The 274,137-nt window shown below is 47.4% G+C and overlaps 2 protein-coding genes across 2 annotated transcripts; one reads left to right on the top strand and one right to left on the bottom strand.

Annotated features, from left to right (window-relative positions):
• Positions 1-33,448: 33,448 nt before the first annotated feature.
• Positions 33,449-130,587, top strand: LOC146806321 (pepsin A-like). Its single transcript, XM_085623525.1, has 5 exons — positions 33,449-33,515; positions 97,709-97,865; positions 104,057-104,174; positions 109,436-109,554; positions 126,875-130,587. The coding sequence occupies exons 1-5, from the start codon at positions 33,463-33,465 to the stop codon at positions 126,926-126,928; spliced, it is 501 nt and encodes a 166-aa protein (XP_085479651.1). The 5' UTR covers positions 33,449-33,462; the 3' UTR covers positions 126,929-130,587.
• A 3,063-nt stretch (positions 130,588-133,650) lies between these two features.
• Positions 133,651-239,676, bottom strand: SMPD1 (sphingomyelin phosphodiesterase 1). The gene is made up of 6 exons (XM_085623524.1): positions 238,333-239,676; positions 185,564-186,330; positions 167,918-168,089; positions 166,871-166,947; positions 163,826-163,971; positions 133,651-135,125 (listed from the first exon to the last, which is right to left on the bottom strand). The coding sequence occupies exons 1-6, from the start codon at positions 238,540-238,542 to the stop codon at positions 134,716-134,718; spliced, it is 1,782 nt and encodes a 593-aa protein (XP_085479650.1). The 5' UTR covers positions 238,543-239,676; the 3' UTR covers positions 133,651-134,715.
• Between the last annotated feature and the right edge of the window lie 34,461 nt (positions 239,677-274,137).

Below are 274,137 nucleotides of genomic sequence, written 5' to 3'. Positions count from 1 at the left end.
CAGTAACATTGTAAACATGTTTAGAAATAGGATAATATATGTGCAACAATATACTTGCAGCTATTATTAAAAGACTTAAGAAAAACAAAATTAATAACGTCACTGTGCAATGACTACGCAGTGATTTACAGTACGCATGTTGTTTCAGTCGCATCTTTCGGTTTCTTTCTCTATTCAGGTCTAAGGGATACATGTCAGAGACAAATTCGACCGATTCACCTTGGAGAGGACTTAAACAATCAAATTGCCTGACTTGTTAGACCGTAGTTTTAGTTTATATTGTTCCTTGTCATTCAGTTCAACCAAAGGAAGCTTTGAGTCAATCGGTGAAGACACGCGAGGTGTGTCGTTTACATCGGACGGTAGTCCATGAAATTTCTTGATATGACTTGAATGTATCCAGCCTTTTCGACCTTCGATCTTCACGGCTGTCCTCGTGGTTAACAGTACGAGTTGAGGCGATTTCCACCTAGGATCCAGCTGAGACTTCCGGTCAAAGTTCCTCACTAACACCAAGTCCCCGGGAATTACGTCATGGGGTTTCACCTCGGTGTTATCGGGAAAGGCTGCAGCTACCTGTGAACGACAAGATTGTAGTGCAGACATCAAGGAAGCCAGGTAATCTGTCAGCATATTACAGTCAACATCAGTTATTTTGCGTGGTATAGGCGTCCCCCACATATTTGGTGGTCTGCCAAAGACCACCTCATAAGGGGATAGCCCTGTTCGAGAGTGCGCTACCATTCTCATGTAAAAGAGTGCAACTGGTAAGGCTACTACCCAGTCGACACCTTTCTCTCTACATATTTTGGCCAATCTAATTTTCAGAGTTTGATTATGTCGTTCCACGAGACCTGCTGCCTCGGGGTGTCGGACACAGTGAAATTTCCACTGATAGCCTAATAAAAGTGAAACGTGTTTCATTAGTTCGGATGAGAACGGCTGGCCGTTATCTGAGTAGACAACACGTGGTAAACCGTACCGTGGGAAGAATTCTCAAACTAACTGTTTGGCAGTAGTCGGGGCAGTGTAATCTGAAACCGGGTATGCCTCTGTCCAACGGGAAAGAGCACAGACAACTACGAGAACATATTTGAATCCTCGACATCGTTCCATCTGGTTATAATCCATCTGGAGGACTTCAAAAGGGTAATCAGGAGGCTGAAATCCACCCTGTTCTACGGGAATGCTTTTACCTGGGTTAAACTGACAACAGATCATACAGGTACGAACTTTTTGTTTAGCTGCTGCTCGTAAATGTTTGTTGAACCAAATGTGTTGAATGCTGTCTAGCATAGCTTTTTCTCCTAGGTGCGCTGGACTATGTATAGTATTAATTATAACTTGGACCATTGAATCAGGAAGGAACCACACAGATTTTTCCTTCGTCATCCATCCTTGATCCGTTTGGATCCCTCCTAATTCAGTCCATTTCTTTATTTCATCTGGTGTAGCATGTGTCTGTATGTCAATTACGTCAAGAGCGGGATCCTTAACCGTCATGCAATATGTTGGTGTCGGAACTATTGTCTTTGTCATGTCAGATGTTTGAGTTTGAGCAGTCTGTTTAGCTGTTCTGTCAGCTAGGTCATTGCCTTGGGAAATGATATCAGTAACTTTCGTATGAGCTTTACATTTCATAATTGATATTGCAGTGGGTAGATGTATTGCATCTAATAAGGCATGAATGAGGGGTCCGTGCTGAATGTGGGCACCGTGAGAAGTTAAATAACCTCTCTCTCGCCACAGCACGCCGAAGTCATGTACAACTCCGAATGCATAACGTGAATCAGTGTATATGTTGACTTTTTTATTCGTAGCTTGAATACAGGCTTGTGTCAGAGCGATGAGCTCTGCTGCTTGAGCTGACAAGGTATTTATGCAATTTGTTTCAATGATTTCAGTGTCTGTTGTGACTGCATACGCAGCCACTAGCTCTCCTGTACTTGTTCTCATACATGACCCATCTACATACAATGTCAGGTCTGGATCTGACAATGGGACGTCTGTTAAGTCTTGCCTAGGTTTCGTCGTGATAGTAATAACTTCAATACAATCATGTGCTAGTGGGTCTGTTCCGTTTACTGGTAACAGTGTGGCAGGATTCAATGTACTACAACGTCTGATTTCTATGTGTGGCTGAAATAATGTTAATTCGTAACCAGTGAGTCTTGCTATAGTCAAGTGTTGTGTTTGTGTGCGGTTCAAGAGAACCTCTACTGCATGTGGTACTTGTACTGTCAATTGGTGTCCTAGTACTATGGCATCGCTTTGTCGTATGGCTAAAGCTGTCGCTGCCACTGATTTCAGGCACGCAGGCAGAGCCTGAGCTACGGGATCTAATGTACTAGAAAAATAAGCACATGGTTTGTGTGATCCTGCTTGTTCCTGTGTGAGTACTGACAAGGCAGTACCTTCGCGTTCTGTAACAAAGAGTGTAAACTGTTTATTGTAACATGGTGTTGCTAAAACAGGTGCTTGACATAAAGCTTTCTTTAGGCTTTCAAAAGCTTGTGTATGTTCCTGAGTCCAAGGGAGAACAGTCGATGTGGCTGCCTCCTGTGTTGTCAACTGAATGAGTGGTTTTGCTAGAAATGCATACTGAGGGATCCACTGCCTACAATACGAAGTGAGGCCTATGAAAGCCCGCACCTCCTTTTGTGTCTTGGGTATTGGCATGTTAGCAATTAACTGGATGCGATCTGGTGTAAGCTGCCTTCCCTCCTTGGACAGCGAGTGCCCAAGGTAAACAACTCGCTGGACACAGAATTGCAGCTTAGAAGGGGACACCTTGTGCCCCTTTTCGGCCAAAAATTGTAAAACCGTCAGTGAGGCTTTTTCACATTCAGGTTCGCTTCTAGCGGTGATCAGCAGATCATCGACATATTGAAGCAGGGCAGTGTTGACTGGCATGTGGATACTGTCAAGTTCTCGTTTCAGTGCTTGGCTATAGATGCTGGGGCTTTCTGTGAATCCTTGAGGTGCGCGTGTGAATTTAAAGCTACGTCCATTTAAACTAAATCTGAACAAGTATTGGCTTTCCGGATCTATTGGGACGCTGAAAAAGGCATTCTTGAGATCAATTACAGTAAAGAATGTTGCTTCGGAATCAATGGCTGTCAGTAATGAAGAAATGTCTGGGACTACGGGGTATTGTGGTACAATGCATTTATTTAATTCACGCAGATCAATAACCAATCGATATACTGGCGGGGCTGTTGGATCAGTTCGTTTAAGAATCGGAATTATCGGGGAATTACATACATTGGAGTCGGTCTCCACAACCACTCCTTGGGTAATAAGTTCGTCAATGATTTGCAGTAAAGCCACTACAGCATCTGGGGGTAACTTGTATTGTCGCATTCGTGGTAGTACCACTCCTGCCTTTAGTGTCACTCGATATGGTGTAATGTTCATGCAACCAACATCTGTAGGGCCTTGTGCCCATAAATGTGTGGGTAAAGTCTGCAGTCGGTCATCCATGTCTCGGGACACATAGTGCCCTTTGAAATCACGTAAAAACAATCTCACTCCTTCCGGAGAACAACATATTATAGCTCCTAGAGCTTTCAATGTTTTTATGCCTAACAGGTTTTCTGGACATGATTTAGTAAGCAATAAATCTGTAGTTCGTGTCAAGGGGCCAATCGTAAGTGGAAGAGGCTGTGATACTTCGTTAATGATAGGTTTTCCTGAAAAGCCAAGGGAAATATTCTGTGAGCCTGAGAGGGGTGCCCCTGGAACTTCACTACGTTTTATGGTTGTTCGGCTTGCCCCTGTATCAAGTAAGAATTTTCTATCTTGTCCTAATAGTTCACTGTGTACATAAGGTCCTTCTTGATCTACAGGGACCTCAATAAGGGGTAAGCCGACTTCCCTCTCTAGGCTGTTTCATGAGTATCGTTGATAATCAGGATAGTCATACTGTGCGGTCTGATACATCTGTCGTGTCGTTGTTTGTGTGGCAGCAATAGGCTGCGGTGGTGGAGCTGATATAGACTGTTGTGGAGCCGGCATGGACTGTGCATGCTGCGGTGCTCCTTGTTGGTTCTGATCCTGTCTAAGTGGCCGTGGTCTTTCTTTTGTATTACCTATGGCGATATTATGTTTTAAAACTGGACAATCGTGTACATAATGACCTGGCTGTTTACAATAGTTGCATGTCCCTTTTACAGGACCTGTTGAAACACTGGACTGTGTTATACCCTTTTTATGACCGTCAGCTGGAACTGTCTGGGAAACTAGCATTTTCATTTTCGTGTCTTTCATGCGTCTTTGTTCATGTTCTTGTTCCTCTCTAATTCTATTGTGATGGTACTGTAGCATTTGTAACATTTGTGACGGAGTGTTACCTTGCCAGGTACTCTCGAATTTCAATACTCTATTCTTAACTTGGGGCAAGGCATTTTCAACCAATTTTGTCACAAACAGATGTGGATACGACTCGCTACTTGCTTTTATTCCACTATTTATACCAAAACATTTTTCAAATCGGGAATAGAAGTCACTAGTGTCTTCATCTGGTTTAACTATGTTATCCAAAAGGAAAGGTCTTTCGAACAAAATCTATTCTATACTGACTGTGAGTGCGTGCACAAGCGTCTAAGTGTCTACACTAGATGCGAGGGCAGAAATCTTCCATAGTAACAGGGCTATGAATTACTTGCATAAAGACAGGGAAGCCGGGCCCTTTGCTCGGTAGCTGGAAGAATGTTTACTTAAACTACTAGACAGGAATGCATTGGATAGGGAGCAAAAGCAGATAATCACAAGGTGAAATACAGTTTTTGGCAGGCAACAGGCTGGAGTCAGGCGCCGTTAGCCGCGCAGGGAGTAGGACAAAGTTCATGGAGACAGATGCGGGCTCAGACTGGAGCTTTCAGAGGCAGAAGGCAGGAAAAGGCTTAATGGCAGAATCAGGGCCTACTCGCCTGGACTGAAAAATGGGATAAATGAACCATATAAAGCCGGTGGCCTTTCATACTTAGGAATGGAATATCCGACCCATTCATGGCGGATCTGAAAGAGGACATGTTGGCGGTGGACGCACATGTGTTTGCGTCTTCATAACTGGAACTGGAGGGATCATACATGTACTTGTGATTTATACATGAAACCGTTGGGGTCCAAGATAGGGGACATAACTGATCATAAAAATCCATATTTCCACAATAAGATGGCCACCGCTCCAAAATGGAACCCACGAAGTCAATGTGTAATGTTGTATACACAGTGCATTTATCGATGAAACGTTATGCAAAGCACTTGTACATACTGCATTGGCCATTCGCGGTTCACTGATATCGGAATAGGCAGGGTAGGGCCCTGCCTCCTACGCGGTGCCAAATTTTAAAGTACCACAGACCCTCCTTTTGCCCTTACATGGGCAATAACTATACTCATATTAATCCGAGTCCAGGTCTATATTCATAAAGTCATGGAGATGTTGCTGTAGCATCATCCTATTACTTAGCTCGTTCCTCGATACAGGTTTCCTTACACATAATGTAGCACAGAGGCCACATATCGCAGGAGCACACTGTACACACAGACAGAACAGGAAAAGAATGGCTAAGATCATTCCAATGACCATCAGAATTTTCCAACCCCAGGCAGATATCAGTTCCCAGAACCACCCCATCAGTGACCAATCTCCTTTATCCACGTGTATAAATTTGGATATTTTATGCAGTTTGGAGATGGCTTGATAAACTGTTGGAGCGTTATCTGGTATGAAAATGCAACAGCTAAATTGGATGACCTTACATACCCCACCGCGGTCTGCAAGTATGACGTCTAGAACCATACGGTTCTGCAAAGTCATGAGGCGATCCGCTTGGAGCTCAGCTGTCAAATTACCAAGGGCACCAGCCGTTACATTAACAGTGGATTCAACCACACGAGTCAGTTGTCTCAGGTTCCTACTATTGACCATCGGTCCCCAAAACGGCAGGAAACCCAAAAAGAAGTCTCCCGCTTCCTGACCGGCAGTATCCTCCTGACTAATCACGCCTCTCACAACTCTGGTCTTGTGATAATCAGAGGCAGCAGTAAATGTTGGCGGTAGCAAATTTGTAATATAACATGTGCCCGAGAAATCAGGGGGCAACCATGTATATGCTCGGTCATTGCAAACAAAATATGTACCCTTGGCAGCCAAAAACACAGGGGAAAACTGTGATGGAAAAGTGTACGTTTCAGTACAGTCACTTTTCCCCAGTTGAGCTCTTGGATTCTGACCATTACCTTGTAAACAGAACCGACCTATGTGGGGTACGACCCAAATTGGGGATGAAATTTTCCGCTGCCTTTCACCCAGACTAATGCTATACCCCGTCGCGTTCCAACCTACATAAGCTCGCAATTCATCCTTGGGAATAGATGAATACGCGTCGATATCTCTGCTCATATCAGCAACTCCTTTCATTAAGGCTTTATTATTTGTGCTAGGTCTGATGGAACGCGGTTGTCGCGGGGAGTAGGCATCTAATGCAAAAAGAAACATGGTCTGGAATGCCCATGACGATCCATCATAGCTAAACGGCAGCACTAGATATGGGATACCCTCATTAATGGTATGTGGCATTAAACCACACCCAGCAATTGGTTGTATTCATGACTAGTTGGTGCTGGTGCAGGAGTTGAATAAACTAGTTATTTACAAACTCAGACCGTCTAGCTTGTTCGTGTTCAGGCAGAGGGTGGAAAGAGTGTAAGGAGACAGTAGGGGGAGGTATAGGCTGTACAGTGGGAGCAACTGGCACTTGGGAGGAGAAGAATACATAACCTACAGTAAACACCATCATACTACATAGTATAGACAAACATAACAATACAAAACGTTTCCTCTTCATTATTTTACATATTTTCGTCTTAAAGTTCATTTCCTCAGCGGGTCTCTCCATCTTGAAAAACTCCATCCTCTAATCGTGCCGCTCTCGGCGGGTGAGTATCTTCTGCTAGGGAGTACGCCTGTCAGTCCAGGGAACGCCCTAGACCAACCAGAACCGTTGACCTAACGTCTTCGGCCTGTACCCCGAAGTCTTGGCACCGCGACCCTGCGGCTGAACCCGGATGGTGGTTCGAAAAACAAAAATTAAAAAGTCCTTCAGATGGGAGAGCTATAATATAAAAAAAAAATAGTAAGGGAAGGGAATTTTTATTTGTCCATAGGCCTTGGTCTTGAATTATAGCGGTTTCTGCCAGGTACTGTCTGGTCTTGAAACAAGAGTTCAGGCTCTGTGGTGTCTCTTCGAGTTGACGGTGGCACAGCTTCCTGCAAAATATCGTCGCTTTCTCGTTCTGAAGTCGTTCCCTTTACACGTGCATCACTGAACGGCACAAAACGGGGGACAGTGTCAGTTTCAGAATCAGCGATACCCTCCTGGACCCACCGGTCATATGGTAGAGGCAAAGGGATCCGTTTGCAGTGGGCGCCGTGTATCCAATTCTTTTTCCCTTTCACTCGAACCGCTGATCTTGTCGATAGAAGTACGAGGTGAGGGCCGATCCAACGGGGCTCATCGTTGTTCTTTCGTTGAAAGTTTTTCACAAGCACCCACGAGCCAGGGTCGATAGGGTGTCCTGGAGCTTCAGAGGCCTGGGGCAGAGTATCGTGCACCTGTTGGTGTAAAACACGCAATTTAGCCGTCAATTCATACAGATAGTCAAGCAGTACTGGATGTTCGATTTCACTGAATTTTGTCGGTCTTGGCACATCCCATACATTGGCTGGCCGGCCAAAAATGATCTCATATGGGCTAAGTCCCACTCGTGAATGCACAGTCATTCTTGTTGATAGGAGTGCTAAAGGCAGAGCGTCAGGCCATTTAAGACCGGAGCTCGCCTAGATTTTGGCCAGTTTGAGTTTCAGAGTGCCATTGTAGCACTTTACTAGTCCAGCTGATTGGGGGTGATTTGCAGCGTGGAACTTCTGCTTAATACCCAATCCCTCACACACATTCTTCATCACTCGACCCACAAATTCACTCCCATTATCACTCCACACCATTCTTGGCATTCCAAACCTAGGGAAAAATTCTTTCACAAGGGCTTTGGCTGTGGATAAAGCAGTGTTGTCCTTTAGGGGATATGCTTCTATCCATTTTGAAAAAGCGCAAACAACCAGTACATATTTCAAGTTGTTGCACCTTTCCATGTGGAACAAACATAACATACAATTCTTGACCACATTCTCTGCACACTTGGGAATTCCAGCATTCTGCCATACTGGAGCCAACAACTTACAGATTCCTTTCACACTGATATGTGCCATTCCATGTGCCATAGTAACCACTGGAAGCACATATGCATCAGGTAGCAACCATCGCCGATGTTCTGACAAATCAACCCAACAACCATTCTCATCCAATTTACCCTTACTTTCTCTCCACTTGCTCAACTCTTTCTCTGTGGCTTCAGCTTGAAGAGACTTCACACTCTCTATCGTGTCTTCACACATTCCACCATCACCAACCCATCTTGCAGGGCCTGCAACATACATTCGAGTCCTCACATCTTTTGCTGTTTCCTTCGCGATTTCGTCAGCAAATGCATTACCACGACCAACATCATCAGTGACTTTCTTGTGCGCACTGCATTTCATAATCACAACTTGTAACAGTAAGGTCAGTGACTCAAGGAGATCATTCACCAACTGACCATTCTGAATTTTAGCTCCATGCGAAGTCAGGAACCCACGTTCTTTCCATAATCGCCCAAAACTATGGGCCACGCCAAAGGCGTACTGACTGTCAGTATATATGTTCACTTTCATTCCTTCAGACAACACGCATGCTCTTGTAAGGGCAATTAATTCTGATGCTTGAGCCGAATTATGTGGTATGCGTGCAGTCTCAACAATCGTATGCAACGTCGTGATAGCATATGCAGCAGTCGTATCACCATTCGGAAAATTGAAGCACGAACCATCCACCCATAAGTTACCATCACACTCAGTTAGGGGAGTATCTTTAAGATCCACTCTCCCTTTCGTCTCTTCATCTGTTCTGAACAGACAATCATGCCGCTCAATCTCATCTATGTCTGCTGGAATCGGCAATAATGTAGCTGGATTCAACGTGTTGCATCTCTTTATATGTATATGGTTTGCCAGCAGTGTCAATTCATACCCTGACAATCGAGCACTAGTTAAGTGCTGTGTCTTGGTCCGGTTTAACAATGTGTCCACAGCATGAGGAACCATTACAATCAATGTGTTATCCATCACTAGTCCAGCAGACTGTCGAATAGACACAGCTGCTGCGGCTGTAGCTCTCAAACAACTTGGCAATGCCCTCGCTACCGGGTCCAAAGTTGACGAAAAATATGCGCATGGACGCGGTCTGTCGCCAAAAGGCTGTGTTAACACTGATAATGCGCAACTTTCCTTTTCATGAACATACAATGTAAAAGGCTTGCTGTAGTCAGGGGTACCCAACACAGGAGCTGAACATAATGCATTTCGCAATTCCCAAAAACTTTTCTGACACTCTTCAGACCATGGGACAGGGTTCGGTGTATTTTTACAGGTTAATGCTAACAAAGGTTTTGCCAGTAAAGAAAAACTCGGGATCCAGTGCCTACAGTATGAAGTAAGACCCAAGAAAGCACGCACTTCTCTCTGTGTTCTTGGCACGCTCAATTGTGCAATGGCTTGAATTCTTTCTGGGGTCAGTTTCCTTCCCTCCTTCGACAAGAGATGACCTAAGTAGGTCACTTCTTGTCGACAATAGTTTTGAGAGAGACACTTTGTGATGAAAGGCAGACAAATGACGCAACAATGACAATGTAGCTTCTTTACAAATCTTTTCAGTATCCGCGGCGATTAGCAAATCGTCAACATACTGAATAAGGGTAGCACCACTAGGTAAAACAAGTGCATCAAGCTGCGCCTTTAAAGCCTGACTGTATATTGATGGACTTTCACAGTAGCCCTGTGGAGTGCGTTTAAAGCGGAAGCTTCGACCTCCTAAACTGAAGCCAAAAATGTCCCTGCTCTCTTCTGCAATTGGGATGCTAAAGAAGGCATTCTTTAAATCAATCACTGAGAACCATGCAGCGGAGGCTGGAATCATAGTTAACAAGGCAGTTATATCAGGGACAGCTGGAAACTGTGGCACAACAATCTTATTTACCTCTCTAAGATCAATCACAAATCTGTGAACAGGTGGCTGAGAAGGGTCCGTACGTTTTAAAACAGGTAAAACAGGACTATTGCAAACGTTGCCTCTTGTCTCTTCAATTACACCCTTTTTAATCAAATCGCTGACAATTGCTAACAACGCTTTCTGACCTTCATTGGAGATCTTGTACTGGGGAATGCGTGGCAATCTGACATTGGCCTTTAAAGTGACCACGTATGGCGGTATTTCCAAGAAACCCACATCATTGGGGCCAGTAGCCCAAAGGACATCCGGAAGGGATGACAATTCAGGTGGCAATGCATTCTTTGACAAGTACATCGGGGAAATCACTTCCTTGCCCAATGTAAGTTGTACTCCTGAGGGAGAACAATATAGCGTTGCATGCAATCTTTTTAGCAAATCTAATCCTAACAGATTTTCACCACAACCTGTCGTTAGGATGAGGGGTGCTTGTAGCTCACAAGGTCCAACAGAAAGGGGCATAGGACCAAAAATCGGGTTCCTAACCGGGGCGCCAGAAAAACCTACTGAAACATTCATTTTGCCAGACAAAGGCGCGCCAGGGAGTTTTGAATGCATAATTGAACTCTTTGCAGCACCAGTGTCCAGCAGAAAGGGCTCTGACACACCTGCTGTAGTCCCCTTAACATACGGTCCACTCTGATCCACTGGCACTGAAACAACTCCCTCTCTCTGTCTATGGCTGTCCTAGTAATCATTACCTTCCCCATTGTCGTCTTCTGCATAATAATCATTATTATAGTACTGAGCTGTATTACCAGTTGCATTGGCTTGCTGATCAAAGCTATTTATCGTATTTTGAGGCGGAAGAGGACGCGCGTTCTGGGGAACATTTCCACGCCCTCTGCCTCTAGCAGCTTGCTGACCACCTCTACCTCTTGCGCCATACGCATTACTAGTACGCTGCATTAATTTAGGACAACTATACTTAAAATGACCTTCCTCTTTACAATACGAACATTGATTAGGGCCTACAGGAACGCGTGGTCGAGAATACTCGTACCTTTGCACCTTTCTCTGAAACTGTGGCGGTTGCTGATAATTTCTCTGGCCACCACGTGGCGGGTAAGCTTGCTGTAACAGAACCTTCGTTTTCAATTCCTTCGTTTTCTTATCTGCTCTATCTTTCTCATCCTTATCTCTATTTTCGTAATACTGTGCAGTAGCCAGTATTTGCGCTGATGAGGAAACAACCCAGGAACACTCTGAATCTTTCAACTTCTTACACAACTCGGGAAGCAAATTATGCACAAATTTATCCACAAATAATCGTTGACCACCTTCAGTGCTCATATCTTGACCACTGTGGTCGACAAATGTTTCTTCAAACCTTGTAAAGAAATCAGACACTGTTTCATCTTTCTTTTGCTTACACGCAGACAATTTATCACAATTCACACGCATCGCGGGCATTAAAGTTTTCATGTAAGTGATAATTCTACCAGGGAGTTCTGCTACTAGGGGCTCAGGCTTCGCACCACCAACTTGTCTAGTGTCTGCGGCAATGATATTAGCCTATGTGCCCCCTAGTTCTGCAGCATGATCTGTATTACGAATGGATCCCCATAAAGGCTGTGGAACAACATTCCCGAACAACAGATTTATGTCAGCTAGATTCATGACACACGATTCTGCAGTCTGTGATAACTCCTATAATATCCTGCAGGGTTTTTACGGGGGTCAGGCAATGTCTGTTTAAGCGCTAACACTTCAGAACGCTTCCATGGGACATGTACCCAAACACGCTGAAAATGTGCCAGAACAGGTGGATTAGCATTTGCATCAGCAGGTCTCCAAACTGGAGGAACCTCACACATCGGATATTGGCGCGCTTTTACCTTTTTTCCCACAGGGAATTCCTGTTCGAACAATGATTGTTGACAATCATCATTCCTGAAGGACAGTAAAGTCGCAACTGCTTTATCTACGTCGGGACCCACAATTGTACCTGTTCCAAAATCAAATCTCACTCGACACAACTCCTGCGGGATTGAGTTTGAACTATGATCTTCCAACTCCTCACAGAGGATTTCACACATTTTCTCAAACACATACCTCTGTTTTGGGGCGTCCCATTGGTGAAAAACGTTAACAACTGACTCCACATCATAGAGTGAAGAAAGAACAATCCACCTACGTGCCATATGGTCTAATACCTCTTTTTCTTCAGAATCAGGCAGCTGACTATGCAACTGTTTACGTTGTAAACCAGGGGTCATACTAGATGACCCAAAGAGAGGCGACATTAAACTAGTAACCACATTAGCTATTCGTTGTCGTGTAGAAGGAGAAGTTGAGGCAAAGACGGGGGGAAAGACAGAGGGAAGAAAAACGGGTGTAGATCCAGGTACAGTGGCAGTGTTAGGAAGGGCGCCAAGGGAGGCAGCTGATGTACTAGGCAAAGTCGCAGGAAGAGCGGGGGAGACAGGTAACGAAATTGGCGGCCCTTGAGAGGGCTGCACTGTAGGGATAGGAGCCCGCTGAGGGGGAGCTGGCGGTTGTGGGAAGGCTTGCGGCACATTAACTGGGGGCTGCACATTTACGAGCTGTGGAGGCGCTGTGGCATTTTGCGCATACGGGGGTGGCGAACTTAGCAAATGGGACATTAAGGAATCTTTCTCTTTCTCTTTTGTCTCATCTTGTGGAAGGGGTGACAAAACAGAGTAACATTTATCAATCCCCAGTTTGCGCTGTCTATGTAACCGCTCATTCATTTGTTCCTCCTCATTATCTTTAAATTGCACAGCTGCTTGCATCATTGACATACCTTTTTCTCTCTTATTCCTTTTTGCTAGCTTAATTTCCTTTTGTTTGGCTTCCTTTCGCCATAGGCGGAAAGAATCAAACATCGCCGGCCGGGCTTTCTTTTTAAATAATTTAACTTCCAAATTATCTAAGATATCTGTATTGAAACTACCATTTTGGGGCCATTTCAAAACACCGTCCTTTCTGGTGTATCGGATCCATACTTCATTATATGCAATGGGGCCCACACCATGTTTTACATAAAGCTCATAAGTTGGATTTCCAATTGGAGGAACCGGACACGAATCCTCTAACTGGAAATCCCTTCCACAACCCAAACAAAACAATCTACAAAATACACTAGAACCAGGCATCTTCGCTCACTAGTCTAGTTTCAAACTTCAAAGGATTATCGAATACGATAGTCTCGTGAATACACGAGTCCTCTGGCTTAGGCACTTGCAAGTTCCAAATCAAAGCGATCCCGAAGGATACCAAATTCCCGAAGGATACCAAACAAACTGGGAGACGCTCCACTTATACTTAACTGAGGTATCGATGATCGATGGCGTCACAAGAAGACTCTCTCAATTGTTTCGCTCTACCAAATCATCAAGGGTCCAAAACAGGGCGATTAATCAGGGCAGCAGTCCTTCGTAGCCGTCGGGACGTGGAGAAACTCGCAGAAAAGACTTTCGGACCACGTCGACATGCAGGGGTCGATGAAGTGGCGGCCTTCCTCCGGAATTTCCACACGAAGCTCCTCACGAACCTCTGGCTTGGACCGGTACCGCTGAAATCGCCCCGAGTTGGGCGCCAACTGAAGTACTGGGTTTTTAAAACCCAGCGGTGCAGGGGAACACACCCTAAGACTTCGAGTTCTTCCTGTTTCAGACCCACAGAAACACAGAGTCTTCTAGGTGAAGTCAAAGATCGTATTTATTGGCTGCAGACCAATTACAGGTATCCGAGAAGTACAACACAATGTATGTTCTCAGGAGACTGCTTAAACTTACAGAAACGGCCCTCTCCTTATATACAAAATATCATGCTTCAGGCACACATTCCTCGTTTTACGATATGGTCATTCATATGTATTCATTACAAACGAAAAGGCAGAGTCATGATGACCATCCACATTCCAGTTCAGCCAGCCCACAATTATTTACCCAGCGAGGCTCAGATCCCACATCAGATATCAGCAGACCCCAATAAACACGGGCACCTCCTGTTTGTAAAACAAGCCATAAAGCAGGAAAAGTCAGGTGTGAAAGAGATTAGCCGGAGGCTTGTGTGGGATGAAAAGGCTTTATGGTGTGTCAAACCCTGATGCTAATCACAGGTGGCCGTAGGACGGGGAGCTCGTGAGACCGGACTGACCTGGGGCGGTGGAGCCAAGTCGCATAGGTCACAGAGAAGTCAATAGAAGGCACATGTGTTCTGAAGGCCTGTGTTTGTCCTTGATGTGTAGCCTATGTGAGGGCAACCATAAGATGGCCACCGCTCCAAAATGGAACCCACAAAGTCAATGTGTAATGTCGTATACACAGTGCATTTATCGATGAAACGTTATGCAAAGCACTTGTACATACTGCATTGGCCATTCGCGGTTCGCTGATACCGGAATAGGCAGGGTAGGGCCCTGCCTCCTACGCGGTCCCAAATTTTAAAGTACCACACCGTCGCTGCCGTCAGAGGGCGGGGAAGGCCGCCGGAACACCGTGAGGGCCTCGTCAGGCCTGAAGCCATCCCGCAAGTTCCGCGCAAGGCCCTGAAGCCGAGACCTGCGTCACCTGACGGGGGCGGGCTGGCAAACGCCGCCCCCGCCGCTGTGACATTCGTCGCATGGGCCGCGCCCCCGCAGAACGCGCTGTCATTGGCGGCTGCGGGCGCGGGCCTCTGAAGCCTGCAGGGAGATCCCTGAGTCCTCCGGAGCCGTCTCCGATCACCTCGGAGCTGCGCAAGGGCCTAGCAGAGGCCGAAGATACCGGTAATCCCTGAGGAGGAGGGCGGGAGGCCCACGAGGCCCGAAGCACGCCCCTCCCCCGGGGAGATCTATCGTGGAGCTGCTGGGCCCCCCTACTGCCGCGGAGCGGGAATAAACTGGGCCGACTGGAACAGTGGAAACCCTGCCCTAAGGGCCCTATCCAATGTAAGATGTGATGAGATGTGATGCTCTAATGCATGGCTCTGATGCCATGCTGCAGCTGCTGCTGTAGTGCCCTGAGTCCTTGCCAGCCTAGTGCTGTAATGAATTACAAGGCTGAGTGTCCTAATGAAATGCCTAGTTCAGCGCTATGTTTACAGGCCATGTTTTGAAGTGCTACGGATATGCTATGTGCAGCGCTATGTTAAAATGCCCTATTTGAGCTCCAATCATTGGCTATGTGCAGCGCTATGTTAAAATGCCATATGTGCAGCCCTATGTTAAAATGCCCTATTTGAGCGCTAATGATTGGCTATGTAGAGCGCTATGTTAAAATGCCATATGTGAAGCGCTATTGATTTGCTATGTGCAGCGCTATGTTTCAATGCCATGTCATGACGCGCTAAAGGATTGCTATGTGCAGCGCTTTGCGTAACTGCTGTGTTTGACGCTCCCCAGGATCGCCAGGTGCCACGCTTTGATTCCATGCCAGGTTTTGATGTGTTAATGAACTGCCCAATCTATTCCTAATAAAATGCTTTTGATCCTAATGTTGATCTAGATAAAACTGATTGGTTTTATTCAACCTACTGGTGTGGTGTCAATTATTGCGTGCGTTTCCTGTCTCAGTGGATGGGTGTGCAGTATGGTCACTTTACACGTAAGCCTTTGGTTGCCTGCCTGCTCGCGCCACGTTACCCCCATAGGCCTGGTGACCCCCGGTCGTACATTGGTGGCAGCGGTGGGATAAGGACCTGTGACTATACAGCACCCTCCAGTGAGACGGACGGCGCCGCAATTAGACGCCTATTGTGTATTTTAGCTCTGCATCTTTTACAGCTGCATTAATTGACCCCCACTGTCTAGACTGAGTGTGTGGAGTCCTGGTTAGCCCAACACTGTTACTCACATCCTAGTATTTTTTGCCTTGATGTCTGGGTCCCCACCTGTCACAATGGAGTTCCAGTTAGCCAACCTTGAGGGGTATACAGTAAGGCAGCTGAGAGAATTCGGGCAGGGGATGGGGGTGCCTGAGGTGCGGAGAGCCAAAGGACCGGAACTCCGTGCAGCCTTGAGGGCAAGGGTAGAGGCCCACCCAGAGGGTAGAGGGGATGGGGGACAGGAGGGGCAGGGTGCACCTCAGGAGAAGAGCGCGCCGGAGGAGCTAGACCTGCTCAATGTTGATGTTTCTGAAAACTTGCTACCAGAGAGACGTTCCGGGGCAAGCAGTAGTGCAGGGTCTAGGAGGAGTGCGTCGCCAGAGGAGTATGAGGACAGGAGGGAGGAAAGGCAGTTGAAGTGGGAGCTGGCCAAGCTAGAACACGAAAGGGAAAATAAAAGATTAGCAATGGAAGAGAAGAAGCTGGCGCACGAGCTGCAGCTTAAAGAGTTGGAGCTGCGAGCTCTACAGTTGAATGCGTCAGGTAATGATAATGGTGGAAGCGTACCAAAGGCTCAACAGGAGCCAAAATGTTATCTACCCAGGGATGATATCGCCAGGGTGTCTGAGGAGGCATTGGGGAGTGACCCTGAAGGGGGTGGTGCAGGGTCTTCCAACCCAGCGAGGTGGGAGAGGTGGCAAATAGCCCAGCTAGGTCCCAGGGAAGTGAGGGGGTTGTAGGGCCTCACGTCCTACCTACAGGAAGGAGTGAGACGGGGAGGTGTCCCGAGGTGCCCCAACCGCAGTCTCAGGGCCTGGAGAGTTCCATAAGGGAGCCCCAGGTTGGGGGCCTAGGCTGTCCTGATGTGCCGTCCAGTGAAGGGGAGCCCCTAGTGTCAGGAGAACCAGGGGAGACTGTAATCAGAGCTCCTGAGGTTCTGGGGTCAGCCCAGTCGCAGGGTTTAGATCCTGGGTTGGGAGGCCAGGGATGGGTACTGCCTGACCTGGCGGTGGGGCCTCTGTTAGCAGTGTCCCCCCAGAAGTGACTTCCAGGGGTACTACTCCCGTTGGGAGGGTGCAGAACTCTGGGAGGGGGTGCAGGGGGAGGGAGGACTCGCCCCTGGCACCGGTGCAACCTAAGGGTTTAGACCCTAGGTTAGGGAACCAGTTGAAAGGTCAAGGCCCTGGACTGGGGAGAGAGTGGTGGTCTGAGGATGCCTCGCATAGGGTGAGGAACCCCAGAAGGAGAGGTAGGGGGAGGAGAGCCTCGCCCCTGATGGCTGGTCAGCCTGAGGGTGCGGACCCCAGGTGGGAGGACCAGTGGCAGTTTGGGACTGCAAGGAGGAGGAGGAGAGTGGTCAACGGGTACTAAGGGCCTGGGGTTACTGCCCCCCACTCTGTGAGACCGCAAGGGCCAGAGACATCTGGATGGCCTAGGGGCCGGTCCTGGCCACAACCAGCTAGGGAGCCCCAGTGGGGTGGCTTCGTTGGTCCAGGGAGGTTTGAGAGGGAACCATCGGGTTCCAGAGTGGAGGAGAACCTGTGGGTGCTCCTGCAGTTGCGGGCCTGAGTCCACCTTTTCTCGCTCCAAGCAGGGAAGCCCATCAAGGCATTGATCAGTCTACCCTGGATTTTGGCTGGAAGGGGGTTGTGTTGGACTTGGCCCTTTTCCCTGAATTTTTTTTCCGCTTTTTATGGGAAACCACGTTGTGTGAATGCATGTTGAATGCAGTTAATCAGTGTTGAGGTGCAGGTGCTCTCTTCCCCCAATATGGCTGCCACAGGCCCCTGCTACTGCGGAGTGGCCTTTTTAGTAGCACCCTAGTTGCCAGAAGCTGGCTGGGACCCTACAACAATGTTGTGACACCAGCCCGCCTTTTTGTCCTATAGCTAGAGTGGGGAAGCTCCTGGAACTTGCTGGAACCTTCTAGAAGAAGGGTGGGGTTTACTTTTGCCGCATTAGAGAGTGGTCACCTGACCTAGGGATACTTAAGGAAAGGAGGGAACATTTTTAGTCAGTTGGGGCGACGCAGACCTGGGGGAACCTACGCAGGAATTTTAGGCGGTAGGGCCTAGTCAGGGACCTATGCCACTGAAAGTGACAGGGCTTAGGTGCTGCCTTTCAAGTTGAGCGAGGGATCCTGAGCTAGCTCACTGATCTGGCCCAGCGGGAGGGGAACCCAGGGACAACCTACCAAGCCTGACTGGGAACGCCCTTTTGTCACCAACTCAACCTACCCCCCCCCCCCCCCCCCCAAGGAACAGAACTGCTAAGGGCGCCAGACCCAACAAGCGCCAAAAGGACAAAAGAAACTCACCACAAAACTGCTGGGGGATCGACCAGGTACCTGCGCTGTGCCACTCCTGCGCTCCCTGACTTAACCTGGGCCCCCTTCCTAGCTTGTTCTCCCACCGGCGGGTGGCCTGCCACCTCCCAGCTTACCTGCCCTGAGCTGGGGCGTCACCGTGGGAGCAAGGCGGCGCTAGGCGCCGAACACATCGCCACCCCCCGAGCTGTGGGCCAGCCCTTAAACTCTGCCACCCCCGTCGGGGATCCTGAAAAGGAATCACTCACTGCTGCGTTCCAGGGCCGGAAAGATTGTCCCCGTTATCACCGGGGCCCGTGGAGAAGCCCAGGGCCCCGTTGCTGTCGTCGGAGGGCGGGGAAGGCCGCCCGAACACCGCGAAGGCCTCGTCAGGCCTGAAGCCATACCGCAAGGACCGCGCAAGGCCCTGAAGCCGAGGCCTGCGTCACCTGACGGGGGCGGGCTGCCAAACGCCGCAACCCCCGCCGCTGTGCCATTCATCGAGAGGGCCGCGCCCCCGCAGACCGCGCTGTCATTGGCGGCTGCGGGTGCGGGCCTCTGAAGCCTGCAGGGAGATCCCTGAGTCCTCCGGAGCCGTCTCCGATCACCTCGGAGCTGCGCAAGGGCCTAGCAGAGGCCGAAGATACCGGTAATCCACGGGGAGGAGGGCGGGAGGCCCACGAGGCTCAGCGCACGCCCCTCCCCCGGGAAGATCTATCGTGGAGCTGCTGGGCCCCCCTACTGCCGCGGAGCAGGAATAAACTGGGCCGCGGCCCCCTTTAATAGGTGCCTGACTTAAAGAACAGAGTGGGGATCCAAGGATAGTATCACGAGGCCTCGGGCTGACTGGAACAGTGGAACCCCTGCCCTAAGGGCACTATCCAATGTTAGATGTGATGAGATGTGATGCTCTAATGCATGGCTCTGATGCCATGCTGCAGCTGCTGCTGTAGTGCCCTGAGTCCTTGCCAGCCTAGCGCTGTAATGAATTACAAGGCTGAGTGTCCTAATGAAATGCCTAGTTCAGCGCTATGTTTACAGGCCATGTTTTGAAGCGCTACGGATATGCTATGTACAGCGCTATGTTAAAATGCCCTATTTGAGCGCCAATGATTGGCTATGTGCAGCGCTATGTTAAAATGCCATATGTGCAGCGCTATGTTAAAATGCCCTATTTGAGCGCTAATGATTGGCTATGTGCAGCGCTATGTTAAAATGCCATATGTGAAGCGCTATTGATTTGCTATGTGCAGTGCTATGTTTCAATGCCATGTCATGACGCGCTAAAGGATTGCTATGTGCAGCGCTTTGCGTAACTGCTGTGTTTGACGCTCCCCAGGATCGCCAGGTGCCGCGCTTTGATTCCATGGCAGGTTTTGATGTGTTAATGAACTGCCCAATCTATTCCTAATGAAATGCTTTTGATCCTAATGTTGATCTAGATAAAACTGATTGGTTTTATTCAACCTACTGGTGTGGTGTCAATTATTGCGTGCGTTTCCTGTCTCAGTGGATGGGTGTGCTGTATGGTCACTTTACACGTAAGCCTTTGGGTGCCTGCCTGCTCGCGCCACGTTACTCCCATAGGGCCTGGTGACCCCCGGTCCTACACGCATCATGTCGCAAGGAGTTACAGATACGTCAGTATTTCTTACGTATCTGTAGGTGCAAAAGTGTCTCATTGCTGGAGTGTGTCACAAAAGTGACGCAACTCCAGCAATGTGTCATTTCACATGGGGTAAGCCCCATATGAAAGGGCCTGCGGCAGTCTTATGACTGCTGTGAGGCAGGCGTAAGATATTGATGCATTTGCACCCTAGAAGTGGCGCAGGGAAATCTTGTAGATTTCACAGCACCCCTTCTACGAGGCTCACTTACGTGGGAACGCCCACCCTGTATACATTATACCTGACGCAGGTATAATGTGGCGTAGAGGTTTACAAAGTGACGCATCTGCTTAGATGTGTCACTTTGTAAATAGGGCACAACAGGAGGCATGGTTTACGCCGCCGATGCGTCACAAAAAGTGACGCAACGGAAGCGCAAAACTGTCGCAAGGCCTCATAAAGAAGGCCCAATGTGTAGCTCAGTGTTTCCTCCCAGAGTATGCGTCGAGCGCATCCCATATCACCCCTTCTTTAGTTGATCCCTTATTGAGCTCCAAAGATTGAGTCGCCCACAGTTGCACGTGCTTTAAATCTTCCTTCTTGCATAAAAGTTTCCCATCGAAGGAGCACTTAGCTCGTGGTTTGCATGAAACCTTTATAGGCCCGGGAGAGCCCGCCTGTTGTGTGAGCTTGATTGCTGCTTTTCACTTCAGGGTGAGGTGCTTGAGGGGGTGTCCTATCCTTCCTCCACAGATGCTGCTGACCCTATGGACTCCAATCCTAAGCATAAACTCGGAGTACCATCTTCTATAATAAGCAACATTGGTTCTCAGACCCATATAAGGCATTTGCTGCCATCTACAGCCTCGAAGGGGAATAACTCTACATGAACTCAGGCTTTCCCACTACTTTAAATTACAGCGCAGACGAACGGTAGCAGGAAGACTTATTACACCCCAAAGCTTGTGCTTGATTCAAGTAATTTGTGCCCATATCAAAGCGAAAAAGTTCCTTATTTGTCAAAATATTAATAGACTGTTTGTGGAAAAGGTTACTGTAAACATTGGTACTTGATGGCATTACGGCAGTGCCTCTGGATTAATATAGCTGGACTAGGTATGTGACGTCAGAGCCCTGGGCTAGTCCATCACGACAAGACACAACATCCAGAATAGTATACGGGCGCCTCACTGGTTACAAACCGACACCGTCTAAATGATTCCTACACAGGCCCCCAATATTTCCTAAATCCATTGCCCCCCCTTTTATGTTTACACCTGTCAGTGACAGAGATATCCTGGCGCACAGCAGCGTGAACGCAAGAAACCAACGCGGGCACCCTCTTACTGTGGGCATATTTACTGTGTTTGGACGCCGAGTGGAAGCGGCTTCATTTAAGAGCAGCCCCCCCCCCCAGAGCAGAGTCGCTGATGGCTCCACCTGTCTGTGTGTGTGTATCAAGAGGGAGGGGCTCGGAGTGCGGAGCGGTCCAGCATCCATGCTCCGATTGGCTACTCAAGGTCACCGGGATATGCAGTTCCTGGTAAGTACAGATGTGTCTGCGTGGGTCAGGGAAGTGCCGCAGAGTCTGCGGGGAGCGTTACAGGTTAGGAACAAATGCCCTCACACCCCTGGACATGTGTCACGCATCTTCATTGGGCTTTTGCTCCATGTCAGGCCGGCACTGCAATGCCACCCACCCTCAATGGGGGCTCTTTACCGGTGAAAATGTATACGCTATATGGTGAAGTGTGGGTAAAATAGTAGATTGGTGTATTTGAAGTAAATATGTGAAAGAGTGGGATATAAAGAGGACAAGGGGTCCTCTACAGAAATATTGTAATGATTGAGTCCTTCTGCCTGAGCTCAAACATGTGCTGCCGCCTACAAGAAGTGATTGTCTAAGGTAGCCGCCTACGCAGGCAAATCCGTACTTTCTAGAAACTTCAGAGCAGATTTACGTTCCCTGGCGCATCCCTGCAAATCAGCAGGGATGCGCAAGGGAAGATGCGTCACGCAAGTTTGCCCTTGTGCCACCGCAGATACACCGCATTTACAATGCAGCGCATCGTGGCGCAAGGACAAGCAGATGCGTGACGCATCTGCTGGCGTAAGGTTGGAGCAGTGCTGAAGTTGTGTCGCAAGCGCGTCGCAACTCCAGCACTGTTCCAACCTGCCCTATCCCTAACATGGTGCGTCACGCCTTACGCCTGCTTGAAGCAGGCGTAAGGATTTGATGCACCAGCGTCGGAAAAGTAACTGCGTGAAATCTTGTAGATTTCACTGCGTCATTTTTTCGAGGCTTTTTCGGACGTAACGCCCACCCTGCATACATTAAACCTGACGCAGGTTTAATGTGGCACAGGGCTTTACAACGTGACACATCTCCCTAGATGCGTCATGTTGTAAATCTGTCGCAGCATGGCGCTAGCTTTGTGCCGCCGCTGCGTCACAAAAGTGCGCAACGGCGACGCAAAAGTGGCACACAGGGCTTGTAAATCTGCCCCTTCATACCCCGGTGATCATGATCCGCTTGTGTGTGACCTTAGTGCTGGATGATTACTTTAGTTGGCAGGGCAGCTGGATTTATTAGTAATTCCGTGTAACAAGAGTAACACAGAATTACAAAATTCCTCTTATTCCTCAGACGGAATAAAACATTTTACCCACACCTACTAAAAACACTTCACACTTGGGAATGGGGTTGTGACTCAAAAACTAGTAATGAGGTTACCAATTCTAACAGATCGATACCCCTGTTCAATAACAAAGTTCCGGGAAGTGTTAATTAAAATACTTTTCGCTGCTGTCCTAATAGATAGAGGATCCAGCTATAACATCTGTAAACTCAGCCTAAAAACCAACCATTGACATAAGAGGACCACTTTTCATTTAAATTAGTGCCCAACCCAAGACCTCCTGTAATTCAGCTCTATAGGATTCGCTTCAGAGTGGGGCCACAACCTCACCCAATAATGGAGCGGTTTCAAGGGTCGAAATGATCAATACTTTTAAGCCCAGTGTGGAGGGTCAGGTGCAACTTTGGTGAGCAGTGAGGAAGATTTACTATTATTGTAAGGAAGGTATTCTCCCTTGTTGTCGTGTTATTTGCATTCGAAATACCCCATAGCTACGCTTCCTATAGAGCTGCGGATTAAGCCTTGAGTTTAAACAAAAGAAGGGCGGGGAAGGCGGCATTAAACTGAGTGGATCGAGGCATTTTCAGAGTCACTGAGGCTCTATGATGTACTGGGAGGCTGCTCCTCTGTGACTGGGAACTCCAAGGTCATGCACAGGACGCCCTTAAACCCAAAAAGTCAAACGTCTGTACTGATTTGAGAAAATCTTACCCAGTTAGGGTTTACTCTGTCTAACCTTATGGGGATTATATACCATATATTTGGTCTTCTGAATGATACATACTAGGTCATTGCAAAAGTCTTCAAATGTGTTTAGGAGATTTTTCAGGCCTGAAGCATTTCTAGATGATAGCAGGGTGTAATCTGCAAAGTGTAGCGCCACTCAATGTTGGCGAATCGTACGTGCAACAGATAAGGTGCTCAACAACACCCTTAATATACAGAGGAAATAGAGTGGGAGCCAGAACGCAGCCCTCTTGAACTCCCCTACGTATTGGTCTTGGAGAGCAAAGCTCTCTCCGCCTACCCCATCTGACTTGTGCATAGTTAGACTGGTGGAGTCTGACAATGGCGTCTAGAGTGTGGCAAGGAACACCCGTTGATCCAAAGATCTCCCATCATCTCTTTCTGTGAACCAGATAACACACAGCCTTAAGTCAATGAAGGCCACATACAGGTGGTCTTTAGTGACGGTGATGTTCCTCCAAGTCATACGCGAAAAATGAAAGATTTGGTCATTGGAACTAACTTTATTGTGAAATCCTGCCTGGAGAGATTAAATAATTAGAGCACCACCCATGCACCCCTGTGGCACAATCAGAAGCTACTTCCAAAAAATCTTTTCTAAATTGTCAAGAAGGCTTTTATGTCTGTAGTTCCCAGGGTCACCCTTACCTGCCTTTTTATAGATTGGTATAATGTGCACCCCGGCCCAGGAAGCAGGTGGATCCGCCCCACTCACTATTTCATTAGAAAGGATAATAATATAGGGGTTCACCTTTCAATCTCAGATTGATATAAATCTTCAAGGATCATATCAGGATCCGGGGCTTTCCCCAGGTGATCCTCCTCGATCACCTTCCTGATGTATAACAATAAAAAGGTAATATGATCAGCCCTGAAAATGTCACTTGATAATATCTGTATTACAGTCGGTGGATGAGAAGTGTCGAAGTAACAATCAAAGTATGGATGAATGAAGAGTTTAAGCCAAAGATTGGGTTGCAAGAAGTGATCTGTAGATGTACCTCCAGCCAAGCTGCCATGAGCCATTGTGTCCCAGAATGCAGTGTTGTTTTTATGCTGGGCAGCCTCTAACACGTTCTGTCAGTTGGCATCATACCAGTCTCACTTTTTAATGGGCAGAATATGTTTATCAGAATATCTAGTCTCTCTTGTAGAAGCTTGATCAATACATCTAAGAGCTAGAATGCGTTGAGTATTAGCCCGACGACACTCTTTGCAGAGCCAAGGTGTGACTTTAAGATGGTGAGTACGACTTTGCGTATTAGTCTTAGAAAAAAAGCCTTTCAAAAAACGACACAGTTTGGTATGTGAGTCAATTACTGGTATCTTCTGATTAGATGCATCTTCAACAAAAGCTAGTGGGGTATACAAATAGTATACATGTTGGCCAATAGAGTTGGATTCCCTTTGATGCTTGCCCATTTTGATCCTCTTCTACTACTGAAGATGGTCGGCTCTGATTCAATACAAGGATTCGGGATGGCAAGATCTCGGAATGTATCAGTGATTAGAGATGAATCAAAGATATTATGATCCCTGTCCCTCCTAGAAATAATCCTCAAAATTAAGAAGCTTCCCCCAAATCCTAATGTCTATATCACAGACACTGATTCTGCTCTTATAGGTACCTCTTCCAAATGTGGAAGCTCTAGACCTGTCTGAAATAGACCTCCCTTTGCATGGTCGTAAGCCATGAGACCAGGATAATGATGCTAATCCAAAGCGGCTGTAGACCAAGATATAATAGGGTCAGCCTCCAAATCATGAGCTCCTATAGTCTCGGCCTCCCATTGCATGGTCGTAAGCCAGGAGACCAGGATAATGATGCTAATCCAAAGCGGCTGTAGACCAAGATACAATAGGGTCAGCCTCCAAACCAGGAGCTCCTATAGTCTCGGCCTCCCATTGTGTTAGATTTAGCATACTTCAAGGGGTTCATAGGTAATTTTAAAATCGCCAGCAAGTACTATCGGAGGATGGTTCTTTGTGAAAGATATATCATCATCTAGGAATTTAAGTGTTTGAGACAATTTTGGTGACATTGTTTACACAGAACCTTTGGGAGCCTTAATATTAAGGCCTAGTTATCAGGGAAAGGAATATCTAATTCTGTAACAATACAATTCAGTGAAAGTTTAAGCATGACAGGTGTCCATAAAATGATTCCAAGCATTCCTCCTCCACATGCAATATAAAATGAGTCCCCTGGGATGGGTCAGGGCCAGAGGGGCTATCACAGGTTTGGTTATTGGCAAGGGAGGTACGTGGCCCCCTTCATGAGGTTTTGAGGGGCCCTGGAGACTCTGTCCATGTGACAGATTTATTAATATTTAGTGGAGGGGGCCCTGGTGCACTGCGCCCATTGGGCTACATAAAATAGAAAGGTGCACCAGGGGATGGGGCCGCCGGGTCCCTTTTGTGGCTTAAGAAAGGGGGACATCCCACCTCCGAAAAAACAAATGTCAGTCCTGGGAAATCGTGCCTGAGGCCCAAAATTTGGTATTAAGAAGGCTTGGGGGAGGGCACACGCACACCCTAAAAAATAAATAAAATTGACCCTGTTGAATGAGGTCCCTGTGGCCCTTAAGTTGCTCAGGGAGGCAGGCCACATGCCCTCGCCCCAAATAATAAACATCGCCCCTGGTTATTGGGTCCCTGGGACCCTTTTGTGGTTTGGGAAGTTGGCCACACAACCCCTCTCTTAAAAAAAACGATATGGGATATCGGTCCCTGGGGTAGGGTCTTAAGAGCAATAAATTGTCTTATGCTGTAGGGAGGAGAATTATATGTAGAACTCATTGGTAGCTTCTATATAGTATGAAGAGCGAATGAGACACTGATGCTAGTCGGATAGGGGTTCTGGGTTCTGAGGTGAGTTTTTGGTACACCGCAATTCACTGAGGTCCTGGTTTCCTGCGCATAGTTCTGTGCATGAGCAGAATCCCTGCAACAAAGCTGTAATGGCAGAAGATCCATGGATTTGTTGACCAAATATATGAGGCTCTTGGATAATAGAGGATCTCCCACAATACATCCTTGGCAGGGTCAACAATGCAATGGCCTCATTTATGAGGCCCTAGCAGCACTCTTGCAACACTGTGACGTCACATGTTTGACGTTCCGGTTGTGCAATGTGCCACAGCATGTTTACGTGGCTTATCATGGACTTGTAGTTATGTGCCCCTTTCACACATTAAACAGTGTGAGAGGGGCATTCAATGGGAATAGCTGTGGGCTTTTCCAGGCCAAACCTATGTAATCTGAGGCATTCCCAGGTTTATGAGAAACTGTAAACCTTTGGAGTGCGTCGGAATCTCATACCACCCCAAGGGTGACGTTTGGGAGGCGCTACGAGCATAAATGTTTTAATTTCTCCTTTTTTCCACTTTTTCTATGTGTGCAGCATTCCTCAGCACAAAGAGAAAGAGGCAATACCCTTCCGACACTTTAACACAACCAGTGCGTCATTTGTTTTTTACATACTTTCAGCGTGAATTTTGCACCACGTTGCGCTGTATTTACAAAGTGCCGCATCAAGGCTTTACAAGGTCACACATAATGCCTCGATTGGTATTGATAGGGCGCATTCCTAACCTTTTGTTTTGGCGCTGGGCAGCGCAGCAATATTCCTTGCAGCGCTGTCCAGCACCCAGACATCTTATATGTGGGCCCAAGTGTTTACATCAATTTTAAGACCAGCTATTTTCTGGCCTAAAAAAACTGCCTCTAATTGGATTTAGCAGCAGTTTTTAGGGTTTAACGACGTAGTTGGAATTCCTTGTAAATGTTGCGTTGTATGTTTAGCGGCAGTTTTTTTTAACTGGAATGCCTATCTTGCATCTCATTTTCGTTATGTCCCGCTAAGAGAAGTGGCAATCTTGAAAATTCACATTTACGCCGGAAAATTGCTGCTCTTGAAAATAAGGTAATAAAAAAATTGACACTACGGCGTTGTGAAGTTCTGCACCCCCCAACATTTTGTGCCAAATATCTGGGAATCTTGAAAAGTAGGGATTTATAAGTAGAGCTCCCGGTTTTATGGTATTTATATTTATGACGTTTCCGTCTGTATTTATCCATATTTATTTTTTGTTAATTTTATCTGTATTTATCCATATTTATTTTGGGTTTGGTAGAAAAATTAACCTGAAATTAGTATATTTCCACATTTATTTAACCAATAAATATGCACTTGTGCTTGAATCACTGCCAGGTTTCAATGCTGTGAACACCCGCAGAAGATAAATCAATGCACTTATATGAAAATATGTGCATTTCAGTATCAACCTTGTGCATATCTACTGGTGTTTAAGCCTCTTTTCTAAATTCCTTTTTTTTTATCTCCTTACCTGTCAATTCCCACAGCTATTGGCCTGGCAGTCATGGCAGACAGTATTAAGAATTACTCAAAAAGCAACCCAATTTCCGTTTTTATCCACATTTAAAAAGAAATACAGACACGAAAATAAATGTTTTCTGTCTGTATTTATCTGTAAAAATCAGTAAAAACGGAAAACAGGAAGTCTTATTTATAAGTCATGCAAGCAATCTTTAGTTGTATTCTTGCATTATAAGGGAGCCATTTCAGTGCTTTTAGTGCCAGGGATATGTGAATATTTCCTTTTCTTTCCAGAGACCAGTCTGGCCACAGCGTTAAGGGAGGCCCTTAGCAGGGTCAGTTTGTATCTAGGGCGACCGCATAGAGTGGAGCTTCCGTCATCTGGTAATTATCTCCTTTGGTGGCTATACTATGATTATGCATATTCAAGTGTTTGTCTAATGTAATTCTTAGAAATTTAGCGGAGTCAATAATGAGAGGAGAACAGTTGAAGGCTGTTAGATGCTTTATCCAGAGGTCGATCCTGGGTGTGTGGTTAAGAAGAGTGATGAGGAGGAATTCCATTTTGGTGGTGTTGAGCTTGAGGTGCTTGTCAGTGAGCCAGTATTGAGGGTTCTGCTGAGTAGAGTTTAGAGAAATTATGTCTTCTGGGGAGGAGATTTTCAGGTACAGTTGAGTGTCATCTGCATATATGTGATAAATAAATGTTGGCAGAATTCAATGCTGCAAAAGGTTCCAGAAATAGATTGAAAAGAATGGGTGAAAGAGCGGACCCCTGTGGTACCCCCAGAGTGACCACGGAGAGCTGAGAGAGGGATTGATTCAACTTGACTCTTTGGGTTCTGTTGTGGAGGAATGAAGCATACCATCGCAGCAACGGTCCTGACAGGCTCATCCTCCGTTCCAGGAGGGACAGTAAACTGTCATGTTTAACAGTGTTGAAAGCAGTGGATAAGTCATGTAGTATCAGAAGAAATGATGTATTTGGGTCTAGCATTTTTAACATGTCATCCATGATGTGAGTGAGTGAAGATTCTATGCTGTGACCTTGACAAAAACTGGAATGATGTTGATCCAGGAGTTGGAATTTCCCATGTGGTTGCACAGTTCAATCTGCACGCATTTTTCTAGCAGTCTAGCCAGAGAGGGGAGGTGTCAAGATCTGAAAGTCTGCGGTAGTTTTTTTTAGAATGGGAGTTGTCTGCCCTGCTTTTAGGCAGTCAGGGATAGTGCCTTGCCGTAGTGAGGCATTAACAATCTTGGACCACAGGGGAGAATAGCAGCTTTTATCTCTTTGAAGATTGATGGTGGGAGCGTGTCGCTGAAATGGTTAGATGGGTCAACTGCTAGAAGAATGTTATAGATGTCACTTTCATTGAGGGTAAAGTGTGCCAGGAGGCATTGATTTTGGGGACATCCCCGCAGGACTAAACCAATTCATAAAATGGCAGGTGTGTGGAACAGTGTGCCCGATAGCTAGAAGTAGTTCCCTCTTTGATTGTAGGTCATTTTCAATGATTTTTGTTTACCCCAAGAAGTATGAGGCCAATTCCTCACAGTTTGGTGGAGTGATGTCTATATGATCCAGCAGGTTTGGAGCGTTAAGCGAATGTTATTTGACGATTTGAAACAGTTTTTTGGGTAGACTTTTGGCTTGGTCAAGCTGAGTTCTATAGAAGTCGGCCTTTGCATGTTTGATTTTCCTGTTGTATGTGTTCCTCACTGATCTTAGGAGTTTTAGATGTTCAGTGGATGGTACAGATCTAGAGGTTTTTTCTGCCAATTTTAGATTGCTTCTTTCAGAGTTTAAATTGTCCTGAACCAAGGTTTGGAGATTTCAGTGGAAATGTAATTTTGTTGAAAGGGGGGCAATAGAATCAAGCACTTCTAGAACTCAGTGAAGCGTTGTACATCTACCATGCCTAACTGAAGAGTCAAGGTAGTGTTACATCGGGTTGATAAATTGTTAGGATTAATGTTTTGGGGATTCATTTCCAATGTTTTGCTTTCTTGGGTTGGTCTCTCTTCGAGGTCACCTCAACGTAGATGAGGAAGATGATGCTGTAGTGGTGGGCCAGTCGCAGGGGATAATGGATTCCAATGTAATGTTATTTAGATATGATAAGGTCCAGTGTCTCTCCCTTGTTGTGGCTTGGACTATCGCAGAATTGGATCAGATCGTGGTCTGATAGGAAGGATTTTAGGCAGTTCACTGCATGGTCGTTCGGGTTATTCCAGTGGAGGTTGAAGTCTCCAAGGAATATCTGGCCCTCTTGAGGCTCATTGCTGGATGTGATGACTTCCATGATTTGTTCAATGAATGGCAGATTGGGGGGTGGTAGAACATGTGTAGTTTGCAAATGAGACTGTTGTTGATCGTGATGCTGAAGCAGAGAGTTCCAAAGGTAGGCTAGGCTGGGTGACAGTTTCTAAGTGGTACACAGAGATTGCGTTTTGGTAGATGCAGGCTGTTCCACAACCAGGTTTCCTAGTTCTATCAGTCGAAATATGCCATGGCTAGGAAGGACTAGTAAGTCTAGGATAGGAGGAGATGAGCTGTTTTGCCAGGTTTCCGTGAGGATAAAGATTTGGATGAGATCGTAAATATTGGTGCATGTTTACCAGCTGACCTGCAGTTAAGAAGTACGTATTTCGGTTGGCTATTGGTCTGGACAGTGGCCTCTAAGAGATGTTAATGCGCTTGAGGTTATCACTATTACAGATCCGTGATTGTGGTTGGAGTCTCTGTAGGGGTTAGTTTGAATGGCTTCTATTTCACCCCGGCAGGACTTGTTAGTGTCTATCAAGTTGACATAAGAGAGGAGGAGTTAGCGGATGTCACTGTCAGATAGATCAGCATTCAGTCACCTGGGACAAGAGGAGGCATTAGGGAAAGGTATAATTTTTGAGTTAAGATAATAGGTGTGCCGGCATGGGAGAGATACATGCCTGTTTAGGAGCTGGTCCGGTTTATCAAAGTACTATTGGGTCTATGAATGGGCAGAAGCTCTTTGTCTGGGTTGCACACCTTGATGAGATCTCTCTTAGCCTGTTCTGACGTTCATCACCAGTGTGGTAACAGCTGGTTATGGGTTGGGGTGTGAGGTCCAGTAGAGGGGAGAGGTCGGATTGGAGACCTGGTTGAGCGGGGATGGCGTTATTACGGCCACGGTGTGTTTGTGGGTCAGGGAGGTCTTGCCGAGGGCCTGCTTGTGTGGAGATGGGGGCAGGGGTGGGAGGGAGGATAGGAGGGCTTATGGGCTGTGCAGGTGACATGGGCAGAAAGAGGCTAATCAGGTTGGAAGATATAGATTCTGAAGAAGAGAGCTTCCAGGCACAGGAAGAAGCTCTTGACTGGGGGAGAATGTCTGCATTGTCAGCATTCCATCCCTCATTTGTTTGTTGTTACGCTTTTCGCCCGTAGTGGGATGGGTATTCCCAGACGTGGGACCCGTGCTCACTACGCCACTGGAGTCAAGCTATCCTGGCTGATGACGGCTGATAGCCAGAAACCGGTCCTAGGATGCTTGATTCCGGTCCAGGGAAGACATGGCTTGGCAGTTCGGGCTGGACTGTTCCCATGAGGCACAGGGTCAAGACTGATTTGCATATGGCCATGTCTGAACTGGGGTGGCGTAGTGGGAAAAGAACGATGGATTTAACCCAGATCTCTTGACTGGGGGAGAATGTCTGCATTATCAGCATTCCGTCCATCATTTGTTTGTTGTACGCTTTTCGCCCTTAGTGGGATGGGTATTCCCAGACGTGGGACCCGTGCTCACTACGCCACTGGAGTCAAGCTATCCTGGCTGATGACGGCTGATAGCCAGAAACCGGTCCTAGGATGCTTGATTCCGGTCCAGGGAAGACATGGCTTGGCAGTTCGGGCTGGACTGTTCCCATGAGGCACAGAGTCAAGACTGATTTGCATATGGCCATGTCTGAACTGGGGTGGCGTAGTGGGCAAAAGAACGATGGATTTAACCCAGATCTCTTGACTGGGGGAGAATGTCTGCATTGTCAGCATTCCGTCCATCATTTGTTTGTTGTACCTGGGGAACTTCACAGAATAGTTCAACGGAAGGGAGCTAGAGCAAAGAGGTAGGAGAAGGTTCAGAGATGAGGGAGATATGTGCAAAGGATTGACAACTCACCATTTGATTCCTAAGCCCTGCTGAGGATGAGGGAGCAGATTTACAAGCCCCTTGCACCACTGGTGCATCACTTTTTGTGACGCACCAGCGGTGCATTTTAGTACCTCATATTTACAAGGACCGGAAAAGCCACCCTGCATGACTTTTCCTGTCCTTGTAAATATGGCCCCTTTGCACGCAGCACTTTGCGTGAAAGGGGCATTCCATGGGTGTGGCTGTGGGTGTTCTCACGCAACACCCATGAAACAGACACATTTCCAGATTTCAGAGAAATCGTAGATGCGTCTAAATGCTACCCCTCCCCAGGGGAGGTGTAGGGAGGCGCAATGTGAAGAAATTAATACATTTTTACTAGTTTTCCTCTTTCTATGCGTGCTGCATTCTGCAACATACATAGAAAGAGGAAATCCCCTCTGGTGATTGACTATGTACAGGAAGGTGTCCCTTCCTGCTCATAAACAATCAGTAAAACAATTACGTTTTGCAAATACTATGTGTGCTAATGCAGCACACATAGGAGTTGAAACGTGCAATTTCTGATTGTTTTTGTGCAGGAAGGTGTCCCTGCCTGCACATAAACAATCTTCCAATGATGCAGGCATCCTTGCACCATGGCATAAGGGTGCCTGTTCTGGTGCATGGCAGCAGTTTGTGCATCAGCCCAGGGGAAAGCACAGGGATGCGACATGTTGTAAATATGTTGCATCAGTGTGCTTTGAAAGTGACAAATGGCTTGGGCCACGCACTAACTCACTTTCCTTGTAAATCTGCCCCAAGGTCTCTGGCTTGGCTAGGTCAGGAGAGTGGGCCGGGTAGCAGTCACTGGTGGTATGGAGTGGGCTGATTGACTTTGGAGTAACCAAGGACGTTTGGTGGGATGTGAGAGTGCCATCATGGTAGCTAGGGTGATTTGTGGGGGGATGTAAACTCTTATTGTTCACTACCTTCTTGAGGATAGGGAAAATCTTATCCATTGTAGCTAGATTGTCATTTGTGGACTGTATTAGAATATTACCGCTGCTGTATAGGGAGATGGTACCATTCGCATTGCAGAAGGGCGAGGGAGATTCAGATAGTTTGAGGCGATGAGGAGTTTTACTGATGTTGGTGATTCGAAGCATGGAATAAAAGACATTCCTCCACTGTGCACGTTTTTTGGAGCAGAAGATGAGGTCCTTGGTTAATATACCCTTGATGGTGCAGAAACATGGGTCTGAGATAAGTGTTTCAGGGCGGGTTTTCAGTAGCTGGTGTTTGTGTCTTTTGGATGCATTTTTGGATAGATTGGGTGGGTATTTCATGGTGCAGGCATGGAGACCTGAGGGTTCTAGTTTTGTTTCCATTATATGATGAGAAAGTGTACCTCTGGGGAGTGAATATGACTCTCAAGGAAGAAGGACAAAAAGTTATCTATGTTCTTATCACTGCGTTAATGCACTTTATATGAGAGTGCGTCAACTGTTTGAAAGGAGTTGCAGTAGAAATACACATTAAGGCACGTATAGATAAACACACCTATGAACCCAGACCTCTTTTGTGCTATAAGTGACCTGTGAGGCTGAGTGGTGCCTTATCACGCGCTCAGTCATAAGTGAAAAAGAATGAGATAAGAAGCCATGAAAAGGCGTCTTATCAGAGTCTTGGATAAGGTTGTCTGATTGGCGCCCACAGCAGTATATTAGGGCCCTTTACTCATTGGTTCTTCCTGCGATACTGCGGACAAAGAGAGAACCATGAGGTGGCTGCTGATCCTGGGGCTGGTGGCCCTCTCTGAGTGCCTGGTCAAGTGAGTATTATTCAGAGTCAGTGTGCTGAACTTTCAGGAGATGGGAGTATGTGCTATGAGTCCCTCAGTGTGCTGTTTCATGAGATAGGAGCTTGGACAGAGCCTGTTGACCTTCTCTGAGTGCCTGGGTCAGTGTGTATGTACTATGAGTCCCTCAGTGTGCTTTAATTTCATGAGATGGGAGCTTAGACAGAGCCTGGTGATCCTCTCAATGTACCTGGTCAAGTGAGTATTTACTCTGACCTCCTCAGTGTGCTGTAGCGTCATGTGATGGAAGCTTCAAGAGAGTCTGGTGTCCCTCCATGGGTGCCTGATCCTGTGAGTATTATTCAAATCAGTATGCTGTACTTTCATGAGATGGAAGTTTTTTGAGAGCCTGGTAACCCTCTCTGAGTCCCTGGTCCAGTGAGTATGTACTATGAATCCCTCAGTTTGATGTAGTGTGATGATATGGGAGCTTTGAGTGCCTGGTCAAGTGAGTATTTAATCTGCATCCCACAGTGTGCTGTAGGTTCACGATATGGGAGCATTGAGTACCTGGTCCAGTGAGTATTTACTCTGAACCCCTCAGTGTGCTGTAGAGTCGTGAGATGGTAGCTTTAAGAGAGTCTGGTGTCCCTCCCTTAGTGCCTGGTCCAGTGAGTAATGTTCAGAGCCAGTATGCTGTCATTTCATGAGATGGAAGCTTTAAGAGAGCCTGGTGACCCTCTCTGAGTGCCTGGTCCAGTGAGTATGAGCTATGAGTCCCTCAGTGTGCTGTAGAGTCAAAGGCTTTGAGAGAGACTGGAGCTTTGAGAGAACCTATCATAGGTCAGTTCCGGGAGACCAATTGTCAGAGAATAAAGGACATGTTTGGACTTGTGTGTCCAATCACACAGGCATTTAGGTACTGTACAGTACAGTACTTGCAGAGATTAGCAGTAGGTACAACCCACAGGTACTGACCACACTTCAAACAGTGTTGAGCAGTGACATGACATATGTGACTGTTGAAACCTTGAAAGCCACTGCAAGTGTACTGCCCAATAACCCTGGTACCTGTAAGGGTGCTGCCAAATAACCCCTGTACCTGTAAGGTTATTGCCCAATAACCCCTGTAAGAGTACCTACCAATAACCCCTGTACCTGTATTGATACTGCCCCATAACTCCTGTACCTGTAAGGGCACTGCCCAATAAACCCTGTACCTGTAAGGGCACTGCCCAATAACCCCTGTACCTGTAAGGGCACTGCCACTAAGCCTGTTAACTGTAAGGGTACTGCCCAATACCCCCTGTACCTGTAAGGGCACGGCCCAATAACACCTGTGCCTGTAAGGGTACTGCCCAATAACTCTGTACCAGTAAGGGTCCTGCCCAATAACCCCTGTAGCTGTAAGGGCACTGCCCAATAACCCCTGTGCCTGTAAGGGTACTGCCCAATAACCTGTGTACCTGTAAGGGTGCTGCCCAATTTCCCCAGTAACAGTAAGGGTACTGCCCAATAACCCCTGTAAGAGAAAGGGTACTGCCCAATAACCCCTGTAAGAGAAAGGGTACTGCCAAATAACCCCTGTAACAGTAAGGGTACTGCCAAATAACCCCTGTAACAGTAAGGGTACTCCTCAATAACCGTTGTACCTGTGAGGGTACATGGTAGATTGTTATTACTGGGACACATTTACACAATTTGTTTATATGGTAACCCAGGTGCTGCTGCATTTGAATTTCTGTAATTACATCTATTTTAGGTTGCTCATGTGATTGTCACTTCTGACAAAACATGTCTCTCAGAAGGTGTGTTGTGGACTCCTGGGAAATGCAAAAACAACAGTTGATGGACAGAATCCAGATCAATGTCATACCTTCACCCCAGTACAGAGATCTGGGCTTAAATACATCGTTTTTATTGCTCACCATGCCATTCCAGTTTGAACCCAGCCATATGCAAATCAGTCTTGACCCTGTGCCTCATGGGAACAGTCCAGCCCGAACTGCCAAGCCAGGTCCTCCCTGGACTGGGAACAAGCATCCTAGGACCGGTTTCGGGGTTTCACCCCTCTTCAGCCAGGATAGCTTGATTCCAGTGGCATGGAGAGCACGGGACTCATGTCTGGGCATACCTGGCGCACTTAGGGCGAGAAAGCAAAAGACACACAATTGATGGACGGAATGCTGAATTTTTGTTTATAAATAATTTCTATTACAAATAGTTTTTTGTTTGTAAATAATCTGCAAATATCTTAAAATAATCTTTCTAGGTATTTGTTAGATCTTTTTAACATAATAATCTGCTTCTATCTTTTGTAATATTTAACATTTTTATATATTTCTTTTTAAAAAAAAAAATCTTTTGTGATGTTAATATTTTGTTTGTTTTTAATTTTGAATTGACTCCAGTGGAAATATAAATTTTTACCCCTCTGCTCTCCAACACTTTCCCTATTGTTGCACTTACTGGAGTGGGCTTAGTTATTTTTACCCCGTATTATCCAACACTTTCCCTACCGTTGAACTCACTGGAGTGGTAATAGTAATTTTTCACCCCTCCGCTATCCAACACTTTCCATACTGTTGCACTCACTGGAGTGGGAATATTAAGTTTTACCCCTCCCCTATCCAACACTTTCCCTACTGTTGCACTCACTGGAATGGGAATTGTAATTGTTACCTCTCCGCTATCCAACACTTTCCCTTCTATTGCACTCACTGAAATGGGATTAGTCATTTTTACCCCTTCGCTATCCAACACTTTTCCTGCTGTTGCACTCATTGGATTGGGAATAGTAATTTTTACCCCTCCGCTATCCAACACTTTGCCGACTCTCGCACTTATTGGAGTGGGATTAGTAATTTATACTAGTCGGCTATCCAACATTTTCCCTACTGTTGCACTAACTGGAGTGGCAATAGTAATTTTTACTCCTCCGCAATCCAACACTTTCCCTACTGTTGCACTCAATGGAGTGGGAATAGTAATTTTTACACCTCCGCTATCCAACACTTTCCCTACTGTGGCTCTCAATGCAGTACAAAATGTAAGTTTAAAGACTATTAAATATTTTAATGTTTTATTTTATAATATAACTTTTTTATTACATTTTATGTGATATGTGTATGTAACTATATATATATGTATATATATTTGTATACAAATTATATTTATAAAATTATAAAATAAATTAAAATTAATAGTGTATTAAATAGAAATAGAAATATTACAAGTAAATAGAAATATATATATATTACATTTTATATATGTACGTTTAAGTATTTGTTTTCTTATATTTGTCAAAATGTATATTAGATCTAAATAATTTTTTTAAGTTCATTTTATTATTTAATATATTTAACATTATTTTTTATATAAACAAAAAAAATCGATATTTTGTACATCTATATTTTTACATCAATATTTTGTTCCTCGATATTTTTGTACTTAGCATTATAAATATAGGATGTCGATATTTTTTACATCGGTATTTATGACTCAATGTTTGTGTATGGGGATATTTTGGGCGTCGATATTCTATCAGTGAACCCCCTCTTAGGTGTGTGTGTGTGTATGTGGGCAGTGTGCTCACTTCCCTGGTGTTAAATAACTCCACTCCATTAATGGTGTCACATGCCCCCTCTGATGTGTGTGTGTGTGTGTGTGTGTGTGTGGGCAGTGTCCTCACTTCCATGTGGCACTCACTAGTGAGGCAGAGTTATTTAACACCAGGGAAGTGAGGACACCTGCCCCCCTCACACACACACACACACACACATCAGAGGGGTCATGTGACACCCTTCATTAATAGAGCAGAGTTATTTAACACCAGGGAGTTGAGGACACTGCCACATACACACACACACACACACACACACACATCAGAGGGGTCATGTGATAGCCATCATTAATGGAGCAGAGTTATTTAACACCAGGGAAGTGAGGACACTGCCCCCTCACACACACACGCACACACATACACACATCAGAGGGGGCATGTGACACCCATCATTAACAGAGTAGAAGTATTTAACACCAGGAAAGTGAGGACATTGCCACACACACACACACACACCCACACACGCACACACACAGAGGGGGCATGTGACACCCTTCATTAACAGAGCAGAAGTATTTAACACCAGGAAAGTGAGGACACTGCCACACACACACCCACACGCACACACACAGAGGGGGCATGTGACACCCTTCATTAATGGAGCAGAGTTATTTAACACCAGGGAAGTGAGGACACTGCACACACACACACACATCACGGGGGCATGTAACATCCATCATTAACAGAGCAGAGTTATTTAACACCAGTGAAGAGAGGACACTGCCCACACACACACACACACGCACACACAGAGGGGGCATGTGACACCCTTCATTAATGGAGCAGTTATTTAACACCAGGGAAGTGAGGACACTGCGCACACACATGCACACACACACACACACACACATATCACAGGGGGCATGTGACATCCATCATTAACAGAGCAGAGTTATTTAACACCAGTAAAGAGATGACACTGCCCACACACACACACACACACATCAGAGTCGTGCATATGACACTTCATTAATGGAGCCGACAGCACCTCAGATGCTTTTCACACCAGGGCCCCAAGTCACTATAGTTTTGTACAACACAACGCAGCATCTTTTTTTGCAGCTCAGCGATGTGCAAAGAGAGATGACATAGTGCAGTGACACACCTACAACGATGGCTTGGTGCTGGTGCCACCCCAGCACTGGTGCACAATCTTCATGCCATGCGCAGAGCAGCATGTGCACTCTCTTGCAGGGGGTTTGCACTAGTCATCTCCCTTTCCAGTACAGACCCGCATGCACAGACCACCACAGATGGGTCCAGTGCATTGGATGTGTGCATCACGAGACTCCTTGACACAGAGTAACACAGAACAGCATTTGCAAAGACAAAAGGGCACCTCTCCAGCACAAAACTCTCTATCCACAGAAAAGTGAATTGTCAGCCAGTTAGTTCTGCATCTCTTTGCATCCCACCAGGTGCAGCTTGAGGCTGTAGTAAACCAGCACCCGGGTGTTCTGACCCTTGACTGCAGTTGTTTTTACTGGTGCTCTGATAAGCACCCTATCTTCCTGTTAGTACATTAGTGCCTCCAGGCCCAGGGTGAGGTCAGTGTGTGATTGGAGATGGAAACGTAACTGTGTCAGAGGGCAGATGAGAGCTGCCGGACCTTTGCATCAGCCCTTCTCCCCACCCACCCAAAGTCACCAGCCTCCTGTGCCCACTGGCAGAGCTGTCAGATTGCGTAAATTACCCGCACCTTTCAGGCCCCTTCTCCCCCTGGAAGTGCACGCAGATTTACTTGGAAACTCTAAGGGGTATATTCACAAGAACGTGTGCTAAACATCACCCAAAAATGCTAACGCACCTTTGCACATCGCAGCCTATCGCGGGAAAATAACACGTGGAATTCACATCACGGCGGTACATGCGATAGTCCACCAAAAACGCGGCCAATGTCCGCGATACAACCACTGCGGCGGAGATAAAAACAAAAACCCCAAAACGTAAAAAGACGCGATGTGCCCAAATGCCAGAAAACAGTGACAACCAGCAAGAGGCCAGCAATCCCCACATATAATGCGGGAAAAAGCATAAGAACAGCATACGGAAAATGCCACTAAAAAACAACATCAACTGCAAAGTACCACGGATGCACCATGACCCACTGCAGAGGACAACACAAACCCCACAATCCCCACGGAGGAACACCCAGGAATACAGGGCCCGTGGAGGGCCAATGAGAAGAGGAAGATGGCGTACAGTCGCCAGGAAAACCCGATTATCGCCATGGATGAGCCAGAACACCACCACCAACTGTACGTTACCTCCAGCGTGTCATTGGCAACAAAGAGACAAACATGGCACACCACCTTGGACCATGTGAATGCCGTCGCATGGCAGAAGAGGACAATGGAAGAGCACAAAAGGCCCTGGACTGATGTGAATGGCAAAAACAAGCAAAGACTCGCTGCCAACACGAGAGCAGCAATGCACCCCGGAGGAGGGGGCCAGCAGAACACCAGGAGCTGAATGACATGGAGAAGATGGTGGCCACAGTCACCAGTCGGGAGACGGTGACAGGAATCAGGGATCCGGAAACTGTCCAACATGACCTGACACCACATCAACAGTGTGCGCACCGACCAGGAAGTGGGTGGATGGGGGGAGATGGGCACAATAGCACACATGCACAATTAAACAGAGCACACTGCACACCCACAATGACTCAGGATCATGTACCTGATCCCACGGGGACACTTCAGAACACACACAAACACCAAGTAGTCCCATGTACACCATGTGCCCAAAGGGGCACCCACACAACACATCAACAAGCACACAACCAACACATGCTCACGTGCGAAACACAGCAAACATGCATATACGTCAGCCACACTGACAATGCAAGAGACACCACATGACGAGTAGCATGGCTGCAGTCCAATCACCATGACAATGTACACTGCACGACACTTAGGTGGCTGAGTGAGGACCACAACCGGAAAGGAGCAGGTCACTGTCGGACACAACTACCTGCACAAACAACCCCTGACGTCAACGACACATCTGTGGACAAACCATGCCCAAGAGTCACAACTCGACAAAGAGCACAAGTTACCCAAGTCTGCAACATCTCAGCACCGTGGAAGCACAGATCTGACAGGCACACTGCCTGAATGGGACCAGTGGCAGACAAATCAGAGCCGCAGGAGTGAATCAACCACCGTGCAGAATACGCACATAAGTATAAGTGCACCTCAACATTGACAACATCCCGGTACAAACAGCAACACCTCCACAGCAGAACACAGGACACAACTGGTGCTGCAAATGTGCACGACATGGCAAATCACATCTGGCACAGCAGGAAACTGTGACATGACAATGTACAAGTACAACCTGTAACCTGCAAATATGTTTTATTCACACATGCCGTGTTTTTGGGCATTTTGTACTGTCCCATGATTGCCAGGGACGGCCACAATGTCACGTGCTCACGAGAAGTAATTATCAATGATGGTGTTCCTACGAGCCATTCCTGCCACAGCTGCAGTGAGATGTGGGCCACCTGCCCCATCGTCCCCATCATCGTCCGGTACTTCTGTAACTGGGATCCATGGGGCATTGGTGCGTACACAGATGTTGTGCAATACACAACATGCAACGATCATCTTGCACAAGATGTCCGGGCTGTACAGGAGCTTTCCACCTGTGCCGTCCAGGCACCTGAAATGTGACTTCAACACGCCAAATGTGCATTCAACGATGCCCCTGGTGCGTATGTGGGCCGCATTGTACTGCCACTGGGCGGGTGTGTTTGGGTCTCGGAGGGGTGTCACCATCCAAGGGCAGTGTGCATATTCTTGCTCACCTCTGACAGTGCAGGGAGAAAAGAGTCAATACTTGGTTCGGCAGGATGTGATGGCAGGCCCAATAATCCAGTGATGGCTGTGTTGGCTGTGTGTGGGGTGAGTGTAAGCCAGCCCTCAGGGAGTAGTTGGTGCTGGCAACAACTTCAACAGTCATCAGGCATTCAGAAATGCAATGTCAGAACAACAAGGGGGGATGACTTGAGTCTCACAGGGTTAGTGGCCCAGGAGCACAGCGGTTGACACAGGCCAACCGCCACGGGACGCTGACCTGCGGGAGACTGGGGTAGGGTCTCGATTGCAGAGCAGGTTTCCGTAGATGTAAAAGGAGCTTGACGCGGAGTGTCTCGGTGGACAGTGGAAGGTGTACCCTCAGGGCATGATGCAGAGGGCAGAACCACGCTGAAACAGTCCCTGTTGTGGAGATGAATGGAACAGACTCATGTCGGACACCACGTCCGGTCCAGCCAGATGAAGATGCAGGAAACCACCAGGCCATGGACTCAGACGCCACCAATGGCCAACCAGACAGTACCCATGACTCATTGCGCACATAGTTAGTGGCACCAGTGCTGTTAGGGGATACCGCCTTCGATGGGGCGTGTCCAATGATGTGGACGCCTCCACATCATACCCAAGATACAGTTCCACATGTGTGACCTACTGGACTGCAGTGGAGGCCTGATGCAGTGGTCAGCACGGGCCATTCACTGAGTGTCGCCGGCTTAGGTTGGATGGCCCCACCGGCCTGTGTAGTTCAGGTTCAGTGGCACCACCGGACGCGAATTTGCGGTGAACATGGTTAGTGGCACCACGTGTCGCCGGCTGGCGTTGAACAGGGTTAGTGGCACCATGTGTGGCCGGCTGGCATTTGAACAGTGTGCGTGGCACCACGTGTCACAGGCCTGACATATGGAATAATGCCTCACTGATCGAAGGGAGTCTGATGCTGTGGCCGCTACCACGGACTTGGGGTCACTGCCATTTAGGACTCAGGACACAGTTCTACATGTGGGACCTACTGGGCCGAAGAGGATGCCGGTGGAGTATGTAAATGAGAAAGGAGCAATGTGGGCCAGCTTTGGGGGGGCTAGCGATGGTCTGTGGAGGCTGCAGAGGTCGCGGGACTGGTGCTTGGAGCTTGCACCGGCATGTGTAGGCCCTCTTTGACACACGCCAGTGTATGCAGGTGAACGGAGCCTCGTTGGTGCGCTGGGGCAGACATGGCAGGTCTAGTGACCAGCGGCCCGGGTTGCAGCAGGCACACATGAACGCAGGCCCCCCGTGCTCGGTGCAGGACTCTTTGGGGGCTGAGAGGCGCCGCCCTGGCAGATGCGTTTTCCATTCCGAATGAGAACCACAACCAGTGTGAGGGCTTATTGTTCACAACCCTACACAGGCCTGGCATACGCAGGTCCAACCCACTATGCACTTGCATGCAGGGGGGACGTAACTTGCGACATTTCCGCATTCTGCCCCACAGCCTGTGGGGACATGGTAGAGTCCACTGGCCACTACACTCCATGCACCAGCAGTTGTTCTCCACATGGCCATTTCCGTGGTTTGCACTCTGTGGTCTGTCCTGCACCTCCACGCCACACCTGGCATTGGGTAGGTTCACATTCATTAGTCACTTGCCGCTCTCGCCTGCTCCATACCTCTCCTCACATCCTGCTATTGTGTGTCTGTGGTGCCATGTCATGGCTGGGTTATGGGCATGGCAAGGCCAGATTCCCAATGGTGTCGTGTTGTCATGTCTGATCGGTTGGCATGTGCTGCGTGCCCATTGGCTGTGTCGTGAGTTGCATGACTGTGGGCTGGAGATATGTGGTGTGTTTATTTTAGACTTACCAACTGGCATTACATTTCCATGTGTGTCATCCTGGGAGCGCTGGGTGATGATGGACTGTCGGGAGATGTGGGTATCAAGCACTCTGCCTGGGTAGTTGGCCACAACATTGTTGAGGAGTCCCGGTCGGTCCACTATTGCCTGCACATTCATGGTATGCATGTGCTTTCTGTTGTGGTAGTTATGTGCAGTGTGTGCAGGGGGCACGGGGTACATGTTTACAGTTGTTTGTCCCTGACACGTGAGGGAATCTAGGTATGGCGTAGGGTTTTGGCGTTGCATGATCATTGTCTCCATGGCATCTGTGGGTCTTCAGGTGTGGCTCTTGGCTGGGCTCCCTTTTATGCTGCAGGTAGTCGTCCTGCTTAACACCAGCAAAAGGCAGGTGTTAATTCCCTGCTGCTACCGCGGCTTATCGCCTGTTTTTGGTTCGCATCAAGGATCTAGCAGTTCATTGTGAAAGTGCTGTGTGGTTTTTTAGTATGTTTTTGCACAGGAACGCCCACTCTGCATCTCATTAGGGTTAGTTGGTGGTGTCCACCGTGGAGATATTTTTTGGGGCAGTTATCGCGGGAAAACTGGCGATGTCTGCAGTTTCACCAGCTTGTGCATGGGGTGTTAAATCTATCTCCTCTTTTGATGCGTTAAGGTGGAGATAAATCGGAGATACAACCTTGTGAATATCCCCCTGAGCCTGAGTTTGGAGTTGGAATATGGGAAGAACTCTCCCATGTTTCAGCTGAGTGTGAGAGAAAAGTTTTCTTTCCCAAGGACTAATGTTTTGTCCTCCAGGAAAGAAAAAGGTTAAAATTGCAAATACCTCTATTGAAAACATTGAGAATAGTTAAACCTTCACATGCAAAAAACACACTCATTTTAAGGAAGCAAGTAAGAATATTATCAAAGCAGGATGACATGGGGTCTACAGAGTCCTCTAGCAGCAACATTGGGATTCTCGCCAGTTCTTACAAGGACAAACTGAGGCAGCCTTACCTTGGCTCAGCTCTGGACAAATCGATACTAAATCAAGTCCTATCAGTTCGACTCATGGTTATGCCAATAAAAGACAAAAACACTTGCTGGAAATCCCTAGAGGGGGTCGCCGCCTGCAGACTTTCCCATCAGTTCGAGGAGTCCCTGGGCCATCTAGTTTGTGTCTGCCCTGAACTGAGACACGTACCTTGCACTTTATTAAAAGCCTTGTTTATAAAATATGTCACCCGTGCCTGCGTAGATGCAATGAGGTTTCTTTTTAACTCAGAGAGCCCCATGGAACTGGCTAGACTAGCATGGAAACTTAAAGAACTCGTGAGCAAAGGTTGAGTCTTGCCCTAAAATAAGACTTTAGGCCCAAATCCGTGAGCATATATGAAGTATTTATGGACCTCTTATTATGTCTTTGGAAACTACTTGAAATGTACTAAAAGAAATAACACGTCACTGTTTTTATGAACGATGGAAGAAGGTCTTTGGAAGGACACTCCGCGCACGCCCTTTCTTAACAATTTTTATTAATTGAAACAATACATTTTCTTACACACATTTGAGTACTCTGGGAAATATAGGCCGGCCTGGACACCACTGGCAATAAGAAGATTCTGTGCTGATGTCATGACTTCAGTAAACTCATGTGTGAAGGGTTTGAGCTGTCCTAAAGGGGGAAATGGGCAACATTTACTGAGGATACCTGTGTGATTCTGGCCAACAGAAGTGAACTGAAGATCTGCAATTGTGGCCAAAGGCAAACCCAAGATTAGCACTCGGGCCCTTTGATCTAAGGCAGGCAACATTGGAGCAACTATACCATGACACCACATCACCTTCCTTAGCAAACATTATCACTAACTCATTAGTGGAGAACTGAGGGGCTTATTTATGAGCCCCTTACGCCACCAATGCGTCACTTTTTATGACACAAGAGTGGCATAAAATAAGCACTACTCTGCGACATTTACAAAGTGCCGTATCTAAGCAGATGCGTAAACACCTGATCTACATTATACCGGAGTCAGATATAATGCGTGCAGGGTGGGCGTTCCCACACAAAAGGCCGGTAGTTGTAGCGCAGTAAAATCAATGAGATTTTACTGCAACCCTTCTAGGACGCCGGTGCATCAAACCCATTTGCCTGCCTCACAGCAGGTGCAAGACCGATGCAGGCCTTTTCACACGGGGCTTACCCTATCTGAGAGGACACATTGCTGGAGTTGCATCTGTTTTCAGCCACACCCCAGCTATGCGCCACTTTTGCATCTATAGATACGTGGGGAATACTGTAAATATGGTGTCGAAAGGTTGGCGCTATGAAAAGTGTCACACCGCTGTTTTCAACAATCGATGAGACACTTTTCATAAATGAAGCCCTATTTTTGTTGTGTTTAGTTGGTCCCTGTTTCCTGCAGGATGGCCGCGAGCATGGCTGACCTTTAGCGCTTTAGGGGAAGAAGGGTATGGGGTCTGCTGTTTCTCAGCTGGCAGTGCCCATTAAATATATGATAAAGACTTCAGAGTTGAAAACATTCAGTTTCTTTAAAATGTGATCCTTTCAAGGCATGTCAGATTAGAATATTATAGCTTTGCTTTGAGTGGCGATTGTCAAAAGTGATATATTCTAATGGTGAAGTTAGGAACGTGTATGGCCGGCCTCCCCTCTCCCGACGAGGATGCTATTAGCGGACCTGGAGCAACGTCAGCTGTCTTTTGCCCCCTTACGTGGCACATCCTCAAATGAGGTATTTCAAGATGCTCTCGTGCGATGATGAGGGAAAAGGAGGCGCTGTGAAAAAAGCCATAAATGTTCATCCTTACAAAACAAAGGGGCATATCAGCAACAACCGGCGATAATTATCGCTAAGCGGACTTAGCGCTAGGATAATTATCGCCGGCTAGCGTGGATTTTTATCGCTGAGATAGCGTGCTATTAGCAACGCTTATCTCAAAAGCGATAAAAATCCTAGCGCTAACTGCCTAACGTGAGATTATCGCTGGATATCCAGCAATATTCTCATGCAATGTGGCGATAGCTTGTTGATAGGGCCTCACAAACTTAGCCATGATATCCACCTTCCATAGGATATCATGGCTAAATCAGTCCTGAAGCAGGCGTAAGGAAAGTAGCGATAACAGGGGTTATCGCTACTTTTCCTGCCGCTATGCTTCATAGCGTGGGGCTTGATGATAGGAGAAATGTCGCTTAGCGACATTTCTCCAGTCATGCCAGGTCAGGAACGCCCACTTTGCATCTCATTAGAGATGCAAAGCTGGGCGTTAAGATTTTGTGCGCTAAAGTAAGGTTTCACGCGTTAGCGTGACCTTGCTAATTAGGCGATAAAATTATCGCCGCTTTTCGGCCGAAAACTGCCGCAAAAGCGGCGATAATTTTTTATCGCTGCCTTGTAAATATGCCCCAAAGGAAGCTGCCTTATACCACTTTTACTGCTTATGTAGTGAGAAGTAGAGCGCTTTTACTGCTTATGCAGTGAGAAGTAGAGCGAATGGCGCGTGCTCCTCTTTGAGCCATGCTGCACAATCTTATGTAGCAAGTATAATGCTAAGGGCATGTTTGCTAATGCAGCGCTCAGCACAGCAACTTGCTGTGCTGCGCCGCGTGAACGGGATAGAGCCAGGCAGCGCCATACCCATGAACGATGGGTCACTCTTTACCCCTTCTCCAGCGCTGGCACGCGTGAGGTTGCCTAATGCCAATGCAGGCACCCTTACACCATATTACAGGATACTTGCAACATGGGCATGATATGTTTGTGCAGGAGGGAACACCTTCGTGCATAAAAACAATCCTTAGAGGCACCTTCCTCATTGTATGCTTGATGCCGAATCAGCCCGCATGGAAAGAGGATATTTCATCCTGTTACACCATGATTGGGGGGGTGTACGAGTGTGGCGCAATCACAGGTTTATTGCTTTCAGAAACTCTGGGGTTGCGTTAAATTCCATGAGGAGATGCCCAGGAACACCCATGCTCGACCCAAGGAGTGCCTCACAGTATAAAGTGTACTGCAGAGCAGCACAAGACATTTTGGGGCATATTATCAAAACAGGCGATAAAATTATCGCCGCTTTAGCGGCAGAAAACTGCCGCTAAAACGGCGATAATGGGCTTGATAATATGCTCTATAGAATTCCAGCCGAAGGTCAGGTTAGACGCCCTTCACATCTAACCTGAGCTTCAATTGGAATTCCATAGAGCATATTATCAAGCCCATTATCGCCGTTTTAGCGGCAGTTTTCTGCCGCTAAAGCGGCGATAATTTTATCGCCTGTCTTGATAATATGCCCCTCTGTTTGTTCCATTGCCTGAAATGCAAGCCGCAGAGTAGCGCACTTTAATCAGTGGACCATGGTACATAAGATCACCTTGGGGTGCACATGTGCACACTCTTTTATGCAGCAGGAGACAGCTAACAAAATGTGCACAGACACACACTGGCCATTTCCCGTCGTACTAGAGTCACCACAAAGTGCATGGAGTCAATCAATCAAATATCTTTATTCGATTGTAGTCATTACAATCATAAAAGTTCATGTCACAATTATACAAGCATAAACCAAATTTCACAGATAAACAATTAAAAAGGAAAGTTCATATCACAAACATACAATCATGAGCAAGATTTCACAAATAAGCGATAAAAAGGATAAATCCTCCAGTTCCGTTTTTGGACAGCAAAGTTATGAGACAAGATAGATTACGAAATTATTATAAAACCAGAACAGCAGACAAATTGAACCAGTTAAAAATATAAATAAGTATGCAAGATTAAAAATAAAGGAGAAGTACAATATTAAAAACAGCATAATTATCCCTCCATACTATTCCTGAAAATAATGGCTAGTTTCAAGAAGCTGCATATATATAAAGTGCAGTCACTATTTAGGAGTTGAAGGTAATAAAGAGCTGGTTTAATCTGTGTAAAATTCAACTTTTTTAAACAGGGCTTTAGATATAACTTCCGCGGTACTGTATAATAAGGACAAATAAGTAAAAAGTGCGCCAAGTCTTGCGGAGACTTCCCGTCGCAGCCGCAAGCAGGAAGCACTTGACCTCGGTGTGCCCCTTTCGGAGTTGCCAACAGGAGGTGAAATAGATCAAAACGGAACCTTGTCAATAAAAAGCGTTCAAAGCCGGACATAGGCCATGTTAGATACGGTTCCATACTTAGGCTTGTTTGGAGTGAAGCATGTTTCCTGACACTAGCTTTCAACAATTCGCCCTCCTCCCGGGCAAAATACCTAGTGGACAAAAATGATTTTTTCACAAAGGTAACATCAGCTCTAGTTATAATCTCTGGTGCTGAGAACAAGTCAGGACGTTCCAATTCCGTGAGGCGGTCATTTATATACCTCAGCCATGGTACCTTGAACCTGCCGTCCCAAGTTAAGGCTTCTTTTAATATATCATGTGTGAGAGGTATATCTTTGTTTAGCCAGGAGGTCAGCCAGCATAACAGGGGGCTTGCTGCTAATCTATCACTGAGAAAAGGTACACCTAGCTCCTCATGCACCGAGAAGTTTCCAGTTCCCCTTGGCAGCCTCAAAACCTTCTTTAGAAAATTATTTTCTGCTATCTCCAGGGCTTGCATTTGACTGTAGCCCCAGAGCTCGCTGCCATAACAGGCAATGGCGACGCTCTTAGCATGATAAAGTTTAAGTAAAGGAGCCACCGGGCTGTTACCCATTTTTCTAGCAAACCCGAGTATAGCTGCATTAGTGCGTGTTACCTCGCCCTTCTTTTTTACCACAGCTGGGCCCCAGGTTAATTGGTTATAAAGTAGAACCCCAAGGTATGAGAAGGCGATAATTTTATCGCCTGTCTTGATAATATGCCCCTCTGTTTGTTCCATTGCCTGAAATGCAAGCCGCAGAGTAGCGCACTTTAATCAGTGGACCATGGTACATAAGATCACCTTGGGGTGCACATGTGCACACTCTTTTATGCAGCAGGAGACAGCTAACAAAATGTGCACAGACACACACTGGCCATTTCCCGTCGTACTAGAGTCACCACAAAGTGCATGGAGTCAAAGACACTCCCTACCGGACGTCTTTGGAGGTCTCTTTTAGACATTTCTTGACAGTCACCTGTAGTACATTCTTAAGCGGCTGCAATGTAAACCCCCCGTTTACAAAGTTTAAAAGCCCTTTTATGAGTCAGAGAATTCTCTCCAAATGTTTCGATCCATTACGAATCCCAAGGAGGAGAGAGCCTGGATTGAGCGCCCTCTAGTGTTTGGGAGCTGCAACAGAGCGTGTCAGTGGTTTGTGACTCCAGTTGCAGACTGACCCTCGATTAGATACCGACCACCTGAAAGGAGGCTGTAGTGAACCTCCCAGTGTGCGGGGTCAGTGCCAGTGAGATCTCTCCTGCTCCAGGGTAGCACTGCATGCCACAATCCTTTCAGAGCCACACCCAGTGAGATCTTTCCAGCTCCAGGGTAACACTGCATGCCACAATCCTTTCAGAGTCACACCCAGTGAGATCTCTCCAGCTTCAGGGTAACACTGCATGCCACAATCCTTTCAGAGCCACACCCAGTGAGATCTCTCCAGCTCCAGGGTAACACTGCATGCCACAATCCTTCCAGACTCACACCCAGTGAGATCTCTCCTGCTCCAGGGTAACACTGCATGCCACGATCCTTTCAGAGTCACACCCAGTGAGATCTCTCCGGCTCCAGGGTAACACTGCATGCCACAATCCTTTCAGAGTCACGCCCAGTGAGATCTCTCCAGCTCCAGGGTAACACTGCATGCCACAATCCTTCCAGAGTCAAACCCAGTGAGATCTCTTCTGCTCCAGGGTAACACTGCATGCCACAATCCTTCCAGAGTCACACCCAGTGAGATCTCTCCGGCTCCAGGGTAGAACTGCATGCCACAATCCTTTCAGAGTCACACCCAGTGAGATCTCCCCAGCTCCCGGGTAACACTGCATGCCACAATCCTTTCAGATTCACACCCAGTGAGATCTCTCCTGCTTCAGGGTAACACCGCATGCCACTATCCTTCCAGAGTCACACCCAGTGAGATCTCTCCAGCTCCAGGGTAACACTGCATGCCACAATCCTTTCAGAGTCACTCCCAGTGAGATCTCTCCAGCTCCAGGGTAACACTGCATGCCACAATCCTTCCAGAGTCACACCCAGTGAGATCTCTCCAGCTCCAGGGTAGCACTGCATGCCACAATCCTTTCAGAGTCACACCCAGTGAGATCTCTCCAGCTCCAGCATAACACTGCATGCCACAATCCTTCCAGAGTCACAGCCAGTGAGATCTCTCCAGCTCCAGGGTAACACTGCATGCCACAATCCTTTCAGAGTCACACCCAGTGAGATCTCTCCAGCTCCAGGGTAACACTGCATGCCACTATCCTTCCAGAGTCACACCCAGTGAGATCTCTCCTGCTTCAGGGCAACACCGCATGCCACAATCCTTTCAGAGTCACACCCAGTGAGATCTCTCCAGCTCCAGGGTAACACCGCATGCCACAATCCTTCCAAAGTCACACCCAGTGAGATCTCTACAGCTCAAGGGTAACACTGCATGCCACAATCCTTTCAGAGTCACACCCAGTGAGATCTCTACAGCTCAAGGGTAACACTGCATGCCACAATCCTTTCAGAGTCACACCCAGTGAGATCTCTCCAGCTCCAGGGTAACACTGCATGCCACAATCCTTTCAGAGTCACACCCAGTGAGATCTCTACAGCTCAAGGGTAACACTGCATGCCACAATCCTTTCAGAGTCACAACCAGTGAGATCTCTCCAGCTCCAGGGTAACACTGCATGCCACCATCCTTTCAGAGTCACGCCCAGTGAGATCTCTCCAGCTCCAGGGTAACACTGCATGCCACAATCCTTCCAGAGTCACACCCAGTGAGATCTCTCCAGTTCCAGGGTAACACTGCATGCCACAATCCTTTCAGAGTCACACCCAGTGAGATCTCTCCAGTTCCAGGGTAACACTGCATGCCACAATCCTTTCAGAGTCACACCCAGTGAGATCTCTCCAGCTCCAGGGTAACACTGCATGCCACTATCCTTTCAGAGTCACACCCAGTGAGATCTCTCCAGCTCCAGGGTAACACTGCATGCCACAATCCTTCCAGAGTCACACCCAGTGAGATCTCTCCAGTTCCAGGGTAACACTGCATGCCACAATCCTTTCAGAGTCACACCCAGTGAGATCTCTCCAGCTCCAGGGTAGCACTGCATGCCACTATCCTTTCAGAGTCACACCCAGTGAGATCTCTACAGCTCAAGGGTAACACTGCATGCCACAATCCTTTCAGAGTCACACCCAGTGAGATCTCTCCAGCTCCAGGGTAACACTGCATGCCACAATCCTTTCAGAGTCACACCCAGTGAGATCTCTCCAGCTCCAGGGTAACACTGCATGCCACAATCCTTTCAGATTCACACCCAGTGAGATCTCTCCTGCTTCAGGGTAACACAGCATGCCACAATCCTTTCAGAGACACACCCAGTGAGATCTCTCCAGCTCCAGGGTAACACCGCATGCCACAATCCTTCCAGAGTCACACCCAGTGAGATCTCTCCGGCTCCAGGGTAGCACTGTATGCCACAATCCTTCCAGAGTCACACCCAGTGAGATCTCTCCAGCTCCAGGGTAACACTGCATGCCACAATCCTTCCAGAGTCACACCCAGTGAGATCTCTCCAGCCCCAGGGTAACACTGCATGCCACAATCCTTTCAGAGTCACACCCAGTGAGATCTCTCCAGCTCCAGGGTAACACTGCATACCACAATCCTTCCAGAGTCACACCCAGTGAGATCTCTCCAGCTCCAGGGTAACACTGCATGCCACAATCCTTTCAGAGTCACACCCAGTGAGATCTCTCCAGCTCCAGGGTACCACTGCATGCCACAATCCTTTCAGAGTCACTCCCAGTGAGATCTCTCCAGCTCCAGGGTAACACTGCATACCACAATCCTTCCAGAGTCACACCCAGTGAGATCTCTCCAGTTCCAGGGTAACCGTGCATGCCACAATCCTTTCAGAGTCACTCCCAGTGAGATCTCTCCAGCTCCAGGGTAACACTGCATGCCACAATCCTTCCAGAGTCACACCCAGTGAGATCTCTCCGGCTCCAGGGTAGCACTGCATGCCACAATCCTTTCAGAGTCACACCCAGTGAGATCTCTCCAGCTCCAGGGTAGAACTGCATGCCACAATCCTTTCAGAGTCACTCCCAGTGAGATCTCTCCAGCTCCAGGGTAACACTGCATGCCACAATCCTTTCAGAGTCACACCCAGTGAGATCTCTCCAGCTCCAGGGTAACACTGCATGCCACTATCCTTCCAGAGTCACACCCAGTGAGATCTCTCCTGCTTCAGGGTAACACCGCATGCCACAATCCTTTCAGAGTCACACCCAGCGAGATCTCTCCAGCTCCAGGGTAACACCGCATGCCACAATCCTTCCAAAGTCACACCCAGTGAGATCTCTCCAGCTCCAGGGTAACACTGCATGCCACAATCCTTTCAGAGTCACACCCAGTGAGATCTCTACAGCTCAAGGGTAACACTGCATGCCATAATCCTTTCAGAGTCACACCCAGTGAGATCTCTCCAGCTCCAGGGTAACACTGCATGCCACAATCCTTTCAGAGTCACACCCAGTGAGATCTCTTCTGCTCCAGGGTAGCACTGCATGCCACCATCCTTTCAGAGTCACACCCAGTGAGATCTCTTCAGCTCCAGGGTAACACTGCATGCCACAATCCTTCCAGAGTCACACCCAGTGAGATCTCTCCAGCTCCAGGGTAGCACTGCATGCCACCATCCTTTCAGAGTCTCACTCAGTGAGATCTCTCCAGCTCCAGGGTAACACTGCATGCCACAATCCTTTCAGAGTCGCACCCAGTGAGATCTCTCCAGCTCCAGGGTAACACTGCATGCCACAATCCTTTCAGAGTCACACCCAGTGAGATCTCTCCAGCTCCAGGGTAACACTGCATGCCACAATCCTTCCAGAATCACACCCAGTGAGATCTCTCCAGCTCCAGGGTAGCACTGCATGCCACCATCCTTTCAGAGTCACACCCAGTGAGATCTCTTCTGCTCCGGGGTAGCACTGCATGCCACCATCCTTTCAGAGTCACACCCAGTGAGATCTCTCCAGCTCCAGGGTAACACTGCATGCCACAGTCCTTCCAGAGTCACACCCAGTGAGATCTCTCCAGTTCCAGGGTAACACTGCATGCCACAATCCTTTCAGAGTCACACCCAGTGAGATCTCTCCAGCTCCAGGGTAACACTGCATGCCACTATCCTTTCAGAGTCACACCCAGTGAGATCTCTCCAGCTCCAGGGTAACACTGCATGCCACAATCCTTCCAGAGTCACACCCAGTGAGATCTCTCCAGTTCCAGGGTAACACTGCATGCCACAATCCTTTCAGAGTCACACCCAGTGAGATCTCTCCAGCTCCAGGGTAGCACTGCATGCCACTATCCTTTCAGAGTCACACCCAGTGAGATCTCTACAGCTCAAGGGTAACACTGCATGCCACAATCCTTTCAGAGTCACACCCAGTGAGATCTCTCCAGCTCCAGGGTAACACTGCATGCCACAATCCTTTCAGAGTCACACCCAGTGAGATCTCTCCAGCTCCAGGGTAACACTGCATGCCACAATCCTTTCAGATTCACACCCAGTGAGATCTCTCCTGCTTCAGCGTAACACCGCATGCCACAATTCTTTCAGAGTCACACCCAGTGAGATCTCTCCAGCTCCAGGGTAACACCGCATGCCACAATCCTTCCAGAGTCACACCCAGTGAGATCTCTCCGGCTCCAGGGTAGCACTGTATGCCACAATCCTTCCAGAGTCACACCCAGTGAGATCTCTCCAGCTCCAGGGTAACACTGCATGCCACAATCCTTCCAGAGTCACACCCAGTGAGATCTCTCCAGCCCCAGGGTAACACTGCATGCCACAATCCTTTCAGAGTCACACCCAGTGAGATCTCTCCAGCTCCAGGGTAACACTGCATACCACAATCCTTCCAGAGTCACACCCAGTGAGATCTCTCCAGCTCCAGGGTAACACTGCATGCCACAATCCTTTCAGAGTCACACCCAGTGAGATCTCTCCAGCTCCAGGGTAACACTGCATGCCACAATCCTTCCAGAGTCACACCCAGTGAGATCTCTCCAGCTCCAGGGTAGCACTGCATGCCACCATCCTTTCAGAGTCACACCCAGTGAGATCTCTCCAGCTCCAGGGTAACACTGCATGCCACAATCCTTTCAGAGTCACACCCAGTGAGATCTCTCCAGTTCCAGGGTAACACTGCATGCCACAATCCTTTCAGAGTCACACCCAGTGAGATCTCTCCAGCTCCAGGGTAGCACTGCATGCCACTATCCTTTCAGAGTCACACCCAGTGAGATCTCTACAGCTCAAGGGTAACACTGCATGCCACAATCCTTTCAGAGTCACACACAGTGAGATCTCTCCAGCTCCAGGGTAACACTGCATGCCACAATCCTTTCAGAGTCACACCCAGTGAGATCTCTCCAGCTCCAGGGTAACACTGCATGCCACAATCCTTTCAGATTCACACCCAGTGAGATCTCTCCTGCTTCAGCGTAACACCGCATGCCACAATCCTTTCAGAGTCACACCCAGTGAGATCTCTCCAGCTCCAGGGTAACACCGCATGCCACAATCATTCCAGAGTCACACCCAGTGAGATCTCTCCGGCTCCAGGGTAGCACTGTATGCCACAATCCTTCCAGAGTCACACCCAGTGAGATCTCTCCAGCTCCAGGGTAACACTGCATGCCACAATCCTTCCAGAGTCACACCCAGTGAGATCTCTCCAGCCCCAGGGTAACACTGCATGCCACAATCCTTTCAGAGTCACACCCAGTGAGATCTTTCCAGCTCCAGGGTAACACTGCATGCCACTATCCTTTCAGAGTCACACCCAGTGAGATCTCTCCAGCTCCAGGGTAACACTGCATGCCACAATCCTTCCAGAGTCACACCCAGTGAGATCTCTCCAGTTCCAGGGTAACACTGCATGCCACAATCCTTTCAGAGTCACACCCAGTGAGATCTCTCCAGCTCCAGGGTAGCACTGCATGCCACTATCCTTTCAGAGTCACACCCAGTGAGATCTCCACAGCTCAAGGGTAACACTGCATGCCACAATCCTTTCAGAGTCACACCCAGTGAGATCTCTCCAGCTCCAGGGTAACACTGCATGCCACAATCCTTTCAGAGTCACACCCAGTGAGATCTCTCCAGCTCCAGGGTAACACTGCATGCCACAATCCTTTCAGATTCACACCCAGTGAGATCTCTCCTGCTTCAGGGTAACACTGCATGCCACAATCCTTTCAGAGACACACCCAGTGAGATCTCTCCAGCTCCAGGGTAACACCGCATGCCACAATCCTTCCAGAGTCACACCCAGTGAGATCTCTCCGGCTCCAGGGTAGCACTGTATGCCACAATCCTTCCAGAGTCACACCCAGTGAGATCTCTCCAGCTCCAGGGTAACACTGCATGCCACAATCCTTCCAGAGTCACACCCAGTGAGATCTCTCCAGCCCCAGGGTAACACTGCATGCCACAATCCTTTCAGAGTCACACCCAGTGAGATCTCTCCAGCTCCAGGGTAACACTGCATACCACAATCCTTCCAGAGTCACACCCAGTGAGATCTCTCCAGCTCCAGGGTAACACTGCATGCCACAATCCTTTCAGAGTCACACCCAGTGAGATCTCTCCAGCTCCAGGGTAACACTGCATGCCACAATCCTTTCAGAGTCACTCCCAGTGAGATCTCTCCAGCTCCAGGGTAACACTGCATACCACAATCCTTCCAGAGTCACACCCAGTGAGATCTCTCCAGTTCCAGGGTAACCGCGCATGCCACAATCCTTTCAGAGTCACTCCCAGTGAGATCTCTCCAGCTCCAGGGTAACACTGCATGCCACAATCCTTCCAGAGTCACACCCAGTGAGATCTCTCCGGCTCCAGGGTAGCACTGCATGCCACAATCCTTTCAGAGTCACACCCAGTGAGATCTCTCCAGCTCCAGGGTAGAACTGCATGCCACAATCCTTTCAGAGTCACTCCCAGTGAGATCTCTCCAGCTCCAGGGTAACACTGCATGCCACAATCCTTTCAGAGTCACACCCAGTGAGATCTCTCCAGCTCCAGGGTAACACTGCATGCCACTATCCTTCCAGAGTCACACCCAGTGAGATCTCTCCTGCTTCAGGGTAACACCGCATGCCACAATCCTTTCAGAGTCACACCCAGCGAGATCTCTCCAGCTCCAGGGTAACACCGCATGCCACAATCCTTCCAAAGTCACACCCAGTGAGATCTCTCCAGCTCCAGGGTAACACTGCATGCCACAATCCTTTCAGAGTCACACCCAGTGAGATCTCTACAGCTCAAGGGTAACACTGCATGCCACAATCCTTTCAGAGTCACACCCAGTGAGATTTCTCCAGCTCCAGGGTAACACTGCATGCCACAATCCTTTCAGAGTCACACCCAGTGAGATCTCTTCTGCTCCAGGGTAGCACTGCATGCCACCATCCTTTCAGAGTCACACCCAGTGAGATCTCTCCAGCTCCAGGGTAACACTGCATGCCACAATCCTTTCAGATTCACACCCAGTGAGATCTCTCCTGCTTCAGGGTAACACAGCATGCCACAATCCTTTCAGAGACACACCCAGTGAGATCTCTCCAGCTCCAGGGTAACACCGCATGCCACAATCCTTCCAGAGTCACACCCAGTGAGATCTCTCCGGCTCCAGGGTAGCACTGTATGCCACAATCCTTCCAGAGTCACACCCAGTGAGATCTCTCCAGCTCCAGGGTAACACTGCATGCCACAATCCTTCCAGAGTCACACCCAGTGAGATCTCTCCAGCCCCAGGGTAACACTGCATGCCACAATCCTTCCAGAGTCACACCCAGTGAGATCTCTCCAGTTCCAGGGTAACACTGCATGCCACAATCCTTTCAGAGTCACACCCAGTGAGATCTCTCCAGCTCCAGGGTAGCACTGCATGCCACTATCCTTTCAGAGTCACACCCAGTGAGATCTCTACAGCTCAAGGGTAACACTGCATGCCACAATCCTTTCAGAGTCACACCCAGTGAGATCTCTCCAGCTCCAGGGTAACACTGCATGCCACAATCCTTTCAGAGTCACACCCAGTGAGATCTCTCCAGCTCCAGGGTAACACTGCATGCCACAATCCTTTCAGATTCACACCCAGTGAGATCTCTCCTGCTTCAGCGTAACACCGCATGCCACAATCCTTTCAGAGTCACACCCAGTGAGATCTCTCCAGCTCCAGGGTAACACCGCATGCCACAATCCTTCCAGAGTCACACCCAGTGAGATCTCTCCGGCTCCAGGGTAGCACTGTATGCCACAATCCTTCCAGAATCACACCCAGTGAGATCTCTCCAGCTCCAGGGTAACACTGCATGCCACAATCCTTCCAGAGTCACACCCAGTGAGATCTCTCCAGCCCCAGGGTAACACTGCATGCCACAATCCTTTCAGAGTCACACCCAGTGAGATCTCTCCAGCTCCAGGGTAACACTGCATACCACAATCCTTCCAGAGTCACACCCAGTGAGATCTCTCCAGCTCCAGGGTAACACTGCATGCCACAATCCTTTCAGAGTCACACCCAGTGAGATCTCTCCAGCTCCAGGGTAACACTGCATGCCACAATCCTTCCAGAGTCACACCCAGTGAGATCTCTCCAGCTCCAGGGTAGCACTGCATGCCACCATCCTTTCAGAGTCACACCCAGTGAGATCTCTCCAGCTCCAGGGTAACCCTGCATGCCACAATCCTTCCAGAGTCACACCCAGTGAGATCTCTCCAGTTCCAGGGTAACACTGCATGCCACAATCCTTTCAGAGTCACACCCAGTGAGATCTCTCCAGCTCCAGGGTAGCACTGCATGCCACTATCCTTTCAGAGTCACACCCAGTGAGATCTCTACAGCTCAAGGGTAACACTGCATGCCACAATCCTTTCAGAGTCACACCCAGTGAGATCTCTCCAGCTCCAGGGTAACACTGCATGCCACAATCCTTTCAGAGTCACACCCAGTGAGATCTCTCCAGCTCCAGGGTAACACTGCATGCCACAATCCTTTCAGATTCACACCCAGTGAGATCTCTCCTGCTTCAGCGTAACACCGCATGCCACAATCCTTTCAGAGTCACACCCAGTGAGATCTCTCCAGCTCCAGGGTAACACCGCATGCCACAATCCTTCCAGAGTCACACCCAGTGAGATCTCTCCGGCTCCAGGGTAGCACTGTATGCCACAATCCTTCCAGAGTCACACCCAGTGAGATCTCTCCAGCTCCAGGGTAACACTGCATGCCACAATCCTTCCAGAGTCACACCCAGTGAGATCTCTCCAGCCCCAGGGTAACACTGCATGCCACAATCCTTTCAGATTCACACCCAGTGAGATCTCTCCAGCTCCAGGGTAACACTGCATGCCACTATCCTTTCAGAGTCACACCCAGTGAGATCTCTCCAGCTCCAGGGTAACACTGCATGCCACAATCCTTCCAGAGTCACACCCAGTGAGATCTCTCCAGTTCCAGGGTAACACTGCATGCCACAATCCTTTCAGAGTCACACCCAGTGAGATCTCTCCAGCTCCAGGGTAGCACTGCATGCCACTATCCTTTCAGAGTCACACCCAGTGAGATCTCTACAGCTCAAGGGTAACACTGCATGCCACAATCCTTTCAGAGTCACACCCAGTGATATCTCTCCAGCTCCAGGGTAACACTGCATGCCACAATCCTTTCAGAGTCACACCCAGTGAGATCTCTCCAGCTCCAGGGTAACACTGCATGCCACAATCCTTTCAGATTCACACCCAGTGAGATCTCTCCTGCTTCAGGGTAACACAGCATGCCACAATCCTTTCAGAGACACACCCAGTGAGATCTCTCCAGCTCCAGGGTAACACAGCATGCCACAATCCTTCCAGAGTCACACCCAGTGAGATCTCTCCGGCTCCAGGGTAGCACTGTATGCCACAATCCTTCCAGAGTCACACCCAGTGAGATCTCTCCAGCTCCAGGGTAACACTGCATGCCACAATCCTTCCAGAGTCACACCCAGTGAGATCTCTCCAGCCCCAGGGTAACACTGCATGCCACAATCCTTTCAGAGTCACACCCAGTGAGATCTCTCCAGCTCCAGGGTAACACTGCATACCACAATCCTTCCAGAGTCACACCCAGTGAGATCTCTCGAGCTCCAGGGTAATACTGCATGCCACAATCCTTTCAGAGTCACACCCAGTGAGATCTCTCCAGCTCCAGGGTAACACTGCATGCCACAATCCTTTCAGAGTCACTCCCAGTGAGATCTCTCCAGCTCCAGGGTAACACTGCATACCACAATCCTTCCACAGTCACACCCAGTGAGATCTCTCCAGTTCCAGGGTAACCGCGCATGCCACAATCCTTTCAGAGTCACTCCCAGTGAGATCTCTCCAGCTCCAGGGTAACACTGCATGCCACAATCCTTCCAGAGTCACACCCAGTGAGATCTCTCCGGCTCCAGGGTAGCGCTGCATGCCACAATCCTTTCAGAGTCACACCCAGTGAGATCTCTCCAGCTCCAGGGTAGAACTGCATGCCACAATCCTTTCAGAGTCACTCCCAGTGAGATCTCTCCAGCTCCAGGGTAACACTGCATGCCACAATCCTTTCAGAGTCACACCCAGTGAGATCTCTCCAGCTCCAGGGTAACACTGCATGCCACTATCCTTCCAGAGTCACACCCAGTGAGATCTCTCCTGCTTCAGGGTAACACCGCATGCCACAATCCTTTCAGAGTCACACCCAGCGAGATCTCTCCAGCTCCAGGGTAACACCGCATGCCACAATCCTTCCAAAGTCACACCCAGTGAGATCTCTCCAGCTCCAGGGTAACACTGCATGCCACAATCCTTTCAGAGTCACACCCAGTGAGATCTCTACAGCTCAAGGGTAACACTGCATGCCACAATCCTTTCAGAGTCACACCCAGTGAGATCTCTCCAGCTCCAGGGTAACACTGCATGCCACAATCCTTTCAGAGTCACACCCAGTGAGATCTCTTCTGCTCCAGGGTAGCACTGCATGCCACCATCCTTTCAGAGTCACACCCAGTGAGATCTCTCCAGCTCCAGGGTAACACTGCATGCCACAATCCTTCCAGAGTCACACCCAGTGAGATCTCTCCAGCTCCAGGGTAGCACTGCATGCCACCATCCTTTCAGAGTCTCACTCAGTGAGATCTCTCCAGCTCCAGGGTAACACTGCATGCCACAATCCTTTCAGAGTCGCACCCAGTGAGATCTCTCCAGCTCCAGGGTAACACTGCATGCCACAATCCTTTCAGAGTCACACCCAGTGAGATCTCTCCAGCTCCAGGGTAACACTGCATGCCACAATCCTTCCAGAATCACACCCAGTGAGATCTCTCCAGCTCCAGGGTAGCACTGCATGCCACCATCCTTTCAGAGTCACACCCAGTGAGATCTCTTCTGCTCCAGGGTAGCACTGCATGCCACCATCCTTTCAGAGTCACACCCAGTGAGATCTCTCCAGCTCCAGGGTAACACTGCATGCCACAGTCCTTCCACAGTCACACCCAGTGAGATCTCTCCAGTTCCAGGGTAACACTGCATGCCACAATCCTTTCAGAGTCACACCCAGTGAGATCTCTCCAGCTCCAGGGTAACACTGCATGCCACTATCCTTTCAGAGTCACACCCAGTGAGATCTCTCCAGCTCCAGGGTAACACTGCATGCCACAATCCTTCCAGAGTCACACCCAGTGAGATCTCTCCAGTTCCAGGGTAACACTGCATGCCACAATCCTTTCAGAGTCACACCCAGTGAGATCTCTCCAGCTCCAGGGTAGCACTGCATGCCACTATCCTTTCAGAGTCACACCCAGTGAGATCTCTACAGCTCAAGGGTAACACTGCATGCCACAATCCTTTCAGAGTCACACCCAGTGAGATCTCTCCAGCTCCAGGGTAACACTGCATGCCACAATCCTTTCAGAGTCACACCCAGTGAGATCTCTCCAGCTCCAGGGTAACACTGCATGCCACAATCCTTTCAGATTCACACCCAGTGAGATCTCTCCTGCTTCAGCGTAACACCGCATGCCACAATCCTTTCAGAGTCACACCCAGTGAGATCTCTCCAGCTCCAGGGTAACACCGCATGCCACAATCCTTCCAGAGTCACACCCAGTGAGATCTCTCCGGCTCCAGGGTAGCACTGTATGCCACAATCCTTCCAGAGTCACACCCAGTGAGATCTCTCCAGCTCCAGGGTAACACTGCATGCCACAATCCTTCCAGAGTCACACCCAGTGAGATCTCTCCAGCCCCAGGGTAACACTGCATGCCACAATCCTTTCAGAGTCACACCCAGTGAGATCTCTCCAGCTCCAGGGTAACACTGCATACCACAATCCTTCCAGAGTCACACCCAGTGAGATCTCTCCAGCTCCAGGGTAACACTGCATGCCACAATCCTTTCAGAGTCACACCCAGTGAGATCTCTCCAGCTCCAGGGTAACACTGCATGCCACAATCCTTCCAGAGTCACACCCAGTGAGATCTCTCCAGCTCCAGGGTAGCACTGCATGCCACCATCCTTTCAGAGTCACACCCAGTGAGATCTCTCCAGCTCCAGGGTAACACTGCATGCCACAATCCTTTCAGAGTCACACCCAGTGAGATCTCTCCAGCTCCAAGGGTAACACTGCATGCCACAATCCTTTCAGAGTCACACCCAGTGAGATCTCTCCAGCTCCAGGGTAGCACTGCATGCCACTATCCTTTCAGAGTCACACCCAGTGAGATCTCTACAGCTCAAGGGTAACACTGCATGCCACAATCCTTTCAGAGTCACACTCAGTGAGATCTCTCCAGCTCCAGGGTAACACTGCATGCCACAATCCTTTCAGAGTCACACCCAGTGAGATCTCTCCAGCTCCAGGGTAACACTGCATGCCACCATCCTTTCAGATTCACACCCAGTGAGATCTCTCCTGCTTCAGCGTAACACCGCATGCCACAATCCTTTCAGAGTCACACCCAGTGAGATCTCTCCAGCTCCAGGGTAACACCGCATGCCACAATCCTTCCAGAGTCACACCCAGTGAGATCTCTCCGGCTCCAGGGTAGCACTGTATGCCACAATCCTTCCAGAGTCACACCCAGTGAGATCTCTCCAGCTCCAGGGTAACACTGCATGCCACAATCCTTCCAGAGTCACACCCAGTGAGATCTCTCCAGCCCCAGGGTAACACTGCATGCCACAATCCTTTCAGAGTCACACCCAGTGAGATCTCTCCAGCTCCAGGGTAACACTGCATACCACAATCCTTCCAGAGTCACACCCAGTGAGATCTCTCCAGCTCCAGGGTAACACTGCATGCCACAATCCTTTCAGAGTCACACCCAGTGAGATCTCTCCAGCTCCAGGGTAACACTGCATGCCACAATCCTTCCAGAGTCACACCCAGTGAGATCTCTCCAGCTCCAGGGTAGCACTGCATGCCACCATCCTTTCAGAGTCACACCCAGTGACATCTCTCCAGCTCCAGGGTAGCACTGCATCCCACAATCCTTTCAGAGTCACTCCCAGTGAGATCTCGCCAGCTCCAGGGTAACACTGCATGCCAGAATCCTTTCAGAGTCACACCCAGTGAGATCTCTCCAGCTCCAGGGTAACACTGCATGCCACAATCCTTTCAGAGTCGCACCCAGCGAGATCTCTCCAGCTCCAGGGTAGAACTGCATGCCACAATCCTTTCAGAGTCACTCCCAGTGAGATCTCTCCAGCTCCAGGGTAACACTGCATGCCACAATCCTTCCAGAGTCACACCCAGTGAGATCTCTTCTGCTCCAGGGTAGCACTGCATGCCACCATCCTTTCAGAGTCACACCCAGTGAGATCTCTCCAGCTCCAGGGTAACACTGCATGCCACAATCCTTTCAGAGTCACACCCAGTGAGATCTCTCCAGCTCCAGGGTAACACTGCATGCCCCAATCCTTTCAGAGTCACACCCAGTGAGATCTCTCCAGCTCCAGGGTAGAACTGCATGCCACAATCCTTTCATAGTCACTCCCAGTGAGATCTCTCCAGCTCCAGGGTAACACTGCATGCCACAATCCTTTCAGAGTCACTCCCAGTGAGATCTCTCCAGCTCCAGGGTAACACTGCATGCCACAATGCTTTCAAAGTCACACCCAGTGAGATCTCTCCAGCTCCAAGGGTAACACTGCATGCCACAATCCTTTCAGAGTCACACCCAGTGAGATCTCTCCAGCTCCAAGGGTAACACTGCATGCCACAATCCTTTCAGAGTCACACCCAGTGAGATCTCTCCAGCTCCAGGGTAACACTGCATGCCACAATCCTTCCAGAGTCACACCCAGTGAGATCTCTCCAGCTCCAGGGTAGCACTGCATGCCACCATCCTTTCAGAGTCACACCCAGTGAGATCTCTCCAGCTCCAGGGTAGCACTGCATGCCACAATCCTTTCAGAGTCACACCCAGTGAGATCTCTCCAGTTCCAGGGTAACACTGCATGCCACAATCCTTTCAGAGTCACACCCAGTGAGATCTCTCCAGCTCCAGGGTAGCACTGCATGCCACTATCCTTTCAGAGTCACACCCAGTGAGATCTCTACAGCTCAAGGGTAACACTGCATGCCACAATCCTTTCAGAGTCACACCCAGTGAGATCTCTCCAGCTCCAGGGTAACACTGCATGCCACAATCCTTTCAGAGTCACACCCAGGGAGATCTCTCCAGCTCCAGGGTAACACTGCATGCCACAATCCTTTCAGATTCACACCCAGTGAGATCTCTCCTGCTTCAGCGTAACACCGCATGCCACAATCCTTTCAGAGTCACACCCAGTGAGATCTCTCCAGCTCCAGGGTAACACCGCATGCCACAATCCTTCCAGAGTCACACCCAGTGAGATCTCTCCGGCTCCAGGGTAGCACTGTATGCCACAATCCTTCCAGAGTCACACCCAGTGAGATCTCTCCAGCTCCAGGGTAACACTGCATGCCACAATCCTTCCAGAGTCACACCCAGTGAGATCTCTCCAGCCCCAGGGTAACACTGCATGCCACAATCCTTTCAGAGTCACACCCAGTGAGATCTCTCCAGCTCCAGGGTAACACTGCATACCACAATCCTTCCAGAGTCACACCCAGTGAGATCTCTCCAGCTCCAGGGTAACACTGCATGCCACAATCCTTTCAGAGTCACACCCAGTGAGATCTCTCCAGCTCCAGGGTAACACTGCATGCCACAATCCTTCCAGAGTCACACCCAGTGAGATCTCTCCAGCTCCAGGGTAGCACTGCATGCCACCATCCTTTCAGAGTCACACCCAGTGAGATCTCTCCAGCTCCAGGGTAACACTGCATGCCACAATCCTTCCAGAGTCACACCCAGTGAGATCTCTCCAGTTCCAGGGTAACACTGCATGCCACAATCCTTTCAGAGTCACACCCAGTGAGATCTCTCCAGCTCCAGGGTAGCACTGCATGCCACTATCCTTTCAGAGTCACACCCAGTGAGATCTCCACAGCTCAAGGGTAACACTGCATGCCACAATCCTTTCAGAGTCACACCCAGTGAGATCTCTCCAGCTCCAGGGTAACACTGCATGCCACAATCCTTTCAGAGTCACACCCAGTGAGATCTCTCCTGCTTCAGGGCAACACCGCATGCCACAATCCTTTCAGAGTCACACCCAGTGAGATCTCTCCAGCTCCAGGGTAACACTGCATGCCACAATCCTTTCAGAGTCACACCCAGTGAGATCTCTCCAGCTCCAGGGTAACACTGCATGCCACTATCCTTCCAGAGTCACACCCAGTGAGATCTCTCCTGCTTCAGGGCAACACCGCATGCCACAATCCTTTCAGAGTCACACCCAGTGAGATCTCTCCAGCTCCAGGGTAACACCGCATGCCACAATCCTTCCAAAGTCACACCCAGTGAGATCTCTACAGCTCAAGGGTAACACTGCATGCCACAATCCTTTCAGAGTCACACCCAGTGAGATCTCTACAGCTCAAGGGTAACACTGCATGCCACAATCCTTTCAGAGTCACACCCAGTGAGATCTCTCCAGCTCCAGGGTAACACTGCATGCCACAATCCTTTCAGAGTCACACCCAGTGAGATCTCTACAGCTCAAGGGTAACACTGCATGCCACAATCCTTTCAGAGTCACAACCAGTGAGATCTCTCCAGCTCCAGGGTAACACTGCATGCCACCATCCTTTCAGAGTCACGCCCAGTGAGATCTCTCCAGCTCCAGGGTAACACTGCATGCCACAATCCTTCCAGAGTCACACCCAGTGAGATCTCTCCAGTTCCAGGGTAACACTGCATGCCACAATCCTTTCAGAGTCACACCCAGTGAGATCTCTCCAGTTCCAGGGTAACACTGCATGCCACAATCCTTTCAGAGTCACACCCAGTGAGATCTCTCCAGCTCCAGGGTAACACTGCATGCCACTATCCTTTCAGAGTCACACCCAGTGAGATCTCTCCAGCTCCAGGGTAACACTGCATGCCACAATCCTTCCAGAGTCACACCCAGTGAGATCTCTCCAGTTCCAGGGTAACACTGCATGCCACAATCCTTTCAGAGTCACACCCAGTGAGATCTCTCCAGCTCCAGGGTAGCACTGCATGCCACTATCCTTTCAGAGTCACACCCAGTGAGATCTCTACAGCTCAAGGGTAACACTGCATGCCACAATCCTTTCAGAGTCACACCCAGTGAGATCTCTCCAGCTCCAGGGTAACACTGCATGCCACAATCCTTTCAGAGTCACACCCAGTGAGATCTCTCCAGCTCCAGGGTAACACTGCATGCCACAATCCTTTCAGATTCACACCCAGTGAGATCTCTCCTGCTTCAGGGTAACACAGCATGCCACAATCCTTTCAGAGACACACCCAGTGAGATCTCTCCAGCTCCAGGGTAACACCGCATGCCACAATCCTTCCAGAGTCACACCCAGTGAGATCTCTCCGGCTCCAGGGTAGCACTGTATGCCACAATCCTTCCAGAGTCACACCCAGTGAGATCTCTCCAGCTCCAGGGTAACACTGCATGCCACAATCCTTCCAGAGTCACACCCAGTGAGATCTCTCCAGCCCCAGGGTAACACTGCATGCCACAATCCTTTCAGAGTCACACCCAGTGAGATCTCTCCAGCTCCAGGGTAACACTGCATACCACAATCCTTCCAGAGTCACACCCAGTGAGATCTCTCCAGCTCCAGGGTAACACTGCATGCCACAATCCTTTCAGAGTCACACCCAGTGAGATCTCTCCAGCTCCAGGGTACCACTGCATGCCACAATCCTTTCAGAGTCACTCCCAGTGAGATCTCTCCAGCTCCAGGGTAACACTGCATACCACAATCCTTCCAGAGTCACACCCAGTGAGATCTCTCCAGTTCCAGGGTAACCGTGCATGCCACAATCCTTTCAGAGTCACTCCCAGTGAGATCTCTCCAGCTCCAGGGTAACACTGCATGCCACAATCCTTCCAGAGTCACACCCAGTGAGATCTCTCCGGCTCCAGGGTAGCACTGCATGCCACAATCCTTTCAGAGTCACACCCAGTGAGATCTCTCCAGCTCCAGGGTAGAACTGCATGCCACAATCCTTTCAGAGTCACTCCCAGTGAGATCTCTCCAGCTCCAGGGTAACACTGCATGCCACAATCCTTTCAGAGTCACACCCAGTGAGATCTCTCCAGCTCCAGGGTAACACTGCATGCCACTATCCTTCCAGAGTCACACCCAGTGAGATCTCTCCTGCTTCAGGGTAACACCGCATGCCACAATCCTTTCAGAGTCACACCCAGCGAGATCTCTCCAGCTCCAGGGTAACACTGCATGCCACAATCCTTTCAGATTCACACCCAGTGAGATCTCTCCTGCTTCAGCGTAACACCGCATGCCACAATCCTTTCAGAGTCACACCCAGTGAGATCTCTCCAGCTCCAGGGTAACACCGCATGCCACAATCCTTCCAGAGTCACACCCAGTGAGATCTCTCCGGCTCCAGGGTAGCACTGTATGCCACAATCCTTCCAGAATCACACCCAGTGAGATCTCTCCAGCTCCAGGGTAACACTGCATGCCACAATCCTTTCAGAGTCACACCCAGTGAGATCTCTCCAGCTCCAGGGTAACACTGCATGCCACAATCCTTTCAGATTCACACCCAGTGAGATCTCTCCTGCTTCAGCGTAACACCGCATGCCACAATCCTTTCAGAGTCACACCCAGTGAGATCTCTCCAGCTCCAGGGTAACACCGCATGCCACAATCCTTCCAGAGTCACACCCAGTGAGATCTCTCCGGCTCCAGGGTAGCACTGTATGCCACAATCCTTCCAGAGTCACACCCAGTGAGATCTCTCCAGCTCCAGGGTAACACTGCATGCCACAATCCTTCCAGAGTCACACCCAGTGAGATCTCTCCAGCCCCAGGGTAACACTGCATGCCACAATCCTTTCAGATTCACACCCAGTGAGATCTCTCCAGCTCCAGGGTAACACTGCATGCCACTATCCTTTCAGAGTCACACCCAGTGAGATCTCTCCAGCTCCAGGGTAACACTGCATGCCACAATCCTTCCAGAGTCACACCCAGTGAGATCTCTCCAGTTCCAGGGTAACACTGCATGCCACAATCCTTTCAGAGTCACACCCAGTGAGATCTCTCCAGCTCCAGGGTAGCACTGCATGCCACTATCCTTTCAGAGTCACACCCAGTGAGATCTCTACAGCTCAAGGGTAACACTGCATGCCACAATCCTTTCAGAGTCACACCCAGTGATATCTCTCCAGCTCCAGGGTAACACTGCATGCCACAATCCTTTCAGAGTCACACCCAGTGAGATCTCTCCAGCTCCAGGGTAACACTGCATGCCACAATCCTTTCAGATTCACACCCAGTGAGATCTCTCCTGCTTCAGGGTAACACAGCATGCCACAATCCTTTCAGAGACACACCCAGTGAGATCTCTCCAGCTCCAGGGTAACACAGCATGCCACAATCCTTCCAGAGTCACACCCAGTGAGATCTCTCCGGCTCCAGGGTAGCACTGTATGCCACAATCCTTCCAGAGTCACACCCAGTGAGATCTCTCCAGCTCCAGGGTAACACTGCATGCCACAATCCTTCCAGAGTCACACCCAGTGAGATCTCTCCAGCCCCAGGGTAACACTGCATGCCACAATCCTTTCAGAGTCACACCCAGTGAGATCTCTCCAGCTCCAGGGTAACACTGCATACCACAATCCTTCCAGAGTCACACCCAGTGAGATCTCTCGAGCTCCAGGGTAATACTGCATGCCACAATCCTTTCAGAGTCACACCCAGTGAGATCTCTCCAGCTCCAGGGTAACACTGCATGCCACAATCCTTTCAGAGTCACTCCCAGTGAGATCTCTCCAGCTCCAGGGTAACACTGCATACCACAATCCTTCCACAGTCACACCCAGTGAGATCTCTCCAGTTCCAGGGTAACCGCGCATGCCACAATCCTTTCAGAGTCACTCCCAGTGAGATCTCTCCAGCTCCAGGGTAACACTGCATGCCACAATCCTTCCAGAGTCACACCCAGTGAGATCTCTCCGGCTCCAGGGTAGCGCTGCATGCCACAATCCTTTCAGAGTCACACCCAGTGAGATCTCTCCAGCTCCAGGGTAGAACTGCATGCCACAATCCTTTCAGAGTCACTCCCAGTGAGATCTCTCCAGCTCCAGGGTAACACTGCATGCCACAATCCTTTCAGAGTCACACCCAGTGAGATCTCTCCAGCTCCAGGGTAACACTGCATGCCACTATCCTTCCAGAGTCACACCCAGTGAGATCTCTCCTGCTTCAGGGTAACACCGCATGCCACAATCCTTTCAGAGTCACACCCAGCGAGATCTCTCCAGCTCCAGGGTAACACCGCATGCCACAATCCTTCCAAAGTCACACCCAGTGAGATCTCTCCAGCTCCAGGGTAACACTGCATGCCACAATCCTTTCAGAGTCACACCCAGTGAGATCTCTACAGCTCAAGGGTAACACTGCATGCCACAATCCTTTCAGAGTCACACCCAGTGAGATCTCTCCAGCTCCAGGGTAACACTGCATGCCACAATCCTTTCAGAGTCACACCCAGTGAGATCTCTTCTGCTCCAGGGTAGCACTGCATGCCACCATCCTTTCAGAGTCACACCCAGTGAGATCTCTCCAGCTCCAGGGTAACACTGCATGCCACAATCCTTCCAGAGTCACACCCAGTGAGATCTCTCCAGCTCCAGGGTAGCACTGCATGCCACCATCCTTTCAGAGTCTCACTCAGTGAGATCTCTCCAGCTCCAGGGTAACACTGCATGCCACAATCCTTTCAGAGTCGCACCCAGTGAGATCTCTCCAGCTCCAGGGTAACACTGCATGCCACAATCCTTTCAGAGTCACACCCAGTGAGATCTCTCCAGCTCCAGGGTAACACTGCATGCCACAATCCTTCCAGAATCACACCCAGTGAGATCTCTCCAGCTCCAGGGTAGCACTGCATGCCACCATCCTTTCAGAGTCACACCCAGTGAGATCTCTTCTGCTCCAGGGTAGCACTGCATGCCACCATCCTTTCAGAGTCACACCCAGTGAGATCTCTCCAGCTCCAGGGTAACACTGCATGCCACAGTCCTTCCACAGTCACACCCAGTGAGATCTCTCCAGTTCCAGGGTAACACTGCATGCCACAATCCTTTCAGAGTCACACCCAGTGAGATCTCTCCAGCTCCAGGGTAACACTGCATGCCACTATCCTTTCAGAGTCACACCCAGTGAGATCTCTCCAGCTCCAGGGTAACACTGCATGCCACAATCCTTCCAGAGTCACACCCAGTGAGATCTCTCCAGTTCCAGGGTAACACTGCATGCCACAATCCTTTCAGAGTCACACCCAGTGAGATCTCTCCAGCTCCAGGGTAGCACTGCATGCCACTATCCTTTCAGAGTCACACCCAGTGAGATCTCTACAGCTCAAGGGTAACACTGCATGCCACAATCCTTTCAGAGTCACACCCAGTGAGATCTCTCCAGCTCCAGGGTAACACTGCATGCCACAATCCTTTCAGAGTCACACCCAGTGAGATCTCTCCAGCTCCAGGGTAACACTGCATGCCACAATCCTTTCAGATTCACACCCAGTGAGATCTCTCCTGCTTCAGCGTAACACCGCATGCCACAATCCTTTCAGAGTCACACCCAGTGAGATCTCTCCAGCTCCAGGGTAACACCGCATGCCACAATCCTTCCAGAGTCACACCCAGTGAGATCTCTCCGGCTCCAGGGTAGCACTGTATGCCACAATCCTTCCAGAGTCACACCCAGTGAGATCTCTCCAGCTCCAGGGTAACACTGCATGCCACAATCCTTCCAGAGTCACACCCAGTGAGATCTCTCCAGCCCCAGGGTAACACTGCATGCCACAATCCTTTCAGAGTCACACCCAGTGAGATCTCTCCAGCTCCAGGGTAACACTGCATACCACAATCCTTCCAGAGTCACACCCAGTGAGATCTCTCCAGCTCCAGGGTAACACTGCATGCCACAATCCTTTCAGAGTCACACCCAGTGAGATCTCTCCAGCTCCAGGGTAACACTGCATGCCACAATCCTTCCAGAGTCACACCCAGTGAGATCTCTCCAGCTCCAGGGTAGCACTGCATGCCACCATCCTTTCAGAGTCACACCCAGTGAGATCTCTCCAGCTCCAGGGTAACACTGCATGCCACAATCCTTTCAGAGTCACACCCAGTGAGATCTCTCCAGCTCCAAGGGTAACACTGCATGCCACAATCCTTTCAGAGTCACACCCAGTGAGATCTCTCCAGCTCCAGGGTAGCACTGCATGCCACTATCCTTTCAGAGTCACACCCAGTGAGATCTCTACAGCTCAAGGGTAACACTGCATGCCACAATCCTTTCAGAGTCACACTCAGTGAGATCTCTCCAGCTCCAGGGTAACACTGCATGCCACAATCCTTTCAGAGTCACACCCAGTGAGATCTCTCCAGCTCCAGGGTAACACTGCATGCCACCATCCTTTCAGATTCACACCCAGTGAGATCTCTCCTGCTTCAGCGTAACACCGCATGCCACAATCCTTTCAGAGTCACACCCAGTGAGATCTCTCCAGCTCCAGGGTAACACCGCATGCCACAATCCTTCCAGAGTCACACCCAGTGAGATCTCTCCGGCTCCAGGGTAGCACTGTATGCCACAATCCTTCCAGAGTCACACCCAGTGAGATCTCTCCAGCTCCAGGGTAACACTGCATGCCACAATCCTTCCAGAGTCACACCCAGTGAGATCTCTCCAGCCCCAGGGTAACACTGCATGCCACAATCCTTTCAGAGTCACACCCAGTGAGATCTCTCCAGCTCCAGGGTAACACTGCATACCACAATCCTTCCAGAGTCACACCCAGTGAGATCTCTCCAGCTCCAGGGTAACACTGCATGCCACAATCCTTTCAGAGTCACACCCAGTGAGATCTCTCCAGCTCCAGGGTAACACTGCATGCCACAATCCTTCCAGAGTCACACCCAGTGAGATCTCTCCAGCTCCAGGGTAGCACTGCATGCCACCATCCTTTCAGAGTCACACCCAGTGACATCTCTCCAGCTCCAGGGTAGCACTGCATCCCACAATCCTTTCAGAGTCACTCCCAGTGAGATCTCGCCAGCTCCAGGGTAACACTGCATGCCAGAATCCTTTCAGAGTCACACCCAGTGAGATCTCTCCAGCTCCAGGGTAACACTGCATGCCACAATCCTTTCAGAGTCGCACCCAGCGAGATCTCTCCAGCTCCAGGGTAGAACTGCATGCCACAATCCTTTCAGAGTCACTCCCAGTGAGATCTCTCCAGCTCCAGGGTAACACTGCATGCCACAATCCTTCCAGAGTCACACCCAGTGAGATCTCTTCTGCTCCAGGGTAGCACTGCATGCCACCATCCTTTCAGAGTCACACCCAGTGAGATCTCTCCAGCTCCAGGGTAACACTGCATGCCACAATCCTTTCAGAGTCACACCCAGTGAGATCTCTCCAGCTCCAGGGTAACACTGCATGCCCCAATCCTTTCAGAGTCACACCCAGTGAGATCTCTCCAGCTCCAGGGTAGAACTGCATGCCACAATCCTTTCATAGTCACTCCCAGTGAGATCTCTCCAGCTCCAGGGTAACACTGCATGCCACAATCCTTTCAGAGTCACTCCCAGTGAGATCTCTCCAGCTCCAGGGTAACACTGCATGCCACAATGCTTTCAAAGTCACACCCAGTGAGATCTCTCCAGCTCCAAGGGTAACACTGCATGCCACAATCCTTTCAGAGTCACACCCAGTGAGATCTCTCCAGCTCCAAGGGTAACACTGCATGCCACAATCCTTTCAGAGTCACACCCAGTGAGATCTCTCCAGCTCCAGGGTAACACTGCATGCCACAATCCTTCCAGAGTCACACCCAGTGAGATCTCTCCAGCTCCAGGGTAGCACTGCATGCCACCATCCTTTCAGAGTCACACCCAGTGAGATCTCTCCAGCTCCAGGGTAGCACTGCATGCCACAATCCTTTCAGAGTCACACCCAGTGAGATCTCTCCAGTTCCAGGGTAACACTGCATGCCACAATCCTTTCAGAGTCACACCCAGTGAGATCTCTCCAGCTCCAGGGTAGCACTGCATGCCACTATCCTTTCAGAGTCACACCCAGTGAGATCTCTACAGCTCAAGGGTAACACTGCATGCCACAATCCTTTCAGAGTCACACCCAGTGAGATCTCTCCAGCTCCAGGGTAACACTGCATGCCACAATCCTTTCAGAGTCACACCCAGGGAGATCTCTCCAGCTCCAGGGTAACACTGCATGCCACAATCCTTTCAGATTCACACCCAGTGAGATCTCTCCTGCTTCAGCGTAACACCGCATGCCACAATCCTTTCAGAGTCACACCCAGTGAGATCTCTCCAGCTCCAGGGTAACACCGCATGCCACAATCCTTCCAGAGTCACACCCAGTGAGATCTCTCCGGCTCCAGGGTAGCACTGTATGCCACAATCCTTCCAGAGTCACACCCAGTGAGATCTCTCCAGCTCCAGGGTAACACTGCATGCCACAATCCTTCCAGAGTCACACCCAGTGAGATCTCTCCAGCCCCAGGGTAACACTGCATGCCACAATCCTTTCAGAGTCACACCCAGTGAGATCTCTCCAGCTCCAGGGTAACACTGCATACCACAATCCTTCCAGAGTCACACCCAGTGAGATCTCTCCAGCTCCAGGGTAACACTGCATGCCACAATCCTTTCAGAGTCACACCCAGTGAGATCTCTCCAGCTCCAGGGTAACACTGCATGCCACAATCCTTCCAGAGTCACACCCAGTGAGATCTCTCCAGCTCCAGGGTAGCACTGCATGCCACCATCCTTTCAGAGTCACACCCAGTGAGATCTCTCCAGCTCCAGGGTAACACTGCATGCCACAATCCTTCCAGAGTCACACCCAGTGAGATCTCTCCAGTTCCAGGGTAACACTGCATGCCACAATCCTTTCAGAGTCACACCCAGTGAGATCTCTCCAGCTCCAGGGTAGCACTGCATGCCACTATCCTTTCAGAGTCACACCCAGTGAGATCTCCACAGCTCAAGGGTAACACTGCATGCCACAATCCTTTCAGAGTCACACCCAGTGAGATCTCTCCAGCTCCAGGGTAACACTGCATGCCACAATCCTTTCAGAGTCACACCCAGTGAGATCTCTCCTGCTTCAGGGCAACACCGCATGCCACAATCCTTTCAGAGTCACACCCAGTGAGATCTCTCCAGCTCCAGGGTAACACTGCATGCCACAATCCTTTCAGAGTCACACCCAGTGAGATCTCTCCAGCTCCAGGGTAACACTGCATGCCACTATCCTTCCAGAGTCACACCCAGTGAGATCTCTCCTGCTTCAGGGCAACACCGCATGCCACAATCCTTTCAGAGTCACACCCAGTGAGATCTCTCCAGCTCCAGGGTAACACCGCATGCCACAATCCTTCCAAAGTCACACCCAGTGAGATCTCTACAGCTCAAGGGTAACACTGCATGCCACAATCCTTTCAGAGTCACACCCAGTGAGATCTCTACAGCTCAAGGGTAACACTGCATGCCACAATCCTTTCAGAGTCACACCCAGTGAGATCTCTCCAGCTCCAGGGTAACACTGCATGCCACAATCCTTTCAGAGTCACACCCAGTGAGATCTCTACAGCTCAAGGGTAACACTGCATGCCACAATCCTTTCAGAGTCACAACCAGTGAGATCTCTCCAGCTCCAGGGTAACACTGCATGCCACCATCCTTTCAGAGTCACGCCCAGTGAGATCTCTCCAGCTCCAGGGTAACACTGCATGCCACAATCCTTCCAGAGTCACACCCAGTGAGATCTCTCCAGTTCCAGGGTAACACTGCATGCCACAATCCTTTCAGAGTCACACCCAGTGAGATCTCTCCAGTTCCAGGGTAACACTGCATGCCACAATCCTTTCAGAGTCACACCCAGTGAGATCTCTCCAGCTCCAGGGTAACACTGCATGCCACTATCCTTTCAGAGTCACACCCAGTGAGATCTCTCCAGCTCCAGGGTAACACTGCATGCCACAATCCTTCCAGAGTCACACCCAGTGAGATCTCTCCAGTTCCAGGGTAACACTGCATGCCACAATCCTTTCAGAGTCACACCCAGTGAGATCTCTCCAGCTCCAGGGTAGCACTGCATGCCACTATCCTTTCAGAGTCACACCCAGTGAGATCTCTACAGCTCAAGGGTAACACTGCATGCCACAATCCTTTCAGAGTCACACCCAGTGAGATCTCTCCAGCTCCAGGGTAACACTGCATGCCACAATCCTTTCAGAGTCACACCCAGTGAGATCTCTCCAGCTCCAGGGTAACACTGCATGCCACAATCCTTTCAGATTCACACCCAGTGAGATCTCTCCTGCTTCAGGGTAACACAGCATGCCACAATCCTTTCAGAGACACACCCAGTGAGATCTCTCCAGCTCCAGGGTAACACCGCATGCCACAATCCTTCCAGAGTCACACCCAGTGAGATCTCTCCGGCTCCAGGGTAGCACTGTATGCCACAATCCTTCCAGAGTCACACCCAGTGAGATCTCTCCAGCTCCAGGGTAACACTGCATGCCACAATCCTTCCAGAGTCACACCCAGTGAGATCTCTCCAGCCCCAGGGTAACACTGCATGCCACAATCCTTTCAGAGTCACACCCAGTGAGATCTCTCCAGCTCCAGGGTAACACTGCATACCACAATCCTTCCAGAGTCACACCCAGTGAGATCTCTCCAGCTCCAGGGTAACACTGCATGCCACAATCCTTTCAGAGTCACACCCAGTGAGATCTCTCCAGCTCCAGGGTACCACTGCATGCCACAATCCTTTCAGAGTCACTCCCAGTGAGATCTCTCCAGCTCCAGGGTAACACTGCATACCACAATCCTTCCAGAGTCACACCCAGTGAGATCTCTCCAGTTCCAGGGTAACCGTGCATGCCACAATCCTTTCAGAGTCACTCCCAGTGAGATCTCTCCAGCTCCAGGGTAACACTGCATGCCACAATCCTTCCAGAGTCACACCCAGTGAGATCTCTCCGGCTCCAGGGTAGCACTGCATGCCACAATCCTTTCAGAGTCACACCCAGTGAGATCTCTCCAGCTCCAGGGTAGAACTGCATGCCACAATCCTTTCAGAGTCACTCCCAGTGAGATCTCTCCAGCTCCAGGGTAACACTGCATGCCACAATCCTTTCAGAGTCACACCCAGTGAGATCTCTCCAGCTCCAGGGTAACACTGCATGCCACTATCCTTCCAGAGTCACACCCAGTGAGATCTCTCCTGCTTCAGGGTAACACCGCATGCCACAATCCTTTCAGAGTCACACCCAGCGAGATCTCTCCAGCTCCAGGGTAACACCGCATGCCACAATCCTTCCAAAGTCACACCCAGTGAGATCTCTCCAGCTCCAGGGTAACACTGCATGCCACAATCCTTTCAGAGTCACACCCAGTGAGATCTCTACAGCTCAAGGGTAACACTGCATGCCATAATCCTTTCAGAGTCACACCCAGTGAGATCTCTCCAGCTCCAGGGTAACACTGCATGCCACAATCCTTTCAGAGTCACACCCAGTGAGATCTCTTCTGCTCCAGGGTAGCACTGCATGCCACCATCCTTTCAGAGTCACACCCAGTGAGATCTCTTCAGCTCCAGGGTAACACTGCATGCCACAATCCTTCCAGAGTCACACCCAGTGAGATCTCTCCAGCTCCAGGGTAGCACTGCATGCCACCATCCTTTCAGAGTCTCACTCAGTGAGATCTCTCCAGCTCCAGGGTAACACTGCATGCCACAATCCTTTCAGAGTCGCACCCAGTGAGATCTCTCCAGCTCCAGGGTAACACTGCATGCCACAATCCTTTCAGAGTCACACCCAGTGAGATCTCTCCAGCTCCAGGGTAACACTGCATGCCACAATCCTTCCAGAATCACACCCAGTGAGATCTCTCCAGCTCCAGGGTAGCACTGCATGCCACCATCCTTTCAGAGTCACACCCAGTGAGATCTCTTCTGCTCCGGGGTAGCACTGCATGCCACCATCCTTTCAGAGTCACACCCAGTGAGATCTCTCCAGCTCCAGGGTAACACTGCATGCCACAGTCCTTCCAGAGTCACACCCAGTGAGATCTCTCCAGTTCCAGGGTAACACTGCATGCCACAATCCTTTCAGAGTCACACCCAGTGAGATCTCTCCAGCTCCAGGGTAACACTGCATGCCACTATCCTTTCAGAGTCACACCCAGTGAGATCTCTCCAGCTCCAGGGTAACACTGCATGCCACAATCCTTCCAGAGTCACACCCAGTGAGATCTCTCCAGTTCCAGGGTAACACTGCATGCCACAATCCTTTCAGAGTCACACCCAGTGAGATCTCTCCAGCTCCAGGGTAGCACTGCATGCCACTATCCTTTCAGAGTCACACCCAGTGAGATCTCTACAGCTCAAGGGTAACACTGCATGCCACAATCCTTTCAGAGTCACACCCAGTGAGATCTCTCCAGCTCCAGGGTAACACTGCATGCCACAATCCTTTCAGAGTCACACCCAGTGAGATCTCTCCAGCTCCAGGGTAACACTGCATGCCACAATCCTTTCAGATTCACACCCAGTGAGATCTCTCCTGCTTCAGCGTAACACCGCATGCCACAATTCTTTCAGAGTCACACCCAGTGAGATCTCTCCAGCTCCAGGGTAACACCGCATGCCACAATCCTTCCAGAGTCACACCCAGTGAGATCTCTCCGGCTCCAGGGTAGCACTGTATGCCACAATCCTTCCAGAGTCACACCCAGTGAGATCTCTCCAGCTCCAGGGTAACACTGCATGCCACAATCCTTCCAGAGTCACACCCAGTGAGATCTCTCCAGCCCCAGGGTAACACTGCATGCCACAATCCTTTCAGAGTCACACCCAGTGAGATCTCTCCAGCTCCAGGGTAACACTGCATACCACAATCCTTCCAGAGTCACACCCAGTGAGATCTCTCCAGCTCCAGGGTAACACTGCATGCCACAATCCTTTCAGAGTCACACCCAGTGAGATCTCTCCAGCTCCAGGGTAACACTGCATGCCACAATCCTTCCAGAGTCACACCCAGTGAGATCTCTCCAGCTCCAGGGTAGCACTGCATGCCACCATCCTTTCAGAGTCACACCCAGTGAGATCTCTCCAGCTCCAGGGTAACACTGCATGCCACAATCCTTTCAGAGTCACACCCAGTGAGATCTCTCCAGTTCCAGGGTAACACTGCATGCCACAATCCTTTCAGAGTCACACCCAGTGAGATCTCTCCAGCTCCAGGGTAGCACTGCATGCCACTATCCTTTCAGAGTCACACCCAGTGAGATCTCTACAGCTCAAGGGTAACACTGCATGCCACAATCCTTTCAGAGTCACACACAGTGAGATCTCTCCAGCTCCAGGGTAACACTGCATGCCACAATCCTTTCAGAGTCACACCCAGTGAGATCTCTCCAGCTCCAGGGTAACACTGCATGCCACAATCCTTTCAGATTCACACCCAGTGAGATCTCTCCTGCTTCAGCGTAACACCGCATGCCACAATCCTTTCAGAGTCACACCCAGTGAGATCTCTCCAGCTCCAGGGTAACACCGCATGCCACAATCATTCCAGAGTCACACCCAGTGAGATCTCTCCGGCTCCAGGGTAGCACTGTATGCCACAATCCTTCCAGAGTCACACCCAGTGAGATCTCTCCAGCTCCAGGGTAACACTGCATGCCACAATCCTTCCAGAGTCACACCCAGTGAGATCTCTCCAGCCCCAGGGTAACACTGCATGCCACAATCCTTTCAGAGTCACACCCAGTGAGATCTTTCCAGCTCCAGGGTAACACTGCATGCCACTATCCTTTCAGAGTCACACCCAGTGAGATCTCTCCAGCTCCAGGGTAACACTGCATGCCACAATCCTTCCAGAGTCACACCCAGTGAGATCTCTCCAGTTCCAGGGTAACACTGCATGCCACAATCCTTTCAGAGTCACACCCAGTGAGATCTCTCCAGCTCCAGGGTAGCACTGCATGCCACTATCCTTTCAGAGTCACACCCAGTGAGATCTCCACAGCTCAAGGGTAACACTGCATGCCACAATCCTTTCAGAGTCACACCCAGTGAGATCTCTCCAGCTCCAGGGTAACACTGCATGCCACAATCCTTTCAGAGTCACACCCAGTGAGATCTCTCCAGCTCCAGGGTAACACTGCATGCCACAATCCTTTCAGATTCACACCCAGTGAGATCTCTCCTGCTTCAGGGTAACACAGCATGCCACAATCCTTTCAGAGACACACCCAGTGAGATCTCTCCAGCTCCAGGGTAACACCGCATGCCACAATCCTTCCAGAGTCACACCCAGTGAGATCTCTCCGGCTCCAGGGTAGCACTGTATGCCACAATCCTTCCAGAGTCACACCCAGTGAGATCTCTCCAGCTCCAGGGTAACACTGCATGCCACAATCCTTCCAGAGTCACACCCAGTGAGATCTCTCCAGCCCCAGGGTAACACTGCATGCCACAATCCTTTCAGAGTCACACCCAGTGAGATCTCTCCAGCTCCAGGGTAACACTGCATACCACAATCCTTCCAGAGTCACACCCAGTGAGATCTCTCCAGCTCCAGGGTAACACTGCATGCCACAATCCTTTCAGAGTCACACCCAGTGAGATCTCTCCAGCTCCAGGGTAACACTGCATGCCACAATCCTTTCAGAGTCACTCCCAGTGAGATCTCTCCAGCTCCAGGGTAACACTGCATACCACAATCCTTCCAGAGTCACACCCAGTGAGATCTCTCCAGTTCCAGGGTAACCGCGCATGCCACAATCCTTTCAGAGTCACTCCCAGTGAGATCTCTCCAGCTCCAGGGTAACACTGCATGCCACAATCCTTCCAGAGTCACACCCAGTGAGATCTCTCCGGCTCCAGGGTAGCACTGCATGCCACAATCCTTTCAGAGTCACACCCAGTGAGATCTCTCCAGCTCCAGGGTAGAACTGCATGCCACAATCCTTTCAGAGTCACTCCCAGTGAGATCTCTCCAGCTCCAGGGTAACACTGCATGCCACAATCCTTTCAGAGTCACACCCAGTGAGATCTCTCCAGCTCCAGGGTAACACTGCATGCCACTATCCTTCCAGAGTCACACCCAGTGAGATCTCTCCTGCTTCAGGGTAACACCGCATGCCACAATCCTTTCAGAGTCACACCCAGCGAGATCTCTCCAGCTCCAGGGTAACACCGCATGCCACAATCCTTCCAAAGTCACACCCAGTGAGATCTCTCCAGCTCCAGGGTAACACTGCATGCCACAATCCTTTCAGAGTCACACCCAGTGAGATCTCTACAGCTCAAGGGTAACACTGCATGCCACAATCCTTTCAGAGTCACACCCAGTGAGATTTCTCCAGCTCCAGGGTAACACTGCATGCCACAATCCTTTCAGAGTCACACCCAGTGAGATCTCTTCTGCTCCAGGGTAGCACTGCATGCCACCATCCTTTCAGAGTCACACCCAGTGAGATCTCTCCAGCTCCAGGGTAACACTGCATGCCACAATCCTTTCAGATTCACACCCAGTGAGATCTCTCCTGCTTCAGGGTAACACAGCATGCCACAATCCTTTCAGAGACACACCCAGTGAGATCTCTCCAGCTCCAGGGTAACACCGCATGCCACAATCCTTCCAGAGTCACACCCAGTGAGATCTCTCCGGCTCCAGGGTAGCACTGTATGCCACAATCCTTCCAGAGTCACACCCAGTGAGATCTCTCCAGCTCCAGGGTAACACTGCATGCCACAATCCTTCCAGAGTCACACCCAGTGAGATCTCTCCAGCCCCAGGGTAACACTGCATGCCACAATCCTTCCAGAGTCACACCCAGTGAGATCTCTCCAGTTCCAGGGTAACACTGCATGCCACAATCCTTTCAGAGTCACACCCAGTGAGATCTCTCCAGCTCCAGGGTAGCACTGCATGCCACTATCCTTTCAGAGTCACACCCAGTGAGATCTCTACAGCTCAAGGGTAACACTGCATGCCACAATCCTTTCAGAGTCACACCCAGTGAGATCTCTCCAGCTCCAGGGTAACACTGCATGCCACAATCCTTTCAGAGTCACACCCAGTGAGATCTCTCCAGCTCCAGGGTAACACTGCATGCCACAATCCTTTCAGATTCACACCCAGTGAGATCTCTCCTGCTTCAGCGTAACACCGCATGCCACAATCCTTTCAGAGTCACACCCAGTGAGATCTCTCCAGCTCCAGGGTAACACCGCATGCCACAATCCTTCCAGAGTCACACCCAGTGAGATCTCTCCGGCTCCAGGGTAGCACTGTATGCCACAATCCTTCCAGAATCACACCCAGTGAGATCTCTCCAGCTCCAGGGTAACACTGCATGCCACAATCCTTCCAGAGTCACACCCAGTGAGATCTCTCCAGCCCCAGGGTAACACTGCATGCCACAATCCTTTCAGAGTCACACCCAGTGAGATCTCTCCAGCTCCAGGGTAACACTGCATACCACAATCCTTCCAGAGTCACACCCAGTGAGATCTCTCCAGCTCCAGGGTAACACTGCATGCCACAATCCTTTCAGAGTCACACCCAGTGAGATCTCTCCAGCTCCAGGGTAACACTGCATGCCACAATCCTTCCAGAGTCACACCCAGTGAGATCTCTCCAGCTCCAGGGTAGCACTGCATGCCACCATCCTTTCAGAGTCACACCCAGTGAGATCTCTCCAGCTCCAGGGTAACCCTGCATGCCACAATCCTTCCAGAGTCACACCCAGTGAGATCTCTCCAGTTCCAGGGTAACACTGCATGCCACAATCCTTTCAGAGTCACACCCAGTGAGATCTCTCCAGCTCCAGGGTAGCACTGCATGCCACTATCCTTTCAGAGTCACACCCAGTGAGATCTCTACAGCTCAAGGGTAACACTGCATGCCACAATCCTTTCAGAGTCACACCCAGTGAGATCTCTCCAGCTCCAGGGTAACACTGCATGCCACAATCCTTTCAGAGTCACACCCAGTGAGATCTCTCCAGCTCCAGGGTAACACTGCATGCCACAATCCTTTCAGATTCACACCCAGTGAGATCTCTCCTGCTTCAGCGTAACACCGCATGCCACAATCCTTTCAGAGTCACACCCAGTGAGATCTCTCCAGCTCCAGGGTAACACCGCATGCCACAATCCTTCCAGAGTCACACCCAGTGAGATCTCTCCGGCTCCAGGGTAGCACTGTATGCCACAATCCTTCCAGAGTCACACCCAGTGAGATCTCTCCAGCTCCAGGGTAACACTGCATGCCACAATCCTTCCAGAGTCACACCCAGTGAGATCTCTCCAGCCCCAGGGTAACACTGCATGCCACAATCCTTTCAGATTCACACCCAGTGAGATCTCTCCAGCTCCAGGGTAACACTGCATGCCACTATCCTTTCAGAGTCACACCCAGTGAGATCTCTCCAGCTCCAGGGTAACACTGCATGCCACAATCCTTCCAGAGTCACACCCAGTGAGATCTCTCCAGTTCCAGGGTAACACTGCATGCCACAATCCTTTCAGAGTCACACCCAGTGAGATCTCTCCAGCTCCAGGGTAGCACTGCATGCCACTATCCTTTCAGAGTCACACCCAGTGAGATCTCTACAGCTCAAGGGTAACACTGCATGCCACAATCCTTTCAGAGTCACACCCAGTGATATCTCTCCAGCTCCAGGGTAACACTGCATGCCACAATCCTTTCAGAGTCACACCCAGTGAGATCTCTCCAGCTCCAGGGTAACACTGCATGCCACAATCCTTTCAGATTCACACCCAGTGAGATCTCTCCTGCTTCAGGGTAACACAGCATGCCACAATCCTTTCAGAGACACACCCAGTGAGATCTCTCCAGCTCCAGGGTAACACAGCATGCCACAATCCTTCCAGAGTCACACCCAGTGAGATCTCTCCGGCTCCAGGGTAGCACTGTATGCCACAATCCTTCCAGAGTCACACCCAGTGAGATCTCTCCAGCTCCAGGGTAACACTGCATGCCACAATCCTTCCAGAGTCACACCCAGTGAGATCTCTCCAGCCCCAGGGTAACACTGCATGCCACAATCCTTTCAGAGTCACACCCAGTGAGATCTCTCCAGCTCCAGGGTAACACTGCATACCACAATCCTTCCAGAGTCACACCCAGTGAGATCTCTCGAGCTCCAGGGTAATACTGCATGCCACAATCCTTTCAGAGTCACACCCAGTGAGATCTCTCCAGCTCCAGGGTAACACTGCATGCCACAATCCTTTCAGAGTCACTCCCAGTGAGATCTCTCCAGCTCCAGGGTAACACTGCATACCACAATCCTTCCACAGTCACACCCAGTGAGATCTCTCCAGTTCCAGGGTAACCGCGCATGCCACAATCCTTTCAGAGTCACTCCCAGTGAGATCTCTCCAGCTCCAGGGTAACACTGCATGCCACAATCCTTCCAGAGTCACACCCAGTGAGATCTCTCCGGCTCCAGGGTAGCGCTGCATGCCACAATCCTTTCAGAGTCACACCCAGTGAGATCTCTCCAGCTCCAGGGTAGAACTGCATGCCACAATCCTTTCAGAGTCACTCCCAGTGAGATCTCTCCAGCTCCAGGGTAACACTGCATGCCACAATCCTTTCAGAGTCACACCCAGTGAGATCTCTCCAGCTCCAGGGTAACACTGCATGCCACTATCCTTCCAGAGTCACACCCAGTGAGATCTCTCCTGCTTCAGGGTAACACCGCATGCCACAATCCTTTCAGAGTCACACCCAGCGAGATCTCTCCAGCTCCAGGGTAACACCGCATGCCACAATCCTTCCAAAGTCACACCCAGTGAGATCTCTCCAGCTCCAGGGTAACACTGCATGCCACAATCCTTTCAGAGTCACACCCAGTGAGATCTCTACAGCTCAAGGGTAACACTGCATGCCACAATCCTTTCAGAGTCACACCCAGTGAGATCTCTCCAGCTCCAGGGTAACACTGCATGCCACAATCCTTTCAGAGTCACACCCAGTGAGATCTCTTCTGCTCCAGGGTAGCACTGCATGCCACCATCCTTTCAGAGTCACACCCAGTGAGATCTCTCCAGCTCCAGGGTAACACTGCATGCCACAATCCTTCCAGAGTCACACCCAGTGAGATCTCTCCAGCTCCAGGGTAGCACTGCATGCCACCATCCTTTCAGAGTCTCACTCAGTGAGATCTCTCCAGCTCCAGGGTAACACTGCATGCCACAATCCTTTCAGAGTCGCACCCAGTGAGATCTCTCCAGCTCCAGGGTAACACTGCATGCCACAATCCTTTCAGAGTCACACCCAGTGAGATCTCTCCAGCTCCAGGGTAACACTGCATGCCACAATCCTTCCAGAATCACACCCAGTGAGATCTCTCCAGCTCCAGGGTAGCACTGCATGCCACCATCCTTTCAGAGTCACACCCAGTGAGATCTCTTCTGCTCCAGGGTAGCACTGCATGCCACCATCCTTTCAGAGTCACACCCAGTGAGATCTCTCCAGCTCCAGGGTAACACTGCATGCCACAGTCCTTCCACAGTCACACCCAGTGAGATCTCTCCAGTTCCAGGGTAACACTGCATGCCACAATCCTTTCAGAGTCACACCCAGTGAGATCTCTCCAGCTCCAGGGTAACACTGCATGCCACTATCCTTTCAGAGTCACACCCAGTGAGATCTCTCCAGCTCCAGGGTAACACTGCATGCCACAATCCTTCCAGAGTCACACCCAGTGAGATCTCTCCAGTTCCAGGGTAACACTGCATGCCACAATCCTTTCAGAGTCACACCCAGTGAGATCTCTCCAGCTCCAGGGTAGCACTGCATGCCACTATCCTTTCAGAGTCACACCCAGTGAGATCTCTACAGCTCAAGGGTAACACTGCATGCCACAATCCTTTCAGAGTCACACCCAGTGAGATCTCTCCAGCTCCAGGGTAACACTGCATGCCACAATCCTTTCAGAGTCACACCCAGTGAGATCTCTCCAGCTCCAGGGTAACACTGCATGCCACAATCCTTTCAGATTCACACCCAGTGAGATCTCTCCTGCTTCAGCGTAACACCGCATGCCACAATCCTTTCAGAGTCACACCCAGTGAGATCTCTCCAGCTCCAGGGTAACACCGCATGCCACAATCCTTCCAGAGTCACACCCAGTGAGATCTCTCCGGCTCCAGGGTAGCACTGTATGCCACAATCCTTCCAGAGTCACACCCAGTGAGATCTCTCCAGCTCCAGGGTAACACTGCATGCCACAATCCTTCCAGAGTCACACCCAGTGAGATCTCTCCAGCCCCAGGGTAACACTGCATGCCACAATCCTTTCAGAGTCACACCCAGTGAGATCTCTCCAGCTCCAGGGTAACACTGCATACCACAATCCTTCCAGAGTCACACCCAGTGAGATCTCTCCAGCTCCAGGGTAACACTGCATGCCACAATCCTTTCAGAGTCACACCCAGTGAGATCTCTCCAGCTCCAGGGTAACACTGCATGCCACAATCCTTCCAGAGTCACACCCAGTGAGATCTCTCCAGCTCCAGGGTAGCACTGCATGCCACCATCCTTTCAGAGTCACACCCAGTGAGATCTCTCCAGCTCCAGGGTAACACTGCATGCCACAATCCTTTCAGAGTCACACCCAGTGAGATCTCTCCAGCTCCAAGGGTAACACTGCATGCCACAATCCTTTCAGAGTCACACCCAGTGAGATCTCTCCAGCTCCAGGGTAGCACTGCATGCCACTATCCTTTCAGAGTCACACCCAGTGAGATCTCTACAGCTCAAGGGTAACACTGCATGCCACAATCCTTTCAGAGTCACACTCAGTGAGATCTCTCCAGCTCCAGGGTAACACTGCATGCCACAATCCTTTCAGAGTCACACCCAGTGAGATCTCTCCAGCTCCAGGGTAACACTGCATGCCACCATCCTTTCAGATTCACACCCAGTGAGATCTCTCCTGCTTCAGCGTAACACCGCATGCCACAATCCTTTCAGAGTCACACCCAGTGAGATCTCTCCAGCTCCAGGGTAACACCGCATGCCACAATCCTTCCAGAGTCACACCCAGTGAGATCTCTCCGGCTCCAGGGTAGCACTGTATGCCACAATCCTTCCAGAGTCACACCCAGTGAGATCTCTCCAGCTCCAGGGTAACACTGCATGCCACAATCCTTCCAGAGTCACACCCAGTGAGATCTCTCCAGCCCCAGGGTAACACTGCATGCCACAATCCTTTCAGAGTCACACCCAGTGAGATCTCTCCAGCTCCAGGGTAACACTGCATACCACAATCCTTCCAGAGTCACACCCAGTGAGATCTCTCCAGCTCCAGGGTAACACTGCATGCCACAATCCTTTCAGAGTCACACCCAGTGAGATCTCTCCAGCTCCAGGGTAACACTGCATGCCACAATCCTTCCAGAGTCACACCCAGTGAGATCTCTCCAGCTCCAGGGTAGCACTGCATGCCACCATCCTTTCAGAGTCACACCCAGTGAGATCTCTCCAGCTCCAGGGTAGCACTGCATCCCACAATCCTTTCAGAGTCACTCCCAGTGAGATCTCGCCAGCTCCAGGGTAACACTGCATGCCAGAATCCTTTCAGAGTCACACCCAGTGAGATCTCTCCAGCTCCAGGGTAACACTGCATGCCACAATCCTTTCAGAGTCGCACCCAGCGAGATCTCTCCAGCTCCAGGGTAGAACTGCATGCCACAATCCTTTCAGAGTCACTCCCAGTGAGATCTCTCCAGCTCCAGGGTAACACTGCATGCCACAATCCTTCCAGAGTCACACCCAGTGAGATCTCTTCTGCTCCAGGGTAGCACTGCATGCCACCATCCTTTCAGAGTCACACCCAGTGAGATCTCTCCAGCTCCAGGGTAACACTGCATGCCACAATCCTTTCAGAGTCACACCCAGTGAGATCTCTCCAGCTCCAGGGTAACACTGCATGCCCCAATCCTTTCAGAGTCACACCCAGTGAGATCTCTCCAGCTCCAGGGTAGAACTGCATGCCACAATCCTTTCATAGTCACTCCCAGTGAGATCTCTCCAGCTCCAGGGTAACACTGCATGCCACAATCCTTTCAGAGTCACTCCCAGTGAGATCTCTCCAGCTCCAGGGTAACACTGCATGCCACAATGCTTTCAAAGTCACACCCAGTGAGATCTCTCCAGCTCCAAGGGTAACACTGCATGCCACAATCCTTTCAGAGTCACACCCAGTGAGATCTCTCCAGCTCCAAGGGTAACACTGCATGCCACAATCCTTTCAGAGTCACACCCAGTGAGATCTCTCCAGCTCCAGGGTAACACTGCATGCCACAATCCTTCCAGAGTCACACCCAGTGAGATCTCTCCAGCTCCAGGGTAGCACTGCATGCCACCATCCTTTCAGAGTCACACCCAGTGAGATCTCTCCAGCTCCAGGGTAGCACTGCATGCCACAATCCTTTCAGAGTCACACCCAGTGAGATCTCTCCAGTTCCAGGGTAACACTGCATGCCACAATCCTTTCAGAGTCACACCCAGTGAGATCTCTCCAGCTCCAGGGTAGCACTGCATGCCACTATCCTTTCAGAGTCACACCCAGTGAGATCTCTACAGCTCAAGGGTAACACTGCATGCCACAATCCTTTCAGAGTCACACCCAGTGAGATCTCTCCAGCTCCAGGGTAACACTGCATGCCACAATCCTTTCAGAGTCACACCCAGGGAGATCTCTCCAGCTCCAGGGTAACACTGCATGCCACAATCCTTTCAGATTCACACCCAGTGAGATCTCTCCTGCTTCAGCGTAACACCGCATGCCACAATCCTTTCAGAGTCACACCCAGTGAGATCTCTCCAGCTCCAGGGTAACACCGCATGCCACAATCCTTCCAGAGTCACACCCAGTGAGATCTCTCCGGCTCCAGGGTAGCACTGTATGCCACAATCCTTCCAGAGTCACACCCAGTGAGATCTCTCCAGCTCCAGGGTAACACTGCATGCCACAATCCTTCCAGAGTCACACCCAGTGAGATCTCTCCAGCCCCAGGGTAACACTGCATGCCACAATCCTTTCAGAGTCACACCCAGTGAGATCTCTCCAGCTCCAGGGTAACACTGCATACCACAATCCTTCCAGAGTCACACCCAGTGAGATCTCTCCAGCTCCAGGGTAACACTGCATGCCACAATCCTTTCAGAGTCACACCCAGTGAGATCTCTCCAGCTCCAGGGTAACACTGCATGCCACAATCCTTCCAGAGTCACACCCAGTGAGATCTCTCCAGCTCCAGGGTAGCACTGCATGCCACCATCCTTTCAGAGTCACACCCAGTGAGATCTCTCCAGCTCCAGGGTAACACTGCATGCCACAATCCTTCCAGAGTCACACCCAGTGAGATCTCTCCAGTTCCAGGGTAACACTGCATGCCACAATCCTTTCAGAGTCACACCCAGTGAGATCTCTCCAGCTCCAGGGTAGCACTGCATGCCACTATCCTTTCAGAGTCACACCCAGTGAGATCTCCACAGCTCAAGGGTAACACTGCATGCCACAATCCTTTCAGAGTCACACCCAGTGAGATCTCTCCAGCTCCAGGGTAACACTGCATGCCACAATCCTTTCAGAGTCACACCCAGTGAGATCTCTCCAGCTCCAGGGTAACACTGCATGCCACAATCCTTTCAGATTCACACCCAGTGAGATCTCTCCTGCTTCAGCGTAACACCGCATGCCACAATCCTTTCAGAGTCACACCCAGTGAGATCTCTCCAGCTCCAGGGTAACACCGCATGCCACAATCCTTCCAGAGTCACACCCAGTGAGATCTCTCCGGCTCCAGGGTAGCACTGTATGCCACAATCCTTCCAGAGTCACACCCAGTGAGATCTCTCCAGCTCCAGGGTAACACTGCATGCCACAATCCTTCCAGAGTCACACCCAGTGAGATCTCTCCAGCTCCAGGGTAACACTGCATGCCACAATCCTTTCAGAGTCACACCCAGTGAGATCTCTCCAGCTCCAGGGTAACACTGCATACCACAATCCTTCCAGAGTCACACCCAGTGAGATCTCTCCAGCTCCAGGGTAACACTGCATGCCACAATCCTTTCAGAGTCACACCCAGTGAGATCTCTCCAGCTCCAGGGTAACACTGCATGCCACAATCCTTCCAGAGTCACACCCAGTGAGATCTCTCCAGCTCCAGGGTAGCACTGCATGCCACCATCCTTTCAGAGTCACACCCAGTGAGATCTCTCCAGCTCCAGGGTAGCACTGCATCCCACAATCCTTTCAGAGTCACTCCCAGTGAGATCTCGCCAGCTCCAGGGTAACACTGCATGCCAGAATCCTTTCAGAGTCACACCCAGTGAGATCTCTCCAGCTCCAGGGTAACACTGCATGCCACAATCCTTTCAGAGTCGCACCCAGCGAGATCTCTCCAGCTCCAGGGTAGAACTGCATGCCACAATCCTTTCAGAGTCACTCCCAGTGAGATCTCTCCAGCTCCAGGGTAACACTGCATGCCACAATCCTTCCAGAGTCACACCCAGTGAGATCTCTTCTGCTCCAGGGTAGCACTGCATGCCACCATCCTTTCAGAGTCACACCCAGTGAGATCTCTCCAGCTCCAGGGTAACACTGCATGCCACAATCCTTTCAGAGTCACACCCAGTGAGATCTCTCCAGCTCCAGGGTAACACTGCATGCCACAATCCTTTCAGAGTCACACCCAGTGAGATCTCTCCAGCTCCAGGGTAGAACTGCATGCCACAATCCTTTCAGAGTCACTCCCAGTGAGATCTCTCCAGCTCCAGGGTAACACTGCATGCCACAATCCTTTCAGAGTCACTCCCAGTGAGATCTCTCCAGCTCCAGGGTAACACTGCATGCCACAATGCTTTCAAAGTCACACCCAGTGAGATCTCTCCAGCTCCAAGGGTAACACTGCATGCCACAATCCTTTCAGAGTCACACCCAGTGAGATCTCTCCAGCTCCAAGGGTAACACTGCATGCCACCATCCTTTCAGAGTCACACCCAGTGAGATCTCTCCAGCTCCAGGGTCACACTGCATGCCACAATCCTTCCAGAGTCACACCCAGTGAGATCTCTCCAGTTCCAGGGTAACACTGCATGCCACAATCCTTTCAGAGTCACACCCAGTGAGATCTCTCCAGCTCCAGGGTAGCACTGCATGCCACTATCCTTTCAGAGTCACACCCAGTGAGATCTCCACAGCTCAAGGGTAACACTGCATGCCACAATCCTTTCAGAGTCACACCCAGTGAGATCTCTCCAGCTCCAGGGTAACACTGCATGCCACAATCCTTTCAGAGTCACACCCAGTGAGATCTCTCCAGCTCCAGGGTAACACTGCATGCCACAATCCTTTCAGATTCACACCCAGTGAGATCTCTCCTGCTTCAGCGTAACACCGCATGCCACAATCCTTTCAGAGTCACACCCAGTGAGATCTCTCCAGCTCCAGGGTAACACCGCATGCCACAATCCTTCCAGAGTCACACCCAGTGAGATCTCTCCGGCTCCAGGGTAGCACTGTATGCCACAATCCTTCCAGAGTCACACCCAGTGAGATCTCTCCAGCTCCAGGGTAACACTGCATGCCACAATCCTTCCAGAGTCACACCCAGTGAGATCTCTCCAGCCCCAGGGTAACACTGCATGCCACAATCCTTTCAGAGTCACACCCAGTGAGATCTCTCCAGCTCCAGGGTAACACTGCATACCACAATCCTTCCAGAGTCACACCCAGTGAGATCTCTCCAGCTCCAGGGTAACACTGCATGCCACAATCCTTTCAGAGTCACACCCAGTGAGATGTCTCCAGCTCCAGGGTAACACTGCATGCCACAATCCTTCCAGAGTCACACCCAGTGAGATCTCTCCAGCTCCAGGGTAGCACTGCATGCCACCATCCTTTCAGAGTCACACCCAGTGAGATCTCTCCAGCTCCAGGGTAGCACTGCATCCCACAATCCTTTCAGAGTCACTCCCAGTGAGATCTCGCCAGCTCCAGGGTAACACTGCATGCCAGAATCCTTTCAGAGTCACACCCAGTGAGATCTCTCCAGCTCCAGGGTAACACTGCATGCCACAATCCTTTCAGAGTCGCACCCAGCGAGATCTCTCCAGCTCCAGGGTAGAACTGCATGCCACAATCCTTTCAGAGTCACTCCCAGTGAGATCTCTCCAGCTCCAGGGTAACACTGCATGCCACAATCCTTCCAGAGTCACACCCAGTGAGATCTCTTCTGCTCCAGGGTAGCACTGCATGCCACCATCCTTTCAGAGTCACACCCAGTGAGATCTCTCCAGCTCCAGGGTAACACTGCATGCCACAATCCTTTCAGAGTCACACCCAGTGAGATCTCTCCAGCTCCAGGGTAACACTGCATGCCACAATCCTTTCAGAGTCACACCCAGTGAGATCTCTCCAGCTCCAGGGTAGAACTGCATGCCACAATCCTTTCAGAGTCACTCCCAGTGAGATCTCTCCAGCTCCAGGGTAACACTGCATGCCACAATCCTTTCAGAGTCACTCCCAGTGAGATCTCTCCAGCTCCAGGGTAACACTGCATGCCACAATGCTTTCAAAGTCACACCCAGTGAGATCTCTCCAGCTCCAAGGGTAACACTGCATGCCACAATCCTTTCAGAGTCACACCCAGTGAGATCTCTCCAGCTCCAAGGGTAACACTGCATGCCACAATCCTTTCAGAGTCACACCCAGTGAGATCTCTCCAGCTCCAGGGTAACACTGCATGCCACAATCCTTCCAGAGTCACACCCAGTGAGATCTCTCCAGCTCCAGGGTAGCACTGCATGCCACCATCCTTTCAGAGTCACACCCAGTGAGATCTCTCCAGCTCCAGGGTAACACTGCATGCCACAATGCTTTCAAAGTCACACCCAGTGAGATCTCTCCAGCTCCAAGGGTAACACTGCATGCCACAATCCTTTCAGAGTCACACCCAGTGAGATCTCTCCAGCTCCAAGGGTAACACTGCATGCCACAATCCTTTCAGAGTCACACCCAGTGAGATCTCTCCAGCTCCAGGGTAACACTGCATGCCACAATCCTTTCAGAGTCACACCCAGTGAGATCTCTCCAGCTCCAGGGTAGAACTGCATGCCACAATCCTTTCAGAGTCACTCCCAGTGAGATCTCTCCAGCTCCAGGGTAACACTGCATGCCACAATCCTTTCAGAGTCACTCCCAGTGAGATCTCTCCAGCTCCAGGGTAACACTGCATGCCACAATGCTTTCAAAGTCACACCCAGTGAGATCTCTCCAGCTCCAAGGGTAACACTGCATGCCACAATCCTTTCAGAGTCACACCCAGTGAGATCTCTCCAGCTCCAAGGGTAACACTGCATGCCACAATCCTTTCAGAGTCACACCCAGTGAGATCTCTCCAGCTCCAGGGTAACACTGCATGCCACAATCCTTCCAGAGTCACACCCAGTGAGATCTCTCCAGCTCCAGGGTAGCACTGCATGCCACCATCCTTTCAGAGTCACACCCAGTGAGATCTCTCCAGCTCCAGGGTAGCACTGCATGCCACAATCCTTTCAGAGTCACACCCAGTGAGATCTCTCCAGCTTCAGGGTAACCCCGCATGCCACAATCCTTTCAGAGTCACACCCAGTGAGATCTCCCCAGCTCCAGGGTAACACTGCATGCCACAATCCTTTCAGAGTCACACCCAGTGAGATCTCTCCAGCTCCAGGGTAACACTGCATGCCACAATCCTTCCAGAGTCACACCCAGTGAGATCTCTCCAGCCCCAGGGTAACACTGCATGCCACAATCCTTTCAGAGTCACACCCAGTGAGATCTCTCCAGCTCCAGGGTAACACTGCATACCACAATCCTTCCAGAGTCACACCCAGTGAGATCTCTCCAGCTCCAGGGTAACACTGCATGCCACAATCCTTTCAGAGTCACACCCAGTGAGATGTCTCCAGCTCCAGGGTAACACTGCATGCCACAATCCTTCCAGAGTCACACCCAGTGAGATCTCTCCAGCTCCAGGGTAGCACTGCATGCCACCATCCTTTCAGAGTCACACCCAGTGAGATCTCTCCAGCTCCAGGGTAGCACTGCATCCCACAATCCTTTCAGAGTCACTCCCAGTGAGATCTCGCCAGCTCCAGGGTAACACTGCATGCCAGAATCCTTTCAGAGTCACACCCAGTGAGATCTCTCCAGCTCCAGGGTAACACTGCATGCCACAATCCTTTCAGAGTCGCACCCAGCGAGATCTCTCCAGCTCCAGGGTAGAACTGCATGCCACAATCCTTTCAGAGTCACTCCCAGTGAGATCTCTCCAGCTCCAGGGTAACACTGCATGCCACAATCCTTCCAGAGTCACACCCAGTGAGATCTCTTCTGCTCCAGGGTAGCACTGCATGCCACCATCCTTTCAGAGTCACACCCAGTGAGATCTCTCCAGCTCCAGGGTAACACTGCATGCCACAATCCTTTCAGAGTCACACCCAGTGAGATCTCTCCAGCTCCAGGGTAACACTGCATGCCACAATCCTTTCAGAGTCACACCCAGTGAGATCTCTCCAGCTCCAGGGTAGAACTGCATGCCACAATCCTTTCAGAGTCACTCCCAGTGAGATCTCTCCAGCTCCAGGGTAACACTGCATGCCACAATCCTTTCAGAGTCACTCCCAGTGAGATCTCTCCAGCTCCAGGGTAACACTGCATGCCACAATGCTTTCAAAGTCACACCCAGTGAGATCTCTCCAGCTCCAAGGGTAACACTGCATGCCACAATCCTTTCAGAGTCACACCCAGTGAGATCTCTCCAGCTCCAAGGGTAACACTGCATGCCACAATCCTTTCAGAGTCACACCCAGTGAGATCTCTCCAGCTCCAGGGTAACACTGCATGCCACAATCCTTCCAGAGTCACACCCAGTGAGATCTCTCCAGCTCCAGGGTAGCACTGCATGCCACCATCCTTTCAGAGTCACACCCAGTGAGATCTCTCCAGCTCCAGGGTAACACTGCATGCCACAATGCTTTCAAAGTCACACCCAGTGAGATCTCTCCAGCTCCAAGGGTAACACTGCATGCCACAATCCTTTCAGAGTCACACCCAGTGAGATCTCTCCAGCTCCAAGGGTAACACTGCATGCCACAATCCTTTCAGAGTCACACCCAGTGAGATCTCTCCAGCTCCAGGGTAACACTGCATGCCACAATCCTTTCAGAGTCACACCCAGTGAGATCTCTCCAGCTCCAGGGTAGAACTGCATGCCACAATCCTTTCAGAGTCACTCCCAGTGAGATCTCTCCAGCTCCAGGGTAACACTGCATGCCACAATCCTTTCAGAGTCACTCCCAGTGAGATCTCTCCAGCTCCAGGGTAACACTGCATGCCACAATGCTTTCAAAGTCACACCCAGTGAGATCTCTCCAGCTCCAAGGGTAACACTGCATGCCACAATCCTTTCAGAGTCACACCCAGTGAGATCTCTCCAGCTCCAAGGGTAACACTGCATGCCACAATCCTTTCAGAGTCACACCCAGTGAGATCTCTCCAGCTCCAGGGTAACACTGCATGCCACAATCCTTCCAGAGTCACACCCAGTGAGATCTCTCCAGCTCCAGGGTAGCACTGCATGCCACCATCCTTTCAGAGTCACACCCAGTGAGATCTCTCCAGCTCCAGGGTAGCACTGCATGCCACAATCCTTTCAGAGTCACACCCAGTGAGATCTCTCCAGCTTCAGGGTAACCCCGCATGCCACAATCCTTTCAGAGTCACACCCAGTGAGATCTCCCCAGCTCCAGGGTAACACTGCATGCCACAATCCTTTCAGAGTCACTCCCAGTGAGATCTCTCCAGCTCCAGGGTAACACTGCATGCCACCATCCTTTCAGAGTCACTCCCAGTTAGATCTCTCCAGCTCCAGGGTAACACTGCATGCCACAATCCTTCCAGAGTCACACCCAGTGAGATCTCTCCAGCTTCAGGGTAACCCCGCATGCCACAATCCTTTCAGAGTCACTCCCAGTGAGATCTCTCCAGCTCCAGGGTAACACTGCATGCCACAATCCTTTCAGAGTCACACCCAGTGAGATCTCCCCAGCTCCAGGGTAACACTGCATGCCACAATCCTTTCAGAGTCACTCCCAGTGAGATCTCTCCAGCTCCAGGGTAACACTGCATGCCACCATCCTTTCAGAGTCACTCCCAGTGAGATCTCTCCAGGGTAACACTGCATGCCACAATCCTTCCAGAGTCACACCCAGTGAGATCTCTCCAGCTTCAGGGTAACCCCGCATGCCACAATCCTTTCAGAGTCACACCCAGTGAGATCTCTCCAGCTCCAGGGTAACACTGCATGCCACAATCCTTTCAGAGTCACTCCCAGTGAGATCTCTCCAGCTCCAAGGGTAACACTGCATGCCACAATCCTTCCAGAGTCACACCCAGTGAGATCTCTCCAGCTCCAGGGTAACACTGCATGCCACAATCCTTCCAGAGTCACACCCAGTGAGATCTCTCCAGCTCCAGGGTAACACTGCATGCCACAATCCTTTCAGAGTCACACCCAGTGAGATCTCCACAGCTCAAGGGTAACACTGCATGCCACAATCCTTTCAGAGTCACACCCAGTGAGATCTCTCCAGCTCCAGGGTAACACTGCATGCCACAATCCTTTCAGAGTCACACCCAGTGAGATCTCTCCAGCTCCAGGGTAACACTGCATGCCACAATCCTTTCAGATTCACACCCAGTGAGATCTCTCCTGCTTCAGCGTAACACCGCATGCCACAATCCTTTCAGAGTCACACCCAGTGAGATCTCTCCAGCTCCAGGGTAACACCGCATGCCACAATCCTTCCAGAGTCACACCCAGTGAGATCTCTCCGGCTCCAGGGTAGCACTGCATGCCACAATCCTTCCAGAGTCACACCCAGTGAGATCTCTCCTGCTTCAGCGTAACACCGCATGCCACAATCCTTTCAGAGTCACACCCAGTGAGATCTCTACAGCTCAAGGGTAACACCGCATGCCACAATCCTTCCAGAGTCACACCCAGTGAGATCTCTCCGGCTCCAGGGTAACACTGCATGCCACAATCCTTCCAGAGTGAAGGAGTAGGAACAGTAGACACATTCAGAGGGTGGTGTTTACAATAAAAGTACATATACTATGAACAAACTATCTTAAAATGTAAATATCAGAACTATGGTGGTGATGACTGAATTCTCAGCATTTATAACTGAACCGAACCAAGGGAAGCCCCTCGCATGTCTCTCCACCTCTACCTGGCCCTTTTGGTCTATTTTCAAAGAGTATCTTTAGCCACACACCTGTTTCACTTAGTTGTCTACAGTTTTCCCTCCTACTTAGCTTTGCTGCTGGTCCTGCCCTTGGGTTGCAGTCTATCAGCAGCATGTCCACCTCAGCACCTGGTCGTGTGTCCTACCCCGCCCTTTCTGGCTTTTCAGTAGACTTTAGCTTGCCATGATTGTCTAGGGAGAGCAGAGGGGGAATGTTTCCTCATCACATTTGTGGTTACTTCTGTGCGTGAGTAATGCTGTCTGACCAGAAGGCCGCGATATAACAACTTGACTTCCTTCCAAGCTAATCCCGTTCAAGGCGGGATGGGCTTGTGGCTGCAAACACCACATGCAGCTTAGAGAGACGGAGCATTCATTTCAAGTGTCAACATGGGGTTTCAAAAATAAAACATGGCGAGAACACCCTTATCATCATTGCCATTCGAATACTGGGGGGCATATCTACAAGCCCCTATGGCCACCACAACTTCACTTTTGCCGACATTGTGGTGGCGATAGGGGCTGCGCCTCATATACAAGGCAGCGTTAAGCAACTTAACGTGGCTTAAGGCTGCCTTGTACATAAGGCCCCCTTTCTCGCTATGAGTGGGTAGTGGGTGTTGCAGTGGGCGTTCCAGTACAACACCCATTCATTTTGACGCTGCCCCTTATGTACAAGGGTGTTGTTAGGAGGCAGCACCAAAATTAACACCAGGTAAATCCTGGTCTTAAGATGGCGAAACGAGGAGAAATGCTTTATTTCTCCTCGTTTTTGCTTTTTCCATGTGTGCTGCCTTGTGACGCACACATGGAAAAAGCAAAATGCCATGGTTTGTTTATGTACAGGAAGGTGTCCCTTCCTATACATGAACAAACCTTAATAAAGATGCCATTTTGTCACTTTCATGTGTGCTGCATGAGGCAGCACACATGAAAGTGACAGAATGGCATTTCTAGGATTGTTTATGTGCAGGAAGGGACACCTTCCTACACATAAACAATCCTCCCCTGCAGGCAGACACCCTTGCACTCGCACTCTGGTGCAAGCGTGCTTGCATTGGCGTTAAGCTTAGCTCCATTGTAGGGGGAAACGCAAGGCGACACCACATTCTTGTAAATATGGTGCAGCCTTGCGTTTCAGAAGTGGCGGAGAATGTTGTAAAGCCAAGGAGGCTAAGGCCGCGCCCCATCACTTCCATGTACATATGTCCCGGTGTTTTTTAGGAGACCGATTCCCCCGTCTGAATGAAGTAAAACCACATGAACAAACACACACGGATGTATGACATTACAACGCGTGTTATTACAACGCGTGCAGTTACATCGCATGCGTTACAACGCATGCGATGTTACAACGCTATGCCATTACAACGCAAGTCTTTACATCGACTTGCGCTAGATGGTGTGCTAACATTAGAAAAGTGTAATTTACTATTCCAACTCTAGTCCACTTAACAGTAGGGAAGATGTTGGGATAGTAAACTACACTATTTGTAATGTTAGCACGCCATCTAGCGCAAGTCGATGTAAAGACTTGCGTTGTAATGGCATAGCGTTGTAACATCGCATGCGTTGTAACACATGCGATGTAAAAGCTGTGCGTGGTAAAAACCGCGTTGTAATGGCTGTTCCCCAACACACACAGTGCTAGATCACAATTGTTCCTCTACGGGATGGATAAATTTGATTCTATCACTTTCTTTTCAGGATTCCCCTAAAGAAAGGAAAATCTATGAGGGAACAGATGCGAGAAGATGGAACTCTAAAGGAATTTCTGAAGTCGCACAAAATAGACCACGCTAACAAATATTTGCCCGTCTTGGATGCTGACGCGCTCTATGAGCCCATGATCAACTATTTTGACGTAAGTAAAAAACTCCTGTGTTTTGTCATTTTTGTGATTACCGCATGCACTAGGAGAGGGTCTCTAACACTTCTTCCATGGAACACCAGACTGCACCACAGCCCCCAGGACAACAAAGTCCATACCACACTCTTTTTTTTTTAAAACACTTTAGTTTGAGAACTCTATTTTTGCAACAACAAAAAAATGTAGTCTGACTAAAGCAGACTAACATAACCTCCACTTGATGAAAATCAAAATTAAAGATTTTCTAGAGTTTAGAAAAAATAGAGAACTCGGTTTGAATTGCAGTTACTGGCTGCACTTAAACTCACATTCAACACCTTCTCCTTTATATTTTAAAATACCCCCTCCCACAATAAACCCTCCAATTGCACACACTATCTTCTCTACACCCTCTTCCTTCCCAGGTTTATGACCTTCTGGATTACTAAAGGCCTGGCTACTATCTTGGCGTGTGGGATACTCTGTCACAAACGTCATAGATACCCAGCCCGTTGTATAACAAGATCCACAGGAAATAATGGAATTGTAATTTGGCGGATGGGATATCCATCATGTTAGTGATGAAGTAACCTTGTACGCCAAGATCGCAAGCAGGCCCCGATTAAGAATTAATCACTGACCGGCTATTAAAGTCCCGCTACGGCGGGTTATAAGGCTATAATCACTGACACATTTTTGCACTGCACAAACAACGTTCATCTCTCCCTCCACCACATCTTCTTCTCTTGAACAGACATTTTCAGTGAACACTTCAACTGCTCCTTGATTCTTTTCTCTCTCCACGTCTTGCCCCAACCCCTGGATCCTGGAAGGCCCAATGTGCCATTTTCACCTAAAGCCAGAGAAAGGACCATACCGCTGGCTCTTACTTCATAAAGGGCCTCGCTCGCTCCTACTCTCCTATCTGATCCTTGTTGAGTAGGTTTGCACACTTTACTAACGTTACTGTCCTCCTCCAGGTCCCTCCAACCACTGCCCCAAACACTTTCATCTGCTCTTGTGTCCTCACCTTCTCCTGCCCAGTTCTTCTTTAGTAACATCTGATTTTCATCTTTCATCAACTCCACAGCTTTAAATTCTCCTTCGTTCCTTCTCCTTCAGGACCTGATCCAGTCAACTCATCCCTTGGGATAAAGGTCCAAATCTTCACCACGGCAAATCCACTCTGGACCCAGTTTGAACTTTTCCCAGGCTAACGTATCAATTTTCTTGAACCGCTCCTACTCCCCATCCAAACTATACTTTTAGGAAATTCTTTAAAGTTTACACTTATCTGTTGTGAAATACATGCGCAGCATTCACTCCAGTCCTCAAAGAAAAGACCAGTGATTCTGACCACCTTTCTCAGTACGATCCTGACTTTCTCCAAATCACCTGAGAATTGCGTTTTCTCTTGCAGAATTGATGTGCGCTCCAATCATAGCATGCAAACAAACTTCTTCAATCAGATCTTTGGACAAGGCACTCCAGCCCTCACACTGGCTTCCTTATGTCTGCACATCGTAGCCTGCTTTCTTTAACCTCATACTGCTTGATCTCTGAATGTTTGATCACCAAATCCTCCTTAGCAAGCCATCTCTTATGGGCATCATTGTTGGAATATTCTGATTGCCAGTCTCTGACTTCACTCACCATTGATTCTCTCGGCCCTGGTTTAATAACTCTTCCTGTCCCTTTTCCTTCTATATAGGGGTTTGCCTAGGTTTCTGTTCAAGATCTTGTTCATTCACTCTTTACACCATCTATCTTGAAGGCATCAACATGTCCTCCTGTAGATTCTCATGTCTCTTATTTTAGGAGGATACTTCAATGTTCTTCTACCATCACAACATATCCCCCACTGTTTCTCCACCTTCAGGAACCCAATTTCAATATGCTGCCCTGATCCAGCTAATAGCTTCCATTGTCTATAACATTAGCATCCTGAGCATTCCACAATCCTTCATATTCCCTCCAGGCACCATTGTTCCCTCCCCCTCTTATGAGACAACCTAAGGCTCCAGCTTGACTCAGAAGCTTAATTTACCGCCCCTGTTGGTTCAACACAGGTAGGATTGAGCCATGCATCGTGTATCATTCATCCCTCAGTCCAATCCGAAACAGACACATCAGTCAATAGATAGCTGACCTATGGCTACTGATTCTTCCTTCACCCCCCTCCGTTAACAGCGACTGTTAAATAAAGGCCTAAACATTGCACCACGAGTGCCGTTCACCTGCCCCGGCCCACGCCTTGTTGTTGCACCCTCATCATGTAGAATGGTAAGATATGCAAGAAAAGGGCGTCCAAGAAATTGAAGCCCATAATCTTTCAATGATTCCAGGGCCTGGCCCTGTCCTACATATCCAAAACAGATGCACCCTCTGCAGTATTCTGCACACTGAGATCCACACACACTCAGTGTGTTCTCCTCATCCGCCGGGCTTGGATCAATTCCTCTACCTGCACCCCTTCACTGGAACAAATCATACCCATCACTGTGATCAATCAATACAAGGCATCTCTTGGGCCACACGTCTTCCTTCCGGACATGCACAATCAATAGAATCCCAGATTGAACACTATCCCTGCGCTGAAAGCCATATTTGAAATGCTAAGAAGCAATCACCTACCACCATCCTTCAAAATGCATCTTTAGGAATACTGCAAACTTGATCTCAGGTCCCATCCACTCTAAGCTCTGTTTTAAGTGACTCTGACTCGAATTTCTAATAAATGCAAGAAATGTGCTTAGCATTTGAGATCTCCCATTCATTTAGGTCGCCGCTACAGAGAGCTTTAGCTGCCTGGTGGCCCGACCCACTGTTTCCAGTATACTTAGATTGGACTTTGGTCAGCCCCTTGCTCATTACTGCTGTCTCAGTTGTCTCCTCTTGATTCAATGGATTACTTCCCTATTCTTGTCTCTCAGTAGCCTAATCGGTTTACTTGGATCCTTCCACTGCTAACATTGCTTGCATTCCAGGAAAATACTTTTTGCTTTTTCTTTAGGCACTCCGTGGGGGTGCATGTAATTTATTTTTCTCGCCCCCCTGTGGTGCTTTCACCTTCACTTTGCCCCAACCCACCAGCTCTCATTGTTCTCTATGTTCACCCTCATGATGGGATGCGATTAGGCCCAGCCAAATAATGCTGTTCACATATTGTCAGACATGTCCTCTTGTCTGTGACATCTTTTTTTGCTGGTTTTGTGTCACATTTTTCGCTGAAGAGGTCCCTGTCGGATCTTAGTCAGGGGCCGCGGGGCACATAGCGGATGCTAGGCCTGAAGGTAGGAGACAGTGGTTTTGCCACTGTTGTCCTGGAGTCTGTCCTACAATGACTCTGCAAACTGGACTAAGTATAAACCTTTCTGCATTTGGGGCCAGGTTTACTAACCTTTCAGTCAATGCAGTGCAAGAATGCTGTGTTGCATGCAAGAGAGAGAGCAAGAAGGCATCTTTCTGCACTAAGTTATGGCGCACGTCCGCCCTGCTATAGCGGTGGCACACTTCAGGCATCCTAGTGTCAATGCAGCCACCCTTGCACCACGTTGCAAGGATGCGTACATTACAGGAAGAATTGTGTTTTGTGAAGAAAAGGGCTCCTTCCTTGATAAAAACAATCTCTCAAGGGATAGTGTGAGGGGTAGGAGATCATATGTCAGCAGTCAACAAACAAACACCCTGGTGAATGCTTGTTTTTTGGTAAAAAGAAGGACATTTATTCATGCAGCAGAATTAATTACTACACAATCGGATTCACAAATCCAGGGTGTAACTCCTGATGGAGATTCTCGCCACTTGTGCGCAATACACAACTCCTACTTCAAGGGGGAAACATCCTTTTCCACGCAACCATTACAACGCGTAATGGTTACATCGTGTCAAAACCGTGATGTAAAATACCGCGTTGTGTTGGTATGCGTGGTATCATCATACATTCCTTTAAGGCTCTATTCCCGACCAGATGACCCCTTTCACTGTAGTCCCAGCAGCCTCCAGCAGAGGCATACATTAGGATCTGGTGAAGAAAACATTCCCCAAAAGTAAAAAAATGGGCAATCAGCAACTTGGATCCTACCCCGTTGTGAGCAGCACGTTAGTGCTTTGCAGGTCTGAGATGTGTTCCCCGCGCTGTGACCCTCTTGGTCCATGCCAAGGAAGCTCCTTTGTCCTTGTTGACATCTGCAAAGCCCTAGGGCCCCCTAAGACCCACTTCCTGTCCCATGTTGAGAGCCTGGCTCCTGACATCACACAGCTTCAGTTCACTGCATGTGATTTGCAGTGACTGTTAATTTGTTTGCATATTGGATTGCTTTTTTAAAAGTAGTAAATCAAGTTCAACAAGAAAATGTTAACAATTGCAGACTGGAGTGGCATGCACCCGCATACAGGGAAGAATAGGCATACGCCATGAGTGAAACACCTCTAGTCCATGCTGGCTTCCTTCATTATTCCTTAGTCAAAAACGTCCCTGCTTCATTTGGGATATTGAAAAATGTGTGTGAGAAAACAGCAAAGAAACCGCATAACTAACAGCAAAGAAACCGCATAACCAACATGGTGCCTGATTCAGAGTTTGATGGACAAGTTTCTCTGCTGGAAACGTGACGTATATCCCACCCGTCGCATTGTAAGTGCCATAGGATGTAATGCACTTGTAATAAGATGTACATTTTATATATAATTATCCAAAGACATTGTTCAAAGAGGTAATTTTCCAAATGTGGGTATTGATAGCTGTTTGCAGGAGACAATGGGGGTTAATCAACGAGAAGTGTGGTGTAAACCATGGGCATCAAAAGGGAATCCTTTCATTCATTTTGGCATCTCCTTGGGAAAAGGAGAAACACAACCCAAGTCTGGCTAAGACCCCAATAGTGGAACCTTCTCCACCATGCTACACCCAGTGGAGGTTCTTCTAGATTCAGCACTTCCTCCAGAAACGAAAGACTTTATCATCACCAATCAGCTCAACATAGGTAAATTAAGAGTATAAATGACATCTAGTAAAGCTAACAATCGGACCGCACCTTGAGTATCTATATGTCTTTTCATGAATTCAGAATATGCTTGACCAGTGATAAAAGATCCCTAACCAAGAACTCCCCATATCCTTGTGACAATTCATTCTAAAAAAAATTGATTGAATTGAAGATAGTTTTTCTGACAGTTTCATTTATCCAAGTTGAAGGTTGACCTGGGAAGACATTCCAACACAATCACATCCTTTCTCCAGACCTGAGTGGATGACTTCAGGGATAAAAGTTTCATCTTTATCTCCGCTATGAGATTTGGGTCAGGTATTATCCGTGTAGTGTCTTGTGCTTTCTGATTTGCTGAATAAGAAATGGACTTTACCATTTGAGAAGTGAAGAGACTGTAAATTGTAAAATGAGAAAGAAATGTGAGAGAATGATATCATTCATTAGTGACATCATAGCAGTTCCCCGTGGACAGATGGAATTATTTTAGAGAATGGTTTTTATGACAGAGGATTTAAGAAAGCAGGCGATGATGTGAAGACATAAGGAAACCAGTGTGAGAGCTGGAGTGCCTTGTCCAAGGATCTGATTAAAGAAGTTTGTTTACATGCTATGATTGGAGCGCAAATCAATTCTGCAAGAGAAAATGCAATTTTTAGGTGATTTGGAGAAAGTCAGGATCGTACTGAGAAAGGTGGTCAGAATCACTGGTCTTTTCTTTGAGAACTGGAGTGAATGCTGCGCATGTATTTCACAACGGATAAGTGTAAACTTTAAAGAATTTCCTAAATGTATAGTTTGGATGGGGAGAGGAGTTGAACGAGGTGTACTTTGTGGATTAATGCGACATGGAAGAGGATTCTAGTGACTCCCTTGTGAAACTCTGAGACCCTTGTGAACTTGTGAGACCCTTGTGAACTTGTGAGACCCTTGTGAACTTGTGAGACCCTTGTGAACTTGAGAGACCCCTGCCCCTCATCCATAACTCCAGCATAGAAGCCACTCTATAAAACAATCTGACTTTGCGTAGGGAAATCTGACGTTGTACTGTTGCTCTTCTAACTATTAGAAAATGAGAACACCACCTCTACTCACTGTTACAGTCCTTGCATATTGTATCTGTCATGAGCGCTTCAGACTTTATTACAAAGCAGCTAAAGTTTCAAAAAGGTTTATATTAGGAATTACCTTTGAAATGATCTTCTTCTTGCCCAGCAGACCACTTATTACGGCACCATCTCCATTGGGACTCCGCCCCAAGACTTCAAAGTGATCTTTGACACCGGTTCAGCCAATCTCTGGGTCCCATCTGTGTACTGCTCAAGCCCGGCTTGCTGTGAGTATCTCTTGAAGGCAACACATGCACTAATAGTAGTATTCATATTCCATCAGCGGCAGATTCACGGGTAACCAGACCAGCTCCTGAGGTTCACCTGCGCTCCAGCACCAGCCGCTCCTCAACATTTCCAGCAATGTGTAGAATGACTAGCCACAAGCTCCCTGGCCAATCACGACAGACCCTCTCTGGCACTGCTGGAGCTCATGTTTGTGCAAGCTATAGATATCTCCATCTTCCTCTTGAAAGACCGTCTGTCACAGCAGGAGAGTCTCCGAAGCTGATACTCCCACAACACAGGGCATGGGAGTGACTAGAGTTCACACCTGGATGTCTGCTGCAGTGATATGTGCATCAAAAGGTTAATCCCGGGCTCCCAGCCCTACTCATTATAATTCCCTTATCAGCTCCCTCTCCTTCCTGACCTGTGTCAAGGCCTTTTCCTTGTGATATCTCACTGAATCGAGGAGCACTCTTTCAAGTGTATAGGGGAAGCCTATTTCTCTCTTCCCCGTGTGTTTCACCCAGACCACTGGAAGGCGGCAGTACACAAATCATGTCCCGGGGACTCCTCTATCTCCTCATGTCCTCTCCATGTAGACCTGAATCCTCCAAAATGGAACCCAGGGTCATCCATGTAATATACCATTTCATGTACCATTACTCTCAGTGCATGTACACAGCACACACACTGTCCAACACCATTACATTCATGCATTGTGCTTCCTCGGGTAAACATACACTCAGATAGGGATGTCACAGTATCTAGCAGGATGGGCTTCATACACAGGTGCCCAAGGGCTCCTAGGATGGTAACTCATCTCGCGCTCACTTGCTAGGCACATGCACTTTATTGTACATAATTACTCTGCATCTCAGTCCTGAGCGGGTTGAAAAAGCGATTAAAAGCTCTGTTGGGCATCGTGTGTTAGGCCCAGTCAAAAGTAGAAGGTAGCAGTAAAATACTGTGATGCTCTTCTTTCCCTTACACACTGTGTTAAGTACGTGTTGTTGTTGTGATGTTGTGCCAATTGTCTTTTACCAATGATTTGCGGAATCTTATACTGCTCCTTCACTGTAGCTGTGAATCACGATGAACAATGTGCTGTTTGTTATTGTAACAAGCTGCTGCATGAATTGTCTATTTTTATACTTCTTATTTTATCATAATTTACTTTTTATATCTTTTATGACACAAGCTGTCGAGCTAAAGCTTATACAACAACACGCACTCAGCACAGACATTTTTCTGACATGGTGTTGGTAGTGTCAGGACTCTGGGCACTTTAGCACTGCTGCCCAGTGTAACGTGCATGTGCTCTCTGGGGTAAACATGGTAAGATTGGTCTACAACTATTTGGCGTATTAACTTTACCTATCAGTCACCAGTAAAGTGGTATCTAATAAACTCGGGCCAGTAAATTAAATGCTACTGGTGGGCTTGCAGCGCTGCTTGCGCCACCCACCAAAGTAGCCTTTCAAACCTGTCTCAGGCCTCTGACATTGCAGGGCCTGTGCGCGCAGCTTACTGCCGCTGTGACATGGCACATAAAGTGAGTGCCACGTCTGTGACCCCCCCCCTTTTACTACATATCAGTCACCCCTAAGTTGGCCCAAACTAGCCCTATGGGCAGGGTGCATTTTAGGTAAAAGGTAGGACATGTACCTTAATTGTGTGACATGTTCTAGTAGTGACAAAACGCCATTTTGGTTTCTCACTGCTGTGAGGCTGCCCTCTCATAGGAATGCATTGGGGATTCTCTGAGAAGTGTTTCAGTGTAATTCCTGATATGAGAGGAGTAGCGTGGTCAAGTTTGGTATGTTTGGAATAGTAATAATACATTCTGCAGAATAGTGTGCGCAGATTTATTATCACTCTTTTAGAAATGCCACTTTTAGAAGTTGGCATTTCTGTGTGCTATGTATCTTTGTGCCTGCCTGATGTGTATTGCATGTCTGGTGCTGGAGTGACAGGGGCTGGTGAGGTGTGTGGCTCCAGAGGGGCAGGGTGAGTCAGCGCTAGGCTGAATAGGTAGATTTGCATTTGGAGTAGTGGGAGGAGTAGCCCCTGACCCTGAATAGGTATGTGCCTGGCTGATACAATACTGGCTCCGCCACCCTGTGATGTTTCTGGGGCCAGAGCTTAACCAGACAAAGGAGGGTGTGAGTACTGTATAGAAAATGCTTCATTAACCCCCAGAATCACTTGGGACTGGATCCCCAAGCCCTGTGCCAGGGCAGAACAAAGACCTGGCTGATATAAACATTGGGGCTGTGACCCCCATGTCTGTGTGATTTTTGGGTGCTGCTTGGTGCTTACATGCAGCTAGCAGGCTGCCAGCCTGCCAGGAGGAACTGCTGGTGGGGATGGACTTGCTGCCCTGCTAGGCAGCTGAGGGGTCTGCTGGCAGCTTTGGAGCCCCAGTGTGCTGGCCTGCCTGTTCACATCTGGGAGGGAAGTGCTACCTGATCCATGCTAGTGCTTGCAGGTGTGAGCATCAGGCGAGCGCAGCTCGTATGGCCTGTTACCCTGGCCCGACAGGGAGATCATGTTGCTGTACTTGGGAGGGGCGCTTTCTGCCCTGCAACGTGAGCAGCGCCCCCTATCCTCTGAGGTTGGAGCCCCAGGTGTGGACTTGCACCACCAAGGTGCAAGGAACGTGCCAGGAGTTCCAGCGCCCCCTATCCTCTGAGGTTGGAGCCCCAGGTGTGGGCTTGCACCACCAAGGTGCAAGGAACGTGCCAGGAGTTCCAGCGCTTGAAAGAGCTGTGTTGTGCAGCCCGCCCCATCGTGGAGTTCCCCTGAGAAGGAATCCCAACACGGGGGATCCCTCTGTGCTGTGGCAGCCAGGAAGCCAGGCGGGCTGCCTGGTTGTGGGACCTATCAGGGCAGAAGCACACGGCCGGAAGTCAGGTTTGGTCCTTTCCTGGTTGGAGGCGGGGCTCCTGCAGCAGCGGTGTGAGCCCCACGTGTGGTCTCGGACTTCGGGGGAGTCTGACCGAAGTCCTTCAGTTGCCATCTGTTGTTTGTGCTGGGGAGGGGCCAGCCTGAGGCACGAGCTTCCATCTGAGAGGCCGTAAAAGGCCCTGGAAGTGCCGCCCAACATTGAGGAAGACCGGAAGTGTCTAGAGAAGCCCTGGAGAGTGCAGCTGAGACCACACCCATTTGGTGCCTGTGAATGGCACCAGAAGAGCCCCGGTGAAGGGGGCTCACAAGACCCTGTTGGTGCCCGCTGCTGTACCTGTTTTCTTTTCTGCCACTAGAAGCCCCATTGAGGGGGGCTTAGGAGGCACTCTGTGGTTGCCCAGTGGGGGTCACAGCTGTAGCGTGAGGTTGCGGACAGCTGCAACGTTGGGGGCATTTTGGGTTCCAAGAGAGAACAGAGTGAGTTGCTTGGAGTCTCCAATCTGGGTATCATAAGAGTAGTGGAACCTCAAAGAGTCAGGTAAGGTCACAGTTCAAGCACTGGCTCATGGAGCTCTAGAATGTGGCGGCTATCTTGGTTACGCCAAGTACCATCTCCCCAATGTTCTGTGATTACACTGCTCCTAAAAAGTAGAATCAAGATGTATATAAACAAACAACACCAATAGATCTTGCTTTATCATGCTAACATTTGGGTATGCCTGCCTTGCATTTATAGTAAAACGAGACCTATTGGCATTGCTAGTGTTTGTTTTTTCTTTGAATTCTGGTATTTGTGTTCCTTTATTTGTAAGCAGAAACACGGAACTTAGTACTGCAAGCTTGAGAAAGCAAAAAATAAAATGAAGGCAAGATGAGCACTTAACACTTCACATATTTCAGACCCCAGGGAATGAGCATTTAAAGGGGTAGGCACAGGCTTATTGATTTTTTGAGAAGAGTGTATGATGCCTGAATTTGTATTTTGTATTTGTGTGGGCATTTAGGGCAGAACAGAAAATGACTGACTTCAGTGATTGATCTAACATTTAGGGGCCAAGGTAGCAGGATGCCAAGTTGAAGACTTTTGGAATTCGAGGTTTATCTTACTAGCCCCAGAATGACCAAGACTGAGTCCATGTGCTGAGATTTAAAAAAATGAATATAAGGTCAATAGCGGTCTCTGTAGGCTGCCTGTAATGGGGTCAGTGAGATCTCATATATTAACTAAATCTGTTGTAGGTCTCGAACCCTACCTGGCACTAATCTATAACAAAAATGATAGATTTTTAATGACCAGATTTAGACTGGATCTTTTACATCATATTTTAGCAGTTCCCGCGGGGTACACGAAAGAAATTGGTACAAAGGGTCCCTGTGGCTGCGATCTAGGATCTCCACAGGATACCTTACATTTTGTGGCCCTTTTATACTTAAAACTGGCTGTGGAACCCTTCACACTGTTCTGTACTGTAAATTTTTTAAGACTAGCCGTGAAATTGAGGAAATCTAGAGGGGAGATGTAAGTGAGTTTAATTGCCGGGCGCTGTAGGCATCCGGATTAAAAGGCCCCCCGTACGATAGTCTTACATTGTACACAGAACAGGAGAGGATTCATGGAGTTTACACAAAGGATGAACTGTAATGTTTACAGTACCTGGGATGCTATAAGATGTTTGTTTTAATTAGGCTACGGCTTATTTTTAACGTGATTGATCTTATATGAACTACGATACTGTATTTTATTCACTGTTATAAGTTTGGTATTCCCTACCTGTACAGATGTCATCGCACTGCACTTTATAACTTTTAACATGAAATTTAGTTTAAATCCTGAGCCCAATGGATATCCTGGAATGGTCCATCAGATATGTTTTCTTTTTTAATATTTTAAGATGAATTGTTCAGATTACTATATGTGAAATGTGTAAAACATTGTTCTTTTATGGATGTTTTAATATCCGAATAAAGATACTTTTGATTGATTGGGTGCAGCTTTCAGTCACAGGAACAAGTGGCTACTTGTGTGGGCGTCGACAGACGGGGCTAGAATGGGTCATGGATCATGGAAGCCCACACAAACCCAACGCCAACTCTCTATCTTGCAAACCCAGTATGAAATTCTAAAATGAGCGAATGGTCTGTCTGATTCTGCGGAGCGTCCGTAGGAGATATTAATACTTCTGTCTGTTCTAATGATCTGAAAATGTCATTGGACCTTACATTTCTCCCAGAAAGGAGGACTTTTGTAGTCACATATTAATATCACACACTGGGGAGTTCCTGAAGCTTTGCCAATGGACTCATTTTGTCTTTCTGACGATTGGGAATAATGAACCCTTTTTTGTCTCCACAGTAAATCACAATAGGTTTGACCCCTCCAGCTCCTCCACCTTCCAGTCCACCAATGAAAATCTTTCAATTCATTATGGCAAGGGGAGCATGACTGGGGTCATTGGATATGACACTGTCCAGGTAAGAACAGACCAAGGAGTGAGACAGGAGACAGAAAACTAAGTATTATATTATAGTAGCATAGTATAGTATAACAGTTTTATATTATCCTCTCGGTCCCTTCTGAAATGGTGTAACTAGTGGTGGTAGGACAAGATCCCTTCAAGATATTTAAGTCAAATTACATACACTTTTATTCATTCAAGTTGCAACGGTAGCTGCATTGGGAGCTTGAGACGATGTCCCTACCCAGAGAAGGGTCTGCTGGTTGGTAGTGTTGAAGGGGTAATGCACAAAGTATTCCCCAGGGTTTTATGTGATCTCATAGAAATGCCATCACTGAGAATCCATTTCACCTAAACTGCTCAATGGAAATTTGCAGCATCAACGGCATTTGTAATTTTAAAGAAACTAATTCATAGAATGACTTTCTTCTCCTATTGGCTCGTGCATGCTTAGTTTTAAGGTTTAAATGGAATAGCTGCTGATCTTACATTCAAAAGCATTTTTTTCAGAGCTATTTATTTCTGTGATTTTATTCAGGGGACATTATTTCAGATTTATATTGTCAAATAATTACTTTGGAGGCTCTTACCTCACGGACCCCTCACCACCCATCAACACCATCCATCCCTGACCCCCTTCTCAATCTCTAAACACCATTAATCCCTGCTCTCTAAAAAGCCCACAACACACCTAAACTGCACCCATCCGTGACCTCTAAACTCAACCTACCCCTCAACCCTAAAAGTGCTTTCTACCCCTAAATTTCACCCATCCTCAAACACTGAAACTCCCTCACCACACCGAAACTACATCCATTCCTAGTCCCTAAACTCCCATATTCTTGCATACTAAAGCCCCCTTTTTATTCCTAAACTCAAACACCAGCCATGTCTGAACCCTTAAACCCCTTTGCAACCAAAAACCCTGACCACCCAAAACAACACCCACTCTGTCCCCTAAAAAAACCTTACTAGTCTTAAATTCCACCTATCGCTGAACTCTTTAAACTCCCTCACCACCAAACAATCCACCCATTCCTGAACCCTAAAACTCTTTCAGCCCATAAACTCTACTATTCCTGACCCCTCCAACTTCTCACCACGTCTAGACACGACTGATTTTTACACTCTAAAACTCCCTTCAGCACACTTAAACTGAACCTTAAAAACCCTTCCAGCACTAAACTCCACCCATATTGAACCCTAAAAACTCTTGAACATTCCTAAACTCCACTCATCCCAAACCCTTAAACCTCTCACCAACTTTAAGCGCCAACAATTTTGTGAGCACTAAAAACCGCTCACCACCCTGAACTCCACGAACTCCTGTTTCCTAAAAATCCCTCCCCACCTCTAACCTCTACCAATCCCCGTACTTTAAAAAAAACTCTTCCACGGCTGGACTTCATCCATCCTTGACCCCTGTAAATCCCTATTCACTCCTAAAAATCACCGATCCCTGTACGCAAATTCCCCTCATTACCCAAAAACTACAACCAGGTTTAATGTCATTTTGGATTTTACCTTAAATGTATCTATCCTTATTTATTTATTTATTTATTTATTTATTTATTTATTTATTTTTTTTTTTTTTTTTTTTAAACAAATTTTATTAGTTCATTGAACAAAATGCAATCAATCCCCGTCTCCCATAATCCGCCCCCCAGCCAAATCAGGACATCTTGCAATACCCATCCCAGCACATAAGCTACATCTGTACAGCATTCACCCCAATAATGTCCGTTCTACTAGGTAGTGCATCCACAGGAGTAATCCACCATGAGCGTGCGAGATAGCCAAAATACCCCCCACCCCATCCCCCAACATCCCCCCCAACGAGCCCCTCCTCCCTACCCACCCACCCAAGCATGTCGCCAGTACCTATCAGAAGTACATGTACATCAAAATCGCAGTCATCACCCGTCGAGTCCACCTCCCGGGAATCCCAACAGAGAGTACCTCAAGAGCAGAGGGGGGAAGCCCTGCAGAGGGCGCTCAAGGAACCGGGGCCCCGTCATCCCCCACCGGATCTCCCCCATCTCCCACAACCGAACATTTGAACAAGTCCAGGAGAGCCATCCATGCCCGGGCCCATTCATGCGATCTTTCATTGTCACTGCGTCGAGCCAAACATAATCTATAAGTCCCCTCACTTCCCGCCCATTTCTCCATTTCCCTAGCCCATTTATTTATTTATTTATTTATTTAACTTATATAGCGCGTTATAACCACCGGGGTCGCTAATCTTACCTGTATTTTTCAATTTACTTGTATCTCTTTTTCCCTTAAAATTGTTTTTCCATGATTTGGTTTCCTCCAGTATGGTTTCTCAATTTTTGTTTTTCAATTCATTCACATACATAATTTGCCAGAACAAAAGTGTGTGCTATGATCAAGTTGTTATCTGTGGTCTCACAATGCAGAGAGATGGAAGGGGTACTCCTGAAGGATGTCACAAGTATCAAGACACGGTTGAAACACACTGCACTACAGGTGCCATACCCTGGATGAAAGTGCTTTACCACAATCTAGCTACAGAAGCCCACTGGACCATTAGCCAGATATTCTGTCAGATAACCTAGCCGGTTTGTACCACATAATTGTAGAAGAGCTAAAAGTGGTTCATCAATACCAACTCGACTTGGTGTGACATTCTGTCGCAGCAGATGTGGTCTAGTAGCTGGGTTTCTAACCTTTAAACAGAGGCACATCAGTTCTACACCCTACTTTGGACAGTTAGCACTAAAGAGTGAAACTGAACAAGTCACTTCATCTCTATGTACAGACAATCAAATTGGAAAGTTAAGTCAAACATATGTATGTAACATAAAAGAACTATGGTGTGCTGACAAAAACTCTCCCGCAAGCACCCTCATAACTTGAACTTACAATTAGAGTCTACTCTTCTGCAGCACTCTTGCGCCTCCTCCTACTTCAATAAAAAACATTATTTTGAAGCAAGGTTCCTAATGGAAAAAACACTGAAATATATAAAATATACATAAAAGCTAAATTATTTTAAATGTAGTCCTTTGTAACTATGATGGCCCCTGTCCTACAGCCCAAAGGTTCTTTTCTTGCTATCTTGATCCTCTAGGGTATCAAAAAACAACAGTAGGGCCTGAAGCTGACAAAAATGAACTGCCTGTGTTCATCACTTATGTGACCTCTTGTCAAACAATCCACAACAACTGAACTACTCCTAGTTGAGGAAGAAGGAAGCGGCCTTTTTCTTTAAAGCCATACCCAGCAAGATACCTAAATTGGGTTCCTCTAAGCTCCCATAACAGCACCTTCAGAAACAGGAACTTTAACTTATCTTCTAAAATCCTAATCATCAATTATTAGGATTCTGATGAGACTCATCAAAAATAGACCAATTCTAGGAAAGTCTGCAGCTGTTCTGCAACATCACAAGAGGAGCTTCAGCCCTTGTGGTTCAAACCCTATTAAAAGCATTAGATGCAGCCTTTGGTTTTTCACGTTAAGCCATAATTTGAATCATGCTGTCCCCACATTCACCACAGCTTTGGTTAATTTAAAGTATGGGAAAGGAAAAGAAATCCTACATATATAACATATATACATATATTTGCCTGCAGTCCATTTATCTTACTGGCTCCTAAGTCTACTAATGACAGAGGCTCCCCACTTTTTTAAAAAAAAACTTTAAAGTCATTTCTAGAGCAAATTCCAAATAATGCCTGATTTTAGTGTTGAAGTGCGTGGGGGGCTATCTTTTCCTCAGAGGTAATTGTGCTCAAAACATCTCTGAATATATCCACCAGAATATAATCCTTGAACCCTTGACTGCCATTTTTCCCTTCTCTGAAGAATCTAGCTGGAGGAGGAACTTTTTTAACACGTCTTTCCTTCAAGCAGAATCTATTTCAGATAAAACCTTGGGAGAGTTAACATTGAGCAATCAAAATAAATAGAAAATGTAAGAAACTGTGGAACAATACATAGAAGTTAGAAAGAAATATATAATTTCAGAGAAAATTTGTTTCCTTGTTCCTTGGCCAAGGTAGGGTCACATTGAAAGCACAAAAACGGTGGTTGTCCCAGTTGAGTATCCTCAGGAAATTTAAATGTCATTCCCTGTAATGGGCTATCATTGTGAGGACACACTTTAGGTTGACTAGAATCCTCTGCAGTGGTAGACGAGCAAGCTTAGCCTCGTGCAAATGTATTGTGGAGCTTTTGGTATCAGGCATGCCTGGTGGTAGCTTGAGCATGAAGGGAAGGGGTATTTCCAGATGGCTCCATTGCAGGGGAATTCTACCTTTACCTGTCATCCTCAGAGAGTATGTATGTATGTATGGGCAGCAGTTACTCTTTAAGCAGTACCCCCTACCCAGGCACATTTTGTGCTTAGTTTAACGAATTCTAGAGATATGCTTTTTCTGGAAGGAAAATGTATTGAATCCCTTATGATAAAATTGACAAAAGTTTATCAATTGTTGTAGAAATAGAAAATTGTATGGATGACTCAAGAGTATCAGCCCAGAACACCAGTTACGTTTGCCAATCCCAACTCACTTCATTTTATCCAACTCACTAACTACATAGAAGAAGAACCATATAGGAGAAGAATAGCTCAGCACGTGATAACAAGTTCAACTTAGACCTAAGTCTAGTCATTTGTTCATAAATAAGCACAGGCAAAGTTTTAAAGACAATTCAAAGATCAGCTGACCCACAACAGTAAGTGGAATATGATGGAACAGGGATATCGTACAATATATATAGCAAGATACTTAAGAACAGTTGGGGCAGAAGCCTCTCTGACTGCATTCTTTATTTGATGCAGGGCATTATGAACTTAAGTCAACCAATTAAATAAAAAAACACAAACAGGGTAACCCTGACACTGATGCTTGTATCTGTAAAAAAAACGTATTTTGTTCATATGACATTCTGTTGTGGTAGGAATATGATGACTCTATGTATGTCAGACGATCGAATGGATTATGCAAACTTTGATCCTGTTACCACATCGGTGATACCCTATTTGGTCACAAGACAGGGCCTGACAGTGAAAACAACACTCGCAGCCCACATAATACTTAAAACCATTGACTTTCTTCCACTCCATTTGTTATTAATCAGTCTTTATTCTCTAACAAATTAGAGGTCTAGTACTCGAAGGAGCACTCAACTCTCAGACTGACTGCTCTAGAAGCTTTTAGTCCAAGTCTTTTTAACTGACTCTAATCCATTGTGTGCACACAAATGGATCGGCCTAGTTTACATCCGAATAGGTAATTACAATGTTCCTACATTCTGAAAAATTATCCTCTGGCTACCAATTTTCAGCAGAACCAAATATCAAGTTGAAAGTCCGACGGCGGAAGCCCGGAGCCGCTTTAGTTCTGTGTTTGGTGCGTGCTGAATGTTTCCCGAATCCGCCTACATTTAACTCACTCTGACAGGGTGAAATTGGATAACACAGCGAGTTAAACACTAACGTGTCGGATGTCCTGGCTGCCTAAGCATCTGGGCTCCAACCCCCGGGGACAGAAGTAGCAGTGACCCCGATGACTGAGTCTTTCAGGCGCCTGTTTCCTCTCCGCTATACATTCGGGATCTCTTGATATCTCAGAAACACAACCCTACAAAGTCAATTCGCCAAGAACTCCGTATTGTTCAATAAAATACAAATGCATTTAAAACACCAGCCTTGCATCTTAAAAGGCGGACCGAGTCTGAAAGGCTGAGTAAGGCGACGCTCCTTTTTTTCTGCCTGATGAAACTTGAGCATGCAGCCTCTTTCCCCGCCGCCCACTCCTTTATTAACAACAAAGCCTCGTTAAGTAAATGGTAGTTTGAAAGACCTGTGAAGTACTCGGGTGGGGCCGCAGTAAGACAGACTGCTGGTGAATTCACGGGCAGCCGCTGGGGCATAGTAACAGGCTGGATGTTCGTAGTTGGGGCGGCAGGGGGGCAGAGGACTCACCAGCTCCGGTGCGGTCAAGGCAGATGCTCAGTGCGGCCCCTCCATTACGAACGCAGGCCCAGGATTCTCACTGCAGCCGTGGTGTAGCTTTGGCTCCATCAAGTGGCCAAGTGGTGCAACAGCAATGAAAATCAGTGACACTCGGTTTAAACCGAGTGCGCTGATTTTCATCCGGTAGGGTACTGTCATTTAGATTCGGTTTAAACCGAATTCCGGACAGCCTACCTATAAGTCACTCCTATGACAGGCCTTGACAATCCTGAAGGCAGAGTGCTTGGTTTTTATGTGAGAGGGTGCCCCTGCATGAGCAGAGCTCCTCTGCAGTGTTCGGAGTACCTCCTCTGATGCTGTTTGTGGTGCAGCCTGACCATATACTCCTAAGTGCATTATAACCTCGCGGTAAATGCTAACTTTGGACTGGCTGCACGGAAACATGTTGTCTTTGGTGTCAAACGCTTTGGAATGCTACCCCCCCTGCCAGTTCTGGCAGGGGGGGTACCATTCCACCCTTCTAGAGGGAGAGACATGTTCACGCTGGTCTACCCGGTAAAGACTTTCTACAGCCATGGCATCACAAAATGGATCAGCATACATACAAAAAAGACCTGGTCTGTGAAGGTGCCTCTCTTCAGGCTGAAATAATCTATATATAAGTAGAGGTAGGGATCTACAATACTTTTATTCCCATATACGCCTCTTTTTTTCTTTAATGAGATAATAACCTCCTACTTTTTACCTTCAAATATTCTTTAAAATATATTATATTTTCTTTTACTTTTTTCTTTTACACTTGGAAGTCCCCGTATTTTACTACCCCATGCCAACATACAAGGGGAATGGTGTGAAAGTTGCAACAAATTTAAACATCACAATCAAAAAAATACGAAAAGGCAAGATGACCCCTCACGTGCGCACCACCAATCGGGCTTAATGGTTGGTACTCACCAGCTGTGCCCACTTTCATCATCATTGGCAGTCATCTTGCCTTAAAAATAATAAATGTAGTGTCCAAACCAAAAGAAAAATTGGTGCAATAAACAGGTGAAGAAATCACATCCCACGATGCGACCTTGTGAATCTAAAATTGAAGAAAGTTGCACTTTTCTCGATACCCACTTTATTATTCCTTGGGCACTTTTTTCAAATTAAAAACGGTTGCTTCTCATGCATACCGTAATACTGAGCCAACATGTTTCATTGCCAAAATACTTTAAGGCAATTTCACCAGGGCAAACGAGGTCGCCTGGCACCAGTAATGGACACTTCAATGTCTTTTTTCCGGGGACTGCCAAATGTAAAACAAAGGAAACACACACAACAAACCGTTATTCCCATCCACTCTTTCCCTTAGAAGGTTGCAAAACTATCACTCCTAACACACGAGTATGTATATTTACCCTAATCGAGCTAAAGTCCTTCGTACCAGCTCTTTTCCATAGGTCACACAAGAGACTCCACCTGTGAGTCCTCTCGGTGGATTGACACTCAACTGTTATGTCAATCTATAGGGTGATACAAAAAACGTTATAATTCACATATCCACTTGAAAGCCCCTATCACAGTTTGCCGATTTTTTCTTGAGGGAATCGGTAATAAAGCAACAATCTTTTGTAAAAGACACAACAGAGATTTTAAACATCTTGGAGGACTTGCATTTTGATCTGGACTGTGAATTCCTGGTCACAATTGACATAGAATCACTTTATATTTGTATACCCCAGGATGCCACGCTGGTGGCAGCAGCGCGGGCCCTGGGGGAACAAGAGTGGTTCTATGATGCACCGCAGTCTTTTATACTGCAGTGCATAGAACTTGCCCCGACTAGAAATTATTTCTGCTACAAAGATGATTTGTATTTACAAATCACAGGAACATCTATGGGCGCTACTATGGCACCCAGTCTGGCCTGCATTTATGTAGGTCAGTTTGAAGAACACATCATTTACCATCAGTCTAATCCCTTCCAGAGGAATTTGCGCCACTGGAAGCGGCATATAGACGATGTGTTCTGCATTTGGTCTATTGGAGTTCTTCAATTGGCTTAACCAACAAGACGTCAGCTTAAGATTTACATGGACATATAGTAGCCAAAAGGCAGTGTATCTAGATCTAGATATTAGTGTAGAGGGCAATACACTGTGTACCGGTGTTCATCAGAAAACTGCTGATAGGAACTCACTCTTGCTGTATCAATCATACCATCCGAGGGCTTTAGGAGAGAATTTAACGGTGGAACAGTTCCTACGGTATCGGAGGAATTGCTCCTCTACTGCATCATATCTTGAACAATCAGAGGAATGGAGTGAAAAACTCAAACAGAGACATAACCCCCATAAGATAATTAGACAGGCTAAGAAAAGGGCTATAAACACTCCACGCAGTATATTACTGGAGAAGAACGAAAGAGTGAAATATGAATGCGTTCCTGTGGTGATGACATTCGATCCTTTGGCTGCCCGAATTCGACAATCGATACGAAAACATTGGGCATTATTGTTGACTAAGGAATTCAAGATGCCTCCCCCAAGGTTTGCTTTTAAGAGATCGTGTAACCTAAAGGACAAGTTAGTTCATACTCGGGTGGAATCACCACAGAAACCAAAGGAAACAACAGTTCCATCTGGACATTACCGCTGCGGGACTTGTTCGGTGTGTGGTCTCACCAAAAAAACATCAAGTGTGGTCCTGAATTCTGGCAGAACGTGGCACCTGACACGATTTAGTAACTGCAATACCATGAATGTGGTGTATGGGTTGACGTGCCAATGTGGTCTGCAATATATAGGACTCGCCACCAGAAAGATCAAAGTCAGAGTGCAGGAACACCTTAGCACTATTAGAACAGGGAAATTAACCACTAAACGAGTACAACATTGTAATGAGCAGAAGCATACTTTTACTTGGGTAGTACTAGAGAAAATAGTGGGGGATCCCCAGAACATTGAGGGCTTGCTTGCTTCAAAAGAGGCCCATTGGAGAAAAGTGATCAAATGAATTTATTGAATGGAACAAAGTTAAATGATGAATGCCATTATATACCGGGCAATAGAATCAAGCTTTGATGTCCGTGAGTGCAGTATGGGAAATGACTCTTGACTATAGGATACGGGATTTGATTCTGATTATGAATACAGTGAGTATTATGCACTCGATACTATATTATATATGGTGTCCTTTGTAGTAAACTCCCCACTAAATGAGAAACAGGAAGTTTGTTAAAATTAAGGAGGATAATATCCTAATTGTGCATATCAAGGGAATGGATTTAAGACCCAAGTTGATGTACTTGAAATTCCCTTAAGTTTAAGTTTGAAAAGTTGCTATGTTATTGTGCCCTGGTGATAAGAGCAGACAAGAACAAGCAATGTTTGCTATTTGGGGTTGTTGATAAAGTTGTAAGAAAAAAAGAATAAATGAAAAAAGAAATTATATACATAAAATAGACCTACATAAAAAAGAACTATATATATTGGTAATATATACTCGATTTGGTTAACAAAACAAAATATATAAAGATGCCTGCCGAATCGTTTGCAGCATTATGTAGTTTAACAATAGAACCTTGAAGGTGTAAACAATCCCTATCTAAGCTGGCGGCGTCGAGTGTAGCCGTTCCACGTGACCGGACTGCCTCACGAAAGCATGAAACACGAGGCGTCCGGCCGGGAGAATTGAACGGATGAGACGAAGTGCTCCGTGAGGCCCCGGGCGGTAAGGGTATGCCTGCTGTAAGACAGGAGCTTGAAACCCGTGTTGGGTTTTTTTAAAAGCGGAGACACCTTGTTTTGTTTGGTTGTGTAAGAAAAAGCGTAGATGCGTTTTATTAAAAGAAAGCGCAAATGCGCTGGCAATTTGATAACAAGGAAAGGCAGCGGCCCGCATGAGAGTGTGAAAAATACTTTTTTAAGAGGTGCATACGAGGATTACAACCCGTTGAGTTTGTCTGAACCTTGATTTACGCAGTTTACCGTGTGTCTATAAGGATTTTATGCGAGGTGAAGAGCGTGAATCCGGTTACATATTTTTAAACAAAGATACGCCGGCAAAATGATGACATTAAAGGGCAATAAAAGTGTGAAGATGCGTTGTAATGACTCTCTCAAGAGGTCTATGCGAGGAGTGTGACCTTGTGAACATGTGTGGAGATTTTTTCTTTACCATGCATATACGAGGGTTACGTGTGAGAAAGGATTATGATATGAACTTTTCAAGTGGATATGTGATTAATGAAGTTTTTTGTATCACCTTATAGATGAACATAACAGTTGAGTGTCAATCCACCGAGAGGACTCACAGGTGGAGTCTCTTGTGTGACCTATGGAAATGAGCTGGTACGAAGGACTTTAGTTCGATTAGGGTAAATATACATACTCGTGTGTTATAAGTGATAGTTTTGCAACCTTCTAAGGGAAAGAGTGGATGGGAATAACGGTTTGTTCTGTGTGTTTCCTTTGTTTCACATTTGGCAGTCCCCAGAAATAAGACATTGAAGTGTCCATTACTGGTGCCAGGCGATCTCGTTTGCCCTGATGAAATTGCCTTAAAGTATTTGGCAATGAAACATGTTGGCTCAGTATTACGGTATGCATGAGAAGCAACCATTTTTAATTTGAAAAAAGTGCACAAGGAATAATAAAGTGGGTATCGAGAAAAGTGCAACTTTGTTCAATTTTAAATTCACAAGGTCGCATCGTCTATCGCCCACCCGGCAGTGATGTGGCGTTTAGAAATGCTTTCCCTGACACTGTTGGCCCTTTGGTCGCCGACTGTGCCAACTTTTCTATCATGGGTGATCTAAACCTACATTTCGACACCCTCTCTGGCCTGACAGTGCGTTCCATCTCTTCTGACCTGGAGGCCTTTCAACTTCCCCAGATGGTTTCCCAGCCTACCCTGGGGGGGCATATTTTGGATCCCCTGTTTACCAATCTGTTGGGGATTCAAATTACCTCTGTCTCTCCGGTGGAATGGACAGACCACTTCTTGGTGTCCATCCTCTGCCCGGTCTCGGCCACTCCTTCCATCTCTACGGCTAGACGGGTTCAGAAGAGGGCTTGGAAAAAGCTTCGGCTAGAGGACTTTCATCGTCTTCTATTAGAGGAGCCGCTGGGCCCTTTGACGGATGTGGAAAGGGGGTATGACCTCTTCTGTTCATGGATAACTAGGGCCTTGGACTCTCTGATACCCATCGTTTCAACTAAAATCAATCCCAGAGAGTCGAGTCCCTCGTACGATGGCACTCTCCGGGCCCTAAAGGGTGCCTGTAGACGAGCAGAGAGGGCTTGGAGGAAAACCTATGGGGCTGATCTAAAAGCTGCATACGCCAAGTCCGTTAAGCTCTACCATCGAGCTATCTGCCGAGCCCGTGCGGCTTTTTATGCCATCGAATTCCGGAACAGTCCGAATCCGTCAAAAGCTATCTTTAAGGCCGTAAAAGATCTCACAGCGAAGCGGACTACCTCTACGACCGTGAGCTCCCTTTCCCATTGTGAATCCCTTGCATGTTACTTCTTGGGGAAGGTCCAAGCTATATATAGGACATTCCCTAGCATAGGGTTCACTGAGGAAAGTATAAATGGGGTCCACCATCAGACTACACTGCTTGTTTTCCCCCCCCTCACCTTGGATGGTTTTGACAAACTTGCGCTGCAAGTCAAATCTGGGTCTCCATCCGATCCAGTAAGGCCTGCTCTCTTCCGAGACCAAGCTTTTATGGGGCGTACAGCCGTATGCTCCCTCGTCAACCTCTCCTTGGAAACGGGAACTGTTCCATCTAAGTGGAAACAAGCTGTGGTGTCCCCGATCATTAAAAAGCCCACCCTGGACCCTTCCAAGCCTGAAAGCTATCGCCCCATCTCGTTGTTACCCTGGCCAGCCAAGATCACGGAGGCCCACGTCAACCTGGCCCTGTCTGAACATCTGACTCGGACCAATGCCCTCGACCCCACACAAAACGGATTCCGTGCTGGGCACAGTACGGAAACTGCGCTACTTGTGATGGTGGAACATCTCCGGGCAAGGTTGGATGCTGGTCAAACGGCGGCGCTTATTTTGTTAGATCTTAGCGCCGCCTTTGATACGGTAGACCACAGCATCCTCCTGCGCCGGCTCGAGGAGATTGGCATTGGCGGTCAGGTGTTGCAATGGTTCCGCTCCTTTTTAGATGACCGCTCCTTCTGTGTTGCCATCCCTCCCTTCAAGTCCAACTACCAACCACTGGCCATGGGGGTTCCGCAAGGGTCCTCGCTGAGTCCCACGTTGTTCAATCTTTACGTGAGACCGCTGGCTGATGTCGCTAGGCAGTGGGGCCTTACTTTGGTCTCATATGCTGACGACACTCAGCTGGCGGTTACTCTCAGTGGGGATGCGGAGATTGAGGCCCCCAGGTTTCAGTCCGGACTGAAGGCGGTGGCTAGCTGGCTGACAGGCAATTGCCTTCAGCTAAACGCCACTAAAACAGAGGTGATGGTCGTCGGGAAGGGAGTGGAGCTGTGGGGTGACCACTGGTGGCCCTCAGAGTTGGGACCTACTCCGATCCCGGTATCGGAAGTGAAAAATCTGGGGGTATGGCTGGATGCGGGCCTCTCCTTTGTAGGCCATACTAAAAGAACCGCGGCCTGTTGTTTCGGTCTCCTGAGGGGCTTGAGACCTGTTCTCAAGTTCTTTGACGCCCCGACCAGGCAGCTGGTGATCCAAGCTACTATCATCTCCCGCCTGGATTACGCTAGCTCTCTCCTGGCTGGGGCTAACCAGGCTGAACTAACCCGCTTACAACGGGTTCAGAATGATGCGGCGAGGGCGATTGTTGGCTTGCCCAGATTCTGCTCAGTGACAGGTGTCCTTCGCTCCCTACACTGGCTTCCGGTCAGGAAGCGCATCCTCTTCAAGGTTTTGTGCCTTGCTTTTAAAATCTTGAGAGGTACAGGCCCGGAAATCCTGTCGAGTTGTTTGTCTTTGTATGTCCCTGCCCGTAGCCTTCGCTCTCAGGGTCTGGCCCTTGCGGTGGTTCCCAGATTCAGGCTTAGCCGCATGGGAGGCCGCTCGTTTAGGGTAATGGCTGCGTCAGCATGGAACTCCTTGCCTGTTGAAATCCGCTTGCTGGAGGACCTTCTGACCTTTCGGAGGGCTATAAAAACCTTCTTGTTTTAGCTGTTTCTTAGTTTCTGTTTTTAGCCTGTGGTTGTGTTACGTGCTACCTTGTCTCTGCGCCAGGACGCTCCTTGGCTGGAGTATCTGTGCGCACAATAAATAGTCGTAACATAACATAACATAACATAACATGTGATTTTTTCAACTGTTTATTGCACCAATTTTTCTTTTGGTTTGGACACTACATTTATTATTTTTAAGGCAAGATGACTGCCAATGATGATGAAAGTGGGCACAGCTGGTGAGTACCAACCAGTAAGCCCGATTGGTGGTGCGCACGTGAGGGGTCATCTTGCCTTTTCACATTTTTTTGATTGTGATGTTTAAATTTGTTGCACCTTTCACACCATTCCCCTTGTATGTTGGCCAGGGGTAATAACATACGGGGACTTCCAAGTGTAAAAGAAAAAGTAAAAGAAAATATAATAGTTTTTTTAAAAAAATTGAAGGTAAAAAGTAGGAGGTTATTATCTCATTAAAGAAAAAAAGGAGGCGTATATGGGAATACAAGTATTGTAGATCCCTACCTCTACTTATATATAGATTATTTAAGCCTGAAGAGAGGCACCTTCACAGACCAGGTCTTTTTTGTATGTATGCTGATTATTGAGTGGAGGAGCGATCTGGTCTGTTCTCCCTCTGAAGCTCCTTGTTGTGTGCATTACAAAATGGATGCCACTGCCACGGGTCTGGCCTCCTGCTGCTGACCGAAACTCCAGCAGGGGAGGCCTGGACAATAGGTTTCCTGTCCCAGGGAGGTGTAACCACCTCCCCAGACAGGCAGATGTGTATTGGGGCTGGGCGGGAGCACCTCGCTTTGAGGTCCTGCACTGTGGGCACACTTGGTGTCCCTGTGCATAGTCCAGTTCAAACCGGTTGCAGGGGCTACCTGCCCATGCTCTGGTGCGAAACTGGACAAAGGAAATGGGTGTAACCACCCCTCTTTCCAAACCCTCCCATAGGTGGGTGCCTAGAGTATGTCCAACCCCCAAACTTAGTATAAGTATGGGAACCAAGTCCTTGCGACTGTTGATTACCCTGGACGAAACTCAGCAACATATATCCTGGACCTTCAACGTTCTATTTCAACTAGAAGACTGATAAAATCTCCCTTGGGGTCAAGGAGTGACTCCTCTGCTTGACAGGCACTAAAGAAGCAACTGTCCAGTCTGCAATTCTGAAGCTCCCGCCATACACCGAAGTCTCTGCATCTCCAGAGGTAGATTTTCAGACTTCTCTGAGGCTACCCTGAGTCCACAGCAAAGCTGAGGCCCGTGGTTATCGTGGGTGACGTGGAACCATGACCCCTGGACACCGTGATCTTTTGCTGATTCATCATCTTCCTGGTCTTCCTCGAAGTTGTGCTTTGGGTTCTGAGTAGCCCCAGCCTTGTGCATCTCCTGCACCGAAGATCTCTGGCCTCCACTCCACGAGTGACCCGTGGGCCAGTTTCCAGTGCGACTGCTTGAGGCTCCTTCGCGATCGCTAGCCCATTGGCTAGTGGGTCCCCACGAAGGCGACCCCTCTTCTGATTGGGATTTTCTGGTTGCGCCAGATGTGCCCCGACTTACCGTCACTGGGTGCGTCTCCCAGACCTTGCTGGTCTGCACCGATGTCCTTTCTCGGTTTCCAAGTGACATGCCGTTGCCAAGGTTTGTTGGGACCAATCTGGTCACCGACACTGAACCACTCGACAGACTTCGTGGGACAGCTCGAATCCAGCTCCTTGTCATCGTCAACGCCTCCTGGACCTCGTGGCTGAAGAGTCAAGACACCGGTCAACTCACCTGAAGCACCCAACATCTGTGGGCATTGGACTATCATGCCCTTGGTCACTGGTAAGTGACCCCCTCTGCTTTCAGGTTCCTTCCATCCTAGATCCGGGCTTGGATCTCTCTGGACACTTCTCCTCTTCACGGCAGCAGCACTTCCTGAGCAGCTTCCATTGAAAACAGCGACGCGACTCAACATCATTTGACACCTATGCACCCGGCTTCCCTGGGTGAGGTAACACGAGTACTCTGGTGCTCCCCTGGGTGTTGGCCCTAGACACATCTAAGCCCAAAAGGGTTCACTTGTAGTCATCCTCTAAGTGTCCTTAAACTCTTAATTTCCAACCGCAACTTTCCCTATAGAAGTTAACGGCGATTCACGGCTGTGTTCTCACACTGAACGCGTCCCCTGTGTCACTACCTTGGGTGGTTCCTTGTGGTCCAAGCACTTCTAAAGGCTCTAGGCCTTGAGTCTAGTTCAGTCGTGGTTCTTATACCACTTTATTGGTATATGGTTTGGTACGCCCCTAGGGCCCAAACGTGTATTTGTGCTTTTACTGTTGAATACTGACTTGTAACTTAAGTACTTCAAACTCCAGCCTCATAAAGAGACTAGAGGGGTGTGTTTTATCTTAAATACATATATTTTAAATATATACCTGGTGTGGTTGTCTTTTCATTTGATCATTCAAGAGATTATAGACTGGTAAAACAAGCTGCTTTACATTCCTTCAAGACTTAGCCTGAAGGTTGCTCTCCATAGCTACCACTAGAATAGCTTTCAATAAAGGTTGTCTTTAACCTATCACCATAAGGGGTTGTTTGGACTGATACAAGGTGCCCACTATAACTAATGGGCAGCATATATCAGGCCAACTTCTCACAGGCACCCATACAAATACTCAAACAAGCAATCAATAACCCATATAGACACTCATGTAGCTACTCACCAACCCATGCAGCCGCTTACACGCCAACTGACAGACTGATACAGACATTCACACAGTTTAGTCACTAACCCATGCATTCAGTAAAATACATTTAATCACTCAATTATACAGTCATGCACGCGCCTACTAAATCATCCATTCAGACACTTATACACCCACTCATTCTTCAATACACCTTGGTATATATATATATATATATAAAAAAACATATTTAAACTTTACAGAAACACGCAGTCACTGGATGATGTAATCAGTGATGTCATTTGAGATGTGATCAGCGATGTCACAGACCATGTCATGAATGATGTAATATGTGATGTCATCAGCAGTGCATTGCGGGAGCGTGAGTTATAGTTAGCTCAACTAACTATAACTGCTCTGGTTTTGTACGAGTAAAATGTCCAACTAACTATAACGTCCCTGAAACTTATGTTTTTTTTCAGTGAATTTCAAAGGTTTTTAAAATGCTAATTTCTAACTATAAAGACCCTGAAACCTATGGTTTTTTCAGTGAATATACACACATATATATATATATATATACATACATATACACACACACACATACATACATACATATCCCAAAACACTGAATACGAATACATATCGGCCACTCATCCAACGTGTGCTGAATACTTCTTTATTTCAATACAGATTCGAAGACAGACTGCAACGCTGCATAAGACTCCCTTATGGCAGACCTGTGGTACGTTTTAGTGCCCTGAACCAGCTCTTTAAAGACAATCTGCAATACATCATAATGGGACCATAATACAAAATCATCACATTCTAATTATGTCAGTATTAAGAAGTGAAAGGAAACCTAGATAATGTACGCCCTTGATGGATAAAAGTACACTGTAAACCTCAACAATAGTTAAACACTGAAAATCATATCAATGGTTGCGACAGATGTACCCTGTCACTCTTTACAAAGACCAGGTGAAGAGCCCAGGGTGTATATTTGTTCTAATGTGCTTAGAAGCCCTCCACTTTCTTTGGGTTAGAAAGTACTGGTTTACAAAACACTGTCTCAGGAGTTTGGTCAAAGGTAATAAATGTGATTTTAGGGGAGCAGGGTTGATATTTGTTTTTGAAGGTGTTGCATAGGTCATCATATTTAAGGAAATTTCAATTTCTGGAACAGAAATCCTATTCTGTCTTAAGAAAATACACAGCTGATACCGAATGGTAACTGAAACGAATATCACATGTATGTTTGTGGCTCATGTTATGATTTCCAACTCTAACAACAGTGAAACATTTCATTTGTAATAACAGTCAATGGGTCTACTCATGATGCATGTCCAGTTGATAACATGGCATTTTGAATGTTCAAATCAAGGGTCACTCCCATCGGGTTTTTAGTTTTATAAATCTTTATCAGAGTCTCATATCTTACAAATAGAACCCAATATTTTAGTATTTTATTTAAATTGGCCTGGATATTTTTGTGAAGCTACAGCAAAGATCTAACTGAATTCTATAATTTCTTGCACTACAAAGGCCCTGATGTTTCCAGACAGAAGAGTTGTCAACCTACCAAGAAGATTAATTTAATAACTACAGTTCTTTGATGGAGAATTGGCCCGCTCTTCCTTGGATAGGTGGCTATCAAAAACAACCACTAAAATATTGACCTACGCGGAGAGTCCCACCGCTTTCCCAAATTGAGTGGGAATCACTTCGTTTTGAACAGTAGCCTTACAGCCCTCAGTCCAAGTCAAAGCCCATAAATACTAGTTCTGATTTGCTGGGATTAAGGGCAAGCCAGGTCGCCACCATCTATACTTGGAAGTTATCCAGAAGATTAGCCAAATCGGAGGTATGAACTCCAAAATACTGACTAGGTGTGAGTACCAACAGCAGATCATCTGCATAGATGTAGAACCCTGCCCGTGGGCCTCCAGTGAACCGTGCAAGGGTTTCCAATAAATGTTCAAGAGTACAGAGGTTAGACAAGAGTCCAGCAGTGCTCCTAAGTGTGAAGCTATGGATGGAGCACTCACTCCATTCCTTCCCACAAGGAAGGTGCTGTCTGACAGAAAACCCTCAAGCTACTTGAGGCAACCAGTATCAAACCCTCCAACCATCTGTAATCAGTTCAGGCGCATCCCTTAGTGAATTTTATCAAGAGCATCCGGAAAGTCTAGCAGTATTAGTAGCACGTCCGACTTTTCATCCACCATTTCTAGACTTCTCTCCCAGACGTACATCAAGGCTGTTTCTGTCCTCCTGCGTGGACTAAACTCAAAGCATAGATCTCCAAAGAGATCTGAAAGTCCAAGCAGAGCATTATTATGTTGTTGCCACCTTTGTATGGATGTTAATAGGAAGGGAGCCCCAGTAATCAGTAAGTAAATAGCAGGATCTTCTTGGCTCAGAGAAGGCTCCTTGAGGAACAGGAAGACCCAGGATTGTTTTAAGCAACCTGGATCACTGCCCACAAATATAGGGCAATTTACGTTTTCAGTAGTACCAGGAGCCACTGTGGACTTTCTATTTTTATGAGGGATGAAGGTGGGCGTCACCTTGGCTCTGGGTGACACCCATTCCCTTAATATTACCTCACGCTAAGATGGTACACAATGGTAAGATTAGAAAACTCAGAAGAGAATGTGGGGTAGATACAAGTATGCACTTGGAATGCCTCCTTTTCTACTTTACGCCTCAATGATTCAAAGCGCTCTCGGCTTGTCTTCACTTTGTCCATAAAATAGTGCTAATCAACTAAGCAAAGACTGCCTCTTCACCACTTGAGAACTCAATGATGGGCCCCTATCCTGTCATCTCTCTTAGAATCTCAAATAACTCTCATGTAGTTTCAATCCTTTTCAAACTTAGAGTTGAACATAATGGGGATTCCCTGCATCTATGTGGCCTCTATAATATTTACAGTGCATTTACCACCTATGTCCAAACCAGTTGTGCACAATTTTTTATGTAACAGAATTAGGCCTGGGTGGAGTGACAAAAAAATACTCCGCGGAGATCCACAAGTGGCGGAGTGCTGCTTAAACTTCCGTTCTCGCGGATCTTCCTGCCGCTCAAGTATGTTTATGTTTATGTTTATGCAATTTTTTAAGCGCACAAATACCCAGGGGTGTCTCGGCGCTCAAGAAACGGAGACCGTGCAACTGCAAGTAAATCAAGGTGAAAAGAGCCAAGTTTTCAGAAACTTCCTAAAACTCAAAAGGGTAGGAGCAGTTTTGATATGAAAGGGCAATGTGTTCCAAAGTTTAGCTGTGGAGACCGTAAAACACCTGTCGCCCCAGTTAATCTTCCTGGTTAGCGCAACTTTGAGTAAGTGAGCGGAGGAGGAGCGGAGTATTCTGGAGTGTTCAAGCGGGCGGAAAGCTCTTCTGAGGAACTGTGGACCAACGTTTGTATGCAATACATAGTGCCTTGAACTTAGTCCGGCTTCTGACTGGGAGCCAGTGTAAATGCCTAATATACGGTGAGATGGATGTAAACTTAGGAATTCCCAGTAAAATTCTGGCTGAAGCATTTTGAACTAGCTGTAGTCTGTTTAAGACCTTTTCCTGGGCATTCATAAGAAGGGCATTGCAATAATCAGTTTTAGAAAAAACCAGAGTACTGATTAGAGTTTTGCCGGCTGAGGTAGGAAGGTATGGCAGTAATTTTTTAATCTTCTTCAAAACGAAAAAGGATGAGGAGACCACAGAGTTGATGTGATGGACAAAAGTCAATTTATCGTCAAAAAGAACTCCAAGGTTGCGAGCCTTAGTTACTGGTTGCGGAGGAGCTCCCATCTCAGGTGGCCACCATTGAGGGGACCAAACAGGCTCCAGTTTCCCGAATGTCATCACTTCAGTTTTATCGGAATTCAATTTGAGAGAGTTTGATGACATCCAGGAACTGATAGCCCGCATTCCCTCTTGAAAGTTTGCAGCGACTGATGGGCCGTCACTATGTACCGATAACACCAGTTGTGTGTCGTCCGCGTATGTAGTAAGGGCGATTCCGTAGGATTTTATTACCCTTGCTAAGTCCGAAACATAAATGTTAAATAGTGTCGGACTTAGCGATGAGCCCTGTGGGACGCCACATGGAAGAGTGAAGGAGTGGGAGATGAAGTGGCCCATTTTTACTTTTTGTGAACGATCGGCAAGGAAAGCTGCAAGAAGTTGTTTCGCTTTATTTTGAATTCTTATGGCTGAGACACGGTCAATCAAAATTGAATGATTGACCACGCCAACTTACCGTTGGCGAGCACAAGCGGGGGAAGAAAACTCTGCTGCACTACACGCAGCGGAGTTTTCTGCACTCTGTGAGCTCCGTGGAGCACGAGTGCAGAAAGCTCCACAAACTCCGTGAACGAAGCGGAGTTCACCGCCCAGGCCTAAACAGAATGGAGATGGGCTTTGAAGGGCATGCCATTTTGCCTCATTGGCTTGTCCATGGACAGTGTGTGCTATGAATTTTTACATCCCATTTATTCACATCTTCAGCAACAGTGAGGGATAAAACAGACTGTTGCTGGAGATGTGATGCTTTCAGATGGATTTAGGTTGGACTTTTCAAGACACAGTTGATTTTGTGCTCATTGGATACACCTAACGTTCATGGGTACCTGACTCCAGTACCTCTAATGAAAGTACAGTGATGAGCAGTCAGCAGTAAAGAAAGAAGATAGGACAATCACTGAACAGATCTCAGGCAGACAGAGAAGAGCACAAAGCATCCTTTAATGTGGAAACACCCGGGGAAAAAGGTGGGTTTATGACATGGAAATAAGGCGTGAATTGGGTGTGTGAGATAAGTTTGACCTTACTATAGGCATGATGCATTAAAGGGTTTTACCCATTCTGTGTCTACGAGATCTGTGTCTCGAGGTCAGTGAAGCTATAGGCAGTTCGATGTAGTAGCAATCTTTCACGTAATGCACTGATCTTTGGTCGCCAACCAGCAAAGCCTACATCCAACTCATGAGTAGCAATAACTCTTGTGCTCAGCTCAAGAATACCAACAACATGTGTGCATTCTGCTCTTGACTACTGAAGACTTCTGTGTGCAACTACAGAGTACCAACAACTCATGTATTCTGCTGATGAACTCCAAGGACATTCAGGTCCAGCTCCTAACTATGAACAATGCACGTGTCCAGCTCACGAGTAACAAAAAGAAGCATGTCCAGCTCATGGGCACCAAAAATGTCCTGGTCCTGCGTAACCATGCCTTTCTGTGTAGTGTTTCTACTATCCACTGTAAATAAATACAATTTCCCCAAATCTCCTGTGATGTCATCATTAACACACACTTCAGTAAACACAAGGTAAATGAAATCACAATAGGCACAACTTATTTTCTCAAGGAAGCACACAACAGTGTCACCTACTCAAAGACTGTGTCCAAGGTCCATGTGGAGCTAGCTTGCACAAGTGCTACTCTAGTTAACATTTTGGAGCGAGTAGCAGCTGTAGAGACAAAATTCTTGAGTGTGCTTAAGTCCTACTGTGCACTCTTAGATGCAGCCTTGTGCAGGCCTCCAGAAATGATACCGATGAATGCATTGCAGAATATACTTTCTGGTTAGCCTAATGCTTTATTTCTGAAATCCTCTGCTCACTGACAATACGCGTGTGTGTACCAACAACAAACAAATGAAAGGAGTTAAACATTGTGAGCTTGGTGTAGTGTGAAGTATTTTGCAGACTTGGTTGCATGTCCAGTACTGGCTCAAGGAGACAGAGATCTCAAGTTAGTGGCAACAGGCTGCTTCCTACTGATTGGAGCACAGCAAACTAACTATGCCCAACATCAGGCCACTTTTAGTGGAGACCGCGCTTCATGGAATACTACCTGGTAGGGTCAGCGGGGTCGCCACTCTATAGATGTTCTCCAAATGCCTGAGGCACACCATACGAGATCTTCAGAGACCTTCCCAAATGAATTGCTTCCAGATGAGACACCTACCTGAACATTCCATTCTGTGATGAGACTAATTTCAAGATTGTGAAGAAGCCTTCTGGGAGAAATGTCACTCAGACAACATCATTGGCCTGTTATATCAAACAAGCAATTTGGAGTGTGACCACCAACACTTTTGGGTTTTTTTAATCCTGAAGATGGCATAAATTAAACAATGTATATACATTAACAGAAGAGATTTGCAACAAGAACATTAACAAAAGATTTAAATAAATCAAAAAATGTTTTGCACGCAGGTCAAATGAAATTATATTTCATTAGAATCTCTGTAGTTATTATTAATTCATCTTTATGATACAAAGCATGAGAGACCATGGTTCTGAACCATCATTTAGTTAAATACTGAAGGCCTTTCACTTCTTTTAGTTCACGCTCTAATAGTGTAGTTCTGAATTTGGTATTGCGAATCAATAGAGAGTGGAGTCAAGTGGCAGAGTGCAGCGCGAACTGCCGTTCTCGCTGATCATCCTGTCGCTCGAGTAGAAATTCTCGCAAGATGCAGTTTGCACTCGCTAACTTACTGTCGGCAAGCGCGAGTGAGGAAAAATACTCCGCTGCACTATGCGGAGCAGAGTTTTCTGCACTCTGTGAGCTCCTCGGAGCACAAGTGCAGGAAGCTCCGCAAACTCCACTAACGGAGCGGAGTTCCCCGCCCAGGCCTAAACAGAATGGAGATGGGCTTTGAAGGGCATGCCGTTTTGCCTCATGGGCTTGTCCATGGACAGTGTGTGCTATGAATTCGGACATCCCATTTATTCACATCTTCAGCAACAGTGAGCGATAAAACAGACTGTTGCTGGAGATGTGATGCTTTGACATGGACTTAGGTTGGACTTTTCAAGACACCGTTGGTTTTGTGCACATTGGAAACGCCTACCGTTCATGGGTGCCTGACTCCAGCACCTCTAATGAAAGTACTGTGTGGAACAGTCAGCAGTAAAGGAAGGGGATGGGGGAATCACTGAACAGATCTCAGGTAGACAGAGAAGATCACAAATGTGGAAACACCCGGGGGGAATGGTGGGATTATGACATGGAAATAAGGTGTGAAATGGGCGTGTGAGATAGGTCTTACCTTGCTATGGGCATGATGCATTAAAGGGTTTTACCCATTCTGTGTCTACGAGATCTGTGTCTCGAGGTCAGTGAAGCTATAGGCAGTTTGATGTAGTAGCAATCTTTCACGTAATGCACTGATCTTTGGTCGCCAACCAGCAAAGCCTACATCCAACTCATGAGTAGCAATAACTCTTGTGCTCAGCTCAAGAATACCAACAACATGTGTGCATTCTGCTCTTGACTACTGAAGACTTCTGTGTGCAACTACAGAGTACCAACAACTCGTGTATTCTGCTGATGAACTCCAAGGACATTCGGGTCCAGCTCCTAACTATGAACAATGCACGTGCCCAGCTCACGAGTAACAAAAAGAAGCATGTCCAGCTCATGGGCACCAAAAATGTCCTGGTCCTGCGTAACCATGCCTTTGTGAGCAGTGTTTCTACTATACATTGAAAATAAATACAAATTCCTAGACTCTCCTGTGATGTCATCATTAAACATACATCAGTAAATAAGAGGTAACTTAAATCACAAAGGACACCACTTATTTTCTCAAGGAAGCACACAACAGTGTCAACTACTCAAAGATTGTGTCCAAGGTCCTTGTGGAGCTAGCTTTGCACAAGTGCTGCTCTAGTGAACACTTGGGAGCGAGTAACAGCTGTAGAGCAAAATTCTTGAGTATGTTCAAGTCCAACTGTGCACTCTTGAGATGCAGCCTTGTGAGGCCGTCAAAAATGATACTGACCAATACAATGCAGAATCGACTTTCTGGTTAGCCATTCGCTTTATTTCTGAAATCTTCTGCTCACTGGTAATACGCGTGTGTGTGTACCATCGACAAACCAATGAATGGAGTTAAACATTGTGAGCTTGGTGTAGCGGGAAGTATTTTGCATACTTGGTTGCATGTCCAGTACTGGCTCAATGAGACAGAGATCTCAAGTTAGTGGCAACAGGCTGCTTCCTACTGATTGGCGCACAGCAAACTTCACTATGCACCAACATCAGGCCACTTTGTGGAGACCGCGCTTCATGGAATACTACCTGGTAGGGTCAGCGGGGTCGCCACTCTATAGATGTTCTCCAAATGCCTGAGGCACACAATACGAGATCTTCAGAGACCTCCCTAAATGAATTGCTTCCAGATGAGACACCTACCTGAACATTCCATTCTGTGATGAGACTAATTTCAAGATTGTGAAGAAGTCTTGTGGAAGAAAAGGCACTCAGACAAACATCATTGCCCTGTTATATCAAACAAGCAATTTGGACTGTGACCACCAACACTTTGGTTTTTTTTTAATCCTGAAGATGGCATAAATTAAACAATGTATATACATTAACAGAAGGAATTTGCAACAAGAACATTAACAAAATAATTAAATAAATCAAAACATTTTTTGCACGCAGGTCAAATGAAATTATATTTCATTAGAATCTCTGTAATTATTATTAATTAATCTTTATGATACAAAGCATAATGAGATACCATGGTTCTGAACCATCATTTAGATAAATACTGAAGGCCTTTTACTTCTTCTAGTTCACGCTCTAAGAGAGTGAATTTGGGATTACGAATCAATAGAAAGTGGAGTCAAGGACTCTATTCGATGGCAAAATGGCTAAGAAGCCACCAGGCTGTAGAATTGTTTGACACGTAAAGAAATACTGGAGTGGGCATTAGCCACCGCCGTTGACTACAGACGGGAAGGGTTGGAAAGCATGGTTTATGGCAAGGAGTAGTGACTCAAGGGTAGAGAAGGAGTAGGGTGAGACCTCTGTAGGGTGATTGTCTTTCTCACAGATCATAGGTTATTTCATTTTACCACTTCCTGTTTGAGATTCCCCAAGGTGATGTCCCATCATAGGCCATACGCCACTTTGTGCACGCGCTCAGCTTGTTGACGCTTCAGCTGTACCAGTCGGGGAAGCAGCAGCCACAGGGTGAGGGACCGCTACAGAAATCATTGCGTGCTGGGAGTGCCCGGTGCTGCAAAGAGCAAATGATGTGTAACATTCTCCTTCAGAGACTGCAAGCACGCTTCACCCAAAGAAGGTTCCGTATTGGTGCACACGGTAGAAGGTGAACATGGATCCGAGGTCTGATTCAGTGAGCAGATGAGAACTGATAGGGAAAGACAGAGGAAGGAATGCTTCAGAATATCTGCAAATTCTCCTGGGGACGATCTACAGCAGTCAATAGGGTCTTCCCTGAACAGTCACACAGTGTGTTCGGCTCGGACCATGATGAAGCGGACCATGGCGTGGACTGGCCAGTGGTGATCTACCATGTTAGTAACAGGGAGCTCAATCTCTGCTTGCTGCAAAGCTCAGCAGTATTTCTTCGGCTTCCAGGTGCTCTGGCTCAGCTGAAATCTCATTCGCTTCTCCAGCTTCCTGCAGAGTTCATCGTCATGGGACCGCCCAGTTCTCAGCCTGCAGAGTGTGGATGTTTTGCAGGCCTGCTCGCACACCTCCTGGACGTGCCCCTTATGGTGGAGGTACCAAAACTTCTGGAAAAGGGCCTCGTCCCGGAGGAAGCTTTGCAGGAGGTTGTCCCAGTCGGCTGGGAAGGAGTTGTTCAAGCCGAAGGCTGCCCGCGCACTGTACAGGATCTTCCACTGTGGGGCCGTCGCACCGTCTGCATTCGCTTCCGTTAGGTTCAGGATGTGGGTCTCGTGGTCTAGCACCATGTGGGAACTTGTGGAATAGTTTCCGTCAATCTCGTAGATGCGGTAACCTGGAAGAAGGAGCAGGCGAGAATGTGTTACTCCAGTCATTACCATTACAAAGGCCATTTTAAACATATTAAAAAGAATAGCAGTAATAAAAACTACACTTAAGTCTAAAGCCATTTCACACCCAGTTCCTTTACTTAGGTGGACTTTACTGACGGTTAACGCTCATTCCTGCATAGTCACTTGACTCCATGCCAGTTTAGAAGAGTGACTGAAATTGCAGATTGCCGACCATCTCATGGAGACACTTGGCAATAGTCTTTCAAACTTCCCAGGCAAAGAAATAAGTCGTCAGCTTTTATCCAGATAGAAAGAGAGAGAGAAAGAGAGAAAGAAAGAGAGAAAGAAAGAGAGAAAGAAAGAAATAAAGAGAGAATAAAAGAGAGAAAGAAAGAGAAAAAGAAAGAAAAAGAGAGAGAGAAAGACTATATATATATATTATCTACTGGCGGTCGCCAGTAGATAGTTATAGTTAGGACCCTCTTACCATAGGAAATCCGCAACATTCTATTTTGAATAACTTTGGCGCCGGTCGACGAATCCTCGCGAGATTTTCAAAATAGGTGGGGCGTTGAGCTCCGCTCCTACCCTGAAAGTCTCGGGGGGATTCGTCAAGCGGGGGCTGAGATGAAAGGGGGGTCCCAAAACGCGTTTTTCCCATGCATTTTTCCATAGGACCTTTAGACAGAGCTACAGCCCGAACGGCTGAACAGAATTTTAAGAAATTTGGCATAGAGGTAGTCCTCAGGTCAAGGAAGTGCCTTTTGTAGGTTTGGTGTAAATCTGTTCAGTAGATTCTGAGAAAATAGCCTTTAAATCAATATATACATCTGAGCCAGCTTACCGTACGCGTACGGTGACGTGCGCGAGCGCGATTCTGATTGGCTCTTACATCTTAGTAAACATTCGAATCGGTCGAAACCAGGAAGCGGCGGCCGCCATTTTGTGTGTTTCACTCAGGAAAAAAAGGGTGATAACTTGAAAAGGGGGCAAGGAATAGAGTTACAGACCCCATAACATTTAAAAGGGGGTCAAAGAACAACAGAAAAGTAAAAAAAAAACATTTATTAATTTTAAAAAAAATCGCGGGGTACGCGTACGGTAAGCTCAACGTACGCGTACGGTAAAAAAAAAAGAAAAAAAGAAATGAAATGCAGATTTAAGTGTTTAGATATTAGGGGGCTCTAAAAAGAGCCGTTGTGTTTATGAAGTGATTTTTTATTGGTACCTACAAGTAAGTACCGATGCAGAGTCTAAGGTTCAAGAGGAAGACTCTGTTCCCTTCATCATTGAAGTGCACACCATCTCCTCTATAAATGTCTTGCATGTCGTAACGCAAGTTTTTGTGGTAAATGGAACCCATACCATAGTCTCGGAGGAAAGCAGAAACAGATTTGTTGACGTGCTTTCTTGCTTTGTCAATCTGTGGACAGAAATGATTGGACCAGTTCCATTTTTGCCTTTGGCATATGTTAGAAAACACAAAGGCAGTTTTAGGGAAAAGTGAAAACAGTTGTGGAAAGGTCTCCTTCATAAGCATTTCCAGAGCTACCCCAGTCAAAGTGCCTAGGTCATTGCCACCACAGTGCACTATTATGAGGTCAGGGTGTTGGATTTGCATGAAGGATTTCACCAATGGCATCAATTGGTGCCACTTTAACCCTCTCTGACCAATCCATTTAATGTCTACATTTGGCAAAGCAAGGTCTCTCACCATACCTGTTTTCTCTGCATACTTTTCACTCCAGAAGACATAGCTGTGCCCTACAATCCACACTGTGAACATCTTCAAAGGAGAACTGGATGCACTCAGGAGGTGTAATTCAGTAGAATGGTAAAAAGAAATGAAAGACAGTTTGGAAATGGAGGCATACATATTTTTTTTTTTAAACTGATTGGCTGTTTCATACCATTCTAGAATAAAAACTAGGCTGTATGTGTAAATTTATAGAAGCATGTTTTGTATTGGTACAGAAAAATGTGTTACCAAAGAACAGTACTATGGATTTGCTGTTAGGTTTGAAAAGTCAAGCACTCCTGCTCTTTGGAAATGAAACATTGTTTGGTGAACTTCTGACCTAACTCTGCACAGCAGTGTTTCAAGAGCTGTTGCTATGGTAGCAGGCAGAAGTCAAGTTGGGGGAAGGGTACTAGGCAGAAGTCAAGTTGGGGGAAGGGTACTTTTGGAAAAGGGTTGGTTTTCAACCAATAGAAATGTGTGATTACATTTGAAAAAAAGGGGGAAGCACTGAGATTTGAAACTTACATGTATATGTGTGGAAAAAGAGAGGGAAAGTTTGCCATTATCTGGTTCTGCTGAGAGGAGAGAGGTGTACAGAACAGAGATCCTGGCTCTGATAATCTGCTGTTTGAGTGCCACATTTCTTTCACAACTAACTAATTTTAAAGGTGAGTTTAGAGTTTGAGAGGGGATGTATATGGTAAATTAAGAAATTAATAATAGAAATGGAATTTGTTTTGTTGAAGTTGTGTTTATCATTTTCTGTTTTGGGAGAAATTTAAATGTGAGGAACATGTAAAATAATATGGACTATGTTTTCACGATAAATTAAGGTGTACTGGTATAAATAAGGAATACTTTAAGGGTTTGAGGTTGCACTCAGTAATGCAAATACATTCAGCATCAGTAAGGCTGGTTGCCCTTGCTGGAGTGTAGTCAGTCACCCAGGCTACACATGTTGTTGGTCTCAGAAAGCTGTTTGGTATTGCTCTGGTGATTTTACATTTGCATTAGATGGAAAGGGGGAGGTATTTTTTTCTGCAGAAGCAGACTCTTAGCACACAGCCAGCTGCATATCCTGTGGAATCATGCATAGTATTCACAACCGAGTGGGGTTTGAGGTTTCAGTCAGTAATGCAAATACATTCAGCATCACTAAGGCTGGTTGCCCTTGCTGGAGTGTAGTCAGTCACCCAGGTTACACATGTTGCTGGTCTGAAAATGTTGTTTGGACATGTTGTTTTTTAAGAATCTGAAAAGTGGATTCATAATGTGTCAGACTGTAAAAGTACTTATCACTTGCCAAAAAAAAGAGTAGTAAGTGTGCTTTGAAATTGGCAAAGAAATTTCGTTTTTTGACTAATATGAAAACATGACTCTGTGTGCAAATAGGAATTACAGGCAGAGATTTATTGCGTATTGCTCTGGTGATTTTACATTTGCATTAGATGTAAAGGGGGAGCATTTTTTTTATGCAGAAGCAGACTCTTAGCACACACCCAGCTGCTTATCCTGTGGAATCATGCACAGTATTCACAACCGAGTGGGGTTTGAGGTTGCACTTAGTAATGCAAATACATTCAGCATCACTAAGGCTGGTTGCCCTTGCTGGAGTGTAGTCAGTTACCCAGGTTACACATGTTGCTGGTCTGAAAAAGCAGTTTGGACATGTGCTTTTTTAAGAATCTGAAAAGTGGATTTAAAATGTGTCAGACTGTAAAAGTACTTATCACTTGACAAAAAAAAGAGTAGTAAGTGTGGTTTCAAATTGGCAAAGAAATTACGTTTTCAGACTAATATGAAAACATGACTCTGTGTGCAAAGAGGAATTACAGGCAGAGATTTATTGCGTTATGGTCTGGTAATTTTACAGTTGCATTAGTAGGAAAGGGGGAGCTATTTTTTTATGCAGAAGCAGACTTTTAGCACACACCCAGCTGCTTATCCTGTGGAATTATGCACAGTATTCATAACTGAGTGGGGTTTGAGGTTGCACTTAATAATGCAAATAAAAACATGTAAAATAATATGGACTATGTTTTCACCATAAATTAAGGTGTAGTGGTATAAATGAGGAATACTTTTAGGGTTTGAGGTTGCAGTCAGTAATGCAAATACATTTAGCATCAGTAAGGCTGGTTGCCCTTGCTGGAGTGTAGTGAGTCACCCAGGTTACACATGTTGCTGGTCTCAGAAAGCTGTTTGGTATTGCTCTGGTGATTTTACATTTGCATTAGATGGAAAGGGGGAGCTATTTTTTTATGCAGAAGCAGACTCTTAGCATACACCCAGCTGCTTATCCTGTGGAATCATGCACAGTATTCACAACCGAGTGGGGTTTGAGGTTGCACTTAGTAATGCAAATACATTTAGCATCACTAAGGCTGGTTGCCCTTGCTGGAGTGTAGTCAGTCACCCAGGTTACACATGGTGCTGGTCTCAAAAAGCAGTTTGGACATGTGCTTTTATCAGAATCTGAAAAGTGGATTCAAAATGTGTCAGACTGTAAAAGTACTTATTACTTGCCAAAAAAGTAGTAGAATGTGTGCTTTCCAATTGGCAAAGAAATTTCGTTTTTTGCCTAATTTCAAAGCATGACTCTGTGTGCACACAGGAATTGTTTTTAGATATTTAATTTGTGAATGTGTTATTGTGATTTTCACTTCTAGGAAAGGGGTACTTAGTAATTTAAGATTTGAAAAGATCATAAAAAATGTAGTAATATATTTAAATATAAAAAAGGAATTTTTTTTTAGTTTTTTTCAGGTATTGCTGAAGAGCAGTGAACAAAATTTAAGATGCCTACAAAATCCAGAGTAACGAAAAACCACAAAAAAAACTATATTTGAAGACAACTGGAGGACCTAAGTTAGTTGGAGATGCTCATGTTGGGAAAAAGAGAAAGTCTTCTGGTAAGCAGACAAAAGATTTTTTAAAGAACATCTTCAAAAAAAGGAAAAATGTACAAAATGTCTGTACTGGAAAGAATGTTTTCAATAGAAAAGAACAGGAAAAAATTGAGAATTTAGTTAATGCAAATATACCTTCTGCAATAAAAAAGATTAACTTAAACAGAAAAACAGCGTTTAAAGAGATACGTAGAAAAATGTTTCAGAGAAGAGTTATGTCCAATTTGATAAAGGATGTGAAGAAATATAAGAAAAAGGCAAAATATTACAAGAGAAAAAAAGAAATTGAAGCCATTGCAGCAAAGGCATTAGAATTAAAAAGGAAACTATTCATTTTAATTTTGAATAGGATGCGTACATTAGATAAAATGGTTAATGTACTGAAATCACAAAGCAAAAGGAAAAGAGTAGTGAAAAGATCAAACTTTTGTAAAGTGTTTTTAGGAAAATGGATGCATAGTTTAAGTAGTGAACCTTTTTTTAATGAAGAGAGTTATTTTCAAAGTAATAGTTTGCTGCATGCAGTTGACACCAGAGGTCGTGCTTATGAAGTAAAAAATGGTTGCATAATGGAGAAGGAGATAATGGTTCCAAGAGTTGAGGTACAAGTGATGGCGGATGAGGCTATGGGGAGACGTCCTAAAGCCCCAGTGTACACTTGGAATTGTAGTAGTATTTGCACTGTGCGTCAGGAATCTATTGATAAATTTCGTGAGTTTCTAAGAGAATATAGTAAAAAAAGTGTAAAACAGAAGATTAAGGTGCTTCAAAGTCTAGATCCATGCAGAGTGAGAGAGAATACTGGTTTGCAGGGTCATTCTCTGGCTTGTCTATCTAGAAAAGTGTGTAATAGTGTTTTCCATCATTTTAGGATGCTGGCTGTTCATCATACTGAAATGAGAAAGTTTGTGAGATGGTTGTATTTTGCTAAAAGTCCAGCAATAAAGTTAGATGAATTGAATAGGGCTCTGTTCCGTGGATCGGTATCAGATGTAGAGAAGGTTGTTGATGAAATTCAGTTTTGTTACTTTGGTCCTGAACAAGACAGTGCAGAAAAGGACACAGTAAATGAGGAAGAAGTGGAAGAGAATGTAGAACCCTCTGTAAGTAAAACATTTAATGATCACATAACAAAATTTGCAATAATCTCTAATGAAAGACCAAATATAACTTGTATTTGTTGCCGCAGAACTCATTATAGAAAACAAACCAGGAATGTTGATCTCTACAGAAAGAGTGAAAATGAAGATAATTATAAGTGGAAGGATTTTGCCACATATATATTTCTTGAAAATTGTTTTGAATTGGGTGAAGATCAGCGTATTTGTAAATACTGTTACAACAAGTTAGAGGAAAATAGAATGCCAACCAGAGCTGTACATAATAATTTAGAATTGGATGCTATTCCTGCCGAACTTTCTGAATTAAATACATATGAGTCTATACTTATTCAATGTGTTCATCCGTTCCAGACCATAGTACGTATGGAGCCCAAAACTGGTAAATTACCTCCTTCAGATTTACTGAGAGGTTTAAAAGGTAGAGTGGTGTATTTGCCCTTGGATTTGAAAAAAAAATATGGAAACTATTGATGCAGATACTTTGGAAACTGAACCATTAGTTATTCTGGTTAATGGTGTACCTACAAAGAATAAGAAGATTTGGCAGGAGCTGGTAGATGTACGGAAAGTACAAAGAGCAAATTTGTATTTGAAAAGGAATAACAAATGGTATGAATCAATTTATATAGAAGAAGAAGAAGATTTACAAGAAGACACAGAAACACCAACTGGACAAATTGAAAAAGTGGACAAGTCAAAGGAAGAAGAAATTTATGAACATTTTAGCATACATCCTCTACATTCAAAAGAAGTTTTGGGAGACAATATTGATCTGTTTCAGATGAAGAAAGCAAAAGGAACTCCCGTGAGTGTATGGGAGGAGAGCTTGGAAACTCGATGTTTTCCCCAGCTGTTTCCTAAAGGAAAAGGAGGACGATACGATGAACGTCCAGAACAGATTCCAGCTTCTGAGTATCGGACTACAAGACTATATGCAGAAGATCCCAGATTTCGACAAAGTATTCCTTATTTGTTCCATCTTTTATTTGAAAGCGACTTGTCTGCACTATCTTATGCAGTAAATCACATTTTAAAAAGTGGAGTACATTTACAAAATGTGTCTGCTAAGGATTTTATGGAGAAAGTGCAGCACCGAGATGATCATTTGGAAACACAACTGATCAATCTGATGGCTTGTCAGCGTGGGACAAATGAATATTGGTACCGACGCCATGGTGAATTAAAATGCATGTTACGGAATTTAGGAACACCAACATGGTTCCTTACCCTAAGCTGTGCTGAGTACGCTTGGGATGATTTACTGGATTTTCTACGAGAGGCAAATTCAAACATTAAAAACATTGAATACAAGACAGCAGGAGAACTGTGCTCATTGGATCCGGTTAATGTTTGCAGATATTTCAATCATAGATTTGAGGCTATGATGTCCTTCATCTGCAATAAAAAAAATCCACCCCTTGGAGAAGTAGTGGATTTCTTTTGGAGAAAAGAGTACCAGGCAAGAGGTGCTCCTCATATTCATATGCTGTTGTGGATCAAGGATGCCCCAAAGTTTGGAACAGATACTGATGAAGCAGTGTTATCTTACATTGAAGAATATGCAACATGTGCTATACCAAAAAGCACAGAAGAGAAAAAGTTAAAGGAGCAAGTTTTACGTTTCCAAAGTCATCGGTGTGGAAAATACTGTCGACGGAAATACAAGAGCAAAGATAAATACTACACTAAATGTCGATTTGGATTTCCTAGACCTGTTATTTCAAATGGAAGAGTAAACAGTTTTATGTCATCTGTGAGACATACTATCACAAGAAAATCACCTAAGAATACCTACAACCTTAAAAGAAAAGAAGAATCAAAACATATAAATGACTACAACCCAGTCATTTTATCCATGTGGAATGCTAACATGGATATACAGTATGTAGCTGACAATTCCATTGCTGTTGCTCGATATGTAACGTCTTACATTACTAAATCTGAAAAAACTGAATTGAAAGAAATGTGGGAAGAGATTTCTCACGAGAAAACTGTCAGTAAGAAGCTGTACAGTTTCAGTTTGAAGATGTTATCGCATCGAGAAATTGGATCCTACGAATGTTCAGATAGGTTATCTTCTGCAAGTCTCTACTCGAAATCAAGAAGAATAATTTGGGCAAGTTTAGGCCTTGCAGCAATGAGAAATCGAGTACTGAAATCTGTTGGAGAAATTGAATATTTGACCGAGAATGACCCAGAAAGTACAGATATTTTGAAATCAAACATGTTGGACACATATTATCCAAAAATAAGTCATCATCTGGAGAACATGTGTCTCTATGAAGTGCTGCAGAACTACATTTATTCACGGAAAGCCGCAGAAGACATCAACAATGGAAAATATAAAGTCATTGGTGAGGAAGGATGTTTGGTGAAGCAAACAAAAGGAAGTTTGATAAATCACAGGAAGCTGAGTTGCGACACTACTGACAAAAAGGAATTTTACTACTTGGCTCTTTTACAGCTGTTTAAACCATGGCGTACAGAGGATGAACTACTGGGAGAATTTCAAAGCTATGAAGAATCTTTTAATGCTTGCAAAGACAGCATACAATGCAGTACATTCTCAACTTATCTGCAAATGTTAAATGAAGAAATTGAACAGGAAACTACAATTGCAGCTGAAGTAGCTAGAGACAGTTCTCAAGACAGCCAAAGTTCAGGAACACTCAGTCAAGATCCCCTAGGACAACCAATCGTTGAAAATGAAGCATCAATAGCCATGAATGAAGTGGAAACGGCTATGAATCAAGCTCAAGAAGAATTTATAGACTTACAAAATTTGGAAAGACAACTGAATGAAGAGCAGCAACAAATTTATGAAGAGATCAGAAGCAAAATTGATCACGGATTTCTACATGAAAAAAAAGAGTGCTCATGCACATCATTTCATCCAATCAGGATGTATGTAAGCGGACAAGCTGGAACTGGAAAAAGTTTCTTAATAAAAGTCATCAGAAGCTACCTACAGCAAAAAACGGATTCTACTTTGTCTTGTGTGGTTACTGCTCCAACTGGGTTAGCAGCATATAACATAAAAGGAATCACCTTACATCGTTTGCTAATGTTACCAGTGGAGCATTAGAACAAAATACAATACAACAAACTAACTGGAGAAGCATGCTTGGAAGTTTCAAGAGTATTGAAGAAGATGCAAGTTCTCATTATTGATGAGGTGATCATGGTATCAAACTTAATGCTTGCCTTTGTGCATTTAAGAATGCAGCAAATTCTAAGGATAGACTATGACGTGTCATTTGGTGGAAAACATGTCATAGTTTTTGGGGATCTTCTACAACTTACTCCAGTTAAAGGACAACCAGTGTTTAATACTGTGACACATGAAGACACAAAGAAGTCATTGGGAAGCATCGGTATTGCAAATATTTGGTCCTTCTTTGAGTACAAGGAACTTACTACTAATATGAGGCAAGCAAACGATGAAGAATATGGAAGTATTCTGAAAGATATCAGAATTGGACTACTCACAGAAGTTGGCAAAAAAGCATTACAGAGTCGGCTGCTACATAATTTATTTCCAAAGGAAGAAATAGTTGCAGAGAAGATATACAAGAACATTGCAGAAAAGAAAAGTGTCATCTGCTTAATGCCAACTCTACGTGAATGCTCAATATTCAATGAGGAGCTTTTAAAATTGGAAAAGGAAGATATTAGGAAATTGGAAGCAGTGGACAAAATTGAGGATGGAAGAATTACTATCACATTAACAGGCACACTGAAAAATAAATTGGATTCACTAGAGAAGAACATTTCCAAAACAGCTGGATTAGAAAAAAATCTATATGTTTGCATGAACTGTAGAGTATTTTTAAGGAGAAATTTGGATGTTGAAAAAGGTTTAGTTAATGGAGCTATGGGAAGAGTTGTGGGTTTTATTAATTATCAGAAAAAAGATGGAATTGAATGTTTAAAAATAAAATTTGATCAGATAGAAGAAGTTAAAGACATTTGTCGTTGTTCAGTTCGTTTCATGCTTGTGAAAGACTTATATGTACGTAGGAAGCAGTTTCCGTTTTCTCTAGCATATGCTGTAACTATTCACAAGTCTCAAGGATTGACTGTAGATTGTGCTTTTGTGAACATTGGTTCAACTGTGTTCAAAGAAGGTATGGCTTATGTAGCTTTGTCACAAGTGAAAACATTATCTGGTTTATTCATGATAGACTTTGATGACTCAAAAGTTAGTGCTGATACAAATTGTGAAAGGAGTATAATAGATTAAGAAGAACCTATGCTCCTCATTTAGGTCAGTATCCTGTGTTGGAGAAACGTGTAGTTTCTCGTAAAAGGAGAAATGAGAATATCTGTAATGAAGATGTAGAGAGGAGGAAAAAAAGAGGAGTGATGTAATTGCAAGCAAAAAGAAAAGGGAAAATGTTCAAGAGGTTGTAGGTTGTCATTTTGAAAAATAGCTCTGGTGTCAACTGCTACGCTAATGTAGTGCTGAATGTTGCATTTTATCTGGAAAGTGTGCAAGAGCAGATAATAGTAAATCAGAGAAAAAGATTCTGTTCTGAGTTGAGTCTCCTTTTTCAAAAGCTGAGTAATGATAAAACTCAAATAGAAAGTGCTACTGAAATTAGAAAACTTTTAGATGTATGTTCAGGACGAACACAGTTTTCTCAAAATGTACAGCAAGACGCACAGGAATTCTTGATGTGTTTTCTTCAGGTACTGGAAGAAGAAGGGGTTCCCATTGAAAATATGTTTGGTGTCTCTTATAAATGGGAACATAGTTGTGAAAACTGTTACAATATATGTGGCTCTAATGTTGATTCTGAAAGGTTTATTTATTTAACATTGCCAGAAAGTAAAACAGTCACTTTTGCTAAATTAGTTAAAGATGCTAATCATAGCATGGAATGCGGTGAGTGTCAATCTGAAATGTTTTCAACGTTAATTTTAAAGGAATACGGACAGTATGTAATTTTAATGATGCAACGATGTAAAGCTGATGGTTCAAAATTGGATACTTTAATAAAGACGTTTACAGGACAGCAATTATCAATTTCAGGAAAAACTTTTGTAACAGTTGCAATAATTTTCCATGAAGGACCTACTGTTACTTCTGGACATTACACAGTTTATCTTAAATGTGAAAAAGGCTGGACACTGTGTAATGATTCAAAATTGATTTTCAAGCAACGTTTGCCTTTTGATTTAGCAAATTCCTATCTAATCTTCCTGAAACCAAAATTTTAGAGAGACTTGGCAAGATCTGTACAAAACAATTTTACCATTTTTTTGGATTAGCATTGGAATTTAAAAAAAAAAAGATTTTTCAAATTATCATTTGGCCTAAGGGAAAGGTAACCAATTGTAATGTGGACTTTTTTAATTTTTAATGAAACTTTCGAAAACCAAAAATTTAGAGAAAATCGGTAACATCTGCACAATTTAAATTGTGGAATGTTATTGGATTACCATTGGAAATTTATTCAAAAAAGATTTTTAAAATTACTATTTGGCCATGAGGAAAGGTAAACAATTGTATTGTGGACTTATTTAATTATTAATTAATCTTTCGGAAACCAAATGTTACAGAGAATCGGTGAGATCTGTACAATTTAAATTTTGGAATTTTATTGGAATAACATTGGAAATGTTATCAAAAAAGAATTTTAAAATTACTATTTGGCCTAAAGGAAATGGAACCAGATGTATTGTGGAGTTATTTGAGATATATTTTTGTGATTATACTTCTGAAACAAAAATGTCAGACGGTATTTTAAAGAAATAAGTATTGATATTAGATGATATTTTTTTAGAATATTATGGATTTCTATAATGTTATGTTTAAGTGAGAAGAGATTCTGGGCTTTTTTAAAACAATCTTTGAGATTGTTATTTTTTTTTTGCCCGCTGTTAAATGATGAATGCAATTGCTTTCACAATTTATAGTGAAATGCAATATATTCTGAAAACAGCAAAAAAAAGGCAAAACATTTTTTAAGGAAAATATGTAAATATGTGTACTGTATTATAAAATGTTTTATTAAATATTAATACGTTTTTCTTTTTTTTCAGATTGAGATAGAAATTTTTCGAAAACTTGAACCATTTTTAAAACAATAAAAATTAAATTTTAATTAATAAGTAATTTTTTGAGTGGGTATGGTAAGTCAAAAATTTCATGGTCCCTTTTTTCCACTTCTCCACAATCACATTTTCAGTTTATCATTGTAGTCTCTCAAGGACCTTGTAATGTGATAATTGATTTTTAGTGTTTTTTTAATAAAAAAAAAAAATTACGCGTACCGTACGCGTACGGTAAAATAAAAATAAAAAAAGTTTTAAAAAATATATAAAAAAAAGTTAAAAGGTAAGGTTGGCTCTTAAAAGAGCCGTTGTGTTCATGCAGGGACAGAGGAAAGAAAGAATGGGAATATTAGTCGGTACGACAAATGTGCTGATCTATTAAATTGTTCACTAGGGCAACACTGGTCTCCCTATGACAAATTAGATCATGACAAGTGGCGCACCGAATTAAAACCCTCGCAAACCGATGGTTGGTTTCCAGAGGACGAGAAAAAGGAGATGCTCCCCCCACAGATGAAGGGCTCAGCTGACCTACCGAAGATGGACTCGGCCCTGCAGATGATGGACCAGGCTGAGCTGCTGTGGATGTGCTTGGTTGACTTACTGAAGGGTTACCTTCAGTATGTCGAGCATGTGTCCTACCGTGTACATCTTGAAGGTGTCTCAACATGGTGTGATTCCCGAAGGAATACTTCTTGTTGGGATTCCCTCTTGAAAGTACACGGCCACAAAGCTTACAAGTCACTAAGGGTGCATTTACCTTTTTCTTGTCCTCTGGAAAAGAAAAATACTCCCATATGAAAGAGCTCTTTTGTTTCCTCCTTCTCTGCCTCAAGGTAGTGCTGCTAGCCTCACTCTCAGAAGAGTTCTGCTGTTCTGCCATCGTATCACAAAGACAACTCAGCTCCTTCTCCTAAGGGATCACAAGCAGAAATGAGGGGAATGGGTGTGGTGAAGGAGAGTTCTAGAACTGAAAGTAGTTTCAACCAATCAAAAGTTGTGTTTCTTGATCACATGACCAACCGTGCGCGTACGTTACGCTTACGGAGCGCTTACGGCAAAAGTACGCATGCGCGTAAAAAAGACACGCGCATGCGCAAAACAGGCACGCCCCTTCACTTCCGCGTAACATGCGCGTGCAGCCTACGCGTTACGCGCTGCACGCGCGTGACGTACGTCTACGCAAATTGCGTAAATGAACGCAAACAGCGTAGAAATCTAACGTTATAAAAGCAAGACGTGCGCTTACCGTACGCGCACGTTAAAAAAATAATAAAAAAAAAAAAAAGGGGAAAATTAAACCCACTATGTTATACTAATAAATCTTACCTGTTTAGTTTAAAAAAATGGAAAAAATAAAAATTATATTGTAGAATTTTTAACATTTAACCATAGTCTTTAAAAAAGGATAGAAAATTAAAATAAAAATATGTTAAAAAAATTGAAAAAAAAAAAAAAAAAAAAAAAAAGAATTAGCATTTAAAAAACCTTGCAAATTCACTGAAAAAACCATGGGTTTCACACACGTTATAGTTAGGAATTAGCATTTAAAAAACCTTAGAAATTCAATGAAAAAACCAAAGGTTTCACACATGTTATAGTTAGCTGGACATTTCACTCGTAAAAAACCAATGAAATTCCCCCGTTATAGTTAGTTCAGCTAACTATAACTCGCGCGCCCGCAATGCACTACTGATGACGTCACATATTACATCACTCATGACATGGTCACTGACATGACTCATGACATCACTGATGACATCTCAAATGACATCACTGATGACATCACTGATGACATCATCCAGTGAATGTGTGTTTTTCTGAAAATTAAAAAAAGTTTAATATATATATATCTCAAGGTCAATGGAAGAATAAATGGGTATATAAGTGTCTAAATGGATGCTTTGTTTTTGAAAAATTTATTGTGTAACTGACTGATTAAGTGTATCATAGTGAATACATGGCTTACTGAGTAATGTTTACATATGAAAATATCTGTATCAGTCTCTCACTTTGTGTATAAGTGGCTGCATGGGTTGGTGATTAGCTTCATGGGTGTCTATATAGGTTATTAGTTGTTTTTTTGAGTATCAGTCTGAGTGTCTGTATGGTTCGGGGGGGGTATTACGTAGTGCATAGGTGCATGAATGAGTGATTCACTCTTTGTATGTGTTGAAGACAGCATGTGTGCAGGACTGTATGGGTGGATGAGTGTGTGTATGGGTGTGTTAGTGAGTGAATGACTGTCTCAATAGTGTCTTTATGAGTAACTACATATCTATTAAACTAGTATATGTGACTATTGGTGTATATAAGTGAGTATATGTGAGAGTGAGAGATTGAAAGAGTTCCTGTATGAATAAGTATGTGTTTCTATAAGTGATTGTTTTAAAGACTAAGTATGTGTAAGTTTTTGTAGAAGTAAGTGTGGTGGTGTGTGTATAACTGTATATGCAAGTAAATGTATGTTTGATTCTTTATTAGCATCAGTGACAATGTGTGTGAGTAACTCTATGGATGAGTGGCATTGTGTAACAGGATGTATAGGTGTATGAGTACATATGATGAGTGAGTACATGTATGAGTGACTGTATAGGACTGTTGGTGAATGAGTGGATGTGTATGTGGATCTTAGAATTACTGAAGAGGTTGTTGTAACTGGTATTGGTATGTCCATTGTTTTGAAATTTTTAGTCTCTATTTTTGAATGTGTGTATCAAAGGTTATATTAGGGGAAGAGGAGGTCTGCCACTCTGTCACAAGGATGATGTCATCAGTGATGTCATCAGTGATGTCATTTGAGATGTCATCAGTGATGTCATCAGTGATGTCAGTGACCATGTCATGAGTGATGTAATATGTGACGTCATCAGTAGTGCATGGCGGGCGCGCGAGTTATAGTTAGCTGAACTAACTATAACGGGGGAATTTCATTGGTTTTTTACGAGTGAAATGTCCAGCTAACTATAACATGTGTGAAACCTTTGGTTTTTTCATTGAATTTCTAAGGTTTTTTAAATGCTAATTCCTAACTATAACGTGTGTGAAACCCATGGTTTTTTCAGTGAATATATATATATATACACACACACACACACACATATATATATATATATATATTGTTCCACACCACTAGTCATTGTACTGAGGAAAAAGTGCCTTGTCAAAACCTAAAATGAAGTTCTCATTGTCCAGATTTTGCTGACCATCCACTCCTAGCCCAATACTCAACCAGTACAATCTTAAACTACTGTGAGGGCCGACAGACCGGCAGATTCTGACACCGAGTGTCATGCCTGCAGCAAATGAATTTGGGTAAAACACAGTCTCCTTCATGCATCACTTCTGTCGACACAAAACATGTGAACAGACTGCTAGGCCTTCTTCAGGCATATTATGGTACAGCTGCCAAATGACAAGCGGCTGATGGCACAACGTGGCTCTCGCTAGGTGGATTTGTCTTGCTCTTGCATTGAGCCAGTTACACTCATGTACACTTTACAAACATCTGGGACTCTGAGCGATAAACTTCACGGAATGAATTTAAAGCCTGAGAACTGAATCTCCTATAGACTTTTACACATTGAACCTGACTCGTTATAATCTGTGGCCGGAAGTTTGAAAAAAAGGCCAAGGATTTAGCGGGTGGCATTTTCTTGGTTGTGGATATGAAAACCCTGGGGTTGCCCTCTTGGCGTTGACGAACTACAGTTATAGCTTATTGTATTTTTTCAAGGAGAGGGTCTCTGTTCACTGTTGTGCACTTCATAGACTTTAAAGCAGTCCCTCTCAAAAGCGTTGGGTAGCAAAAGGTTGATGCATATATCTGAAAACGTGTTCTTAAGGCCAGTTAGCCAACAAGGCTTGCTGACAATAAATGACGTCAACACAATAATGCTTGGTGAGGGTATGTGGCACTGACCGAGTTACAGCCTTGCAGATATCTGTTACATGGATTATACCCAAACAGGCTAGTGTTGCACCCTTTTTGTGTGCAGAGTGGGCTCTAGGGGGCATGGGGAGTGTGTGATAAGCCTTACCATAGCAAGTTTGTATACGCTTAACTAACTGATCCTGCCATTGTCAGAGTTAGTGATTACAGAGCCCCTATGGGGGCTTTCAAAGTTGAGCTTAGTACAATCAATGTAGTACATATGTTCTTGCTTAACATCCGGAGTATGAAGGGCTTTTTCTGCTACAGACTTTAGTTGAGGGGAAACAAAATAGGGGACTAAATAGTTTGGTTCATGTGGAAAGGTGAAACAACTTTGGGCAGCCATCTAGTGTTGGTATGAAGAATGGTCTTATCTTTAAGAACCTGAAACAAGGGCTCTTGAACTGCAAGAGCCTAAATCCAGCTAATGCATCTAAAGGAGGTGACTTTGATTGAATAAGTGACCTTCCAATCAATCAATCAGTACTGGTAGAGCACTAATAATCACCCCGGGGAGTATCCGGGCACTGGTGAGACGTGTAGGTCGAAGAGTCAGGTCTTGAGCTCCTTCCTGAAGGTGGTCAGTATTGGGGTGGTGCGTAGGTGGAGAGGGAGGAAGTTTCAGGATCTGGCGGCAAGATGGGAGAAGGAACGTCCTCCTCTGTGGGTGCAGCATATCCGTGAGGAGCTTGCGAGGGTGAGGTGTGCAGAGTGGAGGTTTCTCATGGGAAGGTGAAATTTCTGACAGTGGTTCAAGTAGTGGGGCCCGATGTTGTGGAGTGCCTTGTATGCGTAGGTGAGGAGTTTGAACTGACCTCTCTGTCGTACAAGGAGCCAGTGGAGGTCCTTTAGATGGTTGGAGATGTGAGAACTTTTGGAAAGGTCAAGGATGAGTTTCGCCGCTGTGTTCTGGATGGTTTGAAGTCTTTGCATGAGCTCAGAACAAGTGCCTGTATAGAGTGTGTTGCCGTAGTCTAGTCAGCTGGCGATGAGGGCTTGTGCGTATCTGGTTTCCTTGTGTTTGCAGGGCGACATCTGGAGATTTTGCAGAGTAGGTGGGTCATGTGAAAGCAGGCTGAGGCAACTGCATTTATCTGACATTTCATTGGGAGTTTGTTGTCCAGTATGATGCCTAATTTGTGCGCATGGGCTTTGGGTAGGGGGGTGGGTCCACTCTCTAAGGGCCACCAGGAGTAGTTCTAAAGGGTATTGTCTCTGCCAAAGACAAGAACTTCAGTCTTGTTGGTGTTTAACTTGAGGCAGCTGTCTCTCATCCATGTTGCGACATTCTGCATGCATGTGTGGGAGTTGTCTTTTGTCTGAGTGGGGTTCGTTGATAATGAGAGGATATTGCTGGGTGTTGTCGGCGTCAGGGACAATGCTGATGTGGTGTGATATGATGATTTCTACAAGTGGGGTCATGTAGATGTTGAAGAGGGTGAGACTCAAGGATGAGCCTTGTGGTACATTGCAGATGATGTGTTTGGGGTGCGAGGTGAACAGGGACAGGCGGACTTTCAGGGTACATCCTGTGAGGAAAGACTCTATCCACTTGAGTGTGTTGCCCATGATTCCAATCTGGTGGAGTCTTTGGATGAGGGTGTGGTGGGAGACAGTGTCGAAGGATGCAGAGAAGTCTAGGAGGATGAAGGCGCGTTTCTCGTCTCTGTCGAGTAGAGCTCGTATGTCATCTGTGGCTGCGCTTAAGGCTGTCTTGGTGCTGTGATTGGCTCTGAAGCCTGACTGGCATGCGTCAAGAAGGTTGTGTCTTTCCAGGTGGCTGATCAGTTGTGTGTTGATGGCTTTCTCCAGGGCTGTGGCAGGGAAGGGGAGGGGGGGGGGGGGTTGGAGATTGGACAGTAGTTCTGGAGATTGGTGGGACCTGCAAATGGCTTCTTGAGGAGTGGCTGGACCTCTGTGTACTTCCAATCCTCTGGGAAAGGGCTGGTATTGATCGAAGTGTTCAGTATGGTGGTGAGCTGGGGGCTGATTTTGCTGTTTCCAAGGTTGAAAATATGGTACGGGTAGGGGTTGTCCGGTGCTCCTGAGTGGAAGGATTTCTTCAGGGTGGTGGTGGTAGGTGTGGTGAGTTGGTCCCATGTGGAGAGTTGTAGGATGGTATCTGTGTTGGGTGTGGGGTTGTGGGAGGCGTCAGGCTGTGCTTCAAAATTTTTGTTGATATCTGCAATTGTGTTGTGGAAGTGGTTAGTGAGTTTGTCGCAGAGCTGTTTAGTGGGAGGGGTCGTATTCTCTGTGGCGGGGGGGGGGCAGGATAACTCTCTGAAGTTTAGGGGTTTAAAAGGAGGAGGTTCCATGCATCATTTTAGAACTACACTGATGTTCCAGGCAGGTGTCAGTGGCATCTTTGGAAGTATTACCCTCTTTAGACCCTCTAAGAGGGCTTTAATGGCTGGTATTCTAAACTGGGAGGACTGTTATCTGTATTGGAGGTACACTGCAAATGCTTTTAAATATAAACGTATAGAAGTGTAGGCAAGGATTGCCTTGTGTAAGTGTTGGAGGTAAGAAACAATGTCCTGCATGGAAACTTTAATGGATCTAACTGTTTAGAAATGCAGTAATGCCTTAACCTTTTCCAGTTTCTGGCTTAGCATGCTTGCTTCCCGCAGGATAGCCATGCATTCCTCCGGGAGACTGAAGTAACCAAACGCTGGTGCCAAATCATCAGATTCAGCTGTTTGGGATCTGGGTGTCTGAGTTGATGCCGATACTGAGTAGGTCTGATATCCCAGTCGTATTGACTGAACCTGGAGAGGAGGCCAGTGTGTGATCGCAAAAAGCACTACCTGCTTAGTCAACTTTCTTGGACTCCTGGCCAGGTGGAGGAGACTCTCTCGTGGCCTCTGCAAATGCCCTCTTAAGGGCAGTATGGACTACCAAGGAGTATGGAACTATCTACCCCCTAAACTGACTAATCCATGAAAGGATTATGACTTTTATCTTCACCACTGACAACACAAACATCATCTTCTGTCTCCTTTTTAAAACACTCTTCTTTAATGGTACCCCTTAACTCTGATTCTGCAGTGAGTTCAATAAAGGGGCCCCGGTCCGAGCTTCCACGTGGTTGTAGCCCAAGATGTTACTTCATCATTAGATTTTATTTCTAGGCTATCTGGGCCAGCACAGAGAACAGCCCAACTATTACAAAGCACTTCTGCCAAACAAAAAACCTAGACCAGTTCACTTTGGCAATGCTGGTTTTCTTAATTGCATGCCTCCTTTATAATGTATTAATCTGTGCACACCTCAGCATATTCTCGAGCCTCTTCAGTTACTGGTGAGTGTAGATACAAAATGCATCATCATAAAAACACTCAGTCACTCATTCTTGTACTCATGCATCCATTCATTCACCCACTGATTCATTCTTACATTTACCCACTCACCCACCCACACTAAAGGATACAGACAAATTTAATGGGCACGTGCAAGGTCGATTAAAAAAGAAAGTTGAAAAACGAAAAATGCCACTGCATAAACGTGACTGGCATGAGCTTGCAATTGGAAATAAGAAAAAAAAATAGCAGTAAGCAGCCATCTTGGAATTGTAAAATGTTTAATTGATCCAAGACAGCAGAGATGTCCAAGATGGCTGTCTGGTGACCACATCCTTTGGGAACACTGCTTCTCAAGCAGTGGCCCTAAGGGCTGTGGTGCACTGCAGATGACACGAGCAGTAAATTAATCTAGAGGCCCTGTAGCATTTTCTAGGAAGCTGCCTGTCACTCCCAAAAACGTAAATAAATACAAGTAAAAAGAAAAAGAAAGAAAAAGAAGGGGACCTATAAAAGACGAACATGCAAAACTGAAGTGAATGATACACTAGCCCTGGCAAGGAAGCACAGTCTCATTCAAGCAGATGCATACATGTGATCAGGCAAATCGTCACCACTGAGAGGGCTACAGAGCCAGTGGCTGAAGGGGGCTGACCCACCGCCAATGCTCTATGCTGTTAGGGATGGAAATGAGTGTGAATTACACTCAAACAGACCATTGGCAGAAGAGGGCTGACCCAAAGCTCCTCTACGTATACATATGTTTATGTAGTTTTTATGAACCTTTTTAATTGCATGATCTTGACAGAGAGATAAAGCTGTCAGACCCGAGCTTCAAGTACTTTAATACACAAACTACTATATGCAAAGCATAGAATTATAAACATGTATCAAATTACAATATATAACCACTCCTGAGAGGTCTAACAAGGGTTCTCAAGTGCAGATCATCTACTCCCAGGCCTTGTCCGTGTGGGGTAACACACATCAACACACTTTCCTGCTAGAGTAATCTGATAGATTCAATGTAACAAAAGTCCTGCCTACATGTTTTATCATAGTGTAAGAACAAACCTACCCTTAAAGCCCTTGTGCCATTTAACATATGTCTCATACAATAAATGTCGGGCCTACATCCTTGTCGGAATTTTTGATACTAAACAGATCAGACGTGTGGACTATATTTTATCATTGGCTTGTTGGCATAACCAGCCCAGGCCTCCATGGACATCAATTCACCAAAATGCCAGCGGAAGTGACATCACACACCTTCCGACCTTTAATTTCACTCACACATGCTTATATATACACACACATTCACACTTACACTTACACACACTCACCCACAAACATGCACAGATGGAAAAGCATTTTGGACTGCCATAATCCAGCTAACTGTTCTCCATTTTTTGTGGCACTAATGGTGAATAATGAAACATTATTCACTAGGAGTGTAATAAAAAAATTGAGAGAAAATAAAGAGAGAGGAGCTACATCTGAAGGACGAGCTGCCACTGTGTTTCTGGCACTCTCCATCAACCAAACAACTTTATTTCGGTTCAATGAACCATAAAAGTGCACACTGCAAAGGCATGACAGATGCATAGAAACATTATAGATATGAATCACAACTCATGACAATGAGAAAACAATTAGAATCATGATACATCAATGGTCAAAGTGCTACCACAATACTGAGACCAAAACCAAAGGGGCAGAAACCTCAGAAAAAAGTCCTGAGAAGTAGACTCCCTAAGGCTCCGTCATGTCACCTGGATTATCTTCATTATTTTCTGGTATGGGCAGCTCAAACCTACTCACCGAGATACAAACGCGCACTTACAATGGTTAAGAATATAACATTCTAAAACAATAGAACCTAAGGAAGTGTCATCATCACAAGGATGTATTCGATTCATCAGGCAAATCATAAAAGCACATAATCAAATGCACAGCAATTTAAAGGGGAGGTTCACTCAGAAGGATACCATCAAACCTAATTAAATACCATGCCCAGAAGATATTTAAACATTGAGCCAGGGCATCAACTTGCCATAAATAGAGACACTGCCAGCATAGGATGACAATTCTGGCACTGCATTTGCCACCTCTGGAGCCAGGGGTTGCAAATGCAGTGCCAGGGGCTGCTAGGGGCAAGCCAGGGTCACATCTGCGACCCCCAAATGATATGTATGCAGTCCTTTTGTATTATATATAAACATCCCCATAAGGCAGCCATGACGTATACATTTGTAAAGGAAAAGATTATATTTGACAAAAAATGTACACAACCCCTCTTAAGAGGGCCGAACAAGGAATACCACAGCGCAAAGCTTCTACTTCAAGGGTTTGTCTGAGGGAGTAACCAACATCAAACCCCCTACCCACAAAAGTAATCCATGACATTCCAGGTGCCAAAATACCTGGTTACACGCTTCAACGCAGTGTAATAATAATATACACTTAAAGGCCTATTGGCTTGAACATATGCTTCTTTAAAAACAATGGCAGGCCTTCTGGCTTCGTTGTAGTTTTTAATAATAAACAGATCAAATCTATGGATCGGACAACGTTTCCTAATGAAAGAATCAGGCCTGCTGCCTTTATTATTGGCATAAAGTGTTACAGCAAACAAATGATTGACGGAATGCTGACAATGCAAACATCCTGGGTTGGCATGGTGAGCAAAAGAATGATGGATTTAACCCAGATCTCTTGACTGGGGTGAATGTTTTGATTTGTTCTGCATTCCGTCCATCAATTGTGAGTCTTTTGCTTAATTATTGGCGTGTCACGATGAAAAACAAAATCTGTCATACTATAGGAAGCCTAAGCTTTCCCAAAAAGCAACCATAAGGCAACCTTTCCTAAAGAACAGATTCAGACCCAAAGCATTGAACATAACTTTTCCCAATGAAGCAATCATGCCAACAGCTTTTGTCATCGGCTTGTCAATTTCACCAAATCAGGTGCAGCATACTGAGCAGAGGCCTTCCAATAGGCAACAGTCATGAAATTACAAACAATTACAAAACTATAGCTGGGAAAAGAATATACAATTCCTCCTACGAAGCTCCAACAAAGATCACCACAATAGAAATGATCGACCCACAATGCTTGTACGAAGGGTACAAACACTCATATCCTTGCCTACTACAGTGATCTGTGAGATGCCGTATAGAAAAACAGCTGTCTACAGGCTTTACCAAAGTGCAATAACAGCCCCCCTTCAAAGGCCTCTTGACTTTAACATGTGTTTTGCACTATAGATGGGTCTACACTATTGCTGTTTCTGGAACTTTTCATCATAAGTCAGACCCCTGGCATCTGACACAACTTTTCCCACTGAAAATCAAGGCCTCAGGCTTTACCAGTGGCTTGTCACCATGACCAACAGAGGAAGCTGCGAGATGCCATGTAAGGAAGTACCAGAGTGACGGTTTTATTTTGTTCTGAGAACAATCCACCCTTACAGGCCAATTGACTTTAACATAGGCTTTTCACAATAAGACAGGCCTTTTGCCTGCGTTGAAGCTTTTCATAATAGACATCAGGCCTAGGACAAACGGCGTCATTGGATTGTCATCACAACCTGTTCAGGCCGACTGTACCAAGGATTAGCTTTCTAACAAGGGAATAAGGTGTAATAGAAGTGGAAGCACACAGTGCCTGCCCAATCAGATACCACAGCTAAAGAAAGGAACGTGTAGGAAGAGCCTAAGACCCTGCCCAATCAAATACCACAGCTGAGGAAATGAACCTGTAGGAGGAGCCTAAGCCCCTGCCCAATCAAATATCACAGCTGAGGAAAAGAACTTGTAGGAAGAGCCTAAGCCACTACCCAATCAAATACCACATCTAAAGAAAGGAACGTGCAGGAGGAGCCTAAGCCCCTGCCCAATCAAGTATCACAGCTGAGGAAAAGAACCTGTAGGAAGACCCTAAGCCACTGCCCAATCAGATACCACAGCTAAAGAAAGAAACGTGCAGGAGGAGCCTAAGCCCCTGCCCAATCAAGTATCACAGCTGAGGAAAAGAACCTGTAGGAAGACTCTAAGCCACTGCCCAATCAGATACCACAGCTAAAGAAAGAAATGTGTAGGAGGAGCCTAAGACCCTGCCCAATCAAATACCACAGCTGAGGAAATGAAACTGTAGGAGGAGCCTAAGCCCCTGCCCAATCAAATATTCACAGCTGAGGAAAAGAACCTGTAGGAAGAGCCTAAGCCCCTGCCCAATCAAATACCACAGCTAAAGAAAGGAAGGTGCAGGAGGAGCCTAAGCCCCTGCCCAATCAAATACCACAGCTAAAGAAAGGAACGTGTGGGAGGAGCTTAAGACCCTGCCCAATCAAATACCACAGCTGAGGAAATGAACCTGCAGGAGGAGATTAAGCCCCCCCTCCAGTAGTGCTTTTTAAAGCTCTTTAGGTCGAGCCTATGGCAGCGCGCATGCGCTGCTTAGGAAATCGACCTCTTGGAATCACTTCAGCTTGTGTAGAAGCTCGTGCGTGTGGTGCTCACACGCGATTGGTCTTTGCGTCTGGCTTTAGTACGCAAGTGGCCAAAGGCGTGTGGAGGTCCCAGCTTCTTGTTTACTGTAACACTTTATGCAAATAATAAAGGCAGCAGGCCTGATTCTTTCATTAGGAAACGTTGTCCGATCCATAGATTTGATCTGTTTATTATTAAAAACTACAACAAAGCCAGAAGGCCTGCCATTGCTTTTAAAGAAGTACATGTTAAAGCCAATAGGCCTTTAAGTGTATATTATTATTGCACTTGGGAACACCCACTCCTAGTGCGTTATGGTCTCGGAAGCCAGCAGCGGCGCGCAGGGCCATCTGTTTTTAATTAGCGTGCCTTCACTTGTCTCCCACGCAGTGTCTCTCCCCCCTTGTGCAGGCCGTGGTTCTCGGACCTTCACTTCCCAGAAGTTGAGGACGAACAAACAAAAGAACGCGCACATGAACACACGTGTGTCTCAACATACTCAAGTCGCGTAGACTCGAATCTGCACTGTATGGAAGTCACCCTTTAAACGATAGGTTACCTAGGGCCAGTTCACAGCCATGCGACCCCAGCTCCAGTATGTATTTATAATTATAACCCTCGCTGTTTTGGGGCTGTCGAGATGTTCTCCCTAGAGGGCTAAGTTTCGGTCATTACTCTTAATCTGTGACCTATCTGGCTACTCGTAAACTTCGCTACCTGATCGGGACCCTAGGGTGTGCTATTGACTTGCTGTTGTAATGGTTTCTTCCAGATTAAAATCACCCGCAAACTTAAACCATCTCCCAAAATACAGGTAAAAATGTGTTGGGAGCAGTCACAGGAGCTGGTTCCTTTGGCGCAGACTGTATATATACTTACACTTGTATGTATCATTTTTACTGCCTGTATGGCTGAAGATGTGCACGCATTGTAGACAGCGGAAGCTTTGGAGTGGGAGAGCGGGGTTTTTTTTTCTGCGGGGGAGGGCGGGTTCGGTGTGTGCGTTTTGCTTTGTCTGTCTCTTCCTAAGTGCTGCCAGCCGGGGACAAGAACTGCATACCGGGCTATCCTGTAACAATACAGCGCCGGCTCGCCTGAGCAGGAGCACACCGAGTGAACTTTTGACCTGGCCAGGCTGAAAAGTTTCAGCATTCCCCGCTCCGAGCTACAGAAAGTTCACTTTAGGCGACGGGGGCCGCCTCCATATTGCACGGTTCTCTGCATTAGTGATGAGAGCGTGTACACGTTTCTTTGTCAGTGATGTATCTGGGTGTGTCTGTATCAGTGAAGTTTTTTGTGTTCTCTCTCTCTCATTGGATGTGAAAATGAAGCAGTGTGTGGTGTGTGGCTCTGTCTGACAGCGATGTTGCAAGTATATCGGTGTTCTGTATCAGTGGCGTATGTCTTTGTCTGTGGCACTTTTAGTGTTGTGTATCTCTCTGTCTTCTCTGTCAGTGACTCTGTGTGTTGGTGGTTTTATGTGTGTATGTATGAGTGACACCACAGGTGTCAATGCAGTTCTATAATATGCCTAATAGATATGTTACCTTTCACCCACGATAATGTAATGCATAACTAAAAAATTATAAGGTCCCAAAGGCGAGACCTATTGGCTATGCCAGTGCTTGTTTTCTATTGCGCATATAAGGTCCACAACATATGCCCTGTCCGGACACACTTAAAAACTTTGTTCTCATTTAGTTCTCATTACACCTGCTTTTGTGATGGAAAATCTGTCATCATAAAAGATATTATTTTAACTGCAGTACTTTTAGGCGGGGGGGGGGGGTCGGATCCTGCTACGGCAATAAAACAGATTCAACACTGTTAAAAAAAATAATCTTCCCTATCTGAGATAGTCTGGTACTGCATCGCAACCCTGGGCGTGACGTGACATGGTGAATAGTCATTTATTACTACTGTTTTATTACCCATGGCCCAGATTAATCCCTTGTCAAGTGTTTTATTGCAGACGGTTTTCTTACCCATGGAGCAAAATAATAATAATATATTATCTTGCCAATTGTTTTATTACCCATAGCCTACAATAATGGCGCCATGTGCTGTAAGCTGTTAAATATCTTGGCCCCTGCTGACATCAGCAATTCTTTGTCCAATAAAATACTATTTTCCTCTTTGGGATTCTAATTTAAGATTTACAGCATCCCGTGCTGATTTGCATAGAGGCCACACGACACCACATTTAGAGCCCGCCCCCTCCGTTTCTCCCTCCGCACTTGAAGCACTGGCAAACGAGCACTAAAACACGCCTCCCCCTTGCTGCAGTCGGTGCTTCCCAGGAGAGCCTCGGTGTTCCTTTTTCAGCACGTTCTACTCTCTTTTATTGCAGTCTTTGGCCACCTTGTGGCTGGGCCAGGAACAAGCTTTGACAAAGTTCAACATTACATGGCTGACCAGTAAATCATGGTGATACAGACAATGCATCTCAGACTTGTGTGCAGATTTACAAGATAATGACGTGGTGCTGCCAAGCTGCGTCATCAGGTAAGTGCAGGAATGCATTGTGTTTACAACAATACACGTATTCCTGGGATTTCCTCTGCCTGCTGCACAGTAAGCTGCCTAGCGCCAACGCAGGGACCCTCGTATCATGGTGCAATGGTGCCGGCGTGCAGTGATGATTGTTTTTGCGCAGGTATGGATACCTTCCTGTACAAAAACAATAATTGATGGTAATGTCCTCCTTCTATATGTGCTGCAGAATGCAGTACACATAGAAAGAAGGAACATTTAGGAGAAATAAAGGTATTTCTCCTCGTTGCACAATTTTTACGGCTCCCCTGGGGAGACGTTAGAATACGATGTATTCCCAGGTTGACAGAACCTTGTAAATCTGGAAATGCATTAGATTCCACGGGTGTTACGTGGGAACACCCACAGCAAAACCCATGGAATGCCCCTTTCACACACAGTAATATGTGAAAGGGTACCATATTTACAACGCCATGAAAAGCCAGGCAGGGTGGCTTTGCATGGCCTTGTAAATATGGGCAAGCACACTCCGCCACCGGAGCATAAAAAAATAACAGCAAGTTTATGAGAAAATATATGTTTTCTACTTCGGGTTTATTATCAGTCTAGTAGAGTTTTAGCTTCACACCTGACAACAAAAGGTCCCACCGGTCTTATATCTAAGGGCACTACAGGGCCACACAAGGGACAGTATTTGTTATCCATCAATGAGGACAGTAAAACTGGATGCTCTTTAACCATATTATATCACCTAAGGCGGGGTGCTCTAGCACTATTTTATCAGATACAGAAAACTGGACCTGGAACCAGATTACTACACAGTGTCTCCCTCTGAGTGATCCAGGTCTGAAGATATTCCAAAAGATGCATACAAAAAAAAGTTTCCACCTGGCATCTAAAAGGGCTGTTTGCCAACAAACCTGACGTGAAGCCATAGAAAAACGTGCAAATTCAAAGGCGCTCGTTTTGTACTGCGCGCTCTCCCGGGCGGATACAAACTTGTCAACTCCAGCGGCCCAGGGCCCAACAGCTGAGATCGCAATAAAAACCAGCACCAAAAAGGTCGTCAACCAAAAATCCACCACCCACACAACACGGATCCCACCCTATCTGATGTGGTTTAAAGTGACCAGTCCTGGATGGCAACTCAGACCCGGATAGTTGACGTCCAATGAGAACACTGTACGTTTTGAGACCATTTAGGGACCTTTCTGTTCTTCCAAGGGGGTGATGTAGGGCGTCAACACCCACCAGCGTGTCACCTGGAGCATCAAATGTTAGGGGCCCAACTCTTCAAAACATCCAGTGCCAGACACGATTTGTGTGGGGTGAGCATTCCCTCAGAAGTCGGGACACCGACTGGATTCCAACATGCACCAGAACTGGCCGCAAACTGGACGCTGGCAGGAGGGGCTTTGGAAGCAGCTTTCATAACTAATAAATCAGTAACTTAGTAAGCATAAGGAGGTGCAAATGTAAAGTTTGTACTGTGTCTAGTATGTTCTCAGGGTGACACGAGTGGGTCTAGTCGAGTTTCAGTTTCACTTTCAGTTGCACTCGCAGAGTTAAACGCTGCTTTCTCTGCCTGTGCACCGAGAGCCTCAGACATCACCTTCAGTATTTCACTAATTGTAATTCAGTATTTCATTAACTGTACAAAAAACAGTTTGCAAGGTTTCTCTTGCGTGTTTGTGAGGTTCCTGTAGGATGGAAAGCCCACCTGCATATTGAACTGGAGGCCACTCCCGTGGGCCGAAAGCAGGCGTTGCTTTTATTTCGGATGTGCTTTTGTGTTGCATGGAATAATACAGGACTATTCGATAGATGCAGAGCAAACGTCATTATACCATGTGATGGGTTTTCTGTTTAATTATTGTTTAGCTCAATATACCTTTGACATCGTGCCACACTGGCTGTACGATTTCTCTGTACAAAAACATATAAAAACTCTCTATTTGGGGATGATTCAGGCTCTTCCCGTCTCCTTAGAGAGCAGACTCCGCATTAGTCCTTTTATTCACGTTAGTCTTTTTATCAATCTAAACTTAGAATACTTTCATGCTCTCACTCTGCAGACCTTATGACAGATGCTCTTTGACTCTTATTCTGATTCACATGACCCAATTCAAAGTTTAGGGTCACCTTCCACTGCCAATGGTATTTTACATATATTTGCATAATGAACATTTTGATTTGAGTAACTAACCATATATATATATTTTGTTTTCTGTAATGATTTTTACATTTTAAATAAACTTTCATGGATTGTGCTTTAAACTTTGTCTGGTTTAAATTCTTCTTTGTGTATTCTCTGGGTGAAATGTTTATATTGTTCCCAGTGCTCTGGTCTTTAAAAACTCACACATAGCCCTGATCCACCAATCAGGCCTTTTGATGTAAAAAAACATCAACTGGGCCAATCATTAACTGTAAAAGCTCTGGTACTGCACAGGCAATAGGATTGTCTTTCAGAGTTCATTTGACCCGAGCTTTTTAATATATCAATAAGGTTGACAAAAAAAACAAATATTTAAACAAAAAATATATATTTCCTACTAGCATTGCTATAGTACTACTTGTCGTCAAAGTAAAAGAATCAGTACCTGCAATAAGGCGCATTTTGTTCACCTAGCGGGGTGTTTGGTCACTCACCTGGGTTCAGGTTGATGTACGTGGTGACACTTGGCGCTATAAAGGCCACTGACACGGGGCGGGACAGCGTCTCTTCATCATAGAACAATTCAAACTCATCCACATGTGTGTGCCCGAAGAACTGGGCAGCGATGGTGCTCTCGTACCTGTGGAGTAAGAGGAGGGGCGTTACTACAACCGATCTGGTGAGTCAAGGCACTATTCCACCACCATCTCATGCGACCACTCCTTGCCGGCCTATTCACCTCCAAAGTGTTCCTCTCACTCCAAACAAGCTCATATCACCAGCTTAACCGCCAAATGTTTTGGCATCTCACAAGGAAGCCCAACTGTATACATGTTACAAGGCCCCCCAGGCATGCCTAGAACTTTTCTAGATCCTCGCCCGTCGCAGTGTCTGGTTCATTCTGCTTTGACCAACTTATTACTCACATATATAGATGTCTGCTCCATTCTTGCTCACCTGCCTGGGTGTCTGCTCCATTCTCCTCTCTTGCTCACCTGCCTGGGTGTCTGCTCCATTCTCCTCTCTTGCTCAGCTGCCTGGGTGTCTGCTCCATTCTCCTCTCTTGCTCAGCTGCCTGGGTGTCTGCTCCATTCTCCTCTCTTGCTCAGCTGCCTGGGTGTCTGCTCCATTCTCCTCTCTTGCTCACCTGTCTGGGTGTCTGCTCCATTCTTGCTCACCTGCCTGGGTGTCTGCTCCATTCTCCTCTCTTGCTCACCTGCCTGGGTGTCTGCTCCATTCTCCTCTCTTGCTCAGCTGCCTGGGTGTCTGCTCCATTCTCCTCTCTTGCTCAGCTGCCTGGGTGTCTGCTCTATTCTCCTCTCTTGCTCACCTGTCTGGGTGTCTGCTCCATTCTTGCTCACCTGCCTGGGTGTCTGCTCCATTCTCCTCTCTTGCTCACCTGCCTGGGTGTCTGCTCCATTCTCCTCTCTTGCTCACCTGTCTGGGTGTCTGCTCCATTCTTGCTCACCTGCCTGGGTGTCTGCTCCATTCTCCTCTCTTGCTCACCTGCCTGGGTGTCTGCTCCATTCTCCTCTCTTGCTCAGCTGCCTGGGTGTCTGCTCCATTCTCCTCTCTTGCTCAGCTGCCTGGGTGTCTGCTCCATTCTCCTCTCTTGCTCACCTGTCTGGGTGTCTGCTGCATTCTCCTCTCTTGCTCAGCTGCCTGGGTGTCTGCTGCATTCTCCTCGCTTGCTCACCTGTCTGGGTGTCTGCTCCATTCTTGCTCACCTGCCTGGGTGTCTGCTCCATTCTCCTCTCTTGCTCAGCTGCCTGGGTGTCTGCTCCATTCTCCTCTCTTGCTCACCTGTCTGGGTGTCTGCTCCATTCTTGCTCACCTGCCTGGGTGTCTGCTCCATTCTCCTCTCTTGCTCACCTGCCTGGGTGTCTGCTCCATTCTCCTCTCTTGCTCAGCTGCCTGGGTGTCTGCTCCATTCTCCTCTCTTGCTCAGCTGCCTGGGTGTCTGCTCCATTCTCCTCTCTTGCTCACCTGTCTGGGTGTCTGCTGCATTCTCCTCTCTTGCTCAGCTGCCTGGGTGTCTGCTGCATTCTCCTCGCTTGCTTACCACCCTAGGCCTCCTTTCCTCTCCTCCCTTGCCAAGTTGTCTCACATCCGGGTCTTTTCTGCTCTATTCTCCTGCTCTCTTGCTCACCTGTCTTGTTGTGTGGGCCATCAGCATCAGCCACCGTTCCACATTTCTTTACAGTGCTGATCATTCTGTTCCCACCTCCTTTCATCTACTGAACATCTGTCCAGAACACTCCTTCTTACCTTACATTTGCATTCTCTTTATCCTTACAGACAGATTTTCTGTTCCCATCAGTGCTATGCTGCTCACTCGCTTTGTGTGCCTCGACGTTGGCATTATTCCTTCGCCACCTTACAAGTTGCTGACTGTTCTCTTCCTTCGGATACCTTTAGCGCCAGTACTTGTAGGTCTCACTTTTGATGCTTCCTTTCTACTCACCCTTAAATATTGTCTAACACACTCTTAAAATCCTTCCCCCCCATAGTTTATACCTTTCCTTCCCCAGTACCCTCTACCGTGGTTCTTCCCCCTGGCCCGGTGGCGAAGATTCCAGGGTGCCACAGTCACTAGAGCCTCACCTGCTACTGATCTCAGGCAATACCCCATATTCCCACATCTATCTTCAGCCCGAGTCCCTCAGTCTTCCATAGTGATATCAAACTCTCACAATCACTTTGCAGTAGGACTTCCACATTCATCCCTTTAACAGTCATTTACCCTGAACTTGTGTCACCTCCTTAATACCACCAGCCAACCAAAGCCCTTCTCCCAGCCAACTATTCCTCTCCCCTTCCCCCTTCATTCAGCCGATCCTCAGCCCTCCATTTGTGATCTTGTAACCATTACCTATTCCGCAAGATACAATGTCACACAGCCCTCTGCCTAGCCCTCCACTCAGCTGTCCACCAAGCCCACCACCTAGGACCACCCATTTATCTCTCCATCTAGCTCCAACACAGACCTCCAGCTAGGCAACCACGCAGGTGATCCATTCATTCCTCTACGTATCCCGACATGTAGTCCTCCACCAAGCCCATGGCCTAACCAGCAGTCCACCAAGACGACCACCTATTTATCTCTCCATTTAACTCTGACACAGACATCCACCAGGACCTTAAGCTAAGCCACCATTAGGACCTCCATTCCACCCTTCACTTAGTCCTACACGTAGTCCACCACCAAGCCCATGTCCTAGCCAGCTGTCCACCAAGCCCGCCACCTAGGATCAACATTTATCTCCATCTATCTCTTACATGGACCTCCAGCTAGGCAACCAACAGGACCACTATTCAACCATCTGCTTATTACTGGCCTCCAAAGCAAAGCCCACCTGTGAACTCTTCCTCCTACTCTTTGTAGTGCCTCTGTTTCCAGACGCTCACATGCCACCTCCACTCTCGGAATCCTTTTCCTCATTCTTCCTCATGACAGCTGAGATGGAGTGTATTTTCCTTGCACCCTCCCTTCTTCCTGCTTATACCTTCTACAGATACTGTACCACCTGCGGCCTCACCTGTTTACGATGCGGTAGTAATTCCAACTCCAGCTTTTGAGGCAGATGCCGGGAGGGATGTGGCCAATGATGTGGACCTGGAGCGAGAGGAGATATCACAGCATTACCGCTAATAAACATGTGCAGTCTGCGTTCCTTCTTCAGTGTCCCTTTCTTTGAATGCCAAAGAGAACTACGTTTAACAGTATTCTGTGTCCGCGGAAGCCGGCTAGCTATGAATGCACAGTAAAGTACAATGCAGCCAAGACTCAGGGGGTCCTTTATGCTGACTATCCAGAACTCTGGCTGGGAGGCATGTGGTGTGCTGCAATGGGTATGTTGCCCCAAGCCAGTGTCATGGGGCGTAGTTGGTCTATTCCATGCCTTAAACCTTAGATACAAAGAACTATAGAATCTTGCTTCTGCAACCAGAAACCTTTCCAGCGGTTCTCTCCCACACCTTCTACTGGAGGGTGGATACTGTCAATGCACCTGCTCAATCAAGCTATGTTGTGATGCGAGTCTTCATCAGGGAAGTCTCTTCAGTGAGAGGACTACAATGACACCGGAAGCTGTCATCCACCTCTTGATGGGGGTTTGCAGAAGACAACTTCTCCCCTGTGCCGAGGGTTCATCACTGGCTCCTTCAAGCTATAGTATATTTCTAACAGCTATGTGTGGATATATTGTCTGCCACATCATACTCTCACAAAAGCTAAGAGCACAATTCTGTGGCTTTCTCACAGATCCAACATGGGACGTAGCTCATTATGTGTGTTGACTCCTAGTTAAATATATACCAACTACTCATTAGGCAGAAATGTTTTGGTGTAGAACTCCCATTCAGAATAGTCGCCTCCATTCACAAGCCTTAGAAAGCCTACGCAGCTTAATATAATCACACAAATCTACGTATGATGTGTCCAGGGTGGAGTGTTCATCTATGGCCAAGGACCGAAACGTGTTGTTTGAAGGATTTAGCAGTTGTTTTACCATCTCAAATGGGAACACTTTCAAGTATTATCTGACAATATATGAAAAAGGCACAACACAAGTTTTCTTTCTTACCTTCTCCTTCTCATCTTCTGAAGCCTGCAGGACCTGAATCAACCATTGGAGCTGGCCAGCAGGATCCGTCGAGTTGATGCTGAGCCAGAAATTCTCCTGTGAACAGAAGTTCATGTTGAGGGATACGAGGCGGAGGCCCGGCCGTAGCCTCACCGTGTAGAACCCGGCCTCTCTGCAAGAAGAAGAGTTATATTACACTCACAGTAAATCAATTGGTTCAAATGAAGATTGAGAAAGCACTCTGAAGCTCGGGATAGCTTTAGAATCTTGGAAGCTAATATTTACTACGGGGCAGTCACTTGGTAGGTCCAAATGGATCCTTTATTATAAACACCTCCTATCACAGTCACCCACATACCTAATAGGGAAAGTCTTTTAGATTGTCATGTGTCAAATGAGGATTAAATGGTGGATTTTCAGAAACATCCTCATGTGTTTCCTTTCAATACAGTTTACAACAAGCAATGGCAAAGCCAAAAAGTCTGGCCTTGGGAAGGTAGAATGTATGCAATTTGCAAGAATAAAATCATATAAAAAATATGCAAACAAAGGCCTGGCTCAGCAGCCCAAGCACACCAGCTCTGGCACTGACATTTACTCTTTTTCAATTGACTGTGCACATGTGATCAGACTAAATGTCGTCATTCACAGTGTAAGAGAGCCAATGGCTGAAGTGGGCTGACCCATTGCCCCATGCTGTATCCTGTGGAGGGTAGAAGCCAAATGTGAATGACACTTATGCAGACCAATGTGTTGTAAATTGAAACAACGATGTAATTAAGCATTTACTAAAGACATTAATTCCCTTACTTTAGATCATGTTTTCTCTGTTATGTTGACCGAAGTTCGGACTCCATTTTGTAATGTCATGCTTCCACCTGTTCCCCACGAGAAGAGTCCAACCTCTGTGTTAGTTGCTCTTGTAATCTGCCTAGTAACAGTCTATAAATAGCTCCTTTGTCCATCTGGCGCATGCCCAGACTTGACCACATCTGTTATCAGTTAGCCTTGCTTGACCATGTTTTCGCGGGCTCAAGGAGTGTGTTAGCTCCGCCCACATATTGATTCTGTATCGAAAATGACCATAAATGGTAATGTTCTTCGGCCTCATGTTGTATCCACCCACTTATGAGCCCCTCTATTGTGTATAAAAGGGGACCATGTACGTAAGTTCTTTGTGCTACTCTATGCAACACTGAAGAGTGTTGTGTGGATTGTAGGACCACCCTTAAGGGTTAATAAATGCTGTCTTTGTACTTTGCAGTTTCCGTGCCAACTTCCTTATAGATTCCATTACAGGAGAGCGAACCCTTGTGTCCTGCGGGCCTAGCTGGGGCCTGTACTCATCAATTGGCGCCCGTCACGTGGGGCTCATCGGCGACTCGGATGCTCGAAGGACTGGTCGCGACGAAGGTGAGGAATTTGGCCAGGGACGTGATCACTGCCAGCGGCGTCTTAGCTCTGGCATCCCGAGGTTTTTCTTCCTTCCCTTCCGAGCTGACCGTCTGGGTGGCGCCGGTCCTCGACTGAGACCTCTTCTGTCGGTCCTGCCGTGAAAGCCGTTTGGGCGATTTTGGAGCTTGGCAGTTGGAATCTGGACTCTTGATTGGTAAGAACCGTTGTACGGTACTTGCTCCGAGTTTTTGAAGCCTGGTCTGGCTATTTGAGTTTGATTTGTGATGACTAGTCATATTTTGTATTTGTCTTTGTGAAAATATATGCGTTGCAACACATATAGGCAGGTAATGTGGAGAGATTTCTCCGGAGCTGTGTAACCTTGAACGGCGCGACGATTAAGTGCCATTTTCTTTATAATATTGCATATTTTGCATTATTTCTGAGCATGCCTGCTTTTAGCGCACTCCGTAAGTGGTGTTGCTGCTTTGGAAACCGGTTGAACCTCGAGGAATCTGCTCCGGCTCCCCCAGAGGGGACTCCTAATAGGGATATGTATGTGAAGCATGGTCTTTCTTCCATAATGTACAGCACAGTATGGAGGAAATATACTAAAAAAGATCCTGAGTTGCGATGGCCTTTGTATGGATCGTTTGATATACGTAAGATTGAGTATGTGGAACAGTGTATGTGTAAACGGCGTGCTCGGCAGGATATGTTTGAGTGTGTGCGGTTGTGGGTGAAGGAAGTGCGTGAGCGAGAGAAGCGTGAGAAAGCGCTGTTCGATAAAGAACAACGGAAGAATGATCATGTGCGAGCACAGGAAGCGAGGCGTCGGGAGGACAAAGAACAAACGGAGAGACAAGAGAAAGAGCGTAGGCTGCAAGTCTCGGGTCAATATGCTGTTCGTCAGCCACTCTATCCTGTCCTTAATAATCCTGACGATGATTTTTATTTATTAGATCGTTCTCCGCCTCCTTATGTCGGCGCGTCTGCCCCGAGGCCACAAGATTCTGGATCGGGTTCGAGTAAGGTAGACACGCGGTCCATGTTATCGGCCGAGCGAATGGGTGAGCTTCGACAGTTTTCCTATCGTGCATGTAAGGGCAAGTTATCCCTTGATGAACTGTTGGCTTCTTGGGAGTCGTGGCAGGATAGGGAAAGGTTGTATTTCTTGGGACACTTTTCTGATGAAGTGATTACTGCCTTTCGGAAATATTCCAGTGTCTTTGAACCTGCTGACGTGGTATCAGATTCTAAAGCATTGCGTAATGGTGTTTTCTCTCCCTCTAAGGCGCCTGAGGCGGTTCGACGACTGTTTGCGTTGCGGGATGAGGCAGCAGACCTTAAAGAGAAAGCGCGCCAACATCTTGAGGAGGAAAAGCGGTCGGATTCGCGTACTGGAGGCAGCCATTCATCCACCTCGCAATCAGATAAGAGCGATCCAGTGCATGCTAAACCAATGCACGAAGCGGCGCCTTTGTATGTTCCTCCTAAAGGAGCGGGGACTAGCTCGGACATTACCTCCGCCGATGCTAAGGGATATTTTGTGTATAATTGGGTTTATACTCCTTGGCATAGAGCTGATGTTATGGCCTTAAAGAATGCGTTGCCTGATCCCCGCAAGAATCCAGCGGCTTTCTACGAAGAAGTCGAGGGGGCCTTGAATTCTTGCGTTATGACCTTAGCAGATATAGACCTGTTCTTTGGCCTTATCCTACCACCGGATATGTGGCGATCTGTCCGAAAAGTAGATGATATAGTTGCCTTTAAGGCTCGGTGGTCTGACCTTGAGGATGAGGATAGGGAACGGAAGCCCGCGCAGAAACCACCCCAGAGTATCCTAGACCTCCCTACTGCTATTCTGACAAAGTTGAAGACAATTATCCCCCCTAAAAAGATTGATTGGAATATGTTAGCTTCATGTAAACAGAAAGTTGACGAGTCAGTTGCGGACTTCTTTACGCGTTTTGAGGAGACGTTTCATGATTTTAGTGGCCAGTCGCTTACTGATGATACGGGTCGCCACCTCTTTGCGGACAAATATGTGGCTAATCTGCTGCCGGCAGTTGCGGCCCGTTTGAAGGCGAGTGAAAGTTCTTGGTCTTCCGCAACACCGACGGCCCTCCTGACTATCGCTCAGTATTATGAGCGTCAGGAGCAAGAAGCAAAGGGCCAGGAGGAAAAGAAATCGAAAGAATTAAAAACAAAGGTGATGTTGGCACAAGTATATGGCCCGCCCCAACGGGGTAGTAATAGAGGTAGGGGAGGATCTTACGGTCCTCCCTCGGGCCGATCTGATTTGAATAGGAACCAATGTGCGTATTGTAAGCAATCGGGTCATTGGGCTAGGGACTGCCCGGTGTTACATGCATCGCGTCAGGGGCATACCCAGGGTGGCCCGCGAGGTAGAGGGGGTTTCTCGAACTTTAGAGGGAATTCTAACGAACAGGCTCGTTTTGACTCTGCTGGCCAGCACCGAGATAGATCAAATGTTTTCGATCGCCAGCATCAGTATCAAGTGTCGGGGATTGACCGATCGGGGTACCATGACTCTCAGCATGCATAGGAATGCGTTGGATGGGGGTTAGAATCAGTTGAGGTGCCGGTCGATCAGAAGGGTCCTTATGTATCGGCTGAGGTTTTGGGCTCTACTGATCAGTTCCTAGTGGATACAGGAGCGACGCGTAGTGCGCTGTCTAAGCAATTGGTTCCGGGGGCTCCCCCATCCGGCTTAATGGTCACATCGGTAGGGTTTGACGGTACACTCTCCCGAAGCCCTCTTTCGCAGCCCCTCATGTTTAAGGTTGATTCTTTTTCTGCGCCCTGTCCGTTTCTGCTTGCCCCGTACACACCGGACAACATTATGGGCCTTGATATGTTAAAGCATTTTAGGGCTACGATCCGCAGCTCCCCTGCTGGTGTGCGGGTAATATTGAATGACAATTACCCCCGGTCTGAACGGATGTGTGCGATGTCAGAGGATGCGCTGTTAGCTACTCTCCCTCGTGCTTTGTGGGCAACGTCGGATACTGATGTGGGACAAATGGTGATTCCACCGGTCCACATTAGTGTCCAGGAGGGGGCGGTGTTACCACGCCTCCCACAGTACCGTATTTCCCAGGAGGGCGAGGAGGCTCTCATGCAGATAGTGCAGGATTTGATGGCAGTAGGGGTAGTGGAGGAGGTTCCCTACAACATTTGTAACAGTCCGATTCTTCCCATACTGAAAAAGGATACGGATGCCAGAGTTTATCGGTTTATAATTGATTTGAGAGAAGTAAACAAGATCGTGATACCTCAGTACCCAGTGGTTTCCGATATCACGACGTTGCTTACTTTGGTCCCGCCTACGGCGACTATGTTCTCAGTGATCGATTTGAAGAATGCCTTCTTTTCCATTCCCATCCACCCCGATAGCCGATATCTTTTTGGGTTTACATTAAATTATAGATCTTATCGTTTTTGTAGGATCCCCCAGGGCTACACAGAAAGCCCTAGCATTAACAGTCAGGCTTTGAAAAGACAATTGGATTCCTTTGTTCTGCTCGAGGGGGTCGCCCTCATTCAATATGTCGATGACATCTTGCTGGCGGCTGACACCCTGGAGTTGTGTGAAAAAAGTACGTTATCCTTACTTTCCTTTTTAGCATCCCACAATCATAAGGTATCTAGGAAGAAATTGCAATTCTGTAGACCAAAGGTGACTTATTTGGGTCACCTTTTGTCTAAGGAGGGGCGTGCACTCACACCGGATCGTGTCCAAGTAATTTTGGACACACCGAGACCGTCCACGCAGAAGGACGTGCGTGCATTTTTGGGTCTTGTTTCTTTTTGTAGACAGTGGATATTGGGGTTTTCACATATAGCTAAGCCATTGTTAGCCCTCTTGACAAAGGACACGCCTATCCCAATCCCTTGGTCAGATGAGTGTGATACTGCTTTTCAGCAACTACGACAGGCCCTTTGTTCAGCACCAGTGTTAGGGACCCCTGATTATGCAAAACCCTTTTCGTTGTATGTGCATGAGAAAGATGGATGTGCATGGTCAGTTTTAGTGCAGATGCACGGCGACAAGCAGCGCCCTTGTGCATACTTTTCGGCTGTACTTGATCCTGTCGCCCGAGCATTACCAGGGTGTTTTCGCTCGGTTGCGGCGACAGCTGTGTCAATACGCCAAAGCGAGGGAATTGTGTTATCTCATAAGTTGTTGGTATTAGTCCCCCATGCTGTCGATGCCCTGCTTAATCAAACAAAGACGCAGCATTTGACCAGTGCCCGCTTGACGGGATATGAGTTGACGCTTTTGGCTCCTCATATTACGTTGAAAAGGTGCGTAACGTTAAACCCGGCAACATTGTTGCCATACCCCGAAACCCAGCCTGAGGCGCGGAGAGCACATGATTGTATTCTTGTGACTGAGGAACAAACAAAGGGTCGTATTGATCTCCAGGATACGCCCTTTCCAGATGTAGATGGAGAACTGTGGGTGGACGGATCCTGTCTGAAGCTACCAGATGGTACGACTTCAGCAGCGTATGCAATTACCACGTTGCAAACGATAGTGGAGACTGCACGCATACCACAGAAATCAGCTCAAGCAGCGGAACTGATAGCATTAACACGAGCATGTGAGCTCAGTACAGGATTATGTGTGAATGTTTATACAGATAGCCGCTATGCCTTTGGAGTAGCGCATGACTTCGGCCTACTCTGGAAGGAGAGAGGGTTTTTAACGTCGCATGGAGTACAAATAATGCATGGGGAGTTAGTTCATAATCTTTTAACTGCATTGACATATCCGAAGAAAATTGCCATTGTTAAGTGTAGCGCCCATAGGAAAGTAGTTGACAAAGTTGGAGAAGGGAATGCGTTAGCAGATCGGGTAGCACGAGAGACTGCGATGCAGCCCGGTACTACTGCCATGTATGTAGTGAAGTCACAAGTAGAAAGATGGCATGATGCGAAGGAAGAAGTGCGAGAAATACAGAGGACCGCTTCTGACAAAGAACGGGAGCAATGGTCCAGTGAGGGAGAATTGGATGATGAGAGCTGCTGGAGAAATAAGCAGATGGATAGATGGAAATTACCCACAGCTTTTGTACAACCTATGGTTCAGATGGCACATGGGCTAGCACATGTTGGAGCTTCCGCAATTGTAAAATTGCTTACCCAAGTTTGGGAGCATCCAGAGATTGCTAGCACGGCAAAGAGGGTGGTACAGACCTGTATGATTTGCCTGCGGTACAACCCAGGAAAGGGGACTCGGACCCCAGCAGGAGGGTTCGTAACGCCTACTGCACCCTTTGAGGTTTTGCAGATGGATTACATCCAGCTCGAGCGTTGTAACAATTTGAAGTATGTCCTAGTAGTGGTGTGTGCCTTTAGCAAATGGGTTGAGGCCTACCCTACGAAAGACAATACTGCAATGACTACTGCGAAGCTGCTGCTGAAAGAGTTCTTCCCTCGATATGGCGTCTGTAGACTTCTGTGGAGTGATAATGGGCCTCACTTTGTAGCGGATGTTATAAAGTATGTCTTGAAGGGCCTGGGCATCACCCAGAAGTTTCACGCGGTATTCCACCCTCAGTCTGCGGGACTAGTCGAGAAGTATAATGGTACACTGAAGCTCAAGATCGCTAAAATTCAAGCTTCGACGTCTTTGACTTGGCCAGATGCTCTACCGCTGGCGTTATTGTCAATTAGATCGGTACCACACTCTCGAACTGGCCTTACACCGTATGAAATTGTTTTTGGACGCCCAATGAATATTTGGGGTCCACCGAAACCTAAAACTGTGTATGATGTACCTTGTGTAATGATGAACGATTATCTGGCACAGTTAACGGATAACTTGGTTTCTATTCATCAACAGGTCCGAGAGGCTCTCCCTGATCGGTCCACTGGTGAAGGGCATGGTCTCCGACCTGGTGACCACGTGATGGTGAAAATATTTGACAGAACAAACAGCTTGGAACCGAGATGGGTGGGTCCTGAGCAGGTCCTCCTCGCAACGAGGACGGCTGTGCGAGTCTCCAACCGGAAGAATTGGATCCACTCCCTGCATTGTAGGAAGGTGCCGCCCGGGTTGGTGGAACCTGCTGTGCTGACCGATCAACGAGAAATCTTGGCTGCAGAGACAGGCCGTGCTGCGGAGCCGAACGCCACTGAGGAGCTCTTTCCGGACCACGCAACTCCTGGAGGAAGGCGATATCATCTCCGGCCAAGGAAGTGAGTTCTCCAGTACCGGGACATACTGTCAGAACGGCCCTTGGGTTAGTGAAACGGAGAGCCGATGAGGCAAGGGGGGGGGATCAGCCCTGCATTAGTGTAGCGACACCCGTCTTGGCCCGCTGGTGAAGAAATCGACCGCTGCCCAAGGGGAAGAGTTCTGACAGACTTTTAGTTTCAGGAAGATATTGGGTTTTATTTTTGACATGGAGAAAAAGAAAATACTTTGTGCATTAGGGTTCATGTTGACAGTAGCCATTGTTGGGATAACCACATGGTTTGTGGAGGATGTAACTCCCGCTCGGAAAATACTTGTGTTGACAACTCCGGTGCCTGAGGAGCACTACTTTTATACATTACCGTATCAAGAGTTGAAGCATCGACAGTCTTACTTGAACATCACTTTCATCCAGATGCTGCATCATACCCACGTTGCTACGAACGCTACGAACTGTTGGATATGTGGGATGATGCCAGCCCATCAGAAGAAAGGAGGAACGCCATTTATACCACTTCCTTTCTCTCATAATGGCTCTTGTAGAGCATGGTACACTTTGCTTTTTGCCACTCGGAAACCGACAGTGGGACGATTGCTCTTCAGACTCAATAAAGAATGCCACCAAGATAAAAATGGGTATCCGCAAGCGAATGGGACAATTTGGGAGTGGGAAGAGTACCGACCAGACAATGAATCCATTCCCTACATCTTCACGAACACAAGAGACACTGTGGGAAAGGACAAATTTGTGATTCAAGTAGCACAAGCTCAAGCGGACTTGTGTGTCCAGAGTGTGGGTTTTATCCCTGTTGGTGTTAGTGATTGTATTACTGTTCTGAACATTGATGGGTTGAACAATAGTACCTTTTTAGCCTCCCATAATACGTACTTTGTGTGTGGAAATAAAGGTTATTACCGTCTGCCGGCTGGGTGGTCTGGGGTATGCTATGTATCATTTCTATTACCTCCTGTATTCCTAGCACCCGCATCTTATCATAAGGATCTGAAATTATTGGATAATGTGACTGTAAATAGGTATAAACGTACTTTATCAATTGATGATGTAGATCAGACTGATACCAGTCTGCAACAGTATATTGATTTTAATTTAGGACTGTTTTTCTTTGTTGGAGCTGCCCTGAACAGTAGGAAGATCCGAAGATTAACAAGAGTGGTAGAGGCTGTGACAAATCAGACTGCTGCTGCTCTTGGGAATCTTACGGAGGAATTGCAAATTACTAGAATTGTTGCATTGCAGAATCGTATGGTATTAGACGTTATGCTAGCTGACAGAGGAGGAGCCTGTAAAATTATTGGAAGTAGCTGTTGTGTGTTTATCCCTGATCATACGCCATCAGTTTATAATGCCATCAATAAACTGCATAAAATCGCAGCTGAAATCCATACAGAAAACGGCACTTGGTCCTTTTCTGGATGGTTTTGGGCGTTAATTACTGCCTGGGGATGGAAGGTTTTAACTGGTCTCTGTATTATTGTAGCAGTTCTGTTCTCGTGCTGTATCTGTGTTCAGTGTGGTCCCTTGCTCTGTTCTGTATGTGTATCATTTTGTATCCCTGATAAGAAGGCTATTGCCAATGTTGCTCACCAGAAACGTCTAGCTAAAGAAGTTGAAGAAATGATGACAATTGACATATATGATGATTATCCTAACAAACCGGATGTCTTCAGTAAATGCTGAAAGGGTCGTCTGTTGTAAATTGAAACAACGATGTAATTAAGCATTTACTAAAGACATTAATTCCCTTACTTTAGATCATGTTTTCTCTGTTATGTTGACCGAAGTTCGGACTCCATTTTGTATTGTCATGCTTCCACGTGTTCCCCACGAGAAGAGTCCAACCTCTGTGTTAGTTGCTCTTGTAATCTGCCTAGTAACAGTCTATAAATAGCTCCTTTGTCCATCTGGCGCATGCCCAGACTTGACCACATCTGTTATCAGTTAGCCTTGCTTGACCATGTTTTCGCGGGCTCAAGGAGTGTGTTAGCTCCGCCCACATATTGATTCTGTATCGAAAATGACCATAAATGGTAATGTTCTTCGGCCTCATGTTGTATCCACCCACTTATGAGCCCCTCTATTGTGTATAAAAGGGGACCATGTACGTAAGTTCTTTGTGCTACTCTATGCAACACTGAAGAGTGTTGTGTGGATTGTAGGACCACCCTTAAGGGTTAATAAATGCTGTCTTTGTACTTTGCAGTTTCCGTGCCAACTTCCTTATAGATTCCATTACAGGAGAGTGAACCCTTGTGTCCTGCGGGCCTAGCTGGGGCCTGTACTCATCAAATGGATGAACTGAACTGACGGAGGCCCATGTACGTAGGTATCTTTAGTAGTCCTTTTATTTGGTAAAAATGAGGCTGTCGAAAATCCGAAGGCCAGATCTAAAAATGAAGGTGTGCTCTGAAGCCAATGTCTGAGATTGTAGTCCTAAAAAGGGGAATATTTTCAGGGGACCTCCCCTCCTGACCCGCATCTCTGATCTACGTATGCTGCATCCCCTCCCCCATCTCCCTGTTCAAGCCTTACCTAGAGGCTCAGTCTGTAGGGCCCTTTCCACCGAGGGTCTCATTTAGGTGGAAAATAATTACAACAGATGCAAGTGGTGAAGTGTGTATCGGATTTTGGTTTTTTTTACTTTTAATGATAGCTAAAGTGGCTGCCTTGCTTGCTATTTTGTACTGTAACTCACAAAATGACACATTAAAGAGGCCTATAATCTTCTTCAATTTTTGCAACTCAAAACTGTTGTGAAAACATTTAGAATTTTGTTGCTAAATCTGAATAGGAGTAGACATCCTAAACAAAAATATTAATATTGTCATGGTAATGTGACTGGCGGCTGCCTTTTTTTATTTGTTAAAAGTTTAAGAGTTGGTACTGGTTCCCTGGGCTTGTGCCAACTCTTACACAAACTCAAGGGGAAATCTTACTAAGAAGATACCCTCCCTTTGAAAATCAGTTACCCCTTCCCCTTCCAAATGGACTGCTTTGAGGGGTTTGCAACCGTACAATAGTTTTAAATCCAATGGGTTGAAAACCATGGATACATAGCACTGCAAATCACAATTTGAAAGAGACGCCTTAAAACGCCCCTTTCAAATTGCGATTTGTTATGCATTTATAAACCCATTTAGTGATTTAAGACCTTATCAAATCACAAAATTAGTTCAGTACATTAAAAAAGCCATTTAGTGGTCGCAAATCCTGTGATTGATGGAGTGGCCGGCTTTGCAACTGCTACATGGCTTCATGCATCTGGCTCTACATCCTTTCCTCAGGGTCTATATTTGCCTGTCTGCTTCGTTGACACATCTAGTGGTGCTGTCATCAACATATCCCTTCCTCAAATTGCTGTGTGTGATTTGTCTCTACAACTAGCTTTCAGTTTCCTCCTGTGTTTTAGCTCACACTATCCTGAGCAACACAAATTACGAGAGTTTAGTGTCAAACGAAAACCTGTGCGTATGAGCTCTAGAAGCCTGCCTGTCAAGGCCTGGTGCTCATTAGACCCACACATCACTTTGCATCTTGGTTTAAATACCCATGCGTTGGCGTTATTGTGCCTATACAATAAAAACTATGTGTTAATAGATTCATGATGCTTAAACGTTTAGTACCTGATGCAGAATGCACAGCTCTGAAGTCGAAACGTGTCGAGGGCAAGGCCTGAAGTTCATTTAAAAGTTGAATTCGGAGACAAGCGGAGGTCAAGTTTTAGACCAGACAATGTCATCATGAGATTTGTGTCTTGCTGATGTGTACACTGGGTTCAGTGACTGCAGGAACCAGAAAGGCTTCGCTCATTAGCTTACTGTTTGCACATTTCTACAACAGCCCCACGTGCAGGACTGAACGTGATACCACCCACGGAATGAGTCACAAACCACAGACCAGCATAAGCTTCCGTTTCTTAATTACTTCTTGTTTTGTGGTATTTTATGAAACTGATGAAACCTTGACATTGTGTTTAATAAATAATCTTTCTTTTTTTTGCCCGTGAGTCATTACAATGCAGACGATCAGAGACCCATTAAATGGTTTTCTGGTGCTATCGCCGAGACAAGCACCCCGAAGAGGAACAAGGGGTACGGCCAATAGTTCAGCTTGCATTCTGATTCCCCCAAAAAATATTTGTAAAAAGCCTGCATCACTGGGAATACATTTTTTATTTACAAAAATTGTTGATTTCTGTACACAATGCATTTATGAGATAAATAATTGAATGCATGATTGAGTGTGTGTTTGATATTTAAAATAGTCCTTCATGCATAGTAATGCAGGCACTGCATAGGAAGTGGAATGATACATCAATCAGCCAATAGCCTGAGGTGAGAGAGTCAATACTCCTCTGTGGAGCCAAATCCACTCTATGAATATTTTTAAAGAATTGCTAACAATAGGTATAGCGGAGAGCTGCACTGTCAGCCACACCTAAAACACCTTGGCACATGGCAAAGGGCCAGAGTAATGGTCCCATAAATGATCAACATAAAATTCTGACACGTAGAATATTTTACCCCCTACGTCTGAAAGATGGTAAGAAAATGATGGTAAAAAGTAATTCTCACTGCTACTGGGAGAATTTTTAAGTGGGTGAATAACTAAACATATAAGTGTAAAGTTAAAACAGTTGCATTTATTGGCCCAACCTCTGCTTTCTTTGTAGCTGAAAATTAAATTGAGGCGCATGAAGAGATGTGTTTTTACTGAGCCCCCTTTTGCCGAAAACTCCGCAATGGAGATCACCAGTGTGACCATCCAAGCTGGGGAAAGTCAATTTTTCGAGAATTTTCAATATGATGAAAACTTTTTCCTTGAACTAAATTGAAGGAATTCAACAAGAAAAGGGGATAGGAGGGACGAGAACGTGACAACAGAAAAAGTATGAAGAAAAAGGTGTGAGATTAATGAAAAGAGGAGGGGAAGAGATATTGTGGTTCATTAATAGGGGAGAGCCAGAGCCGAGCCTAGAGTCTGGCTTGGCTCGAAGAGCTATAACACGAGCTGGGCCATCAAAATGCTTCCCAGAAATAGGATTACCATTCATAGAACATTTGTTAGAAGTTATAGTCTCTAAATATGCGGTTGGATAAATTAACGCCCTTTCGCCAACCGCGAACTGAGAGTCAAGTCAGTTGTTACGCATACCCTACGTATGGCCAAGTCAGTCATGAAAGAGTAGGCAACATTATAGTCTATTAAACTATGTTTAGGGTGGGGGGTTGTACAACTCGCATTCTGAACTGATGTACTTTATCGGGCTTTCTCCTTTGAGGAAGAAGGAAAAGGAGGCAGAGAGAAATAAGGGAAATGCCAAGGATCACACAATTTTGTAAAATTGGAAAGCCAGGATTTATGCTGGGTTTCCTGGTTTCACATTGTACAATTCAGCCACTAAATTGGTATCTCTCTTCTATTCCACATCAGAGATTAATGTTTGTCTTTCATTTTTGGAGGAGCTAAATCAGTACAGTGTGCTGATAAATACTGGAAACGGCCATTATAATGCGATCATAACGACGCATGACCATTACTTCTCATCCTTTACAACGAACATGCCTTTTTCATGCTTGTCCATTACTACAAAGTATTTACCATGAACATGCCTTTACCAGGCATGTGAAATCGGACATATGTGGTAAAGGCATGTTTGATGTAAATTTGTAAAGGATGCGTGGTAATGGTCATGGACCGTATTGTACACCCAGGGGATGTGGGGAGAGAGGCTAGGGGAAGGGTTTAGGAACTCAGGTGCGGGGGGAGAGGGGAAAGGTTTAGGAACTCAGGTGCAGGGTTGGGAGGGCTGGGGGAAGAGTTTAGGAACTCAGGTGCGGGGGGGAAGGGGAACGGTTTAGGAACTCAGGTGCATGGTTGGGGGGCTGGGGGAAGAGTTTAGGAACTCATGGCCAGGAAAGGGGTACGGCAGGGGTGGGCGGTCTTAGGTCTCAGGGCCAAGAAGAGGGGCAGACCTAGGGTTCAGGACAGGGCACGGGGGCAGTTTTCAACTCACCTCTGCCCCCCAGGACCCTTCAGGCTCTCTCTTGGTCAGGCGGACTTAGGGTTCGGGGCATGTAGGGGTTCTGGTTCTAGTCTCTCTGTCCCATCACTGGATGGAAATCCATTCACAGTGTCTATTTAGCACTGTGAGCGGATCACGTGGGGAGCAATACTATAAAACTAGAACGCTCATTCCAGAGCACCCCGACTGCGCGCATGCCACTACCAAGCAGATGCATTTACCACGCATGCCAAATATTGAGCACCAATATGCCCTTATCAAGCATGCCTTAACAACTATATTATCATGGTAAAGGCATATACGTTGAAAACATTTTCGTACAAAGCATGCGTGGTATTGACGCATGTACCGTACGGACAGCGTTGTTAAGGCATGTATGGTAATTGCTTGCGTAGTTCCGTCATATAACCAAGAAATACAATGTTACGTGTTAAACTAAATTGATACAAGACGTTTTTCTAAAAAAAAAGCATAAGGAGGGAAAGGCAATACTTTGGGCTCCGTTGGACGAAACAAAGACCAGTGTCAGGAGAGACTGAACAACTCCCGTGAAGGCAATCACAGGTATTAACATAACAAAGGTCTGGGAGAGCCCACAGAGCCCCAGACCTACACTGAAACACAAGGGCAGAGCTCTGCCGCGGAGATCCCATGGGGCGGGGCATGTGTTCCAATGCGCTGACCGCCGAGTCCTTGTAAAGTGCTGTCAAAGTGCTCGGAGTGGAACTATTTGAAAATCCTTAACATATCATTAAAAGATCCTCCATGTTCTCCCCGACTCTGTCCCGGCTTTGGTTACGCTCAGGCTGTACTACTGCAGCGTCCTGTGCTTGGGAGCCTCACCGTCTCGTCTGCGGAGACTTCGTGTGCAGAACGCGGCAGCCAGTCTGCTGCTGAATCTCCCTAGACGGGTTTCCATGGGTTCTGTACTCTCAAAGTTGCACTGGCTACCTCTGAAGAAAAGGCTGTCCTTTCAGGCTCTGTGCTATTGCTACAAGGACTTTACACCAAGGGCCCTCGCTACTTGCACCCGGGTTTTAAGCCCTGTTCTACCCCAAGGAACCTAGGATCTGCGGCTTGCATCCTCGCTGTGATGAGCGCTCGCAGCGGGGGTTGCTCTTTTAGCAGATAAGCTGTGCAACTTTCTTCCTCTTTAAATTAGACAGGAAAACCGGAATTATCGCTCTACAAAAATCCCAAAAGCTGGCTGTTTAGGTCAGCGTGATGGAATTGAATTGAGGTTAGCTTGACTATGCCCTTCCATCCGCATGCGGCATCATTCATGACTCTTGGTAGCGAGACCTTAGCGCTAGGACACTTCATTTGAAGTAACTAGGAGCACGATAAATTACTTTATTATTATTGTTATTAATGCCCCTCTCCGAGCAATTTCACCCCGCTTCATGGGCCATCGCTGCTAACCCACCTGCAAAGAAACCCCCCAATGCGGCTCAATGCCTCCTCCGCTGCCTGGCGGAAGGGTAGCAGGGGAGGCGGAGTGCTGGGAAGATGCCACGCGACGGCTCGGCTGCTTTTGGGCTCGAGATGGCCTCGAGCTGAGACAGAGCCCGGCCTCTGGCTTAGGCCAGGCTCCAGACTACAGCGGGTCGCTCACTTCTAATCGATGGTAACTGCATTTCTAGGACAGAGGCAAGAATTGAGCTACTAGAGTAAAGGTAAATGCAAAACTCCTACTGTATTGACGGGGTAGAGGAACTAAGGTATAGATGAGGAAGAGGTACAGACGTACATGTAGGAGTCGCAATAATCAGATAGAGGTCGCATTAAAACAGTATAGGCAGATGTCGAGGTATTAAGCTGTAGGTACTGGTAGAGGTGTAGGTGCCAAGTGTGGGGGGAAATATACTAAGGTATATGTAGGGATACTACGAGGTGAGGTGGAGGTTTTAAGGTGCAGCAAGTTTGTAGAGGTCCCTGGGTACAGAAAGTGAAGAGGTTCAAGGGTAAACATAGAAGAGGGACTAGGGTAGAGTCAGCATTAAGAGTCCAGGCAGTGGTCTAGGTATAGGTACTGGGAGAGGTACAAAGGGTTAGGCAGAGATGCAAGAGTGGTGATAAACATATTATGGACTCGGTGCAGGTATTGAGATTTGAGGGACTATCGTTTTCAAAGAGATTTCCATCCAGCAAAGTCTGCACTTCTCGGTATATTTGGATGCCTAAATAGCCAAATCTCTGGGGTGCCATCTGAATACTAACTTCACCGGAAGGCAGGGTAGACTCACTAGAAGTGTCTGGAAAAGAAAAGGCATGGGATTTACCAAAGTTCAGCCAGAGGACAGAAAAGTTGCCAAACGAGAAAAGCAACCTTGAGATCTCAGCTGGATCCACATGTACAAAACCTGTACACAAAATCATATCTTCAGCATACAGCGATAGGGCACGCATCATGGGACCCTGGGGAACTCCCCACCAGAGTGTCAAAGGCCTGTCGTGGGTCTAATGATAGTCAGCCTGCCAACAGGCATTGACCACTGACTGCATCCAGGGGTAGCGGTACCAGGCAGAGGCAGGAGGAAGGGACAGGTGTAGGGTAAAACACAGTTGAGGGTGAAAGGGAGGTTAGTAGATGCCCCTGTAAAGGAAGAGCACTGAAGAGAGGAAAATACAAGCAAGAGTCGATGGGGAAGAAGGCGGGCCGACAGGGAAGTAAATGAGAAACAAGGAATCTATGAAATCCTGAAAAAAAGAGAACTGTAGGGTCTTTTAGTGGCATGAAGATCATTCCCCAAGATGGAGTCGACTTCCTGGGAATGTCATGCGATTACAACAAATAGAGGAGACCAGCTCGTGGACAAAGTTCCTCCAGAAGAGGTTTCCTTAAATGTGTTTTTCTCCAGAATCACATGCATTGGTCCTTTCCTACCTGAAGCCCCTCCTGGGGTCAGTAGGCAGGAAGTGACCACCTTGTTGCTGCAGGTCCCTGCTGATACCAATGACCTGTGCACGCGACTGCAGTAGAGAGGGTGAAGGCTTGGCTAGAGTTATTCATCTGTGATGCCCTATCTCCTTCGGTGGGCACAGGGATGAAACCAGCAGGTGTGAAATTCATCTGGGGCAACTGATGGTATTCAATCACCCATCCTGGAGGAGATTCAGAGCATCAGCCGCTCGACCCTGAGAGTGAGGAGAGCTTTACTTTTAGATGAAGGGGGCAGAACTCGACGCTAGTAGGGCCGTATGTGAAGAAATAGAAGGTAGACAATGTCTTCTAGATGTCCAACATGGGAGAGGGTAAGTTAAGGGGCAGAACTCGATGATGGTGGGGCAGTATGTGAAGAAATAGAAGGTAGATAATGTCTTCTAGATGTCCAACATGGGAGAGGGTAAGTTAAGGGGCAGAACTCGATGATGGTGGGGCAGTATGTGAAGAAATAGAAGGTAGATAATGTCTTCTAGATGTCCAACATGGGAGAGGGTAAGTTAAGGGGCAGAACTCGACGCTAGTAGGGCAGTATGAGAAGAAATAGAAGGTAGACAATGTCTTCTAGATGTCCAACATGGGAGAGGGTAAGTTAAGGGGCAGACCTCGATGATGGTGGGGCATTATGTGAAAGGATGTAAGGCTCTGAGCTTGACAATGTCTTACGGCTCATGGGAGAGGGCGTGTTGATCCACAGGCATTGGTAGTGTCTCTCTGTCCTTAAGGTTGGTGCTGTTTATTGATGGGCACAACAGTAGCCTACATCACACGCCGTCAGGATGCGACAGGGTAAGGTTTTTGCTCATTTTGAAACTAACCACAATATTGTGGCCCTGCGCTCACTTATGGGGCACATATTACAAGTGTGAGGGATGGACTGGAGCCAGGCACAGGGAAAACAGCAAACCCATCGGCTATCGCAATCACGTCATTATTACCCACCCACTGAAGGATGGCTCTCATTATACCGCCTCCTGATGCACACACATATTTCTAGGTCTTCACTCTTTTATAAAAAAGACGTCCACTGTTACCGGAGTGTCTGCAGAGCATCGTCAGGAAGCCAGTCACGCCAAGCCTCGGCCATCGCCTCGTACAGCCACGCGGTGGACATGTTGCCATGGATGAATGGTGGCGGGAAGCTGTTGACCGGGGCACTCTCATGGTTGCCCACCGCAGGGTAGACGGGCACGTGCCCCAGGTACTTTTTGATCAGACCGGTGACTGTGTTCAGGGCCAGGAGTTGGTCACTGCGGGTCTGCTCCCAGACATTATGGGCAGGGATGTCGCCAGTCCAGTAGACGCTGTCGTAGAGCGTCGGGGAGGAGGCTAGTTGCTGGAGCAGGTTCTCGATGGTATGCAGTGGAAGATCACAATTGCTGTACTCCCCCCAGTAGCCAGCGCTGTGGTGACTCTTGCGCGTCTTGTTCCGGCAGCACAGCGGATCCTTACAGACAGGATCGCTGCCGGGGATGTAGTGACGATCCCAGTGGAGGTCAGTGAGGTAAAGTACTCTGCTGGTGGGGGCTCCAGGCTGCGGAGGCTTGGGGGGTGTCACAGGTGGCTTTGGAGTATCTGGGAAGGTGACATTCCAGTCTGAGTAGATGTCCCAGTGGCCACAGTCCTTACCCACGAGCAGCCCGCATATCTCAACGGGCCTGAGGTAGGACTGGACGCAGGCGGTGATCACGTCCTGCTTGAAGAGCTGCACGCCTTGCATGCACACTTGCTGCGTCTCCATCTTGAGATCGATGCACACCTTGATCGCCAGCTCTGCCACACGGTCCATGTTCGCACCCAACTATAATTCAACAAAGGTGAAAATGGAAATCTTAGACTTAACAACTTTCAATTTTAGAATGATAAATAACTTAGCTTGTATTTTCTTTAAACCCCATAACACACATGCACAAATTTGATCAAATTCTTGTACAGGAAATTTCAATGAAGGTTCTCATGGTCAAGTGACACACATTCTGGTAAAGTGGAACTCACACTGCAATAAAATCATTGGTATCACCAACCAACAATGCTAACTGATGCTTTCCTGCCCTCTTTCCCCAAAGAACACAACAAAGACATGGGGTGCAGATGGGCACAAAGCTGCCCTCCCTCGTGGGCTGGACTGTGGGGTCTTCAACAGAACCAGAAAACCGTTTTGCCTACTCTACAAAGCACCAGATGCCATACAAGCAGTGCCCCCCCCCCCCACCCCGCCCGGCATGATGAAACCGAATGTGTTTGGATGTTTACACTTTAGAGAAAACAAGCCACGGCTTAACTGCGATCACCAAGGTCACTGTATGTGTGTCCATAAAGAAGGTAAGTATTGCACCATCTGTATGACCAGTTTTTGTCCTCCTGAAATTATCATTAAACCACAAAAGAAGAGAATGTTATTCCTTTCTTAGTCAGGAGGGGGCACTCCTTTAGTTTAGCTTTAATTAGTGTATGGTATTATAATGAATGGGTGGAAGCAAACAGCCAATGAGATGCAGGTCTTGGGTTCTAGGGCCTCATCAGTTCTGGAGAAGCAGCATGAATGGAGGCGATGCCTCCATTCACCAGTGACCAGGACCACTGACCAGGATTTTCGCTTACTCATGTGCAGGAGAAGCTGGGCAGAAAAGCATGCCAGAGTCTGTCCCATTACTCCAGCCATTGGTTAGCACACAGGCAATCCTAATTCCAGGACCTCCTCAATCATTCATCAACTCTTTAAAATTCTGCTTTGGTCTGCTCATAACCCTGCCTCCTGCCTAGTTACTTGCTAAATCTCTAGAAATGCCTCCTTTACCTGCTGCTTCCTAACCATACCGTCTCCTCACTGGTCCCACCACTGCTCGTTCCATAACGCTACCTCCTTCAGCAACACACCCTTTGCACCCTCTTGTGATTGTTCACTCTGCTTTCCAAACTCCTGTCCTTTCCTAGCCAGGTACTAGTCAACACAGGTGCCTAGAGAAACTTTGGTAAAAGCGCTATGCAAGTGTAGGGTGCTAGAGAACTGGGTAATGTAACCTCCAAATAAAGTACATGCCCTGATCTTCATCTAACCTAGTTGTGCGTTCTGCGTCTCCCAGGATCTCCGCATACACCCTTCCCCTCACCTCACCATTACCCTAACAGCACTGCTCCTGTTTTGACACATTCTCCCGCTTGTAAAGACTGTGCTTTTGCCCTAGAAGGGTTTGTTTCCTCTCAAGTAAGACTTCATTGGCCAAGGTCCTGGGCCAAAGGTCTGGGGGAGGCGGGATCAGAATGACAGAACTGGACTCTCCAGTCTCTTCTTTCTTGTACTCCTTGGAGTGTATTCATTTTTTTACCAGCTTCTAATAACTGGATCTGTTTCCTTAGTTTGGTTACAAAGTACCTACATGCAGCCTAAGATGGCGGCACCGCATAGAGTTGACATAGCAGCCTAAGATGGCGGCACCGCAGAGAGTTAACAAAGCAGCCTAAGATGGCGGCACCGCATAGAGTAGACAAAGCAGCCTAGGATAGCGGTACCGCATAGTGTTGACAAAGCAGCCTAGGATGCCAGCACCGCATAGAGCTGGCAAAGCAGCCTAAGATGGTGGCACCACATAGAGTTGACAAAGCTGCCTAAGATAGTGGCACCGCATAGCATTGACAAAGCAGCCAACGATGGTGGCACCACATGGACGTGACACAGGGTGGTCACACAATCCCTGCATGCTTGTAAGTTCTCTGAGTTTGCATGTACGGAAGACCACCCACAGCAATCAAGCCACACAAAAGCAAGAGCCACCTCCATCCCCGCAGGTGGCGTCATGAGTGACACCTCTTGTGAACAGGAAGCACCGAGGTTAGGTGATGCACAAGAGTCACACTGTGCATGTACAGACTCGACTGCGGCTTCACTTGAAGCTTGGATATGTGGCAACAGAAAGAGAGCATGCACTAGGAGCAAAGGAGAAAGTGATCTGCTAGAATCTAGTTTATCGCTTCTCCTTTGAGAACTAAAAGCTGATTTTAAAAAGCGCCAACCTTGCCATTGAAATTAGAATTTAATTTTTCTACTATTTTGTTTGTGAATTAAATAAAATGTTCTATAATTTGTGTATATGCTTGATGTATACATGTTTTTAGCTCTCGCCTAGCGTTGCTGCGCATATGCGCACCACACTCGGTGAGATTTTTTGCAGACGAGTACTTTTAGAAAAGGGCTTTAAGCCCCGCCCCTCATTTCCATTGGCTGGCGTCACCGTTTATGCTAAACGGTGGCCAGCCATTGGAAATGAGCTATCTATGTTGCCTCCCATTGGCTTTTTGTGCCGGCCCACCCGGACTGGCTCACCTACTTCGCGGCTGCCGTCTAGACTTTTCTTATCTGCTTGTTTATTTAACAAGCAGATAAGAAAAGTCTTCACAACAGCCATGAAGCGGGTTTACTACAAGTTTTATAGCTTTGTTTAATCCGATCCAGGCAGGCACGGAGCTCAGAGGGTCACGGGGAGGAGAGGGGGAACCTGGCAGACTCTGGCTGCTTTTCCGCCGAGGGAGCAGCGTGTTTTTCTCGAGCAGCCCTTTCCCTGCAGGCCGGTCATGTGCACACAGGATGCAGTCTCTCTCATAATGCTGCTTTTTTTTATATTCACGTGCTAGAGGGGCAGCCCACATCATGGTATGTGCTGTGCCTTTCGTTTGTTACTTAGTGTCGAATTTGATTATAAACCTGTAAAATAAATTCACAGCTCCGTGCAGCCTGCAGTGCACGTTCAAATTATTCCCTTCGACGGAATACAAAGAGGTCTATTTTTCGACGTTGATTAGAATGGTAAAACCATGAAAACTAAAGCACACAGAACGCTCGGCATTTTTGGCGTGAGGCGTTTGCTTGTTTTTATAATGTTGGGTGGGTGTGCTGGTAGCTTGTGTCTTTTGTGGTTTGCAGCCACGGAAAGCGTCCGGCCCCCTCAGCGACCAATTGCCCCACTCCTGCTGAATGGTGTGGGCAAGGCAAGCAGGGATCTCCCAGGGACTCTTACAGGGCCCACGCCCTCCTCGGCTTCGGAGTACTGTCGCTCCAGTGCCCCGTCTTAGCCACAGCAGCACCAGGGTCTTTGTTACCCCCCCTCGTGGCGGCACAGGCACAGCCATGCCTCACAGGCCCAGCTAAACCACCATCCCAACAATCATGGGGGCCGCTTCAGTCCGAGCAGCCGTGAACATGCTGAGGAGCTCAAACCCGGTGCGGATCTTTGCGAGCTGCCCGGGGGACAGACGAGAGGCAAGGCGAAATAAGTGTGTGTGCGCGTGTGTACACTTGCACACTTAGTAGGATACGCACAAACCGGCACGGCCACACATAAAATTAAGAACTAAAGGCTTTAGTCCTTCTTTTATGTCTTGTGCCCACGCCATTTTTTTTGCTTCTTAAAATCTGGTCACTGTTCTCGGTGCTCAATGGGAGTTCTCTGACCCGGCTGGTGGGCGTGAGTTGCAAGGTCTTTTGGTGGGAGCTCTAGGTGGTGGTGGTAGTATGTTTTCGGGGAGGGACCGGGACTCCACAGGGCCAGAGGGGTGGTGAGCTCGCATGTATCTTGCCATCTGTTAGTGCAAGAGTTTCTTTTCTCTCACTTCTGGTTCTGTCCCCCTCCCCTCCGGCCCACCTGCCCCCGTGAATCTCTCCTTCCAAGCGTGTGCCTCGGTCTTGTCTATCCGGTGTCAGCCAAGCGTGCTCTACTGCCTGCGCTTTAACTATTAATTGTAAGCAAGGCTTGCACTACGCTTGCGTTTTTAATGTTAAGTGTAAGCGAACTTACTGCATCGCCTCATCTGAGTACCCCACGCCGACCATAATTGCAGACACGTGGGGGCAATGTACTCTATCCGACCCACTCCATTGCTATCTGCAAACACCTCCTCCTGCGCCACCTGGTTCCCCCGGCCTTACCCTTGCAATTAAACCCTTTGCTGCCTCGCCCTAAGCCACCGAAACGAAGGCCCCCATGCACCTCCACTCTCACCGCTCCCACTCATGCGCTTTGTCTCCCTCTGACCCGCCTCCAACATTAACAAGCATTGGCATAGCCAATAGGTCTCGCTTTTGGGACCTTATAAGTATTTAGTTATGCAGCACAATATCCATGGTGCAACAACATCAACTGTTGCATGGGTAAACACTTGTAAGGTCCCAAAAGCGAGACCTATTGGCTATGCCAATGCTTGTTTTTATTAAGTTAGCTTCGATGTGGGTTAGCTCCACTCAAGTCTGAACAAAGTCACCTTGCCATGGTCGGTTTACTGTTAGTCACAGCATATATACAAAACTCCTTACGTAAGAACAGCTCAAAGGCACACAGGGGGCCACGTGCAACCCAAACTCCGCTCAGATCAGGGCTGGCCAGGGAGTGGTCTATACTGCACGCTCTCTGGTCCATTTGGAGTGGGGCAGGAGCGAGCGCGTGTCTGCGTGGTTCAACAACGGGGAAAACGTCTACCTGTGACTGATATATATATACATAGCAGTTTTATAAAGCGCGTACTCGACCGGATGGTATCAGAGCACTTTACATAGGCTCAAACATCCTGTGATTCCGGGTAAATCACTTAATTTCCCCATGGCTAAAAAAAAGTGACCGCAATGTAAAGTGCTCTGATACCATCGGGTCGAGTTCGAGCTTTATAAAACTGATATATATAGATAGATGGATACGATAGATAGGTCACTTTTTTTAAATTTGTTTTTAGCCATGGGGAGATTCAGAGATTTATCCAGAATCACAGGATGTTTTGAGCCTTCCTACCAGTCTCGAACCTGGGGTCCCAAGCTTTCAGGTCGGCCGCTCTAGCCGTTAAGCCACACCCTCTGTGTTCAGCATTGATCCACTAGCAGAGCACTTCGTCTCTATCGCGAGGACAGGCTGCGTGCTCGTCTTTAGAATGCACATTAGCGTTTGCAACTGGCACAGTTCGCGAATTAACTGAGTAAAATCTTTCAACTTTTAATTATATTTTGAGTAATGGGTGCCATTAGTCAAAGGTTAAGAAAGGAAAACAAAATGGTGGCGGACTATGTTTACGAGGGAGCACAGGCTGACTTATCTACTTGTAGAAAATGTAAAACTTTACAGAGGACTGGTAGTTACTAACAGCTTAACGCCTCAGGACAGGTTCCAACATACTGAACCCGCACACGCTCCTCTCAATCACCAGATGTGAACATGAACCATGTCCAAATCCTGGAGCAGCATCAAGTGAAGCACACGGTGCCTGAACACGTGTAATCTCAACACCCCGAGCACGGGCAGGGTCCCGGACATTCTCCGTGCAGAGGCTGACTTGAAGAACTGCCCTGGGCACACCTCCTCTGACACAGCGATCAATGGCGAAAAGGCGCTGGAATTAGAGTGCTTCCGAAACTAGCACAGAGGGGGTTCTCAATCAGTTTCTATATGCAATCTTTTTTTTGTGCTTACTGTAGATAAAATCAATAGAACTGTATTTGGAAGACTGGTTTACATCCATTGCTGGAGGCAAGGTGCGGCTCGAACTGAAGCACTAGAGCATTTCAGAAATAAAAAACGATTTACTTAAGACATGCTCGCGGTTGCACCTATAGGCGCATACGGCATACTTAAAATAACAGGTAAATAATAACTCCGTGCCTGTCCAGGTAGGCAGTGTACAGCTATCTGTAAAGATACAAACTTAGCAGAATCCATGCCAAGTAAAAGTGCCGTGGCCTGCATGGAGCTTGGCTTGCTGGGGACCGAGGCATTGCAATCGAGGACTATCTATATATAAAATATCCGTCGCATGGTAACATGCTATTTTTATTTACCGTAATTGAAAAAAATTAAGATCTACAGGGTACGGAGAAATACATTGTTTTCTTCGAATACAGGCAGTAATTATATTTCAAAAGCAAAACGAATATTATCTAAAGGGAATATGAAAGTTTTAAAAGTTCATGGCCACTGGAACTGAACTCCCCAAATGTTTGACAAAGCAAAAAAAGACAAAGTGGAGGAGAAACCGTGCCAACCGTTAACCCTTCTTCCCAAGACTCTTCTAGGTACAGTCCTTTTAAGTGAATAAAGCCAAGAGCGCGTGCAAGGACGCAGAGGTTTGTGGAATATAAAAATGACAATTACAACAAGCGAAAGGCTGCTATTTCTCGAGATTGCACAGTGAGAGGAGGTGAGAGCAAGAGGAGACGGAAAGAATGTTTCAAGAGAAACAAGACAAGCCCGGCGGAGCGTGGCGCGCGCGCTTGGCGGGTGTGGGGAGCGCATTCCAGGCGGGGGAGCGGACCCTTTGAAGTACGATGCCAAACGGATTGCATGGCGGCACTATGCACGTGATTGTGCGCGTGCTCGCCATGCAATCCACTTTTGGGAGCACTTTTGGGAGCCCCTTACTATAGTCTCGCATAGCGATTGCTACGCAATAGCTAGGCGAGACCTAAAAACGCTTCCTATGGACCCCTCCTGCTCCCCCCTGTTGCTTCACCCCAGGCCAATTCCTCTTTGTGAGTACTCTCATACATTAATAATCTGCCCAGGATCACAGGATGTTGGGCCACGCCGAGATCCACAAGCATTTTTATTTTATTTTGCAGAGGTGGGTTTAGGCGTGCAGAGCTGACCTTTGTCTGCTAACCCCCATGCATGAAATTAAGGAGTACAGGGAATGGTTAGTGAGTTCCAAGAATAAAAAATAAAAAAACTCACAAGGAAAGGCTGTCAATCCACAATAGTTTTCCAAGCAGATCACAGGGAAGGTTTTTTTTTTTAGGAAACGGGAGCGCATAGGGGGTTGTGGGCTACCAAAATTGTTTGCTGGTTTTACATCTCTAGCGCTTGGGGCTGAACGAATCGCCTCTATGCGCTATTAGTAAACATACTCGGGTCCGTCCTTGTGTTTCTCGGGCTTGGTGTGGACAGTGACCTCTCCCGTCTTTAAGTTCGGTGACAACAGACTGTGCACATACAATGCACTCACTTCTCATCTGGGCATACTATGGAAACCTGCCCATGCCTACAAAAATATAAACCGTGCAGGGGACCTAAGTAGCTCATGTGAACACCCCTTTGCTATGCCCTTCCCCCCCCCACACACACACCTTCTCTCTAATTCTGACAACGTCCCGTGTAGTTGCAATAAACTCTCGCAGCACTCTGGGCTCCATGCGGCAAGAAGCCGCCAGCACATTTGGCCCATTTGGTAGCTGCGCAGCACTTTGAAAATAAGCATTTGCAATACAGTAGGTCTCGCATTTACGCAAGTTTAAGCTATTAGCATTGTAAATAACAATGCCTTTTATTTGTCTTTTAAAAACCAAAACATAAATAAAAAAAATTGTCATTTACAATGCCAATAGATCAAAGTCGCGAAATAAGAGACCTATTGCATTGCTTAGGTCTCGTATTTGCGAGAGTTTAAGCTATTGGCATTGTAAATGACAATGCCTTTTATTTATCTGTTTTCAAAACCAACACATAGATAAAAGGTTTGTCATTTACAATGCCAATAGCTCAAAGATTTGCAAATGCGAGACCTATTGCATTGCAAATGCTTGTTGTCTACAGTTTTCATGTCCAAATTGAGAACTACTGAGCTAAGTAGCAGCATTCTTGGAAACGAGTGTGTGGTGAATTGTAAAGCACGTGTCTGGTACCATCAGATGTCTTTTGGTGAGCTAATAATGTGAGATAACGTTAATACGGCACTGGACTATTTCTTCAGAGTTGGAGGTGTAGGTCTGAATTGTGGTCACCTGGCACAACAGGGTCAAGCAGGCACCCAGGGATCGAAAAGCAGCAGGACCTATGACCTATGAGCCAGAATTGAGGCTAGCTTTCGGAGATGTATGCAAAAACCAGAACAGCGACTGGTTATGAAGAAAAGTGTGAACCACTGCAACATATGAGTTAGAAAAACATGTAACTGTAAAATTAAACAAAACAAGTCAGAGTAAACATCAATTCAAATGAAACAATATTAATTTCAAGAAGAGGGATACAGGTTCCAGCAGTCAGTACCTACAGGTCCAGTAAGGCAAACAAATCTTGAAGAATGACCGTTGAGTACTTAGTCCATTCTTGAAAGAAAGACTTAATCAATCATCCAATTTAGGAATTAGAGAAGATTATGGATGATCGGAGATTTTTCTCTTTTGAAGCGATTGAAATTAAACGCATGACGACGTTTCGGTCTCTGTATTAGTTAATAATGGAGACCATCCTCAGGACAGATTGCGTAGATTAGGACTCCTAACTTTACTACTCCTAAACTGAGAAAAATCCTAACTTTAAGACTTTCGTTATTCACAGAAGGCATTTAGGAGTCCTAAAGTTAGGACTCCTAACTTCTGTGAATACCGAAATGAGTAAGTGCCTTCTGTGAATACCAAAATGAGTAAGTGCCTTCTGTGAATACCAAAATGGTAGTAAGTTTAGGATTTTGTCTTGTTAGTTCCATGAATCGGGCCCACTGTGAATAAGTGCGCCACTATAGGTAAAGCGAACCGCGCGGTCATTCAAATAAATACATTTCTAAAAGTGTACGGCACACTGCGATGTTGTGGAACATCATTAAAAACCAGCTGAAGCAGCGCACGTCGTGCCTCTAGTAGGAGAAATTAATTAAAGAAAATAGTGCTTACAGACTTTATAACACATACCGTGTAACAACTGAAGTAAAAGGGCCAGTCCTCATGGGTTACAAATGAAGACAAGGAGGTACCAAGGAGGAACCAACAAGCCTACTTACGAAACAGAAGCCAGCATTTAAGAAGGACAGGACACAAGCCAATGACAATTATGGGCGGAGAGTGAGCAGGGCTTGCAGTGCATACCCTAATACAGCATGCCTCGCAGAGCGAGCCGTACATACGCACTGCCACTGGGCTCGACCTAAAAATAAAAAGCAACAATCCCCTGATTCGACCCGGCATCACACAGTGGCGGTGCACGAATATAAACATGACAAAGGCCTATGCTGTGTCAAGATTACGCGCAAAGTGCAGCAGTGCTGAATACCCACTTGGGAAACAGAGATGTATTTTCATTGAGAGCAGGGATAATTATGTTTCAAGAAGGGGCATAGGCAGGGAACAGACCCACAGTTAATGGGGTGTTAGGAAATATGTTTCCATGAAGAAAAAGAAAATCAGCTCCTGCTTAGGGTTTTTCAAATGAACAAAAATATGAACAAGTAATTTGCTCATGCTAACATCATTTCATAAAAGTATTTCAGCAATGCTCTTGGGAAAACTGTGACAGCTGCATCTTCACATGAAAACTCTTGAAATCTTTTGGGAATTCCCCAAAAACCTACACAAGTAGATTCAGGATTCTTTTGTGGATCAGGAGAAGACCTGGAGCCAGATTACAGAGAGCGCCTCGGGGATGCACCAGGTGTGTGCACCCTCTTTTTGTGCACCCAGATACTGTGGTATTGCAAAAGGGACGGCAGACACCGAGCGCCCCTTCAATACTATGCATAGGAACAACACATACCTTGCACTGACACAAAGGGGCGTTCTTTCATGCAAATGAGAAGTCCTTTTGGAATCCATATTACAGACAAGGGTGCAAAGGCAAAGAAGCTGTCAGCGTCAGGACATGCGCTGTTTATACACGGCATAGGAGGTGAGGAAAGGGCTTCTCCTCTGATAAAAATATGAAAGTCTAGCATCACTGTCTAGGTATTCTTGGCAGCATTAAAAGCACATGTTTAGCTACCACCCAATTCCCACTTAGCCTTCGATTCCACAGCTTTGTGTGTGGTGCTGTGTCTTGGAGCAAAGTTCACAGAAAGTAAGCATGTCCAGAGGCTGTGACCTCTGATTCTGGCACAGCTGCCATCTTGACAACCTGTCTCTCCCATATGATATTCCTAAATTTGATGTTCTTGTGTATCCCACAACACCACTACAATCTCATCACCCAAGTGTGCGCACACATTGCCCAATCCTGTGATTTCAGAGCCTAAACTAAGAGCTCTAAGTGCCTGAGTTGCCATAATTACCAAGACCATCTTGGTGCACGGATGCCACAGGAGATGCGGTGTCTGGTGACTTGAACACAGTATTGAGGGGAGTTCGAGTTCAAGAAACGGGGCACTCGCCTGTTCACGCTGCAATCCCCACGGCAGATAAATCTCAGCCGTGGACAAGAGTCCGGCAGGAAAAGAGAGGTAGAAAGGCTTATCTGAAACCAGAGAGGCGTGCACGGCCCGGCAGCACATGGTCTGAGGCCCGGTGAGTCTTATGACTGGTCCATTCCTGGTGCTTCCGGTGCACGTGTGTTACATGCCAGACAGGGAAAACTTAGGTGGCCGGTTATTACAAGGACTGGACCACTGCCTGTGCTCAAGTCCACTCGCTGTGCTCAAGTCCACTTGCTGTGCTCTAGGTGCACATGTGTGTTTTCCCCCAGGTAGAGAAAAGTTAAGTGCCCAGGGATTACTAGGAATGGTCCATTCTCTGTGTTCCAGGTGTATGTGTGTTACACCCCAGGCAGGGAATAGATGGGGGCAGTGATTATTGGGACTGGTCCATTCTCAATGGTGAAGGTTTGCGCTCTAGAGGTGGTCTTTAGTCCAGTGGTTGCTGGGACTTGTCTATTCCCTGCGCTGAAGGTGAACTGAAAGGTCAACGTGCCAATGTCCTCTGATTCTATGGACCAAAAACGCCTGTATCACCTCTCAGTATTTATGGGGAGAGCAAACCGATGCCTGCTCATGGATCAGGATACTTTGTCAATAGCTTCTGGTTGCTCATGGTAATTGAGTTCTCACCTGGATGGGGAAAGAGGCTTGCACCACTTCTGATTAAGGCCCCTTTGGCATGTGGGCTACTTGGACCATGCGATACGCGCCTTCCAGAGTCAGTGGAGACTGCGAGCAGGTAGGCCTGACCTTGTGTGTTCTTTCTGATCTATTAGAGTCAGCGCTGCTTAAGATCTGACGTTACATAGGATCTCAGCGGGGTAACCCTACAGTGACTGCTGGGATAAGGTACTCACTCCCTAAAGAAGGTGTCTTGGCATAGGTCTCCGTGGGCTGGGGGTTCATAGAAGGTCTCAGACAGAAAAGGCTCTTCCTGAAGAAGGAAGTTTCAAAGGTGGGAAATGTTCATCCTTCTGCGAAACACACAAAGTCGATCATAGGGTGAAATTGGTGAAAAAGCACGTGCCAGGGCCCAGAGCTTCTCTCAGCAGTCTTCCACCAGTGCTGCCTAATGCCAGGATTGCATTATACCACGACTGCGTATTGTGAAGTCCTCAAAAATGAGTACCGGTGCTCACCACCGGCAACTACAGACACAAATGAAATACTGCAAGATAACGGGGTTCGGCCGTGTGAATCTGATCACCCGCCACAAGCCTGTGAATTGATATTCTGTTCAGAACATTTTGGCTCCACATTCAGGACAAAGCCCATGTGAATGGCTTAACTCCATTCCCTTCGTAACCTCTTCGTTGCTAGGAAGGCCAAAGTACAACGTGGTAAAACAGTCGCGAGGTGGAGCAATGACCACCCAACAACGAAAGCTCTGATTACGGCTGACCAAACAGCAGCATGTGCCTGAGCTTGGTCAGGGGTTGGAGACATTGGCTAAGCACTGAATCCATCTAAGGCCCTTGAGGGAGCGCACCAAGGCGTCCTCATCTGAAATGCACCGCTCATGAGAGCCGGCAAATCGGATCTGCTCTGGACCTCGTTCGTGGATCCAACCCTGGCTCTCAGACAGGGTCTGGCTTCCAACGGGACCCAAGACTCACCCCTGAACCTGGTCTCGCAGGGGAACCCAGCCCCAGTCCGCACAGTTAGTAATCGCGACATACTTTCAGGATAACCACTGACTAAATAATTCCAATTTCCATCCTTTGCAGGATCTATTTGAGGAGTTATGCAGAGCTAGGAAGAGTCCAATATAGGAAACACCAGACTGGAATGGAAAGAGATTATGAAAGCAGCAGGACTCAGGTCAGCAATGAGCTATGGGTGGAGCACCAGACTGAGAATGAGAAAACTTAAAGGAGCTTAGGGAATTCTTAGGGAATTTCTACTGATTTCCATAAAAATGCTGCAAGAATAAACCTGATTGATTATTTGTATGTAATGGTATCTCATTTGGATATCCAGAAAACCTGGCATGCTCCTGCCCCCAGGTCATGATGCGGCCGCCTTTCCATGGGTTGTGCGTGATCTGAGAGTAGCTCATCCAGTCCAGGCATTTGCTTTGCTTTTTGGGACTTGCTAGCCCGTTTTAAAAATCCTCAAATGCAAAGAAGAAACCTGGAATTGATGAGCACCTCGGGCATGGACCTGGGAAACTTCAGATGGATTCCCACCCTGACCGTCGCCTTTTCTCTGGAGGCTCCTGTGACCCAGGGCTCGATCTTCAGAAAATCTATCTCTCGCCGTGCGGAGAGTGAAACATGTCTAATAAGTCTGTTTCCTGATTTTCTCATGCAAAAGGTGGGACAATGTTTTTGCACCATGGCTACTACTCAACTAAAGTTTCTAGTTGTCAGGGGTAGGTGGGTGGGCAAGCGTGGAAATATGAAGCAAGAAGAATTCGTTTTGAGTTTGTTTTTGGTAGTCACAAGACTGGTACTTGATTGAGGCCTTTAGGCACCACTACAGTTGGGTACAAGAGGATGCCAGATTGCAAGAAACAGCCACAAAAATCTTTCTTCCAGGTGAAAGGGAGTACATCAAAAACAAAATGTAATTTTGCTAGAGATTCTGCGATCCTTGTTTTCGGAGGGGGACAGTAGACAGTGTTGCATGAGAACTCAAGGGATTGGAGCAGGGAAGGCAGAGAAGGGATAAGCGAATATTTCATAGCTGGAATGGGTTGTTTATAAACCCACGAATAAGATGTATTACTGGTACAAAGCTCCACGCAGGCCATGCAGTAGATGGAACTAAAGATCACAGACGTTTACTGCGAGAGGATACTCCTGGCCTGCTGCCTCAGAGGCACCCCTTAGTGGATAGAGCGTGCGTTGCTGGTTACAAGTCCTAACTGCAGCATGATGTGTGGTGAATGAGGGACCAGTGTTCTAGCTGGAGTCAGCAGGACCCCACGAGTTGTGCACGAGGTAGGCACGAGCTCCCAAGACTCCTGAAGGGGTGAAAGGCAGAGCAAGGAGTAATCAGAGAATTCAATTATCCCCCACTTGGGCCGGAACTCTAATCACGACGAGTATGCAAAGCGAGCAGACCTGACCGCCTTTAGGAAAGTTCCCCTCACCCATCTATCCATCCACCCATCTTTCTATCCATCCACCCATCCTTTTCATCAATTCAGCTGTCCACGCCTCCACAATTCAGTCCATCAATCTAATTCACCCTCCTATCCTTCCAATCATTCATCCGCCAATCAACATATCCATGCATCTATCTGTCCATACTTTACTCTTTCCCACGTGCCCTTCATTCTTCCCTCATTCATCCTCTCACTCTTTCATCCATCCTTTTATGCTTCCTTCAGTCTATCCATCCTGTCTCCCTTTCCACATTCCTTCACCTTTCCTTACATCTTTTCTTCATTTTTTCCTTTTATGGTTCCTTCAATTCACCCTTCCTTTCTCCCCTTTCCTTCCTTTCCTCTTTCTATCTACAAATCTTTTGTCTCTCATCCTTTATTTTCTTCCTTACCTTTCTCTCTCAAGCACACTTTTTCTATTTTTCCTCTTTTTATCCTCTTTCATTAGCAGTAGCGGGTCCTCCGCTAAGGCGGAGGAGCGTCACCCCACTTCTTTTATCAGTTGCAGCTAGCATGGCTAACGGGGGGGGGGATGCGGGGTGGGATAGTCTGGTGGTCACAAGGGAAGGGGGGTTGTGCGGGGGAAGCCTTAAATAATAAATAATACGTACCTACTTTCCCAGGTCCCCCGTCTTCAGTCTGCTCCTGCTTTCCTGCCTCTGTAGGAACAGGAAGCCGGCAGCCTCCCTCCCCTAAGCCAATCACAACACTGCAATGGCAGCGTTGTGATTGTTTGGGATGCCAACCACACAGGCGTCAATGGGGAGGCCATTTTCTCAATGTAGGCTGCATGCAGCCTACATGGAGAAAAGGGAGAGTGCGCATGACTGGTTTCAGGGCCCACATTAAGCATACCACTCCTCCCCTGCCCTAGAGCAGAAACGCGCAGCCACCCGCCCCCAACCAAACCCTTCTGCTTTCTCACAGTGTGAGAAGCAGAAACATAAAATGGTATTATAAATAATGGTTTATGCTTCTTGCACTGTGAGAAAGCAGTGGGGCAACGCTCCTCCGCCCACATGGAGGAGCCGCCCCTGGCTTTTAAGCAGTGTAAATAAAGGAAAAATAAAATGATAACTGGATGTTATCATTTTATTTGTTCCTGATGCTTTGCTGGCGGGGCGGCTCTGCTCTCAAAGCAGGGCAGGGGACAAGTGGTTTTCTCACTTCAAGTGCGCCTGAATGGTTAGCCAGCCCCCTCGGGCCAACCAAACATTCATGCGCACTTTGCATGTTCTTCATGCAGGATGCAGTACAGCTTGTGTGTAGTCCCTGGTTGAGTGTTGAACCACAGCGCTCAGACCAATCACAACGCTGCATAGCAGTGTTGTGATGGGTCACGGGAGGCTGGGTGCTTCCTGGTTCCTGTTCCGCCCGAGTCCTGACGCGGAGGAGAGACTGAGAGACGAGGCGGCGATAAGGTAAGGTTTATTTTTTATTTGTTTTACATTCCCTCCATCCCCAGCCACCCCCGATCTGTGCCAGCCGCCACTGTTCATTATTCACAATTTCCCTTTCTATGGTTCCTTAGCTGTGCCTTCCAACCCACGACCCACACCCCTCAGCCATGGAATTCCATAACAATACTATTCATCAGCATTTTGTCTGAAGACCCCCAGGCAGAGGAGGCCCATAAACAACTAATTTAAGTTACTTAAGTGGGGGTTCTCTAGCCGTAGACGCAGAGGGCACTGGCTGCTGAATACATGTGTTAAGAAAAAACTGCGGAGGATTAAAAAGTGGCCAGACCACAAAATGGCGGCATGTCAGAGGTAACAGCGCCAAGTGAGCCTTTAGAAGGGCCCTTAGCAGTGGGGATCTCAGGCACATCTGTGGGCAGCGCCTCAGAGACCATACTCCCTCAGGGGTGCACGAAGCTGCGCGGTACTTCTCTTTCGCCCCTGCCGGAAGCCACGTGCCTGCAGCGCTTACCACATCCTTCAGAGTGTGGAAAAGAAGGAACATGCAACTCGTGGCCATTACGATACCTCCTTCGACCTCCAAAGGAAAATGCACTTATCCTAATCAGTGCTTCCGTCACGATAATCTATCAAGAGGACGACTGTGGCAACAGGAGCTCGGACTGTAGCGCCTTGCTCTATTCACAGCGCGCTCTACGCTGAATCTGATAAACCCTCGATTACTTTATCTTGGAGGGAATTTACGTTGTCCCAACCTGCTTCATGACTTTTTTCTGGAGCACTCCTAAATTATCAGAGTTTAAGTTATAACTTGTCACAATGTATTTAAAAATGTTACCCTGGAGGCCTCTTAAATTGACACACTGTATTTAAAAATGTTACCTTGGCTTCCTCCTAACTTGCTACAATGTATTTAAATATTTTTAAACTCGAGCCCTTCTAAACTGTCACAATGTATGTTTTTAAAGTAACTAAGGAAGCTTTATTTGCATCGGTTAATAAATATTTATGTACAAAACATTCAAGTTAAAAAAAAGTCAGTTTAAAAGGAGATTGCTACAAAAAAAAAATAATAATAATAATAAATTAAAAAAAAGATGTCAAGGTATCTCTAAATACACCAGTTGAGTTCATTACTAACGTCATGACCGCAAGTACACCAGCTTTGTAAAGTGCTCATGAAGTCATGTGGAGTCAGGATACACTGAGGGTGTGGCACGAGTTCTCTCCCTGACTGGCAGACGGGCCCCTGGAGCAGGAACAGAGTTTTGCTTTCAAAAAGCTGTCTCAGCAGATTAATAAAGACACCAGCTTTATAAAGTACTCTTGTAAAGTCACTTGACGCCAGGATAGCCTGGGGTATGGTATGATTGCTCTCCCTGGCTGGCAGCCTTACCCCTGGAGCAGGAACTGAGTTTTTATTCTGTAAGATAACCGCTTAATAACAATGTAAGCAGAAGTACGCCAGCTTCATAAAGCGGTCTTCTAGAGTCATGTGAGGCCAGGTTGACCTGAGGGGGCGAGCCGAGTCCTGTCCCTGGCTAGCATCGTAGTCCCAGGAGCAGGAACAGAATTTTTGTTCTCTAATTGTCACTGGGCTGCTGAGCCATGCTCCGCACATTTTCTAGCTTGCATATTTTTTGTTTGAATCCGATTAGGCATTTTGCAAATCGAGAGTTCAGTTTAGGGTCATCAGGTTGCAGGCAGGCTATAACAGCCTGCCTTCATGTGTGGGTCGCATTGAGGTTCAGTGCGCTTCTAAGCAGGTGAGTCTTGTTAATGGCCATTTCAGGACAGATACAATAAACATCTGTTATTTTGTGCCTTGATACCATAGGTTGATACGTGCGCTTTACAAATATACATGTCAATTTTTAGGTCTCGCCTATGCAGCGCGCATACGCTACCTAGGAGGAAACCTCTTGTAATCGATTTGGTTTTTAGGCCAAAAACATGCATGCATTGCATTGCTTTCAATGGCAATGCATGCACGTTAGGCGATTCCCTTGCATTAGCAAGCTTTGAAACCATCTGTAATTAACTTGCAGCCAAATGGTGGTGCTCGTGTTCGCTTCCGCAAGGGAAACGCTGTGTGTGCTCTGGGCCGCACTCCCCCCACCCCTCCCACTTGGTTTTTTGCCTCCTGTCACACCTGCCCGTCCTCATCTTAACCTGCCTTCCTTCTCCCATGCTTTCCTTCCCCCTTCTTTCCGAATAAACATTCCTAAATTACATGCCCAATTAAGCGCTTCAAAGCCAAACCTAGACTCAGACGCTAACTCTGGGGTTAATAAAATTACCACTTGGATTAAAACAGCACTAGACACAACAGCTCCCAAAAAGAACTTCATGCCAAAAAGGAAAAAGCCTTCTGAACCTTGGTTCTCAGAAATGCTACGAGTGGAAAAAAAAAAAGAATGTAGAAGGTCAGAAGTGGAGAGCTAACTATGACCAGACAAGAAAGACTGACTACTCATATACCTTGACAGAATATAAGAAACTGATAATCGAGGAAAAGAGCAAATATTTTACAAAGAAAATCCAGGAGGCTAAGAACACCAGTAGAGAGCTGTTTGACACAGTAAAAAAACTGGCAAACCTCCCAATGAATGCTCGAAAAAATTTCAGCCCAGATTTCTGTAACACCATAGGTCAATTTTTTATAAGCAAAGTTGAGACTGTTTATAGAACACTCTCGGAGAACAACACCGCTTCGGATGAAGGACTGAGGCTAGGACTAGAGGCCTCGGACAAGTTTTTTACTTTTTCTGGACCTACAATGGAACAGATAACCAAAGTGTTAAACACTACCAAGTCTGGGGCACCCTCTGACCCGTGCCCCCCCAAGGTTTTCCACCTATTGCCAGAAATGCTCAGCGAGCAACTTAGAGCATTATTCTCGGATATAATACAACCAGGCACATTCCCAATGGCATGGAAGTCAGCCTCAGTCCGACCACTACTGAAAAAAGCTAACCTTGATCCCAATGAACCTAGCAGCAACAGGCCTATCTCTAGGATCCCGTTTCCATCTAAGGTGCTGGAAAAGCTACTTAATACGCAGATCTCAACATATATCACCGCGGGACACTTCTTGGACCACTCACAATATGGTTTTCGAGAAGGCCATGGGACAGAGACGGTATTGATTATGGCAGCGGAGGAGCTCAGAAGAACTCTGGATGCAGGAAAGAAGGCCGCCTTGATCTTGTTGGATCTCTCGGCGGCCTTCGATACTGTTAATCATAAGATCTTAATTGGTAGACTAGCTGAGCTCGGATTCCAAGACAATGCCATTACCCTACTGTCATCATATTTAGCAGACAGATCCTTTGTAATCGAAGTAGAGGGATCAGCATCTAAATCCTTCTCTCTGCCATGTGGGGTGCCACAGGGCTCATCCTTGAGTCCTACACTGTTTAATATGTACGTGGCCCCTCTGGCAGCGATCATCAGGCAATGTGGTATCTAGGTAATATCATACGTCTACGACACCTAGGTGGTGGTATCAATCTCAAATAACATCGATGAGACAGCCGATCAATTTAATATCTGTATGTCACAGATAAACACTTGGATGCAGAAAAACTGCCTTAAATTGAACGGTGAAAAAAACCGAGGTACTACTATTAGGGACAAACACCTCCTTCTGGTCCCCAAGATGGTGGCCAGTTGATATGGGTGAATGCCCCACCCCAGTCCCAAAGGTCAGAAACCTGGGGGTAATATTCGATGAAAGACTGACATTTGAATGTCAGATCAACAAACTTGCCTCCACGTTTTGGGGCATCCTGAAAATGATCAGGAAAATCAGCCCGTTCATCCCTAAAGATGCACTGAAGACAGTGGTCACAGCATTGGCCCTTTCGAGACTGGATTACGGCAACGCGCTATATGTGGGGTTACAGTCTCAACTCCTACTGAGGCTTCAGCGAATGCAGAATGCAGCAGCGAGATTAATTTTAGATATACCCAAATACGAACCAGTTTCCCATCGGTTGAGAGACCTCCACTGGCTTCCAGTTATGTTATGTTATGTTAAAAGACATTTATTCAGTGCACGTTCACCAACCGTTTTTTTGGCGCTAAGCAGAGTCAGACAGTTGCATAACGAGAGTAGAGAGAGAAAAGAAATGTTCAATTATGAGCTTGAATGAACAGCCAGGTCTTAAGAGCGGACCTGAACTGAGCATAGGAAGAGGATGAGCGAAGATCAGAGGGAAGGGTGTTCCAAAACTGAGGCGCCAGGAATGAAAAACAAAGACCACCGTGTTTCTTGCGCTTAAAGGAACAAGGCGTCAGAAGGTTCATGTTTGAAGAGCGTAGTGAACGAGAAGGGGTATAGCGTGACAGTCTAGACCTAATGAAAGTCGGGCCATGATCCCAGAGAGCTTTAAAAACTGGTGCATCCTAGTTTGAAAAGGCAACGTTGAAATACGGGGAGCCAATGAAGGTCCTTCAAAAGGGGTTTCACATGGTGAAATTTAGGTTGGCCGTACACAAGTCATGCGGCTTGGTTCTGTACCAGTTGAAGTTGATGTAATTGATAGGCGGGAATGCCGGCGTAGAGGGAATTAGCATAGTCAATACGCGACATCACCAAGGCAAGAACGGCCTGAGTCCGAGCCTCAAAGGTCAGGAATCTGGTAATTTTGCGAATTCTTCGAAGATGGAAGAAACAGGCAGATACCACAGAGTTAATCTGTGCTTTCATCGAGAGATCGCTACTGATTACAATACCCAGACTCTTGACTGATTTCGCTGGAGATGGTGGACGACCCAGGGAGTCAGGCCAGAAGTTGGAATTCCAGGGATTCCCTGGGTCCCCCGTGAGGATCAGCTCAGTTTTATCTGGGTTAAGGTTAAGCTGGCTGGCACTCATCCAGTTGCTAATAAATAGCATGACAGATTGAAAATTATCAATAGAGGAGGGAGAAGAGTCAATGTGAAAAACGAATTGGAGATCATCGGCATAGTTAAAGACAGTCTCCTCTCTTTTTTGGAGGGCCGAAATTAAAGGGAGAATGTACAGATTGAAAAGGAGAGGGGAGAGTGCCGAGCCCTGGGGGACACCACATGTCAATCTCTTTTTCTGAGCCAGAAAACTGGCCAGACGAACCGCTTGAAAGCGGTCACAGAGAAATGAGGAGATCCAATCCAACGGGGGACCCCGAATCCCGGCGCTCTCGACCCGATCGACCAAAAGAGCATGGTCGACCGTGTCGAACGCAGCCGAAAGATCTAAGAGTACCAGGGCTTGCGTGGAACTCAAGTCGGCCCCTCTACGGAGCTCATCAAAAACTGCCAGAATAACAGATTCCGTAGAGTGCTTGGGTCTAAACCCCGCTTGATGGGGGTCTAAATAAAATGACTGTTCAATAAAGGTGCTGAGACAGTCAGCAACATGGGTCTCCAAGATTTTTCCCAGGAAAGGCAACAATGAAATGGGACGGAAATTGCTGAGAGTGGAGGAATCAGAACCTGTTTTTTTTAAAATAGGAACCACCTCCGCACATTTGAAAAGATTGGGAACAATGCCCCGAGAGAGGGAATTGTTAAGGAAAATCAGAGGGGGCGCCGGACAGGAAAGATAAACTTCTCGAAGAATAGAGGGAGGACAACTATCTGAGGGGGATCCTGACTTCACTCTATTGAGTAGAGAGAAAAAGGCTTCTTGCGTGATAAGAGGAAAACAGTCCAAGCAATAGGGGTGGATGTTAGGAGCAGAAAAGGCCACAGGAGCAGGAGGATTGTGAATACTTAATTTGATGTTAACAATTTTCTCAATAAAAGTCATTAAGGGCCTCATGTAGGTGGCATACACTTTACCGATTCTAAAATACCGAATCATACCGATTCGGTATTTAAGAATCGGTAAAGTGTATGTAGGTAAAAATTCGGTAAATGTTACCGAATCGGAGTGAGTCGGTAATTACCGAATCGGTATTTACCGATTCGGTAATGAGGCATACCTTCCCATTGATGGGAAGGTATGCCTCATTACCGATTCGGTAAATACCGATTCGGTAATGGGAGGAGCACATGCAAGGGTGGCAGGGTGTCACATTGACACCCTGTTGCACCCCCGATTCGGCCATGTGTGCACATGTGGCGCACATACATGCCCTAGGGGCATGTATGTCTGCCACATTGCACACTTCACAGTGCACAAAAATGCATTTTAACACATATTCGTCATTTACCACCAACTATTAGTTGGTGGTAAATAACGAATCCCCACACCCACCACACAGTCCCCCTACATCTCATTACTGTATTCGGTATTTACCGAATCGGTAAAATTACCGATTCGGTAATTTTACCGTTTCGGTAAATTACCGAATACAGAAATGAGCCCCCTACATGTCAACAGCCTAAATACCGGTCGGTAACGGTATAATTACCGAAAATCGGCCGTTACCGACCGGTATTGGGCTACGTACATGAGGCCCTAAGTGAGTCACATAAAGATTGGGAAGGAGTGGGCTTGACAACAACACGATCAGGTTTGACAAGTTCATCCACTATTGAAAAAATGTCTTTAGACCTGTTTGTGGATGCCAAAATTTTAGATGAGAAATATTCAGATTTAGCATTAATGATAGCGTTTTTATAATCCTTAAGTGCGGCAGTGAATAAGAGCTGCTTGGGGGGCAGGATTCCTGTCTCCACTTGCGCTCAGTTTGACGCAGAGCCAGTTTCATGGACTTCAACTTGTCCGAGAACCAGCGATGTGCGTCGTGAGCTCTTTTATTTTTGATGGTGCGAAGCGGAGCAATACTATCTCTAGCCGAGTCTAACCAGGTATTGATGTTTTCTGCCTGGGAGTGAAGGGAAGGCGCTGTGCTAAGAGGTTGGGATGCAATTAATATGGAGCTATAATCTTTAATGTTCTCTTTTCCAGTGGAAAAGAGAATTAAATTCAAGTCACAATGCATAGCATATAAGGCCTACAGGGCACAGGACCTTTGTATGCAAGAACACATCTCCAAAGATATATACCAACCAGAAATCTAAGGTCAGGTCATTCGCACTTACTGTCAATCCCCAGGTACAAGCAGGCCCGATAAAAATTCAGGAAGCTATTGAAAACCCTGGCTGTTTTCCAACTGAAATGCCAAATTCCTAGGGCCGCCAAATAGTTCAGTACTCCTACCTACTCCAGCGCCAAGACGCCCTCGGGCATACGTTGCGCTTTACAAGTCTATAAATCGAATCAAATCTCCTGCTCTTTCCCCAAGCTGCCTCTTCTCTCCCACTCCTTTACTGAGTGTTTTACTCTTTTCCTTTACTTTTGCATCCCTTTTCTTTTTCGCTGCCTCTCTCCTGTTCCCTTTCTTGTTCTGTTTTCTCCTATTTTGTTTCTTCTCCTTTCTCTTGTGTTACCTTCTTTTCCTTCTCTCTACTTTCTCTCTTCCTCCACCCTCTCTCTCTTCCTCCACCCTCTCTCTCTCTACATCTCTCTACCTCTCTCTCTCTTTCTCTTCCTCCACCCTCTCTTCCTCCACCCTCTCTCTACCTCTCTCCCTCCCTCTACCTCTCCACCTCTCTCTACCTCTCTCTACCTTTACCTCTATACCTCTCTCTACCTCTACCTCTTTACCTCTCTCTACCTCTACCTCTTTACCTCTCTCTACCTCTCTCTACCTCTACCTCTCTCTACCTCTACCTCTCTCTATCCCTACACCTCTCTCCCTCTCTCCCTCTCACCCTCTCTCCCTCTCCACACCTCTCGCCACCTCTCTCCACCTCTCTCTCTCCACCTCTCTCCACCTCTCTCTCTCGCTCTCTCTCTACCTCTCTCTCTCCCTCCCTCACTACCTCTCTCTCTACTTCTCTCTAACTCTACCTCCCTCTACCTCTCCACCTCTCTCTACCTCTCTCTACCTTTACCTCTTTACCTCTCTCTACCTCTACCTCTCTCTATCCCTACACCTCTCTCCCTCTCTCCCTCTCACCCTCTCTCCCTCTCCACACCTCTCGCCACCTCTCTCCACCTCTCTCTCTCTCGCTCTCTCTCCCTCCCTCACTACCTCTCTACCTCTCTCTCTACTTCTCTCTACCTCTACCTCTCTCTACCTCTACCTCTACCTCTCTCTCTCCACCTCTCTCCGCCTCTCTCCCCACTTCTCTCTCCACCTCTCTACCTCTCTCTCTCCACCTCTCTCTCTCTCCACCTCTCTCCACCTCCCTCTCTCCACCTCCCTCTCTCCACCTCCCTCTCTCCACCTCTCTCTCCACCTCTCTCTCCACTTCTCTCTCCACTTCTCTCTCCACTTCTCTCTCCACCTCTCTCTCCACCTCTCTCTCTCCACCTCTCTCTCTCCACCTCTCTCTCTCCACCTCTCTCTCTCCACCTCTCTCTCTCCACCTCTCTCTCTCCACCTCTCTCTCTCCACCTCTCTCCACCTCTCTCCACCTCTCCACCTCCCTCTCTCCACCTCTCCCTACCTCTCCACCTCTCCACCTCTCCCCCTCTCTACCTCTCTACCTCTCTACCTCTCTTCCTCTCTATCTATCTACCACTCTCTCTACCTCTCTCTCTACCTCTCTCTCTCTCTCTACCTCTCTCTCTCTACCTCTCTCTCTCTACCTCGCTCTCTCTACCTCTACCTCTCTCTGCCTCTCCCTCTACCTCTCCCTCTCTCTCTACCTCTCTCTCTCCCTCCCTCTATCTCTACTTCTCTCTCTACCTCTCTCTTTACCTCTATCTCTATCTCTCTACCTATCTCTCTCTCTACCTCTTTCTCTATCTCTCTCTACCTCTCTACACCTCTCTCTAACTCTCTGCCCCTCTACCCCTACACCTTTACCTCTCTCTACCTCTACAACTCTCGCTACACCTCTCTCTCTCTCTCTCTACCCACCTCTCTCTACTCATCTCTCTCTACCCACCTCTCTCTCTCTCTCTACACACACCTCTCTCTCTCTACACCTCTAATTGGCAGCCGGTGCCTGATAGCACTGCTTGTCCTTTAAATAAAAAAACAAGCATTGGCATAGCCAATAGGCAGCACTTGACAGTTGCACCCCGCCTACTAATCGATTGTGTCAACAGGCCAAACTCCAGGCGTACCTGGTGGGGGGAGGAGCTCTGGGATGAGCCGAGGCCTCGCCGGTATACCTTTACTTAAGGTTTGTCCAGCGGGACAGAATGACAGCCGTGAAGGGCCTCACTGCCGTAGGTTAATGATAGCAGAACTTTTGCCACCATTACCCTCAGTAATGGATTGAGTGTTGGGCCCTTCACCCTTTTATATAAGGCATTGAAGGCCATGTTTAAGGCGCTACTCTTATTAGTAATGGCTCGCAGCGACTGCTTGAAAGTTTCCTCACTATCCAGCAAAACTCCTGGGTACTTATATTCTTTTCCTGCATCCAGAGTGTGCGTACATAGGTGCCAGGATACATTCTTCTTGACTGCTTGCTGACCATCAGCACCTTCATTTTAATTTTGTTGATGACGAAGTCATTTTGCGTGGCGCACAGTTGCGGCGTGTTTATCAGCCTCCGCAGGCCTACTTTGGTTTGGCTGCACAAGTCCACGTCATCTGCTTAGAGGAAGTGGTTCAGCGCAAAATTTCCGAAGCGGGAGTCGTGACCATTTGTTGCATCCAGGGCTGGGAAGAAGTCGGCAATAAAGGCATTGAAAATATATGGTGCCAGCACACATCCCTGCCTCATGCCTGGACCTGTAAAAATACTTCTTGACACAAGAGAGCCGTTTCCAACTTTAATCCGCACCCCAGTACAGCTATAGAGAGACTCTATGGTTCTGAGCAGGTGGGACAGGATGTTCCAATGTATTTAAATATTTTACCCTGGAGCCCTCTAAAGTTGCCACAATGTAATACAATTATTTACACCGGAGCCCTCCTAAATTGACCTAGTGTATTTACTTATTTTACCTCGGGGAGCTCTTAATTTATGTTATGTTGATTTTCTCTCACAGGGCACAAGATTGCCCTCTGGGACTTCTTGGCGTCTACAGGGGCACCTTAGGACCTAACTATGCAAATGTTTCAAATGGGTAGGCCTTGAGTTCTTTACTAAGTGTTACTGGCAGGTATTACAGGCCTGGGAGGCCTGCACTAGAACACCTACACATGTTGCTTTTGAGCCCCATGACCTGCCGTTGAAAGACCTATTGTAAAAAATACCGGTAGTTACAGTGGGATTAGAGTCCGCCCTCTGAATATCACTGGTTGACTTTTTTGTCATTCTTATTTACTTGTGTCTTGTTTGAAGACTTTCCTTCCTCTTATTGTGTTCGTCCCTCCGTTGGAGTATAGCTTATTTATCATATTTTTGAGTGATGACTTGCAGTCAGCGAACTCCTTTTTCTTTTGCTTTTAGCGCTCCACAGCAGCGCGTGTGTTCATTTCTTCTCTCCGTTCTCCGTTGTGTGGTGCTCCCCTTTCACACCTCCACCACTCTGTGCTCTCCTTGTTCCTCTCCAACCCCCAGATCATCGGGATTTTTCCCACCCCTCTACATCTTACTCCGCTTTTTATCTATTAAATATCTGTTCCTCTGTTGCTTCGAACCCCTCCCCACTTGGCACCCCCTTTTGTGGTCACTCCTGCCGCTGCTGCTCCTCCTGCCCCCGCTGCTCTACAGTGCTGGATGCTTTTAAAATGACCTGGTCCAGAGCGGCAACCGGCCAAGGTAAGAGTATTCTTTTCAGACCGCCACCACGTTCCTTGATGCAACGTTATCAAGTAACACAGTTTTCTATCATTTCTACGCTCCAAAGATGTCTGCCACGTTGCATCATGCCACATCATAACAAGCGTCATCAGATTGCATCACCCAATGTAGCGCCCTTCTTGAGAATAGGGAAGGAATTCTAGAAAACAATGTTTTTGATACGTTCCAGACAGCCGCCATGGTGTGTTGTCACTTTGCAACAGGAGATCTGGTGGACAACTTGTAAGACTAGAAAACAATGTGTTTTATACTTTCAGCACAGCTGGTCTCCTCTACTGGGATTGGCCAATGACGGACCATTATAAAAGCATCTGGCAAAGGCAATAATCGGCGGCCACAAAGCTTTGACCTATTGGCTTTGTCAATGCTTGTTCACTTTAGGCAATAGCAACAGGCCCTTCTGACTTGAGTTTAGGGTTTGAGTCGGCAGATACGGTCTGAGTTTTCTCCCTCATAAACATGCATTGAAAATCCCAATGGGTCTCGCCTTTGAGGCCTACTGGCTTTGGCAGTTCCTTCTGGCGGGATCGGGAGACACTGATGAGCCTCTTTGAAACAAAAAAAAATACAATAGCTCATGCATAGGCAAGACCCATAGGCTTTGCCAATGCTTGCTGTAAATAGTGAGCTTGGTCCTTTAAGTAATGACCTAGAAGGGTGAACATACTTGCTCGACCTGCCATATGTAAAGCTATGTTTGTAGGTTGCATCAGGTTCAAGCAACAGATGCATTCACCCAGGGAAGGCTTTAGCACTGGTGGTGCCCAGTCTGACAATGGTTCTTTGGCGCCCCCCAATGACCACCTCCGCCACGGATTCCCTCCCGACCACCCTTTAACCGTCTCCATAACCACTCTCTCTCAGATGCATTTAATTAATTTTATAGCATCATTCGTCACTCATACAAGTGAAGGGTGTCAGAGCACTTTACATAACACACACATTACACAGAGACAATCAACCATAGGTGTGTAAATCAGTGTATAGGAAATGTTACATAAGACAGAGGACAACAAGGGGGTGGATTCACATGTCATCCATACAGTAGGCAGTAGAGTTGAAGAGTACTTGGTCTGGAGAAGCACAAACTCTGAATTTAAAATGTAACACAATGGATTGGGGCTCTCTTTAATAAGGAGAACTGATTTGTCCCAAATGAACCCTTTCTGCAACATTAGAATAATGAAAGTCTGGGGGAAAATCTATACGCTCTAATCTATACCTTGAAGTCTGCACGCAGTTCTTTGATGACAGTTAATAGCTCACAGTAACTGCAACTAACAAAGGAAGTCTCAGACAAAAGCAGTAACCCACTGATCTGTTCACATTACATTCACTTTGTGATCTGCCTGGTACATATTCTTTTCAGCAGGCACATTAACCCTCTGCGCTGCCTTACCATGAATCAAAACTTCCACGAGTCAAAACTTCTACTAAAGGAAACTCCGATCTCGCCTGGAAGAACATTAATCACAGGAGTTTTCTTGACATTTTAATTGATGATTGAGAATTGCTGGAGGCCAGGAAGACAACAGTAGATGCTTTTAAGCAAAATATAAGCTAGCAAATAGGCGCCCCCATGCGAAGTCAGCACCTGGTGCGGTGGCACCGGTCGCACCGCCCTCGAGCCGGCCCCGAGGTACCCCACAGCTGCACTCCCTTTAGTAAATAAAGAAACAGCCCTTATCTGATCAGTCCGGCCTTGGCTGTGCTCTACAGAGACCCTAGTGTGACCTCTAGAAAGCTCGTGACCCGTCACTGCCGCCAGCAGCTGTTTACAACAGACAAGTAAACACAGCCCTCTCTAGGAACAGCAACGACGTCATCAATCGATGGACAGCGGTGTCGGCCACAAAGCCCCTACAAAGGCTCATTCCACGCTCCAGGAAAGGTTGGCGGTGAGCAGGGGACGGAGGACACAGCTACGGGCAGAAGGCACGTGGGCATAAAAGCATCCAAGAAATATTAGCGGATTCATAATTTTGTTAAAACAAAGAAAGGTTTGAAACGTAAGATCAACATAAGCAAGAACTTAGTACGTGTGTCATGTTTCAGACTAGGATACGGTAGAAATGATGACAGGCTGTAGGAGTCACTAAGCGCCCTCGAGTGACAGCCCCGAGCTTGGACACCAGATGCAGACGCACCCGAACGGGGGTGTGCGTGAGCGCTGGGGCCGGGGGTGTGCGTGAGCGCTGGGGCCGGGGGTGCGCGTGAGCTCTGGGGCTGGGGATGTGCGTGAGCGCTGGGCCTGGGGACATAGGGCACGAGCCGGCCGCCTAGCACGAACGCCGTCCTTTTGCCCGATTGTCCCATAAAGTATGAGATGTTACCCTAATGCCAGAGGAGGGCAGCAAAACGGGATTGTTAAAAATACCTGCACGTCAAGGGCAATTAAAAGCATAAAACTCAGACACCCGGAAACAATACGAAGGAGGGAGCGACGCAGAGGGGGAGAGGTGTGCGGAACAAATAACCCGTTCCCAAATGCAACTGGATTTGGCTGGAATTTTCCTCATCGCCGCAATGCTTTAAAGCCCAGTAGGGTCCAGTAGAAACCATTTGAAACAGGTCTTCTCGAATTTCCACCGGGGCCTATCTACACTCATCAGCTCGAGTCACCTGTAGATAATGACTCAAACCCCCCCCCCACACCCCCCATGGCAAGGCCCCTTTGCTGTTGCGAGATACCAAGCTGCACCACATCCGGAATTCTAACTGTGAGGCAGGCGGAACTCTTACAAACGTACACCACTGCCCTTATCGTCTACCTCCTCGGCACGACCAGCCCACCAACACCAACCAACACGCAGCTCGCAACATTCACCGATGGATTTCCAACTGCGCCGACACTCTGACACCCCTCAAGAAGACACCAGGCAAGCAACATTCCAAGAAAGCCATCTGGTTCACTCCAGTCCTCCACGAGTCCAGACACACTTGCCGATGACTCGAGAAGAGGTGGAGGAACAACAAAACCCCGGAAACCCACCTAACCTTCAAATCCACCATCAACACACACCACCATCTCCGCCTGCTGAAGAAATTGTCCACCGACGCGACAGACCTCGAGCGCTTCAGATCCATCTCCCTCCTCCCCTTCCCTGCCAAGGTCATCAAGAAGGCCATCAACGCCCAACTCTCCGAGTTCATCGAACCACATCATGGACACTGTAGTATAGCTTATGGGTCCATTGTCAACATTTGCAAAGTTAGCATGAACTTCACTGCCATGAGGCTGCTTTTGCGCACGACACGGCATGCATGGATTTCATAAGACTCTTTTTGTGCCCCTTTCACATGAGAACTGTCTGCTTTTCGGATTCTCTGCTGTGCTCTGAGGTTTAGCCTGCACACGAGGTACAAGCTCCATCAAGAATGCCCCTTGTTATTCTGTTCTGGTCAGTACCTCGCACCTAGACATACCATACTACTCACAGCTGCAAAACTAGAAATCGTGTGCTTTAATATTGCAAGCTAAACATGTTTTGAGGGACTTGGAGAGACACCTTTACAGAGAGAAGAGCTGTGCTTGTCCTGAGATGTGGACATTTCATCTAGGCCTTGAGGTATGGGGTCTGCTGACAAAAACTAGAGGTCTTCTTTTTTATAATAAATTATTTCTTACAACGGGGAGGGTGGTTAGGTCTTTTGGTCCTTTTCCACGGTCTTTATAAAATGATATCCCCGCTTATATTCCATGGAATTACTATACAGCGTCTCTGATTACTCGCATTGTGGACAAGTATGAGTGAGTGAGCGAAAGAGTTGTCTGGCTCCCGCGATTCCCAAGAGAGAGTGACGTGTTCTGGGTTGTCTAATCATTTGTAGCTTAGCTGTAGTCGGAGAATGAACGAGACACTATAGCTAGTCGGTTTGGGATTTTGGGTACTAATGTGGTAGGATGGTACACCCCTATTCACTGAGGTCCTGTTTTCCTGTGCTTCATTCTGTATATGTGCAGAATCCCTGCAACAACACCTCCCATTCAGGCTTGCAAAGCAACCACAGCACCGAGACCGCACTCCTCGTCGCCACCACCAATATCTGTCCCCATCTTGACCAGGAAGAAACTGCAGCCCTGGTACTACTGGACCTCGACTGCTTTCGACACAGTCTCCAACCACACCCTAACCACAAGACAACACAACGCCGGTATCCGGGACAATGCACTAGACTGGATCCACTCCTTCCTGACCGGCCAAACTCAGCGAGTCAGACTACCCCTGTTCTATCAGAACCTACAGAGATCAGCTATGGAGTGCCCCAGGGCTCCTCCTTGACCCTCACCCTCTTCAACACCTACATGGTCCCCCTCGCAATAATAGTTAGAATCCACGGACTCCTACACCAATGACATCTGGTTGATCATCTCTGTCAATAACGAAGGCACAACCGCGAGTACTAACTGCAAGGCAGCTGTGTCAAGCTCAACTCTGACAAAACTGAAGTACTAATCCTGGACCCACCCCCTCAGCCTGGAACGACTCCTGGCGGTCACCCGCACAGGAAACCCCTTTCACCCCCACAGAACACGCAGGCAACCTTGGCATCATACTGGACTCATCGCTCTCAATTAACTGCCAAATCACCGCAGTATCCTCATCTTCTTTCCACATGCTCTGCCTACTTCAAAGGTTTTTCAGATAGCTGGCCCATACACTGGCTGCAGGCTAGGGCCCATACACTGGCTGGAGGCTAGGGCACATACACTGGCTGCAGGCTAGGGCCCACAGTTGTTTAGAACGAGGTCCCAGACATCGTCTTTCATTAAAATGGAGCCCAGACACTTACATTTGAATTTAGGGCCCAGACACTGACAGCTGGCTAGAAACTACTCCCGTCTAAAGTTTGGGGCCAACGGCTCATAGCATGCCACAGTTTACTGACATTTATAGTGCGCACCCCAAGACATGGCTACAGGCCCATAACGACTATCATTTAAACTATCCACCTCGGACACTGGCAGGGTCGGACTGGGGACCCAAAGCAGCCCTGGCAATTTTTTCAGGCCAACCCCTTTGAGTGGGGTGGGGCGTTGCATTTGTGAAGAACTACTGCGTTTGTTACTGGGGGCCAATATTGCAGCATCGCTGCAAAACCGCACCCCTGTAACAAAATCAGCCCCATCCCGTCCAGCCTCCCAGGGAATCGTCTGATGCCCGCTACAGCCAGTCCAGCCCTGGACACTGGCTAAGGCCAGAGCCAGCTGTCATTTAAACTTAGGGACATATAGACTTTCATTACAATTTAGGCCACAGACTTTGGCAGAAGGCCAGATATGCACGGGCATTAAAATTGTGAGAGAGATGGAGTGTGGTGCGCCTATGGATAGGTGGTTACAGGGGGGGAGGGGGAGAATGTGATCTTTACTACACATAACCTTTACCATACGTCCATTACAATGCATTAGTCTTTACCACTAAAAGTTTTACCATGCATATGCCTCTACCAAGCATATGCCTTTACCACTCATGCCTTTACAATGAAAATGTATACATACATGTTAGGGGAAGTGTGTTTTTATGGTTTTAGGGGTGGGTGAGATATTGAGAGACTCGGGTATTTTTAGGGTGGGTCTGGATTTATGGATGGCAAGCACATTTTTAGGGTGTAGGGTGGGTAAGGGTATATTTAGGGTGGGTAAGGGTACTTGTGTGGCAAGGGCATTTTTAGGTTTAAGGGGTTGAGGGTCAATAAGGTAAAATTATATATATATATACACATATACACTTTATACTCCTCTGCAAAAGACTTACATTTTCATTGTAAAGGCATATGTGTAGTAAAGATTTTAATGATATAGACAAGCGTGGTTAATACTAAAGCCTTGTAATGGACCCGTTGTTAAGGAATGTGTGGTTCCGTCATATAACCCATTGGGAGTGGTGCGTATACCCAAGGTCACTCAACATATGCTGTAACGCGTTACACCATGGGTCAGGGAGCTTGTAGACTATGTTTTCTGTTGACATTTATTTTCTGGGTCTTCACAGTACATGCTTGCAAAGTTCGGCTTAGTCTCCCACTATGGTCATTGTACAGTAGAGGCCAGTATCAGTGGCTGTGGGGTCCACAGGTGCATAGGTATACAAAGTGCAGAGACAGCTCATCAACAGAAAGCAGCTTCAGTGGCCACAGGGACATGTGAGCACAGACTTTTAAGCAACACACCAAGTCCAATAAGACTTCAAGGCTACAGAAATCAAAATTTCCAGCACTTACCGTTGAAACTCAGGAGAAAAATATAGGAGTGTCCTGCGGATGATGATGGCCACGGGACACTGGGAGCACGGAGGCCGCAGGGTATCAGCACCACAGCAGGAACAGCCCACCAGGGCCATTGAAGCACAGACCACCAGATGCAAGATAGGCACAAACCACTGGAACCAATGTGACACATGCCACAAGGACATGGAGATACACACCACCAGATCCATGGTGACACATGCCACAGGGACATGGTGACACACCACCAGATCCATGGTGACACAGACCACCAGATCCATGGTGACAGATGCCACAGCGACATGGTGACACACCACCAGATCCATGGTGACACAGACCACCAGATCCATGGTGACACATGCCACAGCGACATGGTGACACACCACCAGATCCATGGTGACACAGGCTACCAGATCCATGGTGACACAGGCCACCAAATGCATGGTGACAAAGGCTACCAGATCCATAGTGGCCACGTGCCACTGAGATCATGAAAGCCACATGTCATCAGGTTAATGGAAGCCACAATCCAACAGGACCATGGTGAACACAGATCTCCAGATCATGAGAGCCACAGACCGCTAGAACAATAGCAAAACAGGCCACAGGGACGTGGGTGACCCAGACGTCCAGCGCGATGGTTATATGGGTCACAGGGACTGAGGTGACACATGCCATGGCGACACTGGCCACTGAGGTCAAGTAGGACGCAGGCAACAGAGACAAAGACCACCTGGATCCTGGGGTCACAGCCAACAGGGACCTGGTTCACACAAGCCAGTGGGGCAATGGTGATCAGCAGGTACCAGATCCATGGCTGTCACCGCCCAATGATGCCATGGAGGCAACGGAACCACAGCCAGCAAAGCTGAGTGGAACCAAACAATCAACATTTTGTAAAACCATGGAGCAAACAAACCAGGGAAACGACGGAGAAGAGCTACTAGTGGAAGACTGGCAGATGAAGGTTTGTGGGACCACTGCAGTGTTAGGCCAGTAGAGCCAGGGGTCTATAGTCTAGTGGAATTACGGCATGTATACATTACTGAAGAGTCGAAGGGACAGGCCAGGGAGCAATGCCGCAAAACTATGACCAGTAGACGAAAGGCAAGTGGCACCGTGGCAGGGACAGTCCAGTAAGTGACAGCCTGGTGGGTACAAGAAAGGCTATGACAAGAATAATGCAGAATAGTCCGTCAACTGAATAATTTGGCGCTTTTAACAAAAATATTTACTAGGTTAAAACATACTAACAATTAAACAGCTACCAAAACTTTGCATAAGTTAACATGGCATTTTTCATCTGTTGATTGACGCTTCCGATGGTCACAGAGCTACAGGTTTCACCCAGGTGCTAATATCTCTATCACATGGACTGCGAAGACCTGCTTCTGCATACGGCAGGCAACAGAAACGATACATATATGAATAGAATTCAAGCACACATTACCTCTGTTGGGATGGAGAGGAGTGTCCCTGCAAGCTCTTGAAAGTGTGCACCTCTGCCCCAGGTTAACCATGGCAAGCAGTACCATTGCGATGCCCTTGTCCGCGCACACAATGATCAGGCGCGTGCACGGAGGCCTTCTTGTGTAACCAGGAATGAGAGCCAGAGTGGGACTCTGAGGTGCACCATAGAGTGACTACTGTCCACTCATCAGGGTGCAGAGGACTGACAGCTAATTCAATCCATAACAGACGAGCATCTCGTTAATGCTTAACCAAAGACAAAGGCAGAAACGAATTACAAAAAGACACAAAACAGGATAAAAATGCTGATTTACAAAGCAGCCTTTTTGGAAGCACGTCATAGGAGCAGACAATACAAGATGAAACACTGATTACAAAGCAGCATTCACCGATAAGGATGAAGAGTGTGTGAGCACCTATAGACGTACCAGGAATGCGTGGCGCATGTAGAGTGCATGTGGCTATGGCCACACTGGCTTCCATTTTGAATGAAGCCAAATTCAGAGGAGCCCAATATGAAGCGAGACGGCTGCTGTGAAATGTAGGGACCTCTCCAGAGATTTCTGTGGTGGATAAGACTGGAGAGTTCATAGGAGGGAAGGCAGTGGGCTTTTCACTGCTCTTTCCTGTCCTTTTTTCTCTGGGAAGGTGACCCTCCTCTGATTGACAGGTAGGTGAGTTGTACAGCCTGTATGTCTTGTGTGCCCTTGTTGAGTCTCGCCAAAGAGGAGACTCCCTGCTTCACACCATCTCCCTGCTCACACCTTTGACGGAACCAGTCTGCCTCGGAATCACAAAAGTGGAGAAGTGACTGGCCACAGAAACCCCAACTACTGGGATATACAAAGTCTGTTTGCAACTTGGCTATAAGATGGGACAGTAACTACTGGTCAGTTTCGCAAGTCTTCCTGACAGAAGCCTGAGGTCCCACAGAAGAGACCAGGAGAATCCCTAGAGCACCAGGGCTAAGGTAGAGACTGCCACCCCCCCTTGCCTGGCTTGGGACCAGTAAGCTGGGGAAATATACAAGTCTGCCGGAAGAAGCTGCCTGTGCCCTGCTCAAGAACAGAGCTGACAATGCTTAGGAGCGGTGCCCTTGCATGGGATAGTCAGTGTTATGAAGGAGCGGGGCGGAGAAGCAGCCCCACAAGCGAACCTGACGCCACCTCTGAAATATCAGGAGAGGCCTGAGCCGCGGGTGAATCTCAGAGTCACAAATGTATCACTCGGTCACCTACACTGGAAGGTGTCAGGAAGGGAACTCGACAGGATCAGATCTGGTGAAGTCATTCCTAGTGCCATGAAGCACTTCACTAATGGGAGAAGGTGACCACCAAAGTCAAATCACAAACAAAGACTTACAAGCATCATGAAGGGATTGCACCTTCAGGAGAGCATCGTTGTGACCTGGGGCGGTCACCTAGCTTGCATGGGTGGGCCCAAGGAAGAACCCAAGATACATGGCTTTCAAGACCCTGAGCAACATCTCCTTGGCCCAGACTCAGCTCCACTGGTACTACTGGTTCTGATCCAGAAGCAGGTGTCTGCATACTCGACACAAGAGTGTGAACACATCGGCTGGGCCAGGGCTGAAACACTAACACCTCTGCTTAGCGGGCCTTATTGGACACCCCTCATCCGGACAGTGTGCCCTCTGCCAGCAAACACCGGCAAGCTCATTGCGCCCCAACAAACCAAATAGACTTTGGACCAGGCAGAAAGGTACTATGACACTGAACCCTGGCTAGAGTGGGAGCTGAGGGTACTGCTTGGGATTCACACACACCTGTGAAATGCATTTGATTTGCAGGCACGGTCTGTAGTACTCCTATGACTCCTCACACCGAGAGTATTGGGTCAAAGTTCAGCTATCGATATAGCCCATCACTCATAGCTATTGAGCGTACTGTTCCTGTTCAAACCTATAACAACTGCCCTATGTAAAGGATGCCAGTAAATGCGCATTGATTGTGTGAGTAGTATAAAGTACTTTACCTACTCTTAACTGTTACAAAGGTATGTGGAGTTGCACCGCATAAAAGAGTTTATTCTTCCGTCAAAGCACAGCCCTCATTTACAGCTCCCAGAAAAAGACTGCCGCTAAGAGTTCCATCCACAATATTTATGTAGCCACAACATTCTTCTGCTCACTCACACACAATTCAAATAACAACAACTCCGCTAATTCAAATAACAACATATGCAACACATCTTCCCCACAAAAAGAAAACAAACAGGAAAAATAAGTACAGGACAAAATCCTCACACTTCAAAGGTAATTTGCGTACTCTACTACCCGTTGCACATTCATTAGTGACATCTTGTGTTGTTACAAGAAATGTGTTGGTTGAGATACTTGTGGATTGTGTTACTACTTTATTGGTCTCACATCTACATGCAATGTTTGGTGCATCAAAAAAACATTACTTTCAGTTTCGCTAATACCCAATTAAACTTTCCCTTGTCTTTCTTCTTCTTTTGTTTTCCCTTGAATAGGGAAACGAAACTGAGATTCCAGACTGTGCCACTAACCACACATAGAGCATTTTTAAACACTTCCACGAGTCTCATCTGATCTGACCAGCCCGCGGATCCCTTGCTTACAGGTGTGTTTTTCTTGAGATGCACTAAACCACCCACATTCACATTCATCTTGTAGGGAAAGCCTCTTCTCTTATCCACACCAAGTTTCAATCAATCAATCAGAACATTTGTAAAGTGCACTACTCACCCATGCGGGTCTCAAGGAGCTGGGAGGGGGGGATGCTGCTACTGCTCGAATAGCCAGGTCTTGAGTAGTCTCCTGAAGGTTAGTAGGTCCTGGGTCTGCCGTAGGAGGCTGGTGAGGAAGTTCCAGGTCTTGGCGGCGAGGTGAGAGAACGATCTGCCGCTGGAGGTCGCTCTTCGGGGGCGGGGGACAGGGGCGAGGGCGAAGTCGGCGGAGCAGAGCTGGCGGTTGGGGGTGTAGAAGGTGAGTCATCTGTTGCGGTATGCTGGTCCGGTGTTGTGGAGTGCCTTGTGTGCGTGGGTGAGGAGCTTGAAGGTGATCCTCTTGTTGACAGGAAGCCAGTGCAGGTCTCTCAGTTGGGGTGTGATGTGGCTGCGGCGGGGGATGTCGAGGATCAAGCGTGCAGAGGCATTCTGTATGCGTTGTAGTCGTTTCAAGAGTTTGGCCGAGGCTCCTGCATAGAGGGCGTTTCCGTAGTCCAACCTGCTGCGGACGAGGGCCTGGGTGACCGTTCTTCTTGTTTCTGTGGGAATCCACCTGTAGATCTTGCAGAGCACATGGAGGGTGTTGAAGCAGCAGGACGAGACGGCGTTGACTTGCTTGGTCATGGAGAGAGTTTCGTTTATGCTTAGAGTACTTTACAAGCCTTCTTATTTTCTTATAAATCCACTTCAATGTCATGACCCTTCTTGTTCTTCAACCACCACGGTATGAGACAAGTACTTGGTTTACGCCCTCTCGACTCCACAAATAGGTTAATGTCAGTCACAGAATTGGGAGTGGTTCTATGCAAAGAGCATTGCTTGCAATGCCTTTCTTCAACCCAACTCTCACTTAACAGTTAAATAAATAGCATCTTTCACCACCTTAATAAAACTCCGAACTTGGCCACTGGATTTTGGGTGAGATACTGAGATCCTCCTGTGAATGATGCCACATCTAGACAGACAAATTTAAATTGTGGGCCATTGACCGAGACAATATCTTGTGATATTTCCGCTCTGCAAAATAACTTATCCAATGATTCTACAATACTCTGCAATGTGACCTCCTTGACCATGCTGGCCTCCGGCCATCTTGAGAAATAATCTAGGACAACTACCCAAATGTTTCATGCTTAGGTAAAACAGCAAAAGGACCAGTGATGTATATTCTCAATTGAATCCATGACCCCATGGAAAATTCAATGGACATGAGTGGTTTGGCTAATTTATCACTAAATGCACATTCACAACATGACCTAACCTGGTTATCAACCATGACATCAATTCCAGGCCACCAGCAGTTATCTATGACACGTCTCCTGGTACTCGATATTCTGAAATGACCTTCATGTGTGCCGTCAATTATTTTTTCCTGAGGCCAAAATTTGGAATGAACTTGCCACCTCTTATAATTATTCCATTTTCACTCCTAATTCCTCATGCACCTTGAAACCTTGTTTCAACTCCACCGGAACCCTATGATCCTCAGGCCATCCGCTTACCAAAAACTTAATGAGTGACTTCAAACTGGAGTCTTGCCTCATTTCATTACACCATTCAGATTCTAGAATGGTGGACTGGACTAGGATAGTCAAATTCCCATCAGAAACTGTAATTACCACCTCATGCTCTTCTTCCAATACATCTACGGGATTCTCAATTGACATCAGCAACCTTGACATGCAAACAGCATGAATATTGTTATTCCCTGGAACGTGCTCAATTCTGTATTGAAATCCTTGTAATCTGGATGCATCTGTATTGGAACGCATGTAATCTGGATGCATCTGTATTGGAACGCTTGTAATCTGGATGCATCTGTATTGGAACGCATGTAATCTGGATGCATCTGTATTGGAACGCATGTAATCTGGATGCATCTGTATTGGAACGCTTGTAATCTGGATGCATCTGTATTGGAACGCTTGTAATCTGGATGCATCTGTATTGGAACGCATGTAATCTGGATGCATCTGTATTGGAACGCTAGTAATCTGGATGCATCTGTATTGGAACGCTAGTAATCTGGATGCATCTGTACTGGAACACATGTAATCTGGATGCATCTGTATTGAAACGCTTGTGATCTGGATGCATCTGTATTGAAACGCATGTGATCTGGATGCATCTGTATTGGAACACGTAATCTGGAAGCATCAGTATTGAAACGCTTGTAATCTGGATGCATCTGTATTGAAACGCTTGTAATCTGGATGCATCTGTATTGGAACGCATGTAATCTGGATGCATCTGTATTGGAACGCATGTAATCTGGATGCATCTGTATTGGAACACGTAATCTGGAAGCATCTGTATTGAAACGCTTGTAATCTGGATGCATCTGTATTGAAACGCTTGTAATCTGGATGCATCTGTATTGGAACGTATGTAATCTGGATGGATCTGTATTGGAACGCATGTAATCTGGATGCATCTGTATTGGAACGTATGTAATCTGGATGCATCTGTATTGGAACGCATGTAATCTGTATGCATCTGTATTGGAACGCTTGTAATCTGTATTGGAACACGTAATCTGGAAGCATCTGTATTGAAACGCTTGTAATCTGGATGCATCTGTATTGGAACACGTAATCTGGAAGCATCTGTATTGAAACGCTTGTAATCTGGATGCATCTGTATTGAAACGCTTGTAATCTGGATGCATCTGTATTGCAACGTATGTAATCTGGATGCATCTGTATTGAAACGCTTGTAATCTGGATGCATCTGTATTGAAACGCTTGTAATCTGGATGCATCTGTATTGGAACGTATGTAATCTGGATGCATCTGTATTGGAACGCATGTAATCTGGATGCATCTGTATTGAAACGCTTGTAATCTGGATGCATCTGTATTGGAACGTATGTAATCTGGATGCATCTGTATTGAAACGCTTGTAATCTGGATGCATCTGTATTGAAACGCTTGTAATCTGGATGCATCTGTATTGGAACGTATGTAATCTGGATGCATCTGTATTGGAACGCATGTAATCTGGATGCATCTGTATTGAAACGCTTGTAATCTGGATGCATCTGTAGTGAAACACTTGTAATCTGGATGCCAATCTGGCCAATCTAGCAGTCATCACACATCAACCACCTGGAGACAGTAAGTGCACCAATAGTTTATGATCTGTCTTTATAACGAAATTGGTCCCCCACAAAAACATCTTGTAATGTTCCGAACCCCACATAGACGCAAGGAGTTCCCTTTCTATTACAGAGTAATTTCTCTCAGCACCACAGAGCATTCTTGAAGTGTAGGCAACAATCCACCCTCTTTCTTCTTCTCTCTCAGCATGAGAACTTTGCACCATTATATGAGCCCCAAATGAGATAAAAGCTGTTTCAAAGTACATAGGCGCTGTAGAAGATTGTCAAGCACGTGACTTGTGTGGAGGCCTCTCAAAGACTTGGTTTAAAGTGGAAGTCTGCAGGATAAAAAGAGTTAACACTCTGTTTCATGTGATTAAAAAGGTCACACAGCTGTCTTTGGTTCATGCATGCAACTTTGTCAGAGAGCTCCATGGTACCAGGACAGCCCATGGTTTTGATGTTAGTGTCTGTTCCCCAGCTATCAACCTGGCCCAGGTGTCACGACTTATTTGGAGGTCCTAAGAGGCCAGAAATGTTTTTAAGTACAAATGTGCAAGTTAAAAACTTATCGAACGAATTCATAGATCCTGAAATGCAAGTTGAAGTCTTATCAGGTTAATCGAATTATGAAGGTTGGAAAAACGCGCCTGTCTTTTTCAAAAGGTTCCAGTGGGCCAAGATAGCCCAAGTTTTGATGTAAGTGTCTGTTCCCCGGCTAGCAGCCTGGCCCAACACATCATAGTTTTGTTAAAGACTTTTCAAAAAGTTCCAAGGAACCAGGCTAGCCCAAGGTTTTAATGTGAGGTTCCCAGACTGGCTGCCTGGCCCAGTTGTCATGATTTTGTCAGAAGAGTCCCGGGACAGCCATGGTGACCCATGGTTTAGTGTTTGTGAACAACCCCTGGCTGGCTACCACTTTCAATGTGCTGATTTACTTGTTTGTTCAAATGTATTTTTTAATTTCATGAAGCGACAGTTCAGTATGGGGTCGTCAGGCTAGAGCCAGGATATAACATCCTGCCTGCATGTGTGGATCCCTTTATTTTTAGTGAGGACTTGAGGAGGCGCCTACTCTCCATGGCCATCTATGGGCAGATGCAGGTACGGTGCAAGAGATTCTCTTCGTTTCAGCCGCATAAGCAACAGCGTCTGTCGCCGGGGTACAGCCATGAAGGCTTTTCTGCAAGTGAGGATGGACGGCCCAGGCGACACTGCAGCAGCTTTAGTTTAGGGTGAAGCGGGTATGTGCTGGAAAAATAGGTTGCTCACTTTAGCTTCGAATAACTGTTGATGACCATCCAGGCGTGCGCTCTTTTTAGGAGCTCCTCTATCCTTTAGGAAAGAGATTTCAGCCATTGCAGAGTTAACTGGTTTTTAAAAGGCGTTATATGAAACCGACAAAGCCCATAGGTTCCCACAGTGCAGGTTCACTAAAGCTTGAACCAAGCATTCTTTAACGCTGCTGCTATGGTTACAGATGCCCGTGCTGTCGATTGCTGACCACAGAATGTTATTTACAGTACTGGGCTCCGCATGTTTTAATTTAAAGCAACACTTGACTATTGCTCACTGCCACCAGACTGATTGCCTCGTTAGGCCAAACTCCATCCGAATTGAACTTGGAGAAGAGTTCTGTGCTAGGCTGAACACATAACAATATACTTTTGTTTGGAGTTTGTCCAGTAGGGCTGAGTCATGGCTGAGAAGGGCCTCGCTACCATAGGTTAAGGTTGAAAAATTTGTTGTCACCATAACCTTCAAGAGAGGGACATATGTCGGCATTTTAATATGAGCAGACACACAGCACAGAATAAAAATAGTAAGCCAGTGTGATCTAGCTCAAACGTGTATATAGTTGTGGGGTTGCACTTGGTGCACGAATCACAGCACAGCTATTTTCTATTACACACCCTAGCACTTTGTCTTTTGGGTCATAACCCATCCATTCTTTTCTGCACATTTCCTTTCTTTGGAGTGGTGGTAGCTGATGATGAGACCTTGAGGTAGCAGACGAGTACCTTCCTGCTTTACCCTCCCTGGTGTTGCTACCGTGAGGCACCATCACTCCTCTTCTACACTTTTTCCATCACATTGGGGTGATAGAGACACAAGTCTTAGGTTACAGAGATAGCCTCTTTGTTGAAACCTTTTTCTTTTATTGGTGAGTCATACCTATAAGTAGCATAGATGGTATAACCACTTGCTCTACAGACTGTCTAAAACATATGACAACTCGAACAGGTACATGAACTATGTGTTCACCATGTGAACAGGTCATTTATTGTACACAGATCGAAGGTGTCTGGTGGGCTGGCAGATGTTGAGGTGGTGATTGAGGTAAGCTGGACTGGTGTTGTGAAGAGCTTTCTGGGCTTGGGAAAGTAGCTTGAACTTACATCTTTCAAGGACTGGGAGCCCATGGAGATTGTGGTAGTGTGGAGAGATGTGGTTATTCCACAGGCGGTTCATGATCAGTCTGGTGGTGGCGTTCTGGGTGGCTTAGAGTTGGCATTGGACATGGGCTGGGATTTCAATGTAGAGAGCTTTTCCGTAATCAAGTCCACTTGCGATAAGAGCCTAGGTGACCGTTCATCTGGTGTTAATTTGGATCCACTTGAAAATCTTGCACGGCATTCGCAGAATATGGAAGCATGGATCGGCCTGCTCATGGAGAGGCTGGTGTCCAGGATGAGCCGGAGGTTCTTGGCAGGTTCTGCAGAGGTGGGAGGGTGGGGGGGGGGCAGGTTTGGTGGGCCACCGAGAGGCGTCCCAGAGGGAGTGAGGACTTTGGTTTTGTGTGTTGAACCTGAGGCAGCTGTTTTTCATCCCGGCACCGTCATTACTCATGTAGATGGTGAAGTATGCTTCGGTGGTGTTGGTTGTCGGTAAGGGAGAGGATGAGTTCTGTGATGTCTGCGTAGGATACTAGGTTGATGCTGTGGGTTCCGCTGATGCCTGCGAGGGGTGTCATGTAGACGTTTAAGATCGTTGGGCTGGGCGATGACCCTTGAGGGACTCCGTAAATGAGTTTCTTGGGTTCTGAGAAGGGGAGGGGGGGAGTCTAACAGGTTGAGTTCTATTTGTGAGGAAGGAGGATATCCACTTAAGGGCCAATCCACAGATACCCACCTGCTAAAGCTTTCTACAATTAATGTTCAAACAACATGTAAAGGACAGAATCCCCACCAGCCAGGGGAGGAGCCCAGCCACACTGGATGTGGAAGGCAACCAGGCAAGGCACCTGAGAATAAACGACAGGGCCAGACGGGCTGTTAACAGGCAGCTGGAGGTGGGGGGTGGGATCACGTGCTGGTGAAAGACCATCATCCAGGGAGGAACTTTCGTACCCCGTTCGAGCGGGGCGCTTAGGTTGTCACCAAAGTCAAGGGACCTTGATCACGGCACAGCATGGGTGTCAGACCGCCACACGAAATATCTCATGGTCCTGGTGGAAGGAGGCTTGAGAGAAAGGAGAAGAAAAGGAGGCTCCTAGTCGGGGTGACCTGACTCGGGGAAGTAAGGATGCCTCTGAGGAGGTGGTAAGTGGCCGAGAGCCAGAGACAGCAGGACGCATGGTGACCTCTGGGACTGGGCAGGGGACAGACAAACTAATTTCAGATGGCCCAATGGTCTTGCAGGCGGTGAGAAGTTGCTCGTATGAAGTAAGACCGATCCCAGCACCCAGTCAGCGACTCAAGGACTTTGGGTGTGCTTAAGTGGAGGTGGCTTCAGCCATCTGAAGTAGGATTGAATATACTGCGCCACGTGGGTGGTGCCCTGCTGTCAGTGTGCATCGCCTCGACCGGGCGCAGCTGAGATGTTAAATATAGGTGAGACAGACCGCTTGGGGTCAGTCACGGAAACAACATCCAGAGAGTGCAGGTCGTTGCTGGGCAGTGGCGGGCTGGGGCCTACACATCATCCCTTGTGCACCGGGTCCTAATGAAGGCCCACACACACGCACCATCACAGTAACCCTGGCAAAGAGCCAGAACAGGGTGAACATGAACAGTGGCCTCGAGGCAGGTAGGATTAGATGAGGGTTTGTTTCAACATCCCCCCACTCAAAAAAATAAATAGGGCTACCCACCTAACATGGAAACCTACATCAGGTTCCTAAGGAGACACAGCGGGCCACCAAGGATGCGGAGAGAGTCTGCCACACAGGAAACTCAAAACTTGGAGCACAGCCCACGCGGACCTCCCTCACACAGGTGTGGGGGGTCGGGTCGCAAAGCCCACTGGACTCCCATAACCAACAGATCACCCTCGGCTAAAATGGACACAGACCATGTCTCGTATTCATTCATTTTTTGTTTCACTTTTTGCATAGCGCAAACACGGTCTGGCCCCACCTCAGAGCGCTTTGGACATGAAGATGTCTGTACAAAATATTGAGCGGTATATTGGAATCACATGACCCGGGTGAGCAGGAGGGGGAGGAGCAGGGAAGCGCATTCCATCCTATACACCCACCCCATGAGCATTGTTCGGGGGCAGGGGTTATAGCTCCTTACGGAGAAGCACTTTACAGCTCTCAGAGACAAGTGCTTGTAGACACTAGATGGATACACCGGGTGGGTAGTAAGAGTAAGCCCCTTGAACACTAGCATAACGCAAAATGATGCCCCTCCGCTGAGGAAAGTAGTGAGGGGCCCCTGGGACCCCCAAATCCTAGAGATATTCATAGTACCTGGGCTGAAAGGGTGCCCGTGAATCTATGGTTACCAGACGTCCCGGTTTCAGGGGACTGTCCCGGCACTTTTCTTCATTTTCAATACATCTTCCGGTTTTTGGGGCAAAGGTCAAGTCATACCAAAGCAGAATCGAAACTATGCTCTCACTTCAAAGGCGCCTCTAAAGTCCGGGTGGTTTCAGTTTCTTTCAGGCGGCAGCGGAAGCGGTCACCCTGTCCTGCGTCACACCCCTGGCTACACAATAAACGTGTGCACAGGCCTTACATAACGAAAGCTGCAGGACCCGCCCCTTCTGTGTGACTCCCGCCGCGGCAAGACCCTCAACTGAACAAGCAGATGTCGCCAGGCCCCCCGAGGTAAAAACAGCAGATACAGGGGCAGATTTATGTTAACTGGCGCATCCCTGCATATCAGCAGGGATGCGCCAATTATTATGCGCCACAGCTGCACCACCATGGATGCGCCGCATTTATAATGCGGCGCACCATGGGGCAAAAACGGCACAGATGCGTGACGCATCTGTGCCGTAAAAGTGGCGCATTGCTGGAGTTGCGTCGCAAGCGCGACGCAGCTCCAGCAATGTTCTGGGGGGCCCTATCTGTACAATGCTGTGTCAATCCTTACGCCTGCTTCAAGCAGGCGCAGGGTTTTGACGCAGCATGGGCCTAAAAGTGACAGTGAAATCTTGTAGATTTCACTCAGCCACTTTTAGGAGGCGATCCTGCGCCGGAACGCCCCCACCTGCCCTGGAACGCCTACATGTGGCGCAGGGCTTTACAACGTGACGCATCTCCCAGATGCGTCAAGTTGTAAATACCCCGCACCATGGCGCAGGATTTGCGCTGCTGCTGCGTCACAAAAGTGACGCAACGGCGGCGCAAAAGTGGCGCAAGTGCAACATAAATCTGCCCCACAGAGTCCAACCCTGCGGGCATCCACAGAGAAGCCCTTGGCCTTTAGGCAGACACCCCAACAACTTCACTGAAGGGGTGCTGAGGTGACGCATGTCCTGCACCTCTCACTGGGCCCCTTCCATGTCACAGGGGGCTCCAGAGGCCCCACAATTATGACACCAGCGGAGACAGACAGCAGCGCCAAGAGGCGGAAACTCTGAGGCCCTCAGCACGAGATCACCCGGTTTGGAGCACGGATACTGAGGGAGCTGAGCCCAAACCCACAGGGCCGAGTCAGCCTTTCATCCTTCCGAGGTCACTATGATGAGCGCTATTACATTTGGTTCCAACAATTATTGTTATTTACAGCACAAAGGATCATCAAAGCTGGGGTTTCAAGTACTACAACAAAACACACACATGTAAATAAAACAAGGAATTAACTGTAGTACAATCCCTCAGATGTGCCTCACAAGGGGCTGGCGCGGTAGCAAGACCTGGCCTCCTACAGGCGCCTGCATGACCCAACAGTGGGAAAAATACACCCAACAGGACTCAAACCCGGGTCACTAAAGACGCGGATAGAGTCTGCCACACAGAAAACTCGAAACTTGGAGCACAGCCCACACTGACCTCCCTCACAGGCGTGGGAGGTCGCAGGACCCCCTTCTAACTCCCACACCAGCAGATTACCCTCTGCTAGCAAGCACACAGCAGCAGCCTTCTCGGGTGGAAACCAGAAACTTTCAACCCTCCAACCCCCTGGAGCTCATGGCACTGTTAACCTCGTTATGAATTCCAGACTACGAGTACCAGGATGCAATCGGAAACCCGGGTCTGGATAAATTACTCGCTCTCAAATGTATGAAATATCAGCATGCTGCGAAAATGCGAGAGCAGTAAACAAGGCTAGGTTGACATGACTCGTGACCTGCAGCGTGCACGAGGCCCTGCTCTGCAGGCGCGTTAACCCGTCAAGCTATCTCACCCGCTGCTTGCGGAAATTGCTGATAGGGGGCAAACAAAGCTTTAAAGTTCTGATAAACAAAGGAGGAGCTCTCCTCCAGACACTGCGCGGGCTCTGTTTGTTTTTCTCTCGCGTTACCCTGAGGTGACACTGGGGGTGTTGTAGGAACAGCTTGACTCTCTTGACAGACGAGATTATCACCACAGGGAGCTCACTGCGCCCCTCCTCTCGTCAGAATGCTGAATACAGTCGTGGTGAAAAGCTGTCACAATACCTCAAGGCGGGGGAGGGGTGCTCGACCCCACCCAGGGAGCCCCCGTTCATTGGGATGTAGTGTCTCAACTCTCATACACCAGAGTGGGTACCTGGGTCCGACGTACAGGGCTGTCGGAACTTAGTGACCCCACCTCATGCGTGGCTACGTCAGCAGCGTGTCAACCTGCAGTGTCTATGTTTGAGAAATTCACTAATTTAATGTAATGAAACAATATGCAGTTTCGTACCCTCTCAATGGCACAGTTAGTGGCAGTGTGCTGCACCCCATAGCACTCCTGGCCTTCCCCTGAGCAGAGCGGACGAAAACACAGTTGCATTCTGGGTCTCGTAGTTTTGCAATTACCACTTTGTGCTGTCTAGAAGCCAGGCCTGGCTGAGGTCTAACACGTGACATGAGGGAGGGCACTGGGGCGCACATAGAGCGCTCGTGCCCACATTATGAAACATCCGCTCCACAGCACAGCATCACGCGATCTTCACCTCGAAGGATAAAACAGAAGACATGTTTGTATCGGCCCTGGGAGGGGCAGGACTCCTCTGCTCAGGCCTGTCCCCGGATTAACCCTGGCTCAGACTTCAGAGATGCCAGACCTCACCGCGCATCCTGCCCGGATTACTTACCGGTAATCTTCATTACTCCGAGTCCTAGTCTTCCTCGCCACAGTATTCACCAATGAGCCTCCGGCTCCACACAGAACTCCAAGTAAACTTAAAAGAGCAGCGCTCTAGTCTCCCCTCCCTCCTCCAACATGGCCCCCAGTGGCTTCAGCCAATCCCATAAAGGGATACAAACCAGCCAGCCCGATCTGATAATCAAAGCCGCAGACATGAAGCCACCACCAGGGCCGGGAGGGAAGGGAAACTATACTGTGGCGAGGAAGACTAGGACTCGGAGTAATGAAGATTACCGGTAAGTAATCCGGGCATTACCTCCTCGTCCAGTCTTCCTCGCCACAGTATTCACCAATGAGCCGATACCAAAGCAATCAGCTTCATGTAAGGAAAAGACCACAGCAAAGTGCAGTGAAACTAGATTTAATATACAGAGGTACAGCAATCAAATACAACCCCTCAAGGCATCCCCGCAGTCAACACAGAAGATGCAAAGGAAACAGAACCCCCACCCCCAACCTGGAGGCGGTAATGGGACATGAATGTATGAGGTGAAGACCAAGTAGCAGCCCGGCAAACATCCTCCATGGACACCCCTTTGAAGGAGGCCCAAGACACAGCAACAGAGCGGGTGGAACGCCCCTGAACAGGAAGGGAGGGAACTTCAGCAACCGAAGCATACGCCAACAAAATGGCCTCCTTAATCCAGCGACTGATCGTCGAGAGGGAGGGTTTCAGACCCTGACGTGACAAACCATAATTGACAAACAAGTTGTCCACTCTGCAAAACGAAGACGTGCGCGATAAATAGATCAATAAAGCACGCCGAACATCCAAGAGGCGCAACAGGGATTCCTCATCCGAGGAAGGATCAGGACAAAGACATGGAAGCACCACCTCAGAAGACCTATGAAAATAAGAACCCACTTTAGGAATGAACGTAGGATGAGGGCGCAACACCACCCTGTCCGGCAAAACCAACAAAAAGGGAGCAGAACGAAGGAATGCACCCAGCTCCCCCATACGGCTGGCAGAAGCAATCGCCACAAGAAACACCACCTTGAGTGTCAAAAACTTCAACTCCACCGACTCCAAAGGCTCGAACGGAGCCAACTGCAAGGAGCGCAAAACCAAAGGCAGGTCCCAAGGTGGAGGACACATAATAGGACGGGGGCGTTGGAAAGATAGAGACTTAAAAAGTCGAGCAACCAAAGGTGAAACAGAAATCAAAGGAAGGACGTGGAACGCCTGAATCGCAGCCCACTGAGCCCTAAGAGTCGAAATGGCCAAGCCTAGCACAAACCCATCATACAAAAAATCCAAAATGCGAGCCGGATCCAAAGAAGCCACCGACAGACCGCGACCCAGACACCAAGAAACAAAATTATCCCAGTGTTTAGCATAGGACTTAAGGGTAGAAGGTCTCCTGGACCGCTGAATGACCCCAGCTACAGCCAAGGAACAGCCAGTTCGCATCAACGAATCCCTCTCAAGAGCCAGGCCCGCAGGCCCAAGGACCGGAACACAGGCAGAGGAAGAGGAGGGCCCAACAGAGGGTAAGGACTGAATGGCAAGGCCCACCCCGGAGACACAGCCAATTCCAACATCAGGGGATACCAAGGGCGACGCATCCAACCCGGAGCAATGAGAAGCACAAACGACCCCACCCACTCGATCTTCTGCAAGACCGCCCGAATCAGGGGAACAGGGGGAAAGGCATACAAGAGACCCGTCGGCCAAGGGAACGACAGGGCATCCACTCTCCAAGCATCCCGGCAAGGCATAACCGTGCACGTAACACAAACATTACCTTTGGCGAAATCACATAGGTCATGTGACAAGTGAAGCGACTGCCAGTGAGCAGCCAACTGAGACTGGGAAATAGTTCCCAACCGTACTGAAGGAAATACCATTGCCTAAACTGTAGGCAGAGCAAACAGAGAACGACCAGGGAATGAACACCTAATCCTCAGATTAAGAGTCTAAGACCTTACCCAACAGGCCACAGTGACTCTGTTTACCACATGGCCCTGGAAGCCAAGCATGGGCAGCAGGAGAATACACCCAAACACCAAGGCACAGCGCCCCAAAACCGTGGCAGCAAGCCACCCTTCCGTGCAACAAAACATCAGAGACGGTGCCTCAGAGAGGAAGGAAGGGAACACCCTACCACCGCACCAGATCAACCGAATGAAATCAAGTCAACAACGGGCGAAGAACTCCCCACACAAACAGAATCCCCAACAACCTCGCGAAGGTGACACTAGAAAAAGAGGTTAACACAAAACCACGAGGCGCAAGAAGCACCAACCACTAGGCCACAGTGAAACACGCACAAGGGAAGGCCCAACCAGGGCCCCACCAAACACCCAGTAGGGACTCGGGAAATGGGAAAGAAACCGACAAGGAAAGAAGGCCACATCCCATTCCGGTAGGGCACCCACAGAAGCAGCCGTGGGAAATGACAGGTGCCAACAGCAGCCCGCCCCCAACAGAAACCTAGCCGCAAACCATAGAAAGCAGATTGTGCAAATCCGCCATCCTAGGACACCTAGACAGCATCAGCAGGAGACCAACCCCTGCCCAACCAGACACATGTCCCACACAGGCACAGGACCAACCCTAGAGCCACAGCGCGTGGTACCCAAAGCCATAAGAAAAATCCACCCCCACCAGGGCGGACAACAACAACAAAACATTGAAACGAAGAGAATCAATGGGAATTGAACCAGTAACCGTGAGATTAAGAGCCTCAGACTTGAACCAAGAGGCCACTGAGACTATTGGAACCCAGAGTGCCCGTAGGAGACTCGGCGCTGAACAACAGACGTCCAGTGACACCCAACTCAGCGACACTCACGAAATCGACCCCAGGAGGGCGAAAGGCCAAAGGGGACCCGCTGGGAGGGCCAACCCGTAACTATGAGTGCAAACAAAGGGCCCCACAACGGAAGCAGTAGCGCACAAAGACAAGCAGCAGGGCAGAACCGCAACAAAAGCAGTACACAGAAACCCAACAAACAAAGCACAAACATGCAAACTGTCAGGACCGACTACAAAAGGGTAAAATGGGGGAAACCAACCAACGAAAGGTGTCAGGCAAATACCACAGTAACAGGTGCCTAAAACCCCCCAGGAATGCAAATATGCAAAGCAACCGAAGAACACTCACCCAGAGGACGCAGGTCCCGTGGCACAGCACAACGAGACGGCAGAGTCAAAAAAACGACAGGCAGCAGAAGTGCCCAGTCAAACAACACACGCACACAGACGTAAAGCACGAGTCCGCGTCGTAGCGTGAGAGAATGGAGCGCGCATGCGTGTGTGCAAGACACAACAAACGAAAAACACGGCCAGACAGCGATGTGGGAAATCAAAGTGTGTAGCGTGTGAGTGTTCGCCATCACATGACACTGTGACAGCATAAGCGGGACTTGAACCCTTGTCCTGTGAGACCCATTGCAACCAGAGGTACAAGACTTACCGTAGAGCTGTAGCTCCAGGTTAATACCGAAAGAAACCCACAAGGACATGAGCCAAAAAAGGAGTTGATGCACACGCCAATAAAGTAAATGTATAATTGCAAAAAAAGTCAGATGCAGCACACAGCTCCCATTCGTCTTAATGTATGAGCGAAGTTCTCCCACTCCCAACGCTGTGAATCTGGTTTTCATGCGTTTGATTGTGTGCAATGTTGATGTTAGCGCCATCCGCCTTACACACCCAGTGAGTCGTTTTGTAAGGACATGAGCCACTCCAGGGTCACAAATACTGTACAGAACCACGTCCTCCAAGCGCGCGCCCCTGAACCCAGGAACGGGCGAGCGGGCAGCAACAGTGGGACCGGGAACGCCAGAGGCAAACACAGCAGTGCGCGGCACCCGGGAGGGAGCGCGCGCCCACCCGGGCCCGGGGGAGCCAAATGGAAAACCAGCCCCCGGCGCCTGCCGGGTCTGGTTTCATCAATAAAAGCTAAAGCAAACGTAGCACCAATACACACCAGGGATAATTGGAGCCCCGCAGCTGCCAGCGCCGGCCCCATGGAAGCAGCAGTGAATGCAGGCCAGGAGGCAGCCGTGGAACCAGCAAGACAGGCAGCGCGGCTTCCGGGGCAGTAAAGGAGAAGCCTCGCCGGACATAAGAAAGAGCTGTAGCAAGCCGGTGCAGCCGAGGACGCCAGGAATGCAAAGATGTAGCAAGGCACAACAACAGAGAAGCCAGAGGTGCAGCACACAGAGAACAAACAAAAACTCTGCCCACATGGACGAGGGGACATTCAGACCCCTGTTTCCAGCCTCCCGTACACCCAGGGCTTGCTAAAGCAGAACCCAACCGGCCAGACCAGACACCCGGGAAAGGAAGGAGGACGGCCCAGAGCACCAACACGGCCTCGGCAGCAGGTAGGAATGTGACCGGGAGCCTCCGGCCCCCAGAACAAACGGACCCGGCCGCGCTACGTCCGCTCAGCAGGACGCGCGGTCGGGAAAGGACACAAATACCCCCCCAGCAGGTATGAAATACCAACCGCGACAGCGGTAGCAGGACTCGACCACCACTGGAAAACGCCCCGGCGCGCTCCCAGAACATCATAGACGAAATCCCAAACACAAACGCCACGAAAGTCCGCTGAAGCAGGACCAGAGGCGTGAAGGCAGAAGAAGGGGGAAAGAAAAACCAATAACAAAATATACAAACAACTACTTCCCCCAAACTTAATACCCAAGGGCAAAAACGGGTCTGCTCAAGCAGGACCCCAGCCCCACTCACCTGACCAGCAGGTAACACAGCACTCGGAGAAGTGCAGAAAAAAAGAACAGATCGGGCTGGCTGGTTTGTATCCCTTTATGGGATTGGCTGAAGCCACTGGGGGCCATGTTGGAGGAGGGAGGGGAGACTAGAGCGCTGCTCTTTTAAGTTTACTTGGAGTTCTGTGTGGAGCCGGAGGCTCATTGGTGAATACTGTGGCGAGGAAGACTGGACGAGGAGGTAATGCCATGCAGGCACACCGGTCCACAGGAAAGGGAATATCTTATCTTGGCACAGCAGACGAGCAGTTTCTAAATGAGCGTAGATAATACAAGACATGCTTCTAAGCACGCCCAGTGGTCACACACAAGACCATACCCCCCCCCCCCCCCCCCATATGTGATACTTTCATAGTCCTTGCATTTTACCCAACAACTTGAATTCTGGGACTTGTAGTTTTTCTTAAAACTGAATATATGAGATCAAAAAAATGCTTGGACTGGCCAAAGGTGTAAGGGGGGGGCATCGATGGAAATAAGCGACACAGGACATGCGTGAGTAAAGGTCCCAGATTCCTGAGTTTTTTCGGCTAGAAGCACGGCTTGGCTGCCGCTGTGACATGTAGCTTCGGGTCCCTTGGGAGCCCCGTGCCCTTGGGCCCCTCCGGATCCACCACTTTGCCCTGTCCCCGCCCCCTGCTGATGCCACTTACCAGCAGGCTCAGGTCGATGGCTGCGAAGAGCGCCTTACACACCGGGCAGGTCAGGTTCCTCCACCCGTACTGTGCCCCCAGCTTGGGCAGGAAGTATTCTGGTGCCATGACGCCTTCATTCTCCAGCAGAGGGTACGCGGAGGCCGGGGGGCAGAGGTACAGGAGGCAGGGCAGGGCGATGCCCACCCAGAAGCCAGGCACACGTATCATGGTTTTACTTCTCTGCCCCAGGTTCCCTGCCTGTTCCTGCCCACTAGAGCTGTGTGCATGTACTAGGTACCTGCCTGCCCCCTTCGGATGTCTGCAGCCCCCCTGCTGTGTGCCAGCCTCCGTAGACTTGCTTCTTCTGACTGCCTCCGCCTCAGGTCTGCCTCCCTCCGTGTTACCTGCCAAGCAGTGTTTTCCCACAGAGCCCTTTCAGGCTATGCCCTAACAGCCCAGGCACATGCCAAGCACATGACACAGCTCATTCCTGCCCTGACTGTCAGACGCTGGCAGCGACCAGAGAAATGACCGAGTGCCAACCTTTGTATGTCGCTCTGCGCAGCAGCAGTCTCTACTCTGCCGCCCAGGCTTGTATCTGTCGCTTCTGCGGCAGTCTCTCCACTGTCACCTGTGTCTCTGCTGTGCCCAGGGCCAGGTGTACCTCTGTAGCAGTCTGTCTCTGCAATGCCCAGATGCCCCTCTATAGCAGCCTATCTCTGATGTGTCCTGTCACTCCTCTCAGTGCCTCTGTGGCAGTCTGTCCCTGCAGTGCCCAGGTGTCCCTCTCTGTACCTCTGTGCCTGGCAGTCCTCTCTGCCCCTCTGCGGCAGTCAGTCTCTGCTGTGCCCAGGTGTCACTCTGTCCCTGTTCGGCAGTTTCTCTCTGATGTGCTCAGGTGTCCCTCTCTGTGGCAGTCTCTCTGATGTGCCAGGCACTGTGCCACGCAGTCCTCTCTGCACGTCTGTGGCAGTCAGTCTGCTGTGCCCAGGTGCCCCTCCTTGTCCCTGGCAGTCTGACTATGCACAGGTGCCCTCCTGTTGTGCCCAGGCACTGCTCTCTGTACCTGTGTGCCAGGCACTCCTCTCAGTGCCTCTGTGGCAGCCTGTCTCTGTAGTGCCCGTGTGTCCCTCTCTGATGCGTGCAGTCACTGCGCAGTCCTCTCTGTACTCAGTGGCAGTCAGTGTCTGCCAGCCCGGGTCCCCCTCTGCCTCCCGCTGGCTCAGCAGTAAACACTTCCCTCTGTAGCTCTGTCACTGCAGCTTCCGCATCCAGCACATGACTCAGGGAGAAGGGAGGGATGCAGGGGGGGAGGAGGCGGGGCCTGTGGTCAGGCGAGGGATGGGGCCAGTGGAGGGGCTGGGCTGAGAGGAGGGCGAGGACTGAAGGAGAGCCATGCTATAGAAAGGAGAGCTGGAGGGAGGGGCCTGGGATGGGCAGGCCGAAGGAGGTAAGGGTGGGGAGGAAGGTGGGGCCCCGGCTCAGCTGCACAGGCGCTGGCCCTGTGACAAGAAGCAGCGTGCTGCGGTCACACAGTACATCGCGTTTCTGTGCACTCTGACGCACGTGAAGCACAGGATGGGCCCGGGGAAAACAGGAACCTGACAGCCAAAGACGTGCCGAGGGGAAGGCCCGTGATACCCGTGCACCCCTCCACCTCCCATCCAAATGTATAGGACCAGGAGCATATTTTGTGCCCAGCCCTGGCTTGTACCATCAATACTGCATGCTGGGATACTTTTATTAAGTAAATGACATGAAATAAAGTGCACGTGGCAGAATACAAAGTATGTTTGAACAAAGTTAGGAGTGACTGAAGATGCTACTTTTGTTTGTTGTTTTTAGGTCTCCCCTGGCGAAAGCACCGCATGCGCTGCCATGGAGAGGACCTTTTGCAATCGATTCTCCCAAAGCCTTACATGCATGCGTAGGGAGGGACAAAGATGGCTGCTCTCGGCATTTGTCCAAACCTAACAGCATGCGCGTGCATGTAAGGACAGTGGACAGTCCGCCGCCATCCTGTTAACCAGGCGTACTTTCACTTTAAATGCAGTTTAAAGTGAAAACACGCCGCCATGCGTGTGCATTGCGCGCCAGCCCGGCCGGCCTCCCTGGTGCATAGCCCCATGAGAAGACAGTGGCGCACCTCACAGGATCTGATTTGTCTGGGTATATATGAATTGCAAATGCCTCCTTTTGAGCCCCTGTGTGGGTATAAAAGGCCTCTGTTCTCTGCACTCCTTAGACTGTCTCCTACAGTGGCCTGAGGGTACTGTATGACGCAGTCTCCCTCATGTGAGGTTAATAAATACTTCTTTTTGTTATTACAGCTTCCGTGCCAATCTTTCTTTATTGGTCTGAGGACTAGTGTGCAAAGAAGGGTGAACCCCTAGCACCGGCAGGCCCTGGTGAGGTCTACATCTACACTGTGTGCCCTGCTTTGCGCACCCTCCTCTATGCTGGTGTGTGCCCGCTCCCTGCTGGTGTGTGCTCGCTCCCTGCTGGTGTGTGCCCCGCTCCCTGCTGGTGTGTGTCCCGCTCCCTCCCTTGTGTGCCCTGCTCCCTGCTTTGTGCACCCTGCTCCCTGCTTTGTGCACCCTGCTCCATGCTGGTGTGTGCCCCGCCCCCAGTTTTCTGTGCCCTGCTCCCTGCTTTGTGTGCCCTCCTCCCTGTCTTGTGTGTCCTGCTCCCTGCCTTGTGTGTCCTGCCCTGCTCCCTGCTTTGTGTGCTGTGGTCCCTGTTCTGTGTGCCCTGATCCTTGCTTTGTGCATCCTCCTCCATGCGGGTGTGTGCCTGCTTCCTGCTGGTGTGTGCCCCGCTCCCTGCTGGTGTGTGCCCGCTCCCTCCCTTGTGTGTCCTGCTTCCTGCTTTGTGCACCCTTCTCCATGCTGGTGTGTGCCCCGCCCCTTGTTTTCTGTGCCCTGCTCCCTGCTTTGTGCGCCCTGTTCCCTGCCTTGCGTGTCCTGCTCCCTGCCTTGCGTGTCTTGCTCCCTGCTTTGTGTGCCTGCTCCCTGCTTTGTGTGCCGTGCTCATTGCTTTGTGTGCTGTGCTCCCTGTTTTATGTGCCCTGCTCCCTGCTTTGTGCACCCTGCTCAATGCTGGTGTGTGCCCCGCCCCCTGCAATCACTGGTGGCACAGCACCCAGCATATTGTACTGCATGGCTAAACACTTATAAGGTCCCAAAGGCGAGACCTATTGCCTATGCCAATGCTTGATTTCGGTAGCGCTGACGTCTCAGAGGATGTTACAGCACTTTGCATAGAAGGGGGTGGGAAAGTTCATTGACTGTTTACACATTGCGAGAATAGTAACCCTGGCAGTTCTGCTGGTATTTGCGTGGGTGGGGCTGTCCATATCCCTTTCATTCATGACGCGGATGCGGGTCCACAGACCTATGGAGACCCCTGCTCCTCCAGAAGTCAGCACCGCTCTGCGATGACGTCAAACCGCGCTCCCTGTTGTCCTCCTGTGGCCCTCTGCCGGTCCGCGGGCCCTACTTCCATTCGGGGCTTCTTCTCTCTGAAGCAGGGGTGAAAAGAAAAGTCTGCTGGTAAATGGGTCCAATGTTTGCTCTGTGGTGAAAGCAGAGCTCCATTTGTAAACACACTGCCCTCCTTGCCATGCTGCCAATGACAGTAACAGCACAACTACTAACCATCACAGTCCTACAGACAAGTGTGACAATTCGGAGTATTCCAGCCCCCAAAGCTATAAGAATGGCTCGGGCAGCAGGTAATCGTCCTTTTTAACGATTTTGAATTAATAATTACCTGTTATGGTCATCTCATAAAATAGCCAGACAGCGCCACCTTGTGGCAGACTGTCACAAGCGCTGGTGCTGACAATTAAGTGCCAGTGCGAGCACCAGAAACCACTGGCTCAAATTAAGTACTGAAACTGTGTTGAAAGGAGAATTTTTGATTAACTGTGCTTTACATACTGATTTAAAGGCTAAACTGCAGCGGAATTGTGATACATTCCCAAGAGAAGCTGTAAACCCCTTATGGAGATATGTAGAATTATCAAACACCACAGAAGGTGGGACAGAAGACAAGGTACAGTCGCCCAGGCACCAGTGTGTTATTTGTGCCTGTCCTATGGAGTATTGCATTTTAAGTGTGTAGATTATACTACTTTTCTTTTACAAAAGTAAAGAGTTGGGTTGGACAATCACTTATTGTGATTCTCGGTGATTGTTGGATTCTGGGTATGCACACCTCCCCACTGCCTCCCTGAGAACCTCTGACTGCTCGCCATCACTATCACCGAAAGTCAAATGCTGAAGCAGTTTTCTTCGGCCCAGGTTTGCAGAGCTAAAGATGGACTGTGCAAGAAGGTGAATTATCAATTGGGCTAGATAGAAGTCCGCCACAAGTAAAAAAGGCGCTAACGTCTTAGGATCACTCAGAAGTTTCAGTAATTTAAACCTGAGCCCAACCCCTGATATCTATGGCACAGAACAGACGGGCTTAATTTAAAGATAATTTATAAAGCATGTAAAAATACCTAAACATTTAAATAGTCAAAAACAAAACACAATAAAAATCCTACTTCAATTTAGAAAAATAGAGTAAAGTGTAATAAACAAAATAACAAAAAAATTGTAAAATAAGATGAGGAAAACCAGAGATAAGAATTTTGGAAAATGTTCAATAAAAAGCACAAAAAGCACTTATTCCGAATATTAGTTTATGGTTACAGTAGGCTGGGAGCTAGGCGCAATTTCAGATCAACAGCAATGGATCACGGGTCAGATACCAGGTTATTCTCAGTCAGAGATTTTACCTTGGGACTTGGGGCCTGATTTAGACTTCAGAGGACGGGTTACTCAGTCACAGCAGTGACGGCTATCTCATCCAACAAAATATAAATCCCATAAGATATATTGGTCTTTATATTTCAGCAGATGGAATATCCGTCACTGTTGTGATGGAGTAGCCTGTTCGCTGAAATCTAAATCAGGCCCTTACTCTCTGAACGAAAGTCAAAATCGTCCAGCGGGGCAAGGTTGCAGGCTGTATCAGAGGACGTCCTCACAAACTCAGATAGCATTGGACAAGGTCCAGCTGGAGCTAGTGGCTTAGACAAGTAAAGCTCAGAGTGTAGAAATTCATATTTTGCACCCAGGAAGTCCTGGTGTTGATGGACACTTTTGACTCCTTGGGCTGTTCAAGATTTCTACGATTGAATGTCAATTTTTTTTCAGATCTCAGAACTCTCCAGTGGCACCAGGTTGCTTTGTATCCGACAATGAGTCCTGAGAGGCTGGATACCTTTTCGCCACAGGCCCGCTGAAATGCAGATAAGCTATAAGCAGAAGAAACCTTTTCTTCAGCCCAGTGAAGTCGCACCTTGGGAGAATTGGCTTTGGTGGTTGTTCCCAGTCCTCCTGAGGTTTGGAAGCCCAAATGTGTTCACCCACCTATCTTTTCAGAGTTGTAGGGAGAAGTCCAGTTAGACACTGCCAAGGGCTCCATGACCTCAGGACCAGCACTTGGGGGTCAAGACTCCCATGACGTTTGGCACAATACTTGAGAAGGTATAACTTCAGCAGGACGTACCTGGAACTGTATCTGCCCCAGTCCTTGTCCAGTTGGTACTGTTCAGCTGGGCACTTGACAGACAACTGACACGGATCCCCGGCGCCTAAAGCACTACCCTCATAGTGGTGAAAGGAGTTAAGCAGCACAAGTGCAGTTGTGGCAGCAAACCGTGTAGCGGTCCGTAGAAGGGAACCAGCTTTTTTACCTGTGTCACTGGATTGATGCCTACAGGCTCACTCATGGAAAGTTCTGATGCTGTGTCCTTAACTCACCCTTGACCTACATCAGGTTAGTAGCTAGCACTGTGCGGTGTGTGTGTATTTTTTTTTTATTTATTTAGTATTTTGTAGAGCGCACAGCTACCTCCGACGGAGGTGTCCCGGCGCTGAAGACATAATCTCTAAGGAGTAAGGGGAGTGTGAGAGGTGGATTTTAGTATTAGATCTGGGAAAAAAAACAGGTCTTCAGTTTTTTTCGGAATAGGGGTTCTGATGTCAGAAATCTTAACTCTGTGGGCAGTTGGTTCCAGAGTTTGGATGTAGCAACTGCAAGGGCCCTTCCTCCCGTGCGTGCAAGACGATAACGGGGGCATACCATGAGGCGGAGATGGTTAGATCTGAGGTTTCGTGGGGCTTGTGAAAACCTCAATCTGCGCCGTAGGTATGTGGGGCCTCGGTCATTGAGAACTCTAAAAGCCAGAGTTAAGGCTTTAAATTGGATGCGCAGTCTGATTGGGAGCCAGTGGAGTTTGATCAAGTGGGGTGAGATGGAATGGCGGTAAGGGATATTGCATATCAGCCTGGCTGCTGCGTTTTGGACTCTCTGTAGTTGGTTAATGATGTAGGTAGGAGCACCTACATACAGGCTGTTAGCGTAGTCCAGGTGGGAGGTGATGAGGGCATGGACTACTATTTTTCGAGAGTCCAGCGGTAAAAAGGGGATGATTTTTTTTAACATTCGTAGCTTCCCGAAACAGGCTGAGGTGGCTTTGTTGACTTGGGTTTTACAAGAGAGGGAGGTGTCGAATTGGAAGCCTAGGTTTCGGGCGGCTTGGACTGGTTCCGGAGGAGGGTTGAGTTCAGACGGCCACCAGAGATTGGAGGGTAAGGGAGTTTCCTGATTGAAGAATAAGACTTCTGTCTTATCTGTATTGAGTTTTAGATTATTTGCAGACATCCATGAGGCGATATTCAGCATGCAGTGGCGAAAGTTGTCGAATGATTTTTCAGAGTGGTCTTTGAAAGAGAACACCAGTTGGGTGTCGTCAGCGTAGAAGGTTACTTTGACGCCACAGGATTCAACAACTTTTGCCAGTGGAAGGAGGTACACATTGAAAAGGAGCGGGCTAAGGGAGGAGCCCTGCGGAACGCCCCAGATCAGTGGTTTTTTGGAGGAGAGAAAGGGTCCCAACATAACTTGTTGGGTTCTGTTCGTGAGAAAAGATTTTACCCATGAGAGGGGAGGTCCGCCGATACCTATCTCTTGTAGGCGAGTCAGTAGTTTGTCATGAGAGATGGTGTCAAATGCCGCGGATAGGTCGAGGAGGACCAGCATGGTCTCCTCTCCCCTATCCGTGCATTCTCGGATCGACTCGGAAACTTTGAGTAGAGCCGATTCAGTACTGTAGTCCGGTCTGAAACCCGATTGGGTATCGTGGAGCAGGGAGTTTGATTCTAGGTAGTGTGATAGTTGTTTTTGAACAGCTTTCTCAAGTACATTGGCGGGTTTGGGTAAAAGTGAGATCGGCCGGTAGTTGTTTAGGCAGGAAGGGTCTAAGCCTGTTTTTTTTTGGATTGGGATTAGTAATGCATGTTTCCAGGCGGAGGGCACAACACCGGTGATTAAAGAGGAGTTCCAGATTTCGAGAAGGGGATTGATGATTAGGGGGGCGATTTCATTCATAATTAATGCCGGGGCTGGGTCCAGGGGAGAGCCTGATTTACATTCCAGAAAAATCTTCAGGGCAAGTTCCTTAGTTAGTGGTTGGAATGCTGTGAATTCATGATTTCAGTTAGAGGCGGGCTCTTCGGAAATGTTGGAGCCATTCTGAAGGATAGTTGCCGCAATATTGGCAATTTTTTCTTCAAAGAAGTTTGAAAGTTTTTCACTCAGGGCTTGGGACATAGGAACAGGGGAGGACAATGCACTGGGATGAGTGAAATCTTATATATATATATATTAAAAAGGGACTTGGTCGAGTTTTTTGCCTTGGCAATATTATCTGAAAAGTAGGTGCACATGGAGTTGTGTTTGAGTTTGCAAAACTCTTTAAGGCCTTGTCGGTAAAGGGCCTTGGCTTCCGGGTCATAGTGCTGCCTCCAAAGTCGTTCCATCTTTTTGCACTTGCTTCTGTGTGCCCTGAGATCTTGAGTGAACCATGGGGCAGAAGGTTTTTGTCTGCGGGAGGTAAGGGTTTGTAAAGGGGCAATTTTTTCTATGGCGGAAGTAAGGTCGTTGTCAAATATACGTATCGCTACGTCGAGATCATCCAGTAGGGGGTTTAGACTGTTGAGGTATTTTTGCTCTAAGGTAGTTAATGAGAGCTTGTGCCATTTCCTGCCTTGTGTTCTAATGGCGGGCTCCTGTTTGACAATTTGGGCCAAGGGGACCTCGAAAGGTATCAAGTGATGGTCAGACCAAGTTAGAGGTGAGGGGGGGAGGGTTTTAAGATTCTCATAGTTCGAAAAAATAAGGTCGAGGGTGTGTCCTGCGGAATGAGTGAGGCCTATTACCTTTTGTGACAAATTTACTTTTTGCATAGATTCCAGGAGCTGAGAGGCGCGGTTGCAGTTGCTTACGTCCACATGATGGTTGAAATCTCCTAATACCATGAAGTGGGGATGTTTAAGAGAGAGATCTGCCGTGATTGCCAATAGCTCTGAAATGGCAGGTTGGGGGGTGTTCGGGGGGGTTATAAACCAAGATCCCTGAGGAGATGGCGGTGGAGGAGTCTGTGATTGAGAAGTATAGAGCTTCTATAGGCTTGATGTTAGAGATTTTCCTGGATGTAATTTTCAAGTGATTCTTTAGGATCACAGCGATTCCTCCACCCGTTTTGGTGCCTTCACGGCTTAGTCCGGTAAAGCTGTAACCGGTTGGTACAGCTAGGGCGATGTCTGGGTTGGAGGAGTCTTTAATCCAGGTCTCAGTTAAGAATAATGCATCCCAGGATGTGGAGGACAGTAGAAGCCAGATGTCATTGGCGTGATAGGATAGGGAGCGGCAGTTCGCTAAACCCATGAAATAGGTTTTTGCCGGAGGGGGCTTATTGGTTGCGGGTTTGCGGGGGCGAGTCCGGTCGGGGCATAGGGAGAAAGGGCAATTTAGGCATTTGTGCAGGAAAGGGCTTGGTAGGGGGAGGTTGCAGGAGGTGGGAGATGAGCAGGATGTCTTACCTAGGTCTAGGAGCTGTGATCTGGTCCAGGTTAGTCTCTGAGCGGGATGAGGACTAACATTATGGTTGGCCCTAGGCCCAGAGCTGGCGTGGACGGGCGCAGACGGGCTTGCCTTAGGCGCGCCTTCGGCGCGCAATCGTCGCGCCCACTGCGCTCGCCCGCTGCGCGTCCGAAATATACACATAATTTATAGTGGGAGGCTGATGGGGGAGAGGGGCGTGGCCTCGTAAAAGTGGGCGTGGCCTTAGGGTGCGGCGGGAAATGGCGGCAATGTTAGAATCGATAGAGTGTCCTCGGCAGCGCTAAGATCTGCTGCGAGGCTGTGGGCAGGAGGCTTGAAATGAGGAACGGTGAGGTTCTTTAGTTCAACACACACACATTCACTCGTGATTTTCCTTTCGATTTTAAAAAACAAAGTAATTACTGTCGTGACTCTCAAAGATTAAAATTAGAGTGCTCGTTGCCTGTGGCTCCCGGCTTCCGCCTCAGGAGATATGAACTGTGTAGCTTAAGCATGTGCTGGGTGTATGTGTGCCTGTGAATTGGACATGTGAGACATTTGTTTTTTGATTGAGGGGGTTAACACCCTACTGAAACAACACAAAAGCCACATTCATTGTCAGGGTGATCCACAAATAGTCAGCAATTTAACCTGTACCTAACTATTAGAAAATGGCCCTCTTTGAAGGGTCACACAAAACATTTTGCCTTCCACCTCTTTTTCTGACCTAAATTGTATTGGCTTTAGGACTCTGAACACTTTACCACTGCTACCAGTGTTAAAGTGGATGTGCTCTCTCATGGTATAATTGGCTCATACCCAATTGACATATTTAATTTACTTATAAGTCCCTTGTAAAAGTTCACTACATATGCCCAGGGCCTGTAACGTACATGCTATTAGAGGGCCTGCAGCAGTGATTGCGCCTCCCACTTAAGTAGCCCCTTAACCATGTTTTAGGCCTGCCACTGCATAGCCTGTGTGTGCAGTTTTAAACTCCCATGTCGACCTGGCAAGTTAAACCACTTGCCAGGCCTAAAACATCCTTTTTAATACATATACGTCACTCCTTAAGTAGGCCCTGGACAGCCCAAGGGCAGGGTGCAGTGTATTTAAAGTAGGACATGTTTTTTTTAAGTTTTACATGTCCTGGTAGTGTTAAACTCTTAAATTAGTTTTTCACTACTGCAAGGCCTTTCACCCCCCATATGATAACATTGGGATTACTTCATTACATTTTATAAATGTAATTTCCAATTGGGAAGAAATAAGACCTCCATGTCTGGTGTCTCTGGAATCACAATCTAAAATCACAATTTATGTTGAAGTCCAATTTTAAATAACAATTCTGAAATGTCCCTTTTAGAAATGTTGCATTTTCTTACTTCAATTGGTGCCTACTACCTGTCTCTTGTCACATGTCTGGGGTTGTTGACAGTTGGGTTTGTGTATCTCCCCTAGACAGCCACACACAAAGGGAGATTAGGTGTGACTTGTTGGGTCATCCTGGGAGATGGGAGGGAGGAGCTGGGAAGAGCCTCACACACCTGAATAGGCTGTGTCCTGTCCACAATAAGGGCCATATGTATGAACACATTTTCCCATAGACACAAAATGGGTAAAACCCTTTGATACATATGGCCCAAAGGGCTGCATACCCTCCTGTAGTGAGTATGGAGCTAGGAAAGTAAAGGAGAACTTCTGTGCACTTCAAAGACCCTTTTTGAAGTCTCCCCCCACCTCAAAGGCACAATTGGGTATAAGTACTGAACCTCTGACACCACCACTTCAGTTCACCTCTGGAACTGTGGATCCTCTGAGAGGAAGAAGGACTGCTGTTCTGCTGAAAGGACTGTCACTCTGATGGACTTCCCCTCTGAAAGAGCTGCTGCCTTGATGTGCTGGCCTGCTGCCTCCTTGCATGGAGAGGAAGAACTGGACACGGAACCCATCTTTAACTCAGGACCCCAGAGGGATTCAAAGGGCTAGTCTGCTGGCCTCCTGGTCTGAGCCTCAGGGACATAACAGACTCCCAACACCTCCTGAAGCCATCTTCAACAAGTTCCTGACCCCCAAGAGGCACCTCTCAGGTCCCTGGGCCCTTGGTGTGGATCTCAAGCTCTTAAAGGCAAGCGGTTGAATTTTTCATGATCATGCATGGGCCAGTTTGCACCGGAACCGTGGTGCTCACACAAGGAATCAGCGCAAGCCACCTTAAGTTTGTCTCTTCACACAGCAAGCATTGCCCGCTTTTGTGGATTACCACTATGAGGCTCCAGCCTGTCCACCCACGATACCCAGCCTGCTCTTTGTACCCTGCTGACCAATACCAGTGACGCTCTCCTTGCTTCCAGTTAACTTCTCCCCTGCGAACGTGACTTTTGACACAATACTTGAGAAGGTAAAACTTCAGCAGGACGTACCTGGAACTGTATCTGACCTGCACTCCATTGCAGTTGGCCTGAACGTTTGCATTTGACCCGGTCCATCGCGACCAGATAGCCCTGGTTGGCGCTTTATGTTTCTAAGAGCTATTTTATAGTTCATTCTTTGAAAATTCATAACTCCTATTCTACTTATTGGATTTTTGTCATTTTGGTCTTGTTTTATTTATAAAATTAAGCTCGATTTTTCTAACTTGGTGTGGAGTGTACACCCCAGTCAACCAAGAACCCAATTTCTAACATTATTCCTCTGGTAGACGGTCTCAAAGCAGTCAGGCCTAACTTAGAGGCAATGTGTAAAGTATTTGTGCAGCACTCAAACAGCAACAAGGTGAAAATGCAATACAAGACAAATCCCACACAATTTAGAAAAATAGAGTACAGATTAATAAATAAAACGAGACCAACATGACAAATATCCAATCAGTAGAACCAGAGATATGCAATTTTATAGGTTTCAGTAAAAGTAGTGCAGAGAACCAGAAAGTGCTAAGTGTGGGACAAAGTCACGCTAGACCAAGACAAAGTCACAAGTTGAGGCCGACTGTGATGGAGTGTGGACTGGATACAGTTACCAGGTTACTTCATGAAAAAATAACCATAGCGCAGTCCAGTGCGCAGAGTTAGAAACTTCAGGGTTTTAAAAGGTGCGGCTCACCTGATGCCTGTCATAGGCAATGATCTGGGGAGGCACCTCTTGGGGATCAGGAACTCACTCCAGCAGAGGCCAGCAGGGCTTAGTGCCTTCAATGTTCAGCTGCTGTGAGTTCCAAAATTTAAGATATGTGTACCGATAATGACTCTACTTAAAATAAGCAGACTGATGAAATACATGCAGTTGAATAAGGTTAAATTAATATCACATTTCTGGAGCAATTCACAAAGGTAAGTTACACTTATGAGTAATTTCCATGTGTAATTTTACTCTTCCACTGTTGAATAACGTTTCTACTTTTGGCTATTCACAAAATCCAAAGTGTAAAGTTTCTCAAGAGCATAGACTTACACATTTCCACTTCCTGAGAAAGGGGGTGGAGCCAAAGTTATGAGTGTAAGTTACTGCAAAAAAAAAAAAAATGTGCAGCACCTCACTTGGCTTATCACTGTACTTCTACACCCTCCCACAGAAAATAATGGAGGCAGGGATTTAGATATAACATCCACAGGAAATAAAAATAATTTAAATTAAATATTTAACAATGGTAAACATATAAATACATATTTTTTAATGTAAGAAAATAAAATATGTATTTTTAACTTAATTATACAATATTTTTATAATGTTTTGGAATTTACAAATTAATGTAACAATATATTGTATTAAAAAATAATATTTTAATTAATTCTATATATCACTTTTAATAATTATTAATGCATAATATTTGTTTTTCCACATGTTCTTTAAGTTCAAGTGGGGTCAGGATTGGAGAATATTGTTCAACTGAGTTAAACGTATAGGGACTCACTTCTGGGTTCTAGGGCAGGACTTCCATACAAGATTAGAGGCAATAGTATAACATCTCCTCTTGCAGTAACTCCGTTGCCTGGCAACATCCCATGATGTTTGGGCTACTTCCCTGCTGCATAGTTAGCCAGTGGCTTTCATCCATGCACTTTGGATGTGTTTCATTTTTGGTTCCCCACTCTGTCCTTTCTCAACTTACCTTGATTTTACATGTTCAGAGAACTGCTTGCTGAACTTTGAAATTACCTTGTATTGTGGATTTGTTGAATCTTGGCAACACTTTCTCAGCATGCTTGGGGTATGCCCTTGTTCCAGGTCATATACATAGCACTTCATCATTTTTCCACCCTGGGAATGGTGTAAGTTTATTACTAAATGCAAAATATCACTCATATTTGTGTTATGAGTATACCAACAATCTCCGTTGTGTTTTTGTTTCTCAAAGAGTATTGAACAATGATTAAGTGAAAGTCCTGAGCCAATATCCAGTGCTTGTCCTTAATCATGTGCTACGCAAACAAATGATGGATGGAATGCTGAATAAATGATGCATTCAGGCCGAGTCAAGAGATATGGGTTAAATCCATCATTCTTTTACTCAACATGCCACCCCAGTTTAGACCCAGCCATATGAAAATCTGTCTTGACCCTGTGACTCATGGGAACAGTCCAGCTCGGACGTGGGTACCGTGCTCTCCATGCCACTTGACTCAAGCTAGTCTGGCTGATGAGAGGTGAAACCCAGAAACCAGTCCTAGGTTTTGGGGTATTCCAGTCAAGGGAGGACCTGGCCTGGCAGTTCGGCTGCCTATTCCCATGGGGAACAGGGTCACAACTGATTTGAATATGACTGGGTCTAATCTGAAATGGCATGAGAGCATGTATTTAGGCACTGATCCCTGTACTGGGGTGAATTAATGACATTGTTAGGCATTTTGTCCATCAATTGTTCATTTTGCATTTGTCACCCGAGTGGGGCAGGTATGCCCAGTCGTGGGTCCTGTGCTCTTCGTTCCACTGGAGTCAAGCTAGCCTGGCTGATGAGGGGTGATACCCTGAAACCGGTCCATGGATGCTTCTTTCTGGTCCAGGGAGGACCTGGCCCCGTAGTTCGGGCTGGACTGTTCCCAAAAGGAACAGGGTCATGACTCTGGGTCTAAACTGGAATGGCATGGGGAGCAAAAAAACAATGAATTTAGGCCCAGTTCTCTGTACTGGGGTGAATGCATGACATTGTTCAGCATTCTGTCCATCAATTGTTCTTTTTGCATTTGTCCTCATTCGTGGCCACCGGTGTCCCTCCCTTCCCCCATTTTTTCACTGTTTCATAATTTAGATATTTCCATTCTTTATTTCAATTGGAATGGGCAAATAAGTGTGATTTTAGGCTGGTCCCCTTTTCGATTACCTTGTACTTCCTCCATTTTCCTAGCATTACCTTGAGTTAGAATTGCTATAAGCTGTCTGCTGTGCTGTGCTGCAGACCACTATTAGAGGCCTCACAGGTGGCTGCCCTTATTACCTCAATCTCAAAATCAAAGCGAAATATGCCATAAACAGAACAGGTAGGTGTAGAGTGCTGCGCAGAGCAGGAGTAGAGACTCTGTGTTGGATGTATGTGTGCCTGGGAAGGGTACAGTACAGGGACAGAGCAGTGCTGCACAGTGAATGCATTGTAAGTGCATGTGGTGAGTGTATGTATGCTTGTGAGGAATGAATTACATGACAGATGTAGTGATCTGGTGGTTTTGGGCACTAATGCATCCAAAATAGGGGCCTGTGTTCGCCCTCATGGTCACAGGTTCAAATCCTGGCCGGTCCACTCAGGCTTTCATCCTTGAGTACCTTTGAGTTGGGTAACAATAAACATCTGTTATTAAGCACTAAGTTACCCTTGGGTGAACTTGCGCTTTACAAATACACATGTTATGTTGTGTAGTGTAGTGCAGTGCGTGCACAATGAAAGCATTTGATGGGTGAAGTATGGTGCGGTGCGCACATGGTGAGTGCGTGTGCTGGCAAAGTGAGTGCTTGCAAATAGCACACCATGGTACAATGCAGAGAAGCCACAGTATTGAACATTACACACAGATTAAATGTTTGTGCTTAATGTATGTGTGTCTGTGGTAGCACAATACATGGAGATAAGAGTACTTGACAATATGTGTGCTGTGAATGCACACTGAGTGTAAGTGTCCCTGTGTAGGAAAGTAGGAACTGCTTTCATGGTTACCCCCACTTTTTGCCTGGTGTCAATGTGTTTTTGGCTATAGTTTGCTGGGATCTTGCTTAACAGGACACCAGCATCTGTGCTCTCTCTGTCAAAATGGCTTTGGTAAGTACTTTGGTACCTCCAAAATTGGCTGCTGGTGTACCTTTACAAGTCCCTAGTATATAGTATTAAGGTACCCAGGGCATAGGTACACCGTGGGTCTCCCATGGGCTGCAGTATGTATTGTGCCACCCATGGGAGTCCACTTAAACTCTGAAGACAGGCCTGCCACTGTCGCCTGTGTGAGATGGTGCTTGCACCTCTCACAACAGATATATGTTTCCTTATATCTGAGGTCACTACACTTAAACCCTATAGGTCACTCCTATGGAAGGCCCTTCAGTCCTGAGGGCAGGGTGCTTGGTTATAAGTGTGAGGGTGCCCCTGCATTAGCAGGACACCCTTACAAATATTCTCCAGGCTTTGTAAGGGCGGTCAGCCATTTTAACACATATAGTGGACATCAGTCATTACGAGATGTCTAACTATATAATGGCTGCACCTAACCTAGCAATGTTTGGTATCAAACATGTTGGAATCATATCCCAACGCAGATTCCAGTGTTGGAAGTATAATCCCATGTACTGGGGGCTCCTTAGGAGAACCCCTGTACTCCCAGTTACAGCCTTTCATGTTCTGCTAGCAAACTAGCACTGCCGCCGACCACAGAAACGATTCTGCCCTCCTGCTGCTGAGCTGAGCTCTGGCAGGTGGAAGGTAGAACAATAAGTTTCCTGTTACAGGGAAGTGTGACCACCTCCCAGACAGGACTTAGTGTATTGGGCTGGGGGTGCTTTCCAGCACCACGAGACTGCATTGAAGGACACAAGTGGTGCCCTCCCTGCATACTCTGGTTAGAGCCAGTTCAGGAACCCTTGGTTCCTGCTCTGAAGCGAAACTGGACAAAGGATAGGGGGGTATACACTCATCTGTTCAGCCCCTCCTCTGGGAGAGATCCCCAAGTTGTTCCAACCCTTTCCTTGGGTATTTAAGGGCACATCTGTGGGTGGGGTCCTCAGAGTCATCATGGAACAAGACTCACCTCTGGAACCAAGAAACTAGTCAACCGTCTGGACATTTGGACTTCGTTGGACTTCGCCTGGAACCGAGACTCCATCAAGGAAAACTCCTGCTGCTCCTGGTCTTGCTGTTCTTCCAGTCTTCTGCCTCATCTGTGTCTGTGCTTCACACAGGTTCTCCAGAAGACCTGTGGGCATCAAGGACATCTGAAGACATCTCCCTTGGAATGAAGGAGTCACTACCCTGCATCTGCAAGCATTGCAACAAAGCTTACCAGTCTGCTGCTCCTGTTGTCCTACAGACTTCCCGAGGCTCAGCAAAACACGTGGTGGTTCTGTGGCTCTCCAGAAACCTGACCTATCTTCCCTGTAATAGCACAGTATCCCTCGTCGGAGCAGCTGGTACCAAACCTCTATGCATCACGTTGGCTCGCAGTTTCCATGGCTTGTGGCCTCTGCATTCCAGAGAACTTTGGGCTACAAGAAGCTCCAGCTTCCTGCACCTCATCCCTCAAAGATCAGCGTCCCCACTGCATCCCTTGTATGTGGGCATACATCTTTGGTGAGCTGCATGAGGTCCTCGTGCCACACCTGTGCCTCCGGCCTGTGGGTCCTCTCAAGGGTCTTCTTCTGCTTTGGTGGACTGCCCTGCTTACTTGGGGCCTGCTCTGACTCTCCTGCACTTGGTGAGTCCCTTGGACCTTGCTGGTCCCAACGATCGCATCTTGTCATCTTTCACGCCAGTTGCAGCTACCAAGGTTTGTTGCTGCTCATGTCGGACACCGACCACCTAGACACCGATATACAACATGGGATAGCTTGGTACGGCTCCTGGTCTTCCACAGCATCACCTGGTTCCCACGACTTCAGCAACAAGGTCCTCGTCAACTCTCATACACGTTCCCGACAAGGGTGGGCATTGTGTCTCCGTGCCTCCTGGTCACTTCCAAGTGGCATAGATTCTGTCCCCTCTGCTTGCAGGTTCTCCTCTTCAAGAAACCACCCTTGGATTCTACTGGAAATCTGGACTTCTCCACAGGCCTTTCTTCCTAAGTCGTCCCTTGTATTCTAGGAGAGGCTCTGACATCACTTCACCCCTATGAACCCAGCTTCCCTGATGCAGGTAACCTGGTTCTTGGGGTATCCATGGATGGGGTGGCTCTCCAACCTTCCATAAGCCAAAGGGTTTCTTCGGGGTCCTCTGGGAAGAATCCTTTTTCTTTAAAACTGCAACCGCGACTTCTCCATAGACTTCCATTGGGCACGCGGCTGTGTTTCCACTTGGCACGCAGCCTCCTTGGGGTTCCTCAGTACCTACCTTAGGTTATTGCTGGTTCTCCCAGCTCCTTTGGTCCAAGTCCTGTTCTACTTTGCAGTTTGCTTTCCACTTCTTTAGTATATGATTTGGTCTCCTCCTGGAGACCAGTGTATATTTTTGCTACTTACCTGATTTCTTTAACGTATTTTCATGTGTATTGTTGATATCTCCAGGTAGGAGATATACCAATGTGATAGTGATTGTGTTGTGTAATAAATATACTTATTTTTCATATACACTGTGTGGTTCTTTTTCCTCTAATCTACTTTGTTGATTAAATGTGGTAAAACAAGCTGTTTTACACTCCTTCATGATAAGCCAGAAGGTTGCACTCCACCGAAGGCTATCAAAGACCACTAAAATCACCATTAGGGTTTCCTGGATTAGTGTAAGGCGCACCACATACTGAGCCAGCCCAATACAGCCTGTAATGGTACATTTCATGGAGGACCCTGGGTTCCATGTTGGGAATTCAGGGCCTGCGTGATGAAGACATGAAGAGGTGAGGATTTCCCCCAGACATGAAATGAAGGTTTTGTAAAGCGCGTGTTTGCCGTGGCGTCTTAGTGCTAGCTGTCATTGATCTATGTAACGGGAGGTAAGAACGGCTATGGTTTAGGGACGAATAGCCATGTTTTCAATGCTTTCCTGAACAATAGTGAATTATTTTCGTTTCTGAGACTGATGGGTAACGTATTCCATAATTTAGGGGCCTGATGGAGAAAACTTCTGCCACCCCATTTTAATGTCTTTACCCTAGGAACTACAAGTAGGGAGGCCGATGACGATGAAGTTTCGCTGTGGTGTATGATGCTTGATATGTTGACTGAGATAGGCAGGCCCAGCCCTGTACACGGTCTTGTGCACAATACACATAGATTTTAATTGGATCCTTGTCTGGACAGGTAGCCAGTGCAGATCCTAAATGGCTTGGCTTATAGGGCTGAATTTTGGAATCTTAAGTAGTAGACGGGCAGCAGCATTCTGTAAAGTCTGCAGCTTACGTATCGTACTCTTTTTTTGTGTGTACTGCTGTATTCCTGTGAGCAGGGACACACTGGAGGAAGGGACAGAGAGAGTGAGAGTGACTCTCCCTGTACCCCTCAAAAGGGTGTTATTTGATCTAGTGGTTGCAAGGAAGGGACCTGGACACATCTCAGAAGGAATAAGGGGCTGATAAGGAAAATCAGAATAAGTGGGCCTGAGAGACTGGGATTATCCTCAATCCCCACGGTTGCGCCTAGTAGATCCTGCGTGACCAAGGCCAGACTGGCCGTAGCGGGCACGGGCAATCCCATGGTGCGCCGCATGGGTGGGGACGGTTTTGGGCCCCTGGGGGCTGTTTTTGCTACAGGGCCGATTTTGCAGCATAGCTGCAAAATTGGCCTTCTAATCAAATCGGCCAAAAACCGGCCCTGGCAAAGAGCTCGGCCACACCCCAAACCCCCTGGGGGGGCCGGCCGAGCACTTTTACTGTCCCTTAGCACCATGAAGAACCTGGCACTAAGGGCCAGCAAAAAATGTTTAAATGACCCCAACGTCACAGGAGAAAACTCCCGCAGTTTGGGGGCCTTTCGTTTTTGTCTTTTCAAAAACAAAATTCCCTTTTGGAACTTTTTTTTGAAAAACTAAAAGCGTGTTGAAGGGTTTGACGGATAGTACCATGTTTTTGACGGTACCGTCCGTCATGCTGTTAATACATTGACATTTGATGAACCTTCTCTGGCTCCCCATTATGAAGAGGGTTGTCTCAAGGTGCAAACCTCTTACGTCTAATCCTCACTCTTTGCGATCGAAGATGTTCGAAATTCTTCTAGCCGCTCACATAAAGAAAGCTTGTAGAGGCAGAGCCGCCCATTTAAAACTCTTCTGATTCATTGTATGTCCAAACAAGATCCTCTCAGATAAAAAAAAAAGTTGAAAACATGGTTCGCCATCAGTGACATCCACCGCCTCTGGCTTTATTTCCTTCTCAGTGCAGGACATAGTTTATTGGCTACCAGTGCTTGGACACCCGCAGGGTATCAGTGTTCCAAGCAAAGTTCACTTCATGAATTCCATCTGGTGGGGTGGCCTGTGGAACAAGGGCCACAGAACTTGACCAAGGATTGGATGATACTAAAGTACATCACCTTAGTTACTCTTACCTTTCACCTCAGCCAAACCTAGACTGACATTTGGAAAAGTGGCTTTTGGCAGGTGAGCTAAAAATAGTGTCCAGTTTCCGCTCCATGTGGTGGCACCTGGCTCTAAGAGAAGTGATGAGAACCTTGCATACAGGTATCTGCTGTTCCCCTGTGAGTCTAGGAAATTATTACTCTCTGCGGACAATCTGAGTGTTAATTTACTCCAAAAGTGAAACTTGCATGTATCTACCAGATCGAAGGGGTCTGGGGGCTATTCACAATCTGCAAAGGCTATCTACAAAGGTAACTTACACTTTTGAGTAATTCAGTGGCGGCTGAAACTATAAAATACGGAGGAGGGAAGGGGAGCAGGGGAAAGGGTTTGCGGGGGGAGAGAGGGCCAGCTCGAAGCACGGAGGGGAGAGAGGGCCAGCGGGAGGCACGCAGAGGAGCACAAGGCGGGGTGATAAAAATAAACAATTACCTGGTGCTGCCGTCTGGCTCGTGCTCCTCTGTTGCAGTTCCTGGAGTCCCTGAGAACGCACCAGACTCCCATCCAATCCCCGCGCTGCTCTCATATGAGGCTGCATGGGGATCAGCCTGAGTGGGCTGAGAAGATACTCCGCTCATGTCATGGAGTCTGTGTTTTTTTTTTCCAGCCCGCCTACTCAATGCAAGCGGACTGGAGAAATCTAAGTGGGCATGTGTGTTTGGCTGGCCTGAGATGGCTTGCCAAACACACATGCGCACTAAAACGTGTGCGTAGCACTTCTCCTCCCCCTCCCATGCCCCAGCCCTGCCCCTCCCTGCATAAGCTGGCCCAGAGCCGCCAAAAGAAAAATAAACTAATACTAAGATTTTGTGTTGTTTTCCACTTACTGGCTCTGTGCCAGCAAGGCGACGCTCCTCCACCTTTGCGTAGGAGCCGCCCCTGGAGTAACCTACACGTGTAAGTTACACCTATTTTTTAATTACTGTCCTGCTTTTGGCTATTCACTAATTCTGTGTGTAAAGTTTAGTCATTCCCAATATGACTAAAATATGAGGGCGCAGGGCCAGGAATTGGCAGATCTTCTGGACAGGACATAGTCTGGTGAACTATAAGCACCTCCGAGGTAAAGGACAAAAAAACAAACATTTCCAAAGCAACACCTGGTTCCCATACTTTAAACATGATTAAGATGAGGATCTTCATATTGTGAACAATAGAAACACTAAAACGTGAAATGTACGCAAGAGCTACATGTATGTATATAATTTGATGTCTGTCTCTCTTTTCCAGCCTTGAGACTTTTTATTAACCTGAAACCGGCTCTTCTTCGAGTAAAAAAGCAATTTTGTCTCTTATTTGCTCAAAGCGCTTCCCTCCTTTAAAATTCATTTAATTCTCCTTCTGTTCATAGCTAGCAGCTTTAAGTTGCTCTAGGATGGTTTAAGAACTATAAGTAAAGAGACTGAAAACACGGAGAGCCTCACTCACTACAGGACACTGACACTGGATCAGGGATAGCAGAGCACTGACTTTATCACTGACACAAGGACACTTAAACATAGGCTCCAGCTATGACTTATTGTCACTGTCACTGATATGGGATACTGGACCAAGGACTCTGATGACTCCTAACGTGGCCTAGAGGGGACTGGATGGTCCATGCAGCAACACGGTGGAGTAGGCCAGGCTGCATGGCTCCATAGGGAGGACTGTGGGATGCCTGCGGCAGTAGCAGCCACCACACAGCTGCTGGCCTCTACTTCATTAGGGCACAAGATGAGGGTCAGCGGCTGAGGCCTTCTGTAGCCCACTGGTGGTGGGCTGGCCCATCTCAGTGGGGGACACCCCCTCGCGGACCTCTTGTACATTGGCACCTGCACTCACTTTGTGCACCCTGGGCCCTGTATGTGGTATGACTGTCCACATGGCCTACTGAAGTGGACACCCTACCCACGATAACAGGAGCCCGCATGAAGCTGAGGGGGAACTCTACATGTAGCTGTGTGGCCCGGTGACTCCTTAGCCTTCACCTGACGATTGGGGGCACGTGGGCATCCCCTGAGGTTGGTGATCCCTGGCACAGTGGGGCGCCCCTTGAATTGCACCAGTGGTGGTCACTGTTGTACTGTCCGCTTGTGGACCCCTGGAACACACTTGTATTGAAGTGCTCCTCTGGAGTTCAGGACCGCAAGTGTTGCTTTGTAGAGACTTGTGTGAGCCATGAATCCCCAAAGCTCAGACATGTCCTCACACCACGCCGCAAAAAAAACCCCACAGTGAAAGACATGTTTACTTAAACTGCTGCTAAGAGAACAGACTGGACACCTGGGACCGTAGCGCTGGAGCTGCATACGGACCATACTCGAGCGGCGTATATGGTCCAGGGCAAGTCCCTTCATTAAAGCATTTTTGGGGGAACTGTTTGGGACCCTAAGAGACAACTTTGCAGAGCTCAAGTGGGATATTGTGATGGAGATTAAGGAGATCCGCCAGGATGTGGAAGCCATGGGCCAGAGAGTGGCGTTGTTGGAATAGGGGTAGGATGCTCGGGAGGAGGAATCAGAGGGCCATCGTCTGGAGTTGCTGGAGCTACGTGATCAGAACCTGGAGCTCCGATACCAACTCGAAGACCTCGAGAATAGATTCCGTCGCTCCAACATATGTATCAAGGCAGTCCCTCTGCAAGCTATTCCAGGCAGTCTTGACGACTTTGTCGATCGCCTCGTCAAACATTTGCCCCCTCCTTGAAGGATCAGGAAATAGTACTGGATGAAATACATCTTGCTGGAGGGCCCGCTAGTGAGCCGGGCCAGCCCCATGACATACTTACTTGCCTTCATTTTTATCACCAGACGGAAGTTATTATGGCAGGCCATAGGCTGTGGGTGGCTCTACCAGGACCTCTACCCGCTTACACTACAGTGACGGAGGGCCTTCCGGCTGTTTGCAGATTTCCTCTGGGGCCAGAACATTAGATGTAAATGGAGCCACCCCTCTTCCACCTTCATTTTGTGTGGCAAGAGGAGGTTTGTATGATTTGCACCTTTGAGGACGCCTGAGCACTCCCTGATATGCCGGCCCTGCGGCCCACTGCACGTACAGCCTCTCTGACTTGGGATTCGGTGCCCACCAGCTCTGACTCATGGCACTCCTCCAGATGGAAGAAGAAATTGCTGAAAAAGCCATCTGAAGCAGACAGCCGTGAAGAACGAGCCCATCTACTCCAGCAGTTACAGCATGAAGGTGATTTTGTGGGTGCAGATGGTGACCACTGACTATTACCGAACTATGTGCTTAACCCTACGGGCTAACTGAACTTCTTCTACTCGGTCAGTGGCCACTGTTTTAGGCTCCCTAATGCCTATCCCCTCTGCACTGTTGGACTTCCATCATGGAGGTATTGCATTGCCAGATGCGCTCGTCTACGACATGGACCCTCTCATTCGGTTTCCTGTTGTCCCCGGGTGGGGGATATTTTGGTACACTGTTTCCCCTTTCTTTCTCACGTTTTTTCATGCCATGTCTATCCTTTTTCATTCCCCTTGTCCCTGACATTTCTGCGAACACTCCTTAGCTGGCCCAGCACGACGCTGCTGCAGGTGTATGGCGTACCATGCCATGCCGTTACCTAGGTCTCAATGGTACTATCTATACTTAGCCTCAACGTCCGGGGCCTCAATTTACCAGCTAAACACTTAGCTCTCCTCTCCTTCCTCAAGGATTCAAAATGTGATAGCTGTATGTTGCAGGAAACCCATTTGATGCAGAGTAACTGGCGACGACTGCGTTCTTGCTGGTTCGACCGCCAGTACCTCTCTTCGGATGCGATCGAAAAGGTCGCAGTGGCGATCCTGTTTGCTGCATATTTTCTGGAGCAGGTGGAGTGGGTCTTTGTGGAGATTCCGGGCAGGCTCTTAGCGTTGCATGTTATGATACAGGGACCCAAGTAAACCTTAGCTACAGTCTATGCACTCAATGATCGACAGGAGTTTTTTTAGGGACTCACTAGGCCAACTGCTGACCTCATCAGACAAGGACATAGTGGTAGGCAGGGACTTCAATATAGTGATGGACACCCAGAGGGACAGGACTACTTTGTGGGTGGGCCAGGTCAGGGACCTTACACCGGGCACTAGACAATGGCTGGGGGAGGTGGGCTGATAGACGTTTGGAGACATATGCATCCCACAACCACTGATTACACCTTCTTCTCAGTTGACCATCAGACGTATGCACGCATTGACTACTTTTTTACATCCCCACACGTGACTCGTGATATGGTCTCGGTGGACAGTGGCGCAGGCGTGCTCTCTGATCACTCCACTGTAGTTCTACGGTATAACTCAGGTGGGCATTCACCAGCTCCTTCTGTTCGACAGCTTAACTTAAAACTCCTCACCTATCACCGCAGACACCCTGGCAACTATAACTGCCTTTTTGCACACCAACGACACACCTGACATTTCTGTTTCCACCTTGTGGAAGAAGCTAAAAATTGTGATAAGAGGCCTCTTTATTGCCATTTCCACTGGCAATTTTAGGGATGGATGGACCAAGTAGCTCCATTTGGAGGTCACCCACATCCGATCTGGCTTGGTAGTGGTCCGCCGTCAGCTTACAGCAGTGCAGAAACAACTGCAGGCATTGGACATGGGGAGAGGGGGGAGTATGCCTATCTCAGAATCAGACAGAAGTATTATGCCAGTGGTAACAAGGCAGGCACATGTTGGCATGTCACCTCCGAGTGCAGTAAGTTGACTGGAGGATCCCTGAACTGCAGAGGGCAGATGGCTCCCCATGATGCCGGGATGAGGACATTGCCAATGACTTTGGGACCTTTTATGCTACTCTCTACACTGAAGACACCCTATCAGAGTCTGATGTGAGGGTGTACATACCCCAGACACCCTCTCCCTGGCTGCCCTAGACACGTTCTTTGCACTGGACACAGATATAATACCGCAGGAGGTACTGGCTGCCATCCAATGATGGCAGCCTATCAAGGCACCTGGCCCAGATGACTAAAGCGCTGAATGCTACAAGGCCTTTAGTACACAGTTGGCTCCCGTCTTAACACGGCTGTTTAACTTATTTAGTGCCACTGACAAACTGTCGGACTCCATGCGCTTAGCCACTATCACGGTGATTCCCAAGGTGAGGACCCCAAATGCTGTTCATCTTACCACCCAATCTCTGGCCCATAGACTGACCCCCTATGTTCAGGGATTGGTTGATCCCGACCAGGCCAGGTTTATCCTTGAGCGAGGGTGTAGTGACAACACGAAACGGCTGATGATGTCCCCTCATCGACACAGAAAACACCTTAGCAGACATGATGACAGAATTGACTGCATTTAGTAGAGCCTCTAGGTTCAAGACCAACTTGCAGAAATCTTCGATCCTCAGTTTGGCGATCCGCAACTTGGGGAGGGCCCGGCTTAGTACACAATTTCACTTCCAGTAGACGGATCGCGGAATACCATATTTGGAGCTTCAGATCCACTCGATGCTTGCGGCCACAGCTGCCCACAATTATTGGAGCCTCCTGGCAGTCACACGGTCTGACCTTACCAAATAAAAGACTCATGACCTCTCATAGCTTGGGCGAATAGCAGCAGTCAAGATGGCGCTCCTACCCAAAATCCTCTATGTCATACAAACCCTGCCACTTCAAACCCTTCCACAGATGCTGGACAAGCTACAATCCCTCATCTGGGACTTCATCTGGGAAGGCAAGCAAGCCAGAATGGCCAGAGCACGTGCCTATCTCCCGTTGTCAGCAGGGGCACTGAGGATTCTGATTCTGTACTGCTACTATCAAGCGGTGCAATTGTGCTATATCGTGGAATGGTCCCGCCCTTACACAGAGGAGCACTGGTGCATTATAGACTAGGCGATCGCAGGCATCCATATGTGGAATGTACCTTGGTCACTGAAGCCCCACTGGCCAGCTCGCATCTATATTTCACCAGTGGTGAGGGCCACAATTGGGTTCTGGGACAGAGTTCAATTGAGACATGGTCTGTCTACACCTTTGTCCTTGCAGACACCACTGATAGGCAACCTAGACTTCCCACCTGCAGCTAAGGGATCTGTATTCATTGCTTGGCAGGAAGACAACTGTAAACAAGTTGGGGACTTGTTCGATGCCGAAGGACTGAAGGACTAACCAACATTGCAGTCGGCCTATTTGCTCCTTGACACAGCAGAATGGCAGTACTTGCAAGTTGCACATTGAGTGACACAACCCTGGCTTTGCATTCAGGCTAGTAGGGTGCTCACGTCCTTTGAGAAGTGACTCCTAGCATGCTCCTCCAACAAAAGACACTTGTCCGATGTTTATGCCTTTCTTGTTATGCCTCAGACTCCCCTAAAGTCTCCAACGCAGGCCAGATGGGCGAGGGTATGTGGGCAGCCCATACAGACAGGGAGTGGAATTACATTATACACTGCGCACAAACCTCAGCCCTCAACACCACTGGTAAAGAAATGTTTTTGAAGATCGCCTACTATTGGTATCTTACCCCAGCCAGGATAGCCACTCGGAACCCCACAGGAGGTGGTAGTTGCTGGCGTCATTGTGGGCAACACGGCACCCATACCCATCTCCTATGGCAGTGGCCCAAATTGGAATCTTTTTGGGAGGGGGTTCTGGAAGCTGTGAACACTATGTTTGCAACTGATAGTCCCAGGTTCCCTTGCTATGTCCTCCTGGGTCTCCCCAATCCGCTCACCTACCTGTTGCGGTCCAGTAGAGGTAGAGCGATCACCTTGCCACTAGGAGAAGCTAAACAGATCTTTCTCTCTAGATGGGGTTCTGAGAGCACACTTATACATTTAGACTGGCTACACAAATTATGGGAAATACTGAGGATGGAAAAGTTGACAGCTGTAGCTACGCACCGCCTCCCCCTGCTCAATAGGATGAGGCAACCTTGTCTTAAGTACTTATCTGAGGAATACCGGGAACTGTCCTGCCCATGCTATCTGCGTATAATACCCTTAACCCCAACAGATGAACCCGACTCATGCTGAACTATTTGAGACCACCTCCACATACATTAGCCTCAGCATGGGCTTGGAATAACATAATATTCTCTCACTGAACCATTTTCCCCATTTCCTTTCACTCCTTGCCCTCTTTTCTCCCTCCCACTGTGATACATGCATATTCTGTCCATTGCTGACTCACCACCGGCCAGTAGATGTAGGTGGGTAGTTCTGTATCACTTGCTTTCTTACAAAATTAATAAAAATAGATATAAAAGCTAAGAATGATGTAAGACTCCGATGCATTTCAGGAGCACCCTTCACCAGGGGACTTAATACATCAAAGCGTAACCTACCTTAGGAGTTTGTGGGAGCAACATTATTAATACTTTTGCTTATTGTCAATACAAAGGTTACAACAATACAGCACAATGTTAACACTGAATTAGAAACTTGGTTTACAATTTTTAGCCCATGCTGTGCAGACAGGAGCAATTGAAAACCCACAAGGGGTGGGGTTATGGTCACACTTTCAGGAGGACTAGATGCCATAAGATAATAATGATGATGATATTAATAATACAAATATTAATAATAGCAATAATAATAATAATATTAATAATAATGACAATTCTAATAATAAACATTTAAAAAAACAAACTATAGCCATCTCCATGCGTGCCTAAGTCTTGTCACAGAATGTGTGAAGAACATCAGCTGCGGAGGAGGGGGACAGGGTGGCGAAGGGGCACGAGGAAGAGCAATCCCTTCTGCCTACAGCAGCACCAGGACCCGGGCACCCTAGGTCCTATCAGGGTTCAGCTCATTTTCACAGCCAGGACTTGGCCCCAAGGTCTGACCGTCCTCAGAGTCAACTGCAGTCCAGGGGATTCTCACACGGCAACCACTTCCCTTTACAGCGGTTCAATAGATCTGTGAATGACACCCCTTACTTCCTCCCTCTGTAGCGCCATTTCCCCAGCCCGTGCCCAGCGTGTGATATCAGTCAGAGTTTGTGGGATGATCCAACCGGGGCTTTTTTCACAGGCGGGGGCCATGTTACCATCACTGGCTGTCCTTTCTCCAATATTTAGAAAGTTGCTGAAAAATGCGTAACAACTGATTGTAACATTATTAAAGTTGATGTCAGACCTGTCAGCCTCAGGGTGGCCTTCCCCTAAAGTTTGTGCCTTGCTCCTATTTTTGCTGATGTTGTTTGTGTTGGCCTAAGGACTCTGTGCACTTTCCCACTGTTAACCAATGCTAAAGTGCTTGTGCTCACTGCGTAAAACTTTGTAACGTTAGCTTACACCCAATTGGCACATTTAATTTATTTCTAAGCCCCTAGAAAAGGAGGACTACATGTACCCCCATACTTTCTTCCCCAATGCTGATGGTTATGACTTTGAAAGTGGACAGGAGCCTGCTAACCAGGCCTTAGTGGCAGTGTTCTCTCCCTAAAAATGATGTAAGAAAATTGGTATCCCAAAATGACAAGGTATTTAACCCCATTATAAGTCCCTCGTAAATGGTACCAAGGGTATCCAGGGCGTAGATGTTAAAGGGGTCACTTGAGCCTGAAGCACTGTTTGTGCCACACTGAGTGACCGAAGTAAACAGATGACGGAAGGACAGCTATTGTAGTCTTCAGGAGCAGTGCAAACTGCTCCAACTTGACTTTGCCCTCACCATGATTGCAAGGTCAAAGCACTATTTTTCATATATGTCGGTCACCCCTAAAGTAGGTCTCCTGAGCCCAAGAGGCAGGGTGCTTTATATTAAAGGTATGGTCATATAAGTGAACGCATATGTGCCCGTATAGTGTCCCTATAGTAGCCTCTTTCCATTAATGGATACTATGGGTATTCAGGGGGCCATGGGTTAACATGGGCTGCACACAGAGGTTGCCAGCTCCATTATGGTCCCACTGAAAGTATCATGTTTGGTATCAAACAACTTGTCTTATTTAATCCGACTTTTTCCTGAAGTCAGATGTAATGCGGCATGCACCCAGGTAGTTATCTTAGAGGTTGCCCAACTGGTTGCCTAAGCCTTTCCTGTGCCCTGGTTGGCAACCTGCAGCTGCTACGGCAGGGAGAGTAATCTGACCCTCTGCCAGGAGGTGGGAACACTCCCAGGAGTTAGAAACAAAGGCCTGCCTGGAAAGGAGGTGACACCTCCCTCCCTGTCAGGATGGCCAATGAAGTGCCACATCAGGGTGGTGAACTTCAAAGCATGCACAGCCTCGGATACTCAAGCAGTCTACCTCACAAACAAGGGAACAGCCCTACCACCGAGCAGATGGGAAAACTAGATAGTTATGTTATGTTATGTTAGGCGGATTTATAAAGCGCATGGCTGCCCCAACATTGGCGCATCCCAGTGCTAGCAGACAAGGGGGGTCAGAGTGGATGAGCTCAGTGGAAGAAAAAAGCCAGGTTTTAATCAATCAGGAGGCGTACACCCCCAGAAAGCAAGGCACACCCCAAGGGGGGTCTACCTGGTCTGTACTTGCACACAAACCACTAATGCCCCAAAATCTAAGATTTAAGGTGCACCACTAACACCAGAACCTCATAGCTGAAGCATCTTGTAAAGAAGTGTAGGAGAGTAGGATCTACTTCTTATGGTTACCCCCACTTTTTGCTGATGTTTCACTGTTTTTCGACTTTAGTCTGGCTGCGGCCCTGCTATTCAGGACCCCAGCCTAGCTGCTTCCTCTCTAAATTGATTCCTAGTACCTTAGGTACACCACATTTTGGATTCTGGGGTGCCCTTATAAGACCCTAGTATATGGTATACTATGTACCTAGGGCATAGGTGCCCCAGAGGCCTACCAGGGGCTGCAGCATGTATTATGCCTCCCATGGGAAGCCCTCCAAAATGAAACTACAGGTCTGTTACTGCAGCCTGGGTAAGGTGGTGCATACACCCCTGCTGAGATATAGGTTCACTATATCTCACCTATTACTGCCCATATAAACCTCAGTCACCATCAGTCACCCCTATGGTAGGCCTTATCAATCTTGAAGGCAGGGTGCTTGGTTTTGTGTGAGAGGGTTCCCATGCATGAGCAGAGCCCCTCTGCAGCCTTTGTAATCTCTTCTCCGGGGTTGTCTGTGATGCAGCCTGACCATATACTCTTGACTGCATTATAACCAAATGGTAAATGCTAACTTTGGACTGGCTGCATGGAAACAGGTCGTTTTGGTGTCAAACACCTTGGAATCATACCCCCACACCAGTAACTGGTGTGGGAGTATGATCCCACACTTCTAGAGGGAGAGACATGACAGCACTGGTATACCCAGTACCAGCTAACAGAGCCCTGGCATCACAAAATGGATGCTGCCAGCCACAGACACAAGTCTGGCCCTCTGCTGCTGACCGAAACTCCGACAGGGGAGGCCTGGACAATAGGTTTCCTGTCACAGGGAGGTGGTACCACATCCCAGACAGGCCTTAGTGGATTGGGCCTGTGTGGGTGCAATCCAAGAGTGCTTTGAAGTCCTGTACTGGGGGCAAATTTGGTGTCTCTGTGCATAGTCCAGTTCAAACCGGTTGCAGGGGCTACCAGCCCCTGCTCTGGCATGAAACTGGACAAAGGAAATGGGTGTAGCCACCCCTCTTTCCAAACCCTTCCATAGGTGGGTCCCCAGAGTTAGTCCAACCCCTTCCTTGGGTATAAAGAAGGAACCCCTGACTACAGGACTTTAGATTACACCTGGACGAAACTCTGCTACCGAAATCCCGGAGTTTCGACAATCTACATGACTAGATGACTGAAGAATCTCCCTTGGAGTAAAGGAGTTACTCCCCTGCTTGGCAGGCACCAAAGCTGTATCTGTCTGGTCTGCATCTCCGAAGCTCCAGCAGGATGCCGAAGACTTTGCAACCCAGGAGGTGGGTTTCCAGACTTCCCAGAGGCTGACCCAAGTCCCCAGCAAAGCTGAGACCCGTAGCCCTCGTGGGTATCATGGAACCAGAACCCCTGGACACTGTGCACATTTGCAAGTGGATCAGCTTCTAGACATCCTTTGAGGCTGTGCATTTGGTTACTTGTAGCCCAGACCCCAAGCACCTTTTCCACTGAAGATTGATGGACTACACTCCACGAGTGTTCCGTGAGCCCACCCTTTGTGTATTCGCTCGAGGCTCCTTTGCGATCCCTTGTCCGTCGACTGGTGGATCCCTGTGAAGGCAACTCTTACTTCAATTGGGCTTCCCTGGTTGCTCCAGATGTGCCCTGACTCTCCATCACTTGGGGAGTCCCCAGGACCTTGCTGGTCCACACCGAAGCATCTTTTCTCTTCCTTGTTGTGTCCAATCCGGGCACCAACACTGCAGCACTCGACATCCTTCATGGTACAGTTTGAATCCAGCTCCTGGTCATCCTCAACGCCTCTTGGTCCTCGTGGCTGAAGAGTCAAGCTTCCCCTCTTCTCACCTGAAACACCCGACATCGGTGGGCATTCGTCTATCGTGCCCCTGGTCACTGGCAAGTGACCCAGACTCTGTCCCCTCTGCTTTCAGGTTCTTCACATCTTTGATCCAGGCTTGGATCTCTCCTGACACATCTCATCTTCCTGGCAGCAGCACTTTTCAGCAAGCTGCCTTTGAAAACGACGACGAGACCCAACGCCATTTGACACCTATGCACCCGGCTTCCCTGGTTGAGGTAAGACAAGTACTCCAGTGATCCCGTGGATGTTGGCCCTAGAACCATCTAAGTCCAAAGGGGTTTGTTCCTAGTCCACTCCTAAGTGTCCTTAAACTTTAAAATTCTAACCGCGACTTTCCCCATAGAAGCAACCGGAGCTCGCGGCTGTGTTCTCACACTGCACACGTCCCCCGTGGGTCCCCTGTGTCACTACCTTGGGTGGTTCCTTGGGGTCCCAGCAATTCTACAGGCTCTAGGCCTTGTGTCTAGTCAAGTCGTGGTTCTTATACCACTTTCTTAATATATGGTTTGGTTCGCCCTTAGGGCCTATCGTATATTGTGCTAATTTACTGTGATATTTGAAGTGTAACTTATGTGCTTTTGCCTCTAGCCCGATAAAGAGACTGGGGGGTGTGGCTAGTAATAAATACATATATTTTACATATATACCTGGTGTGGTCTCCTTTCATTTAGCCACTAAAGAGATTTTAGACTGGTAAAACAAGCTGCTTCACATTCCTTCAAGACTTAGTGTGAAGGCTGCTCTCCATAGGTACCACTAGGATAGCTTTCAATAAAGGTTGTCTTTAACCTATCACCAATAAGGGTTTGTTTATGCTGGTGCAAGGTGCCCACTATAACTAGTGGTCAGCATATACCAGGCCAACTTCTCACAAGAAGGACAAAGGAGAGACCAGAGTCTACGACTTCAGGACCTGCACAAAGCAAAGCAAAGCAAAGGCAACCACCCTGCAACTGCACAACTGCGACTCGTCCCAGACCAGTTACTGGCTCCAAAGTCATGAGGAACCTCACTGAGCACCAAAGGTATATCCAGAACTCCACTGGACTAGAGATACTAGTCGCCCGCAGCTAAAAGCACATTCCCAGAACCAAAGAATCACTGCCCATCAGGTCTGCTGAGTGATTGTCCCTAAAAAATGGTCTAGTACATTGTAGGAAACGTGGTCCTGACCTCCAGCAAGTTTCAGGCAGCTATCGTTTCCCCCAGACTTCAGGCTGTTGAAGCAACCCAAGACTGAGCTTGCTTCAGCCAAGGCTTGTTGGTGGTCCATCTGGATACCACTACCTTTGTTCGATGCTGTGTCTCAAAGGAACCCCATAGCCACTTCACCTGGTCCCTTCAGTGGCTCTGTTGTTGAGTTTTTTGCATCCATTTCTTCACCAGCACCGTATATGTGTGGTACAATCAGCACCACTGTGGCTCCTGCTTCAGGACCAAGGACAGCCAGTACAACTCTTCACGAGGCCTCTCGAGCCAAGTAAAATTAAACTGACTGTCGTTATTTGTTCCTGGGACCCACATCACCTAAACTCCCAGTAGTTTCCACCGGACTTGACATGCAAGTGACCGACTGTGACTTGCTGTTTTCTCCATTAACCGCAACGTTAAAGTTTTGCTGTAGTGAATCGCATTTATTTTTCCTTCTAAAATCCATAACTCCGGTTATCCTTATCCGATTGTGTTTGTTTTGGTGTCTAAAGTTATATAGAATTCCGCTCTATTGTTATAAATTGTGTTGGATTTCTTTCAAGTTGTGTCAACTACTTATTTTTCATATTGGTACTCTTAAATGCTTGTATACACACTTGAAAAGGGGGGACAAGGAGCATAAAGGTAGGAAGGGGAAAAGGTCCTGTACCGGTGCTCCTGGAATGAATACACGTACAAAATAAGGTAACAGTTCCTAAACAAAACAGTGCCAATATGGTCTACTGTGAGAGGGGGGAGAGAGAGATATAGGGCAGGGGGAAAGTAGTGGATGAGGTTCGAGAATGATAGTGTAATGGAGACCAGATACTCCTGGATGGTACTAGAAGTGCCCTCACACACCCTTGCGGGTGCAAAGCATCATCATGGGGCGGTGCTCCTCGTGGGGGTGGCGCTGCAGTCCCTCACGGGCCCTCGAAAGGGCTCTCTGTCGGAGATCTTTTGATGGAGTCGCCGTAGTTGTGCGTGCGGGTATGTGGGGAAGGGGGGAGGACAGTGTCGTGATGGAGCTAAAAAGACCTTGTGGTACCCTAACAATTTATTGGTGGGTCCAAAGGATCTACTAAAAAGTAACGGGGGATAGTGTTAGATTGACACTCTGAGTAGGGGAAACTAGATGTGAATGCGTCCCACTGCTCTCGACCCGTTGGAGTGAGGGTTAAAATGAGAGAGAGGGTGTAGAGGGGGTGGTCAACATGTTTCGCGCTGCCCGCGGTCCCTAGTGGATCCTAGCGCTTCGTCAGGACCAAAGTGGTGATTAAAAAGTAAGGGAAAGGGATTCAGGAAAAAAGGGGAGTAACCTATAATCCCAAAAACAAAGGAAAAAGGAACACGGATTATTCGTGTCCTTAACGTCGAACCTGCAGGGAGAAGGAAAGAACAAAAAGGTTACAAAGAATGAGGGGCTTCTCTCGGACTGGGACTGAGATATCGTACACCAGTGGGGAGAGCATTCCAGCCAGAATCGTGCTGGGGTGAGTGGTTGTGCCCCGTGTCAGATTGGGGGTAGGGGAGGGGGAAATCCGTTACCAAAATGGGGGTCGGGACAAGACACAAAGAATCTTAATTAATGGTGTGTAAATTACAAACGTCCATCCAAGTGTGAAAAGCCCCACTAGATGATTGAGGCTACACATGCTAGATGCGACGTAAGACTCTGGAAAGTCAAAGTGCAAAGTACCAACAGTAAACTCGCAGGTGAACGTTGACTGCCCGGTCTACTACTCAGATGGCGTGAGATAGGAGTGGGTGTGTGGCTGCCTGTGGTTATCTCAGTGCCGGCACCTAGTCTAAGTCGAGTGAGTACTTAAGGCATCGTTATCGACTGTAGCGTGTACGTACTAAAACATGCCACACGTATCCATGGTGAGTACATAAGGCAAACACATCGACTGTGACATATACGTTGGAGAACACACATGCCGGTCACACATAATTATGATATCCTACCCGCAAAAGTCTGGGTCCAAGCTGTGCCGGGTGAGGACCATCTGGGGCGGGGGCTACAGCTGCAGGGAGTCAAATTGCGGGGAATACAGTCTACATGAGTAAAACGAGCCCAGAGGGTAAAGAAACTCACATACACGGCTAGTAAAAACAAGCAGTATCCCATGGGAGGGGGAAGACAATGGTATTAACAAGATCACCGCTGGGGGAATAACGCACGAGCTTCATGTGTACTTACATCTGCCCCGGAAGTTCCAATGCGGTAACCTATGGTGCCTCCAGAGTCGCCGGTAACACTGTGCGGTGGGGTGGGGCTTTTTATACTGTAAAGGATTGGTGGTTGCCGGAACGGGACTAAAACCGATGATGGACTAGGCTAAGGGCCGAGAAGGTGGCGGCCATCTTGGAATGGGTACCAGGGGGAACCTGTTCATAGGAGGGAACTGATTCTAGTGGTTTAGCAGAGGCTGATCTCGTGACTCTGAGCGTTCAAAACTAGGTGGCGAGACCAGTGCACTAAATGACAGAGTGGTAGAAAGCCTATGGCCAGGTTCATAATATCGGGTCAGTGGTCAATGTATAGTATGTCATACCTAGCCTATAGCAGTCTATGACATAAGGGGTGCAGCGAGGAGGTGTCAGCGTTCCAGCACCCGCCTCGTTGTTAACCACTGGTTGGTGTAATTGTACAAAGATAAACTGCAGTGAGTGAAGGGGCCTTACTCGCGGCTAATGGGTGCATGTTGGTGTTAGCTCCAATATCGGTGTCTGTTGTTTTACAGTCAGACAACAATGTATGCCATCGGTATAGCTGTGTGATGAGAGAAGTCGAGTCACGGCTAAGCGTGTTGTCGGGCAATGTGAAAATAAAAGTTCTACAGAATGTCAAGGGAAGGGGAGCACCACAAGAGATGTCGTAGGCATGGCCGCTCAACAGTGGAATGTACCAGGAGTACAGTAGTCAGAGAGGGAGATGGAATCACAGCAGTCTGTGTGCGCTCGATGATGTTGGCGAAGAAGGAATAAGGGGGCATATCAACAAGGGCTTTATCTCTGCTTTTTTGGCTTTTAAAGCCAAAAAAGCAGAGATAAAACTAGCACCCTATCAACAACAGGGTGCTAACACGCAAATTTGCATGTTAGCACCCTTTTACTCTACGCTTCCCCTTGCATCTCCAATGAGATGCAAAGGGGGTGTTCCAGAGTAAAATAATAGGAGAAATGTCGCTAAGCGACATTTCTCCTATTATCAAGAATGTCGCTAACCCTGTTAGAGACAAAAAAAGCAGCGCTAACCGCGGTTAACGCTGCTTTTTTACGTCTGCTAATTTTCAGACTTAGCCATGATATCCTATGGAAGGAGGATATCATGGCTAAGTTTGCCTGTCCCTATCAACAAGGTAACGTGTGATTATCGCTGGGTTTCCAGCGATAGTCTCACGTTAGCCTGTTAGCGTGTAGATTTTTATCGCTATTGAGATAAGCGTTGCTAATAGCACGCTATCTCGGCGATAAAAATTCACGCTAGCCGGCGATAATTATCCTCACGCTAAGAGCGCTGAGCGATAATTATCGCCGGTTGTTGTTGATATGCCCCAAGGTGCTTATCAAGGTATCAGGGATGGAGAGCACTCCAAG

Source organism: Triturus cristatus, chromosome 8 (assembly GCF_964204655.1).
Source record: "Triturus cristatus chromosome 8, aTriCri1.1, whole genome shotgun sequence".
Classification (NCBI taxonomy): Eukaryota; Metazoa; Chordata; class Amphibia; order Caudata; family Salamandridae; genus Triturus; species Triturus cristatus.
Note: the sequence above shows the minus strand (reverse complement) of the source record. Positions and strands in the feature narration are given on the sequence as shown.

What these genes read in the sequence shown, in the direction of transcription:
- LOC146806321 (XM_085623525.1), top strand. Translation starts at nt 33,463, where the DNA reads ATGAGGTGGCTGCTGATCCTGGGGCTGGTGGCCCTCTCTGAGTGCCTG. An exon ending in CCATGATCAACTATTTTGAC is followed by an intron (nt 97,866 to 104,056) that starts GTAAGTAAAAAA and finishes CTTGCCCAGCAG; the next exon opens with ACCACTTATTACGGCACCAT. An exon ending in TTGGATATGACACTGTCCAG is followed by an intron (nt 109,555 to 126,874) that starts GTAAGAACAGAC and finishes TGCACTACAAAG; the next exon opens with GCCCTGATGTTTCCAGACAG.
- SMPD1 (XM_085623524.1), bottom strand. Translation starts at nt 238,542, where the DNA reads ATGATACGTGTGCCTGGCTTCTGGGTGGGCATCGCCCTGCCCTGCCTC. An exon ending in GATGCTCTGCAGACACTCCG is followed by an intron (nt 168,090 to 185,563) that starts GTAACAGTGGAC and finishes TTCTTCTTGCAG; the next exon opens with AGAGGCCGGGTTCTACACGG. An exon ending in GTACATCAACCTGAACCCAG is followed by an intron (nt 135,126 to 163,825) that starts GTGAGTGACCAA and finishes TCCTTCTTCCAG; the next exon opens with GTTACCGCATCTACGAGATT.